This window comes from Anolis sagrei, chromosome 2, assembly GCF_037176765.1.
Source record: "Anolis sagrei isolate rAnoSag1 chromosome 2, rAnoSag1.mat, whole genome shotgun sequence".
In the NCBI taxonomy this organism is placed as follows: Eukaryota; Metazoa; Chordata; class Lepidosauria; order Squamata; family Dactyloidae; genus Anolis; species Anolis sagrei.
In genome coordinates, this window is record NC_090022.1 from 71,054,527 (window position 1) to 71,342,884 (window position 288,358).

Genomic DNA, 288,358 nt, shown 5'->3' on the forward strand with positions numbered 1-288,358 from the left:
TGCCTTTTGTTTCTTTGCAAGATTTTAGAAGTGCCTTTTCAATACTGTTTGAAGTAAACTCAACATTATTGTCCTGGAGGCTCTTATAGAATCTTCCCAAGAATGTTACACACACTGTGAGGGGAAGAACATACACATCATCATAAAGCTGGCTGTTGCTCTAAGCGTGCCTTTTTCAAAAATGCAAGGAACTTAAACATGCATGAGGGACACAATGGCAGAACACAACTAACAGAGATGTCAAATTTTTAGGGATGAAAAAAGGGGAAGGGAAAAAAAGAAAACGTCATTCATTTCATACCCCGGAGAGCAATATGCCATTAAAACGTGCTATGCTACTTTATGACAAGAGTATATGGAAAACATACTCCTTTCCAGTTATAAAACAGAGTATGTATTTCTTACCTGGTCATCAGGTTAATTTGGATCTATTTAAAACTGTGGTTCCCAACCTTTTTTTTTTTGACCAGGGACCACTTGACCAGGGACCGCTCTCCAACATTAGAACCAAAAGGGTTACGAAACAGTTTTTGGCCAACTTTAGATTTGGTTTGGGGAGGTGATTCAGAAAACTGCATTGGATAGACCACATCAGGTCTACTTCCTGATACAGAACATATGCTATGGTCAGCGACAGGGAGGGAGTGGCAGGCAGCGTGAAAGGGGCGGAAATAAAATTAAAAAATAAAGAAGGAGGAAGCTGGCGGACCAGATTTTCATCCCCACGGCCCAATGGTGGTCCATGGTTTTGCAATGGCTGAACCACCTCTTGCTTTCCAGTTTCCAAACTTTAGCTGAGATATGTTTCTGAAATGCAGACTTGATAGAAAAGTACATCCTTTCCCTGGAATACCTAAAGAGTCTCAGTTATGTTCAGGTTGTTTGTGTTTTAACTTTACTATTTCAACAGTCATCTGAATTAAGAACACCTTGTCATTACGGCAAATGTTCTTTGGGCGAGACTTACTTCTGGAAGACAGCTCAAACCATAATCTAAGACAGAGCTCTTAAAAAATTAAGCCATTGAACAACAAGAACAAGAGCTGTTACTTAAGCTGCTCTTCACAATGCAGACTAGACAGTGAAGAAAACTGTCTCTGCCATAGTATGTGACCAGAAACTCAAATATGGGAAAAGGGTCAGTTGATGGTAGTGTATGTAGATGCCTGTGCCTTCTTCACTTCACTTGTTGAATTACAGTGACTCCATTAATTTAATGGGGTTTTCTTAGACAAGGAATACTCAAGAGGTGGCTTGAAATACAGCCTACATCACTTGGTATTCATTGCCTGCAATACTTTCAAGATCACAGGGAACCGGATGCCTTTATTTAGACCTGACCTTGGGAGTAACCATTTGCTAATACTGTATATAATCATGTATAAGGTCAGGGCAGATTTGGGGGCCAAAATTATGAATTTCGCTATGACCTTTGGAAATGTCAAGGGTCATTCTTGGAGGGGACAAAGCACTCGGGGTTAGCCATCCCTGGCCTTTACCCACCCAGGCATTCAAGAAGCCCAAAAGTGGCACCACAATTGCCCAGACCCAGTTAACTGTCAGATGGAACTCAGCACTTTACTCCAACCCTGGCTCTATAATTTATTTCTGCACAAACCCGTGCCCAGCCCCTGCCTTCTCCAACCCCGATATGCCCATTATAGTCCGGTTCTGGTTATAAAGACTGGTTTTTGATCTACTGAAATGTTTCTATACTTTACTGTTTTAATTGTTTAATTGGCTGTTATATGTTTATTGTGTTTTTAAGTGTGTTTTATTGGTTAACTTGTTATTACTGCGCTTGGTCCCGCTTGTAAGCTGCCCCGAGTCCCTCCAGGGAGATGGTGGCGGCATATAAAAATAAAATTATTATTATAGGAAGAGTGAAGGGCTTTGGCATTTCTTTTTGGTTCTCCTGGGATGGATCAAGCTCTTATCTTTCATTACTCAAGAGAACAAGATGGTGCATTTTAAAATGAGAATTCAGGAACAGTACTCACATTGACTCACGAACAAGTTGACCCAGTTTTTGGGACGTCAGTCTTTAATAACTACAATTTCTAACACATGAGTTTATGGCAGGGGTGTCAGACACGTTTCCATTGAGGGCACATCAGACTTATGATTGCCTGCAAAGGGCCATTTGTAACTGTAAGACTGTGCAAATGAAACTATGTTGCCATGGCATTGGAAGCTTTGAGGCAGGATGGATTTGGCCCATGGGCCTTGCGTTTGACCCCTAGAGTGAGTTCAAGGAAGACTCTATGTGACCATTTGCTAAGAAGTTCAAGGGGGGTTCTATAGGGAGTACTGAGACCATGTAAGTATAGCCCAGGCATGAGCAAACTTTGGCCCTCCAGGTGTTTTGGACTTCAGCCCCTATATTTCCTAATAGCCGGAAGGCGACTTCAATCCCCAGAAGCCTCAGCTGTCTTGGCCAATGTTGGAATTTTGGGAGTTGAAGTCCAAAACACTTGGCACAGTGAAATCACTTCCAGTGCCTCAACTTCTTCAGCCAATGCTGAGGATTCTGGGAGCTTATGTCCAAAAACACTTGGCACAGTAGAATCCCTTCCAATGCCTCAACTGTCCTGGCCAATTCTGGGGATTCTGGGAGCGGAAGTTGAAAACATCCGACACAATGGAATCCCTTCCAGTGACTCAGCCAATGCTGGGGATTCTGGGAACTGAAGTCCAAAACACTTGGGACAGTGGAATCCCTTCCAGTGACTCAGCCAATGCTGGGGATTCTGGGAACTGAAGTCCAAAACACTTGGGACAGTGGAATCCCTTCTAGTGCCTCAGCCAATGCTGGGGATTCTGGGAACTGAAGTCCAAAACACTTGGGACAGTGGAATCCCTTCCAGTGACTCAGCCAATGCTGGGGATTCTGGGAACTGAAGTCCAAAACACTTGGGACAGTGGAATCCCTTCTAGTGCCTCAGCCAATGCTGGGGATTCTGGGAACTGAAGTCCAAAACACTTGGGACAGGGGAATCCTGTCCTTTGCCTCAACCGCCTCCGCCAATGCTGGGGATTCTAGGCACTGAAGTCCAAAACACTTGGCACTGTGGAATCCCTTCTAGTGCCACAGCCAATGCTGGAGATTCTGGGCACTGAAGTCCATAATACTTGAGACAGGGGAATCCCTTCTAGTGCCTCAACCAATGCTGGGATTCTGGGAACTGAAGTCTAAAACATCTGGCACAGTGGAATCCCTTCCAGTGTCTCAACTGCCTTAGCCAATGCTGGGGATTCTGGGAACTGAAGTCCAAAACACCTGGCACAGTGGAATCTCTTCCAGTTTCTCCTAAACTCTGGCCTCCCTGGTGTTTTGGACCTCATCTCCCAGAATCCCCTGCATTGGCCGAGGCTTCTGAGGGCTTTGGTCCAAAAACCCCTGGGAGGCCAGAGTTTAGGGAACCAATGGCCCCCTCCTCCTCCCAAGCCCAGGATGACCAACTGGCCTGAGAGGGCTGCTGTTCTAATGGAAAGAATAGCTGGCGTTGCTGAAGAGTAGGTGCCTGTTTCCCACACCTAGGCCCCTGTGGGAGAAGGGGAAGCTCCAAACCCTTTCCATCTGCCCCGGCCACAGTGTGGCTGACTCCAGAAGAGGGCTCCAACTCCCTCAGCTGCTTCCCCACCGCTTCGCTTCGCTTCCCTTCCCGCTCCCCGGCCTCCAGGGGAGACTCACCTTCGCAGTCGCCCTCGCGCAGCCCGTGGCAGTGGGCCGGGAGCAGGAGCACGGCCACCGCCGCCCAGAGACCCCGCGCCGCCCGCATCCTGCCTCCTCTCCCGGACCGCTTCTGCCGCTCCCTCCTTGGGCTCCCCGCGCAGCCGGCACCTTGGCCATGCAGTCCCCGCCCTCTTGCCGCCTCATTGGCTGCGCCGCCTCCCTTCCCTCCGACGCTCGAACTTCCCATTGGTCCGCCCGGCCCGGCTCTCCACGCCGCCTCCCCTGGTTGGCCGAGCGGCTTTCGGGACGGGAGAGCTGGCGGACGCCGATTGGAGAAGCGGCGCCTGAATGGGAGGACGAGGCAGGGCGGCGGCGCCATGTTTATTCAGGGCGAAGGTTGAGCTCCACGTACGCGAAGGAGGCGCCGCCATCTTGGTTTAGGGTGACGTCGGCTTCCGGGCTTCCTGAGCCAGAAGGGAGGTCTCCTGGCCGCCGCATCCCGCCAAAACCGCCTCTGCTCGGAGGCCAGGAGGGGCCTAGAGCGCCTTCCCTTCTCCTTGGCGAACTCTTCTTTCTCCTGAAGTGGCAGAGGAACCTTTCACGCGGCCCGAGTAGAGCTTCACTTCAGCTGCCATGGCAACCATTCTGTGGCGGCCTCACAACCCCTGAGGGTGCCCGCCATAGACGTCATGAGAGAATGCTTCTGGAACATGGCCATACAGCCCGGAAAACTCACAACAATCTCGTGATTCCGGCCATGAAAGCCTTCGACAATACTTCTGTGGAAACTTAGGGCAATTTAGGGACTGAGAAGGTTCTTCCGCAGAGCTGTGGTTCCTCACTAAAAAAACTATAAATCACCCTGGGGGGCATCTACACTAGTAGAATTAATGCAGTTTTACATCGCTTTATCTGCCACGACTCAATACTATGGAATCATCGGATTTGTAGTTTGCTGAGGCACCAGCGCTCTTTGGCAGGGGAGGCCTGTAGAAAACTACAGCTACCAGGATTCCATAGCATTGAACCCTGGCAGAAGAAGTGATGTCAAACTGCATTAATTCTACAGTGTAGATGCATTCCATCCCCATAAAGAGAGAGTTGAGAGAAGCTCTCTTAAAGAAAAAAAAGATTAGGCGTCCTTAATATTAGAGGAAGGGCGGGTTTGCAGTAGTTGCTGTGTGCCTTTAAAGCAGACATGGACAAACTTGGGTCTTCCCTCCAGGTATTTTGGACTTCAACTCCCACCATTCCTATCAGCCACAGGCAGTTTCCTTTTAAGCTGCTGAGGGGGGAAAGGAAGGGGGCTGAGGCTGTTAGGAATGGTGGGAGTTGAAGTCCAAAACACATGGAAGGAGGGCCCAAGTTGGCCCATGCCTGCTTTAAGTCGTTCCTGACCAATGGCAACTCTGAGGCAAATCCATCATAAACTTTCCTTGGGAAGATTTGCTCCGTGAGGGTTTGCCCTTGTCTTCCTCTGAAGCTGATGCCCCCTTTACACTGCCATGTAATCCAGTTTCTGACTCTGTTTTGAATTGGCTTATATAGCCGTGTAGACTCATTTAATCCAGTTCAATGCAGATAATCTGGATTCGGAAGCTGGATTACATGGATCCAAGATATGGTCACACAGCGGGTTTCATGGCTGAGCGGGGATTTCAAACCCCAGAGTTGGTACAAGGCTCCAGCCACTTCCCCATATTGCCTCTGGAAGGAGGAAGGAAAATAGTGCTTTCCATTTGTGCGTTTCCATGTCTTCCTCTCAATAGGAGCAGGCAGGACTGGGCAGCCTGAGAGAAGTGCCATTAACCTGGAAGTTGTTTTGCAGGCAAGGACTGAATGAGCTGAAAAGCAGCTCAGGAGAAGAGGGACAGAGATTGCTCCAGCGGCCAGGAAGAATGGTCTGAAAATGAGTGGAAGCCGTGTCTGCTCTAGAATGAGTTCATTTTGTGAGGGAATGAGAGGAAACAGAGTTCCTCTCAACAGAGAGGAAACAAACAAGGACATCTAATTACCTCTCAACAAAAGATTGCTCCAGGCACTGCCAGGCAATCAAATGCTAATCAAGGTGATCAGTTGAAACATTCACACCTAGCTCCAGAAGACAAGAGTCCTTTGTCCCACCCTGGTCATTCCACAGATATATAAACCCTTTTTCCTAGTTCCAACAGACCTCACTACCTCTGAGGATGCTTGCCACAGATGCAGGCAAAACGTCAGGAGAAAATGCCTTTAGAACATGGCCATATAGCCCGAAAAAACCTACAACTCAGTCATGAACCTTGAAGAGAAGTATTACGTGGCAGTGTTCTATATGCACTCGACCTTTAGTCAATTCACTGCCAGCCATTCAGTGCTCTTTCCTCATTCCTGAGTCACTGTGAGAGAGGCAGAGATGATACTGTAAGTAGTAGTGTTGTACCAGCTCTGCTGTTAGTTTTATCTAGTTTTATCTTCTGTTTGTTTTAATTATGGCATTCCTCCCCACCATGGTAGTCAATAAAAAAAAACACAGCACATTAATTTTGCTATTTTCCTCCATTTTGCCATTGTTTGCTCTCTTGTATTTGGTTCATGCTTCTGTTTACATACCCTTTCTTCAAATTCTTCAAAATCTGGAAAAAGCCCAAAACACCTTTAGTACTAAGCATTTTGGATAAGAGAAACTCAACCAATATATACTGTATTTATTTCATTCTAAGATACCATCAACTGTAATTTCAGTCCCACCAATGGAATATGTGTGTGTATGTGTGTGCGCGCGCACCCACCCACCCACAAATTTTAGAGATATTTTTATGGGGAATATGTGTCTTATAACACTATGTAACATGATTGTTGGTCTGGGTTATAAATGTCATTTCCTAATTCGTTCTATCATAAGAACATGGAAAAAGTTATTAAACTGCAAAACCTTTGTTTTTGTGGGATATGCTGCAGCACATTTTGTTATAGTTTTTCAGTGAATATCTCATCAAGTCTCAACCAATTTAACATAGCTTGTGGCAGCCACAAAACGTTTCTGGAGTATCACATCTACTTTCAAAGTAAGCATTGCACAATTAAACAGTAATAACACTTTCAAACCAGGAACAGAATTTTTTTCAAAGTGTTTACATAGTGTAATTGAAGAAATAGGCTATTTTAGGATAATCTTCAATCAAGGGATTGTTTTAACTCAGGCCCAGCACAGACCAAGTTGATACTGAGCAGGGGTTCCCTTTATGATTTTGTCAGCTCTACATAGATGGTTTTTCTGGTATTGACTGGCAAACCATTATCTCCACTTTCTTTATTCTTCCCATAGAAACAGAACATGTTTGTCTAAACTGGTAGACAAATAAAGCAGCACTGAGATTATAAAGCAAACAGCACTATTTGTTGTTCTTTAATAGCACTTTGTTTCTGGGAGACTCAGGAATAGGTTCCCATTTTCTCCTCACCCCAAGAGGTGCTGCTGGCACTCCTTGGGGAGTCTATGAAAGCCTGCTTCCTCAGATGCATTCTTTTCTAGGAAATGGAAAACAGCTCCCTCTTGTGCATTCTAGGAGAACTGCCAGTAAGTCTTGACAGGCAAAAGTTGTTGCTAGAGTGGTTCATAGGACAAGACAGACAGGGCACGAACTGTTCTTGTGCCTTCTCTGACCCATTACTGCAAGCATATGGGATAGCATATGAATACCAAATATAAGTGTGCAAAAGGGTCTTGTAACACGTTAGAGAACCAAGTTGGTAGTATATGCTTTCATAGACTTAGCCTACTTCGTCAGATGCATTCCTCTTAGGATATATATACACTGAAATTAATGCAGTTTGTTACCACTTTTTGGTACCACTTTAAATGACATGGCTCAATGCTATGTCAATCCTGGAAGTTGTAGTAATTGGATACCATTCAAACTGCCATGGCTTAATGCTCTTGAATCCTGAGTTGTAGCTGCCAAAGACTGGTGGTGCCTCACCAGCAGTCTTTGACAGCTACAATTCTCAGGATTCAAGAGCATTAAGCCATGGCAGTTAGAGTGGTAGTAAATCGCATCAATTCTATAGCATTAGGTTTGTGCACAAATTCATTTTGAACATTTGCCTTCAGTTTGTTTGAAAGCTCATAATAGCATGGACTCCACCGCCATTTTTTTACTGGCCACAACAGAACAGTGGCTGTCAAAAATCATCTGCTTTTGGTTTCTTTTGGTTACACGTTGAGTGCAGGTATGGAGACAGCCACTAGAAGGAAAAGGGTCCTAGGAAGTGAGGTTTCTTAAGCTCTCTCTTTAAAGCCAGTAGGGCTGGGCGGTTTCGTTTCGTTAATTCGTAATTCGTTAAAAATTCGTTATTTTTTTTGTTAACGAAGCGATAACGAACCATTCTGGAGCAACTTAGAAACGAAACGAATTTTTCAATTCGTTTCGTAAATGCTTCGTATTTCGTTATGTATTCGTTTTGTTATTGGTTTGAGGTCGTTTCGTTATTATTTCCGCATGTCTGGGGCAAGTTTTATAGTTGTTTTTTGTTTAATTAGTGAAAAAAAATTATAATATCACACCAACAGTCAACAACAGAGGGAGAGGAAAGCTTCAGAAGTTTTTTTAACGTATTGCGCGATCGCGGCCGCCATTAACGAATCAATTCATTATTGTTTCGTTATTGTTTCATAATTTTTTTACCATTTACGAAATTTTGTAAATATTGAACTTTTTTAAAGGAAAATTTCGGAATTCTTTTAAATATCGAAATGCAAAAAACCCCAAAAAACGAATCGATTTTAGAAACAAATTTTTCTGTTGTTACCCAGGCCTAAAAGCCAGGTCTCCTCTAAAGACCCCCCCCCCCTCCCATTGCCACCAATGGACCAGCTAGAAAACGAATCTTTCGGCTTCCCAGAGTGAAAAAAGATTTCTGTTCTCCCGAATTCCTGAGGCTCCCGAGAAAAGGATCGAGATCCCCATCGAAATCCGGGACACTGAAACGGATCACGGTTTATGCTACCACATTTTTTCTCTCCGTCTCTAAAATGCCACACATTTTCTTTGCATACTGATATTTCAGATTAAGAAAGCTATGTCTTTGGATATTTTTAAATGATTTTTTATTTATTAAGAACGTAGAATTATAATATTTACAATATCATAAAAAGGGGGTATAGTCAGGAGTGGGGGTAGGGGAATACTACTGCAAGTAAATAGAAACATAAAATAGTAGAAAAAGAAAAGTAAAAAAATATGTAAGCTATGTCTTTGAATATTGAATAGCTTTCAAAACCATATTAACTAACACAGCAGTTGCATCTTTGTTAACTTAAGAATGGTGAAAAGGTACACAAATCAAAATTGGGATTTTTTTGCAAGGACCTTAGGATTTTAAATCCAAATTGCCCCCCCCCCAGCTGTAAAATCTTAGACTATTTAAAATCACCTGATATAGTCACCTCTTATTTTTTTAAAAACCCTCCTAGAAACATGAAATCTATATGCTTATCTGTACAGATACAAAGTTTCCGCAGTCACTCACCTCTAGTGGAAGAGATCTTTCTTTGCCACACATCTGATAAATGTAGGTGCAAAGAGGCACCATCTGTCTCTCTTGTCATTTTTCAGTAACATCTCCCCAGTATTTCAGGATGGGGCACATGAGGTTGAAATCAGTTCTGGAGATTGCAGGCAATAACCTTTGGTTCTTCTGTATACTTTTCTAGGGGACCTGCACCATTTCATGCTGGCCTTATGAAGCCTTACTCAGTTTTTGTTCATATGAAAGCTGTCGCATGTCCCATAAAGCCCCTCCCAATTCTGTGATTTTACTTTGGTATCAATATACATTGAAAATAAAAAGGTGCCAATGCTAACTTGTATCTCTGCTGTTCTTCCTGGTAAGAAAGTAAGGCCACTGGCAAGTTCTGGTCTTCTTCATGACATAGTTGAACTTGTTAAAAAAGATACAGTAGCCAGGAAAGGCAAAAGGGCCAAGTACACTCATCTATTAGTTCTGAAGCAGTACTTCATAAGGCAAGGATGGGTAGTTACTGGCTCTCCATCTGTATTGATATGTAGTTCTTGTCATCCCCACCCAGCATCGCCAACAATAATAGGCGGTGTCAGTTATAAGGCTTGGAACATCAAGGATTCCTCACCTCTGTTCTAATCAGTTAGAAGACACCACAGGGGCCATCCAGTCCAACCCCATTCTGCCATGCAAGAACACACAATCAAAGCACTCCTGACAGATGGCCAGCCAGCCTCTACTTAAAACCCCCCAGAGAAGGAGACGCCAAGAGCTAACCTAATCAAGTGGTTTTTCCTTTGCTGAATCTGTATTTCAAGTAGATTGAGGTCACTCCAAGTTTAGGGAATTCATAGCCCAAGAGCAGGTTTCGGTTGTGGGCTTGTCTATAGGCATTGCATGTATGAAGTCCGAGAAAACAAGGTTGCTTTTCATGTAATCTCCGTCTGCATTGTTCCGACTACACTGCTTTGATATGCGAGCATTAACTGCTCAGATCTAGACAGTGAGGCAGAATGTGTTGTGCAAAGGATGTAATGGAACAGCTTTGGTGGTCCTATCCTGCATAGGAAAATTCTGAATGAAAATATGCATCTTCACCCACAGATGGTGAAGGCAGTAGGGAACAGTGGATGACATTCTGTGTTGGTTGCTCTTCGTGACTGTTTCAGCTTTACAGTATACAGTTGAATTCAGTGCTGACTGAAGTGCACAAATGGCAAAGCTCTGGATTTTTGCCTGCAAGCAGCAGCCTTAGTATTTAATCTTAACTACAGCTATTTTGCCCATGGGGCTTGCTATACTGCAGAGGCAAATTGCTTGATTTCTGTTGTGATAATTTTTATTTAATGAAAATATTGCAAACTGCATGACAATCGTCCTAGCTGGACTTCTTGAGAAGAGATCCAGCAATGACTGATTTCATTTTTAGAACCACTCTCTCCATGCTCCCAATTCACTTAGTTGTTGTTGTTGTTTGCAACAATATTTAAGGGGAGGTACTTGGGGTAGGGAGATTCCAACAACTCTGTGGGAAAAATTAACAGTAAAAAGTAATAATAAAAAAGTAAAATGGTACTGTGGCGGATCCCTGCTTGTGTTTGGCCCTTTTTATTTTTTTTATTCATATTTGAACAGAATTACAATTGTATATGATCAAATAATCTATACATTAAACAGCATTAAAATAGACAATATTCATAAGTCAGTCCTTATATATAAATGCAACAAATTATAATTTCTTAGAATCAGTATGTTGAAATAAATATCCCAGGAGGAAAAAAATAAAAATAATTCAGTTGCATTGAAAGGCTTCATGAGTGCACTCATTTAATTCATATAGTAGGCAGATGTCCAGCCTTTGGAGAGAGTAAAACATCTTTAAAAGGTTACAAAATGGCGCAGGCAAATAAATTGTGTTGCTCATTGCCAATGTCACAAGGTCTATCCAACACTCCCATAACCACATTTATATTATACTGGGAAGGAATACCGCATAATCCTAGCAATTCAGTGTTGCTGTTCCAGGGGCTAGAAAATGTGATTTTTACACAAGAAATGTGTTAAACATACGAAAAGATGCTTGATGTCCTGCACAGCTATAGTGCAATATACTGGCCTTGAAATATCTTTGTAACCTGCTCAAATTAGGTACAGAGTGAGATGTGCCAGGGCCTCCCACATTCAGCAGTATATCCCACTACACTTATTTGCCAGCTAAAACCTAACAAAAGCTTGTGTGTTGAGTCAAGTTGCCCTGAGCTAAACCAACATTATACCATTATATCTAGATTGACCGGTCAGGTTTGGCTCCTTTCTATCCCTAAAATTGAAACTGATCGAAAAAGTAACTACAGCATATTCAAGGCAAGTCTCTGTGTGTTATGACTCATTTGTGTGTGGTTTCTAGTTTTGTATTTAACTGCTGTAATTATTGATATAATCACAGATATTGAACAGTTATGTTTATGATGGAGAACCTATTCTTTTGATCCTGGGTACTTGTGGACAGGACATGCTGTTCTGCCACAGGTAGGGGAAAAGAGTTGCAATCCAAAGGTACTTCCTATGCTGCTAGAAATGGATCATGTAGTGATAGTTCAGATATAGAATATATTTCTGGACTGACAGCAGAACTAATGTTGCTCATGACTGGCAACAGATGGGGGCAGTGTCAAGCTATTTCAGTGAACTTGGAACTGACTGCCGCAGACTACTATGGCCTTAAAGAAACAATCCAGAAACAGTGAAAATCCACGTGAGTGTTCCAGTAGGCACTTTACTTCAGAAACGAGTGGGTTATTTTGCCTCTCTCAAGGCCTCACAGAGCCAGAAGAAAATCCTTCTAGTCAACAGCAGCTCTTTTTCCTCTTGCCATGAATATCGACTTTCCTTTAGTGATAACTGTTGACAATTTGTTTTTTAAAAAATAAAATAAAATGATACCCCAAAATCAGGTGGAATGTTTAAAACGGGTTAACACTGCTGAGTAAAACAGGGCTGTTTAAGAGTCAATGTTCACATTAATTTCCTCATGAAATATATTGTAGCAATTTCCCCCCTTTTCCCATTTCTTCAGAAGTTTCCCACTCCCAGACTTCTAGGTAATTTCCTTTGACATAACTTGAATATTAAATGTAAAAGGAGATCAATAAAATATAAAGTGCATCCTCTAATTTACCTAGGACTTAAGAGAAACTGGGAAGATAAACTGGCCATCTGAATAAATATCTCTGTGATACTCAGAGAGCACATCTGCTCAATGCTTTTTAGGATCAGTATTAATCTTTAATTCCACATCACAGCGGTTGAGTGAATTGGGAAGGGAAGAAAAATCCCTAAACAAAACATATTTACACCTAAAATTCACATCACTTATTTGTTGATTCCAGAAACATGCTATCACAATATATACAATGAAATATCTTGACTCTGGTACAAATATTTTTGTTTGTTTTCCTTTGTTTGTTTTTTCTTACAGTTAATACAGGTTTTCTGAACATGAATACACGAAAAGAGAACTGGTTAGAGGGATTTGCTTTTTTAAATAACAGATTGCGATAGGTTAAAAACACATTTACAGGGCAGAGTACCAGTCAGACATCACAATCTATACATTTTTTGCTCAGATTTCCTGTATAAATACATAGCATTCAAGTGGGATATTTACACAGAAATAAAAAAGTGGGCAGTAATCAACATGATGTCCCCTCCCCAAATTTCCTGCTGTTATTTTTCCTCATGTAGGATAAGATTTAGTCCCCTCTTTTAGGATTAAATAAGAGGAAAAAAATGAGAGTGGGAATACTTGTGGGGGAAGGAATTCTTGTACTTTGTTATTGTAACAAAATGCAAATATATTACCTACTGCTACTGCACGATGGAACAAATTCCTCCTGTTTTTCCACCACAGATGTCTCTGCAACTCCCCCTCCCTCTAGACAAGGGGCAAGAAGAACATAGTTTGGAGCAGTTTATACCTTTTCCAAGGCACCATGATTGTGTGTGCTATTTTACTCTCCAAAAATATTAAAAAAATATTTTCCATTTTCCTCTCTGTCTCCAAAGAATTTATTACTATGCTTTTTATAGGAATTCTGGCTTTCTAAGCCATGTCAGCACAAACCCCATGCAACATGGTTTGAGAAATCTACTAAGCAATTTGAATAATACAGCATAGGACATCCAGTTTGGCAACTGGACTGACCTCTGCATTACACTTTGTGGCCCTGATTTACTGTATATGACGCTAAATTTCACACTTACCAATTGAAATACACTGGAAATTGCATCGTACACATAAACACAAAACAGCACAACCCCCTTTTAAAAGCCACTTAATACAGACACATACATAACATTGTGTAGAAATGTGAAAACGATGGTTCCCCACATAGATCCTTATGAACACATAGCTAAACTTGCCCCTCTCCATAAAACTTGGTGATGATGAGAAAAGGATGAAAGCAGCTGGTATATGTTTATATCTGTCAACTTGCTGGGAGGGGGGCATACTGTCAGAACCTTTTCCTCTCTGTATTCAGGCTGCAACCATTCCTGAGTGCACTGACTTAGGAAGCAAGTCCCAGACAACTCAGATGAGTCCCAGTTCTAAGTATGCATGATCAGGATTGCACTGCCAGTCTCACCATACTCTTAAAAGAGGGGGCTATTTCAGAATCCACCTGGTGGATAAAATGTATTGTGATCAGTGGAGAAAATCCTCCTGGTAGATTAAATTTATCCTGCTTAAAATTCTAATATTAACATGGATGTTTATCTTCTATATTTAAATTGTGCTTGCCAGGGGATATTTCTGGTGGCCACAGAAAGCCACCACTCCTAGTAGGATAAATGCTCCTTGTGAGACAAAAGTAGGAGGGAAGGACCTTTTAATTAGTGCCGGCTGAAAAAGGAAAACATCCCCCCCCCCCCCCCCGGCATGCTGGTTAGTTAAAATATAAGGGCAAAAGTTTTACATATTTGCATTGGAGAGAGCTTAGACAAATCATTATAGAAAATCAACCCAGTCAAAATAAGTCATACAGGGGTGCACTACCACCTTCATTTGTTTAGGGAAAGCGATTTGTTTGTTTATCATGAATGTTGTGATTGAATGAAGTAAATAGTTCAAGATTCTTTATTTCTAGTGCATGCAGACATCTGTTAATGCAATAGGCCTGCTCCTCTTATAGCTCTGCTGAAGCTAAAATCTTCAGTGATTTGGACAATACGTGGGAAGTTGCAGGGAGAACTCATTCTGTTTTGTCTATTCTCTTGGCAAATGGACACAGCTGGATTTCTTAGCCATTGCTAAATTTCGACACTGGGCTAATCCTTAACGTATTCTGTGCTCTGATTCATTTTTAGAGTAACATGTTTCATAATGTGCTTTTGGGTATCATTATGAAAAAAGAAACAAAAGTAAACTAAAGCAAACTTTAAGCAAATAGGTTTCTTCTTCTTCTATTTCTTGGGCAGAAAGACAACAAAATTGGATCTTAAAGACAGCCTTACCTTTTTAAAGGTAGTGGGATAAGATAGTTATAAAGAAACTATAATGTTCTTTAACTCTGAATGTGTAGTTAAATGTAATTTGTTAATTTTCATCACATTAGCTAGCATGTATCATTATTTCTTTATATGCTTTCTGTAACCTTATTTCAATTTTTGTTATATATGTAGCTTATGGCAGCATGTTCCACAGTTCCTTTAGTTAAAAAGTACACTGTTGGCATGGAAAGGAAATTGGCTGCTCTTGTTCTTGAACAGACATACATACAGTGTCTCTGTTCAATTTCACAATCCCCAGGAGTAGGTAATTACTTTAGGTCATCTTGTTAAACATAAAAAATTAAATGGATTTTTGTTTTGTATTCTCTGTACAACCTTTAAAACTCCTGTCTCTATAGTGTTACAAACCTATTGTTACTTTGTTACACTGGATCGAATGGAGGTCCTGTGATCCAATAGCAGTGAGAGGTTTGGGGGTGAGGCGGCACAAGAGAAGACATAAGTTTGGACAATGCCGATATCCAGCCTAGTCACAAGGGTCAAATATGTGCTCAAACTGTCTTTTATTTTAGCTCACATACCTAGTTGCTATGACAATAAGCAATTACTAGCTTACTTCCAGAATAAAAATGCTAGTCCCACTAACCAGTATAGATTTTGCCAGAGAAAGGCCACAGGTCTCAGGATTAGGTATTTCCCTCATACTGTAGGCATTGGTAAATACAGACAACAGTGACAATGGGGAAAGCAGGAAATCGAAGCTTGTGACAAACCATGACAAGTTTGTATGAAATGAAACCTTAACACCGAAATGACAGCCAGTAAGCACTGGTTAGATTGCTTCAACACACCTGAGGCAATGCAGAGAACCCCTCTGCAAAGTTTTTACCTCAAGTCTGGAATATCCAGTTTTTTCTATAGCAAATGTCAATGCCTCTAAACTGTGTACCTTCTGGCTTGACACTTCATGGATTCCCTGAATAAGAAATGAGCATTCACTTACTACAGCAAAAAAACACATTCTTAGTGCAACTGCTTCAACTTGTGCGCATCTCAATAGTGGGAAGAAAGCTTGTAAAAAATGCCACATTCCCCCTCCAAAGTCTAATACTCCGTTTCTGCAAATACCTATAGCGAATGTCATATATTCCTTCCTACTGTTTCACAACTGTAGAAGGAATGAAGCACCCACTGCAAAAAAAAGGGCAAACTCCCCCCCCCCCCCACCCCCAAACTACCAAAGGTCTGAAAAGTACAAAATTAAATAAAGAGGAAAGCAGCAACCATACATGCTGGCCCCAGTCATTCTCACAGCAGCAGAGAATAAACCAGTTCATTCCCCCCTTCCCTTCACTTCTCTGAAGTCTCATACTATAAATCCCTTCTGTTTCTTAGGCCTGGAATGATCATGCAAACTGTTCTTCCCATAGTATTGCCTACTGCTCGCTGATGCCGTGTTCCCAGGCCACCCTGGCCTGCTCCTCTTTTGCACCACCAATTGGCTGGGAGATTTTGCGATGCAGGGCTCGATGTTTGTCTTCCTCTTCCAAAATCATTACCTCATTATCCATGTTTGGGAGACGGGAGTGATACGGTTTTGGGGGTAGAGCTGGAGGGTCTATTGCATCCTGAGGAATGACTCCGGATGGAGCAGAGTGGCTTCGGCATGGCTGGGATTTGAGAGTTTCCAGAACATCAGGCTCTGAGAGACTGTACCTGACGGGGAGGTAGGGGGTCTCTAAGTCTTCATCAGTATTCCAGGCCTGGCTAGGGACAGAATCCATGGTGTCCGTTCGAGGAGGGGGTTCGGATGAATGTCCAAAGTTGCTCTCACTTAATGAGGAGACTCCACTGCTGGCGCTGCCTGAAAGGGTAGAGTTGCTTCCATCTAGGCCAGACTGGGGACTTGTGGGCGATGCGGGTATTGGGTGAAGAGGTGACTATTCAAAAGAAGAAAAAACAGCAGTACAGGACAGATGTACATGTTAAAACAAATAAACCTTTGTATTTTTCCACATCCATTCCTCTTTTAAGGATTTTATACTCAAGTAGACTGCATATCCCAGCTTTTCGTTTCCAGATTTCTGATTAACTACTTATATGTGGGTATTATGGAACAATGTTTTTATTAGGAGACAAAAATGATGTATGCTTTTAGTATTCTTGTTATGGTTTTATATTATGTGTTAATGTTTTTAAATGCTTTATGGTGTTTTTGGGCATCGAATCATTGCCATTGTAAACCACCCTGAGTCGCCTAAGGGCTGAGAAGGATGGTATACAAATATAGTAAATAAATAAATAATAAATAATATTATGCTCAAGAAAAAACAAGTATACAAAACAATTATTAGGCTTTGAGGGTGGGGGTGGACCCAAGCCAGAGCTGAACAGTAATTTGGACTAACCAAAAAGACATAAACAATGTGCAAGCTTCCAAGTTCTCTAGGTAAAGGTAAATGTTTTCCCCTGACATTAAGTCCAGTTGTGTCCAACTCTGCAGTTTGGTGCTCATCTCCATTTCTAAGCCAAAGAGCTGGCATTGTACGTAGACACCTCCAAGGTCATGTGGCCAGTATGACTGCATGGAACACTGTTACCTTCCCACCGGAGCGGTACCTATTGATCTACTCACAAGTTCTCTAGGTGGTGCAAAAAAAAAAAAAAAAGGCAGCTAGAACTAAAGATGCTAAAGTTCTTATTCAACATCATTTTCAACAGTGGCCTGCTCACTTTCTTTATCTAGGAGAAGTGAACATGTTCTTTTGATCTGGTATGGTTGTATCACTCCAAATCAAAATGTTTACTACATTTTACTACATTACTGCAGTTTATTTGAATTTTCGCAACAGTTGCTATTTAGATTAGATTTATCATAATTCTTCACTCAAAATACTGAGCAAAACTTTTTATCATGAAAATATCAATGAGTTATTACTTTAAATAGGAAACAAAAGTACATAAATAGCAACAATGTTATAATTAAGTCTGTCCTGCCATGACCAATTTTGACTTGGAGAAATGATCCGAATGGGCAGAATCAACCTTTTTTCCTTTTCACCATTCTGGATCCCCTCCCCTCATTGTTCAATACTGGATCAGAGAGTTCTTGTTATATCTTTATATACTGCTTTTCTCTCTTAAATAAGGCTTAAAGCAGATTTAGACAGTTGGTGGGAAGGTTGAGTGGTTATTCCATAGAAAGGGGAAAGCAGTAGTGTCACCTCAGGAGGCTAGCTGCCCCTGGTTGCTACCACCTTTATCCTACCCAGGCATTTTAAAAGGCCAAAACTTGTGCCATGGGGAAGCAAATAAAGGGCTTAGGTTCTCCTGAGGTGACCTGAGATTTCATCATTTACCACTCTCCTCAGGGAAGAGGATGGTTCCTTTATGATAAAGAATTAAGGTGCAAAACATGTGTATCCATGAAAAAGTCAACCCGGATTTTTGGGTCAATTTTTTGACTAAAATTTCTAGACCTGTATACGAGTACATAGGGTAAATGTCATGGAAGGTTTTGCAGTTGCAGAAATAATTTTACCTTCCGCAGCGTTCGTGCAGGCAGTGCTGGGGGCCCATCATTCAGGTGATGGTGGAAGGCATCAAAATGTAGGGAATAGTGACCTGAAATGAGATAAGCAAAGAGCAGTAGGTCAGAGGTAGCACTTTTGTTTATCATCACTCAGGTTTCTTTAATACTTCTTAAGTTCTACTTGTACAGTGCCAGCTTCTTAGAAACCAACTCTTTTCACACAGTAACACCGAGTTTCAATGTTCACAGTTACATAAAGAAGAAATGAAATACCTTATCAAGGCTCCCATGGCAAGACAACAGGCTCTTTTAGCATTTACACCTCTGAAAGCGAAATGTCTCTTTAATAACTGGAGCTCAATGTATATTTCTAGCGTAAGGATTTCAGAAAGATATCAGGTTAGTCTGGATCACTCACATGTTTAATTCCAGTCCCAGAGCACATTCATAGAATGGCTGAAGTTTGAAAGATATATGTAACTTGTCAGCTAAGAGAATCAGGAAGATCTTCTTTTTTGCCCATTTTCTTGTGACAGAAGGAAAACAGATGATGGCCTTCATATGATTTATCTGGGCACTGATGCAGTTTTGTTTCTGCAGACCTATTGGCCATTTCCTTACCATGGGGTAGGCTTCGGGGAGGCACTGGTGGAGCCAGGATGCTCCCAACATGAGTAGACAGGAATGGCAAGGCCTCTCTGGTTCCGCTGTCCAGACTCCAGCTGCTTGGTGCTGCTGGAACAGCTGAAGGATGGAAACAGATGGAATTTGGGTAATATTGTAATACAAATGGTACTGGGATTTAATGGGATGGAAGGCTGGCTTTCCTTTCTTTTTAAAAGAACTTGAATATTATGGGACTGGTCCCATGCTCTTAGGCATATTCACTGAAAAGAGTGAGTGATATGGTACTGTGCACCTTTTGGTTATAGGAACAGAAAGGTTTCCAAGAACTAACAAGATGAAAGTATCTAGAATGGAGTTTTGGACTATATATATGTATATATATATTTAAAAGCGAGATGAAAGGAAGTGAGTATGAAGAACATGGTGCAGAAATTTCAGTATGCAGAACAGAGCCTGTTACTGTGCCGGGATGACCAAGATGAAACAAAGTATTTTCCTTTGGTTCCAAATCATTTTAAAGAAATACAGCCCTTTGAATATTCATGAAATCAAACAGAAAGAGATCGGGTTTTTTTTCTCTACAACAAAATGTTGTTACATAATTCATGGTGGCAATCATACCCCAAAGGATGTGTTATCTAAAAAAAAGGTTATTGAAATATACATTACAAGTTATATCATTTTTATTGTCAAAGATCAAGCATAATCGTACAGAGTGGAAAATTCAGTCATGGGACTCAGCTAAAGCAACGCATCTGCACCAATAGTAGAGGAGAGTATTATAGTAGAGTACAGTAATATAGTAGACAGTACTGTGGTTGGAAGAGGAACACACAACTTGCAGTGTTGAAATTAATTCCCTTTTTATAAATGGTGCTAAAGGTTACAGTTGATATAAATGATGTTAAAAAGCAATGCTAGTGCCAGAACTTACATTATTTCATAGTAACAGTGGCTTCAATTTAACAGATTCTCTTGTTGCTCTCACTCTCTATATAAAAACACAATTACCGAGTATATGTAGCATGAAACCTCTGCATGTGTTCTGTGGTAATAGAGGTCCTTCATTTGTCCTGTCATGTCTCAAATGTGTCAGATAGTTTCCTAATACAGCACTAAGGTAAGATGGTGGTGGAACATAGTGGAAGCTTCCCTTGTATTGTACTGTCTATGTTAATGTATGCACCAGATGCTGGAGACTGAATGAACTGGGGCTCTGCTAATTTATTCTGCTATCTTGCTGAATATCTTGGGATGTGGTGTTGAATTCTTCCAAGCAGATAGTTTCTGGGAATCTCAGCATTCAACTTGAGGTTCCGTTAATGGAAGTAGGTTAAGTGTAATTACAATCCTGGTATAGACAGTCCAACACATCCTGGAACATTCTGTCCATTACCTGTTCTTGGGTACTGAAGTGGTAGTAGCCTGTTGCAGTGAGCTGGTTTTGTGACCTGCCCTAACTGATGGATTGAATTTATTTCCAGAATGCCATTAGGGATCTCATCTCAGCTAACAGTATCAGCAATCCAAGTGACATTCTGAATAATTTTCAAAACAAAGAAATGACCAGGACTTTACTTTATGAACTGTGAGGAATGGAAGGCCAAAGGTGATAAAAAGCAAGTGATTTCAAGCAAATAAAATTGCCACTGGGCTGTCGTCTAGTGCAGCTTTTCTAATAAAAATGAAATTTTCAATTATTACCCAACTTCTCCTCATGGCTAAGAATTTAGCAGCGATGATACATGTTCTACTAAATTTGAAACTTGGATTATTTTAATGTCTTTGAAGAATATTGAGAAATTACAGCTGGTTCAGTCAGTTTAGATCACACATTACCTACCCTTAAAATGCTGCACTACTTACTAGTTCATTTCTGATATCGGTTCAATGTAATTGCTTTAAATTATATGTTTATTAGATTTATTTTTATATAACCGCCCTTATATATAATTTCATATAAAGTGGATTTGTATTTTGCAATAAACAGTTAACCAAAATACTGAAACAAAAGTGTCAGTGAATACTCAGGCACAAAAGAAGATAAACACTAACACTGCTGTTGGTATTTCGTGCTTAAAGAGGGCCATGGGATAATTTAAAATAAATATGAAGTTAAAAGGATAGTAAGAGACAGAAAGGAATATTAGAATGAAAAATGAGACATAGAAAGTGGTATTATGTCGAAACAGTATCAGGAATGTCTCAACATTTCTTGACTTATGGTTGGGAAGACCTAAGTAAGCAGATATCACCTGTAATAGCACATGGTGACAATCAGAATCAATTTCTGATTCTGTGGAACAGTCTGCTTTCTGAAGCCATGCCAAAACTCATGATCCGTTTTGCTGCAGTCCTAGGGTGAAGAGGCTGTGGTAGATCAAAAAAATACCATGTGCTGGAAGGACTAGAAACAGCCCCAATGAAGCTGTATTGTGCTATTTTATGTAAGTTGCTTTGGGAATCTGTCATGCTTGAGTAACAATCAAATAAGTGCATCTGACACAGAATGCTACTAGATAGCTGCGGGCTGTTTTAAAATGTATTACCGTTGACAGTTATACTGTCAAGATGGACACTGTTGCAGTCATCACACATGGATTATATACACCTTAAGAATATAAAAACCCAAGACCTATATCTTTAATATAGAAAATAAGTATGTGCTGATGTTTGTTGAGCACTCTGCATTAGTATCTCAAAAAGACCGACTCCTGGGTGAACAAGATCAAGTCATCATGGACATAAATCCTACTGATATCCTTCTTTAAGCATCCTGTGGATTCCAAGAAAGGGAATTAGTAAAGCAACATGACTATTAGCTGATTAATCTGATCATACTGGTGTCTATTCTTTGCTACAACTGCCATATGAGATGACAAAGAAAAGCTCAAATGATGGGTTAACATAATATTTCTTTTGCGATCAATGTAATTGTCCCTCAAAGGAAAAAAATGTCACATAAGTTAATAATGTGCTCAGCAGATACATCATAACACATATTACCTAAATCCTATTTTATCTCATTATAAAATCGAGGAAAGCACATTAAAACTAAAACAAATAAAACAAGCACTATTTAAATGACAGATATTCCCTCTACTTCAGTGGTTCTCAACCTGGGGTCCCCAGATGTTTTTGGCCTCCAATTCTCAGAAATCCTAACAGCTGGTCAACTGGCTGGGATTTCTGGGAGTTGTAGGCCAAAAACATCTGGGGACCCCAGGTTGAGAACCACTGCTCTACTTTGTCCACAGTGTGACAGAATACTATTTATGTACCCAGAAAACATGGTCCACAGTTCTACTCTTGGGTGGTTTCCCCTGATCTGATAAGGTATGTTCAGAAAAGGGATAAATTCCATTGTAATTTCTAAAGTATGGTCATAGTGATTTGATGTATCAGTATGGCAGTTATGTTTGAAAGGTCTTTCCTTTATGCAAAGACATCTCACTCTGGAACCTTTCACTGTGTGAATGAAATGCATCTTCTAGATCAGTGGTTCTCAATCTGTGGGTCCACAGACATTTTGGTCTTCAACTCTCAGAAATCCTAAAACCTGGCAAACTGGCTGGGATTTCTAAGAGTTGTTGGCCAAAACACCTGGGGATCCACAGGTTGAGAACCACGGTTCTAGTTGAATTAATATACATAGGCATCTTCAACTACTGGAGAGAGCTGTCTGATTTTCAAGGCTTGAATTAGAAAAACCTATTTCATAACTGCCTTTTCTCGTCATGACAACCACTTCCAGCTAGGGAACATACTTTCACACATGAAGTAGTTGAAGATGCCTATGTATATTAATTCAACTAGAACCGCGGTTCACACATGAATTGTGGCGGGAAAATCTATATCCTGTTGGAGAATATAAGGGCATGGTCGCCACGCAGTGTGTGTGTATGATCTACTTGTTCCACATAATCATGCAAAATAAACCATGTTTCTTCATTTTAAAACTTACAAACTATATACTTATTTCAGTGAGTAGCATCATATATGAGCTAGTTTTAGGAGAGTAGACCCAAGACCATTAGCTAGAAACATAAAATAATATATTAATGTTAAACTAGTATAACAAAAGCAATCCTTTGCATAAATAAAATAATATGCAATCAGCAAAATATACCTTTTTCAGCTACAGACAGATTGGGATCACTACAGGGTTTGCATGGTCCGATCACCTGCTGGAGCAATGCTCTCTGGAAATTTGGGTGCTAAGAAAGAAAGAAAGAAAGAAAGAAAGAAAGAAAGAAAGAGAAAAGACCAGTAGAGGAGTATTGAAAACAAACACTGACATTCTTGCTAATACAGAATTCTAAGAGAATTGGTTGATATTTGTTTCTACAAAGAAATATATGACTCACAACAATGCCAGAATGTTACAATCATCAACTTGATTTTTATTTCTTGTACAAGTTATTTTTCCTAAACAAATGTCAATATGGCCCTTGCAGCATTGATAGGTTCTCTGGGCTTATTAGTGTTGCAACTATATAAGAATTAAGTCCTTATTCCCATTCATTTAGCCAAATATGTAATTCTTAAGCAAACTTTGATACGCATCTTGTTGGTTATACCTATACATAAACTAAGGCCACATCTATATTGATCATTTAATGCAGTTCGAAGCTAGCTTCAAACTGTGACAGCCAGACAACAAGCTCCCATTAAAGCACATGAAAGAAAGCTCTTAAAATGTATCAGTACATTTTAAGAGTGGTTTGTGTAATAACTACCATCCAAGCCTTGTGCCAATTCCAGGATTTCCTATGTAATCATCTGCAAAGCAAAATCACCTTTTTCAAGACTGCATGTCTTGAAAAAGGTCAGTGTAGATGAGGCCTAAATGTGTATCTACACTGAAGAAAGAATGCAGTTTCACACCAAATTAACTGTCATGGCTCAATGCTGTGGGATCCTGGGAACTGCAGTTTCACAGTGACTTCTCTGCCAGAGTGCTGGGGCTGCACAACACCAACTCTAATGATTCTACAACATTGAGCCATGACAATTAAAGTGGTGTCAGATTGGATCAGTTCCACAGTGTAAGTGCATCCTTATTCAATAAATTGTTGAATGGTGCATTAACACACATGCAATTTCTATTGATTCAATAGGTCTACTCTAGTTATGATTAATTCAGCTTTCAGCACATATAAGTTATTTTTTAAAACGATACAGATGATACAGTTGGCCCATATGATCCTTTATAGATGTCTTGCAGTTCCTTAGGAACATTTGGTTTTATGTTGTTTTTTAAATGAACTTTTACTAGAGATCTGATTTTTAATGTTCTATTAATTTTTCAAGATTGATCTCTCTTCCTAAGCTGTTTTAGCGGATTATTATAAGAAGCTGTTGAACAAAGAAAGAGAGAATATATAATTCTGCAAGATTGATGAGGAAAGAAACATTATTTATTTTTGCATGAAAGAATAAGGAGAGCGTCACACATTATTCTTGCTGAGTAGTGATGAAGGAGCACCTCTTAAGTGTGGTTTCCCTGAGTAGAAATGACACTTTTTTCCATCTTTCAACCATTCAAGAAACAACCAATTTGTTTGAACCCACACACTACACGTTAAGAATCCCAGTCTTTCTTCTTTTCTCCTTTCTTTCAGAAGGAAAGGTGCAAAAGAAACATGGGTCAAAAGATGGCGCAAGGTATGCCTTGGTAGCCAGAATAATGCCAAACATCCTGTGCCTTGCACAATGGAGGAATTAATAGGAACAAGACCTTCCACGGAGGTAGAGCTAGCATAAAATTTTCAATTCATTAGCTCCTATTCTTAAACATCTATACTTTTCTGTTCTGAAAATGAATGGTATACTAATATACAGTGAGTATATGCATTTATTTAATTGACTGAGTGAGTATATTTAGAAAAAGAAAACACCAAAAGCCTTACCTGTCCATTTTCCATGATAGCTGTAGGATACATGGCACTACTAGGTCGATCTCTGTGTGCTGGCAGCAGCATCATCAGCTCTCGATTATGACGATATTTATCTGGTAGAGAGGGAGAGCCTGTAAACAAGTGAGAGTAATCACGTATACATGACAACACACAACAGATTCTCTTTGGCCCAATCACTTAAATTTCTTGAGACAAGCGAGCTGCAAATAATGAAACATTTATTACATCTCAGCAGAAGATGAAATGATTTCAGTTAGCAGATAATGGTTCATAGTTGTAATTGCTCTATGGCTCAGCCCATAACAAAAAAAGCAACACAGACAAACTGCTAGACCTATAAGCAGACACTTCAGCAAGTCAAGGAAGGTCTTCTGCAAGCCCAATCGTACTAAAATAAAATTGCATCTGATAGCTGCACCAGTAATAACCATCATCAGCACATCACCATGGGGGGTCAAAAGCATTCCCCAACAAGGTGAATATTTTTGAAGGAAAAAAGTGATATTTTTTCACTTCTTAAAGATTTTAAATCAGTCACGAGGGATATCTCTGCCCCCCCCCCCCCCCAATTACCCCGGTTTTAGAAAACCACAAAAACTAGAAGTAGGCTTAGCATGACTCCCATCCTGGGGGCCAAAAATCCTCCCCCAGACACTTTGAAATATCACCTCTTTTCCATACCACTACATCTACTAACCAACAATGCATTTATTTAATTGACTGAGTGTTTTTCAGCTTCATAACAATTTTATCAGTTCATGTAACACACTTGCTGACTCTAAGAGCCCAGAGCTTCCTTTGTTTCTTCTCAGATATGTTGTGCCTCTGATTGAAAGTGACCAGACTGTGCACCTTCCCCATCTCGTCCTGTCTCCCTCACTTGCCAACTGGGTTGTAGAGATTGCTGCCACCACTGCCCCACTGGCCTCTTTGTGGGCAGCTACCCAAGTCCACTGGGACTGCTACCTCAGCCTTACATACCCCAGCTAGTAGCAGTAAGGAGGAAAAACAGGCCCTGTGCTCTGTCATTGCTGCCAGTCTTTAGCCTGTCCAGGCAAAACGCAGAAACAAAGGGCAGGAGAGCTTCGTGTGCATCTCTCCTGCCAGGGCCTCCTTCTCCTCCCTAATGATACTGTTATAAGGCAGAGGTGGCAGCCCCGGTGGAGTGGTTGCAGACCAAGAAGCCCTGCCTCTCTGCCACTCTTTATAGAGATGCCCTCACCTGGTGTTGCCACTTATGCCACTAAGGGTGGTGGTGTTGAAGATGAAGGTCAGGGCATAGAGCAGTGTTTCTCCCCATATGTTTTTTTTCCTACAACTCCCAGAAATCCCAGCCAGTTTACCAGCTGTTAGGATTTCTGGGAGTTGAAGGCCAAAACACTTGAGGACTCACAGGTTGTAAACCACTGGCATAGAGATTGGATGTGACCATTGCCCACAAGGAAGAAGCTCCAGTGCAGTAGAGACATGACCTCTGCAAGCCAGTTATCAGATGAGGATGGGTAGGGGAGGCAGGCAGGAGTGGGTTCCAGCTCTGCTGCTCCCCCACATTTTTAAGAGGGATGTACAAGCTTCATTGTATGTTCATGGTCTCCCTCAGTTTCACTAGGTTTCCAGTTCGTATGTACAGTGGCAGCAGACGTGGCACTACCTAATCAATGAAAACTGAATTTGGAAAATATGAAACCTCTGAAAGGAGAGGGCTGACTGTATTATCATCTTCTATGGGAAAAATCAGCCAATAAAAGTTATTTGTTAAAGTGAACTACTGCATTATACAGCTTTATAATAAACAAAATACAAGAATTCATCTCCACTGGATCTATGTATTAATGTGCAAAATGTGATGCACATTTTGAGCTGCAGATAAGGGCTTTAACTTATAACTTACCTGCACCACAAACACATTCTTCAAGGACAGGCACAAACAACATATTGTGCAGCCATGCTCGCTTTTGGGGTGACATGCTCCCCTTCGCAAAATTCCATGATTACACAAATAGAACCACTCTATCACAACTGTTATTTCCAATTGATACGGTTTTCACATAAACAAAAGCTGATCATGCAAGTTGTAGACGGAAATTTAGCACAAAGGCTAAGGAACAATACAGTTAGCAGAGCAGCCTCACATTTTCTGCAGTATCCTTGTTACTAAGCTCAAAGAAACACAAGCTCAGTTGCATGAGTAGATATTGTTTCTTAATGCTCACTACAGTCTCACAACATAGAACACAAATAGGTTTCACCATCTTATTCATAATACTCATTTAAATGTGCATTAACACGTAATGCTCTCTCCTTTACTCACAGACAGTCCTATTTCTGTATAACAAAATATAAAATACTGATGTTTTAAGAGTACGAGGCAACTGCATTATGGCACAAAGCATATTGCATATCTCCATGTTTCAGCACTGCAGTTACATCTGTTATGTGCCATATATTTAAGGAAACTCAGGGCTCTGAAGAAATTATGGTATTAGTATGATTTGTATATATCTATGCTAGTTTTGTTTATTATCAGTGAAAAAAATCATTGTGTTTGTCAAAAATTCCTTTTGAAAAAAGAAAGGTAATGTAAAAAAAACTATTTGCAACTGAAAGAAATGTGTAAATCCTACCTTTCAAGTCAAACTTTTAGAAATATTTTTTCAGCAGGGGAAAATACACCTATCCATACATGTTCAAAATATCTAACGATGGAGTTGATGACCATCTAAGAAGAGCATTTATCAAACTGAGAACTTATTACTTGTATGCACTACATAGAATGCATAGGTGTACACATTAATGGTGCCTGGTTCAGATGACATGATTAAAGTAATATGCTCTAAAACAAAAGGAGCAATTGTGTGGTGTGAAGGTGGCACAATGATAGCATAGGCATCATTGAAAAAGTGCAGACCTACTTGCAACCATAGCTTAGTCCCATTCTATATAGTTTTCATGTTGCAGTGGATGCATTAGCAGAAGGACACTTCTGTTAGCAACAAAATTTCCTTGTTTAAAAGCTAGAACACTTAAAAATTCCCACTACTGACATGCTTTTCACATAGATTCTTTCTAGCAGTAGATGTCCCGCTTGGTTGTGGACATCCACATAGAGTCTATTATGGGTTGAGATATGACTTTGCTCTTCTTAAATCCCAAGGGATTTTCATATAATTCCATTTTACTATATACTATATGGAAGCATAAAGATAAAGCTACTATCCACATATGATAAAATATGTTCTTTCCATGTGAGAATGAACTAATAAAGTGCCTCACTGAATTAAATGGTGACAATTTTTATCTCCCCCAGTAGCCAATGAAATTTCTTAGGGAAATCTGAGGCAGGCATGAAAGAAACATTTATTTTCATTTATTCTTCAAATTCTGACATTCAGAAGTATACTATGACTGAAGTGCACTGAGGAATACTGATTTTACATCCTCATACTTACAGATGGATTAAAAAAACGGACCAGTGTTTTACTAGGTAGCATATCTAATGTGAATCTTGCGTGAAAATGCCTAGTGAACATTTCTATGACTAGAATTGGGGCAGAGGGGAAGTTAAGTTCCTAAATTTCCCTTTCATTTTGATCATCCCTGGGCCTCTACTGTACTATTTCAGATATCTTTGAACCCTTTGTGCTATGTTTAAAGGGCACAGGGTGATACAGAATTGAGAGGGAAGCGGCAGGAGTTGCTTCTCTAATTTTCATGCAGTTATTTACCCAATCAAAGAGTTGTCCGTGCACCTATGAATAAAACTGGGATATAGCTTTTTGGATTTTGCTTTGAAAAGGAATGCTATGACTGATCAAGATGTGTAAGCACAGTAATTCCATGGGGCCCAGCAGAAGAATAAAACTGTACCATTTGGAAGAATATTTGTTCTGGCACTGTCATTCAAAATCACACTTCACAGCTATGGTTTGTTAAAACTGCATAGTTTGCACCAAATGGCATCTACGTATATTCTTCTTGTAATCATTTTCATGGAAACACATTACATATATGTTGAAATAATTTTATACTTGGGAACAAGCTATCTGAAAAGTTAGCAAGCTTTGTTGCATAGCATGAGCACAAAAAATTTGGTACAAATTACATACAGTAATATAAAATGACCCACTTCAGAAATGTATTAATTTAAATCCAATATGTCAAATGTTTGCTACATTGCAACATATTCTATATGGGATAGACATGTAAAAATAAATAGAGACTTTGAAGTTTAGCTTATATATGTACCAAAGTCTCTATAAATTTTGGATATATTATATACATGTGTGTGTAGAAGTTTTAGCTAGAATGTGAGACCATAACTGAAATAACTGAGTGCTTCAAAAAAGTGACTTAAATTATGATTTAAATTAATGTTATTTAAATCAAACCAAGTCTGTTCAAATTACAACTCATCCTGATCTCCAGCTATTCCTAATTATAAAATGCTGCGGGGTGAGATACTAACTGGCTTTACAAAATGTTTATGGATTACTGAAACAATATAAGTGGACCATTCAAGCATACTAACACGCTAGCTCTCAAATATATAAGGTTGTTGCAACAAAAGCATCCAATATTCTTGGGCATGAATACTAAATAATATTTGATACCAATAAATTGTGTTTTATGCAGATGCTATCAATAGATACTAGGTGTACATCCAACTGCCCTTCCCAACCAGTGTAAATCGACTGAATCAATAGTATTAACTTATCATATTTATTCAATGAGTCTACCTAAGATGGAAGTAGCAAGAGGCTTTAGTCTTAAGGCTGGAGTCTAATGCACACTTACTTGGCAATGCACACCACTAAACACAGTGAGATGCACTGAGTAAACACAGCGGATTGTGCTGGAAGTATCACAGTGCTCAGATTTGTAAATAATTTGACTGTAGCCCAAATGTGAATTGATTCATTCAGCTTTGCTGGATCCTTCTGAGAGCTAATTTTAAGTACAAATCTTGGCATTTAAATGTTTTTGTATTGTGCAGATTAAACGGCTGTGACTTGCTGTCAAGGCAACAAAAAAGGAAACTCCACATAGAATAGAAAGAATGACTTGACATCTCCCACTGCGAGTTACACAGAGGGGGGAGCTGCTTTCAAAGGCACAAGACGCTTACAGTAAGTGTGCATGCATGCGTGTGTGCATTTGTTTCAGATATGTCTAAGGTTTTTGCATTTTTGCTCAGGTTGAAAAGAAAATAGTGATTTCAATTTACAAAATTAATACATTTAGAAAGAATGTCTCTTTTTCACACTTTATTATATTCATACAACAAAGACATTAGTGGAAGGAAGCCTAAATTGTCCCTAGCCCTATTAACAATAGGAATATTTTACCCTAATCCTGTGATTCAGAAAAAACTGTTGGTATTCTGAACTCAACTCCCAAATATATGGGTTTGACCATATATGAGATCAGCAATTTAGATGTGGCTAATATACTCAAGAAAGTAGGAAGATGCAAGTGATTCTTGGATTTACAGTATTTGCTAATATGATTAACTAAAGTGGCTTTCTACAGATAAATAAATAATAGAATTCCAAGATTTGTCTTTGTACACATGTATCCATACTATTTCAGAAAACGGGATAAGGCATGTTGTTTTTGAACTTCTTTAGTGTAATATTTTAGTATTAGGCTAATTATATTACATTTATGTACAATATGGTTTTCTACTGTAAGTGACATAATTTTTTTTGGGTGTTATCCACTATAATTTTTATACTTTACAAGAAAGAGACATAAGTGGGAGATTTCTTGTATTCAAAATCTAGTTGGGTCTCAACTATTTTTGATGTCTATTCATCAAAACATTAAGAATACTGGAGATTTATCTAGAAATTAAGGCGCTGACTGAAACCAAGCCAATGCCTGGCAACAGCCAGATAATTTTTCACTTTTAATCTACCTGTGAACCTTGAAAAAAATGTGTTCATCACCATTCATTAAATCAAGGTTCTATTATAACTCCCCAAATCACTATAGAACCTTTCAGTGCTAAATAAGGTCAGTGAAACACACTGGTAAAGGTGGCAGACATCATGACCGACGGGTACCTCTGCTGGCAATCTCAACAGAAAGGCCAAGGACGGAGTGGGTCATGGAGACCAATCTATCCTCTCACCTCTAGAGGTGGTCCCTCCAGGACAGAGATGAGGCACATTGGTGGGGGCAGTGTGGGGAAGCTTGCACTGCTGCCGCCCATGATGTATCTGCTCTGTGGGTAAATAGAGGGCTTCAGCCTCCAGTGTTGTCAATCCAGCACCTTTCATCAGCACTAAATTAAAAAGAATATGAATAAATACAAAAGGATTGAAGCATATTGGCAGAGCTTGGAATGTGACTTGTCCACTGCACCTTGCTTTAGCACCCATGCTCACCAATCTTTTATTTTTGCACAATAACAACCATTAAAATTAAATCTACACAAATAAACAAAACCACACTTTTTAGCACCGAGAAGCTTGGCTTCACTTAACAAATTTCATTCCACACTGAGGCTTCACAATTTGTTTTTACCTTAACATTATTGGAATTTCATGTTGTTTCTCATTTGTTTTGAGAAAACAGTCTGAGAATAAATGACAATATTTTGAAACTTATCAGAAACAGCAGGAATAAAAATCATAAGAAAATACAAAAGCGCAATGTTAAAATTGTTTTTGGTCATTTCATATTTTGTTGGTTAAGACATTGTTATCAGTGAGAAATTCTGTATGACATATCAACCGACTTCTCCTTAATATAGACCACCCCATTAATTTCTATGCATTGGGTATTTAAAACTTAGATTTTTTCATTCTTGCATATGAGAAGAAAACATTTCAAATGTTTTCTTCCCACTGAATAAGATTATGAGAATGTTTGCAATTTTATTTTGCATTTCAGGACTTTGAAAAAATGCTAAGTATTTTCTTGTCCTCCCAAAAATCTTGGCAGAATATACTTTTTTTAGCACACAGTAGGAATTAATCTTGACAGTGCCTGGCAATTTATTTTGCACATCAAGAAAACATTTCCGGTCAGCAGAAAGAAACTTTGTGAATATTCTTTCACATGCCTACAAAACACTACTGAATATTACCAAATAGGGAAAGCTACTAGGAAGTAAAGTAATAACTAAGAAAGATGGGCATCTGATGGCTGTGAATCACTACAGGTACCAACATATACTATACAATTTCCTCCCATTAATCCAATGAGCTGACATACTGGAGCTTAAACAATACATTCACACACCCATTTCCCCATCATTTATTCAGTTTAATTCACTCCATTTTATTTATTCCATTTATTAAGCTTTGATTATAACTGCTTTCACACTTTTGATAAGCAAAATTACTTATACATAGTACTGTGAGTTGCACCTCAATCCATCTGATAAATAAATTGCTGTATCTATACTACCTAGCAAAAACCTAAATAAATGAAGCATTGTGTGACTATGAAAAAAGAGACTCATTTGTAAAGAAAAACATTCTTATTATAACTGAGTGGGAAACATTGCTCACTAGTGAATCACAATTCCAGCCAAACTGCTTAGATATATCACCAGTAGTGATATATCTAAGCAGTTTGGCTGGAATTGTTATTTTCTGACTGCATATTGTACAGCAGCATATCTTGGCAATACAAAACTGCATATAACTTTTACACACACACACACACACACACGGAAACTGCAAAGTAATTAGTAGAATGCATTTGCATTTCAAAAAAGGCCAAGTCAGCCTATAGAATATATTCTTCAGTTAATTGGTATGCTGATTAAAATAATCCCAAAGCAGTAGTTCTTCAGTTACAACTAATTTGCAATGATGTGAAAGAATGCATAAAGGGAAAGCAGCTGGTAGATGTTTTCAGAAACTCCCCACCTCATCCACCCCATAAAATAAGGCAGTATTTGGACAAAAATTGAATTTAAAAATGACTCTACTGATTCAGAAGCAAGACAAGCATAAACAGTGACTGAGGGGAGGGATGGGAGATTTTTGTCTATTGTTTTCCACATCCCACTCACATCAAATCCTGTTTCAAAATGTACACAATTCTCCTTCAATAAACTATACCATATATCAGTCATCATATCTACATAATTTGACTTAAGATTGAAATAAATAAAGTAATGTGCCGTCCTGTTGGTATAGAAATTCAAAATACAAGATGGAAGGCAAAGGGGATGGTCAAGGAGGCAAAGCATAAAAACTTGAGGACATGGTAGAAGATTAGGCACCTTGAGTCCCCATGAGGAGAAAGGCAGGATATAAGTAAAGATTATAATAATATAATAATAGAAATCGAGGAAGAGACTAGAAGGAAGTGCAAGAAGGTGAGGATCATAGAGAGGAAGAATAGGGAAAGGAGAAGTGAAGGAGACAATAGGATTCTGGAAAGAGGTTGAAGATTATGGAGGGGTGGTGGATAACTCCTTTTCTCAGCTCTGCAGATTGTGAGTTTGTTTAGGATATATAATGATGGTTCAGAATACGATGGTATTTTGCCAAAACAACACTCCTTAGACAAAAATGTGAAACAGAAAGCTGTCGGCAACCAAAAGCTATGCTCAGGTTTATCAACTAAATTACAAAATTGCATGTATTTTGGAAAATAAACACAGCACATCTCATGGAATAAATGCATACATTTCTAAAACGTGTATAAAATGAACTCATTTGGAAAAATAAGAACAACAATGCAAACGTTCCTATGTGTTTTTATGTTACTTCCACCAAAGAACTAATCAACAAATTCATATGAAAACAGATTGGAAAAACATTGTTGCAGCAAGCAGGCTTGACAGAATTACCTGTAGCAGTGACTTCTGATTTTCCATTGAAACCCCAACACATAAAAATAGAATCGCAAACAGGAAGATATAAACAGACCTGGTCAGGTAAAGCCTGTAAATACTATTTCTCTGAGGTCAGACATAGTAATAATAATACAGTTGGGAAATTCACTTTGTGTTTCAAGATAAAAGTGATTATAATGATGATAGTAATAATAATATATTTTGGCATTCTTTTCCTAGATGGTTGAAACTTGTGATAGTGAATTTACATTAATTATTCCAATCATCCCTTGACATTCCCTAGGAGAGGTGGAGCTGATCAGATATTCATCAATATATAGAAAGCTATATATTTCCCAACTCTGATTTAAACTTTCTGGAATGCAATAAACATACCTTCCCTCCTTCCTTTCTATTCATTGCCATCTCTTCCTTCAGTTCTCTGCCCTCCTTCCATTGTAGTATTTCCTTGCCTGAACAAGAATGCTAATACCCCATGGACTTCAACTTAGCAAAAATCCTCCTCTTGACACACTCAGTTGAACTGCCATGCGGGGAAAGGACAGTTCACTCTAGTTAGTAGCACTGCTCCTAGCATGGCATTAAAATGAGAAATAATATTCATTGGCACCCATGGGAAGTCATTCTCTTTGCCTAGTTACTATGACGATTTGAGGAGCACTGCAACATGTGAGGGTAGGGGTAACTTAACTATTTACAATCCTTGAAAGTGATCCTTGCATGGCAATTTCTTTGAGAGAGAAAAATCTTCCATTGGCACCAACAGAAGCTCAGGGCCCTGGCCGATGCTCCATAAGCTGAAGTCTAGCAGTGTCTCTGTTGTTCAGTCTTTCTGTGTACATTTCCAACTGATGTCACCTAACTGCAAGAAGGCCCTGGCAGTTGAGTGTTTAAATTCAAATACCTTTGCTTGCTACACTTTACAGGCCAGAGAGAACCTTCTGGCCCTTTTTCATTTGTGTCATGCAATTTTGGGAAATTCTATCCTCTCAATGACTTTAAAAGTCAGGTATGATGTATACACTAAGTTGACAGAACAACAGTTACAAGTAGCGGTAGAACTACAGATGAAATACAATTTTATTATGATCCACCCCCCTAACTGCTACAAGTTTAATCAGGTATGTAGGACACCTATAGATACTTTCAAATTGAACTGAGATCCAGTGTGAGGGAATTCTTTAAGCCTTTCCTTCCAAGTCAATTATTAGTTCAAAAATGGGCCTCTGGCTGCTTTTCTACTCCATAAATAAAAAGATAGAGAGAAAAGTACAATGGCAATGACAGTTTCAAGTGGACAAATTGCAGGAATAGAATTATTCCACTTCCACAAATGAAATCTTTTAAAGCTTTTTTCCCCTTTCTATGACTAGTTCTGCATTTAGCTGACCAATTAATTTCCTTGCCTAGTGGTGGGTAGAGGTGGCTCTCCCTAATTAAAAGGGTTTTTTTTTAAAAAAAAGGCAGGTCTGCATCTGACTTTGCTTCTAGTATACAATAGCATTATGAGTAAGTTACGGAACAAATGAGGTGGTCATGGTGTCTCTGTGCCACATATTGGCTTGAATTCTGTTAGGAACATGCACACACATAAGTGGTCTGTATGCATTTTGATGCCCTTTTTTGGATGCCACAAGGGTTGGTATTCACTTTCTCAATTTGCAGCCCCTGTAGCATCTTCCTCCACTTTGCTGTAAAATGCTTGAAGCCACCTTACACAACTATTTCATGTGTTGCAGCTTAGAAGTAGGATCAGGGAAGCATCTGGCTATCTCCCCATCAATGATGATCTCAGTGGTGAGATATGTGCTGGTCCTCTGGGGAGGGGGGGGGGATGTCTCAGCCCTTATGTAATTATTGTGCATCTGGCTATGGGGAAAACTTCAAGGACCTTACAGTTAGAAAAGGGACAGTATGTAACTCAGCATGCCTATTCTGACTGGCAGATGCTCCCTAGAGTTTGAAACATAGTACTTTCTTCCCTGAAATGTGATAATTTTAAAAAACCAATTAAAAATAGAGGTGATACAGACTTAACTTGGTATATTTGCATGTGAATCATGCATTGTTTCCCTTAGCTATAATCACCCTCATTGTCTCACTGCTACTATATATATTTCAACTATTGTGGCATGGACTGAAAACATCCAAGGACAGTGCAGCTGTTGCTTTGTAGCACACACAAACTTCAACATTCATTTTAAGGATCTCTAGACAAAAAAGTAGCATTCATCTCTAGAAGGACTACTGCAAAAAAATAATCCTTGGGCACGTGAAAAGACAAAAACATCAGTATAGTATAACTACCTTTTACAAACCAGGAAGATGAGATAATGAAAATTCAGATATTTTCTTCTCTCCTGGCGCTCATTTGTAATGAAGATGAGTTAAATAATTTTGTATGCTTTATCTTTTTAATGCTAGAAATTCTTCTACTTTTATCTTGATGTACACATTCCTGGTATTTACTCTAGTCATCATTAGTTTCAGTATTATCTCTCAAATGGTTTGCCAAAGAAGTGAAAGTAATTAATATCTCTATTTGCATTTGTGAGCAGATAGGCTCAACCTTGGTGGAGGGAGGAAATCTCCCACTGGCAACACAGTGGTATATCCTTAGAAGGAATTTTATAGCAGACCAACCTGAACTGGAGAATGAAGAACATGTTTAAGAAAAAAAATCATAATTCTGATAATGACATTATTGCTCACTTCAGCAAGGGAATAATCTCAATACCATGTTTTAGAATATCAGAGGGAAATATCTTGGCGATTTGCCACAGATCTATTCAAAGCATCTCATTCTTACCTCGTGCACTCGGAGGCGCAGAATTGATCATCTGGGATGGTGCAGAATGGGTAGAGCTGAGGCTTGAGGTGGAAGGACTCGCCTTTGAACAAGACAAAACATGCAGTGTAAAGAGCTCCATACATTCAGCCTTAATGAGGACTTGATATGAATGACAGATATGGTCAGGGTCATAGACTGAGGGGTTTTGGTGTGATATTGTTGCTTGATTCCTATTACATATTATTTGCTTGGTTCATGTAATTTGCACCACATTCCAAATCACAATTATTAACTGAAAACATTCCCCACTCCCCCAAGAAACGCAGAACCAAGCTGCATTCTTGCATTTTTTTTCAAATGATAATCTGGTCAGTCATAAGGTCTGTGAACTCTCAGGAGGAAGCCCCTAAACCAGTATGGGAAATGCTAGTGTTTGTGAAACTGCAGAAGCCCACAGGAAATCCTGAAAGGCCTTTCTCCTATGATGCTTTTCCAACACTCAAAGGACATACAAAATAAAAGTCCCCCAAACAGAAGCATAGGGCAATTTCTACACATGTGTTGTGGGCATTTTCCAGACATTTGGGGGGCGGGGGGAGTGTTGGAGGACCATGAGGGTCAAAAGACCCCAGATAGAATTAGAACAGAGAGGATGCAAAACAGTGGCTTGCCTATGGCCTCAAACTGAGATTTTCCAATGTGCAACCCAAGTCTTCTAAACGTTATGCTACGATAGCTACCTCTACAGAAGCTTGTTAGCCAGATAGTAGATGAAATCTTATGCAGCCTATGGTTGTCCTGAATGTTGAACATTATGATATTTCACTGAGTCAAACTAGGACACATGGCCAACCAATATCAAAGTGAGGCTAAAATGGTATAAATTAACGAGTGTGAGAAAAAAGGTAGTAGGTAGTAGAGGTTGCAGCACTTTGCTTTTGCCTGAGCTTGATGGGAAAGGCAAGATTCTTTCCCTTTGAAATACAAACTATTTTGGCACTTTGGATTCAGTTTGCAGAAATTACAGCAAACCAGGGACGATAGGGAAAGTGGGAGGAAGAGAGGGAAACTGGGATATTTTTGAAGCAGCTGAAACAGTGGGAGGACAGAGGATCAATCAGGACTGCAACTATGAAATTGGGATATTTGGGTGGGCATTGATATTACATATTCTTTGCAATGGATTCTTGTTGTATTACAGCTTTACCTGCATATGGTACATGTCTTCTCCTGTTTCTCCAACAGAACTGTCTGTTAGTATAACAAGGTTTCCTGTTTCACTTGATGTATGAGAAGAAAGAGAAGATGACGAATGTCTTACTGTCCCCAGCATATTCAATGGGCTATAAAAAACATACAATAAAAATATCAAGTCATACTTTCCTTTCCTTTTATTTTGAAATGTATAAAAACTGCATTTCATTTAAGTATTAAGATATTTTCAGTTAACTCCACTTAATCAAAATTTGGTCAATTTTTAAGTTTGCTGTGAAGAGGTGAAATAATAGAGTGTAGCAGGAAAACCATCCTTATTTTTCATATCAGCTGAACGGTAAAATGATGCAGAACTAAATAATGATTCTTGCATCTAACCTATATTTAAATATTAAATATTTATATCAAATATCACTAAATATTTATATCAAATATTTTTTATGTTGGCTTCATTTTCCTGTGATATTAATCATCATTTGTATCCAGTGGAAAAATCAGTTATTTTACCTAAACCTCACCAGAAAATGTGGTCAGCAAACTGTTCACTCGGTAGAGATGTTAAAAAAACAAGAACACATACCTGTGTCGATGCACCAATTTGATGCTCTCTGGGCTCATTGGGCTGTGTGATACCAGCATACTGCTGCGTGGTGTGCTGGGACCAGAGCATGCTGGACTCAGTTTATCCAAAGCAGGCAATTCCTGTAATAGATATTAAATACTATGTGTTAATTTGTATATAGAAAGGAATATAAACATTGTTTATGAAATAACATTGCACACGATTTAAAAATGGATCTGTCTTCTCTTTGAAAACTGACTGTATGTTTGGTGATTTTTCAAAGTCTAAGAACAAGCATGTGAGATACAGGTTAAAAGATACTTATTTTGAAATGCATTGAAAAATAATAGAGATAACTCTGATACTTTCATTTTAATGGTTCTTATTCTTTTCAGTGAGGATTTTCAAAAGACCAGGTTATGAATATAGGACTAATGACAATGCAGAAGAGTCATCAGCCCACTATTTTCTGTTTTATATGTTGACTGAAAGCTGGCCTTTAGAAGGTATTCCCTAAATCATGTAGTGACATTTCCTTACATGCATTATTATTTCCTGGAGTGATTCCTAATAAATAATGAACCATACATACACAAACAAAAATGAATAGAATAATTAGCTGTGAATATTCTCAAATGAAGGAAGTTGCTAAGTTCACATGGCTGGTCTGGATGCAGACCTTCATACAATATGGATTTCTGTTACTGTATTATCTCTGCTCTTCTATTATAAGTTTAAAAACACATTTTATTTATTACTCTTTTTATACAACATAGTAGCTGAAGGCAGAACTATGTATTATGAACTGCTCTGTGATTCCTCCGAGGTATTAAAATACTCCTAAGAGAATACAGCTGCTGAGGCAGAAAAAGAAAAACTGTTGTGATCTATTAAATGTTGTGATCGATTAAAAAACAACCCAAAGCTTGGTAATCAACTTACATGGTATAAACTGGATCGCATCATCTGGAATTGGTCAATCAACTTCTTATGCAGGGGCCGCATCTCTGGATGGACAAACTTCTCATGCACTGCCAGACCAACTCCTAGGATATGTACCTGTTTTTTAAAAATAAAACCAGGTTTATATATTCAACTTTAAAAAGATATAAATAACACTTTCCACTCATGGTTTTTCAGTATGTGTAATTCAGTTGCCAATATTTACTTATGATATGATACCTAAACTATTCATATCAAAAAGATCAGGAGTAGTGTACAAGAAGTCAGAACACAAATAAACAACATACATTAGAAAAAGTATTTGGAATTTGATTTTCAGTCAAGAAATGCCTGTCTAAAAACAAAAGTCTGCAATAGACAAGATACAATATGGCTTTCTCGGTTAGAAAGGGATTGTATAAGATGAGAGATGCTAAACTGTATTTCTCTAATAAGAAGCATTCTCTCAAGAGGAAGTCTAATGTCTCCTCTTTGTCAACATTTTCATGGTAAGTGCTCAATGTATCATTCTTTGGGTTCGTGAAAGAAGCGAACATCCTCTAGCTTCTATATAGCTTCTATGCAAAGTGAACATCCTCTAGCTTCTGTACAGTTAGGGGCTGCCAGCATCACGCATTTGCCAAAAGGAGCCGCAACAGATTCAGATTTGTCAGTTTTATAGCATTGTATGAAAAAGGTAGTGTTCCTGAAATTGCTACCTGACAGATCTCCTGGAGGGAAAGGACTTAAGGAAGGAAATTTGGCAACTGCTTTGTCTGAATGGCTTTAACTGGCTTCGGCACCATGGCAAGACCCTGTTCTAGGAAAACACATGCCTTCATCTTTCTGCCGGTGGTGCACTGATAAATTGTCCAACCCAAAAAAGCAGGAAAAAAAGAAAGAAAATAGGTTCTCGATGAACCTTGTCTCCAATGTGCAAATATTTAATGTCTTATTGATGTCTAGGTTATGCTAGAGCAGAGGTCCTCAAACTTTTTAAACAGAGGGCCAGGTCACAGTCCCTCAAATTGTTGGAGGGTCGGATTATAATTTCAAAACAACATGAATGAATTCCTATGCACACTGCACATATCTTTTTTGTAGTGCAAAAAAAAACACGTAAAAACAATGCAATAATTAAAATGAAGAACAATTTCAACAAAAATAAAATTATTAGTATTTCAATGGGAAGTGTGGGCCTACTTTTGGCTGATGAGATAGGATTGTTGTTGTGTGCTTTCAAGTCATTTCAGACTTAGGTTGACCCTGAGTGAGGGCCGGGTAAATGACCTTGGAGGGCCACATCCGGCCCCCGGGCCATAGTTTGAGGACCCCTGTGCTAGAGTTTTCCAGATGGATGCAAAGTTTTTATTTAGTGTGCAAAGAGGAATTGCCTTATGTACAATGTATAGGTCCAAGATAATCATTATACAAAGTCTTTCTGGAAGGAATAAAGGCGATTTTGAAAAGCCAGAGCAGATTTATTATTTATTATTATTTACAGTATTTATATACCGCCTTTCCCACCCCTGGGGGGACTCAAAGCAGATTCCAGAAACCCTTCTCTCTGATGTCACTGCTATTAGAAAGACAACTTATGCATACAACAAGACAATAAAATATTTACAAATGGTTCAAAATGAGGTTTTACAAGTGCTTTAAATACTAGGATATTTTCTAAGGAAAAATGAAATTACAAAAGAAAAAGTGATTACCCATGTCATGTGTATATTGAATTTGAGACTGAAAGGAAGGAAAGGCAGGTAAAAATTACAGCTTGCTGAAAAATCTCACTGAGTGCTTTAAAACAGTGCTATTTACATACTTACTTACTTCATTTCTATCCTGCCTTTCTCCCAATAGGGACTCAAGGCAGCTAACAACAACATGACACACAGTCTGTATGGCATCAGCTGCCAGCCTGCGGCAATCTTTCAAGAAAGAAAGAAATGCCAGGTGATAATATGGAATAAATATGGTACTGGTCTCTAGCATATTGAAGGGCAGGGGAATTCCCACTATCCCATATAATGAAATTTCACAACTGTGCTGATTTGACTAAAACTACTTTACTTTGCTCAATAGCACATATGATTGAAGAAATATCCTTTATTCTTTTATTTTTTTAAATAAAAATACAGGGATACCTGCTCATGCATCAGCTCTTTCAGCTGTGTGATTTTTTCTGCATCTCCAGGGTGAGTGGTGATATATTCTCTGTCAAAAAAGGCCTGGGGAAGAAAGAAGTTTCTTTCATTTAGGAAGTCAGTAAAGTGTTAATTATCATCATATGAAAAAAGAGAAGGATCTAATAGTGTTGTTAATAAATTGAGAGACACAGAAACACAATTTACTTATTATCTTCTAATACTCTGGAATATATGTAGATCCCAGCTTTAATTGCCTAGGCAATTGATTTTGAAACTTGGGAACCACTGTAGCCACAACATAGGGCATACTTAGAGCTTTTTATCAACAGTTATTATTTTTCACTGCTTCAACTCTTCAACTTCTACTTCCTAATTCTTTTATTTAACAAGATACTATAACAGGAGGTGATGATGGTAGCACAATCCTCCTTAGCTATGTGATTTGACTGTGGCCCCAAAATCCTACTTATAAATCAAAGGCATTTCCTTCTTAGACATATTTAGTGGCGTAAATAACCTAAAGATACCAGATCTACTCTGATCTTGAAAGCGCAACAGGATCAGCCCCAGTTAATACTTGGATGGCAGACCCCTAAGGAATATCACATGCCGTAGACTATATTTCGGAGGATGGAACTGGCCAAACCACCTCTGAGGACTCCTTGCCTAAAACCTTATGGAATTAATGGGGCCACCAAGTCACATGCACACAGGCACAGAGCTTCGTGCTCTTTTTTCCAAGAGCAAAGAGAGCATACATTTGATCTGAATTCCCATGAAAACGTTAAGCATCATTCAGTTCTTGTGGGTTTTTTCGGGCTATATGGCCATGTTCTAGAGGCATTTCTCCTGACGTTTCGCCTGCATCTATGGCAAGCATCCTCAGAGGTGAGGTCTTAAGCATCATTATCACACTACTCTTTCAGACCTTTTCCTGAATTTGTTATAGTTCCTGTCGCCCCCCCCCCCCCCCGGAGCCCAGATCATTTGTGAAAAATGAGGAAAATTCATAAATTAGAATATAGAAACTGTATCTGAGGATGCATGGGCTTCTTTCTAGGTTACACATGACCTTGAAATGTAGATCAAATTTTAATGTGTTTTTTCCAGTGTAGATCTTTAACTAGTACCTGGCCAACAAAACTGGAATAGATATCCCTTTAAGCCTATGAATATGTTAAAATTTAGTGAGAAATTAGATACTTCTTTAGTGGTTATCACAATCTACTCCAGGGCATATTTTTGAAGATATGCATAGCATTAGCAAGGGAATCAGTTTCAATTTGTGATTAGATAAAGACATTTCTATTGCAGCACTATATTATTTTAGTGTTTCACAAGTTTAACCACAAGTGAAACTTTAAAAATAAAAATATTACTTTTACATACCTCAAATTATTTTCATATACCTATGACTACTTGTTTAACGGTGGAGAAATCCCCCAAAGATTTATAGCTGTTCAAAATGTAGGTGTATCTTTATGGGAATTGCACCAGTGGAAGAAACTGGCACAAGTGTATGAAGTATCCGTAGATGCTATGAGAGCAAGAATGGCCTGTAAAAGGTTACATTACTGTGTACAGAATAAATGCAGAAGAGCAACCAGGCTACTGATATGTTAAGCATTTGAGAGATAAGTTGAGATCCCAGCTAAAACTTACGGTAATAAAAACTTAATTTGTAAAAATAATTGGACTGTCAGTTCCCCCTCTTTTCCCCTTTTGTTTCCAAGCCAGGGTAAGCAAGGAGTTTATTTAACTGTTCTGGGAACTTTTAGAAGGATTAAAGGCATGTTTACAGCTATGGCTGTTCCACCCACACAAAACTTTACTTCAGCATTGGGAATTTCTGAGGCTTCTGTGGTAATTCACCCTGAACATGGACCTTCCAGAGAAGATAGAACTATAAACTTTCCTCTCTGCAGTCCATCTTCTTTGTCAATTCATCATTATTACATTCATTAAAGTCTTTTTTCATGTGAGTGGCTTGAGCTAATATTTACTATCTGAAAGTGAATGTAATGAGTTTTGAGTGAATCAAAACAAAATTGAGATAATTTCTAATTTTAATTATTTTATTGTAATGATTTTAATTAATTCAACTTCATTATGAAACTCTAACATAATTTCCTGTGTTGTTACATGTAAATATTCAACAGAGTAGAAAAATATAAAGAGATACTGATGATTATGATAATGACAATGACGATGCTAAGCCTCAATTTACCTCCTGATAGCGTGCAATACCACCATTCACAGCTGCATCGATGACTCCATTCAGGCACATACTCAGTAGATTGATATTTCCATGCATTTGTTTGTGTTGGTACTGGCTTATCAGTGTCCTTAGTTCCTGGTTCTTGTTCTCCACAACCTGAATGGCATTTTCCAAAGGACTTACTTCAACCTACAAGACCAACAGAATATCCTTCAGTGTCATCCAGATTCTTTAACTATATCACATTCCTGTTTAATTTTAAATGTTTTTGAATTGACATATATCAGTGATTTGTAGCATGTTTATTCAAGCAATGTGCCAACCATGAGACTTGATTTGCTAGTTATAGCAGCTGTCACAGTGGCTATGACTTTGTGTATGGCTGTTATTATATTTGTTATCCAAACTAGAGTTTGTTATAAGAAAGTTAAGTTATAAGAAAGGTAATCACATTTTAAAAAAATCTATTTTACACTTTGGGACTTTAACTGGCAGAAAATTGACCACTCTTTTCCTTTAGCTACTCATTTTGCCATGCATTTATTGCCAAGTTAACGATACATTACCAGTTCTCTTCTCTCTACTTCAAACCACCGAGAGATCCCAGGTAAACTGTGAGTTAGGGTCAAAGTGGTGCGCTCAATCCACAGGCTCTACAAGAGACAGAAGAAATAAAGAAAATGGAAATGTGTTTTAAACTTGATAAATCTAACACTTTGAGGTAGAGGACATGAACACAAGAACCAAAAAGTTGGATCATACAAAGTAAGCATTTAAGTAACCATCTGTGAACCCATATGTTTGGATTGATCGGTGCTTGTGCAGATCCTTCAGAATCTTCTAAGGCTAAACATCAGAATCCTGTCCAGTTTTAATCTGTGTATCTCTGTGTCAGTTCCTGCTTTTCCCTTAGATTCTCAATGTATGATGCAACAAAAATGGAAGTATGTCTAGAGGGGAGAAGGGTGGGTTGCGTGTCAGTTGACATAACCACCACTATAAGTTAGCAAAATATTCTTTTTTGTCATCTGATTTATAAATCAGACAAATACTAGGGTGGCATAGAAGACAATATAGCCTTCCCAACGGGGTCACGACTATGCTTTTGGTAGTCAAGTCAGTAGAGTTTTATCAAAATGAGCAGCTGCAACCAAGTGTTTGTGTAGCAAATAGCCACAAATAGAATACCTTGGAGAAATGTCACTAAAGTCACCACTGACCTGACAGAATGACTCAAAAGGGGAGAGGAGCCACCATGACCTCTGGGAAAGTAGTAGTAAGTGGAACATCCTTAGTAACCTCAATTAAAGCTTCATGAATTTTGTTACAGCATTGCTGAATTTCACAATGATTAATATCAGAGATTGGAGAAATGGAATGGAGGTGGTTGGAAGAAGACAATGTTACAATTGGAGATAGAAATTCAACATGCATTGAAGCAATGGTTTGAGATAGTGCTATGTCCTGCAGTGACATAGGGAATACCAAAGAGGCTCAAACTGCAGGTGATTCTGTCACTGATGTCAATACCACATTACTTGTGCCTCAGGTGGAGGCCAGATGATGCTAGCTTAGATTGAGTTGGACTTTAAGTTTTTCCCTTCACTTTTTCTTGGGCAGAGGAGAATCCATATTCTTCATTTTTCCTTACTGTGGACATAATTCCTAGAAGATCACTGAAGTGAGGGGGAATTGCTTTTCTTATATTTAACTGGTACAGCTCATGAGAGTAAGTGCAGTACTCAAGTGTGCAAAATTGAGGCTGCTCCTGTAAAATGCACTGTCATGTGAGTAAGAGATGTAATCTCAGCTGAAGGATACTGCAGAAGAGATATTAAGAGTAGTTGTATTGGCAGTGCAGCAAAATACAATAACATCCAAAATTCACAAGTAATGACATTGTTTTTGGGGTGGGGGCAAACTCCAAAGTCCAAATTTTGAGAGGAAGGAAGCAGAAAATCAGAAAGAGATGTTCCAGTAGCATTAAGTTATCAGTAAAAAAAAGATAGATGCTGCAGTTGTAGTGGGTGAAAAGGAACAGAAATAAGAGCAGGAACCTGTGCAAAGACATGGGGGTATTGAAAGAACAAATTACCACCAAAATAAAAAATAGATTAGAGAAGGTCCTGAGACACCCTCTCCCCACTCTCACACACAATACATACAGCTTAATACAGCATACTGGGATAGTATTGATATAGGCCTAAATCCTATTTTTAGTCCTGACTAGAGTAAAGCTACTGAATTAATGAGATATCCTGCATGTGCTCACCATGTAACAATTATTTTAATGACTTAAGGCAATTAATTTACCTTTGTTATTTAACATCTCAACATTTGAGATATATTAAATGGATTTAAAGTGTTGGAGGAATTGTGACACTCTGAGTACTTCTGCACATGTGGTAGGACTGTCTACATATCTCAGAGTTTTAGGATAATATTTTGGGTGAAATAAGTAAAAACATTAACAAAATTAAATGCTTGACCAGTTTTACTTTCTCTGTTTGTCAACAATAGTAAACAGTTAAAATATAAAGACTGCTTGTCTTGGTCTAGCGGCATGGATGGAAATTGCATATAATTGGAAATGTTCAGTACATTTCTCCATAACTAATTGGAAAAAGAGACTATTTATATTGGTTCTAAAAGGAAAGCTTTCATAGAAGGCCAACAAGAAAAGATGTGCACAGACAGGATCCAGATTCTACAATATTTGATTTCCATTCATACAGTATTAATGTAAGCATATCTCAATTTATGGAAGGATATTATCGATCTTTTTACTGTCCTTTTTTTACTGTAAAGAATCTAATGAACAAGCCTGTTATTGAATCTGTTTTATGTTCTCTTCAACACCATTAATGAATTGGTTGCACTGCATTTTTATATTAAATACAATTGAAAACCAGTAATTACCTCAGTAGTTTATGTCATTGGGACCAATCAAATAAAATTCTTCTGTGCAAGCAAAAACAGAATGTAGATTAGAGAACTGCACATGGGAGGAATATTACTTTTCTGTAGAATGTACAGTGATTTACCGTTGCCTGTGTTGAATGACTTACTAGATCACCCAGTGCAGGTCAATTTGGATGTAAGCCTAGGAAAGCTTATATTTGATTAGTCATGCAAAGGATTGTTACTTATTAATTTCAGAGTTGTTTGTAATGTGCCTTTTCATATTCTAAGCTTAAGAGCCTTTTCACATGTCCCAATCAGGGATGATGATGATGATATTTATTTATACCCCACTTTATCTCCCCAAAGGAGACTCAAGGGGCTATATGTATTTGGCATTGAAACAATGTGTCTGCCAGAAAGCATCCCAACCTTGAATTCATTTTCCTTGTCTTTTGGACCTTTATGGAAAGGCCTGTCATAACGGAACTTCCTGATGTTGTTAACTCGATAAAAACTCTTTATGCGATCAGGAACACGGTCCATCTGCAGTACATCAATGTTATCTGGAATGGGAGTCACTGCATAGATCTGCAAGTCTGCAACACAGTCCAGTCAAAGGAAAATAAACTACACATTTGTCCCCAAAGTTCAAATCAGCCTCCAATGTTACTTGAATAACTGATAAACTTGTAGCTAATCAAATAACAGATTTAGCACATATATAACATGTAGTAATGTAGATCTAATACTTTAATGTGTGAACTATCCCTTTATCCTTTCTCCAAACAAAACACAACTTCTCTCAGAAGAAGAAAGCCCTAAACGATTCTGGCCCAGCTTACCTGTCTGAATGTATCTTCCCTTATGAACCATCTTGGAGATTAAGATCATCTGGGGAGGCCCTGCTCTCAGTTCCACCTCCCTCGCAAGTGTGATTGGTGGGGATGAGAGACAGGGCCTTCTCAGTTGGGGCTCCTCGGGTATGGAACTCCCTCTCCAATGAAAATAGATCAGCGCCTTCCCTCCTGGCCTTCAGAAGAAAAGTTAATGTTAAATGATGATAATTGATAATTGTATGCTATTATCGTTATGATAATTTTCCATAAGTGAGACATTAAATTTTGTCTTCTTTACTTGCCTAGTCCGTATGATTGCTTTTCACTATTTTTTTTACTTTCATAATATTTATGTTTATCTCACCTTTTTTTAAACTGTAAAAACTGTAAACACTGAAAATGCACAATAAAAATTAATTATAATTTTTTTGTCATAATTATGTTGGAAACTGCTTTGAGTCTCCTGCTGGGGTGAGAAAAGTGGTATACAAGTGAAGCAAATAAATAAATAAACAAACATTCAAGTTTCTTTTCTTTTCTTTTCTTTTCCAGGTTCACTCTACCATTCTGGTACTCTGAAAAACCCTGCTTTATGAAGGACCATTGGAGCTCTGCAGAAAGTTAAAAAATTAAGAAGTACTACATTTTAAAAAGACATTCCTGTTTTGTAACTCAGTAGTTACATTTTGATATATTTTCAGTTCTTCACATATGAGTACAACATACTGTAATCTGGAAAGCCAGTTCCTTAACTTGAATCATCACATATTACTCTTTCTGCCTTTCTCTGAAGTCCCCATCCTTCTTTAATTTATTTTTCAAGTGCCAATAAATGGCAAGTATGCCTACTTCCAGTTTGATGTAACACATAATGAATTTTTAAATTTTTCATTAACAGACTCTTTTCATCTCAGCTCATGAAGTTAATATTCCCACAAATGTGATCACTGCAGAGCACCTGTTCTTGGTTGAATTCATCTCACACATGATCAAAGTAGAGAGAGAACCTGTATGTTTTGGCATTCTCATTCTCTTTAATGGAAGGTAAACTCTCCATACATTAGATGTATATGTATATATTCAGGGAATTCCCTCCCTTCTAAGTGATTAGGGGAAGACTCTGCTGACAAATTCTGTGTATATTGCAGCCTACACTCTGCACTTTGATTGTATGAACAGATAAATGTTTAAAAACATAAAATCTTATTTCAAGAAAATTGTAGGGGTGTGGAAGAGGAGGGTCTTCTGCCAAAACTAGACCATTCAGGTTTGAATACTGCACTGTGTAGGTGCAGTTAGCTCATGTTGGGGCTTGGCCTCATGTAAGCCGCACCGAGTCCCCACTGGGGAGATGGTGATGGGATACAAATAAAGTTTATTATTATTATTATATACATGAGTTGCAGAGACCACAAAATATGCAAAAGATGTATTAATTTTCATAGAGAAAAAAAAATGAAGGCCTAGGCAACTCAAAAGCAGATGTTTGACAGTGATATGAGAAAGAGTTTAAGAACAGGTAACTAAATACTGATTGCTTAAAAATGAACATGTTGATTTCTAAGAGTCTGAATGTTTAAAAAAGAAGTCATAGCAAAAAATCTTATCTCTTTTGGGGGAAAATGTTACAAAGCTAGCAGGTCAGGAGAGTGCTGGGTGCAATTATCCTGATTTTGTAAGATCTTGTAATATATTATTGTTGACAAGCTGAAAAACAGTAGCCAGATGATGTTCAGGTAGATTTGTAGTTACTTTTTAACTTTTAAAATATTGAATCCAGGATGCTTAACAATTATTCCTTGCCAACCTGGAGACAAGTGACTAGTGAGGTGCCACATGGATTTGTTTTAGGTCCAGTGCTGTAGAACAGAAACTCTTTCAACCATAGCTTTTAAGCTTTTGCTCTCTTTGTACCAGTCAAGAGACAGTAATTGCTAGAAATCAAAACTACTCTGCATATGATGGAAAGGCACACTAAAACAGCAGGTTGAGAACAGTGATAACCAAGCAATTCAACTAGGCTCTCTACAGCTGGTTCACAAACTTAGTTTTATGTAATAGCTAGCTACCATAAAAGGATAACAGGAAATCCTGGCAGGATGCCAGACCAGCTGCTTTAGGCCTCTTGAAGCATTCAGTTTGGGAACCATTAATTCCATCATTTACTGAATGAGAAAAGTATACACAACTGTATGCATCTAAAAGGGGGCAAATGGGGAAAAATCAATTTGTGATGGATGCATTCTAATTGAAACCCTTTTATCTTATAATGTTAACTCCATCCCAGAACAGTAATAAAGGATACACTGGGCATCACACTGCAAGATGCTGTCATCTGGGTGATTTGGATGTTGCATTGCTATGGCCTGTGGAAATTCACTAAGCATTCTTTGTTGAAAAGTCTCCAGTCTCTCATAGTCATGACCTCGACAAACATACTCTTTATTCTGCAAAGAAAAGGAAGAGGTTGAAAACCACTGAATTGCTGCCAAGATTTCTTAACATTTTAGCTAAAGAAATATATGACTAAGTATTTCTTATGCTATTATCTTAAATCAAAACATCACACAACAAAAAGCCATAATATAAAATCATTAGGTCTCTCACTAAAATTCAATGTCAGTATGGGAATAGGTGATCTCTTTAGGGCTTGAAATTTCACAGAGAGGCAAACAGCAAGTCTATTCATGCCAGAGTTTTAGGGTTTTTAAAATGTGTAACCCTCCCCCATCTTTTCAGTGCATAATGCGAGAATACAATATAATAATGATTAAGTTAACTTGATCACTAACAATAATTAGAGGGAAAGCACCAGGACCAGTAACTTGGCAAAGTGCAACATTCTCCATGGCTCCACCTGCTGAGCTTTAGGCAGTGTGGAAATATGACATAATATAACTTGAATTCGTATCAGAAGTGGAGGAAATTGATTTCATGGGGCATCCTGCAAAAACTTGGCAATGTGAATTGAACTAAGCACTTTGCCAGTATCAAAGGTGGCTGAGGTTACATATAATGAGAAGGCAACATGCTCTTATGGTAGTGACCAAGATTGGCTCGACTGCCCAAGATATGGAGCCTCCCATCAGAGACACATCAAAGAATCACAACCCCAGCAAAGGCATCACTGGCAACACATTCCCCTGCTGCTCACAGGTCTCTCACCCTACAGTCAAACATTGATTTTTCTGTGTATTGTTCTGAGAAAAAATTAAATCAGGCTTGAAAGCTGTCATCTGTCAACAGCTAATCAGGTTTGTTTCAGCTTTACTGAAGCAAGACATTGATTCTCTGTGTTGGGAAAAGACAAACTCCAGTGTATGGGTATGAGTCCTCTCCTATTGGAGAAGAATGGGTGAAGGCAAAGATGACAATGCCTTGTCAACACCCACTCCAATTGATGGAGCTCTGCCTTCTCAGTCACCACAACACTAAATTCAAGAAGCTGGTCAAGCCTGATTCCTGATGTTGTGTCCTGAAAAGCTCTAACAACAGGTGACCGAATTAGCATATTTTTCTTTTGTGGGTACATTTGAATGAGTATACCACCTTTTTCTTGTTGAAATCAAGCCAATAGCAAAAATAAACAAACAAACAAAAACCAACCTTGAATCTGATTGCACCCTTTGCAGCTTTTTTGTATGGCCTTGCAGATGACCAATCTAACCTCCCAGCCTTTGATGGTTGCCCACCCTAATCTACCATGTCTCTCAAACTTTGAAAATTCTGAAACAGATTTTTATGGGGTCACTTGGAGGGTGAGCTGCACAGACTGGTTATACGGTCCTTTTCTTTCTTCCACTGACACAAGCAGTTCTATCAGCACAATTCATGCATCAATGCATATGATGAATGGTCTTACTTACCCGAAGAAAAAAGGGAAATTTCCTTCCATAAAAACCAACTCTGAAAAATTCAGGTTCCAACCTTTGCTGTTCCATTATGTTATCATAATAGGTAGCTTCCATTTTCTGTGGATGGAAATAAAAAAAATATTGAATTTGAAATGTCATAATAAATGTATCCTAGAGCCCACTATGCCTAGTAGTAATGTTTTGTCTTTAAATTGTGTCATCCATGGAAGGTTTTTAAAAATAGTCTAAGATGTATTAATCTGTAAAACACCTCAGTATTAAATCTCATATATCTGGAAGTTGGATCCACAGACAACCCAAGCAGGATTTCACATATAAGAATGTTTCCTTTAAATCACATACACTTTAAAACTCCATTTTTTCTCATTGATGTCTTGGAATGCATTTTAGTCAATATTTGTTTTAATGTCTTTTAGGCTGCTTTGAGTCCTAGTGTGTTAAGGAGAAGATGAACTGATGATAACATCCTCACTATCCACAGAATCACAAGATTATTTAAAATTTCCTATTTGAGAATGTGCTCATTTATTCCATCTCATGTCACCAGGGAACACAGACTGTAGAGTTTAACTTTTTGCTGTTTGGCTTCCATTACCTTAAGAGAAATGATGCATTAAAGACTGGGGTTTGAAATCCAGCCCTGAAAACAATAGCAAATAAGCATGGAATTGCATAATTCCCTGCTTCCTTGGGGTAATATTCAGAAATAAGTATGTAATTACTTTATCCCCCTGCTTCTTAAGGAAATATATATTTCAGTTTCAAAAGACATAATGTATGACAGTATTAGTATTACTCACCATAAAACAGACACAAATTGTAAAAGCTTATTTTACCTACCCGAATCCAGCTGAGACTTTGATAATCGTATAAGCTTTCATACTGAAGAGCCAGTTCTCTGCACAATGGGATCCCAAATTCCCAGCTCTGAAAAAGAGAAAAAAAGTGGGATTTGAATATATGTAAAACTAAGCGCACAGAGGCAAAGCTTAATAGTTTAGAGCCACGTGATCCCAGCACAGGGAGAAGAAAAATAAATGGTAAAGTAGAGGCTTATCTATTAGCTCTCCATTTATTTGTTAGCCAGGTAGTTCTCCAGACTCCCTGCTCAGGCCAACAGGACAAGCCATTTCTGAAGGAAGTTATCTAAAAAGTAAAATCTGGGAAGTGCCTCTTTTAGCAGTAATGCTCATGTAGCCACTTAAAATTATTTAATAACTATACATTGCTAATAAAAGGGAAAATCAGGGGAACATTAAATAGGTCTGAAAGCATTGCTCAGAGGAGCCCGATCTCTGCCCCAAATTGAAGTTGTTTGGTTGGTTATTCCTAAGATCCTGATTTGCTGATGTTTATGTTCTTCTTTTATCTGAAAAAACAATTTTATAATATCTCTTCAATAACGAAAGAAATTACATTAAATTCTATTTTCTTGCCTGGAATTAGGTTGCCATCATCTTAATGCTGGACTGCTTAACAGACCCATGTTAAACTGGTTGTTGAATAGTTTAAAGGAAACTATAAAAAAGGAGTCTATCCTTCTCGAAGTGTATCAGTCTAGAGTCACATGTAATCAAGATGTAAAAGTTAAACTGCAAGTGGCAGCAGTGCCGGTGCTATCTTTGAGGAAAATAAATAAGGGCAGCTTTGCCTTGCATATTGATTTGTCAAATACTTTAAGCCAAGGAGCATCTATATCAGGCATGGGCAAACTTCAGCCCTCCAGGTGTTTTGGACTTCAACTCCCATAGTTCCTAACAGCTGGCAGGCTGTTAGGAATTGTGGGAGTTGAAGTCCAAAACACCTTGAGGGCTGAAGTTTGCCCATGTATGATCAAAATACTGCAGAATTTATGCAATTTGAGACCACTTTAACTGCCATGGCTCAATGCTATGGGATCATGTTGTATTTTTGCAAGCTCTTTAGCTGGTGCCTTACCAAACAACAACTCTCAGGACTCCACACCATTGAGCCATGGTAGTTAAAGTGATGTTAAACGGCATCTGTCCATCTGTGCAGATGCACCCTCAGAAGTACTTCTAGGAGAATGATACCTGTTTTTAATCTATATAAAGGCACATATATATTGTAGTGGGCATGTATAGATGAGTTGGAGAATAGCTCCATATTCAGTAAGCCATCACCAGTAAGGTCTTCTTCTGCTGACCAACTCAATCAATTTTACTGGAAATGTGACTTCCAAAGGTGTAACAATTTAGCAAGCCTGTATAGGTGAAAACACCCCTTAAAGTAATCTTGACATATATCGGTAATTACTATTGCTAGAGGGTAAAGGACAAGGTGTTTGGTGCTGTTTCCATGGCAGTGGATCATTTTCTATAACCTATAGCACCAGCAATAACCAATATTAACAGGAAAGCAGTAATAATATTTTCTGCATACCTTGCCTTTATTAAAATAGTGGATAATCTTCCGACAAAGGTTTTCTTTGCGCTGCCACTCTGTTTGTGATGGGTAGTGCAGGAACTCCCGAAGAGGTCTGTCTTCCCACTGCAGCAGCTCACAATATAAGAGCAATGTAAAAGCAGCCTCTGTTGAAACAAAGATATGAACAATATACAAAAATGTTGAAAACCTGTATATGTTTACAATATTTTAATATGCATAGGCTGAAAAAATGTTTTTTTTAAAAAAAAACCCCAATTTTTCAATATATTAAAAAAAAGGAAAATAAAACTGACAAATATTTTACTAAAAGCTCAGGGGTAGTGGTTTGGGTGCTGGACTAGGATTCTGAAGGTGAGAGTCCTATTCCTTGCTTGACTAAATGAAATAGGGCCCCTGGACATGGTAGTAGCAAATATTCCATTCAGTTTCCCATTTACAAGGGCAACTAACTGGCCTAAGCACAAGCTAGAAAAGTTCCCAAGAGCAAATACATGATCATTTATTAGCATTTGGGAAATATGATAATCACTTCAATAAATCCACACCTGCAGAGATATGACCTGACTATGGGTAATTAATACTGGTAATTAATAGGGGGATGTAAAATCCATTATTCGATCATAGTAGATAAAATAGGCAAAACAAAATAGAACACACCATTAATTAAAATTATTTTTTCATTTCATTGTACAGTAGGTATCTAAATTACTTATTGTTTTTACAACAATCTCTTTCCCTTGTCTTGATCTCTAGGGACCAATGAATGATGTATTCTTTCAGTATTGCTCGAATCAGTAGGATTTTCCAGACAGCCTACAGACAGCAGCTTAATTAAGAAGGAAGGCATATTATTTTGTTCAACCAGTTCATGCTTCAGAGATACAGGCTAGACTTTTGACTGCCATCTTCAAGATCAATGCTTCTATCTTGCCAAGTGATTGTGGTTTTTTTAAAAAGGAGTTCAGTGTATTTCTTCTTACTGGTGCTTCAGTCAAAACCTTCACTAGCTGAGTCTATTATATTTTCTGATAGATGACAATTTCAGCAATTTGGGGTTCGCGGAATGTTCCCAAATGATCTCTATTCAGTGTAGAGGACATTTCCACCACATTTGGAGCCACTTTAGATCCAACAGGTGGTCAAAACAAAATTTTGCAAATATTTTCTCCTCAAAATGGTCCCAAATGCACTCTAGGGCCAGGAAGGTCCAAAAGCATGGCCCTAGAGCATTTTTGAAGGCATTTGAGTGTATAAATTGACACATTTTTGCAGAAATAGTTGGGGATCCATGGTCTCCTGGAGAATTAATTTAGCCCTCTAGTATTCCCTAGTTGTCTGTACTTCCTCTCCACACCTATAGTTCTACAGATTGAGCTAGCTTTTTCAAGTTATGGCCATGCACTATTTTACATTCACTTTTCAGGTGTCAGCACAGCCCTAGCCAGCTTGTTCAATGGTCAAGAATTCCGGGAGTTGGAGGCCCAAACAGCTTGAGGACCACAGTTTGAGGATGCCTGGTCTCAAACAAGACATTGATTTAATTTTAAAAAACAAAGTACAAACAAGTACTCATTGTCTTGAGTGAGTACTTAGATGGAGCAGTCTCCCATATTCTGCATCCAGATGAACAACAACAACTTTATACTTATACCCTGCCATCATCTCCCAAAGTGACTCGGGGTGGCTTACATGGGAACCAAGCCCAGTCAAACTGAGTTAAAATATAGCACAATAAAATACATATACAAAACATAATTTAAAAATCAGTAACCAACAACCAGTAGCCGAGCACAGTGGACATGTTCAGAACTGAAAGGGCGGGGCAAGGGCTTGTGCAATACATCTGCAAGGCTGGGACTGATAGTAAAGTGCAAAAGCCACATATTATGTTAGGGTTAGAAGGACCAAGTCCATTAATGCAATACAACTGCAAGATTTAAGTGATATACACCCTATCTGCCCTCTCATCAACAATTAAATCAAAGTTAATAGTAATTTTGGTTTTGAGTGGCAATGAATCCCATTCATAGAACAGCAGTATAAAAGAAATGAAAAGAGGAGAATACAGCTGACATAGAACATTTGATTCCTGCTCTTTTGTTAACTATCAGATGGCTCTTTTTCTGTTTTCTAATTCTCTGGCAGTCTTCTGACTGTTTCTTTGTAACTAGGAGAAGAGCTGAGGAGCTGATTATGGACCAAAATCTTGATTAGAAGAAATACAGGAGAAGTCCATATGAAATGGCCCTACCTTGAGTAATAAGGACTGACCTCAGTCAGTGTTACTTTCAAAGAGACTATACCACAGGAAGCTCCCCCTTTGAGGCACCACTTCAATGAATTACAAAGGAAGAGGACTCTCTTCTCTATCTGTTAAGACTGTCCAGAGGTTGGGTGAAAAACAGCCCTGTGATTTCACCTAAAGGGGAGAGCCTGTATATGGCTGCAGTAAGTGAGGTCCCTCTGAGTGAAAGTCAGGAGAAAGAGCCTTATGGGAGGTTTACAATTTTCCAACTTACATGTGGGGTGAGAAATGTGCATTCTATCATTGTTGTACTTACATATATAAGGACATTTTTATACTGCATTTAACTAAAGTATAGAACAAACCAAAGAATTAAAAACATCAAGTGCTTTCCAAAAATCTTTTAAAAAGAGGGGTATGTGCCATGTGCACAATTAGAAAAATACTCAGGAAAACAAGAAGATACCTTACCTTTGTAAAATAGTATCTGTCTTACCTCACAAAGTTCCAATGTTTTCATACCAAGTAAGTAGGGGGATAAGACGTGCTACTTTAGGAGTGTGCAAGTGTAGATATTAGACCCAGAGGAGACCTGGGGAGCACACCCTTCCCTGTATTTGCTTTCACAAAAATACACCCAAATGCTCCCCAAACACTTGTTTGGAGATACGAGGTCATTTTTGGTACTTTTTAGGCCCTGCAAAGCATTTTAAGTTTTCTTAATTACAAAATTTCTTTTTGACCTCTAAGGAGATTATGGTGTGTGTGTCTAATCATGATCCCCAGAAGTCGTATTGGGAAAGTGTGAAAGTATGCCTTAATTTTGTCCTGCTGGGGCCACAGAAATGGCCCCATAGTCTACATCCTGCATTTTGCCCACCCAGATTTAGAGTATGGCACCAAAATAGCATGATGGAAATTGGCTGTTATCTTCTCCCTTGGTTACCCTTTACAGCTACAGTAATTAAATCCCAGCAGCTGGATTTTAATCTTCATATTCTTTCATAACAGAATAGCAGAAGCCAGACACTAATTATAAAAGATTCTATACACAGACTACAGGGTGTGATTTTAAAATATTAATTCAGATGTAAAGTAATCAGCTCATAATAAAGTAGTGCAAAATACGGCTCAATATTCTTTCTCCGGCTTGGGATTTTTCGTAATGGCTATTTCCATTCATGAATATGAACTTTCTGTCACTATGTCAGAAATTGTAACATCAAGAAATCTCTTATGTCCTGGCAAACCATACCACATTAGACTCATAAGAAAATTAAATAGCTTTTTGGGGGCATTAGAAATGTTTTGTAAAATTATAATAGCAGAAGCAAAGCTTTATAATTCGATTTCAGTGCTGTTCCAATACTCAAAATGAGCCTATGGGTAGCATCACGGCCTATTTTTATGACTCCTGCTAACTCTTTAATCCAAGACAAAACAGCACATTCTGAAGCACTTTCATATAGGGCATAGAAGTTGGGTGGGGAATGGGGGTATTTTTACTGGATGATTAGTCCCCAGTAGGGTGCATCTGCCTCTCTGGTATTGATTAGTGGTTTTGAATTATGAGGTAGGAAGGCACCTGAGATTTCTTCACAGGCCGAGGCCATATACTTCATTGGCAAACTGAGAACTGGAAAGATGGACAACCAGAAGGAGGTGTGGCTGTGGCTGTGGGGAGAGGGCACTTGAAAAAAATCAGGAAAAAGAAAGGGAAAGAGGTGGGTGGAAAACCCTAATCACCAAGCAGTCACCTCAGTGAGTGAGGGTTTTCTTGTAGAGCTGTTCGATACCACTCTCCTGGCTATTACCTTTGGAGAATGGGGAGAAGTTTGAAAGTAAGAGAAGGATGCCAGGCTCCTGGCAGTTTTATAGCCCTTAGAGAACAGACATAATCCTAAAGTAAGCTCCTGTCCATGCTATTAATGAGGCCTAGGAGAGAAATTTGTCTACAGCTGTATTGTATGGTTACATTTGGAATAAATAGCAAGTCTAAAAACATGTACATCTTATGGTGGAAAGGATGGATGGAGTAGCCAGGGCCAGGAACTCTAAATATCTCCAGTATGCATCAAGATTGAAAGCATCCCTGGAAGTCTGAATCTATTTTGATTTTTAAAAAGGTATAGCCCCCCCCCCCTCCATGCATTGTGTCCTTCAAAATGCAGTTTTTTGACCTCCATCACACTGTTGGCTGCAACATATTGTAGCCCTTGTCAAGTTTGATTCGTGCTCCCTGGCCACACTAAAGGATCCTAAATGAGATCAACAAATTGAGAAATTAAATGGATGTTAATTTAACATGAATGAGTCCCTTGTCAACATGGGAAAGCAACAATTTATCAGCTGAAATATAGTATAAATATTGTACAATAAATAAGATGCTTCCTATCTGAAGTTTACCATCTGACATATGTTAGAAATATATGAAAATTATGTTAAATACATTCAGCTAAATTAAATTAGCTGGAAACCTCCAACTGCTGCACTGTGTTGAATCAATTGCTTATTCCTATGGAAAATGTTTTTGCAAACACATGGATTTAATGAACAAAAAGGATAATGCATTAAAATATCAGAACTGTCACATTTTCTAAACGTATCATAACTCCATTTGAAATCAAGACACATATTCTCTACCCAATTCTAGAAACATATTTTAATTTAAATTTCTGGATTATAACAGAATCAGCTATTTCAGTGCTGCCATGTAGATAACAATGATATGCAAATATAGGCATTGTATATACTTCTATATAAGTCCTATATAAGTCCCCAGTGGCGCAGTGGGTTAAAGTGCTGAGCTGCTGAGCTTGTTGACCAAAAGGTTGCAAGTTCGAATCCGGGAGCAGTGTGAGCATCTGCTGTCAGCCCCAGCTTCTGCCAACCTAGCAGTTTGAAAACATGCAAATGTGAGTAGATCGATAGGTATCGCTCCGGCGGGAAGGTAACGGCAATCCACGCAGTCATGCTGACCTTGGAGGTGTCTACGGACAATGCCGGCTCTTTGGCTTAGAAATGGAGATGAGCACCACACCCCAGAGTCGGACACAAATGGACTTAATGTCAGGGGAAAACCTTTACCTACCTAAGTCTTGAAATGTTAGTCAAAATTGACCCCAAATCCCTGAGTTGACCTATCCATGGTTCAGTGTGAGTACTGTATACACCTCAACTCTTCCCTTCTTTGAGTGGAGCATGGCCCAACCCATGAGAACCTAAGAGAAGCACTAATCCTGCCTACTCTTTCCACTGCAGCAGATCTTCTGGTCTTTTTTAATATTGGCAGGAAAATGGCATTGGCAGCGGCCATGAGTGTTTCCCCCTCTCTACAGAATAACCCCTGATTTATCCACAGATTGCATCAAAATCCATAAATTTGACTCCCAAATCTGCCCTTGAGCAAGTTGACTTATACATGAATATATAGGGCATAGAGACCATTTTCTTGATGTTTTGATTTATAAATGTATACATTTGCTGAAATTACTGAATTCCTGAAAAATAGCTTGAAATACTTTTCTAGGTATAATAAAAACTATACTTTACATGTTTTAAAATGCAAACTTGAAGACGTTAGTAAATAATATTTGAATAAAGCTTTCTTTCTTATTTACCTGTGTAGTTTTCAGCCTGCAAGTGCATATCACACAACTTGTGGATGTAGCGGATATACATTTCCTCCTTGTTAATTTCAGATTTATAGAAATTCTGAAAAGCAAAATATAGCATGAAATGGAAAGTATTTTTGGTAAAGAGTCTGTCTTAGATATTTCAGGGATCAATGACCCAGTTTAGACATGCTGAGTTATGTTTAGAAAGAGCTTGAACAGTTACTCTTTGGAGTTATATATCCCAGAAACTGCAACTGGGTGATTCTGGGAACTGTAGTTCAAAAACCCCATACAATTTTCCTAGGCTCTAGTCCAGGAATGGGCGAACTTTGGCCCTCCAGGTGTTTTGGACTTCAACTCCCAGGAATCCCAGCCATCTTACTGGCTGTTAGAAATTGTGGGAGTTGAAATCCAAAACACTTGGAGAGCCAAAGTTTGCCCATGCCTGCTCTAGTCTTAGCTTTGCGAGAATCAATCATAGTGAACCTTCGGTTATGAACTCTCTCCTTCATGCACAAGTCCCAAACTGTACATACGGTATTCCTAGTGGAGCACCGCTTTCCTGTCATGAAGCTTTCACAAAGCTCACCCTAACTTTGGTCTATCAAGTACATCGTTTCCCAAAATCTCATCAATAAAATACCTTTAAAAGCAACCAGACAGTTGGAACCAATGACTTCCCAAAGTGTACCTAAATGTTCTGGACAGAATCTGTTTCATGCTTCTAGGTCAGAGGTAGGCTACTTTGAAAGTTCAGAGGATGGTTTTCCCTCTCCTGTGCCAACATGAACCACACTACATTGTTTTGGCAAACCAGACTGGCTACTCCCCTTTCCCAAAATCATCACCATCACCACTGCTATTACTATAATGATCAATAATACTCTTTTTAAAAGGAAAACAAGACACATAGGACTTGCATCTTGTTTTAAAGGAGAATCATACATCTTAAGAGTTTAAAGCTCCATGTTTTAACCAACACATTTTAAGAGTTGGATTGAGGTCATGAAAATGGTATGATTGTTGCCTGCAGGCCTCATGCATACACTCCAATTTTAGATTTTGGAATTTATGAGTAGATACTTCTGGGAGGAATCAAAATAACATCAATATTTGACAAATGAGAATGAAACCTGTGATCAGTTGCATTGAGTTGCAAAACTATTTAAAATTAAATTTGGTTTTTAGATTTCAACCCCACATGAAAGAGCCATATGCAAAATAAACATTAACTGATCTACGCAAATAGTTTCACACAGATGGAAGTAAAAGATGGCTAATGATATCTTAGCAATTCTCTGCTGAATAATTTTCTGTTCTGTTTTTTTTTAGGTTGTATAAAGGAGTTTGGTCAATCAAAACCAAAACAAAACAAAACACACATGCGCACACACAATATTCTCACCATCAGGTTAACAGTGCAACCAATTTTCTTGTTCTCTGTTTCATCTCCTTTCATACAGTCTCTGAAAAAAAAAGGACAACTGTTAAAACATTTGGATTTCAAAATGTATGCCTGGGGAAAAATATGTTATATATAACATAAGCTTAAGGGAAGAAGTAGTCAAAGCATGCTCAGTTCTTTAAAATACCATAATTATAATTTACTTATTATAATTTATATTCTGGATTTGTGCCATTGTGTATACAAAGCTGCCAAGTGGTCACCCATCCAGGCACTAATCAGACCCCATGCATTTATAGCTTTAGCAAGAATACTTCATTATGTGGTTCTTGAAGATTTCTTGTTCACAAAATAGTTTGAAACAGTAGGGAAGAGAAAATGCAAGGCTTGCTGGAATTCTCTAAATTGTCTTTTTCTTTTCTTTTAAAGTGTAACAGTATTGTTCATGCAATACAACACAGAAGTAGCTATTGAGGGAAATATAAAAAAATAACAACATACTAAATTTTCAAAAAATATATGAGGCAAAAATTAAATCTGTATCTATGGTTAAATCCTGGGTGATTTACGAACTATAAGAACGTCTGAACCCCACTTATTTAACATCACAACAACAAGCTGATATTCTTAAAATCTTGCTAACTTTGATGAAAGATGTTCAATATACTGATATACTTGTTCACTAACATGAGCCCTCAGTATTGCAGCAGGTTAAACCACTGAGCTGCTGAACTTACTAAGTGAAAGGTTGGTGGTTTGAATCCGGGGAGTGGGATGAGCTCCCATCATTAGCCCCGGCTTCTGCCAACCTAGCAGTTCGAAAATATGCAGATATGAGTAGAGCAATAGGTACCGCTCCAGCGGGAAGGTAATGGTGCTTCATGCAGTCATACCAGCCACATGACTTTGGAGGCATCTATGGATAACTCCAGCTCTTTGGCTTAGAAATGGGGATGAGGACCACCCCCAGAGTTAGACTAGACTAGACTTAATGTCAATAGGAAACCTTTACCTTTATTCTGAAATAAGCTATCTTTTTTGTAGTCAGTGATTTCACGGCTGTTACAGAGCAGATGGTTGAGAATACAGAATAAACTCGTGTTACCTGTAATCTAAGAGGCGCTCCATCAGACGTGTAACTGATGTCACAAAAGAAACACCGGTCTCCCGCCAGGTCTCTTGCTCAATCTTTTCCAGCAGGCTGTGTGGAATTAAACAGTGTATAAGACTTCTTTGAAAAGACTGTAACGGCCCAATAGTCCTTGATAACAAATTTAACACCTAGCACATTTCCACGTAAAGTTTAAATTCCATCTTACCTTGGGTAAGGCCCAAAGAGTTGGGTTCTGATCCATGTTGCATGAAGCAAAGACAAGGAGATTACTGGACTAAGATAATACATTACAAAGTACAACGTTCTTTTGTTGACATGCAGTCGATCAAAGGGGAATTCAATTCAAAGTTGTTCATAGAAAAGCAGCAGCATAAGTTGTTTCTAGCTACATGTTTCAATATTTTCCATAAAATTGTAAACAAACACTCAACTTTTCTTTTTCATGTAACAGCGGCATGCAAGATTCACTCTTGCTTTTTTATATTGTGTTTATTAATTACAAACAATCCAAAGTAGTATGTTCTGCACATGAAGACAGATTCAATGGAAAGAATCTATTTAAATAACTTAATTATTAGAGAAGATAATACAAGATACGTAACACCTGCAGCATTTGTTAATTTCACAGTAGACTCAACATTATTTTACATCTTTTCAAAATTATTTTGCCGCAGCCACTAAAATGTAATCCTTGTTACAATGCATTGTTTCACAGTCTGAATCCTGTGCTAAAATGCATCGAGTGCTTTCTAAAAGAGGCAGGGGAATGTCTCTGAACAGTAAGGTTGTCATTACCCTTTTATACAGTTGCTGAAGCATGGACAAGCTCAATTAGTTGTATTGGCATAATGAACTGTAAAGTGACATGAACATACTGATTCTCTTTGTGTAGTTTTGAAAGCTCTGACAGAGCAAGGCAGGTTTCTGCGAACATAAAAGGGGTGGCAGATCTAAGCAATTGGCTGAAAAGTGGGGATAGGTTGCATGTTTTGAAAGTGCTGTGTCCCAAATTACCCATTCCTATTTAGACCCATATAATTCCCAACTTCTAGGGAAGTCACAATGGTTGCTCTCTTTCTTGGTTTCTGCTTCCTTCCAAGCAAGACAGGCATCCTCCTATTTTCCCGTATTTCTGCTTCTTTCATTCACTTGCATTTTAGGGGTATTTGCTTGGTAATGCAATGTGTTGAGAATGTTTCTTTCACCAACAGTTCATTTAATGTTATTTTGCTCCTCTGGGCTATCCTTCTCAAGCCAATAGATATTTTACTATTTCATTTTACTTTTTGCCTTGGAATTAAGAGATTTATCTCAGTTGGACAAGTTGACAATTCACACTCACTCTTTAACAAACTCTTCCTCCCAAACTACCAGAAGAAGCTGCTATAGTTATGTAAGTAATTACATAAGGAAGATCTTTCAGTTTGGCTCTATTACAGGGAAGTTTTTGACAACACCAACTTTTCTCTACATCTACAAAGAGTATATTTTCATTTTAAAATTTACTACATTTACTTCATTTTAAAATTCACAGTGAAAAATCACATTGCGTCTTCAGGTTACAGATAGCTCTCTGAAATGGTAGTGGCGGTGTTCAAATATCTAACAGGCATCTGGAAAATGATTTAATTGAGGAAATGATAATACAATGACAATATAAGATCATGATAATATAATATAATGATAATATAAGCTCATTTTCTCACCTCTTCTCCATTCTTCCAAGGGGGGAAAACTTGGAAGAAGATGCAATAAATATGGAGCAAAAACGAGCCCAGAAAGAAATAGTTCACAAATATTGATCAAGGAAGCAAAATACAGTTAATAAACAAGGAAAATCCCCCAAAATCTGTAATTAGAACTGAACATTTCAATAATGTTATATGACTGCATTGATTTAATTTTAGTAGCTATTATAAGCAATACTGACACTTTTCACAATGTCATATATCAAAATGAGCTTGTTACCTGAAAAGCAGACACAACGTTGTTTCTTACTGACACTATATCTGTTATTTTTATTTTCTGTCCGATCATTATTCCAAGAACGTTACACGCATTTGTAAATTGTTTGCTACATAAGGAATAACACTTACAGCAGATTGAAGAGTTCGCGGTAATTTTCATCTCCTTTTCCTTCTGATACCAAACTGTCCAGCTTATCAATTAACTCTGCTTCCACCTGGACCAGAATGGAATGGTTAGTAAAGCACAGCAGCAACTTCTTGAACTCTAAACATCAAGAAGGCTATAAAGATATCTTATGGTTTGATTTTCCATCACTATTTCCATCACTATTTTCTTCAATATTTGTGAAAAATTAGTTATACAAAATCTCTGGGGAGGAGGGAGCAAGCTTGTTTTCTGCTGCCCTGGAGACTAGGACGCAGAACAATGGCTTCAAACTACAGGAAAGGAGATTCCGTCTGAACATTAGGAAGAACTTTCTAACTGTGAGAGCTGTTCAACAGTAGAACTCTCTGCCACAAAGTGTTGTGGAGGCTCCGTTGGAGGATTTTAAACAGACGCTGGATGGCCATCTGTAGAGGGTGCTTTGAATATAATTTCTCTGCTTCTTGGCAGGCAGATGGACTGGATGGCCCCCAAGGTCTCTTTCAACTCCATGATTCTACGATTCTAGGCCAGACATGGACAAAATTTGGCCTGTGGGCTGCTTGCAGTCCACTAAGGCTAGTTTTGTGTCCTCTTGGCCCCTGATCCATTTTTGCCTCCAAATATCATCTGGGAGTATCCTCCACATTTTGAGGCCTTTTGAAAAACAAATACAAACTTCTGTTCCTGTTGTTTAGGTCCAGGGGTGCGTGAAAATGTGGTGTAAATGTGGTGCAAATCTCAAAGAGCATTTGGGATCAATTCCCTTTTTATTTTTTGAAGGGGGTGCAATTTTGAGGCACTTGCACTTGAAATAGTGGCCATCAGTGAGTGCTACGGATGTCCTCAAGAAGCACCAAACTGTCAAATGAAATATCATAATCATAATCATCCATATATTATGAAGTCTAACTTCATGCCTTGTATTTTAACTAATTCACTTGTATCTTAGCTAACACATGCCTTGTATTTTAAAAGTATTCTTTGTAGACAGAAGAATTTTCTCTGTGTATAACAGTAATGGAGGAAGAGACAACCCAGACAATAGAAAAAGTAGAGACTTTTTACCTGTTTGAAGTTTCCATTTTTTCTTTGCTCCCAGTCCATCATATCATGAAAAATGGGGATCATGATGTTGCGGACCTCTGGTTGTGGAACCAGTGTGACACCCAAAAAGGGGCCAATCATTCCAGGAATAAAGTGTATTTTGTGTTCACCTGAGTTGTAGAAAAGCATGTGTTTATTCATGCAAGCTGGTCCCCCCTCAATCCCCCTCTTTCCATTCCCCCTTTCCTTTAGCAAATACATGTTTATTATTTTTACTGTCATCCTTTGATTATGATAGATATTCTTTTGAAATTGTGAAACGTTTCAATTCTTACTAATTGGAAGGATATGAGGCATTTCAGTATTTGGCTTTTGAAGTTGTTTTGATTATTCGAATGGTTTTAGGAGTTCTATAGTTCTGAATAGTTGTTAATGTTGTGTGTAGCCATTTATTAGAGAGAGGATGTTATTAGAGGGAGGGAAGCTGAGAACAGGTTATGCTTCTATTCCCACTAACTGCGATTACTCTTATCTTTCTTCCCTAGAAAGAAGGCTTTAAAAAGCATTCCATTGATGCCACAAGAAGCGGGGTTTTGGCAGAGGAAGGAAGCATTAGTATTCTAGTTAAAGTATTCTAGATAAAGACACCTTGGGAACTATGGGGGGAAAGCTAAATGAAAAATTGTGGCTGGATCTACACTGCCATATAATCCAGTATCTGATCCCAGATTATGTGCTTTGAATAGGATTATATGAGTCTATACTGCCATATAAACCAGTTCAAGCAGATCTTTGCTTTCCGCTGCCCTGGAGACTAGGACACGGAACAATGGTTTCAAACTACAGGAAAGGAGATTCCACCTGAACATCAGGAAGAACTTCTTAACTGTGAGAGCTGTTCACCAGTGGAACTCTCTGCCCTTGATGGTGGAGGAGGTTCCTTCTTTGGAGGCTTTTAAAAAGAGGCTGGATGGCCATTTGTCAGGGGTGCTTTGAATATGATTTTCCTGCTTCTTGGCAGGGAGTTGGACTGGATGGCCCACGAGATCTCTTCCAACTCTATGATTCTGTATGGCAGTGTAGAAGGGCCCAAAAAGAGAATGGAATACTTATGTACGTGAACAGATGGGTGTGAAAGCAAGAAAAAGTGAAATTCAAGGAGAAAGAGAAAAGAAAGGAAAGGAGACCAGGATGGCTACAATCCCATACACTTTTCACTGTCAGCTTCTGCCCACAGGAGACTTCTAACAGATTTATCTGAAGGAAAAATCTGTTAGAAGGTTGCATTTTGCTTGAATTTGTATTTTTGCTGGAGATTGCATTTTGCTTGAATGTTATGTGTCAGTACAAATATAATTATGTAATATCTGTTTATTAAGAGCCTGTGCAGAAATAAATCCCTATGACACTTTCTTATCTTGCTATCAAATATCAACCGAAAACTAGATTGGAAGATGGCCTTACCTAGATTCTGCCACATGCTGAAGAGTTCATATGCCATCATCACACGCATATCACCATACCTGAAACAGAGGGACAGATACAGACCTTAGCAGAATTAATGGTAGTGAGCAAGATAAAGTTTTGAATTCAATTAGATATTACTTTATGACATTAAACTCTTCACAAATCAGTTAAACACCTGATACTAGAAGTTAGATAAGCTTACTTGTCCAGAATTTTTTTACGCTTGGCTGGAGTAATACTTTCCAATTGCAGGCTGGGCTGGTTTATAAACAAAACTGACAAACTGAAATAGGAGTTCCAGACCTAGAAAGTAGAAAAATAATGGCAAAAGATAGGTAATATATGCACGATTAAAAAAATTCAATAATATTTTATAATCCAGATCAGTCAAGAGTGTGAAGAAATTAAATACAAAATGTAATAACATAGTAATGGTGGTCCCAACCTAGTTATAGAGATAAATAGGTTGGCAGTTACAATGATGATTAATGGATGTGCACAGCAGATAAATAACTACATTTCCAGTCATATTATAGGAAGGCACAATCTTATCAACTGTGTTCATTTCTAGATGTTCATACAAAATATGTGTTTAACAGAAATTGCTGAATGATATCCTACCTTAAAATCAAAGTCTGTTTCTGTGAAATTCTTATGAAGTGCAGGAGACAGATACTGAACTGTTGTAACTATTATACTGCAGAAACAAAAGAACACAACATTGTAGAAACATTCTATATGGATCATGTTTTGTATGACTCTGGATTTAATGTACATCTTCCATTTTTAATTACTACTAGATAAATAAATGTTTTCTTAACATCCGAGTTGTAGTTTTACTGAATCATAAGCTGCCAAAAGTCTACGTCCTAAAATAAAGCAGTCCTGACAAAATGTGCTTGAAAAGTTTTCTTGAGAAAGTATATGCAGTGAAGCTATGGAGTTTAAGAAATCCAGGATGTGCCAGAAGGTGTAAGTTGTGGGAAAGAGGGGGACCAAGGAAATGCTCACGAGTTGTTCTGAGTTGGATACCAGGAAATATATTAGAAAAGATGACAAAGGAATCAGTTTGTGGACATACAGAACAGCACAGACTTGTCAAGAATGGCTAACTTTATTTTTGTATTTTGAGTGGGTTGCCAATTCAAAGGATTGTGAGTAAATCTCTGAACAAGTCTTGCAAAGAGACCCCCATGACAGATTCACCTTAGAGCTGCCATAAATTGGAAATGACTTGATGGCACACAGTGGCAAAATAGGAAGAATTTGTTACAGTAAGTTGTAGCAGGATCAAGTGTGTGTTAAAGAAAAACCTTATCATGTTAATTATTTTGTACAGCTGGTAATGTAGGTCAGCCAGCATGTTTGGGCAACACCCGGTAGGGTATAACTGTATGGATTTTAGAATACAGTGTGGAGAATCAATATGCTGTAATGCTGCTATGCTCTAACAACGATGCTCTTTGCTATGGTCGAATAGCTATTTACTCAAGGTTTATGTTTTGCTCTCTCATGTGAAGGAAGATGAAGAAGCTTTATTCTGTGTTACTTACAAGTACTATGTAAGTTTGTTGCATTGTTTGATTTTTGTATGCAACACTGCAAGTTAATGCCTCTGCTGATAAGAGTAAAGTTTTGCTGTTCCTTTTTCCCTCTTGCCTGTGTGTCTTTTGCCTGTGTGTATTTAATTACATGTAATATTACTAATAATATTACAATATAATGGTATAGTGCAATATAGTAATATATACTGATATTGTACTTTGCTAATAATATAATATATTGTATGAAAATATATATTGTAAGCTGCTCTGAGTCCCCTTCGGGGTGAGAAGGGCGGCATATAAGCGCCGTAAATAAATAAATAATAATAATAATGGATGTCAAGGGGGAAAACCAGTAACTACAGCTATAACTTCTTTCAAGAGCCAGTGTGGTTTCAGTGCTGGACTACAACGCTGGAGACCAAGGTTAAAATTTTTGCTCAGCAATGGAAATCTACAGGGTGACCTTGAGCAGGTCATACTCTCTCAACCTGAGAAGAAAACAAAGGGACAAAGGCAAATCCCCCTTTGAACAAATGTTGCCCCAAACCCTGTAATAGGTTTGTCTTAGGGTGCCATAAATCAGAAAAAACCCTCGAAGGCAACAAGAACAACAAAAATTTCCTGGCAAATCCCCAACCTTTTGGTCCATCTATAGTAGTTCTGTCTTTGGTTAGTCACATTTCATTGATTCACATGTTCATTCTACAGCCAAAGTTTGGAACTGATTGATACCGTTAGGAAAAATGCAGATTTGCCTATGGAAACTTTACTCCAAATGTATTCTTTGGAAACAACACAGAAGCTCTTCCATGCAACCTGAGGTAAAGTAGACATATTTTAGGAATACTCTCTCTCTGCATATCCTATTTCTCTATTCATACTGTACCTCACAGTTTTAAGGATAACCAAAATTGATTCATAATAAATGAACTCAACATAATGGTATTGTTAAATATAATTAAAATAAAACTAAAATTATGTTTAAATCAGGGAAGCTCCTCTAAATGGCTCAGGGGTGGGAGGTGGGGGTGGGAATCACAACACGGTTTTTCCTGTCTAAGAAAGCTTCATTCATTTTTCTATAGGCCCCAATAGAGTAAGGTTATCATGAAGTAGAAATTTACTTTAGAATGATTGTGAAAATATACAAAGCTTGACCTGTTTTTTAAAAATAAAACATAGCTATTGGCGGGGAGAATCAGAATGGTTCCTCCATAAAGCATCTCAGCCTTAATGATTTTAGGTTTAAAGGCAAATAGCTTGAACTCTAAAGATGAGATTGGAGAAAACGTACATCATCCTGAAAAAAGGTCTGAATGTTCTAAAACATGTTTACACTCACTTGCTGGTAAGCAATCTCATCACCATCCAGTCTCGAGGAAAGACCGTCATCTTCATCAGATTCCTAAACACACAGAAAATCTTCAATAGAAATTCCTAGAGAAAAGAAGGAAGAGAAAAGAACAGTAGTAATAATAATATGCATAAATCTGGACATGGTAGTAGGCAAATAAATCCTGTTGGTTAAAAGTAAGATAAAGTGATTATATCTTTCTCATTTTATTTTTGTATCACAGCAACACCAACAAGAAGTATAAACAGGATACCGCCATATAAATTTTAAAATATGCTTAGTATTTATGTGGGGTGGGAGTGCGGTGGGTGGGATTGCATCCTTTTGTGAGGCAAGAAGCATCTCCTGATGGTCAACACAGAAATAAGAAATATTGTTGTTGTTGTTCATTCGTTCAGTCATCTCCGACTCTTCGTGACCTCATGGACCAGCCCACGCCAGAGCTCCCTGTGGGCCGTCACCACCCCCAGCTCCTTCAAGGTCAGTCCAGTCACTTCAAGGATGCCATCCATCCATCTTGCCCTTGGTCGGCCCCTCTTCCTTTTGCCTTCCACTTTCCCCAGCATAATTGTCTTCTCTAGGCTTTGCTGTCTCCTCATGATGTGGCCAAAGTACTTCAACTTTGTCTCTAGTATCCTTCCCTCCAGTGAGCAGTCGGGCTTTATTTCCTGGAGGATGGACTGGTTGGATCTTCTCGCAGTCCAAGGCACTCTCAGAACTTTCCTCCAACACCACAGTTCAAAAGCATCTATCTTCCTTCGCTCAGCCTTCCCTAAGGTCCAGCTCTCACATCCATAGGTTACGACAGGGAATACCATGGCTTTGACTAGGCGGATCTTTGTTGCCAGTGTGATGTCTCTACTCTTTACTATTTTATCGAGACTGGACATTGCTCTCCTCCCAAGAAGTAAGCGTCTTCTGATTTCCTGGCCACAGTCTGCATCTGCAGTAATCTTTGCACCTAGAAATACAAAGTCTGCCACGGCCTCCACATTTTCTCCCTCTATTTTCCAGTTGTCAATCATTCTTGTTGCCATAATCTTGGTTTTTTTGATGTTTAGCTGCAACCCAGCTTTTGCGCTTTCTTCTTTCACCTTGATTAGAAGGCTCCTCAGCTCCTCCTCGCTTTCGGCCATCAGAGTGGTGTCATCTGCATATCTGAGGTTGTTAATGTTTCTTCCAGCAATTTTCACCCCAGCTTTGCATTCATCAAGCCCTGCACATCGCATGATGTGTTCTGCATACAAGTTAAAAAGGTTGGGTGAGAGTATGCAGCCTTGCCGTATGCCTTGCCCAATCTTGAACCAGTCTGTTGTTCCGTGGTCAGTTCTTACTGTTGCTACTTGGTCCTTGTACAGATTCCTCAGGAGAGAGACAAGGTGGTTTGGTATGCCCATCTCACCAAGAACTTGCCACAATTTATTATGATCCACACAGTCAAAGGCTTTAGAATAGTCAATGAAGCAAAAATAGATGTTTTTCTGAAACTCCCTGCCTTTCTCCATTATCCACGGATATTGGCAATCTGGTCTCTCAATAATGTCATGAGCGAAACCGTGAAGGGTCACCCAAGACGGGACAGTCGTGGTAGAGAGGTCAGACCAAGCGTGATCCCTGGGGAAGGCAACGGCAAACCACCCCAGTATCCTTGCCAAAAGCCGAAAGGAAGGCTAGCGGCCGACGGTACTGGAGGTGAACGACGAATCTGATGCTCTAAAGATCAACACACCATAGGAACCTGGAATGTAAGATCTATGAGCCAGGGCAAATTGGATGTTGTTATTGGCGAGATGTCAAGACTAAAGATAGACATTCTGGGGGTCAGCGAACTGAAATGGACTGGAATGGGCCACTTCACATCAGATGACCACCAGATCTACTACTGCGGACAAGAGGAACATCGAAGAAATGGAGTAGCCTTCATAATTAATAAGAAATTTGCTAAAGCAGTGCTTGGATACAACCCAAAAAATGACAGAATGATCTCAATTCGAGTGCAAGGAAAGCCTTTCAACATTACAGTGATCCAAATATATGCCCCAACCACAGCTGCTGAAGAAGCAGAAGTAGATCAGTTCTATGAGGATCTGCAGGACCTACTGGATAATACACCAAAAAGAGGCATTATTTTCATTCCAGGAGACTGGAATGCCAAGGTGGGAAGTCAAATGACAACTGGGATCACAGGCAAGCATGGTCTGGGAGAACAAAATGAAGCGGGACGCAGGCTGATAGAATTTTGCCAGGAAAACTCGCTGTGTATAACAAACACTCTCTTCCAACAACCTAAAAGACGGATTTATACATGGACTTCACCAGATGGTCAGCACCGAAATCAGATTGACTACATCCTTTGCAGCCAAAGGTGGCGGACATCCATCCAGTCGGTGAAAACAAGACCTGGGGCTGACTGTAGCTCAGATCACGAACTTCTTATTGCACAATTTAGAATAAAACTAAAGAGATCAGGGAAAATACACAGACCAGTTAGATATGATCTCACTAACATTCCTAGCGAATATACAGTGGAAGTGAAGAACAGATTTGAAGGACTAGATTTAGTAAACAGAGTCCCAGAACAACTATGGACAGAAGTCCGAGACATTGTTCAAGAGGCAGCAACAAAGTACGTCCCAAAGAAAAAGAAAACCAAGAAGGCAAAATGGTTGTCTGCTGAGACACTGGAAGTAGCCCAAGAAAGGAGGAAAGCAAAAGGAAACAGTGAAAAGGGGAGATATGCCCAGTTAAAGGCGCAATTCCAGAGGTTAGCCAGAAGAGATAAGGAACTATTTTTAAATAAGCAATGCATGGAAGTGGAAGAAGACAACAGAATAGGAAGGACAAGAGACCTCTTCCAAAAAATTAGAAACATTGGAGGTAAATTTCAGGCAAAAATTGGTATGATAAGAAACAAAGATGGCAGGGACCTAACAGAAGCTGAAGAGATCAAGAGAAGGTGGCGAGACTATACAGAAGATCTGTATAAGAAGGATAATAATATTGAGGATAGCTTTGACGGTGTGGTGAATGAATTAGAACCAGACATCCTGAGGAGTGAGGTTGAATGGGCCTTAAGAAGCATTGCTAACAACAAGGCAGCAGGAGACGACGGGATCCCAGCTGAACTGTTTAAAATTTTAAAAGATGATGCTGTCAAGGTGATGCATGCCATATGCCAGCAAATATGGAAAACACAAGAATGGCCATCAGACTGGAAAAAATCAACTTATATCCCCATACCAAAAAAGGGAAATGCGAAAGACTGCTCCAACTTCCGTACAGTGGCCCTTAATTCTCATGCCAGTAAGGTAATGCTCAAGATCCTGCAAGGAAGACTCCAGCAATACATGGAGCGAGAGTTGCCAGATGTTCAAGCTGGGTTTAGAAAAGAAATATTACATAATTGGAAATAGAAAATGGAGATGCTCCATTTTGTCTGAAAAAACAAGATCAGGGACAGATTGTTGTATAGGCAATGAGCTGCTAATATATAAAAATACTTCAAAGATAAAGATAGGTTTGCACTGTTAATTTTAAGTGACCAGGAACCAATACAACTCTGGGCCAAAGCTACTGTCATGGAAGAATGTAAATAGACACTACCTGCTGTCAACCAACACCCCCCCCCCCCACCAAAAAATAATAAAAATAACAGAATGACAGATTATATCTTCAAGCATTTAAGATTTTTTAAAAGTACAGAAACAGGTCAGGACCCTGAATGGGACACTTCAGCAACTTGTATACAAGTGCAATGAGAACTAGCATGACAGCAAAGAAGATAGAACAAGAGAGCTCTTTCATAAGATCTGAGAAATCAAAGAGAAAGTGAAACCAAGAAGGGGATGACATAGACCAGCAAGGGAATGCGCCACATGATCAAGTAGACCATGATGAAAATAATACACTGAAGAAATGAAGAATTAACAGATTAATTCAAGAAATCAGTATTCGAAGATGAACCCACAATTTTAGAAAATGAAGTAGCAGCTGCACCTGGGAGAAATAAATCACCAGGATCAATGGTATACCAATGAAGTTCTTGCAACGCACAGAGAAAGATTCCACCCAAATTTTAAAAAAATCTGACAATGAATATGGAAAACAAAACAACTAATATATTGGAAATCTCAATATACTTTCCAATCCCTTCAAAAGGGGACTGCAGTAACCACCAGGCCATTTGCATTTATCTCCCATGTGGACGGAATTATGCTCAAAATTTTAGAATTTTATCATATGTGGAACAAGAAATACTAGATGTCCAAAACGACTTCAGAAAAGGAAGAGACAGTTGAGATCATATTGCAAACATACAGTGACTAACACAGACACTAAGAGCAGAATGAAAATAAGTCTGTTCTTTATAGATTAGAGCAAAGTCTCTGTGAATCATGGACAATTCTGAATCACTTTTAAAAGAAACTGGTATTGCATACCATTTGATTATCCTAATCCATAACCTGTGAACCACCCTGAGTCCCCTTTGAGGTTGAGAAGGGTGGTATACAAATACTGCAAATAAATAAATAAACAAACAAATAATCCGGCAATGAGAAGAGACCATTATTAGGACAGAATATGGAGAAATGTAATTGTTTCCAATTGGCAAAAGGACCAGGCATCTTCGTATTTTACTACTCTATCTGTTTAACATATCTGCTGAATGTATCCTATGCATCATATACAAAGCAGGATTAACCTTGAAGGAAGGAGTTAACAATCTAAGATGTGCAGAAGCAATTGTGTTTTGAGGATCACTCTTTTTATGCCTGTCCTAACTAGTACACAATAATCAGGTAGCCATCAAAAATCCCAAGGAATCCTTCGTTTTCAACCATTTTGGACTCTTGGTATTCCAAGCAACAACTGTATCATGGGCTTTGTAGTCCATTTGAGGGAAAGAATTTCAGACTGGAGAAAGGTAACTTTAACATGACCAAAAGTATTGTAGGAACCAATAACAAAGTATATCCTTGTTGACAATCTCTGTGCCATTTTTTAAATTTCCATGGAATATTCTGAAAATGAATATCTGAAATAACAAATCAATTAACCTCAATTCAACTAATCAAATTACTTTCAGTTATTAGTGTTAGTCGGGATGAATTAATTCCCCATTTTCTAATGTTTAATTTATTGAATTTATTTTGACATCTAACATTGCCAGCTTTGTTTTTCAATAACTTACCTTTAGCTCATCCTTGCTCTGGAAATTGTCTAGTAAATGTTGGAAATGAGTATCTGACATCTGACGAAGCAGAGACAAAAGACAGGATACATATTCTCCCTGCCAATCCCAATGAAGAATTATTTCAGATGAATGCTCAACAGTCATGATTTGTATATTAAAATAATAAAGTAAGGGCAGAGGAAAAAGGAGTGAAATTTGAAAATGTTATAAAAAGGAAAAAGGAACATGTGCAATAATTTTAAATAAATTGTTTACAATGTTCATGCAAGACACCCATTTTTAATTGATTTGATTTTTAAACATTTAATTGATATAGAAAGTGTTTTAGAATTGGAATAAAATTAAAAACAATGACAAAATACGGTAGAAACTATTTATAAATTGAAGAAGGGAAAAATTAAAGTGAGCATTTGTTTTGTCTCTTTTCAGAGTCATTTTTCTTTGTTTGTTTCTTTCCATTAGGGAGAAAGAAAATGGCTAGACCGCAAATATTTTGACATTCCTCCTAAAATAGATTATACCAGTGCTATTTATATGTTTCTCAGTATGGGATACAGTATCATTTTGTCTCTAAAAATGAATCCTTATTACAGTTGAGTATAGTGAGAAATCATAGAGAAATGAGAGGATGAACCAATATAATCCAAATGAAATAATTATGTGGGTAATTACTAAGCATTTGACTAAGATATCCACTAATAATTTTGAAATGACCTCCATATGATGAAGAGCATAATCCAGAAAAGCTAGATTCCCTTTACTCAAGGAATGCAAAGAGTGATACACAACTTTGAAAGAGATAAAACGTAATGCTGAAAAGGTGGTAATAAAGTAAACCTGGTGGTGATGGGATAGGTGAAAGGGAGAAGGGTTAGATAAGTAGGAAATAGAACCTGATTGTTAGTTACTAACAGTGATTTCAGCTGTGCACTGTGGACAACGCTGCCCTCTTACCGCCTCCTGCGATTGCGATTTACTCATGATAGTTAGCAGAGTCTGTAAAAGTACATCCAGGAGGCTCTCCACCATCATTTCTACCTCCTCAATTACATCAGTCTCCTATAGTAAGCAGTTAAAACAGAGACAGTTAGCATTCTGCAAGACTGAAATAGGAAGCTAATGCAGCATCAGACTGTTACCTGATACAGACTGGTTGAAGTATGTAACTTTATTCCTGCAAAATCTATACTATTATAGGTTTCTTTCTGTTCATCATGCTTATTTTTACTGTTAAGGTCCTTAGTTAGCTTGAGATCTGCCCTATAATTCTAATATTTGAGCTTCTGCTCCAAGACTCTCTGCTAATTAAGTTTCAGCAAGCGCATTGTGAAGCAGAGTCTTTCCAGTAATTTCAGTTTGCTTGCCGGGAAATGCTCTCCAAGGAAAGCCACGTAGTCCCATCTGTATATATATATTTCAACACTCTGCGCGGATTTGAGGGTTTAAAGAAGCCATTGGGGAGTCTGAATTGATGGGGATTATTTGATGCACTTTCTTTACTTGTTGTTTGCAATGACTGTTGATTTTATTGCAGTATTTTATCATGGCTGAAAATATCTGTGGTTGAAAATTTGTGTTGTAAAGCTTCTTAAAACACAGTGTACACTGTAGAGAGGTACCCAGCTAATTTTCAAAATGTGTAACACAGAGGGTTTACTATGAGCTATTTAACTATTAGCTATTTCTGAAAATAGTGGACATACATTATGATAATCACTCTATTTTTGTCTTCAAATAAATAAAACTAGAGTCTAGAACAGTGGTTCCTAACCTTTGGTCCTCCACGTGCTTTGAACTTCAGCTCCCACAATTCCTAACAGCTAGTAAGCTAGCTGGGATTCCTGGGAGTTGAAGTTCAAAACAACTGGAGGACGAAAGGTTGGGAACCACTGGTTTAGAGAATTCTGGAGACTGAATGCCACAAGCACAGAATGCTAATGATTTTCATGAATGCTGAAGATATTGGACAAGTACGTCTCCACCCTTACCCAGGAGTTTACATGCAGTGATGCACTAAGTAGCAACAGCGTATCATCTTGTAGACAGCACTTTACAAGCTTCTTTCTAAGCCATGAGGTGTTCATGGTCTATGCATTGAGGGGTGGGTTAGCCAATCAGGGCACTGATTTGGTAGGACAAATGAAGCGGGGGGAGGGGGCTCCTTTAGACAGATCTGAACAGGGAACTTCTCTTTCTGATTCAGTGAGGGAGCTTAACATTATTTTCCACACACACTGCCTACATTCAGCTTTGGATTTTAGCAGTGTCCTGTTTTTGGTAGCTCTCAAGATGTCTCTGGGCAAGATTGGATGGATATATAAGTTTATCCTGCCCTAAAGGGTCATCTATCATTGCACCATCCCATCAGAGTTCTCTTCTGTTAGTCTACCTCTGTCAGTCTTGTAATCCTGATTATTAAGATCCTCCAGGGATGAAATCCTTGAAGGTAATTGCAATGTTCAGTTTGCTTCCTGCTTTTCCCAGTGCATCTCAGTGACTTGGACCACTTGGATCTTATGTTTGACAGTGCCTGGTAGATGGACAAACCCATTCCTATTGTGTGTTCTCTCTCCATTCTCATAGTGGGAACTTAAGCACACACCCAACACCCTACTTCACCAGGCTCTCGGGTCTCATATTAGCTCTGGATTTCATGACATTGTGGGATCTGAAGCTGGATTTCTCAACTGCCAGTCCAACACACTGATTATATTATTTTACACTGAATAAACATATTTCAAAATCAAACTCATAATAATCTATTTTATGGTTTACTAAATCAGGCTTGCAATGATTCCTCCTTTGTCATTCAAATTTGGCAGGTAAAAAAAAAACAGGTTGTGTAAAGAAGCAGTTGGATAAAAAGAACTTTGGTGGCTTTGTAGCCCTGTAGCCCAATTAATTAATAAATTACTTTTTGTTGTAGTGAAAATAAAATGCTGAAATCCCAGTTGAAGCCCATTCCTTAATTAAAAATAAATTTAATTAAGTTACTCCGTTTTATTACAAAATTTGCAACATAATGCAATATTAATTGATTTTACAGTAGTTCCCAGCATGACAGTTTTAAACATTATTTTAATCTCAACTTTTCTTTTGAAATGCAGGAAAGAAAGAAGATATATTTGCAAAGTTGTAATCTGTATACCTGTAATTTCTTTGTACTAGTGCATTATATGAGCATAGCCCTCACATATAATAATTGCACAACACATTTAAACTAAAAAATCACTTATGGTCACAAGCAGCAGTGGTCTCAATAGATATATAATACATATTTTATACATTCTGAGGCATGGAATAAAGAAATAAATATAATTACCACAGAGCTAGTTTTGATGATGGAGAAAATACTGCTGAGAATTCCAGAGCATATAAGCAATTCTTTTTGCTGCCTCAGGTGAAGATGAATATGATGAAGAACCACAGGTAACAAAATGCGTCGGGATTCTAGGAATGGAAACCAGAAGCTCAACATTATTTTACAAGAGATCTAAAGCCACTGTTATCTGAAGCCACACTGCTATCCCAAAAACACACATTTAGAAATGGAAAATATAGCAGCACTACTAACAGATAGAGATAGAAAAACATTTACTTAACAAGCCCGTTAATATCCAGTCTATCAACTTGCAGGAGGAATGTATTCAGTAGAATCTGTTTTCGCTCATTCACATTCCAACTCCAAACAAAGAATTCCTTTGCCCAATGTTTAATTACAGTGAATGAAACTGCAGGAGTTATTAACAACAATTTCTAGTTTGTTTGTATTTTCTTTAATCAACGTTGCTTACTACAGTAGCTAAATAAACCAAGACTAGATGTATTTAGCCAGATTTAATCATTCTTATATGAGACAGGATCAAAATAAGTGGCACTGGCAACACTCGACTGGACCACAAATATAAATGGCAAATAACACAGAAAATAAAGCATAGTGTCTAAAGACATTTTGTCTAATAATACTTATAAGACCCAACGTACTTAAGACTAAACCCCACTGCTAATTCTGCTTAGAACAGAGCCACTGAATCAATGGAAATTTGGTAAATGAACAACTTATGTATGTTTTACTGATCCAGTGAATCTACTCTATGGAATTTAGGCGTCTAGGTTATTTTGAAGGTGAGCTACACATGTAAAAGTAAGAACCATGAGAAATATAAATTTGAAACTCAAGGTTCATAAACCTTCCTATTATGCCCAATACTCAGAGCCGTTTTGCTTTTGAAGTATCTTATAATCCCTGATAGTAATATACTTCTTATTTCATTTATTATCTTTGTAACTTATGGATTTCATTTGTTATTGAACTGCAGTGCAGAAAAACAAAGGACAAACAGTTGTTCTTTTTTCTGTGATATTTCAGATGCCAAGTATTATCTGCCAAGTATTATCTATATATGGCAGAGTCCTCCTTAAGGGACTCTGTGAAAAGAAAAGGGGGAAATGCAATTCAGTATTGCTATGTGTACTTTTCTCTTTAATACAAGACCAGATATCTAACACCTGAATTCTATAATAGGCTTGATACAGCCAATAGACTGAAACCTCAATGAAACGGAGGTTGTTTGCAGTGATGGTTCTTGGGTTCAGAAATTGAGTAGGCTACATGCCCTGGATGTCGTTGCACCTTCCCTAAAAGAGCAGGTTGGGGCTATTTTAGACCCACCGAAAGCCAGGTGCTATCCTAATTATGGATTCTGTGAAAAAGATGCAAAAATAGCATCTTATGCACACAGCAGCTGTTACTGCTCTTGCCCTGAAAAGCTTGTTTTAGGATAGCTTGTTTTCAGATACTCTGCTGTATCTAATGTCAATATTGGAATAATGTGGTGTTGTATTTGTTAGACTCTTATAAACACAGCATTACACTGCAAGCACACAAGTATGGACAATGATGCTATATGCTCACCGATGAGAGCTATTCATGTAGGTGAAGGAAGGCTGCAAAATCCAGCAAGTTCTTTGAATTTGTGTAACATGAAACTCTAGATACAGACAGGACTTGGCCACAGTGTATCTCTTGTAGCCATTATCTTACTATAGTACCCTGCACCAGAGAGATGTCTGTAACCAGCCCCATAGCCAAAAAAACAAAATTTAGGAGAGGTTGACACTTTTTAAAGCAAATTATGAAAAGTAGTCCATAATACAAAATCATTTACATTCTATGACTCATTCAAATTCCTATGTTAGCTACAGAGTCTCAAGTCTAAAAAATTGAAAAAATTACTCTTAACTGGTAATTTAGTGGTTACAAAAGAATACCACAACATCTGTTGGAAACACTTGAAATCTGTGTTAATACACTTCGACAGAAATCAGGTACTCAAGTATGCAAGTCCATTTAGTCTTTTTTGCCTCATTGTGCATCTAATGTATGTTTTTAAAAGTTTAAGAGTTGAAAACAACCTTTCATTTGTAACTGTTGACACTGGCAATGTTGCAGAAATCTGAAGAGGTTTCTTCCCATTACACCATAGGTCAAACTCTTTCATCAGTGTGTCAGTATCTTGAAGGCATACATTGCAAAGCTCTGTGCACTTGTTTGAGTTAGATTTTAAATTGCCACAATTAATAGGAAGGAACACCTGCAGTTCCTGAATTAACTCCCTGTGCCTTGTAAACCTTTCTTCAAGCTGATTGCAGAAAAAGTCCAGAAATAGGATGTATACATTTAGCCTATAATATTCCATAGGTGTTGGTTTGCCTTCAACAGATGTGATGAATCCTAACTTCTCCACTCACAGACTCTACCACTGATCTTGCTGTGTCAAAGATCTCCTGAAATTATTTCATAGATTCTATGTGCATCTCCTTGACTTTTTCTAAGAGACTGTAAACATGTTGCAGACTACAGAAAATGTCAATATCTACTCTTTGTAATGTTTTGCTAAGCTGAAGAGATGATGACAGAAGCTTTCTTAGGATATGTATGGTTACTACAAATTCAGCATTGTGAACAGCTGAAAAAGGGTGTCCAGCTTAGAACGAAGTCTCACTATTTTATATAGGACACTCTTTAAGTTCTTCAAACTTTCTAACCATCACGGTTCAACAAAACGTAAAACTGCATCACATCACTCAACAGGTTTCACAAATCGGCAACAGTTTGTTTGCTCTTGATTTAGGAAAACAGTCTTTTATATTTTTCCTCACCAGTGCCAGTCTGAAAAATGATGCTCTGAAGAAATTGATATTGTTCCTTGGCAGTTTCTGACAGATGGAATACAACTAGTCTTTGCTAAGGCTAAATTTAGTGAGTGAGCACTGCTGTCATGTAGACAGCCACTGGATACTTCTACAATATTATTGCCTGTTCACCACTAATACGACCACTCATATTAGTTTGTTGTTGTTCATTCGTTCAGTCGTCTCCGACTCTTCGTGACCTCATGGACCAGCCCACGCCAGAGCTCCCTGTCGGCCGTTACCACCCCCAGCTCCCTCAAGGTCATATTAGTTAGCGCCATCATAACCCAATTTTTGCAATGTTTTCAAAATAATGGCTCCAAATCTTCTACCTGTCATATCACTTATCTTCACAAAGCCTATACAATCTTATATTCCTGCAGCTTCAACATCAATGTAACTTAAAGAGAGTGATGACTATTCGGAGGTACCACATTTAAAGTTTCATCTGCCAAAACAGAGTTGCATTGCATCTTTCAACAATTTTGGACTATCTTGTCACCACAAAAGTTTATTAGTTCATTTTGTATTGGGGGACTAGTATACTGGGCATTTATAGCTGCAGTTTCAAGATGAATTTTCAGGTCAGTGTCCCCTGATCTGGCACAAGATCTTAACTCCCTCTTAAGGCTAGTTCTTGTTGGCCACAAAGCACAATAGTTTCAACAATTGGCAGAAGTTCCTTTCTGTTTACTTCTACTGTCTTCTTTCCTTTATCATGATGACAGGTTACATCAAGACGTTTTCCACTGTGAATTCATAAGAAGTTTTCAGTGAAGCACAAGTCGTTCTGTTTTTTTGAAGACCTTTATTGTATCTTTCCATTGCACAAGTGGTTTAGCAACCAATGCACCAAGCTCCTGATGATCATCTTTACCTCCAACTTCTCTTTCAAACACCACACAGAGCTTAGAGTGCAGCTTGTACATGAAATGAGTAAGCTAACCAGTGAAATCTGCTGAAGCATTTGGGTTGAAAACTTCGATACCTTTTCCTATCCACAGGGAAAACATAACCTGGCAATGGAGTCCATGGATTTTGCACTGACTGAGCTTTCATTTGGTAATCAGAAGCAGTCTTGTTTATATAAAATCCAAGGTCTAACAACAACACAACTTTTTGTCTTTGCTCCTGTTCCATGGTTTCTTTGGCAGGACTTGGATAAGATGAACCATTTACAGGTAATTATGTAACTTTAAGAATAACTTCCTCTGTATTTGCCTATATTTATATAGTTATTTTTCAGTTTAAAGACTTGTGATATATTCAGATCAGAGACTAAAGATTGAAGTGGGAGCACTGATCTGTAAATTGGATAGAGAATTGTTAAAATAGATAGTGGTCATGCAGCCTTTCAAGGACCAACTACATTATAGATGAGGGATATTTTGGCAGTGATAGGTCCATGTTCTCTGCTCCTTGCCCCAAACATGGGCTTTAGTCAACCTTCTTCACCTGAGAAGGGTGGTGTAGTAATGAAGGACACTCAGCCTGTATTTCTGGATCTGAAGGGGCTCACAGCTTCTGGAGCAAAAACTGAATATTCCTCCTTCCTTATTTCTCATCTTCCTGCCTGTGAGCTCCACATGACTGCTGGAATAAGTATGCTAAATATTTCTTAAAATCACTTCCTTCAATTAAAACGTTGTGCTTGTTTATTTCTTTATCTAGTCAAATGTACATTCATTTTGGCAAGTTATCATTCCTGCCTCCAGTATAAAATGTTTTACAGTTTTCTGCCATCAGGAGACCTGGATTAGTTTTATCCACATACAGTATGTTTAGAAACAGTAAATCGGATAGAGAATTGTTAAAATATAGTGCCCTCTTACCTGAGAAAGAAAACAAGCGACTATCTACAGTACGTGCTATAGACTGCAATTTAACAACATCCATAGATTGTCCAATGTGCACAGTACTAGGCATGCTCCCAAGAGTCCCCCGAACAAATTCTGCCACTTCTTGTACTGTGAACATCTGCAATAGTTCATCAAAAATTGCAGGGAAGGAGTTCAACAAAGCAGCCTGAAAAGGAAATGAAGAAATATGAGACTTTTCAGATCTGCACTAGTGCACAAGAATAAAACATCATAGGTTTAAAAGAAAACTGAATTAATGATTGTACAAGAGGAAAAAGCCTAAAAGCCAGATTCAGCTTTTCACTTTATCTCATCCTGCTGTCTCTGGCACATAAATATATTTCACACATTAAATCAAGCTTTTTTTCTGGCAGCCTGACCATAGCCGTGTATGAATATATGGTTCAGCTTCTTGCAGAATGGTAGGAGAAGCATTTCAGCATCAATTTTTCAAGTTGAGTAGTTGAGCACAGACTCAAAAGACTGCTGAATTTCACACATATTTCTGATTGCTTTCTGGATCAATGTTATAAATATTACAATTTATGAAAGGGGAATTGGTAAAGTGTATCTTACAATTTCTGCTCTATATGGAGAGAGGGAAAATTATATCTTCCTAAAAATTCATGTAGAGATTAATAAATTCCAAATTAATAAACAGCATCATAATCAGGTGGTGTCTGACAAGACAAAATGGTTATGTGATTTGTGTGTCATTTCATGCAAATAACAGACTTTCTATATATATATATATATATATATATATATATATATATATATATATAAATAAATTGGTGTAGTTCACATCTTCAACCGTTATTGTTTTTCCCTCTGAAATTGATACAAAATGTCAGAATAAGACAAAATAAATTACTTAGGTCCTTTCTGCATTGTCCTTATATCCCAGGTCGGCAGGGCTGAAACTGGATGTAGGTGATGCTTGGAGTATACAAGTCAATACTCACTTTCTCGCAGTCATGTTTTTTTCTCACCCACTAATCCTCCCCAGGGAATCCAGAAAGGAAAAGTTTATTCTCCTATATTGCTTCATTGTCATAGCAATTAAGCTTGGGTTTTGCAAATATTTTAAAGCATTAATCTCAAGGTTTCCCTCAGTCAATCAGAACAGGAAGGCTTTAAGTTCTCAATCAATTTGAAGAGAAAGCCTTTCATTTGCCACTTCCGTGGCTACTGCAACTGCCTGGCCTACTCTAACATAGCAGATTACTTTAAAGTCCAAATGAGTTTGTCATTTGGGAGTTGTAGTTGCTGGGATTTATAGTTCACCTACAATCAAAGAGCATTCTGAACTCTACCAATGATGGAATTGAACCAAACTTGGAACACAGAACTCCCATGACCAACAGAAAATACTGGAAGGGTTTGGTGGGCATTGACCTTGATTTTGGAGTTATAGTTCACCTACATCCTGAGAGCACTGTGGATTCAAACACTGATGGATCTCGACCAAACTTGGCTTGGATACTCAATATGCCCAAATGTGAACACTGGTGGAGTTTGGGGGAAATAGACCTTGACATTTGGAAGTTGTAGTTGCTGGGATATATAGTTCACCTACAGTCAAAGAGAACTCTGAACCCCACCAACAATAGAATTGGGCCAAATTTCCCACACAAAACCTCAATGACCAACAGAAAATATTGTGTTTTCTGATTATCTTTGACCCCTCTGAAACCCCCTCGTGACCCCCCCAGGGGTCCCGACCCCAGGTTGAGAAACGCTGCTCTAACATCTCAATAAATGATAAATAATACAAAGCATTAAAATAACCATTTAGCATAACAATTGATTAATTCTTTGGCATTTGAGGGGGAAATTGATTCCTTAACATGATTTTTACTAAAACAGAAATATAAACGAAAATTATATGTTACTACCTGATTTTTTAAAACTTTATGTTTAACTATTTTTCTAAATTTCATCCATTACAAATTCTACTAAGCTCTGCCTTATTCTCCTAATGTCATGCCCCTTTTGAATGTGAGAATTTAAGCAAAAGTTTTTCTTTGCAAAAACTGCTACAGAGAGGTCCTAATCACTTTAGTGCTTTCAAATTCTGAATCACATAATTTTGTCACCCATTGTCTCAGTCCTACTATTTGTTAGATCTTCTTCAGATCAGAATTGCAATTAAGCTGCTTATCTGTTGCAAGTGATCCACTTGCCAACATGTGGGCTAGAGACAGATGAAACGTTTTCCAGAGTTGAAATTAGCATAATAGAGGGCATAGTTGCCAATGGTATGACAAAAGAAAGAAATGCATACATCCTAGGCAATTATTATTCCATCATACTACCTTCATTTTTCTTTAAAATAATACTTCTTTCCAGAAAAAGAACAGAGGTATAGCAACCAAAGGAATCAGATTTCCTTGCAACGATTAGCTATTGTACATTAAACAGTAAATCAAGTGCAAGATGGTACTTAAGCTGCTTATACACGTCCTCCTCCGGTTTCAGTACTTAAATAAGTTACTAATTCTTCCTCTGAAAAGCATAGTTTTTCATATTCAAAGCACAGTATTTCATATTCTCAAAACAATCCTGTGAGGTAGTCTTGGTTGAGAACAATGAGACTATCTAGTAAGCCACTTTAATATTATATTTTGTCCTTAATACATCCTTTATTTCATGGAAGAATAAAAAAAACAGGACAAAACGATATAGTTCGTATTTGAAGAAACCCAGTGACTCATGGGTATGACTGTGCCTTAGTAATTTTAATTTTTTTAAATTTTATCTATTGACATTGTCTATTGTTTGTATTCAGTCAAATTGTGTATTTTTGATGATATGTAATTCTATTTTATGTGTGGAACCTTGAGTACTTTGTTAGCTGCCCCAAGACCTTTTGGGGAGATGGTGGCAGGGTACAAATAAAGTTTTATTGATTATATTATTTATATATATATGACATAGTCAAAAACTGTATAATTTATTCTAAATGAAATAAAATAAAAATAAAGATTTTCTTTTCACCTGACATTTAATCTCTCAGTGTTTTCTGAATTCAGTTTAATACGCAGTCCATGAAACATTTGCTATAACACCTTTCTGACTCTTAAGATATTACGGGATTTATATTACTTTCCTACAATAGATTAGCATAGATATGCTTTATTGAAAAATATTGATCAACAATCCCTTTGACTGATTTGTTGAAGGCATTAAAACATATTCTCAGATTAAAATTTTAAACAAATCAACATAGCTAAGAAGGTATCACTGTGATAATGAGAAAAGTAAACTTTTGAAATTATTTTGTTTCACTGAACTTTGCATAATTCATTTATAAAGCAAAAATTAGGCAGGGCAGATAATCAGCTCCAAGAAAAACTACACATTTAAAGATGTATACCGTGTGGCAGGTTTGCTGCATAGCTTTTTCTCTACTAATAAAAATGATGATGAAATGGGGTCATGGCCAAAGGAAAGTAATGTGCAGAATGAAAATGATTGCAATTTTACAGATTTTCAAAATAAGGCTTGTAAATACTATTACCCACAGTATTCCACTGTATGTAAACAATAGTTGGAATGGCATGCATTAGGTTATCTCAATGACTTCTAGTTTGATAGGAAATTTAGTAGCTTTTATGTGTCTTCTTCCTCATATGATACTTGACATCAAATTTTTCCTTTCCTTTTCTTATTATGAACTTTGAATCATAGTTCTTGGAGAAATAGTTGAAAACTTCTGCTGAGATGTTGATACTATGGTTACTTCATAATATATTATAAAAAATATTTATTATTTCAAAATTATTTATCAGCCATAATGAACCAGGGTAATAGCTGAATATTGCAATAAGCACCTAGTGTCATTTCAACCTCTTTTCTTATTTAAACTAAATAAAGTCTGTACTGGTGGAATATTCGGCAATGATTAAAATTGATATTATTTCCAGGAATGCATATATTTGGAAAGTGGGGCACCAAAAAAGACCTGTAATTAGAGAGAACACATTGCTGTTTGGTGCCATTACCATGGAAAGATTGAATATAAAGAAAAAGGAATAGGACAAAATCCATTTCCCTTTTTTATTGGCTCATGTGGTTATATCAGTTAGATATAACCAAGATCCAACCTTTTAAAATACTATTTTCTTACTCTCTATTATTATTGCTTGTCACAAAAATTGTAGTGTATTATTTGTATTACAGGATGGCATCCAAGAACTGCATCATAACTGATCTGATATCTTCTCTCTAATCACCAAGTCTTACAATCAAGCTGATTCATGCAGACAACCAAAGATTCCTTATATTTAAATTTTTAGTGCTTGGAAAATCACCTTGAACTTGCAAGCATTGAATTGTGCAGTGTGTTTTAATTCTAGGTGCAAACATGGATTGGGTGGGGGAGAACAGTCACTGTGTACATCCATGATGAAAACGTGTGCAGGACACAGGGGTATTACTTACAGAATTAAACGACGGCCGTGACGTACCACCACACTTTTGTGGGGCACATGTCCCAGCTCCGCTCACCTGTCCTCCAGGCTGAGGGGCCTATGGGGCAGTGAGGGTTAAGGGGCAACATAGTGGCAAGTGGGAAACAAAAAGGCAAACTTTTGAAGTATCAAAACAGGTCATGTGTCACGAATATATAACCTCCTCAAGTAACATAGTATCACTGGTAAAAAAAATCAGAATCGGGTCATAAGAGAGAACGTCATACAATATTTTCCTTGCCACGTGGCTACAAAACTTAGTGACTAAACTATTTTTCACCACACTTCACCTCAAATGTCAGAAATAGTCTGTCTTTTCTAGGCCATGTGGACCAAACCATTAGTGGGACAGTTGCTAAAAATATCTAAGAAACAAGTGCCTTTTTTCACTGATAACAGTTTCACTAACACAACAATGACAATTTGGTGGGACATAGCTACACACATGTACGTGTAACAAATACTAATTGGAATTATTGATGCATTAGTTTATCCAATTTCTAATTTAGTTGTAGTGTATCATTTTTTTACATTTAATATAGAAACTATTGACATAAGTTTGGACATATTTTAATACAATCACAACACAAAATTACATGTTCTAAAAATACAGTTGCTTCGTGTAACTGTTTTTATTCCACACATGTATTCATATTTTACTAATCAAGACTGTTTGTGATGCTTTCTGTGCAAATAAGATATTATTAGAAAGAGAGAAAAATCTATTATTTGGCTAAAAGAAATGCAGTGGGTCTTCATTTCTCTGTTACATCTGCTACATCATGTACATACTTAATTTGGTTTTAGCTTTACTATACATCAAGATGTTAGGTCTCAGCTATTTAACAATGTCTGACACTCAAAGTTGCCAAACAATATAAAGTGGAGGCTATCACAATCTTGTACTCAGTACTCTGTTACAAATATTAACAGTGATGCTTATGTAAGAGGATGATTATATGGGATTATAGTTATTATGCAGCAGAATAAGCTTCCAGTTGAAATTACTGTTGTATAGTGCAGAACATCTGTCTGAACCACTTCTGTCATCAGTTTGTAATCATCAGGTACATTACCTTTATGCCAATTGCAAAATATGTTTACAAGTCAGAAACATTAAACTGAAAAATTAATAGGAGCATAAGAAAGATATTTTAAGAATCAACACATAACTTATTCACCATTTCAGCAATCTATGAACTCAAACACATTCTTTTATAATTTGGAAGAACAATTAGAATTAGTAGGCACTTGCAATGATCATATGCACGAACGTATTTATACCTTTCATTAAACTGAATTTAACTGAAGCACTAAATATTTCGAACCTGAGTGAAGATCAGAGTCTCCGAGCTCCTGCTGTCTAGGCTGAGTACGAATCTGATTGATTGGAAAAGCTCTTGGATGTTGGCTCTGAACTGTTCTTCTTCCATCCCACAAGTAGCTCGGGAGTAAAGGATTCGAGACTGAACAATAAACTTGAAAAGATATTCCAAGGCCTTAAGGAGTAGGAGAGGTATCAGTGTAACAAAGAAAAAGAGAGGCAAAGGAGCTTTAGAAAGAGCCAGAGAGGGGAAAAATTAGGCATATTATTAATAATCAAATTCTTCATTATAACAAATAGTATATGCAATTGATTAGTCAAACGTGTTACTCAAAACATAAGTTTTGCAAGCTCATACAAACAGTAAAAGAAAAAGCAGATACAGTGTATTTGAAACTAAGGAGGAACTGTAACTATTTTCATTTGGCAAATTGTGGCAGGATCTACTTTGTCTACAGTTAGAGTCCAGACAGCCTTCCCTTTTACAGAAAACAAAAGTTACTTTAACCACATAGGAGCCTTAGACATTATATTTTCTGAAATAGTAAAACAAATATCAACAGAAATCGAGCTATTCTACACTTGCTGTTAAGATCAGAGAAAGGGAGATATAAAACTTGTTTAAAGTCCCAAAGATGAAAAGGTATTTTGCTCTTGAATATTTGGAAGTTGCAAAAGCATGAGAAGGAAGTTCTCAAAATGTGTTTTACAGAAAGAAAGATTTTAATTAAGAGGGGAAATGACTTGTTGCAAGCAAAGATCATCTCTTTGTTTAATTTTTTTTAAAGAAAAAGATCAGGACAATCGGGGGGGGGGGGGGGAGGTCAGGTTTTTCTTTTGCAGCTGAGAAGTAGAGTGTAAAGGTAGAGGGACTAAAATTGTATAAATCCCAGCGCTTGCCACCAATATGTAAAAGGAAGAAGCTTTTATCCCACACACTGCAGACCAATTATAATGGAATGTGGCTTCTTTAATTACAAATCAAAAGCTGGAACAATCTTCTGGCCGGAAAACCTTTTGAAAGAACACCTTTAGACTAGAATGTGTTGGATTCGCACTTAGGCTTTGTACTCTGAGGTAACACTGAAGAGATTACTTTTTAAAATATACACTGCCACCATTTAACCTTGATTTCTGTAAATTGCTTTGAAACTTCTCACACAGAGGCACATGTGAGGCAAATGTTGTGAACAAATAACAATGTTGTTTATTTGAGAGAACATGAACAAAGCAGGAATTAAGCTTAGCTGTTTTACTGTTGAATAAAGCACGTGGTTTCTTTAAACAGTTCCAAACCTAGTTGCACATAACACTCCTCTCTCCCTCCAGAAATTACTGACAGGATTCCTCTATGCCCAGTAATCCTAAACTCCTGCACAGACAGTCCTTTCTGGGATCTGTCTCTCCACTTCACTAGCTATCCTTCCCAATAGCTATAATCTTCTCACTAACTAACTCTGCTTGCTAACTGACCAACTTCAGGCTTCCCTGACTCTTCTCTTCTTCACACCAAACTCTAATCTTCTTTCTTCTTTGACACCCAGACACAATCTGAGCTGTCAGGGTTTAAAACACACCCTTAAAGTCATTTTTGTCTTTTTTCAAGTTAAGCTCTGCCCACTCTCTCCCAGCCAATTACAAAGTTCTCTCATTTCCCTCCAAGCTGCTCCTAAGCATGCCTCCTCCAGGAAATCAGATTCTAAGATGGATGCTCCCAGGGTGAACTTCCTGGGCCTACTACTTGACCTTACAGGTAGGAAATTCATCACATAGAACAATGAAATTATCTGGGAAGTAACCAGTACTGAGCTGGTTGGTACAGAGTGGGCTGCTCTCTATTGGAAGCGGAAAAACCTGGCAGCCTTAAGTTCATATTAATTTATTGCATTCATTTGATTTTGTCAGCTACTCAGAAAGACTAGACATTTCAGTAGCTACCAGACAGCTGCTGTCTTACATTCTCCATTTCAACAGAAATTAACTGCATTGAATATTGAATATTGTAATCCTACAGTCATGCTTAATGAATAACAATTGTCCTATGCCACATATGTGCAAGACGCTATGTTTACTGACTATTGTTTGGCAGAGTGGAACATACTCCTGCCCTGCAGTGTGATGTTGGTAGTCTCATTATTCGTGTTTCCTTACACAGACTTGGTGGTTGTACACAAATACTGTTTCTTGATTTGAAAGATGCTGCTTCACTAAATTTTACAGAGGAATGGGTGAAATGGCCAACTTAGACCCACTTGTTGTGTAATACTATTGCAGCCAATTCCCAAGTTGCCCAAGGGAATCAAGCTCTCAACTGGCCAGAGTATATACCCATAAAGTGGTTAACATGCCAGCCCTTTTCTAAAGATACGGAGTATTTATGCTTTCTCTTCTTTTTTCCTTTATTTCTTCTAGTTAAATCCAACCCAACTTTAATTTCTGACTTCTATACTTACTTGCCTTATCCCATTAAGCTTTTTTGTTCTGGGGAAACATGTATTTTCTTGCCCAGTACTTTCTTTAGGAAAGGACATTCCCTAAGGCTCTTAGTTCAATTAGACAGCCTCTTGCTAGAGGATGTTGGTATTTTATTTCGGTTTGTTTCCTTCACAGATGTAGGAATCTGCCATCTGGCAGTTATCTGAGTCTACTGAAAGAGTGGAACTCAGTCATCTCCAAAGAGTTAGCTGAGCTATTCCTCAGTCCTCTTAAACTTCCCAGTCATCTTTCTTTGCTTTTCTTATTGTCTCCTTCATATGCCATAACTTAGAGAGAAAGACAGAACAGAAAAAAAATGCATGTCCTCCCTTAATTATTAGTAGTGAAACCTTCAAAAGTAGATTTCTCCATTGCACCACCTTTGAGGAAGAAGTAATATTTGATTTAGCAGAGAGATTGTTCAATATTTCATGATACAACCTACAGATATATTTCAAAAAAGCACAGCAATGTACTCAAAATTAAGAAAAATATTTTTTTTGCTCAAAAGCATGGATGGGGAATCCATGGGCAATTTTTTAATGTTTTCACCTTGAAAACCTTGAAGTCCTCACAGTTGGTTTTGATAAACAGGATTTTCAAAATGTTAAACAGGACAAGGAAGTCTTCAACCTTTTTATAAGGTGAATGAACACTCCGTGAAATTGCAGGAGAAGCAATCCACCCTGGGATGGAGGGCAAGTGTGGTCTGGAGAAATCTTAAGACTGTAAAAGGAGCCAGGCTCCAGTTTTCCCACTTCTGCTGTAAGATTATACATTGGATATCCTAAGATGCAAGGTTATTTTTTTCCAGAAAAGTAACTATGGAAATTCATTCAAGATAAGAACCTGTCTAATAAAAACTGTATGCATGATTGTATTGGAAGAGACATATTACATTAAAGACATACCCTCATTGCCTCCTGGATATGGTCCTGCCGTACAAGTTCAGCTGATCGGTCCATGTACCATTTCAAGCAACGGATCAATTCTCTGCATAAAACAAACATAGTCCCCTCTAGAATTTTCAGTTACTTAAAAAAAATAAAACCAGCAAACACAGATTGAATCTCCCTTATTAGAAATGTTTGGTGTTAGAAATATGTTTTGATATCTGATTGTTTTGAGTTTTGAAACCCCTGGATATGTATATACATAGTGAATGAGGATGAGGGAAAGAGGGCTAGTCACATGTTCAGCACCTTCTGAGTCTTTCTCCCCGGAGCCCTTATGAAAAAAGAGAGGGGAAGTGGGGGAAAAGACAGTGCTTAACAAGGCCCCTGAATAAATGCAGACATCCCAGTTGCTTCACTGGCTGTCAACACAATTTCCACCCTTTCAACAAATCAGTCAAAAAATAGGGGACATCCCTCCATGAATTATTTTCATTTTCTGTGGCCTAGATTCAGGCAGTGGCCAATGGAGAGGTGTCATGTTCATACTCCAGAAAAGTTCCTTTAGGTAGTGGATGTATGACTAGCCCTCTTTCCTAAAAGGCTGGGGAAAAAAGTTTCTGTTTTCAGAATAGTTTGGATATTCCTGATAAAGAAGAATCATCCTGTAAATGCTGTATATAAAAGGGAAATTAACAGGAAAGTGATGAAAAAAATCTTTTAACATTTAGTGAACAAACAATTTCAGAACATAGCTTATAATGATGTTACTTTGCGCTTTTATTCAGTACATATAGCTATCTATTCCATTACTTTACTTCAAGAAGATGATGGACTTCATATTATTTTTAAACATTACAGTTTGGACCTTTCTTTACGACCTTGACATGAATTTGTTATATAGAGCACAAAGAAGTACATGATTCTTTACATAGTTCATGGTAAACTGAAATTTTCTACCATAAATTTTATTAATGGCTACCAATCTAGTTTTAAAATGAAATTAGACAAATTAATGAAAAATAAAGCATTCATGTCTACTAGTGATGAAGTTTGTATATTATTTCCAGTACTGAAATCAGCAGGACTCACAATAGCAGCTGCCGGAGAACAGGGAAGATGAGCTTATATCTTACTTGTGGGCTTCTATAGACACTTGGTTGCCCACTACAGAAACTAAGTTGGAGTAGACTCTTGGTTTGATTTAGCTTGGTTTTTTTTTAGTTTTCTACATATTTATTTAAAGCTGATATCTTGCAAATATAGGAAGAACAAAACCCTACTTTTGTATGTAAGTATGCCTTACATATGATACAACTCAAGAGATGCAGTTGTGTTGAATTCTGTAGTATAAGATGTGGAACAGAATCTTCACACAAATAAGTAATTACTTTAAATATTATTTTTCACAATAACATTTGTGTAGTTGCTTGATCTGCACTACTAGACTCCACTAAACAATTAGTACTTTTTAGCATGTGAAGTTTGAAAGTACATCCTATTAGAATGCTGAAAAAGAGAACCTACTTGTATGCCAGGGCTCCTGCAAAGTGTTTCTGAATGTAAGTGTCCATCACAGGTCGAAAATGAAAATATTTGCTATCACGAAGGAGATTTATGATGAACACCTTTTGGTAAGAGAGAAAATCACATATCATGGAAAGCAATACATTAATTAAAAGGTATAGCATAAAGAACAGCAATTTTTATTGCTCTAGTTACATAGTTCATGACAATTGTAATTTATCATTTGATTCTGATTCCATACATATTTCTGACTCTGTGTGTATGCTGTTGTTTCAATGTTACAATTCCTAATAATATGAAATTAAATGTGAAAGGGATAAACTCTATAACATTGAGGTTTAATGGGAAACTAAAATTGTTATTTATGTTAGGTGAAGACAGTCTGAAGTGGATTGATGCCTGTGTTTCTGGATCAGAAGGTAGGGGTTAAAACTTGCTATGCAGAAGCAATCTAACTTTTGTTCATAAAATCTTCAATTAAGAAATTGTTGAGAAAAATGGGGGTTGGGGGACAGGAAGCCTTGAAACAATTAAACAGTCCAGAGCAACACAATAAATGGAAAAACTACAAACATATACTTTTAATAAACAGAAGAGTAAAAAACATTTTGAGTGCTAGGTAGAATTCCAAAGTAATTTCTATTTGATTCACAAACATTAATTAGTGGAAAACTCTAGTGTATAACTTAAACTGAGTACAGTGGATCCTCAGTATCCACTGGTTGCAGGACCCCTCATGGATGTCAAAATCCTTGGATGCTCAAGTCTCATTACATACAGTGATACAACAAAATGGTGTCCCCATGTGGAATGGGGAGCAACTCAAACAAGTGCCAGAGAGAGTCTTAGGTATAAAAAGTAATTAAATAAACAAATAAACAAATAATAAGATAATGTAGCATTTATTTTGTGTAAAGGTTCTTGAAATGAAACAATGTCTACATGGAATAGGAAACAGATCAGGAATAACTGGGCAAATTGGTAAAAGCAAAAACCAGATGTTTGCACATATAATGTCTGCATTGGATTTGGGAGAAGAAAACAAGCTCCATGTTCTCTTAACTGCATTTTTAGTAAGCTATCTCTTCCCAGTGCTCAGCATGCTGGTAAAAACAGTTGGATCACCACAATCATAAAAACCATGGAAAATGGCAGATAAAGGGGAAACACAAGTGTTAATCCATCAAAGGAATATTGTACATACCAGAGATTGAAAGACTAACAATCCATATTTTTCTGTGTTGTCATCCAAAATCACAAATAATGTGTCCAGAATGTCCTGCAAGAACTAGAAATATAAAAGTATTTACATGACATCTTCTTATCAGAAATGTATTGAAACAAATCATTTAAATATTCAGAGTGCAGTCTAATACTTTTTTTATTCACAAACAAGTCCCACCGAGCTCAATGAGACTTACACACTAGTTAGTACATGTACACAGGGCTACAGCATTCAGATTAGCCTAAATCTAGCAACTGACATCCATTAATCTATGTGTAACTGGTCTGGGGTGGGGGGACAGCCATCAATCCTGCATACTGCAGCTGCTCTAGACCCTAAAGTCTAGATCTAGGAAAACCTCTGGAATTGAGTTTTAAGGTGGTTCTAAAGCTGTAGGGAGAGGAGAGAAAGTCCTGTTTCACCACTACAATGCTTAATTTTGGCCAGAATGTATAAAAGAAGTACATTCAAAATGTTCCTTGTACTGACAATGAAAATTGTTCCAGCACATAAAAAGACCATTACCTTTTACAACATTATTTCACTTTCATTATCTTAATAATTTCTACTTATAGTATAGCATTGCTACATAAACACAAAGTCATAAATTTTCAGTAAGTGGTGTTTCTTGCCCTCAGTTTCTCTTACAAAGCTATTTTCCTTTAACTGCCTGTCTAGTAACCAATTTAATCAAGTTCTTCTAGTGTAAATGGCACTCTTTAAGAAAACATAGCTCCTTGCCTTTAACCCAAAATGGGTATTTGGACTGGGTTGAATGTTTAAATATAGGTTTGTTTTGGCTATTGTCAAAAGAACATTTGAACATGCATCAGAAGGCATCAGAAATAAAGGAGAAATAAATAATAGACATATTCTGGAATTTGGAGGATAAATTTTGGATGGCGTGATTTTAATAACTTTTAAAATCGTGTTGTTTATCAGTGGGTTTTAATACAAATGTTATTGTATTATCAATGTTTAATTTATATGCTTTATGTCAAAATGTTATTTTTTTGTTTTTGTTTTAATTTGATTAGGTTAATTTATAGTTATATGTTATTGTCTTGCTATTATCTTTTGGTTTTCACATGTATGTACAGCAATGAATTTTACCTTTATAATGTTGGAAACCACTTTGAGTTCCCTTAGGGGGAGAAAAGCGGTATATAAATGTAGTAAATAAATAAATAAATAAATAAATAAAGCAGTTGATGTACTAAAACTAACATGATCTAATGAATAGTAGTTTACATTAATTAAAACCACATATTTCCAGTTAAAAAGCAACAAATAATTTGTTTACCTTCAAATTCAAAAGAAAAAGAATTATAAATATAATAATGGCATAGTTATTGTAATACTTGTGGAAAAATATACACCAGGAACTTAGATTCTTGTGATTACTTAACAAGACCAATATGCATTGTGATAGGCCAGTGGTTCTCAGCCTGTGGGTCCCCAGATGTTTTGGTCTTCACCTGCCAGTAATCTAACAGCTGGAAAACTGGCTGGGATTTCTGGGAGTTGTAAGCCAAAACACCTGGGGACCCACAGGTTGAGAACCACTGTTATAGGCCAAGGATAATCAAGTGCCTTTGGTTAAGGATTTCCCTGTTACAACCATTCAGTAATATATACCCAATTGTTGTGAAAAAATCTTGACCATTTGGAAAGCAAATTTAATGATACAATAATTTCTAGTATTCATTAGAAAATGTAAATAATTTGGAGGAATCCCTAACAAATCCCTCCTGTATTTCCACCATTAAATAACAGGGTTGGTTTGATTCAAATCCAATTGATTCAAATCATGATTGAACCCAGCTATGATTTAATCAACTGTGAAACACAGCTATGGCCCAAAACTGTAACCTTATGTGTCTTTCACATTCTTGAAGTGATAGCCCCCAGTGGGGCAATGGGTTAAGCAGGAATCGGTTTGAATCTGGGGAGCAGGGTAAGCTCCTGTCTATCAGCTCCAGCTTCCCATGCACGGACATGAGAGAAGCCTCCCACAGGATGGTAAAACATCCGGGTGTCTTTTGGGCAATGTCCCTGGAGATGACCAATTCTCTCACACCAGAAGTGGCTTGCAGTTTCTCAAGTCGCTCCTGATACGAAAAAAATCTGATAGTTAATCCCGCTCTTAATTTCCCTTTCACTGCTAGCATCAGCCACTGGCATAAGGAAACCTGGACTAGTATCTCATCCTATTATTATGGCTGTGGAAGTTGACTGAACAACTGGGAAGAGTAGAACCTTTCCTTGCTTTAGTCCTCTACAGACACTAAAAACAGAAAAACCTGCTCTGAAGATCCGTTGAACTCTCTGGAGCAGATTTTCTACAAGAGAGAATGCTCTGAGGATGAAGGGGGCAAAATCCTAATGCTATCATAAACTTTGTGATAGATTTGGGGTTAACAATGAATGATGTACTGATGACATAGTACTTCAATTTGAGTTTAAGATAATAACATCTAAATTCCATGTACCAACAGAAGGCAATTAGAAGAAGTAATGTTTTGGCTTTCCCCTCAAAGACAGTTACTTTCATAATACCAGTTCGTGAATAATGACTTAGAGCCAAATTAGTACCTTAACGATTTCTTCACCGCTGACATGCCTCAGTCTTCCTAAAATATCCATTACACGATCTGGATAAGCTTTCCATTTCAACAGAGCAAGTAAGTCCACTGTAAATTATTGAAAGAATAAAGATGGGCATAATAAATTCAACACACAAAACTATAATAATTGCAGCAGAAGATCAGTATAAAACAGAAATATGCAAATCTTTGAAATAATCTTTAATCATTGCCAGGTATTCACAGAGACACAACTCTGTAAATTAGTAAAATCTGGATAACCACAGATTTGTACACACCTGTTTGGGAACAAATCCCATTTGTCATAATGATAATTACTTCTGAGGAAGCCTCATTGTACAAATGTAGAAATAAGCACAAAAATGCTATCACCACAATATAATACACTCTACTTAGATGAATTATATCTTTCTTCTTCTTTGGAGGCTTTTAAACAGAGGCAGGATGGCCATCTCTATGATTCTTTGTGTTTGGTTTTTTCTACTACAAAAATACCAAGTCAGTGAGTAAATCATGGCTAGCAACATTTATTAATAAACTGTACACAGTGAAAAAAGTTTCATTTTTTTTTCAGTACATAAAGATGTTACTAGAAAGTAACGTTGACATTACAATCCTATACCTTTCACAAAAACAAAAGTAGCAATTGGAGTGAGGAAAGGTCCCCAATTCAGTTGCTTGCCCAAATGATGAACTATGCATTATCCATCAGAGAATAACCACTGTAATATATATAGATTTCAATTTGCCAGAACTCGAAAAGAGGAGTTATATTTCCAGAAATGCCCAAGGAACAATTGTTCCAAGAGCACACATGTAAGCAAGTCAAGCTAATTACTAGGCATATATGCAAAGTTCATTCCTACCGTTTCTACCATCTCTTTCGTATCTTCAATTTCTTCAGAAGCACGAAACGGGAAGCCCATACAAAACTCTGCTCGACACTAAAGCCTGCTTTCGTGTGCATCCCAACTTGCCTCCTTACCTCGGAAAGAGAGTGCGTGTGTGGTGGTGTGCAGGCAGGCCTGGAGCTCGGCTGCTGTTGAGCGCCTCTTACTCTAGGCACTGGCCTGCCACACATGTACTCTCTTTCCAGGTAAGAAGAATGCACATCAGGAAGGGGAGCCAGTGCATAGGAAGCCCCCCCACCCAATAATGGTCTAATTTTGAGTCCCCAAAATGAAAGAACCAAAACAACCCTCCCAAAAAATGGATCAGGGCTCCAACGAAAGCCAGGACATAAAATGGGACAAGATTTCCCCAGAATGCACATGTCTACTAATTACTGAAGAGAAGAATTACAGTATATATGTCAAGGTCACAAATTAATCTTATTTGTAACCAATAGTCAATCTCGACAGAAGCAAAACCTAAAGCCTATGTGTTGAACCACTTTGAGGCAATGTACTGGGTACAACAATGCAAACATTAAGCCTTGGAGGCAGCTTTGCGTGCTTATGCCGCTGTCTAATGAAGCAGTTGTGAAATACAAGGTTGAAGTCAGTTTCAAACTAGAAAATACCCTTGCTATTGTTAGCTTCAAGAGTGATTTCAAGAGTGAGTGAAATCACAGTGACAAAGCAGCTCTTCTCTGTCTTTGTTTTCATAGTGCATACACTTAAAACTTGTGGGAAGAAAGATGTGCAAGTATTAATTACGTCAAATTATAAGAAACATATAGAAAATTATGCATATAGAAAATCACTTTTTTTCCTGACAGTTTTCTTCTCCATTCAGCTTTCACATCCTTACAAAGAAATTAGAAATATGATGACATGAAGAATACTGACATATCTTTACACTTGAGAATCTTTTCTCTCTTATCTTATTCCTTCATGGCTGCCCTTCCAAGCCTTAGTAACCCAAGTCTTGCCCTCTCTACCCATATCAAAAACCTTCAGTGGCATCAAGGAATCAGAAGAATGTAAATTGCTCACATTTCAAAGAACGTTGGTTTTAAAATAATCCCAGTTGTATTGTAGTGCACAATTTTGGGTAATACAGTTTATTCTAGTTTGGAACCATTAAACAATCCCCTCCCCTTCCATTTTATTAACTTCTTTTGAACTATTGGTACAATTTAAAATTTCTATTGGCAAAAACAGACAGAGGTTGACCTTGGAAAATACATTTTCTTTATGTTAGCAATGCTGATAAAGGATTGACAATTCTTTTTGAACATTCATGCTTCAAGGAAATTTCTTTAAATAATTTGATATAGTTTGCTTAGATTTGTTGTTTATTATTTGTTTTGCTAAACATTTGACTTTATTCACTATGAGAAGTTAACCATGAGTAAAGGATTTCATTTCCTGTTTGAAACTGCCTTCAACTTTGTATTTCATTATTGCTTTATGAGACAAACCAACAAAACCATAATCTTCCCAGTCCAGATGTATGTTGCATGCAGTCATAAATCTTTTGAAGCTCTTTTCCTTCTGAAGCTGTATCAAACTTGTTTTTATAAAAAAAGAACTGTGCATTTCATTTTTAAAATTTTCATTTATAAAAGTGTAAATTACTGTACCATTTTGGGTAAGTTTGGTAGAAGAGAGCTGGGTAGAGATTGAAAAAGATTCTTTGGTACTGCGCTGGAAAATCAGACTTGAAGGAATGTTGGGACAACCATTATAATCCTCTTTGCAGCATGGAAGACCCAGATATAGTGCATGGTTATTGAATGTGCTGTTTTCATCACACTGGAAATATAAGAAAACTTCTTTACTCCATACATTACTGTGTCAGGATGAATCAATAAGATTTCTTATAAAGACATTCTTTACCCAGTATACACATAATATTCATTCAGCCTACACTTTAGGAAGCATTCTTCTATGTAGTAATTAATGACTTAAATGTATCTATACTGGAATTAACCTTTGTTTAAGTAGTATAGTTGGTAAGAATAATGTTTCCCTGGAAGGAATAAAATGTCTCTGTTAAGAATTATTCTAAGATATAAAATAATGCATTTCTGGGATACACAGAAAGTTCCTGAAGCTTTACAAATCCTACATCTCAAAGATTCTGAAAATCAGTTTGCCCCTTAGTTGCATAACTCTGTTTGCGCTGCACTTCCTATTTTAAGCCCAGACCCTTCACCATGCCAAATGTCACCTTGCCATTTTTCTCCCAGGGACTTCTCTTGAAAAGTTTCCATATGCCAGCTATGAATTAGTATCCTTTTAATGTATTGTCGAAGGCTTCCATGGCTGGAATCACTTATATATAAACCCAAATTTCCTAGTTTCCAACAGACCTCTCAACTTCTGAGAATGCCTGTCATAGATGCAGGCGAAACATCAGGAGAGAATGCTTCTAGAACATGGCCATATAGCCCGAAAAACCTATAATAACCCAGTATCCTTTTGGTTTTTTCATTTTGCACATGCTGGGCCCTCTTCTTTTCATTTCATGTGCCCCTTTCCCCATATTTTCCTATTGACAGGAAACAGAAGCTGGACTCTACAATGACTAAATTATGGTGGGCAGAAGAGTACTATAGTCCCTCAGCAAATGTGGTTGAAACTCATGTGACCAAAGGAATGTCAACAATTCTTCCATTTGGATGTCACAAGAGGCCTAGAGTGCCACAAATGATGATGAAGAGAAAATGACATTTTGGTTCCAAGTGAAATGGAAATGAGAAATGATCCCTGTGTGGGTGTCCCCTCTATCCAGGACAAAGCAGAGAAACAATTCTAAGCAGGTGAAAGGAGGAATAGGGACAAGTGTTAGTGTTGTGCTTGGGTGATCCTAGTATGGTACAACAGGAGTTTGTGTTTTGCAAGAAATTATTAGCATTAAAAAAAATCAAATTGTTCAAAGAAAAATAATTGAGAGTGTTCCTACACGTCTCCATTTACATTTGTAAATATATACCATCTCATTTTACATTTGTAAATAATCCCAAGCATAAAGGAGTAAACTACAATATGAATACTAAGCAAAAAAGGTAGACAGAGGACACCCTAAACTAATATTAAAAATGTAATCCCAAACACTACTGATGGTTTCTCTGCTTGAAATGTCTTATAATATATGGTGCTCTGTAATTTCTGATGACAAAAGATCAATCAAATTAATACAATTACTGACACAGCAGGCCTTATGTTTGTGCCACTGCAGATATGATCTCATATACAGGGCAAAATATGAGATGCATTCATGACAGGGACAAAAACAAATGAAGATCAATGAACTCCCAGTACCTTATAAACATAAAGTTCATGGATATCATCAGATAGGGTTGTGCCATCATCCCTCATTAATGGTGTAAATGCAAACCCAAACAGCTTCTTTTCTCCTTTATCTTTTGCTGCAAAAGAAAATGAAATGTTTACACAGCTTGTTGAGTGACTGGCAAACATCTCAATTCTGTCATTAGAGCCTTTCAATGACACCTTCTTTGGTTTCGACTGTATTTTCAATACAACCCACACAATGCTGTAGAAGTTGGAATAGGAGCACCACGATAAGAAGGAACAAACGAAAAACGAGCTCTTGCTTTTCTGTTCACAGAAAGGCAACTCTAGGCCTCCCTACCTCTGCACCATTGGGACTGCGTTGTTTTTTGTGGCATTTGATACAATGGAGACACCTTCTGGAGTGATTAGAAAGTTTGGAAATTGGGGGTACTTTGTTGCAGTGGTCCCGGCCATACTTCTCAGGCAAGTTCCAAATTGTGGTGCTTGGGGATAGCTGCTCCTTAAAAAAGGAGCTGTTATATGGCATCCCACAAGGTGCCATTCTATCCCCAATGCTTTTTAACATTTACATGAAACTGCTGGGTGAGATCATTTGGAGGCATGGGTGGGGTGTTATCAGTATGCTGATGACACCCAAATATATTTATGCCATCAAAAATGGACTCAGCTAATGATAGCATGTCTCATCTGAAGGAATATCTGAAGGAGGTAATGGGCTGGATAAAGAAAAACAAATTAAAATTGAATCCAGGTAAGACAGAGGTGCTTGCCATCAAGGGTCCTAACTGGGGGATGGAGCTATGTCAACCAGTTGTAGATGGGGCTACATTCCCCTGAAAAACTGGCTAGCACTTGGACGGGAGACTGCAAACAAACAGCAGGTGTTCTAGAATGGATTTAAAGGTATTGACAAAACGATTTCTGAATTTCCTTGCCTAAGAAAACTTCCCATCGGTAGCCATAAGTTGACAGGCAATGTGAAGGCACACACCCATAGTGCTAATTATTCAAATTTCAATATTCCTCAAACAGTCTCCTTCATGCTGGCAAAGAGCAATGCAATTAAGGGTTATTTTTTATCATGTTCTGTATGCCTTATTGTTTTTTCCCCCCTAGTTACCATGCAAAAGCATATTTCCCCAACTGGATCACTTTGGTTACCATTAATGTTTTCCTTCCTTCTCCCAACCCACATCTTAGTAACTATGCATTCCTCACACATATTACATCTGATTGTGCTTTGATTTAGCTTTTTCTGCACGGCAGAGGGTTGGACTGGATTGTGCCCCTTATATAAAATAGCAAAATCATAGTTTGCTTTTTATATTTTGTGTGTGGGGTTGGGGGAGATATTTTCAAGCCATGAATGGTTGACTCTATATGTGTAGAAACTGTAGATACAGAGAACCAACCCTACAAATTCCATATTCTTTTTATAGTCACCAACACTTCCAGTACAACAATCCCTATGAATTGCAACAGCTTTGTAGCCAATATAATACATAATATGAATAGGGAACTGTAAGTATATGTATATACACACACACACACACACATACACACATACTCTTGGTATCTATAAGCCCGCAAAATTTCATACTTTTAAACTGAATTACCCAGTTTTTAGGCTTATCTGCCCCTTTATATCCATCCAAAATAGTAAGGATTATAAATAAACATTATAAAGATTATATAAAATATTACTTTACCTTATTGGGTCAGTCACTAATGATGGTTTTTGTGGGTGTGTCTGCTTACTACTGTATATTCAGAAGTTATTGATTGTTTGATTCCAAGCATTAAAGCAACCAAACAATCCATAACTTCTGGATATATCAGTAAACAGATGCACCCAGAAAAGCAGACATGAGCAGCTGGCACAATAAGGTAAATAAAATATGGTATAAGTTGTTCCCTCAAGTTCCAGCATTTTGCTTAGCAGTTTAATTAGTAAAAACTGCTTCAATTTATTGACAAATCTTCTAGTGGTCACAATCCTTGGTGAGAAGATTCTACTATCAACCTAATCATTGCGTTTAGGGACAATTCTCCCCAAAACAATGGCTTTTCTATAGCTTTTTGCAGCTGCACAACAAAAAAGATACTATATTTAAAAACCTGCAACTACCATTTGGTGTGACAGAGATTTGTCCTATCATGTGTTTTCTGCTCCCCCTTCACTTATATAAAATCAGCATAAGCACTAATCTGCAGAATAAAACTGTTAGATAAGGGAGCATATTGAACTCACTGGAGCAATGCCTGAATTCAAAGCGGAGGTGAGAGCCACGGAACCTGTCGATGGGAATGGGAAGTTTGATGACTTCTCCCCAGCGAGGGCTGTTACTGTGATAGAGGACGAAGGAATGATATACACTCCTGCTGGGCTCCCCTGAGCCCAGGCTGATGCATTCCTGGAAAGAATGAAAAAGAGGACAAAGGAAAAACAAAAGAATGTCACATTAAAAAAACTACAACAAAAAAAATCAGTAAGTTAAAGAATCAGAAATGTTGTTTATTTCAGTGTGGTTCAAATCTATCTGTTAAATGAAATCGTAAAATAGTTTTTCTAAATGGATTTGAGGAATAGAAAGGAAACTCCCCTTTAACATCATGGTGGCTGGTTCCATCTCATTTTCTTTGTGCAGAACAGTGCACATCTTTTGGGGGAAAGGAAGAAAAGCCAGACAATCAGGTATAGACTGGTTAGTTGTTAAGAGGAGGCCTTTAATCCTGGAGTGGAGGCTTCACTCCAATGTTCCCATAAATAACATAACTTCCCCAACACATTGACATTCAAACACCTTCAGAGGTATACTTTTACCCAGATTCCCTCTGTTCTGGGCACCAGGGCTGATGGTTATCTTTGGGTCACATTTTGCTTACATTCTAATTTTGTTTGTCACATCTTTGGCAGTTTTTGGAGCAGATTATGACAAAACAAGGCCTGAATGCCTGTCACACGTAGACTGCGGTCTTTGTAATGGCTCTTGGTGATGCAGACCATCAGGGTCACAACCAGCTTATAGAATGGGACGTCTGCTACAATCCCAGGTGGCAAGGAAACTACACAGTGGCTTCCATATATATTATTCCAGGCTGGGAGAATCTGTTTCAACTAGACAGAAGGAACATTGCCTTTGGATTGAGACATGCTGAACCAAGCCTTTTCATCTATAACCAGCTGTGGCATTTTTATACCAACATATACCGTCTGTGTTTATTATGGTCAAGTGGAGTCCTAGAGATTGCTGCTAGATCCACAACTGAGGGTCAGTGGTGATATTCATGTAATATGATATTAACCTTCAGAAGCCATTCCTTATTTTGACTTTTGAACAAGGTAAGAGCCTGGCATTTTTTGAAATTCGGAGATTTGTTCACCCATAGCACTGAATTAGAATTACTTTCGACAATATGACCCCATGTGTCTGTGGGATCAGTATCTCGGTTTCATTTCCACGTACCTAGCAAAATAGGTCCTCTCTTGGCAATTTCTTGGTCCTCTGTGTGATTCTATGTTATGTTTCCACTTGAAGTTGACTGCAGAGTCAAACTAGAGAACCTAGTTTGAATTTATTTGAATTATTTTTAACAGGGATTTTTTAAAAAATACTATTGATATTTAATCCTGTTTTAATGTTCTTATATATGTATATTTTAAATGGCTATGCTGATGCTTTTATGTCAAGCCACTTTGAGTCCTCTGTGGGGGAGATAAAGAGAGGTATAAATAATAATAATAATAATAATAATAATAATAATAATAATAATAGTGTCAGAAGCAAATTGAGGGTACAGTTATAATGTACTTAAAGACACAAACAAAGTAAAAAACTTGCCATCATACTAAACTTCATTTGACTAGAAACTGGTCATCTGGAGTGCCTCTGGTGTCACTGTAAGAAGGTCCTCGAGGCATTGTGCATGCAGCAGGGCTCAGGTCGCATTGCTGTATAATAATAATTTTGTTGTTTATAATAATAAGTGATGCATAAAGAGGTGTCCTCTGCGGGGGTTTTATATGTCCTTCATTAGAACTATACTATTATAGCCATTAACTTGTTCCCTATGTAGCCCCTTGAACCCAGCCTTTCTCATAGCCCAGCATATTGGTTGAATATAGGGGAAAAACCTTGTTCCTTGACTTCCAAGACCTCTTTCCCCTGTTGCTAGTACCTCACAATGGCAGGGCTGGAAAAACAGCAATTTTAGTGGTAGCAATGCTAAAAACAATCTTTCAGATCTACTTCAACTTCAATGAATTAGAAGATCTACAGAATAAGACAGATTTCTTTGATATCCCTCTTAAACTCAGTTTGTCTTTTAAACTTTGATTACAATAATCTATTATCACAATTTTTGTTAGCAGTCTAGAATACTCCCAGGAGAGGCTGAAAAACTTCCTACTTTTAAGCCAAGCAGAAATTAGTGGTGGAGTTGTGGGAACTGGTTTATTATTCCTTTCTTTTCCAACTGTTTATTTTTTTCTTATTTACATTTTCCCAGTTTTTTTTCAGCAGCTCACCCACCCCACTCCATGGTTTTGATGACAAAATGAAGAGTACAGGGGCAGAATAAATATAGTGAAACCTAAGATTATTTGTATTTCAAATGCCTCACATTTGTGGTTTATTTCTAGCAGAACAAGAATAGTGAAGTTGAAAAGATGGCAGAGGCTTCCATATCCCAGTATGGAAGTTTTTGTAGGCAGAGAAGAAAATCTGCCAAATAGCTTCTGGGTCACCCTTCCAGAGACTAAGAGACAGCAATGTAAAATTTAACAACAGGTAATGTAGAAGCTTTAAAATGTTCATGTCCCCAAAGCATTTCCAGTCATAAAAGTTTAGCCATCTTATGTAAGCTATTGAGCAAAAGCCACGGGAAACCTCCCTAGTGCTATATCTGTTAGGGCCAGTGAGGGCCTTCAAGGTTGTAATGTCATTCTCTCCGCTGATCCCTTAAGTCCAAACTGTTGTGCTATGAGACATATAATCAGAAAATGCTTGCAATTGAAAATGGGGGAAGAGAGACATCAGTTTTCACAAAGTCCTGTTCAATACAGCACTTTGATGTAGGAAGAGATGCTTTGGGAAGGATATGTACAGCTCCGTACAATGGCAATGCTATGTAGTTGAAAGAATCTGATTACAATCCAAGTTCAAATTTCCACTATTCCATTACACTCACTGGTTGACCTAAGAACAGAATGAGAGGAAGAGAAACCATGTATGGGACCCTGAACTCCTTGAAAGAAGAATGGGACACCAGCATAAATATATAATAAATATTCGATATCAAAAGTAGTGCTAGTTCTGGATGATTTTACACAGAACCAAATAGAGTTGATCATCTGTAGCAGAAAATTTAATCAGAGTGCATTAATGGAATGACAGAATTTACATTTAATGTGCAAAGATTAATAAAGGCAACCATGGTAATAATGTGATCAAGAGATAAGAACAGAAATTCTTAATGAATTCAAATGTTTAAAAACCTGAAAAGGCAGTAACCCTATGGCACATTTAACAGAAATGTAACAGCGTACCTTCAGAATCTCTCCATCTGCATAAAGAACATACATAGTCACTTCAATGTTCTTCTGGACACTTTTCCCACCTCTTTCAAAGTCCCCTTTCTCTAAAGTCAGGTACAGGTCATTGCGTATATCGCCTATATATAAAGAAAGAAACAACCTTTAGAAAACAAAACAGAAATTGTGATGTTTCTGTGAAGGTCAATCATGTGTTGCTCACAATTTTGATGGGAATCCAAACCATTTGAATTATAAAATAAATAGTTAATAAAAATGAACATTTCAACACTAGTGCATTAAATCAGATGGCTGTTAGTAATGCTTTATGAAATCTGAGTTCAAGGAAATCATTTATGAAACAAAGGGGAGAGGAAGGAAATTGGGTAATATTTCCATTTGCTTTGCTAAGCTATCTGGTTAATTAAAAAAAGGCCAAAACACTCATTTACTCATGGAAAATATACCACCAACGGAAGGGAAGCAACCTGAGAAGATACACTGCATTCACTCTGATTTTTGTAGCTCACCCACCCTGTACTTTATGTTGCATACAGACTGCAAACAATTGGCTGGCTTATCTCAAGGAACTGTACTCAGGCAGCAGCACCAGGCTTCTGAACTTGATGACACTGTTCTGCTTCAAAATTTGCCAGGCATCTTCTGCATTGTTTCTGCCCTTCCCTTGATACTTGGGCACTGTTAATAGGGTCAGTGCTGACATTATAGCTAAAAGGATCCTGCTCCTGAACAGCCTCACCAGTGAGGCTCTGAAGAAGTTATCAGTTCTGCTACCTAATAGGTCCAGTCATTACCTTGAAGGGAAAAATAGTGTCTAGCACAATAATTTCAAAAGGAAATGCTCTTTAATAATATATCTGCCACACACACACACACACACACACACTCAAATAAATGAAAAATCTTCTTGGACACCAACCTAACTGACAGATCTTATATAAGTCATGACAAGATAGGGACCTTTATCTCAAGGCTTTCATGGATAATATTATCTTCAAGAATATTGGCAACTAAGTGCAAAATATGGCAATCTGTCAATCTTCTGCTGATTCAAATATTACTGGAAAAAGTATTTCAACATGAAACAATAGCATGGATATTATGTAGCCTACTTGGGAAGAAGAACTGGGGAAGAGTTTGTAACTACTATCCTTACAATCACTTGCACACTGTTGAATTTACAACTGAGCAAACATGCAAAGCATTGTACTATAAGCAATTTGTTCCCCTTCCCTTATCACAATATGATCTTCATCAATCTACCCATGGTAGATAACACACTTCGATCAGTTTGACAGATTGGAAGGAAATATTTATCAGTGTTTCACATACTTTTCACAACTCACCAGGTGGCATGAAAAAATTGCTAACATTCATACAACATAAATAACTTAATAATTATTTTTCCGAAACCAAATTCTTTTGGTACTTCAAAAACAGTCTGTTTAGGCCTTAACTATTGCAATCTATAAAATCTATAACCATTTCATCCCTATTTAATTTAAGGGAGGGATGTTGATAACAAAAATGTTCCAATGGGCTGAAAAGCATAACAGAATACCATGTATATCCTCCTACTGTAATTGATACAAGCTGACAGCATTTTAGAAGCATTAGAGGATCTGCTATTTCATTCTCTAGAATAAGTCTAGCCCTCTACCATTTCAGAGTCATTTCCCTATTTGTACAACCAAAGAGGAAGATGGTGTGGGTATATAGGAAGAAACAACCTATTTCTTTGGCTTGTCTTTTAAAACAATTTCCTGGGCTAGCAAAAAAGGAGGAAGAAATGGAAGAAAGGCAGAATAAATATTTTTATCCACTGGTACCCACTTTTGTAAGAGGTTATCCTAGTTTTGAGATCCTGGGGAAACACTTAGAACCTCATCGCATCAGTACTGAGGAATCTAATCTTATTGGATTCCTAAATGATAGATTGATTAATTGGATATGGCTCCTTTGCTGCATCTACTGATGCTGCTGCTAAGGTTACTACTTCAGTTTTATGAAGCTGAACTCAAGGTGATGCAGAGGCCACAGCAGCTTCTGAGAATACTGTCTGTCCTTCTGAGGAAGCATAACAGTTAAAAGCAAAAGTCTGTTGCTTCAATAAAGAAATGGTGCAGAATCTGGTTTATATATTTTTTTAAAATATAGTAAGATAAAGCAGCAATTTCTGATTTCCTTAATCCTGGAGACTTTTCTCCCATGACCTCCCAAAAAGAAATGGTGGCTGCTTCCATCATAAATCTGTCAACGGTAAAACGACCTTTATCCAGGATTTAATCCTGGATGAGCGGGCAGATCTGGCGTGCATCACGGAGACCTGGTTGGATGAAGCTGGAGGCGTGAATCTAACCCAGCTTTGTCCCCCAGGCTTCTCCGTGCAGCACCAACCAAGATCCGGAGGGTGGGGAGGCGGGGTCGCAGTGGTCTATAGAGATTCCATTCATCTGACCAGGAGTCCCATCCCGCAGTCAACAAATTTTGAAAGCGTCCACCTGAGGGTGGGTGACCGGGACAGAATAGGGATTCTGTTAGTGTACTGTCCACCTCGCTGCACTACAGTCCCCCTACCTGAGCTAGCGGGGGTAGTCTCGAGCCTGGCGTTGGAGTCTCAACGGCTTCTTGTGCTGGGAGACTTCAATATCCATGCCGAGGTGACCCTCACAGGAGCGGCTCAGGACTTCATGTCTGCCATGGCAACCATGGGGCTGTCCCAACAAATATCTGGCCCCACCCACTGTGCTGGACATACATTGGACTTGGTTTTCTGCCAGGGATGGGAGCAAGGTGGCGGTGTGGAGGAGTTGACCATCTCTCCGTTGCCATGGACCGACCACTTCCTAGTCAGATTTAGGCTCACTGCGCCCCCCAACCTCTGCAAAGGTGGAGGACCCATTAAGTTGGTCCACCCCAGGAGGCTTATGGATCCGAATGGATTCCTGACGGCTCTTGGGGATTTTCCCGCCACCTCGGTAGGTGACCCTGTCGGAGCCTTGGTCGCTCTCTGGAATGGAGAGATGGCCAGGGCAATTGACATGATCGCTCCGGAACGTCCCCTCTCAAGTAGCCGAGCTAAACCAGCCCCTTGGTTTACTGAGGAGCTGGCAGTGATGAAGCGAAGGAAGAGGAAACTAGAGAGCGTGTGGCGTTTGGATCCGAGTGAGTCAAATCGAACACGGTTTGTGTCCTTTCTAAGGGCATATGCCACGGCAATAAAAGCCGCAAAGAAAACTTTCTTTGCGGCCACTATTGCATCTGCAAGGAACCGTCCGGCAGAGTTGTTCCGGATTGTCAGAGGTCTTTTAACTCCCGCCATCTCAGGCGGGAGCCCTGACAATTCGGCCATGCGCTGCGAAGCATTTGCTCAGTTCTTTGCAGACAAAGTCGCTTTGATCCGTTCTGGCCTGGACACCATGTTAAATGCAGTCTCTGAGGATGTGACACGAGCACCTGCTTGTCCTATTTTGATGGATTCTTTTCAATTTGTGAAGCCCGAGGATCTGGACAAGATACTTGGAGGAATGAGGCCTACTACGTCCATCCTAGACCCCTGCCCATCCTGGCTTCTGAAGGAGGCCACAGAGGGATTGGCTGAGTGGATAACGGTGGTGGTTAACGCCTCCCTTCGGGAAGGCGAAATTCCAGCAAGCTTAAAACAAGCTATTATAAAACCGCTGTTGAAAAAACCATCACTGGACCCCACTAAATTTGACAACTTTCGGCCTGTTTCCAATCTCCCCTTTTTGGGCAAAGTCATGGAAAGCGTGGTGGCCTCACAACTCCAGGTATTCTTGAGAGACACGGATTATCTGGATTCGGCACAGTCTGGTTTCAGACCGGGACATGGTTCTGAGACGGTCTTGGTCACCTTAGTGGATGATCTGCGCCGGGAGCTAGACAGGGGGAGTGTGTCTCTGTTGGTGCTCCTGGACCTCTCAGCGGCCTTCGATACCGTCGACCACGGTATCCTTCTGGGGCGTCTTGCGGAAATGGGCCTCGGGGGCACTGTTCTGCAGTGGCTCCGGTCATTTCTGGAGGGCCGCACCCAGAAGGTGTTATTGGGGGACACCTGTTCAACGCCACAGGCTTTGACTTGTGGGGTTCCACAGGTCTCTATACTATCCCCCATGCTGTTTAATATCTACATGAAGCCGCTGGGTGAGATCATCCGGAGTTTCGGGGTGCGGTGTCATCTGTACGCAGATGATGTCCAACTCTGTCACTCCTTTCCACCTGCTACTAAGGAGGCTGTCGAGGTCCTGAACCGGTGCCTGGCCGCTGTAATGGTCTGGATGAGGGCGAACAAATTGAAATTAAATCCAGACAAGACAGAGGTACTCCTGGTCAGTCGCAAGGCCGAACAGGGTATAGGGTTACAGCCTGTGCTGGATGGGGTCGCACTCCCCTTGAAGGCGCAGGTTCGCAGCTTGGGTGTGATCCTGGATTCATCGTTGAGCCTGGACCCCCAGGTTTCAGCGGTGACCAGGGGAGCATTCGCACAGCTCAGGCTCGTGCGCCAGCTGCGCCCGTACCTTGGGAAGTCTGACTTGGCCACGGTAGTACACGCTCTGGTCACATCCCGCCTTGACTACTGCAACGCTCTCTACGTGGGGCTGCCCTTGAAGACGGCCCGGAAGCTCCAGCTAGTCCAGCGTGCGGCAGCCATGTTACTAACAGGAGCGGGACGCAGGGAGCACACAACGCCCTTGTTGTCCCAGCTCCACTGGCTGCCGATCTGCTACCGGGCCCAATTCAAGGTGCTGGTGTTGGCCTACAAAGCCCTAAACAGTTCCGGCCCAAAATACCTGTCTGACCGCATCTCGGCCTATGAGCCCACGAGGACCTTGAGATCGTCTGGGGAGGCCCTTCTCTCGATCCCGCCTGCCTCACAGGCACGCCTGGCGGGGACGAGGGATAGGGCCTTCTCGGTGGTGGCCCCCCGGCTGTGGAACACCCTCCCTGTAGACATCAGACAGGCGCCCTCCCTTATGACATTCCGCAAGAGCCTAAAGACGTGGTTGTTTGAGAAGGCGTTTGACTAAGTGCTACAACAAATTGGCAATGATGAGCGGAACGGAATATGGTTAACGAGATTGGATTGTGATTCTATGATGAGACGTCATGAATGATTTAGAGTAATGGTATTATTAATAATGATGATGTTGTTGTTGTTGTTTGTGATATTGCTTTTATTGTAAATTGTCTTTTTATATGTTGTACACCGCCATGAGTCGCCCTAGGGCTGAGAACGGTGGTCAACAAATGCAGTAAATAAATAAATAAAGAAATAAACAGCCCCAAGTCAAAATACTCCCAGACCCCCCCCCCCAATTTTCAAGTTATATAGTTGCTGATGGAATGCATACTGATTTTCCGATCACACAAAAACAGTGCTTCTGTGACAGAAAACTCCATAGTATTTCAAGTACTACATTTAGAATATCATCTGGAAGTACTCCGTTTTTGCGAGATTTTGCAGATGGATTCTGACAGATGAACACCAGGATGGAGAAAAATGTCATGTGATAGGACCCATTGAAAACTGTCCACAATCAGTCTCAGAAACGGAGTATTTGCTAATGTGATGAGGTCCTTACTCTTGCCTTTCTAACACTAGTGACACATTTGGGAAAGACACAAAAGAGGGCCTTTCACTGTCTACTCCCAAGCTGTGGCAGTGTTACACTGGCTCCTTCTTTACTCTCCTTTCTCTCTGGCAGGTCAAGATAATTTCATTCAAATAGGTTTTTGGTCATTTATTGGTTGTTATGGATGTGTTTTTAATGATAGATGTTGTTCTCTTCCCTTCCTATTCAATTGTTTTAAAGCACATAAACTGTTTTTAATTCAGTGCTGTTTTAATATTATAATTTGTTTAATTATTTGTTGCTGTTTGATTAATTTTAGCTGTAACCTGTTTTAATCTATTTTATAATTTGCCTTTGGTTTCTGAACTGGTTGAGAGATTAATACAATAATGCAAAACAAACAAGTATGGAAAGGACTCAATTTGAAAAGGAATCTGGTTGAAATAGACATCCACAGAGCTTGCAATGAGGCAAGTTTATTCACTAAGGAAAGAAAAAAGAGAACATAAGAATCTAAAGAGTATAGAATAACAGTCAGAATATGTACATGGGCACAAAACAAAACAAAAACAAAACAAACAAAGCCAAACATCTAAGGGCAACAGATCTCATAGAGGCAGCAATAGCAACTCATGAGCAAAAACGCTGTGAATACTGCAGAATCCTCTGAGATACACGGTTGTGTCGAAGTGTAACCTTCATATTCTTTACCCATAAAATCCATGAAATTAAAATGACAAAGTGAACAAGACCAGTAGTTAGCATACAAGCTGACTTCCATAAAAGCCAACTGGAGCCAGATTCCCTCATTAGCGAAGGATCAGTGTGTTGATTTTCAAAACACTGATATCAGAAGTGTTTGACACATTCGTTCGCCTTATTAGAAACAGAAAGTGCTGGAACTGAAAATTGGTAGAAACAGCTAGAAGTACTCAATCTTAGAGAGACAGCAAATGAAAATCCTTTACCTGTGCTTTATTGACATGACCATGGCAACTGGATTTTATAATTTCACGTATTTCCCTGAAAACTGCTTTCTGTTATGATATTTAAAGTAACTCTGTATATTAAATTTATAGAATAGTAAGTAAAGGTCTAGCATTTTTATTTGCTTTTTACAGTATTTGTAATCTTGATTGTTTAAAAATATATCCACTGTATACACTTATTCTTTGTCCCCTCCAATTTTTTCCAGGAAAGGACTATGTTCTTCCAAAACAGAAAACTGTCCTGAATGAACACACCATATGACTAAGGATTCATTTCTCTGAAAACCAGTTATCTATAATAGTTTAAAAATTGTGAACTCTGCAGGAATTGCTGCATAGAATTCTCACAGGTATTTTGCTATTTACAGTCTAATGTTCCTAAAAAAAAAAATAAGCAGCTTGTGTTCCATTACTTGAGAGTAGGTCCCAGTGTACCTATTACATAAGAATGTGTATCTCTGTGTTGAATTTGTGTGTGTGTGTGGGGGGGGGGGGGGGGAGGGAGAGAATGTATTGGAACTTAAACTTCCTGGAAATCCTGTTATCAGCAGCCCTGATCAGAACTTCTAAACTCAGAGCCATGTCTCCTTTGACTGAGTGAATCCACCTGTCTTTCTCTTACTCCTTTCAATTATCCCCATCATTATCATCCTTTTCAGTGAGTCATGTATATTGAGTATTTCCAGGTTGTGAGCCATTGTTTTGTTTTCGGTATTTCTTGGCAATTTCTGTTAGAATTTGGATTCTTTTGATGTAGCTTGAAAAAGCACTGGCATGCCATCTATTCCTGGTGGTTTATTTCTCTCAAGTGCTTTGAGAGCAATTTCCACTTTCCTTTTCAAAATTGTATGTTCTTCCTCAAAAGGTTCTAGTCTAAGATATCAGCATCCTTTCATCTCTTTTGTATAGCTCTTCAGTGAATTGCTTCCAATGTCTATTCATTGTTGTTAATTACTGTTAAGTCAGTTTCATCTTCATTTTATGGGAACTCGATGAATAAGAGACATCCAAAACACTCAGTTTTTAATAGCCTGTTCAGGATCTAGAAACCCAGAGTTATGACTTCCTTGAGTAAGCCCACCTATTATGCTACCTTCCTCTTCTCCTACTGTCTCCCACTTTATCGAACAGTATCATTTTTCATAATGAGACTTGTCATGCCATTATGTGGTCAAAGTATGGTATCTTCAATTTGGTTGTTTTGGTAGGTAGACCTAATTTATTGTCGCATCCATTTATTGATCTTTTTTCCAATCCACAGTAATCACAGAACTCCCCTGCAGAGCCACATTTCAAATGAATTGCTTCTCTTCTGTACAGCTTCTTCACTGTCTAGATCTCACAACCATGTCTCCTAATACAATGGCCTAATTGAATGATTAAACACATTCAAATCAATGCAACATTTGTAAGCAATGTTGACAAAAAAGTTCCCATTGACTCAACTGGGATTAATTGCTCAACTGAGGCCAAACATACTATTTAGTGTTCTTGAAGCACTGCCATTAGGAATACAGTTATTTCCTAGATGTTGTCATGCAAAACTATGTTTTGGAACAGCCATTGTTATTGCAATTGTGTGCCTTCAAGTCTTTTCCAACACATGGTACTCCAGGAGTAAACTTATCATGGGGTTTCTTGACAAGATTTGTTTAAAGTATTTTTCTTTGTCTTCCTATTAGGCTGAGAAGGTGAGCCTAAGTCAAGGTTTCACAGTGGGTTCCCATTACTGAGCAGGGATTTGAACCCTGGTCTCCCCTTGGAGTCAAAACGCAAATCATGCTGGTGCCCCTCCCCCCACTGTAACTGAAATTCCTCTATTCATATTACTAATGAATTTGACAAAACATTCCATTTTGGGGAAAGGATATTACTAGAGAATAATTTCTAGTAGTCATGCAATAATCTCATGGGTTATGTTATTGAGTCTCTGTTCACTTCCTTACTCCAAATGACATGATTCACCCAAGCATATACATTCATTGACTCAATTCTTTGAATGCAGAGCTTGAATATTACAGTAATATATGTTATCCATTGTTTCCTTCCTGCATTACCTGTGCAATCAATATTTTTTTCTGTTTCAAATGCTCTAAAAACAAAAGTTAAGAAGAACAAAAATTCATATACTTGCACTTGGCATATATTACTTATCTATGAGGAGTGAGAAAAAAAGAAATAATACCAGAGTAGCTCATTTATCGCAAACCTGTTTTTATAGAATATGATCCCTAAGTAACCGCTTCGAGAAATATAGCATACAAGGGGCAACACTAGGTTGAGACCATCACTAGTCTCTGAGCTGATCTGAGTAGTTTTAGCCAGAATACACAAGGCATTATAGGAGGGGGAAAGGGCAATCTAACACCTGAGGTGAATGTTTTGTGACACATTTTCTCCCTGCCAAATTGATTCATCATTTTTTCAATCTCAAACATTCAATGAAAAATATGAAGTAGAAATGGGAAACAGCAAGCAATAAATGGACAGAACACAGTAAATCAAAAACTTACACCCAACTATCTTCATCTCTGCGCCATTAAGAAAGGGAAGAGAATGAAGGGAAAGTAAACAACAAGCCAGCAAAATTTTAGACAAGAAAAATAAAAACCAAATATCACAGTTAGAAGATGAATCCATGCATTTTTCATCAGACATTCAAAATAAAAGATTGAGTATTTTCAATGGATAAAATAGAAAAGATGTTTCTTGATCTGTGGTATGTCTGTAAACACAGAATGCGAATCAGGAACTAGAGGTCTTTTGAGCAAATCCAAATAGTCTTATCTTATCCAATGGGTTCTCCTGTTTTTGACCAGTACACTCCCATACCAAATCAGAAGTTGATTTTAATGAGCCCCAATTTTCAAAGTCATTTGCTATGTGATAGAAACAGAGGACAAATGTCCACAAAAACACAGTGTGTGTACAGAAATGATTGCAGATTCTTCTGGTCTTGACTACGATTTAGAAGAAAGGCAGTATATGCTTTCTTGTTTGCTGTTTTTTAAAACAACAGAATGATCATAACAGTTTGGAAAAGAAAGACATAAAACAAGTAAATGAATATCATATTAATTGATCCTCTGTGCATTGAAAAATCAATGTTAGGAAAGTTTTCGATATGGCAACATTTTTAAAGAGCCTTTCCAAATGCAGCCCTGTTGGTGTTTGCTCTAATCCCCTTCTACAGATTTTTGACTGCCTGACTCTATGGAAACTCAACTCACTCTCCTTCCCAGTCACCCACCCCACCAAACAACCATTCTGCCTCCTTTTAAGATTTACTGTTAGAACAATTTGATAGCCCTGCAGAAACATCTGTAGTCATGCCTAGAACCTTCATTTTCCCAAATGAGTTCCATGTTGGAAAACAGCTTCTTTCAAAACTTGCCTTAGTGCAATCTGCTTTAATACTACAGTCAGCCCTCCACATTCACTGTAGTTAGGGGCACAGGACCCTTATGAAATTGAAAAACCATAAATAAAGAAATTGCTATTGATTTTGCCTGAGAGAACACCTCTCTAAGTTTTTTAGGTCTTCTAGCACAGCTCTATGGCCAACGTCAGCTGAAAGCTGACCACATAATAATATTGAAAGATCTAGAGATTCCTAGAGAGATTCCACAGAAATTTCTTAGACCTATAGCATGAGTGAAGGAAGCTGAAGATAGGTTCACAATGAAGGACCTAGAGATTCCTCGAGAACATATTTTTAATTAAATCAGCGAATAATTAAATCCACAAAAGTAAAACCTGTGAATGTGGAAGGATGACTGCAAAAGATTTTTTATCTGTGAACTAATGAACACCAGAAGGAAGAGAAAGGGCACAGGGACCACAAGAGTATAGCGAGTGGAAAGGGAGGAGTACTGAAGCAGGGCTGGAACTAGTGTGGATGTGTGTGTGAGAGAAGGAAAGAATGGTGTGTAGAAATATGGGAGGGGGGCAGAGTGCCACCTAGGATTGGGCAGGGAAACTCTCTCTCAATACTTGCAGCAAGTACACGTGTCATATCTGAGCAGGCTTAAAATCCCTTTCTTTTCAAAAGCAGTTGGCAATGCAGCACTGGAAGAAGATACTGTTTACAAAAAGCAATGATAAAGCTCCTTAAAGCTCACAGAAATGTTTTCACAACTAGTATAAGCTATTTCACTCTACTGCCAAACATCCGAGGAAGACCAAAAGAAAATGTTTCAAGAATATCAAGAAGAACTTTCCTTTAATTGACATCTCCTCAAGTTTTTGTGCTTGTCAGAACTAACCTTCCATTCAAAGAAAAGGGCAACTAGTTGATGAAGGTTTGAGCTTTGTGCCACACAGCCTAAGCTACACCACTTAACCTTTGTTGCTAACTTCTGGTGTGGCACAGAAGCCTCTCCTATTACACAGCCAACAAAAACATTCTCAGTGTCTCAGTTCATAGGACTGCTCCTGGGGTTATTTGGGCACCGATTTAGAAAATTGCATTGGATAGACCATATCAGTTCTAGTTTCTTAGCTATGCTTATCATTATTTTCTATAGGCGACCAGATAGTGACTGGTAGATGACATATGTTCTGTATCTCAAAAGCTAGATGAGGGAAAACTGGTGCCATTTTTGGAAGCAACTGGTCAAATATACCCAGGAGCAGGTCTAACATTTGAGGCACCAAATATGTTTTGGCCAGTGTTAGCAGTTCTGAATGAAAATTCAGTGCCAACACAGTTGGCTTGTTGTACAAAATATGGAGGGGGGGGGGGGCAAGTACAAATAACAGCTTGAAAGAAAAAGGCACTGCCCTTCTAGCAGAGTAGTACCAACAATTCTCCAGTTTAAGACCACTGTGCTCCAGCCATTCCTCTATGGATACTATGTACTATGCTGTCCTCTTACCATCACTGCAAATATAATCAGTCCTACACAAAAACTACAGAAGATGTTAAACAAGGAAGATTTTTTTGAACTTAATATCATTGCAAATTACACACTCTCTGGCAAGTTGCCTTTAAACACTGAAACAGACAATAAAGAATATTTTCAAAACTTTAATCATTTTAATGTCTTCAATTTAGTAATATCACCGGCAAAAACCCGTTTTGAGCAAGTGAACAAGAACTTCATCTTCTTACCAGGCATGATGACATCTGGAAAACCAATTTTTCTTGTAACAGCTATCCCTCTGTTAAATATCATGGGATACTCTCTTCGAATTTGCTCCATCTCACCATGAAGAAGCTGAAGAGAAATTATGAGTCCTGCAAAACAATTTTTTAATGATTTTTTTTAAAAAAGCTAGAATTATAAAATTAAATTCATCTCAAAGACCTAGCCCACACAACTCCTGATGAGGAATATGATAAAACTGTTATAGAATTGAACAGTCATAATGTAAAATTCATTTTGTAATATAGGTCTTTCCTTGCCCCTCAAAGTTGAGGAGGGAACTTGAAACACTGATATCAAGCAATGTATGGCTGCCTTTCCCTCAACACATGAAATAGTCATGGTTTTCCCACACCTGTCTCTTCAAAGAGGGTTGGAAGTTTTTCAGTTTATATTTATTAATCTGTATCTTGTACCCTGGTCTGCAGATCCCAAGGATAAAATATACTCATAAGAAAGCTTGGAAACAGATTCGTTTGTTTTTCACATCAATACAGGATGGAGAGAAAGTTACTCATGTGTCCTTTAGGCCCCCAAAGTGTGTCTCCCCTTGCCTAAATAGATCAAAATTGCCACAGAACAGATAAAATAGATCAAAATCAAAAACCAAATTAACATAATTAATGTTTCAATTTCAGTTATGTTTGCACAATTCTGGGGATATCTGGCTGGTTTTTAAGCTATATGCGGCACATGCGGGAGCAAAACTGCTGTGTTTTGCAGCGTTGGGTGTGAAATATCACCCAGAATTTTAAATTTTTTAGTGAGTTCAAGAAATTTGGTGGACAGATGCAGTCCATCGGGGGTACAGAGCGAAACCTGCCCCCCTCCCACTCCAGTGTTGCCCACCAAGGTCTATCCAGAGTTCCTCAAAGTTCACCAGTTTTGTCACCTGCTCAAACAAGAGCTGACAAATATCGGTGCATTCTGGAATGTTACATTACAGAAGAATAAAAATGCAGCTTTATTATAATAGATATTTATTATGTAAACAATTGTTTGTGTAGTCATAATTCATATTCCTGCTTCTTGACAGGGAGTTGGACTGGATGGGCCACGAGGTCACTTCCGACTCTATGATTCTACGGTGGTTCAGCATGACGTGTGCATTCAGTTTGTCTTTCAATCTCAGTATTTTATCTTTCATGGATATTAAATAAGTTAGGCACATTGCTTCTAAAAAGGAATATATTTCATATTGATAAAGAACACATTTGCACAGTCAATTTTGAACTTTCATGAGACACATGATATCTGCAAAAGTGGAAAACTACAAATATAAATAAAAATCATGAAGCTATTTTTGGTTTCACCTGAGAGAACATGTGGATGGCAAAGCATTTCTACATTTACTGGAAGCTGACCTACAAAACTGTGCTGGATGACCTAGAAATGCCTAAGGCGAACACTTGTTTATATTCGTGTAGAGGGCAGTAGTGATAGAAATATTGCAATCCAAGAATAATCAAATCCACAAATGCCTAACCCACAGATATGGATGGATGATAGCACTACATTAGAGTGCTAAAGAAGCTCATCTTACTCAACATATTTCTAGTACACCAGGCATCATACATCCCATTTACTGAGAAATTTTACTTTTCATATAAAGTACTTACATACCTTTCAGTATTTGGTACTATTTTGGAATATCAAAATTGTACATCTGATATTTCCATATTTTTTACATGCAGAAGTATTTTTGAAACTTTGGTTTCTAAAACATGAAAGAGCATGAAATGCAACAGGCACTTGATTACTATTGAGAAATAACCATGGATGTTCCTTAACACTCCAGCTTTGCCATCCACAGGTCTGCACCATAATTCAATCAATTAATTTATTTACACTCTCATTAACATTTTACAGAAATTTCTTTAAACATCTGAGTGAAGTGTATGATGTACGCTCCATATTCACGTTGCCTCATAGCTCTTCTAGACTTTGCTGTACCTTGAGGAAGAATAAATTGCTTTGAATAGCTGTTCTAGATCATGTGACTCCCTTTGCCAATGTTGGCACTGATTTACCATGCCCAATCACCACACAATCCTACTAAGCAACCTTATTTGTCATCCTCTATCTGAAAATGATTCTATAAGCAACATAAGCAATGAAGAGACAATTCATCATTGTCTAAAATGTCCTCTAATGATTCTGTCATTTTCTTGATTCCTCTTTGTTTCCAGGTTCAGTTGATGGCACACTTAGATCGATGGCCTGTATAATAATGACAGTGTCCGATATTTCAGATAACTGCAACATCTGGCACAGCATGACCAAAGAATCTTGGGTTCTTACTGCTATCCATCATTCAACATTTTTCCTCTTCTTGGAGGCTTCAGGAACATTACAACTCCTGTTCTTCATAAGGAAACTGTAATGCTCATCTAAAAACATGCAGTAGTGTGTGTATCTCACTCTCAAAATTACAGGGTTTTCCCCCCCCCCAGGTATTTCACTAGTCTTAGTATAAGGGCCCATGTACACAGGCCAAATGAGTTGGGGTATGGGTGAATGGACTCCATGATGTCCACATGATACATGAGTCCCATTCAGCCTTAGGCCCTTTCCACATAGCTGTATAAAGCCCACTTTGAACTTGATTATATGGCAACCCTCCTGTTTAAGAAGCTCCACTGGCTGCCCAATTTCCGAGCCCAATTTAAGGTGCAGGTGCTTACCTACAAAGCCCTGAACAGTTTGGGACCACCCTACCTGCGTGACCGTATAGCTGTCTACGCTCACTCCAGTCATGTTCTTTTATCTTCAGGTAAGTAAGGAAAAAAGCTGCTACTTTGCACAATAGAAACTATTGACATGTTCTATGCCTTCTAATCCATGAAAGGAACAGTTCATACAGCCAATTTATAAAGCCTGTGACCCATAAGGTCATTCTTGCTACTATCCACAGACACATAATGAGATCATTGTTTTCCTTTTGTCTGAGAGGCCTCCACAATTATTGAATTAGAAGGTAGATGCTGGAAAGAGAACCAACACTTACTGAATTGGCATCTGAAAAGCAAACAAAAGAGAAGGAACAAAACAGAGAAAGATAACATGGAAGCCTTCAAAGGAATCGTCCATGTGGACATGATGTTATCACGCCAGATAACCAAACTGACTCATCGGTTTTGACTGTGGTAATCCCAATATATTAACAATAGCCCACAGTATTTCTTGGGAAACCTTATCATAAACATAGACTGAATGTTGATACTCTTTATAGTACTGACATGGTAACACTAATCTTGACAGAACTACTACAAACTAGCAAAGATTGATAAGGCATGAGGATTCTGGCAGTTAGCAGTCAGATTGTAATTAAGACCATCTGTCCAACTAGAATACCCTTAGCAGTAGTAAGTATGGCCAAGTATCTAAGGAGAATATAGCCTTACAATTGCAACAAAAATCAACCTGAACATATTAACATCAATTTTAGTGGCTTGTTATTTCAATAGATATATCCATGGATATTAATATCTTCAGGTTGAATGCTCTTTCCAGCTCTGTTCAAAAAGTGAACAGTCAAAATGACCCACATCATTAGAAACACAGGTATCCAGAGTCTTCCCAACAATAGTTTCAGCATAACTTGGCAATCTATTCAGCACAAATTAGTGAGACCATAGAATTGTGCTAGATGACCTAGAAATGCTTAGAGAAAAAAAAAGCATAGAGTTAATTATTTTTATTTATATTCACAACTTTCCCACTTTTGCAGATAATGGAAAATAATCACAAAAACATCCATGCATTTCAGAAATGGCACAAAATAATGCTAAGATTTCAAGTGCATTCGCTGATTTTGTTTAACATGAAATTTCATTGTTTAAATTAAATACATAATTTTATTTATAACCACAGATTGATTTCTTAATAAGGTTTGAAATCCTCCAAGAATGATTGCAGGAATTTCAAAGGACTACTTCTATTGCGTAGTATAGTTCAGACACCTCATCTTTTGCACAGCCACCAAATCTGAACTCATGAACTCATTATCTTGGATGTTTCAGCGTAGCTCTGCTCAATCTGACTTCTTGCTCCATTTGCCATTAACTGCCCTTTACACTACTAATTCTGGGAATCAATTGTTCCTGCTGCATTGTTCATTAAGGTTCTATGATATACAGGAAATGTAAGTTTTTAATACAGCTACAAAATATGAAAATGGAATATTACCATAATTTGAGCTTGGGGCTGTATATTTGGTGCTGGACTTGCGAATGATGTTTTCATGGATCTGGAACCATTCGTTTTCATTATTGCACCTGAAAGAAGTAAAGAACATGTTTCCTGTTTTCTTATAAGATGCAACTGAACGCCAAAGGAAAAAAAAACACAGCTATTTATAACTTTAATGAAAAACAATACAATGAAAAAGAGAACTCCATGTGACTCTATTTAGGAAAAGTAAAATTAGAGAAGAAATACAAATATGGTTAGGGCTGTTTTCATGTAGAACATCTGTGCCATATGTTAGAAACTTGCTTTCATATATTTACTCTATGTCCTAAATTGGTTCTGCTTTTAACAACTGCCTATCAATAATCAATCTATCAGCAGTATGAAATGAGGTATGAGCCTCATGTGTTTTGGTGGACACAAAATTATTCCTTATACGAAAACGTTTCTGTATTGGTTATACATAGTGTTCCCTTTTATTCTCTAATTTGTGACCTTAAAAGGACAACAATAACATACATGATTCCATAGCTGACAAGAGCAAAAACTGAGACTGGGCTCTGATGCAAATTAACCGAAAACCCTGCACTAGATGAATGATTGGCTCTACAAGTATGAACCCTCTGATTCACTCACCCATCTCAAACAAGGAGTTGCAATTCATCATGCAAAGACAGACTAAATGTGTATAGTTTCTTTTCCAATAAACAATCAAGCTTCATTAGCTTCTGGGATACACACAGAGTGCTCATAGTGATTATGAATGCTAATCCACAAATACGCTCACTAGGAACAGATGTCCCAGGACGTTTGGCAAGGTCTCCTAGCACCATTTGGCAACAGTAAGAAACAAGCAAGAAATCCTTTTCATATACTTTACACTGCAGTATAAATCCTCTAAATAAATGAGAAAAGATCCTGAATCTAGCATATCAGAAGATTTGTGGCAGGGAAGCAAATGGTGGCAAGTCAAGGTGAGGCTAGGTTGGTATGTCTATGAGTATGGTACTTTTCTGGAAATGATTACAAATTCATGTTTTAGACTTCTATTTTTAACTGTTGAATTTTTTTGACAGCTTTTTATGATCCATATCAAATATTTACATTAAAGGGTTCATAGATTAATGGTAGAACATATTATTTTAAACACAACAAGATGAATCCACGGCAGACAAAATCACTGTGAAGTCTCGGTCTAGCATTTCCCTGTTTGCCTGTTGGACTGTTCCAGTTTGCCAAGTTTAGAGTAGGAGCTTAGGCTCCCCCTATAGGCCGAGCTCTTTGGTTCAGCCCATTCTGCCTCAGAGCCTGGTGAAAGACTTTTTGACTCCATTCCTTTTGATCATAGTTTATAGATAGTTGCCAGAAGAGTGTCTGGTCTGGCTTGCAGTCCGTACAGGCCATCCTTATCACATATTTGCCAAAGTTTATAGATTTTATACGTTTCATAGATAGATAGTTTATATTTGCCTATAGACAGATAGTTCATAGACAGTACATATATTTTCCAAAGCTTATAGATAGATAGTTATAGATAGATAGTTCATAAATAATACATGCCTTATAGATAGATAGTTCAGATATACATGCCCCATAGAATATAGTTTATAGTGAATGTTATATAGAATAGATAGTACATGCCCCAGAGTTTATAGAGTATTTACCTCATAGAAATTATAGTTGTTACCTCAGAGTTATACCATCATAATCAATCTTCACCTTTATACATTGTTGTAATTCATCTTGTTTGTTTAGTAAACTCAATTTGGTTAATTTAGTCTTGTCTGTAGAGTATCATTTTTGGGGGTATTAAAGTAATTTAGGGCATACCGATGGTCACTGGGGAAATAGCCAGACACATTTAGTTTCTCATTAGATCTTCCCGGTGTGCCATCATAATCACTCTGCTGGCTGTTGTATTGGATCACATGTCAGACACTTCTTAAGTGTCTAGGATTGTGTGATGTATTGGCGAATAATGTGTGCAAATCCCAGTAACGTGGCCTTTTGTAGCTGGAAGATGGTAATTTTGTTAGTGCCGATTGTGTTTAGGCACTGCACCCAGTTTGCTGATCACCACTGGGACCACCTTTACTTGCTTGTGCCAGAGTCTTTGCAGTTCGATCTTTAAATCCTCATATTGTGTCAGCTTTTCCAGTTGTTTCTCTTCAATCCTGCTGTTGCCTGGGATTGCAACATTGACGATCCATACTTTGTTTTTTAACACGATCATGAGGCCAGGAGAATTGTGCTCCAAAACTCTGTCAGTCTGAATTCGGAAGTCTGCACCCCCTGAATTGATCTTAAACACCTTCATCTTTAAAAGCCTGATGAAATAAAAAGGTTTTAGCCTGCCACTGGAAGGACAGCAGGGAGGGGGCCATTCTGGCTTTCCTGGGCAAGGGGTTCCAGAGTCGAGGGACAGCCACTGAGAACGAAGGCCTTTTCTCTCATTTTCACCAATCAAACTTGAGATGGAGGTGGGATTGAGAGAAGAGCCTTGCTTATCCCACTTTAAATCCCTTACATCTCTACACTGAGCAGCAAAAATAAGAAAAACTCCCTGAGACCTTTGAAAGCCATCAACAATCAGAGGAGACAATAAACAGATTACTTTTAAGATCCAACCCTAGATAATTTCAGATGAGTTGTTTTATTTGATACTGTCATAAACAGAAACCTCCTCTAGAATGTTTTCAAAGAGGTTTGCAGAAAACAGTCTGTTTCTGGAACTGAAGTAGTGAAAACTTTCTTATTCTGCTTACTTTTTAATAGTTTTTAATATATTTTTCAGGGCGTTTAATCACCCTTTTTATTTAATAGTGTCGGCTTTGTTTCTGTTATGTAAACTTTGAGAAGCACAGTTAAAGGCTCAAAAGTGAAATAAGTTTAAAATAAAATAAAAGTGATGCCTTGTGTTTTAAAAGACCTGTTAGTCAATAATGCATTTGTTATTACTTTTGACTAATATTTTAAAAACAGTATGGTCAAAAATGCAAGATGAATATAACACAATTTGATATATTTTAATATGCAGAGGATACACATAAATAATGCAGAGGATACACATAAATCATAAGAGTACAAACTACATCAGTATAATTTTATTTAGTACTATGGCCCACTTTGTTTGCTTTCCTACTCATATATGATTATCATTGTCTGATGATCAAGGAAAGCTGCAGTAGATACTGAAATAGTTCTGATGAATGTTGACGCTCCCCCAGTTCTTAACAGTTGGTAAGCTGGCTGGGATTTCTGGGAGTTGAAGTCCAAAATATCTGGAGGACCAAAGGTTGGGAACCACTGCTATAGATAAAACCATTACAGAACAGCTGCAGGACCACAGCCAAAGGTAATTTCACTCATTGTTAGCTTCACCACTCATCAGAGTGATTGCAGTATCTCCTGCAGTTTTCCTTGGTCATGTTATTATTTATATGCCACTCCCCCCCCCTCTACTTTCCCTTCTTTAGTCTTACACCATAGTACATGCTTCAGATATTGCAGGATGTGTTAAAAGTAATATTGCTTTGAACTCAAACAGCCCATCTGTAGTGATGCATGAAGATCAGTTCCTGCACCTATAATAGTAAATCGTACCCTTAATATCTCTTATATCTTGTGCAGAAGACAATCGAAGCTGCCACTGCTTTTGAGTCAATTTCTGGGCCAGACAAAGGGCTTTTGACATACATCAGAAAACCTCTGATGAGTTTGGCACTATTTACGTCCCATCAAAGGAACATTAAAGCACTTTCATAGTAGTGAGAATAATCTCCAACGGCAGGTGGAAATTGCTCATTATCGGGGGGTGGGGGAGGAGAATATCTAGACTGGGAATGATGTTATTTCCAGTAAAGTGAAAATAAGATTTTATTTCACTGGGTTACTATATGTACAAACCTCACTAGGTCATGTGCTAAAAACAAGGCTATTTAAAGAAGGTTCTGAAGTCATACAATATACTGAGAAATGTGTCAATTGCCATCTTCTTGCCACCCCATTGCTCAGCATACAAATCTTTAAAGCCAAAAGTGTATAAAATCATAAATTCAAAAAGTGTCAACTTTATAACAGAAAGGAAAATATTAAATAAGTAGGTTTGAAGTTTATGTCTGGTACGCATACCAGCTAACTCAAAACAAGAAATCCTAGGTGATGTTGATTCTTAACAGAATGAAATCTTGAGATGGAATCTCAGAGACTAGAAAATGATTTTCTTCTAAATGTGGTATAGAGAAAAATCATATTAGGGTATCACGAAGCAAGGCATGCCTCTCAAAAACTTCAGTTTCCAGACTATGTTCATCCCCATATTGATTAAGAAAACAAACAAATAAAAGCTGTTAAAGCTATATAAACAGACCGACAACTTAGCAATGCTACTGCCTGTGGTGACCTAAATTGTTTGACAAAATAAAGTACTAGCAATTGAATGGTCCAAAGATTTCTACAGATGAATGTAACTACAAGCCACTGATATGAAGATCTCGCTCCACATGGGACTGGTAGTGGTGCATAATGCAGTCATCTACATATGCAACTGGAAAAATACAAATCTGTCATTGCCACTTTTGTAGAGCATATTAAGGCACTCCACTGAGCAGGTTGCAATATATCATCAATATATCATCACTAGACATCCAGACCTTCTGAGAGAGGAAGGTATGCTCTAGTTGGCTTTTGTGCCCTGGTATTAAATAAGCAAGACTGTGAAAGCCATCATAGTGACCATTCTAGTTGTGGAAAATCAGAATTTGCTCTATTACTCGATCTTCCAATAGAGAATATAATTTAACAGGAGGGCAGGATTTAAATGCCTGCTGAGTAATGGAAATCCACAGAGTGAACATTGCCAAGTCATACTCTTTCAGTCTCACAGGAAGGCAAAGGCAAAATTACTCTGAAGAAATCTTGTCAAGCAAACCTTGAGGTAAGTTTGCCTTAGGGTCACCATAAGTCAGAAACAATTTGAATGCACACAACAAAAATATAATTCATCAAGCTTCTCCAGGTGCAGAGCAGGAGAGGAAGATAATTTTCTCAATACAGTAAGCAACACACATTCTATGGTACCAACCTCAACTAATGATACTGAGAATCTAAGAATCCAATATTGCATCATTAAGTGGGATGGTTTGTCTTTGAATGAGCATGCTTGCAGTGAGGAACTGAGATGGATGATATTGTCTGGGAGTAAAAGGCACTTCTTAGAATATTCTCTTTGCTTTTTCAAAAGTAAGAGCACTTAGACTGTATGGAAGTGCACTTCAAAACAAAATATGCTTGAAATGTAGGTTCAGTAAGAGAAAGACAGGCTGGTGATAAGATTGTTCAGGTTGAGCAGATTAAAAGCCTGAGGCACTACTTCCATGTTATCTCCTTCATATGCATCTATTGATTGTGATAAAGCTTGAGTTTGATACCTGAATTAAATAAACAGACTTCTTCAAATGACAAGTCTTTTGGAATGTGTTCTACTTCAAAATCTGAATGATGCTTTCCAGATGTTTTGACCCATCAGATAAGTACATTTATAGCAGTGGTTCCTAAACTTTGGTCCTTCAGGTGTTTTGGACTCCCACAATTCCTAACAACTGGTATGATGACTGGGATTTCTGGAAGTTAAAGTCCAAAATAATTGGAGGACAAAAGGTTGGGAACCACTGATCTATAGTCATCTGGCTGTTTGACTAGAAAGGGCATCAGTTATTTCCAATTAAAATTATGGACATATTTGCAACCTGGAGTTCAGTGTTGTACTGAAGTAAAACATTCTGCCCACTGCACTACATCTATGTATTTCTGCACCTACTGGAATCTAATGGCATTTTTCTTTATTTTCTTTGGACAGCATTTATAACAATAGAATATGGCATTGGGTGCTTTAATAAACAGCCACAATCCACTTCATGAACATTGTAAGTAATCTCAATCTTTCTTGACATAGGCGTAAGTAGTGGTTGATTGTACACCGCAAAGGCATCACTACTGGAGGCATCAGTTACACCTTCATCCATTTGACTATCTTTTCTGTGATCACTATTGGAAGGTTTTGATATGTTTATGACTTGGCCATCCAAATTAACTAATTAGTACAAAGTGGCACATACTCCAATGGAGAGAGAGGATTCAGTTTAGGACCAATTGCATCTGGAGAAGAGAGCTAGCTGGGAAAATTGATAAACAGTATCTGTTTGTCTGGAGGGAGGGCAAATATTTAAATTGATCTGGAGACCATCCAGCCCCTAAACCAGTGCCTGTAATCAGTGATGGCCTGGATGAGGGCTAATAAGTTGAAGGTAAAGCCAGACAAAACAGAGGTACTCCTGGTCAATCGGAAGGAAGATCAGGATGTGGGGTTACAGCCTATGCTGGATGGGGTCACACTCCCCCTGAAGACACAGGTTCACAGTCTGAGTGTGATCCTGGACTTATCACTGATCCTGGAACCCCAGGTGTTGGTGGTGTTCAGGAGTGCTTTCACACAGCTATAATTTGTGTGCCAGCTGTGCCCATACCTTGAGATGCCAGATCTAGCCATGCTAGTCCATGCCTTGGTTACTTCCCATTTGGATTACTGCAATGCTTTCTATGTGTAGCTACCTTTGAAGATAGTTAGGAAGTTACAAATAGTACAAAGATTGGCAGCCAGGTTACTAACTGGAGCATCATATCATGAGAGGACTACTATGCTGTGGCAGTTTCACTGGCTGTTGATCTGCTTCTGTGCTAAATACAAAGTGCTGGCCGTTAGCTATAAAGCCCTAAACGGTTTGGGTCCAGACTATTTGCAGAACCGCATCTCTGTATACAAACCGGCTAGAGTACTGAGATCTGCAGAGGAGGCCCTGCTCTCAGTCCCATCCCCATCTCAGGCATGGCTGGTGAGGACTGGAGAGGGGGCCTTCTCTGTGGTCACTCCCCATCTCTGAAACTCCCTCCCAAAAGAATTAAAAACTGCTCCCTCTCTCCTTGCCTTCAAAAAGTTGCTAAAAACCCACGTATGCACTCTGGCGTATGGAGATGAGGAAGCCTAACATGTCTCGAAACACCTCTGCCGAGATATGTTAAATCTTGTCTAGATAGTGGAATTGATTTTAGCCTATTGGTTAAACCATTCCATTGCTCTATAACATTTTAGCTATTAGTTTTAGATGTTTTACCCTGTAATAAAATATGTCTGTTTGAGTTATGTTAAGTTTTGTCTTTGGTTTAATTTTGTTTGTCATTCAGTTTAAAATTAGGCTACTTATATTGTTTGATGTGTTCTGTTTTGATGTAATTTGTTTATATGTTTTCTTCTCGTTGGCACTGAATTTTTGCCATATATGTTGGAATCCACCCTGAGTCCCTTCAAGGAAATAGGGTGGTCTACAAATAATAATAATAATTATTATTATTATTATTATTATTATTATTATTATTATTATTATTTTACTGTGGAAATGGTGAACCCACATGCAAGGTCAATAGATCTTCATGACTATTGAAAACTTTAATGTGGGGTAAGTCCCAATTGTGTTGCTAGTAATAGCCCGAGAGATTTGTATCTGGTGAAAATTAAGACAAGAGTAAGTATGATGAAAGTAAGGGAAAGTAAAGGAAAAAATAAAGGCATAAAACTGGTGTTACTGGTTTTTTTTTTTACATTCAATAGAAAGCTGAAAAGATTCTTAAATGCATGCAGCAGCAGCTGTAGACAAAAAGAAATGTAAAGAATATATGGAAATATCACACAGTCGTGTGCACTGAGCAGTGGGTGGATTCCTGCCAAATAATTTTGTCGGGTCTTGAAGTTAAGCTTCTAAAAAATTCAGTACAGTGCAAAACAACCCAGACACATGAGTCACTGAGACCACAAAGAACTGTATTTTATATACCTATCTTAAAAGATTCCTAACCTAGCATAAACAACTCATATAGTTTTAATTTATTTGTGCAATAAATTACTTACGTGTAAACTTTAAGAACAAAATCTTTTTCTTCCTTGAGTTCAGAAATTGATGGAATTACATCCATGACACTCAATACTGCACAACCATATGGACGCCGATAATGCAGATGAGATGGACCCTTTCTTGAGTCATTAAGCAACATACGACCTAGAACAAATAGATACTAGCATTACAATGCAGCTTCCATTCTCAACTTGGAAAGCATTTGTTTTACATATAATTCATGAATAAATTATTTCTAATTTTCTCACTTTTAACCAATATTTGCAATTTGCCACTAAAGAAGTCAAGAGTATTTATTGCTGTTCTATCGTATAAGTAAATAAGATGATAAATGAAGAATTTTATCAACTCAACTATCTCAAAACCCTAACTTGTATTTCAGAGAGCTTTTGTTTCTGTAAGTTAAAAGCAAGCTATTTATACTTCATGTACAACATAAAGATATACAGTTAACTTTTTAAATAAAGGAGAATTTTGCTTTTAAAAGTGACAATTCAGCACCAAACCAAATGCTAAAAAGGTCTGTGACAATTCTTCAGAAATTATACTTTGGATCATTAAAAAGCCCCAAATAATATTTAAAATCTAATTATAAAATGCTATTCTTTTATCTTTTCAAATAATAAGTCCTTTAAGATAGTTCCATAAATTTATTTTAGTCAAAAATACCAGGCTAATGCAGATTGCACCTAGTTATCTTAATTCTTTCATCTGCTGGGCTGAAATAAGCAGGATAGATTTAAACTGGTAAAGGATTTTTCAGAAACAATGGCAGTGACACCATAGCTAGTACTTGTTTGTCCTGTGCAGATGTAAACCCCTTTAGTATGTCTTTTATGATGAAACATTTCATAATAAAACAAGAAATAGTGCCAGAATATGAAAATCCCTGGTTGGGAATGCCTTCAGCAAACTACTGGAATACAAAAGAGGGCAATGTTGAACAGCTACTCATGCTAAAAGAACATTAACCTGTTTATATGCCCAGAAGAAAAAGGAATGTCTGGACCTCAATGAAATAATATAGGAACCCAGAATGTGAAGAGCAGAAATCAGGGGAAGCTCAGCACAGTAAAACAAGAAATGGAATCTATAAATATTACAATGCTTGGGATGCATAAGCTAAAGTGGATAGAAGTGGAACATTTTGAGTTAGATAATTATGCATTCAGGAGAAAATCTAAGGAGCAACGGGGTAGCATTAATAGTGAGAAGAAATATAGCAAAAGCAGACAAAGGATATTAATGCAAAATCTGACTGAATAATATCCATGAAGTAAGACTTCAAAAGAAGCCATCAATGTAACCAAAATCAAGTTTATACTCCAATTAAGGAGATGAAATTAAAAGATTCTATGTTAGAGTTCAGTTGGAAATTGATTGCACACTAAACAGGAAATTGGCATGGAAAACTGGGGGGGGGGGGAGCAGAACCCAAGTTTGTAGGAAAATTTAGCTGAAAATCAAGAAATGAAACAGGAGAGGAACTGACTGAATTTGTGCAGCCAAATGCTTATTCATCACAATTGCATTCTTTCAGCAATCAATGTAGTGATTGTAATACATCAGGCATGGGCAAACTTTGTCCCTCTGGGTATTTTGGACTTCAACCTCCACAATTCCTAACAGCCTACTGACTGTTAGGAATTATGGAAGTTAATCCAAAACACCTGGAGGGCCAAAGTTTGCCCACGCCTGGTATACATGGACATCACATGATGAACAATAGAGAAATCAAATAAACTACATCCCTGGAAGCAGAAAAGGACCATCACCTTTACAAAAACAAGACCAGGTTGTGGGACAGACCATGATGTAATAGTATCAAAAATTAGAGTAACAGCAAAGAAAACTAAACCAAACACACAGCCCAAAGCACATCCTCATAGAATTTTAACATAATGTAAAAAATGACTGGAAGTCAGAAAAAAGAGAAGGAATGAAAGAATAATTCAAGGAGAACCATTTGAAGATGAATCCACAATTTTAGAAAATGAAGTGGAAGTGGAAGCTGTACTCAGAGAACATAAGAGAAATAAATAACTGGGAAGGAATAAAACACCGATGGGGCTGCTTCAAGCTACAGAGACAGGATCTATTCTAGTTTTCACTAAAATCTGTCAACAAATATGGAAAATAAAAGAACGGCCCACAATGTGGAAAAGCTCTATATACATTCCAATGCTCAAAAAAGGGGTACAAGGGATTGCGGTAACCACAGGACCATCAGATTAATTTTTCATACAAGCAACATGATGCTCAAAATTCTACAAAAAATAAATAAATATTTGGACTGAAAATTTTCAGATGCTCAAATGAGGTTCCAAAAGGAAAGGGGCACTTGGAATCATGTTACAAACATATGCTGGATAATGGGGCTCACCAAATAATTCAGAAGAAAAAACAGCCTATGTTTTTTAGATAATAACAAAGCCTTGGATTGTGTAGATCATACCCCAAAAAAATTTAAAAAAGGAATTACACTTAACGAAATGGTTGTACCACAACATCTGATTGTCCTGATGTGTAACCTATACTCAGGACAACAGGATGTTGTCAGAACATAATATGACAAACAGAATTGTATCCATCTGGCAAAGTGGTCAGTAAATCCTGTATTTTATCACCCTTTTTATTTAACTTGTATTTTGAATGCATCATACATAAAGCAGGATTAGAACTGGAGGAGACATGAATAGGAAAAATAAAAATATTAAGATATGCTGATGCCATCCTACTAGTAGCAGAAAAATATGGAACAATTACTGAAAAAAAATCAAGGAAGAAAGTCCAAAGTCAGGTTTAAAAATGAATATGAAGAAACTTTAAATAATGACACCGTTGATTTATATAACATTAGGGTATAGGATGAAAACACTGTAGTTCAAGATTTTTCATATTCTGGTTCAGTCATTAATCAGAATGGAGACTGCAGTAAAAAAATCAGAAGGCAACTACAACTTGGAAGGTTGGCATGAAGGAACTAGGCAAGATCCCACAGTATAAAGATATATCATGGAATATCAAAACTAAGAATGTCTATGCCATTGTATATCCATTTACATGTGTGGTTGTGAATGCTGGAGTAAAGAGAGCCGATAGAAAGAAAATAAACTCATCTGAAATATGGTGCTGGAGGAGTGACTGCTAAAATGATAAATCAATGTGTCCCGGAACAAATCAAGCCCAAACTCTACACAGGAGTCAAGATGACTAAACCGAGAAAACATGACTCACTAGAAAAGGCAATAATGTTTGGTAAGGTAGAAAGCAGCAGAAAAGTAAGACTGCATTAGAGATGGATAGACTCAATCAAGGAAGTGACAGCCCTGACACTCCAAGACCTAAATAGAGCTGTTTTTGATAAGGTGATTTGGAGGTCTCTCATTCATGGGGTCCCCACAAGCTGAAATAACTTCACAGATGCTAACAAAAAAAAACCCATTTAGGATCCAACTATGCTGGCCAACTATTGAATTCCAAGTTGCAATTTGAAAATCTTCACATACTAACATCACAGATTTTTCTAATCCAGTTTTCCAATATATCCAGCCAAAATCATAACTACTGAGGAGGCCTAATATAGCTGTAACTAAGTTATTAATTGAATGCTGGCCTATTGCAGAAGTCAAACTGCAGCAATATCTAAGGCTCAGTCTACCCCAAATGTCTTAATAGCAGTGTATATCCCAAATGCTAGTTAATTATTACAATTAGTAAACAACAGGAACTCATGCTCTTTTATGCTGACATTTCTTTTTAAATGTTTTTGATTTTAAAAAATACATTAAAAAGTAGAACAAATAACAAAACAATAACATTGGTTGCTCAGGACATAATGAAGAGTCAAAAATATTATTGATATAATTAATAAATGGAAACCACAGAATAATGATGACATGTCTAACATGCAAAACGTATTATGGTTTAATTTTGAGTAAATGTATTCAATAAAGCATACTGTACCTAGCCGGATTACATGAGCAACAATGTATAAATCTTTTTTCATATCCTTGCTGCTGAGATCCTAGCAGATTAAGAAAAATATAAATATCAATTTCTACATCATTTCCATTAGAAAATCTAGAACTTAGGAAGAAAAGGCTATGAATGTGTCACAAAAAATTCATATACATATGTGAAGATTATCAGATAGAAACAAAAATAACATTTTTCCTTGAGGATATATTGCACATAGTCATTTTTAAAGATTGATGAAAAACTGCATGGAAACCCTAATATTATAACACAGCAGGGATAAAACAGCTGAAATTATTTTTACATATAGGAATAAAATAAGTGAAATGTATATCTCTATAACAGCTCTAGAATTGTAATGATTGTTAAAAAGATGTCAAAACTATCATACTATTTAGTCTGAAATCCTGTTGGCACATTATGACTGAATAACTATAGGAGTTGGTGCAGCTGGAGCAGAAGGGGCAAGATCTTTGAAAGAAAAACAGGAAAAACAGCCAACAGCCTTCCCACTTCTGATGTCCACTTAGCTTGTCTTCCTATAAGATTGTTGCATGTCTCTGGGAAAACTACATATGTGAATTTAATGGTCCCTTATGCTAACAAAAGGCACATCTACCTGACACTATAATGCATCTTGGAACTGGATTGGCAGATGAGATTTCCAAGCCTGGAGCTGGTTTGAGACTAGGAAAGTGATTACATTAACCTGGAACCCGACCTCAAACTTCTGTGCAGGCTTTCTCTTTTGATAAAGTAATGAGCACTTAGAAAATTATTCACTGTAACTGAAGAAATAATCTAAAACACATTAACTAACAACAAAGCCCAATATAATGGAAATTAAATTGGAGAGGGAGGATAGAACTTGACAGGTTCAATAGATTGGATCAGAACACAAGCGGAATTTGTGGTATTCTAACCACAGCTTTGTTCAAACAAATGCAATACATTGCAGCTTGAAGGCTGGGACAAGGACCTTGATCTCTGCAGATAGGCCATACCACAATTTTGTGTCATTATGGAAAAAGAACTGCTTTCAAGTCCATATACCTTGTTTTCATCAAAGACAGGACACCAAAACTGCTCTTAGATCATAAGCAAGTATTCCATAGAAAACAGAAATGAACTAACTTTAATTTCTACAAATGTTAATCTTTTACAAAAAATAACTGAACAATTTATCTATGGATTCAGCATTTCACATATGTTCAACTGCTGCAAATGTAATTAGATTCTCAAAAGAATGTTTGTTTGCTTTCTTTTCTCCACTCTTTTTGACTATATTTTTTGCTATGGAAGAGCTCATGCATGTTAGTAGCAGTAGCGGTGATTGGTCAATTGCCTTAGTAGTCAAACATAAGAAATCAAACAACTATAAAAAAATTATATAAGAATAAACTACAAAACCATACCAAAAGGAATTATAGCATGTGTCTTGAAACAAAATAAAATATGTTCTCTGTACTGCTTCCAAATATTCACAGGCAAATCAAAACCATTGTAAAGACACTACAGGTGGCTTGTAGCCACCACTGGGAACATAATAATACATTTCCATCACAGATAATGGAATCAGTAAACTAATAATAATCATACATACATCCAGGAAGAAAAAAGAAATGCAGAAGAAAAATGTACACAAAATATCAAAATACAATATTTATCCATTTATTGAAGATTTAAACCAAAACACATTTATCTTCATCTCCTCTTAGCATGACTACACTAAATATAGGCCAAGTGATTATTTCACTCACTAGAACATTTGCAAACACTGTTTGTCCACAAAAACATACAGAACATCAAAAGACCATCCTAATTTCATGCTCCATTAGAAATAATGTCCACAACCAATGCCAAATGGAAGACAAATGTAGCAGGAAAAAGAGTACTTCTCCACCCAAGTTTAAAAGCGAATTTTAAATGTATTACTGTTCCTTTACTTTATTATGAAACCTAAGACTAGCATTTCATAAAGATTTAACACATAATTCTCATTCTCAATACAGAACATGTTTTTATATAACATTTTAATCTTACAACCAGCTTGATTTAAGATGTTACATAGTTTATTTAGCTCAGCTGTGACGGCCATGCTTCCACATTGCACTAAACTACATTTTGCTTTAACTATGATTTGGATGAAGTAGCCAGGAAAAAATGCGTAGAAAACAACAAATGTCACAGAGCCACTATGAATAGCATCTTCCAGGGCACTGTGGACATGGGGAATACAGGTTGTATTTCATTCACTACCCAGGAAAAAACGAGACCATGTGATGTTGTGGAGTAAAACGAGCCTCCTCTGACTCCATTTTCAAACATCATCATGTGTAGCAGTTCAGACAGAAGAAAAGCATCCAATTTAGCTTAAAGGGCAGACATGACATGTGCCCTTTTGCCACTGACTGCACTTTGTACATCGAGCCTCTGAAGAACTGAACAATTGGGAACAAAGTGACCCCAATATGACTGAAGGAACCTCTTGGCTATTCCAGTATACCGAGATTGTATTCCTAGGACTATATCACACAGCATCTCTCATCTCATTCATTTATCCAGGCCATCCTGGGATAGTAGCATTACTCCCTTGAACAGCTTTGAAGTTTTCTTTATTGGCTACTGCTATATTAGAAATGCCAATTCAGCTAAGTAAATCATGTCTTAGTGTTATGTGCAGTGCAGAAAAGTTCTGAACCCAAATTTGCCAACAATACAGAATTTGTTTGGTGCCACCAGATCAAGATCTGAAACCACAGTGGCAAGATGTTTATTTATTTTTATAAATCACAATCTATAAACTAAGATAAAACCATAATGACAGCTTTTGCACTGTATTATGAGGCTGCAGCTCCATCACAAAAAGTTGTTGTGCGATGAAAATGATTGTATACTAATTAACTAAGCAGGTGAGTCCTGAATACATGGAAATATAAGCAGACAAGCAGCTAAAAACAAGTTTTGGCTCCTTGATCTCTGTAATCTAAAACTAAGACTCTTACCCTAATAACAGAAAAAAGAAATCCCTGCACAGTTTGCAGTAACCTCTGAACCAAACCTCACTATCCAAAAAAAGTTCAATACATTTTAAGAAAATGAAAGATATTACTTACTGTAAAAAGTGCACACATTCGATCAATCTTCTCTGGATTCTTGGGTCCCCCATTTTTGTTTAACCTTACCAGAAACCTTTCACTGAAAGGCAAAATAAATGAAAAATGTTGAGTTAGAAATCACGCACATATTTGACTCTGACATTATTACTGCTTTGGCACTAGGTTAACATGGTTTTCTATTCATGAGCATTTGAAGGGGTACGGGTACAATTAATTTTTGATGTCTAATTTTTGAACCAATTGATTCTGCAATCTCCTCTTCTGGGAGATATTTCTATGATATATTGTTTGTATTGTTTAAATTCAATTTACTCTATCCAAATGGCTAAAGGCATATGTAACAAAAAAGGGAGTTATGAGAGTCATATTAATGTCTGTGCCTGTAGCAGATGTACTATATTTTAATATTTAAAATGCTGTGAACTGAACTGTTATGCCTGATCACATATTCCCCTGTTGCATCTCAAAGCAAATTTATTTCAAAACTCCTTTTTTATTTTGTTGTTGTTTCCTGGAGCACAGGGTGCACTAGATAAAAAGATTAGTTATAAACAATTCTATGTATTGTCGAAGGCTTTCATGGCCGGAATCACTCAGTTCTTGTGGGTTTTTTCGGGCTATATGGCCATGTTCTAGAGGCATTTCTCCTGACGTTTCGCCTGCATCTATGGCAGGCATCCTCAGAGGGTGAGGTCTGGAGCTGGGAAAAAGGGGGTTTATATATCTGTGGAAAGACCAGGGTGAGACAAAAGGCTTTTGTAAGATGGGCTAGGTGTGAATCTTTTCAATTGACCACCTTGATTAGCATACAATGGGCTGACTGTGCCTGGAGCAAACTCTTAATGAAAGGTGATTAGATGTCCCTGCCTGTTTTTCTCTCTGTTGTTTTAATTTTAGAATTTTTTAAAACTGGTAGCCAGATTTTGTTCATTTTCATGGTTTCTTCCTTTCTGTTGAAATTGTCCACATGTTTGTGGATTTCAATGGCTTCTCTGTGTAGCCTGACATGGTGGTTGTGAGAGTGGTCCAGCATTTTTGTGTTCTCAAATAAAATGCTGTGTCCAGGTTGGTTCATCAGGTGCTCTGCTATGGCTGATTTCTCTGGTTGGAGTAGTCTGCAGTGCCTTTCATGTTCCTGGATTCTTGTTTGGGCGCTGCGTTTGGTGGTCCCTATGTAGACTTGTCCACAGCTGCATGGTACACGGTAGACTCCTGCAGAGGTGAGAGGATCCCTCTTGTCCTTTGCTGAACGTAGCATTTGTTGGATTTTCTTGGTGGGTTTGTAGATTGTTTGTATGTTGTGTTTCCTCATCAGCTTCCCTATGCGGTCAGTGGTTCCCTTGATGTATGGCAGGGACACTTTTCCTCTGGGTGGATCTTCATCTTTACTCTTGTGGCTTGTTCTTGGTCTTGCAGCTCTTCTGATGTCTGAGGTGGAGTATCCATTGGCCTGTAGAGCCCAGTTGAGGTGGTTCAGTTCATCTTGGAGGAGGTGGGGTTCACAGATTCTTTTTGCACGGTCTGCCAAGGCTTTGATGGTGCTTCTTTTTTGACTTGGGTGATGGTTGGAGTTTTTATGTAGATATCTATCTGTGTGTGTGGGTTTTCTGTAGACGGTGTGACCCAATTGTTGATCTGGTTTGCGGATGACTAGGACATCTAGAAAAGGCAGTCTTCCTTCCTTTTCTTTTTCCATAGTGAACTGGATGTTAGGGTGGATGCTGTTAAGATGTTCCAGGAACCTGTTGAGTTCTTCTTCTCCATGGCTCCAAATGGTGAAAGTGTCATCCACATATCTGAACCATATAGTGGGCTTTTTGGTTGCTGTTTCAAGAGCTTGTTTTTCGAATTGTTCCATGTAGAAGTTAGCTATGACTGGGCTGAGAGGGCTCCCCATAGCTACTCCATCTTTCTGTTCGTAGAATTCATTGTCCCACTGAAAATAGCTGGTGGTGAGGCAATGGTGAAACAGCGCCGTGATGTCTTCTGGGAACCTCTGGTTGATGAGTGCCATGGTGTCTGCAACTGGGACCATGGTAAATAGAGACACCACATCGAAGCTGATCAGTTTGTCATTTGTATTTAGCTTGAGATTGCTGATTTTTTCAATGAAGTGGGCTGAGTCCTTGATGTAGTGTGTTGTGAGCCCAATGTGGCTTTGTAACTGTGCAGCAAGAAATTTGGCTAAGTCATATGTGGGGGACCCAATGGCGCTCACGATTGGTCTGAGTGGGGTGGAGTCCTTGTGGATTTTGGGGAGTCCATAAAGCCTGGGTGGAAGGGCTTCCGATTTACATAGCTGCTGTCGTATGTCGAAGTTGATGGAGGAGTTTTTAATTAGAGTGTTGGTTTTTCTGGTTATTTTGGAAGTTGGGTCTTGCTTAAGTTTTCTGTATATGGTAGGGTCCAGGAGTTTTCTGATCTTCTCCTTGTATTGCTCTGTATGCATGATGACTGTGGCATTCCCCTTGTCTGCTGGCAGAATGAGGATATCAGGATCTGAATTTAGGTCTCGAATGGCTTCTCTTTCCTTCCTAGTAATGTTACTGGAGGGGAGTTTTGCCTTTTTCAGGATCCTTGCTGCTTCCGCTCGTACTTCTTCTGCTTCTTCCTCTGGTAGGCGGTAAATTGCTGATTCGACATTGGCAATGATGTTTTCTACTGGGATCCTGGTGGAGGTTACAGCAAAGTTTCCTCCTTTCGCTAGTATGGATACTTGGTCTTCAGAGAGTTGTCTGTCTGTCAGGTTGATGATGGTCCGTGATGTATCCAGTTCTGGTTTCGGCTGTTGCTTTTGTCGTTTGTGGAATTTTTGTTTTTGTCTGTTGGTGTGGACAACCATATTCTTCTCCATTTTCCTGTAAGTGAGATTGTCTATTTTGTCCCAGTCCTGGGAATTCATCTTCTGGCTGATATTGATATGCAGGTGCAGCAGTTCCTTGTCTGTGTTTGCGAGTTCTTTGCGGATGGTGTGGATTCTCTCTCTTAAGAGGTTGCGTTCCAGGCGGTCATAGATCCGATGAGCCTGTGGTGTTTTGAAAGTCCTTTTGGCTGCGAGAAATTGTGGGATGGTATCTGTGTCTCTGCAGCGTAGAAGGAAAGTCAGGGAGCACAGTAGATGTGCTTTCCTGGTCCTTAGTTTCTCCAATTTCCGTGTGTCCTGGAACGCAACCTCTTAAGAGAGAGAATCCACACCATCCGCAAAGAACTCGCAAACACAGACAAGGAACTGCTGCATCTGCATATCAATATCAGCCAGAAGATGAATTCCCAGGACTGGGACAAAATAGACAATCTCACTTACAGGAAAATGGAGAAGAATATGGTTGTCCACACCAACAGACAAAAACAAAAATTCCACAAACGACAAAAGCAACAGCCGAAACCAGAACTGGATACATCACGGACCATCATCAACCTGACAGACAGACAACTCTCTGAAGACCAAGTATCCATACTAGCGAAAGGAGGAAACTTTGCTGTAACCTCCACCAGGATCCCAGTAGAAAACATCATTGCCAATGTCGAATCAGCAATTTACCGCCTACCAGAGGAAGAAGCAGAAGAAGTACGAGCGGAAGCAGCAAGGATCCTGAAAAAGGCAAAACTCCCCTCCAGTAACATTACTAGGAAGGAAAGAGAAGCCATTCGAGACCTAAATTCAGATCCTGATATCCTCATTCTGCCAGCAGACAAGGGGAATGCCACAGTCATCATGCATACAGAGCAATACAAGGAGAAGATCAGAAAACTCCTGGACCCTACCATATACAGAAAACTTAAGCAAGACCCAACTTCCAAAATAACCAGAAAAACCAACACTCTAATTAAAAACTCCTCCATCAACTTCGACATACGACAGCAGCTATGTAAATCGGAAGCCCTTCCACCCAGGCTTTATGGACTCCCCAAAATCCACAAGGACTCCACCCCACTCAGACCAATCGTGAGCGCCATTGGGTCCCCCACATATGACTTAGCCAAATTTCTTGCTGCACAGTTACAAAGCCACATTGGGCTCACAACACACTACATCAAGGACTCAGCCCACTTCATTGAAAAAATCAGCAATCTCAAGCTAAATACAAATGACAAACTGATCAGCTTCGATGTGGTGTCTCTATTTACCATGGTCCCAGTTGCAGACACCATGGCACTCATCAACCAGAGGTTCCCAGAAGACATCACGGCGCTGTTTCACCATTGCCTCACCACCAGCTATTTTCAGTGGGACAATGAATTCTACGAACAGAAAGATGGAGTAGCTATGGGGAGCCCTCTCAGCCCAGTCATAGCTAACTTCTACATGGAACAATTCGAAAAACAAGCTCTTGAAACAGCAACCAAAAAGCCCACTATATGGTTCAGATATGTGGATGACACTTTCACCATTTGGAGCCATGGAGAAGAAGAACTCAACAGGTTCCTGGAACATCTTAACAGCATCCACCCTAACATCCAGTTCACTATGGAAAAAGAAAAGGAAGGAAGACTGCCTTTTCTAGATGTCCTAGTCATCCGCAAACCAGATCAACAATTGGGTCACACCGTCTACAGAAAACCCACACACACAGATAGATATCTACATAAAAACTCCAACCATCACCCAAGTCAAAAAAGAAGCACCATCAAAGCCTTGGCAGACCGTGCAAAAAGAATCTGTGAACCCCACCTCCTCCAAGATGAACTGAACCACCTCAACTGGGCTCTACAGGCCAATGGATACTCCACCTCAGACATCAGAAGAGCTGCAAGACCAAGAACAAGCCACAAGAGTAAAGATGAAGATCCACCCAGAGGAAAAGTGTCCCTGCCATACATCAAGGGAACCACTGACCGCATAGGGAAGCTGATGAGGAAACACAACATACAAACAATCTACAAACCCACCAAGAAAATCCAACAAATGCTACGTTCAGCAAAGGACAAGAGGGATCCTCTCACCTCTGCAGGAGTCTACCGTGTACCATGCAGCTGTGGACAAGTCTACATAGGGACCACCAAACGCAGCGCCCAAACAAGAATCCAGGAACATGAAAGGCACTGCAGACTACTCCAACCAGAGAAATCAGCCATAGCAGAGCACCTGATGAACCAACCTGGACACAGCATTTTATTTGAGAACACAAAAATGCTGGACCACTCTCACAACCACCATGTCAGGCTACACAGAGAAGCCATTGAAATCCACAAACATGTGGACAATTTCAACAGAAAGGAAGAAACCATGAAAATGAACAAAATCTGGCTACCAGTTTTAAAAAATTCTAAAATTAAAACAACAGAGAGAAAAACAGGCAGGGACATCTAATCACCTTTCATTAAGAGTTTGCTCCAGGCACAGTCAGCCCATTGTATGCTAATCAAGGTGGTCAATTGAAAAGATTCACACCTAGCCCATCTTACAAAAGCCTTTTGTCTCACCCTGGTCTTTCCACAGATATATAAACCCCCTTTTTCCCAGCTCCAGACCTCACCCTCTGAGGATGCCTGCCATAGATGCAGGCGAAACGTCAGGAGAAATGCCTCTAGAACATGGCCATATAGCCCGAAAAAACCCACAAGAACTGAATAAACAATTCTGTTTCTAGAATTGAATGCTGAAATAGGACAGTAGCTTTCCACCATTACTATATTAGTTAATATTCTCTTAAAATGCAATACCTTATCAGCTACTTTATAAATTTAAAATGTATTTTAGGAATTCCTGTTTAAAGACCTTGTTGCTCAATCTCTTTCAGTAGAAGGACAAGATTATCATTCCTAAGTAGGGTCATTTATTGCTAAATAAGAATTTAAAGTAGGCTGAACAGAACTGTCCGAGGTACTGAAGGTCTGATGGGAATCAGGCACTTCAAAAGAATTCCTGTTATATTGTTAAAAGCAAATGCTGCAGCAGGGATGTGGAAAATGTGATATTAGATGTTGTTGGATGGTAACTCCCATGATCCCTGGCCAGAATAACCAGCAGTATGGAATGCTGGAAATTGCCGTCCAACGCCATCAGCAGTTCCACATGTTCTCTCCATGCCCAGAATTCAGAAACATAATTGAAGCCAATTCACCTTTGAAAAAAGGGGGAATGTTTACCTGTGAGTGTGGTTTTTCAAATGAGCTTCTGAATGTTCAAACATACACCTTTCAGCTCTAAAATGTTTCTAAAGAGATCACTCCATAGTTAGAAAATGCAGAAATTAGGAGAGGGCAACAGGCAAGGTCTGGAAGTGTTGCACAGACAACTTTGGAGGGCCACAGTAACTATACCCTTCCCCCAATATGTTTTAAATTTCTTATAGTATAATTTATTTATGGGGATGGGTGCAGGAGTTTGGCTGGGGTCTAAAAACAGCCTTGCAGGGTGGGTGGGTTGTACATAGTCCACAGGCTGCACTCTACCAACTCCTGCTATCATTCTTTGGCAGAAAGTTCACAAAAAAACCTTGGATTTCAAGACCTCACTGGAGATCTGTAAGTATTAACATTTTTATAAATGAAGTCATGTTCTGAAAAGCAGGAATCTGCCTTTGAGTTACCTGATTTGCTTGCCTTCTCGAACATCATAAAGAAAAAAGAACACATCTGCATCCTCCCCTATTGTATTATAAGTAAAGCTCTTTAGACTGAGAAAGAAGTGGTGAGGTACTGGCAGACGGCATGCTTCTCCATGGCGTGGGCGGATTGTATCGACCTGGTTTGGGAAAAGAAAAGAGCTTTATTTTCTGTACTCATATTTCAGAGAGATGCACTCTTAAATGTAGTTAAAATGAAGGCTATTGTTCTTCTATTAGAATATAATCTATTAAATACTGTGTCAGCTATTAAATACTGTGTTCATAAGAGGTTTATTCTCTTAAACTGTATCCTTAAACTGTGAAAACCCTTGGTATTAGAAAATGGGGGACAAATCTCACAAAATCAGACTCCTATCCCAAATTATTTAATTCAAGGCAACTATACATGATTCTTTAAAATAATTAATGCTTCAGTAGCTCATCTCACCTGTGATGTGCTCTGTTGTACACTATGCCTACTAGATAAATGCTGTGAAGATAAAAGAACAAAAGTTATTTATGCTCGAGGGCATTGCTTGGCTTTTTCAAACAGATTCATACAGCTAAGGAGAATGTTTTATAGCCTGAAGCATACATTGATATCTTATGCCTCAGTTGAACATATGAGATTGAACAAAGTAATTGGAAGGATTCATAAGCAAGTTGATCATGAAGCCTCAGCTCATAGTCCTGCACACCCTGGCATCAGACCAAGTCTACAAAATGTAAAAAGTGTGTTCACACTAGTAATTCTATTTGCTTGTAGAGGGAATCATTCCCTTATTGAACCCCTAGGTCTGCTGCTGTTTAGGTTGTTATCTTGGAGGATCCCAGTTAGACCTGAAGAGTCAGAATTCTTGCTGTCTGAACTTGGTTCTACGAGTATATGGATGGAAGAATAAATCTCAAGGATTTATTCTCTTCCTTTTTAGGCACAGAAAGAAAGGTTTTTTCCCCAATTTATCTTTAGTTTCAACCAATAACTCAATGTATAATGCTTTTATGCGACTGTACCCCACTCTCCTTACACTGGTCCGTGACCGTAATAAAGTTCTGTTTAATGTATTGTCGAAGGCTTTCATGGCTGGAATCACTCAGTTCTTGTGGGTTTTTTCGGGCTATATGGCCATGTTCTAGAGGCATTTCTCCTGACGTTTCGCCTGCATCTATGGCAAGCATCCTCACCTCTGAGGATGCTTGCCATAGATGCAGGCGAAACGTCAGGAGAAATGCCTCTAGAACATGGCCATATAGCCCGAAAAAACCCACAAGAACTGAAAGTTCTGTTTGTTTGTAATACCTCATTGAAAGCTTTATGAAACATTTTAAACCTTTTTTTAAAAGATAAAACATATACAATCCTAATAGACCAAATCATTTTCTAGCATTTTGTTTCTAAAATATTTCCCCATCTGCAGGAAAGTAACATATCTTGCTCTTCCCATGCACTTCAAAGGCAGGTCTCTCCACAATCAATAATTTCATTTTCTTTGTCCCAGTTCCATCTCAAATTGGTGGCCAAACTGACATTAGTTTTGGTACCAACACTCCAAATTTTATTCAAATGTGGCACTTTATTGCAGCAGATATGGCTGGGAAAGCAAACTGCACATATGGTACTTGAAATTAGCATCTACCATGAAGGCAGAAGCTTTGGCCAACTTATTGATAGCTTGCCAATTCTTTGAGGCAACATGGAACTGGGACAAGGAACTAGTTTCTTCCTTCATGTGGGGTGAAGGAAATGCTTGATTAATGGAGAGCTTTGCCTCTGAAGCACACGGGAAGAGAAAGATCTGTTGCAAAGGATGGCAGCCAGGTTGCTAACTGGAGCAAATTATAGGAAGCAGAAAATCCCCTATTAAAACAGCTCCACTGGCTGACGATAAATTTCCAGTCCCAATTCAAGGTGCAGGTTATTACCTACAAAGCCCTAAATGGTTCGGGCCGAGCCTATCTCCGCGATCGCATCTTCCCCTATGAACCTCTGCTGGGGAGGCCCTTCTTTCATGTCCACCTCCATCACAAGCGCAGGTGGTGGGGATGAGAGAGAGGGCCTTCTCGGTGGTGGCCCCCCGCCTCTGGAACTCTCTCCCCAGGGGGATTCATTTCGCTCCCACCCTGTCCATTTTCTGTAAAGACCTACAAACCTGGATGCTCCAATGTACTTTTGATTAATCCAGTTCACTAGATGATTTGGCCCCTTCAGCCATAACTTAATACTTGGCTCTTGCACTTTATCATTATCCCTCTCCTTGTGGTTTTATTGCACTGATTGAGGCCCAGAAGGATGCCTTTTGCTTTCTGGGGGCAGCTGCAGGAACAGAGCCTGCTGGCAACCAGTCTGCCTTAGGAGCTCTAGGAGATGCTGAATGTCTGTGGGAGTGGGGAAAACCTGTCTGTCTGGGGAAAGTGTAAGGGCAAATGGACTTTCTGAATTCCTCCATCTGGCATCATCAAAAAGTTACATATGCAGGAGTAACTTTCAGTTGCATTAACAATGTTTGTACTGCACTTAATTTTGCATGGCTGTTACTGTGTTATTTTATTTTTGATCTGTGGTGTACTTTTTGTATTGATTGATGCTGCTCCTTTTCTGCAGATAGGGAAATGTTTTTAGAAACAGAATGCCAGAAAATGATGCGATCCATTAGGACTGCCTTGTGGTTTTTTTTGGTGTAACTTTGATAATGGAAGTACTAATGGTATTAATAATGAAATATAAGGATATATTTTTCACATTATCAGACTGACAATTATTTAGATGTCTCAAAACCCAAATAAATTTCAATTACACACTATATCTAAAATGTAAGGTCAGCATATATAGAAATATGATTAAAATACCTTTAAAATAATTTCAATTTGCATTACGATGTAAATCTTTACACAAGAGGTTAACTGAGCACAATAAGACTTACTGTCCATTTTTTTCTTTGCTAACATTATAGTCTTTAGAATGAAAACTTCAAAACAGTGTCACCCTGAATTTCAACTTGGTGGTATTTCTTCAATTTTAAAATAAATATTAATGTGTTATTTGTGGTCATGCTTTTTGTCATAGGCCACAATTTGAGTACATTTTTTATTTACATCACAGTAATTAATGACATTTAGTAACCCAAAGCTTTCTTCTTGTCCTTTTAAAAGAAAACAAAATAATCATGATTCTCCTTTAGAGGTACATGGCAAAAATTGTTCGGATATAAAGGTCTGGATTAGGGGAAACAATATTTGGGAAGTAGTAAATCATAACAAACATGGTCTTCCTAAAACACGCTTGAATATTTTTTTTCATAAATTATGTGCTAGCATTTTGAACTGGAGTATTTAGTGTAGTCAAAACACAAAAATAGTGTAGAAATTCAGTACATGTTGTGCTTTTCACATTTCCCCCCTGAGTTGAATTAACCAAAGGGCATCAGATGGACAGTAGCTGATCTACTCTACCAGAAGAAAACAAATTTGTTAAATCCTTATTCCCTGGCTCTATAAAAGCTCACACAGTGTCAGAGGGAAGATGCCAAACTTTCTACAAAATACATTAAGAAAATTTATTCTGAAATTAAAGCCAATACCTTTGGTGTACATTCGGTAGATAGTGAGGCCCAAAAGCAGAAACAAGCATTTTCCCCAACAGCCTTAATCATTAGAATATATTGTACTAACTACACCTTCTGGGGGTACCACTCACCCACTTACAAAAGAACAAATCACAAGAAATAAGATATACAAATTTGCAGTTAAAACCTTTTAAACTTCTGGTTAAACATTTAACCAGAAACAATACTGTGATAGATGCAAGCCATTTTTATATATCTTTATGAAAGTAGAATTGTACTAGGTTGTTGTAGGTTTTTTCGGGCTATAGGGCCATGTTCTAGAGGCATTTCTCCTGACGTTTTGCCTGCATCTATGGCAAGCATCCTCTGAGGATGCTTGCCATAGATGCAGGCAAAAAGTCAGGAGAAATGCCTCTAGAACATGGCCATATAACCTGAAAAAACCTACAACAACTCAGTGATTCCGACCATGAAAACCTTCGACAATACAAAGAGAGATTCGTTACATTTTTTTTTAAAAAAGCTATCCATCTGCTGAAATCATCTTTCTTGTTCTGTAAGACAACTTACCATTTTATATAGATCGGAGACACTGATCTGATCTGAATCAATCACCTCAAAATCCTTCCGTGGAACAAGATCCAAGCCCAAATGTCTATAAAGAAAAAAAGTGATTGTCATCAATACAATGTATCTTGTTTTGTCCAAACTGTAATCTGCATAACTGCTTTGCTTCTGGGAATAATTTGTGCACTAAAACTTTATTGATTTAAGCTCCCAAAGCCATTTTAATAAAATACATATATTATAAATGAATGGTTCATAATTTAGTAGTGTTACGATGCTTGCTGGAACTAAACAAAGTAAAATGTTTAAATAGCACAGATATGCTGAAGTATAGAAATATTTTTCCCAGTAAGTTCTCTAAATAGGTTCAGATTCACATTTAAAACTTAACAGAATTATATTCAGACTTGAGAAGATAAAACTGGATTACAGATTCCTTCTACACCGGACATCTACCACAGAATATGTCTCTGCTGCTTGGATAATTTGAAGCACAGCAATGAAATGCTTTTCCCTGTTCTTTCTTGTTTCTGTTTGTATGGCATAAATGATTAATCAATGTAGTACCGAGAGTATGATCTATACTCTAAATACGCTCAGAGATCTTCAGGAAATAGTATGTCCAAAGTGGAGAAATCACAGAAGAGTAAAAAAAAAAGTAAAGTGAAATGAAGAGAGTAAACCAGATATGTTAGAAGGCATTGACTGTAGAACATCAATGTCTACAGCCTCGATGGAGACAGCTGGCCACACCAAACCTACAATTTAATATTTTATTATTTTTTCAAATATATAAAACACAACACAAAAACCACAAAAGTGAAAGGAAAAAATTCCTAAGCACACAAAAAAGAGGAAATAGGAAAGAAAGAAGAGCAGTGTGGAGGGTTCTTGTTTGAACCCCTGGCCATTGACCTCTGGGTTTTCTCAAGATTTCATTTTGTCCCCCATACTATTTAACATATACATGAAACTGTTGGGAGAGGTCATCTGGAGTTTTGGAGTGTGTTGCTACATATATGAACTCCCATTGAAGAGATAGGTCCACAGTTTGGGGATCGTCCTGGACTCAGCGTTGAATCTAGAGGCCCAGGTATCTGCGGTAGCCAGAAAGGCCTTTGCAAAATTAAAACTTGTGCACCAACCTTCCTTGAGAAGCCAGATTTGGCCACGGTGGTACATGTCTTAGTTACAGTAACTCATCTGGATTAATGTAACGTGCTCTATGTGGGGCTGCCTCTGAAGAGTCTTCAGAAACTTAAGTTGGTCCAAAGAGCTACAGCCAAGTTGCTAACTGGGGCTGGCTACAGGGAGCAGACAAACCCGCTGTTGCAGCAGTTCCACTGTTTGCTACTTTGTTTCCGGGCACAATTCAAAGTGCTGGTTCTGACCTTAAAGCCCTAGACAGCTCAGATCCAGGCTATTTGACTGACCTCATTTCCTTGTACGAACCTGCCTGGGCCCTGAGATCCTCAGAAGAGGCCCTTTTCTTGGTCCCACCCCTCTCTCAAGAACCTTTTCTGTGGCTGGTCTTTGACTCTGGAACTCTCTTCTTCCCAGGGGAGTCAGGATGAATTTCTCACTCTTGTCCTTCCAGCAGCAAGATTTTTATTTAGGCAGGCTTTTAAAGAAGGAGACTTTTTAGATGAAGCCAGGGGGTGATATGGTTTTAGGTGTGAATATATTTTAATTGTTTTAACTGTTTCTTCTTAATACTATTCATGTTTAATCCCTTTTTAATGTTTGTATATGTTTACGTTTTAATTGTATTGTACTTGGTTTTATTGTTAGCCGCTTTGTGTCTTTTTTTAGAGATAAAAAGCAGGATATAAGCAAAAATAATAATATACATTAAGAGAAGGTAAGAGGGCCAAAGAAGTATAGAAGTGACTTCCAGTTTTCTCCACAATGATTAGAAATCTGTACTGTTTTAAGCTCTTGCCACTCTCTAATACAAATAAATTGCCTACCACCTTTTCCATAAGTTATAGTCATTAATAATTCTTTCTTTTAATGCTAAATGCATGTCCTACAGAATATCAAGAAAACATTTCTATAAATTCTTTAAAAATTATAAGTAAATATAATATACAAAATAACCTTCCATATTTAGTAACTATTATTTATTTTCCAATAAAATACTTATTTTATTCATTCTCTTATTTTTCTTATTTAACAAACATTCATCTTTTCAACATTTCTGTTTGCAGTAAGAACAGAATCTACGCTGTGACTTTCTGTGCATCCCATTCCCATAGTCATATTTATCCATATTTACTCATATTCTCCATATTTTTCTCTAAATAGCTGCCAATTCACACATTTCATTTTAAAAGATGGTTCCTTTAAATTGAGAAAGCATCCTTCTTACCTAATCCATGTAAATATCATAAACCAAATTAATCAAAGTTTCTCCCCGCTCCCCAAATCTCACTTTTGGGATTCAACCCAAGCCCCATGGATGCACACTTTGGGAATCATTCAAAACCACATCCATATTCTGAGAGTTAGAGGTCTCTTTATGACAAACAAAGTTCTTGTCCTTTCGGTCTTCATTCTCTCCCTTCTACCTTCTAGGCTTCTTATGAACAGTTTCATCTTGTTTCTAAAATCCAGTAGACTTCACTACTTTTCCCCATTTGCCACATCTGTCATCACTTTATCTGCTGTTGCAATACTCTTAGAGATTACCTTTCCTTCTTCCCCAGCTTGTGGGCAATCCTCAATTTCATGTCCCACAGACAAAGCATATATTTTGCTCTTCAAATCTCTATCTACAATGCTTTCATCTATCAGAGCAAATACATTTCCTTCTAAATCATTTCCCAGGTCATATCCGTGGCCTCCTTGAGCGGATGCATTTTTTGTTCTTCCATCTAGCAGATTTTTGGCACTTAAAGTATGAACCTTTCTGCCTCTGAATCAACTCCTCTATTACACTGTGACCTGAGCAGTTTTTGTTTCTCCTATTATTGTTTCCATCTTTTCCTTCTTTTTGTATGACTCACGTTAATTGTAAAAAAATATAAAGAAAATAAACCGGATTTCCAATTCTATTTTTTTCTCATCTCAAACTCTATATCTTTGTCCATTCAGAAGGTTTTGTTCTCTCCCCCTTTTCTACATAACTTGAAATACTTTCTGTGCTCAGTCTAAAACACACACACACTTCAGACTCTCCTCAAAAATTCTCATAAAGGCAAATGATTCACCAAAGCATCTGATAATCACTGTTTTGAAGTCCTTTTGTTCCTTAATTCCAGCGATTAAATTTTCATAAGAATATACTTTAAAAATGTTGTATTGGCTGAGTGTCCTTTATTAGGCACACGGCAGTGGGTGGAGACAATGTCTTCATCCTTCTCCCCTCCCTTCAGTCCGGCTAACTATAATAGTCTTCAGAAGCTCCATGAGGTTTACAAATCTTTGTGGGCACATTCTTTGGTCCCCGTTTCTGCCATCACTCTCCTCTCCATGGGTAATCTCAGACAGACATAACTTCATTCTGGAAAACTTGCCCTCATCTTACTGATATAACAGTGGATAGTGGATCTGACTGGACAATGTTGCCAAGCATTTGTTGGCAGTGGGACCCAGAGAGATATAGACATAACTATGATGTCCAAGACAGATGTTGCTGAAGTGTGACCTCCATAGTTCACAGTGTGGGGAGTACAGATCAACATGACAAGGGTTATTATTTCCCACATTTGTTTTATAACAGGGGTGAATGAGCTTTCAGAGGATCAGGGCCAATTTTTCAACCCCAAAATCCACTACACCAACCTCCAACTCATCCATACTACAAAAATCAAGCAGCAGAAAGCTGAAGAACCACTTAGGTTTTGGCTGAACTTTTTTCTTTTTGATCAAACATATGTTTTCATGCTTTGGGGATGCAAAAAAATTTTTTATAAGGCCTATGAATCTGGCCTTGTTCAACAGGGTTTCAAATATTATGTACATAAGCACAGCAATTCACATTTATATATACACAGGAAGGACAAGGAAAAGATAAAGCTGTTTTAGTAAGGGCGTGCAGTATTTTCCCCCTACAAGGAGGGACTTTTTGTCTTGCTTTGATCATTGGCTATTGATGGGAATGTGATGAAATTCTGACCCTCAAACAACATGCCATCTATTTCTGACAACTGAGTGCATAATGGCAATGATGGCAGCATAGTCACAAAAATCATATTGTTTTCAAATTCATATATAAGTACGGAATGGATGGCAGGATGCAAATGTTTACTTATTAAAGAAGAAAGCATTTGATAGCACCCACCATAATAACCAAAAAGCACTCTGTCCAGTTACCTTTCAACCTTATCTGATATGCTAAATTTAGTTAAAATCCCCTAACACCATGGATTTTCAGCTCAAAGGATTCTCATTCACTAATGCTATGTTAATCCTTCGTAGTAACTGCTTGTTCAAACAGCTACCTGTTTTCATAGGAGAGCAAAGGAATCAACACACGAGGGCCAAAATCAGGCTTCCAGTAAAGTCTATTCAATCTTTTTTTCTTTTGAGGTTCTCAAGGAAGGACCAGAGTCACATCAACAGGAGACGCTTCAAGGATTGAACTAAGGTGGAATGTGACAAACTTATTAAAGTTCTTGAACCCTACTGCTACACTGAAGCATAGGAAATTGTAATACAAGACAAAATCTGATTGTTGACATTAAAATTGATCAAGTTAATTTTTAAAGAGCTAGACTGTAAGGTTCATAGTCACAGTACCTCTGTACAGACTCTTGCCATCTTCAGAAATACCTGCAGACTTAGTATCTTTGCAAAGTGGCTGCAGACATGAATTTATTTGTAGTAATTGTATATCACCCTTCTCACTATTTACCCAAACTGTTGTTCTTCATGTGGTCATTTTTGCAATCACAAATATGAATCTTTGTTTATGAATACAATATTTAACACAATTGCAAACCATTTAGAAAGCTGAACTTTTGGCTCTGCCCTCCCTTCTCTATATTCAGGTTCTGTCATCCATATCTTGTATTCATACAACTGAAACAATGGTGGCAGGTGCAGTCACCACTAGGTATGCTGTCACAAGTAGGAGGGACGGGTTGTTTGAATGCACAGGTGGCCTCTCAAAAAACAACACTTACAGTTAACAACGTGATTTCTTACTGGTGGGGCTAGCTTAGGGTCAAAGTCCAGGGTTTTCTTCTTCTTCTTTTGTCAGTTTAGCAATATAGTGATACTAATAGCACATCCATCTGTTTCTGTCTAGTTTTGCTATGACTTTCCCTAGTAGTGGCAATAACAGGTACATCAGGCAAATGACCACTTAAACAACAATGCATCCCAAAGGCAGCCCTCTTCTGATTCCTGCCCTGGAGCAGAAGCAGCTGTACCTCTTGTCAATTGTCACTGCAAATAGATCAAAACTAGGATTACCATAAGTATCAAAACACTTGTCAAGGCAGAGACCACTCATGCTGGGGAATGAGGGCCTGACTGTGTCTGCCAAAACCTTGTCTATGATTGCAAGGTGGATGGCCATGGGATGAATTCTTTTTGTCTTACCACATGTCCAAATCTGAATGATAAGATTTAATATAACTGAATTACTACATTCTTTTTGTTGATATAACAAACAATGGTAATATTACCTGATGTCACTGGAACTATTCTCTCTCAACAAATTCTCTGTGCCTCATACAAAAGGTTTTTCATGCCTCCATTGAGACCCCATGGGAATATCCGAGAGCCTGAAAAGCTTTGATATGAAGACTAGCCTTGTGACAAGAAATACAATCTTTCTTGATAAAATAGGGATCTCTCCCATCTATGAGATGGTAGCAATGAGTTCAATGACTGGCTAGATATAGAAACAACAGTTTGTTGCATCAGATAGTGTGGAGAAAAAAGCATGTGTTATTCCCGAACTTTGTCCCATTATGGCTGGATGTTGGGCACAATCAGAACTAATATAGGGTCAAACAATATCATGGTAGCTCACACTGAATCCACCAAAATAGGTTACTTATGACCTGATTGTGAACCAGAATGGGATGTGGAGGCAGTCAATGTCAGATCCCCAGCAACCTTGTCCAACTTCTTACTGGGGCAATGGGTGGTCGACACCACCAACACGAAGACTTTGGCTACAAATACTGCGGTAGGCTGTGGGGTAATCTTTGGTAAAGGCAAAATAATCAGTTGCTACATGGCAGGTTTTGGTACTGAAAATTGCAGAGGCAGACCTGAAGCTGTCAATATTGAGGGTGGTTTCAATTTTTCCCACAGCTTAGCAATGATCACAGGGATGATAAAAAGCAACCTACTCACTGCTGCCTTCTTCAAGTATTGGAGGGAGTTCTCTCAAAGATGTAACCTGAGGTGAGAAGCCGGATTCTTTAGTGCCTGTGTGAAATGGGGCACTGAATGACAGGTTTCTCACATAATCCGCATGTGCATTTGATAAAGAGTTTTTGCCCACAAAAGAACCAATGTTTAAAAAAGAAGGGGAGGTCATGAGAGAAGAAAGAAGAATAAATATGAAGTAAAGTGAAATTTTAAATTATATATCTTTAGTTGTAGAACAAATGAAAAACAAAATTAAAGAAGCAGGAGGGCCAAGAGGAGAGAATTAGAGAGAGAAATGAAGCTGCTCTACTCTAGAGCGCACAGGCAGAAGTGGTTTCTTTAGTGGATGGAGAGAAGCTAGGGTTTTGGTAGCTTGGCAGCCTGGCACATGCACAGTACTCTGTAGGGGACAAGGTTCCTGCCAAGCTACTTGGCTCTAGGATATTCCCATGGGGTCTCTGTGGAGGCATGAAAAACCCTTTGTGTGAGGCACAGAGATCACAAAGAAGAAAAACATTGGGGAATATAGTGAAATTGCCCTTACATTCTCATATTATAGATGTATTTCAGTGAAAAAAATGAAATGTTGGAGAGACATGAAGACATGAAGGGGTCACATTATGCTCCTTGAAAGCCCACAGGCCACACTTCATTTTCTCCTGATCCAGCAAATTGATAGAACAAATGAATGCCTCCCTGTCCAATATGACAATGTATGCAAATCAGAGATCATAGAGCTGAAAAGCTGAATCTCTCTTTTGGCGTTCCAGTGAAGCAGTGAACCATAGGATTCTTCTCTGTCACCTTTTTTAAACTATCAGAATTAAGGAGAAGGATGTCTGACCACAAAACCCATGTCAGACAGCATACTACAAGTAACTATACATCAAAATAAATACACTATAGTTATATACGTGTGTATACCCAGTGACATTAAATTACCACATTTCTTGATTTTAAGACACAATTGATTGTAAGATGCCAACTTATTTCAGTACCACTAACATACATATCACCTGCAATTCACACCCCATTTTTTAGAAATGAATTGTATCTTAGATTTAAGGAAATACAGTATAACAGGCAAGATGTTACAGACTCATACCTGAATTTATTCCACCGCTTGCTTGCTTTTATTGTATTTAGGTTGGCATTTATACACATGTATACATACAGTATACCAAATCCATGAGCTATGCTGTTTGTCAAGTGCTGTTTCTCCTTATTTCATTAGTGGTGTAACTTAGTGGTATAAAATATTCCTTGTATATAATTATTTGTTCGATGCGGTTTTATATTTATATTGTGATGTTACTCAGTACATGCTGACAAATTATGCTGTGACTTTTGTTTAAATATCAGAAAAGGTACAGTGTAAGAGAGTCAATGCAGGAAGAGAGATGAGTGCCTCCCATTGTCTGTTGGGAAGCTATCTGCTTCATCTATTTGTGATGGATCCAGTTTTAAAAAGGAGTTTTCTCTATATTAAATCATAATTCATTTCTTCAAAACACTAAAATGATTAATCAAAGAAGAGTAAGTTAAACTTAACATGTTAAGGAGAATAATTAAGCAAAACCATCTGCAAAGCAGTCTTTATGATACTCGGAAATGGGTTGTTTACGTTTTGTTTTCATCACACTGCATCATCTTTTACAATTACACCATGTGAAATAGAATTTACTTTTATCAGACTGACCCACTTTTTTCCAGCTCCAACAACAGACAAGGCACTAGATTAATATACATATGCCAATGCAATTTACACAGCCATGGGTGTTATGAATTGCATAAGATTCTATTGAACTTTTATTTGCCCTTCATCCCAAAGGAATTCCATGTCAAAGCACAAAACACTGTAAAAATGCAAATGCAAGAACAGTAGCATAACAAAAGAGGCACAGAAGATATTCATTCAGTGAAAATACTGATTGTTTAAAATAAATAAATGCTTAGGCAAAATGGAATGTCGTAATTTGACACTGAAAAGGAAGTGAACAAGGACCGTCATATGATATGTGAAGAAAACTGCTAAGTTAGAGACCTGTCACAGAAAAAGTGCTATCATGTAAATACTGAATATATTACTACCACAAAAGATACTTAGAGAAGGGTTTCCCTTTGAAAATCTTAATATGAGGATAGGCTAATGTGACAGGTAGCATTCATTCACGTATTTTAGCCTCAAACCTCGCATGCATATCAGAAATTAATAAAATTAATATAACTAACTTAAACTGATGGAAGATGAGACTTCCAGGCTAGAAGGCACTGAACCAGCCACTGGGAAAGATCAGAAGACAATTTTAAGCCAAAGCAGGAATGTCATATGACCAAGAGAGAACACAATACATGATCAGGACAAAATAAATAGATAATAGAAATAATATGTTGTATGACTATAGAGAAAAGATAGCAGATTTCGTCAAGAAAGAACGTTTTAACAATAGACTCACAATTCAAAATTGAATTGGAAAATTTTTTCAAAACACTTGGGAGGAAAAAAAACATCACCAGGAATAGGAGGGGCTTACAATAGAGATATTTCAAGCTATAGAAACAGGATCCATCACATTCAAACAAATCCTTGTCAGCAAATGAGGAAAATAAACTAATGATCCAGAAAACGAACATTGTTAGCATAATTCCAATTCTCAATAAAGAAGATATCATTGACTGTTGTAGCCATCAGATTATAGCCATCAGAGTCATAGAATCATAGAGATGGAAGAGACCACAATGGCCAACCAGTCTAAACCCCTGCATTGTAGAAAACATAATCAAAACATTCTTAACACATGGCTATCCAGCCTCTGTTTAACAGCCACCAAAGAAGGTGCCACTACCATGCTTCAAGGCAGAATATTCCACTTTCAAACATCTCTTAACATCAGGACAATTCTTCCTAATGTTTAGGTGGAATCTCTTTTCCTGTAATCCATTGCTCTGGGACTAGGATTCTATAGCAGCAGAAAACAAGCTTGCTCCCTCCTCAGTGTGACATCCTTTCAAATATCTAAACATGGCCATCATGTCCCCTCTCTGCCTTCTTTTCTCCAAGCTAAACATACCCATTCCTCATAGGGCTTGGTTTCCAAACTTTTGATCATTTTGATCGCCCTTCTCTGGGCACATTACAGCTTGTCAATATCCTCCTTGAATTGAGGTGCCCGGGACTGTGAACACAGTATTCCAGGTGAGGTCTGACCAAATCAGAATAGAGTTAGACTATGACCGCCTTCGATCTCAACAATATACTCCTCTTGATGCAGCCACATCACACTTTTGGTTCCTGTTCAGCTCGTGGTCTTCAAAGAATCTTAGATCACTTTCTTGTGTACTGTTTTCAAGCCAGTGGCCACCCATCCTATACCTGTGCACTTCATTTTTATTGCCAAAGTGTAGTGCCTTATATTTTTCAGTGTTGAAATTCATTTTGTTAACTCAGCTCCTTTCTGTTTTTATGGGGAGAGATTCAACAAGACCTGCTACTGGATGATAAATACAGTGACTCATATAAGGAAGACTCAAAATGATCATTTAGCAGCCTGATGCAACATGTTTGCAACACACTTTGGGGATAAAAGTAACAAGAGTGGTGAATACTTTGAGCACTAGCTATAATGAGCCTAAAGCTCAGCTGGGAACCATATGGCTTTCCAGATGTTATTAGAACATGACCCAAGTATTCCTCACCATTCCTATGCTTGATAGAGCTGCTAGGATTCCCAGTCCCCACATGCAGGCCATATGTTTTCCGCTGCTTGACTAAAGGATATATTTTAAAGATTTTTATTACTGAAGTACTTTCAGTTTCTACTCAGTCTTCAAGAGAAAATGCCATGCCACTGTCCATTCCATCCAGCAAGGTCCCTGATGTTGTAGGGAGCATGTTCAGGTAGAAGGGGATTATGGGAAAGGGAGGATTAGGAAATACAGACTCAATACAAATAATTCAACGTATACACAAAGCTTTAGGAGGTCAGTTTGAAATGCATTAACATTTCTCTGAAATGCATTAGACTCCAGCAGAAATTGACCACAGAGTTGCACTGGAGGACCTAGAGATTTCTAAACAGACCATATTAATTAAATCCGCAAATAATCAAATCTGCAAAAGTTAAATCTGCAAATATGGAGGGATGGCGGGAAAGAAAAACCTCCAGAGATAATGAAATCTGTAATCAGCTGCTAGCAACCACATTATCATTGCTTTCAAGTTCTGCTGCATGACTACTACTCTCAATTCACTAAAGCAAAATTAAAGCTCTACTTACTCATTGCCCCAATCCAATCGCACAGTGAGGTGTCTCTTGACCTCTCGTACTTGGTCCTGAGTCAAATGCCCAGAAAGCAGCTGTCTGCGAAGATCGATCAGTTCATTCATGACATGGCGAAGTTTATAGAAGAGATCTATCTTATGTTTCTGTGAAAGTTTTGTGGTTGAGAAAAGAAAGAGAGAAAAAGGAATATTTAGTTGTATGATTTAAAGTTGATTTTTTTTAACAAAGCTTTAAGTTCATGTGTGAATAATTTTACATCAGAATCGTTCCTTTTGGGAGGAGTAACTTTATATGTCAGTCAAAAGGGTTGAATCAAGAGTCAGGCTAAGGGAATTCCTGTCACATCATAGGACTTTCCTGGTCTTGCCCAGTCTTCTCCACACTACAGCTCCCAAACACTAGTCCTGAAGAGTAAGGAATCCTCTTGAATATTGTATCAGGCATTTTCAAACTTGATAGTACTAGCACATGCAATCTCTGGATCCACATCCAAGAAATCTTATACCACCATAAAAGTAAAGTATTAAAAATAACACAATCTTTCCAGGACTATATTATACTTCACTGAATTGATGCAATATCATCCTCTATTGAACCTCTGTGTTATGGGAGGTAGGGAGAAGAACAGGAAAAGAATACATAATAAAGGTTTTGGTTTTAGAGGAATAAAATGGGGCCAAACCTCAATGAAAAGCAACCCCCCCCCCAAAAAAAAACAGTTTGTCAAAATTTTACAAAATAAGCAGAGTGTCATAGGAAGCTACATTACTGAAATCCAACTAGGTCCTGCTATGTTTATATTATTTCTGATTCAAAAATTTCATACAAGAGCCTTAAAAAAAAGTTTTTTTCTTTGAGAACAGTGACTTCCAGTTTAGCAGGAGAGTGTCTGTATGAATTGGTATGATCTTCTACCATTTTCCAAATCTTGTCATTTGTGTTTGCACCATGTTAAAATGGTGAGAAGCATTATTGACAGATAATGGGATGCAATAGATTAAAATATAAGAAATGAATGAATCTATGATAGCTGATGTTATTGCTAGTGTTGAACTAGTTTGTCAATTTGGACCCAGTCTCTCTTTCTGTATAAATATTATGTCACTTTTTATTGTAAATAGCCATATTATATTACAGGACTGTATGTACACAAAGACAATTTATGGGAGAGGGAAATGTCAATATTCTGGATGGGTACATATCATGGGTGATATGCTGGAATGATTTTGCTGGACACGGAAGGCGACAGAATCAGAAGAAAAAAAACATTTCACACATTGATACCTAAGACATACAAATGTTGATAAAATAAGGTGATGAGTATTTGATTCCTCAACTTGCTTTGTAGTTGTCAGTTTAAGGAGGGAAAGCATGCCCTTTCAGTAATGAAAGGGAGAGGACACACATGCAGTCATGAAGATTGCAGAGTATCTGGTAACATGGAGCATACAATTTGCTTTTTGGCAAATACAGTTCTCTTAGTCATTTATTCATTAAATTGTTTGATCATCTCTATAACCAGTTTTTTAACATCTTCTAATGACACTCAAGTTCTGACCTTTATAAAGTGAGTCTCCCTTTTTAACCTACTTCATCACAAATTCATTAAACAGTATACACAAAGTGTGTGTGTCTATGCATTTCAACATAAAGCAACTTACTGATCAAAATAATCTAATTTGAAATTACTTCTGGAATAACTTTACTGAAGTTCTATTTGTTTCTGCTTTTTGAACTCACCTTTTATAGAAGTCTACAAAGGACATTGATAAGTAATTACCATTGTAATAAAGAACCATCACTCTCTCTAACACAGTGGTTCTCAATCTGTGGGTCCCCAGATGTTTTGGCCTTCAACTCCCAGAAATCCTAACAGCTGGTAAACTGGTTGGGATTTCTAAGAGTTATAGGCCAAAACACCTGGGGACCCACAGGTTGAGAACCACTGCTCTAACAGGTTACAGAAGCATGTACTGTTTCTTAACAAAGGCTTTCTGCCTATACACAATGTTTGAATTTATTTGTAATGTGTCGTAAAATATATAAAAATAGTTAATTAGTATGATCAGAGCAATTTTTACAGATCCTTAGGTTAGTGCAAATATGTTGGAAGTCGTTTTTTGAAGACAACAGTTATGCCATCAGAAAAATGACTACTAGAACTTTACAGTGAATTTTAAAAACTGTTTTAGTATGCAGATTTACATGCAATATACATTTATTTCATATAAAGATACATATTGACCTATGGCCGAGTTCTGAAGATAAATAATGAAACACAACACAGATAAATAATATTTTTGAATATTTTACTCAAATATGTTTTTATAAAGTGGAAAATGGAGATAAATCAGCAATAAACTCCTGAGCAGTTCAATCAGCAAACAGCTTGCCACCACTGAGAGAATAAATAAATGAACAAACAAAGCTCCGTTAAACTAATGGTGAGTGAAAGACAATTAGGATCTGGCATGAAGAAGATTTGGGCTAGGTACTGAACTAAATAGAAGTTTGAAACCATGTTCAGGAGAAGCATGTCAGAAGGTCAAAGAATTACCTTGTTCCTAATGAAAATTTAAGACAGAGAAAATAATGATGAACATCAAAGTGCTCATTACAGTGCACTATTGATAGAAAGTATTCAGAAATTATTTAGCTTTTATATTATGGTGGATATCTTGTGTTTTAATGGTCCATGACTGGTATAAAGAAGAATGGTATAAAGAAGACCGAAGGATTGGCAATTCTCAGAAATGCAACCAGACATACAGGTTAGGAACCTGAAGTCTGGCCTATTTGGAAGTTCAAACAGCTTTCATGCACACCGAGATATAGCCACTGAAGAAACAAAGCAGTGTGTGCGCGCACATGCACCTTCAAGTTAGTTGTCAATCTATTGCATCCCAATGAATTTCAGAGGGTTTTCTTAAGCAAGGTACTCTCAGGAAATAATGTCAGTTCCTCCTCATGAACTACAGCCTACACTACATTATTATAATATTCACTGACTTTCTCCCATCCAAGTACTAACCAGGGCTGAGCCAGCTTAGCTTCCAAAATTAAGGGCCCTTCCAAACAAAGCCCAAAATGCAGGCCCTGTCAGACTTTTAATGGAGGAGTCCAAACGACACCTCAGGTAAAAGACGATTAATTTTGGGCAAAGCAGAAAAACCCTGCTCTGTCCCAAATTAATTAAATACACCATTAGACCTGAGCCTTCCTGAAAATCCTGGATTTAATGGGGTATGGGCCCTGTGGGGACTCACTCCTGGGTGCTCCTGGGGGTCAGTCCCCACACCTATCTTGTTTCTTTGGGCTTCCAAAAGCCTGGACAAGCAAGGAGGGCACCCACCCCTTCCCACCCATCCCAAAAGCTCTTAAAAAAACTAGAAATGTACTGGGTGGCCATTAGGCCACTCCAATGATGTACCAATGGTGCGCCAGGATGTGTGTGTGTGTTGGGGGGGGGGAGTTACTCCTGGGCCCCCTGCCTTCTGTTGCATAATTTTGATGTTCCAGCAGTCTAATGGCAGACTGATAAGCTTTTAGTTATTTTAAGGGCTTTGGGATATTTTGGGGGGGGGGGGGGGTGACCCCATGCCAGTGCAGTAGTTATCATGCTGGCATGCAGACCTCCCCCCTCCCCAGAAAACCCCAGGTTTCGGGGGTAGGTGTGCAGACTTAAACCTGTGCTTCGGCAAAGATTTAAGTTAAGTCTGGAAACACCCTAAATCGCATGTGGTCCTTTAGGGCATTTGGACCCATAAACAACACTATTAGGAACAAACAAGCTAAGAAAACTATTTTCCCAACAAAGAACACAAAACACACTAATGTTAAAACTGGGTTACTATCTTGAAACAGGCTTCTTTCAGGTCTATAACCATTAACTAATTGTTCTGTCTCAGAAAGGGAAAGGAAAAGTCAAGAACCTCTTTGCTTTGTTATAATGATTCATGCACTCAGCTCAATTCAGTACAGCCATTTTTACTGGAAACTGTGCAATACGCATATAATAAATCAGTGGGCCTGGTATAATAAGAAATCTGCTTGATAGTGCTTTGCCCCAAAACTGTAACCATTTTTTCTGGAGAATCTGGGATGGCTAGATAGTTATGAAGTTTACTACGAGTGACAGAACTGGAAACTTAAGTATACATTCAAACCTGATGACAGTGACACATAACCCCATGCGCCACTGGCAAAGCTCCAGCAAACACACAGTACAGGATGAGTGGATTTCCCATAAATATTAATGGCAGAGATATATGGGATTGAAACAATTTGGGGTAGAACAAAAGGATTAATTTGCTAAGGGAGGTTGAAGTCAAGGCAGCCAATCACTTCTTTTGAATAATTAGAAAGGTTGAAGCTCCTCTGCACATGTATAAAGATAGATAGATAGCGAGATAGAAGGAGAGAGACAGAACAAAGCAAGTTGGGGAGAGAGGAGTAGATGGAAATGAGGGGAGCTGAAGAGATGGAAATTTGAATATAAAGAAAAAGGAATTTTTCTTGGTAAATGCTGTGTTTCATGACAATGCTTGAAGCCAGGTTAAATACACAAAGTTACTCTTTCTGTGTAAATAAAATGGTTTTGTTTTGGTACCTCACTGCCAATATGGAGAAGACTCCCTGTATACATTGTTTCATCTGAAGATGTATTTGTTTAAACAAATATTCCACCTTCCTCCTGGCATGAAACCCAACAAGCTATAAATAAAGTGCAGCAAAAAGTCTTATTAACAAAGACTTTTTAAAAACAAAAATAAAGGAACAATTGTATTAAAAGCACAAAGTGAAAACATTTGAAATCACATGTAAACTTGATACAAAGATACAAGCACACCATATTGAAAGACCTGTCTGCTACTTGAAATAAGAGCCAAAATCCTGAATAAATATATTTTTTAAAAAGATCTTTGTGTGCTGACACAACAGGCGCAGAGAGGAGCTAACAAACCTCCTGTGGGAGTGGATTCTGCAGCCTGCAAGCAGCCACAGCCATAGTTGTGATAGTGAAGCCCCCCTCCCCCTGCCCACGAAGATGTTAAAACTCAAGCCAGCTCATATAGGGAGGTCCAGCCTTTCAGACAATCTGGATATAAACCATTTAGGACTTTAAAAGTCATAAGCAACATTTTGACATCTGCCAGTGAAACAGCCAGTGAAGCTGTTTTAACAAGGAGTTAGAAGTTCCTTATAAGCAGCCTCCCAAATTAGATTCGCTGCTGAAGTTTCCATACAGTTTCCAAAGGCATCCCCATGTTACAATAATCGAAATAGAAGGAATCAAGGCATATTTTAATGCCAAAAATGCTGAATTGATTGGAACAACTTTGAGATCATGCTCTACTTCTTAGTTCAAGTACCACATGACTTCCAATGTCTATGGAAGAAAAGCTCAACATACTTTAAATAATGTAGTTAAGTTGGTCCCTAATGTACAGTTTGGGTTCTTTCCTAAACCAAATGTCCCGATTCTGGAGTGACCACCTCAATCTGTTTTTGATAATTTTTTTTAAACAGGCTTCTGGCAGCATGACAATGTACTGAGCCTTTTGATGGTAGGAAACAGCAAGAAATATGTTTGAGTTTAACTGGATTCCAGTAAACTATCTCCAGAATCAGGTAAGTGTGGAAGTGATCAGCTCAACCAATGTTTGACACTTCTGTAGGAACCCATTAACACGGTGGTTAGATGGTTCATCTTTTTCTAGGAGTCCAAATTCATGTGAAAATGTCTTAGAAATCAACACTACAATGAAAACATATATAGCTAAGCAAAAAGAAGCATCATGCTGCTGATGACATGAGTCAATGAGCTATAATATCATAAGGGCATTTATCAAGTTCTTTTGAGTCAGGCTTCTGGTTAGTGTGACAAAGGTGCTGAGTCTTTTGTTAAGATGAAACAGCATGTAGTCTGAATTTATGGATTCCAAGAAATATCAAAAACAGATTGAGGTGGTCACTGCTGGAGTCAGGAAGTGCAAGTTGACACAGATTCTGAAGCAATACAAAAGTCCTAAACTACTAGAAATGGCTTGAAGCAACAGTTGGTCAGAGTGCTCAGCAATTAGCTAGTTGGAAAGATAATCTTGCTGGTGGAGTTTGGCCACTACCACAGCAATGATCTTTATAGACATGTGAGATGGAATTTTTCAAAAATGGCACAACAATGATTTAGTAACAAAAATCTTGGAGAGCAAACTGCAGGACATTGCAATGGTCCAGATATAATGACATGTAGGTGTCCCTGAGATCAATAATGATGAACCCATATTTTATTTTCCCCTAAACACCATAAGGCACTGACTAGTGTGATTATTCAGAAATGTGTTTATGTCCCTGAGGTGCAAAATAAGATAAATGTTTATGTCTTTCTTATGAACTGTAAAGTACTGAGAGTAAAAGCTGACTTTATATTGAACTAAAAGAATCTGGATGGCTCTTTTGATAAAAAAGGGCTTATTTCTTCTAATAAGAGGACAATGGAGGAGTTGGGTTGAATTTAATGTTGTACTTATGGTGTGTAATTCAAACACAAATTGTTCTTGGTCATAGATTGTGATATTGTATTTCCAAATAGGATAAACTATTCCAATAGGATAAACTATTTCCAAAATTTCGAGCAACATAGTAAAAAATGGAGGAAATGAAACTTTATCAAAGGATAATAAAACAATGTTTGTTACCCCATGGGCCGTCTGTAACATGGGGAATAGGGGAAGCAGGGACAAGGATTTCCCCCTCCCTTCCCAGCTGCTTTGCTAAAATGTCAGAAAGTGTGCTAACTACCTCAATCAGATGGGCCTTAATCAGATGGATAGAGGAGAAATGATTGAGCAAGTAGAGGAAGAAGGAACAACAAGAGATGATGAAAAGATAAACTATGATGGATGCAACACTGACCTAACTAGATGAAATGAAAGAGATATGCACTTTTTAAAAAATTAGAAGAGTGTTATTATACAGAAAAATAACTTTTCTGTTCTTTTAATGGGCATGGAAAATTGGGGAAATAAAATCATTAGGTAGAAAATGTAAAGCTCTGGTGTGTATCCTTGTTTTTTTAATGTCTTGCTTGTAGATTTTGTGCTAGGTTTTTCTGAATAAAAATTACTGGTATTTTTTAAAAAAATGATGTTATTGAATGAAGTATCATTTAGTTGCACTTAGCTTCTCTTTGATGGCTGCTTAACACATGTGCATACTTAAGTTCTTTTTGTTTTGATACTTTCCTACTGCAGCCCAAACACTTGTGCTCAGTGATCTTTGCTACATCTTTATTGATTATGACAATGACTTGCCTACACTTCTTCCACCAGCAGTCCCAGCATATAATACTATATAAAGCATGTGTCCAAATTCCTGAGCTCATTCTATTTAGTTATGAATATCATCAGTCCAGAAGGAGACAACTGGATCATGCCAAAGAAAGCTACAAGTGCTTTGCAGCGCATCATCATTAGGCAGTATGCTATTCTACTGCTATGTCTTTGTCACTGTGGTAGGCATGATAGTCCATAGGGCAATTCTGATTCAACTGTCCTTCAAGAATACTGCATCACTGTTTCCAAGGTATCTTCTTTAACTTATTACTATCTACACATCAAGCCTCATTAGTACTATGTATAATGCTTAACTCATTTTTTTCTCAGCTGAATCCCATTATCTGTGCCTTGTTCAAAAGTTCACATCACAACATAACCTTTATCAATATTGATGCAATGATATGTGCAGAAAATCAGCAGTCTTTTTAGTGGTTATTTGTGAATTCACATAAATGGGGTCATTTTGGGTCTATATGGAGATTTCTGGAAGCATCTAGAGCTGGGTTTTGATGGTAAGCCTTTACTAGTAGCCCTGCTCCCCAGCCTGTCTTGAATACCTACTGTTATTACTGTTATTTTCCAGTATTTACTTCAAAATCAATTACTTTATTTAAAAAGCATAAATACTACATTTTTTCTTATATTGCAAAATTTTAAATTACCTATCAAACCCTCTTTCTTCCAGGATATGCAGAATCTAATAATTTCAGAAGAGCTATTTTGAAATTAGTGACAAATAGTACATGAATCAAACTACACAGATCACACCCTTGTGTCATGTCAGCTGTCATCAAGACCAACACTAAAACAGGAGAATGATATATTGCTTCTAACACAGGACTCTTAGAAACTAACTACATAAAAAGATTGCTTTAGTTTCAAAGAAAAGCAACACTTCTGTATAATCTAAGCGGGTATGGTTCCACCAACAGCCATGAGAGTAACCAAAGCTATATTATAGCATAACAAGAACACATAGCAGTCAATATTATTTTGAACACGGGCTCTATAATATAACTACTGAAGATCTGCACATGTACCATTATCTGCAGAATTTCAGGCATACCTAATTCTTCACATATAAGTAAGGACAAAAGAAAGGCGTCTAGGCAATTTTATGAGCAGAAGGCAAGACTGGGAGAAATAAATGCACTAAACTATCCTGGCTGCACTTTTGCATCATTCAGGATGAACAGTTAGTTTGCAAAGGTGACCAAGGCTATGTTTCATAGATTTAGTCTTATTATGAAACATAATGACATCACAACATAATGTGAACAGGCTTGCTGCCAAGAGCCATCACACTCCCTTGGGCTAAAAAACATAACCATTGTCACGCACAACACTTTCCCCAGAGAAAAATATATTAAATACACAGAGAACTCAAATGAGACTATACCCAATAAGAATATCTAAAACAAGTGAAACAACATGTAAATGTATTAAGCGTGTATATAAAATAGTAACACAATGTGATAGTAACAAAAACATTAAAATGTATGTAAAGATTAATAGTACAAAATAGTAATGCCACTTGCAACATGAATTATGATTCAAAAGCAGACAAATAAGAAAAAACGTTGAATGATCACAATACAGATATTAAATAAATAATGATAGAAAAGCACAGAACTGCAAGCCCTTAACTAGAACACCATCTATTCCTAATACATGCCATAGATACACATTTTAAGCTGCTAAGATAGTCTGTAGAATCAAGTATTCAACTCAGGTTTACCCAAGATATGTTTTCACTATGAAGCATCATGGCATCACAATACAATGTGGGTAGGCATGCTACCAAGAAGCATCATACTCAAATTTATTTAAAAATATAACTCCAGTCATTTACAATCTGATCCCCAAGAGAAAAAAGTATGAATACAAAGAAACACTTCCACAGACATTTTCCCATTTCTGATATCAGCACGGGACCAGATAAGACATAAATGTAAGAACAAAGAAAAAGCTATTATATAAAAAAGATAAAATGATAATTTTACATGCAATGTGAGGTAATGTTTGTCTGTACTACAAGCTGCTATAAATTATAATTCAACATGATACAAATTATTCAGTATTTAAAACCAAAAAATACTATTCCAGAATGAATAAAAAAGATCCAAAATAGCAGACCTGTTGTGATGAAATAACTCAGACCTGCAATTTACAATTGCATTTCATCATATTAGATTAGTTTTTCCAGTAATTCTGATGCTTTATTGGCCTTCAGTAGCATAAAGACTCTTTTGTTGTTGCTGTTACATTCACTGCATCCTTTCCTTGTTTGTACACTGTAACACAAGAATTGAAACCACTTTCACTGTCATGACTCAATGCTATGGAATCAGGAGATTTGTAGTTTCACATGATAGCTCGCCGTCTCTGTCAAAGAGTGCTAGTCTCCCCAAGCTACAACTCCCATGATTCTATATCATTGAGCCATGGCAGTGAAAGTGATGTCAAACTGCATTAATTCCATATTGTAAATGCACCCAAGGTCTAACAATTAATTCACTTATTTAAAAGTAATATACTTGTTTTTGGTATACTTACCACATATAACTGCTTCCAGAGGACAGACCATTCCTGAAGAGTTGCTGTTACTTCAGTGATAACAGAGTCTTCAAGTGGAACAACTGTTTCATATTGCCTGTAAATGTTGCAAAATCCCTCCATTAACATTTTGTAATATTGCAAGACATATTCAGACTATGTTCTACAAAATCCTTAATCTTCCTCTTGTTTTAAAAGGAGTAATGAAGTGCCTTGTGCCCTATGCTGTTTAACATACCATATATATGAAAATACTGGGAATCATGATCCAGAGCTTTGGAGTTAGGTGTAACCAGTATGCCGGAGATGCCTAGCTCTCCTTTCCGTCTAATTCCAAGAAAGATATTTCCATGCTAAACCATTACCTAACATCTGTGATGGACCAGAGGATGGTGAACAAACTCAATCCTAATACAGAAAAATCACAGGCACTCATGTTCTGGGAGCAAAATCTCTTTCTAGCACAGTTCAAAGTACTAATAATGACCTATATAGCTTTACTTATATGGCTCGTGTCTAGGATATTTGAAAGCTAGTATCTCCTTATATAAGTCTGCTAGGCTTCTATGATCTCCAAGTCAGAGCCTTTTAAACTTTAAATGTAATAGGCTTTTAATAGCATTCTGTGCTGTTTGCTCATTTTTTGGCCTTTTATGGATTTAACGTTAAATGACTTTCGTATCTTTGAAATGATGTTTTGTATAACTTTAACTGTGCACAGTTTTAATGAGTTGTAAGGTTCCTTGAGACATGTTACTGCTTGGAAATGGGCAAGATATAAATGAACAAAATAATAATAATCAAATTTGTTTGAATGTAGTTGAAACAGGAGCACTAATACACTTTAGCAGATATAAAATACAGACAACAAAACCAGAAGAAAATAAACGGACTAGAAGTTTTGGTGCTAGAAAAGAATGTATGGAAATCATCATAGATTACAGACTTAACTCTGAGTCCACAGGAAGCTGCTTTAGGCAAAATGCTGGAGATTTCATAACTATGGTTAAAGACTCAACAAGGGACCATAAGATCATACAAAACTCAACAAGAGATCATAAGATCACAGCTTTTTTTTTGTCCAGGCCCTTGGAGATGGATGATCCTCTCTTGATTTCACTTAGGCATTTATATTCCCATCTTGAAGTCTGCTTTTTCTGCATTCAGAATTGAACTGCAAATGTTTTTCACCTGCACAAATTTAACCTTACAGTACACCTCCATTATCCACAGGGCCATATGTTCCCAGACTTTCCACAGTTAATGAAAATCATGGGCAATAGGAAACCCTCTTGAATGTCTGGTTGAAGCATACATATTATAGAGTTACACTGGAAGAACTAGGAATGCCTGGGACTCACTAGGTCCTCCAGAACAACAATAGGGTCACATTCTGGTGGAAGCACACAATAGTGTCATGACAGAGAAACTAGGAACTGCCCAAAGAGGACATATTTTGTCAAATGACAGGTACAAGGATTGTAGTGTACTTTCATATGCATTATGTCAGAGCATTTGGATGTAGTTTTAGAATGAATATATCTGTGTGCACATTGCACTCACATGTGTATTCATGTGAGTGCAATTTTTCCTTGGCAGGATCACTTGTGTGAGATGATCCTGAAAAAGAATTGATATACACTTGCACACTTTCATGACCTGCAGCACACATTTGTGAAAAGTGTGGGTTTGAGGACAAAAAGGGCAAATACAGTGTGTTTCCCTTCAAATGAGAATTAGATAACTTTCCACATTTCTCTTAAATGCTTTCCCTTCCAAAAAGCCTATTCCCCTCCAGTTAAAGAATGATTAAACATCATGTTGGAAAGCCATAAACTGTATTGCCTAGCCAGCTGACCCTTTAAATGTTATTTTAAACTATTTTGAGTACTTTTTACAAAGAACCCCAAGGAAACCTGAACACAAGAGTGAAAGAAATGTGAAGGACAATTTGGAAGTGTGTGAAAGAAAAGGGAAAGATGGGAAAAGCAAGGATGCTACTATGGCTGACTTTAATATTGTATGCAAGTCATCTTTATTAATGACTTAGATGAAGGGCTAGAAGGCATGATCATCAAGTTTGCAGACGACACCAAATTGGGAGGGATAGCCAATACTCCAGAGGACAGGAGCAGGATTCAAAACGATCTTGACAGATTAGAGAGATGGGCCAAAACTAACAAAATGAAGTTCAACAGTGACAAATGCAAGATACTCCACTTTGGCAGAAAAAATGAAATGCAAAGATACAGAATGGGGGACGCCTGGCTCGAGAGCAGTACGTGTGAAAAAGATCTTGGAGTCCTCGTGGACAACAAGTTAAACATGAGCCAACAATGTGATGTGGCGGCAAAAAAAGGCCAATGGGATTTTGGCCTGCATCAATAGGAGCATAGTGTCTAGGTCCAGGGAAGTAATGCTACCCCTCTATTCTGCTCTGGTTAGACCGCACCTGGAATATTGTGTCCAATTCTGGGCACCACAATTCAAGAGAGATATTGACAAACTGGAATGTGTCCAGAGGAGGGCGACTAAAATGATCAAGGTTCTGGAGAACAAGCCCTATGAGGAGCGGCTTAAGGAGCTGGGCATGTTTAGCCTGAAGAAGAGAAGGCTGAGAGGAGATATGATAGCCATGTATAAATATGTGAGAGGAAGCCACAGGGAGGAGGGAGCAAGCTTGTTTTCTGCTTCCCTGGAGACTAGGACGCGGAACAATGGCTTCAAACTACAAGAGAGGAGATTCCACCTGAACATGAGGAAGAACTTCCTGACTGTGAGAGCCGTTCAGCAGTGGAACTCTCTGCCCCGGAGTGTGGTGGAGGCTCCTTCTTTGGAAGCTTTTAAACAGAGGCTGGATGGCCATCTGTCAGGGGTGCTTTGAATGCAATATTCCTGCTTCTTGGCAGAGGGTTGGACTGGATGGCCCATGAGGTCTCTTCCAACTCTTTGATTCTATGATTCTATATGACCCACACTGAGATTCCTTTGGCACTATATATGGCAATCCAATGCAGTATAATGGATAGTTAAAAGTTCTGGCTGTTGTGTGCCCTCAAAACATTTCTGATTTATGGAGACCCTAAGACGAAATTAATGGGGGTGGAAGTGGGGGTGGAATGGTCTTAGAAAGATTTGTTCAGAGTGGGCTTGTCCTTGCCTTCCTCTGAGGATCTGACTTACCCGAGGTCAGCCTGTGGATTCCACAGCTGAGCAGAGATTAAAGATGTTGTCTCATGATGTCCTAAATTCAAACCACCACTTCCTTCAGCCATGGAGCTTACAAAATGACTTCAGAGAATTTACTGTTTTTCAGCTTAATATAGCTGGTACAGGAGATGTGCAGCCAAAATAAGCAAAAATATTTATGCATGCTGAAGAAAGAGCAGGGGTAAAATGTAATAATGCATACGCAAAAATTCTATCTGAAATGATGGTATGAAGAACAGTAGTAAGCATTGTGTGTCTACACTTACTAGTGTGTCTACACTTACTAACAAAAACTAGTTTCAGAACAATTGTCCATGCTCGAAAATAGATGTTGATAGTTTTAAGAAGTTGTAAAATCAGAACACTAAAATTTAAAAGTGTACCTGAGATAAGAACAAGTAAGGAATGACTGAGGGATCTTGATATGATTAGACACAAAGAACATTATGTTCCAGAAAGAGACTACAAATACATTAAAAAGAATGCGATGAAAATAGGGCACCTAACAGAGCTTTCTGAATAAAATTGAATCTGTCTGACATCACAGATTTCCCTCATCTACCATGTCAAAATGTTACTTTAATGTTTAAGAGCTGTAAACCAGTCTTAGATGTTGAAAGGCCATGGAAACAAGGCTGCTGAGGACCTTCATTATGTTTATCATTGAAATAGGTGCTCCTAATGGTGGATGGAGTTCTTTCATGAACACAATGGAAAGTCAAAAAACCAAAACACAGTCCCTTAACTAAAGTAGCAATTTATGACAAAATAGCAACATTTGGGCGCATTACTTTTAAGATCATGGTTACAGAGCAGGTGATTGGGTTGTGCTGCTTCACAGCAAAACACAATGCTGTGGCCTCACAACTCCAGGGTTTCCTGGATGAAACGGATTATCTAGACCCATCCCTGTCTGGTTTCAGGCCTGGTTATGGGACTGAGATGGCATTGGTCACCTTGGTAGATGATCTATGTAGAGAACTGGATAGGAGGAGTGTGTACCTGCTGGTTCCTTTCAATACCATTGATCATGGTATCCTCCTGGACTGCCTTGCAGGAAAAGGGTTAGGAAGCAATGTTTGGCAGTGGCTCCTGTCCTTCCTGGAGGGTAAGGTCCAGAAGGGGGACTCCTGCTCACCTCCATGGCCTTTGTCCTGTGGGGTCTCGCAGGGTTTAGTATTCTCCTGCATGTTATTTAACATCTACATGAAACCTCTGAGAGAGATCATCCGGAGTTTTGGAGTTTGGTATCATTTGTATACAGACGACATCGAACTCTACGACTTGATTCCAACAAATAACAAGGATGCTGTCCTGACCCTGAACTGGTGTCTATCAGCTGTGATGGCCTGGATGAGGATGAACAAATTGAAACTGAATCCTGACAAGACAGAGGTACTCCTAGTTAGTCATAGGGCCGATTAAAATATTGCTCTCACTGAAATTGGCCCCCTCATCCATGATACTACTTTAGCTGCCTTTTCATTCTAAGGGCTCTCCTTTTCTCATAAAAAGCTATCAAGAGGGAAGAGATGGGTCGGTGGAAGGGGTCTTCTGTTATCTAGCTCATTCCAGTTTCATCTTTTTTTTTTTGTCTTTTCACCCTCCTATAAGGAACAAGAAAAGCGAGGCTGGGAAGTGGGAAGATAACTGATTGCACCAGACTGGAAGAATTAAAAGAACAGTAGCAATAAAAAGGACAAATATTTTTTTAAAAAAGAGACACAAAATAAAAAGATAGAAAAAAGTAGAAAATAGAGCATAGAACAAGAAAAACAAAGAAGAGTATAGAACATTGACATCACTAGTAATAAAAACCAGGATCCTCAACTGGCTGCCAAAAGACAATTCCTGGATATTCCTTGCAGAAGGTGGTGGAATAGCTCTGGTATAATTTATATCTCAGAGATGACACAGATGGATGTGGGAAGGCAGTAGCTGGGCCTGAATCTGCCAAGAGGCAACTGGAAACCACCCAGTAGGCTCACTGGGGAGATAAGCCCCCGCAGAGACAACCACAGCAACAACTACATGACACAGCTTGCCTTGTACACACAGGAGAGCCTATTCAACTCAGGATGCCTTTGAAGGCAATATGGTACGTTTTTCTATATTTGCAGATCAGTAATTCATTCTCAGAATCTATGTTCGGTCTATATGAATCCATGCAGAGAAAACTTATGTTGGAAAATACCTACCATAAAATAACTATCAGTACATTTTCAATATTTTGTGGCTTCTAATGCAGCAAATCCATTTTTTGTGTCAGAGGTGACTTGAGAAATTGCAAGTTGCTTCTGCTGTGAGAGAATTGGCTGTCTGCAAGGATGTTGCCCAGGGGACGCCCAGATGTTTTACCATACTGTGGAAGGCTTCTCTCATGTCCTTGCATGGGAATCTGGAGCGGACAGACAGGAGGTCACCCTATCTCGCAGATTCAAACCGCTGACCTTCAGGTCAGCAGTTCAGCCAGCACAAGGGTTTAGCCCACTGCACCACCACAGCTCCTTAGCAAATCCATGTAAGCAAACTTATTTATTTATTTCACAGTTTTCTATACCGAGCTTCTCGACCTCATTGAGGGACTCAGCCCGGTTTCCAGCCATAAAAACATATACACTCATTAAAATATCATATACCACAATTACAAAAACAACTTTAAAAAACAACTACAGTGGTTAGTCGTCCTATTAAGATGGATCTACATCAACTTCCATCCAGGGTCCTATGGTGTTGTCTCATTCATCGAAGGCCTGACTCCACAGCCACGTCTTCACCCGTTTCCTAAATGTTAGGATGGATGGGGCAGTTCTGGCCTCCAGAACTTCATTAGTATGCTTATTTTCTAAATAAGCAGTCTTACACAAGAAAGTTTTCCTCAGTTCATGTTAAGCACAAGTTTCAGACTTCAGTTGAATGTCTTTTCCCATTCCATGCCTAAAGAATTATATCCTTTAAAGTCTCTAAGTTCATTCAAATACAAAGTGATTTACGACATAATGCAAAGCTCTCATAGCAAATCCCCTGCATTCTGGGCAAGAATATTTGCTTGCTTTTGTCTCCAATACACAGAGCCCTCTGCTACACAATATAATGCTCCATTAAATACTTCTAATTCTTCCCATTCACTAATGCATTTACAGCTGCAGATACTGAAAGCTCCTTTATCATTTTCCTCTCAGATATCTAAGCTCACAGTACAGGATGTAGCTCTTGTCTGAGATCCCTACAATTTTAGGTTACCAAAACAAGCACTGAAAATTAAATGAACACAATGGAAATTTATTGATCGTAAAAAAAATACCTAGATACCTAGAACATCCGTTATAATTTACGAAACACTATTGGAATTTAAAGATGTTACAAACTCAGGTCCATGTCTTTCCTCTTATTCACCTGTAGTGCAGTTTCCTTCCTTTCCTACCACCCTTTCCAAGCATTATAATTTTTCCCCAATTAGACAATTGTCTGATGTTCAGAGTACAACAGCCTGTTGGCTTGATTGTTACAACAGCTGTTCACTTGTCTTTTTAGTTGTCTTTAGTATCTGAAGAATCCTTTTCCAGCACATCATTTTAAATGAGTCAGTTTTCTTCCTGTCTAATTTCCTTGCTGTCCAGCTTTCAAACACATTCAGTGAAACTGGAAATATTATGGTCTAAACGATTCTGACTTTGGTGTTTGGTGTATCTCTATACTTAGCATTCTATCCAAATGGATTTTGGTAGTAACAATCCCTTAAGTCTCACCCAGAACTACTGACTGTGTATTGATCCAAAAGTATATATTCTATAGTGAATTAGTAATTGTTATTGTGTGCCTTCAAATAATTTCTGACTTATAGATGAAGCCACGATATAGAAAATCTTTTAATTATTTCAGCATCTTAATCATTCACTTAATCAGTTAGCTAAATAATCTATAGACATTGTTTTTGTTATTTTCTTATCAAATGTTAAGTTACACTGGTCAACAAATTTTTGGGAATGTTTTGTTTCCTCCACAATTTTGGGTGAACCAAGTAGATTTTAACATGCTGAACACAAGTGTGTATTTATCATGTCTGCATCACATATTTTTCCAGAAAAAGGTAATATCCTAAGCACTGCTGTATGTCTGAGAGTGACATACACTGTGACAGTAATGGTGTCACCAGGAAACAAAACTAAAAATGTTTTGCAGCAGATTTTTGTTTGTAATCACTGTCTGACGCTTTGCAGACGCGAGTCCAACAATAATCACCCAACATAGATGGATTCCACTTGCCCTGAAACCGTTTCCATCTCAGCAATATCCTGATGAAACCTTTCACAATGTTTGTCACTCACAGCACCCAGGTTGTTTGGAAAGAAGTCTAAGTGGGATTGAAGAAATTGTATCTTCGATTACATGTTATGCTTAATAATAATAATAATAATAATAATTATTATTATTATTATTATTATTTATATCCCACCCTATCTCCCCATGGGGACTCAGGGAGGTTTACAACAAGCTGTGGCAAGCATTCAATACCGTACAATACTAAACAAAGAATGAACTTACTGAAACCACCCAAATCCTAAAACATACCCAACATTCACATCAAAATAAGAAACACAGCACCAAACATTAAACAATGATATAACTAAATCAACTTCATTAATTTGTATGCCTGAAGCAGACTTTCAACCTGTTGGACATAATCTGGCACTTTGTAGTTGCCTAGAAAGTTACAGACAACATTCTTGCAGGCTATTCACACAACATGTTCCGCACCCTGTAGAAGACCATTAAAGTGGTTATCCCTCATCACATCTCAGATTTGTGGGCCAATGAAAACACCTTCTTCTTATGTCTGCATCACTTCTACATGGAAACATCTGCCGCAAATAAATTAAGGCTTCACTTTGCTTGTTCATTGCCTTAATGAAGTTTTTCATAAGCCTGAGTTTGATGTGTAAAGGTAGAAGAAATATCTTCTTTGGATTAACCAATGGGTCATGTGTGACATTCTTCTGCCATGGAACCAATTTATTGCGGGGAGGCCAGTCTTTTCTGCTACAGTGGAAATCTTTTGCTCGACTATCTCACTCATAAAGGAAACAGCAATATTTTGCATAATCAAGCTGTAGACCAAGTAGAATTGCAACTACCTTAAGATCACCACACAAATTAAAGTTGTGTCTCAAGTATTAAAGGTGGTTTAGCAGAAGTTGCATGTTCTCATGTCATTCTTTCATATGAACAGCATGTCTGACAAGTATAGAAGGGTAGATAAAAGGCCTAAGAATCTGTCAAGAGTACTTTGATTGTGCTTTTCCTGCATGACGGGGGTTGGACAAGATGACCCATGTGTTCTCGTCCAACTCTATGATTCTATGATTCTATGAATGATGAGTCAATAAGCAATCACTATTCTGTTGGGTCATGGTTGCACCTGAGAGCACAAAACAGTCCATTGATGTCACAGCAAAAGGTCAGACTGTCAGCTTGTCAAATCTTCATTGCAATGGATACATTTTGAGATTTTCGTACCGGATGAAAAAAGATTCCATCCTTGCAGCCTTGATCAAAGCAGCTCTGTCTGACTTTTTGATAAACGCAAATCTCTGACTACATCATTCAGTTCTGCCTGAGATATTAAATGAGGATCACTGGAAGTCAGGATCAGCATGAGCCTCCATCTGCATCTGATCACCATCATCGCCTACCTCCACATTCTCTATGTCCATGCCTCTGGCATGCCCGAGCAAGTTTCCACATGACAAGAACTTTATTCTTTAGGTATTTTAATAGATTCTCTTATATGTTACATAATGTTAGTTATGGCTGTCAGAGATATGAACAATATAAAAAAAATCATGCAAATTTTTGTTGAGGAAGAAAATGTTTTATAGTTTTGCAATAATTATAAAAAACAAAATGGCAGTTTCTCAAAAACTTTATGTGATGTGACAATTTTGAAGTTATTTATGTAATCAGCATAAAAAAATCTATTTGGTACACATAAAATTGTAAAGGAAACAAAATACCCTTTTCCCAGGAATTTGATATCATCTGCATATATTAAATTATTGATGTTCCTTTTGATTTCCACACTTAATCCCCCTGAGTTGAAGCCCACTTTCTCTATGATATGTGCTATTTTTAGAGTTATAAAAAGCCAACATGAAATGATTATATTCCACATATTGTGTCCTCAAAGTGATCTCTTGCCCAGAATATAGATTGCATATCTGTATAATCAAATGCTATGGCACTCCCATTTTTTTAGACCAGGTCACAGACGTTCACTATCTACAGCTAAAGGCTTTGCTGTCAGGACAGGATAATTTTCTTTTAAAAATAGTGCACTTCATTACCAAAGCCATTCTTGTTGGAAGTAAGTCTAAAAATAGCAGCCCAGCAACATATGGCCATTAGGATCTTGTGAAAGTGATCCCTGACACTGAGAAGTTTATGGGATAAGTTAAGGGATATGTGGTAGTCAGTTTAAAATTTCATTGGTATTCCTCAAAGGGAACCCACTGGAGCATGTTTGAAGAGTGACTATATGGTCATAGCCCTTGGATTTCATTTCTCATTACATACTGAACACATGTTCTTAGAATGGTGCTGCTTTCAAGAGGGCTGTTCTTTCCACCTTGTTGTGTCCCAGTTTTGTGAGTCAGAGAGACCATGAAGAATGACCGGTTGCTTACCTATAGCTCTAGTTCTTAAAGTGGTCATCTCTGAATTCACACATGCATACCTATCCTTCCCTCGACGTGCCCTTCTAATCTTCAGTTCCTTGGGCTACCGCTTGGGCATCAAGGGAACCAAGGGTTTTAGGCAGGACGGACACTATATAGCAAGAGTCTAGAAAGTTCCAAACAATGCACTGAGCCAGCTACTGATTACCCTCTTTGTGTGAGTCACAAAGACCATGAAAAAGAAAACATTTTTTTTCATCACAAGTCTGTTAGTCATTTGCATAGTCAGGACTTCTCAAGCTATCATTTTGCAGCAATAGATTCTCATAGTATGATTAAAGCACAACAAGACCCAAGAAAGGAAATTCTACATCCTCTGCAAGTTTCTATTGACAAGTACATGGAGTACAAGCTGATTCAGATCTGATAAAAGTTTGTTTTGTTATAGTGAAAACTGCTGCTGTGGTTCACATCCCCATTTGCATAAGTATACAAAAATTAATTAGAAAAAGCAGGGATGGACACCACAGAGGCTAATCCCAGTTTTTGGAACAAACTACCAAGTGAGCCTAGGCTGGTTCCCACCCTGTTGTTCTTCTACTGGCAAGCAAATATCTTTTTAATTAGGTAGGCATTTGGAAATTCCTCTCTCATACTGCAGAAGGGGCTTTAAACTGTGTGGGCGTTGTTTATCTTTGATTTACATGTTTTTCAATTGCACTGCATTTCTGTGATTCTATTTGTTTTCTCTTTTAATTGTACTTGTAGAATCTGACTTGAAGGCCTATGTATAGGGAAAAGACAGCACAAAAATCAAAATTCTCAAATACCCCTGGTGTTCAAGCACAATAAAAATGTTAAAAATATTTCTGAGGTATTCTGCTTTCCCCTCTGGACACTAACACCTATTTACACAGCCACTATCTTTTCCTGGACTTCTCAACCAGGAAGGATCAGAACAGAATAATCTCAGTATAAAACCAATTATTGGATTGCAGGGAGATATGGAATGAATGGTGAGTAGTTTTTTTTTTAAAAAAATCTTAATTATACAAGACTTAGATCAAATCCAACAATACACTGAGAGCTGCTGCTAAGATTTTAGAAATAAAAAATGCACAAATCTGCATTCCCCTACCAAAAGAGAGAACCAAATCATATTCAAGAGACTAAATGTTAATCAAAACAAACAGTCCTTAGAATAGTCAGATTTTGTATTGTATCTTCTTTTCAGATAAGCCCAAAACAATTAGTTCTGAATGATTTTTGGGGTGGGGGGGGGGTGGGGTGGGGGGATGAAAAATAGTTATGAATTTCCATGCTGGGGGATATTTATCAGAATTTTTAGGAAAGTATTGTTTGATTTGACATTAGAAGATCTGGTCTACTACAAAAATAATGTTAATACCTATCTTGTGAATAATTAAAATTAGCAATGAGAAAAGTATAGCCACTTGGTAGCATGACTAGTTTTTTTGAACCTTCCCCCTCCCCCTAACGTGCCCTCTTAAGCCTCACTCCAAGCCATTTTAGGCTCAGGAGAGGTCTTTCCTAAACAGGAAAAGTATTAGGCAGGTTATAAATCCATTTTTAAATGTTATGTTTCAGTCCCCATGTATCTCTCACCCAACTACTAGCTGTTGCCCACCTCTGTTTTAAAAATTGGAAAAGGAAGTGAAAAACAAAGGACTAAGCTGGTTTTGTTGGTCTTGCCATACTCTCACTAAACAGGGCAACTTGTGATAAGGAATTCATTGTATATTCTTCAGTTTGTATTGCTTTTAATACAGCTTTGTTTAGCAAGCACCCCATTGCTTCATTATGCACACCAGACATCAAGGCAAGTAAGTGCATCCTTCTCGTGTTCTCTGATGATACAAAATGCTAGAGAACTCAAATTAACTAACATCTCACCAAAAAGTCTGTATAACTTTCCAAACATACACCAGCATTTAGTAAAAGTTGTGCATCCTTTGTAACTAAGCTAATCAAATAAAATGCTTATTTCAAAAAAATTGATTTTTTTGGAATAACATGAGTTTAAACCTAGAATGACTAGAATAATAAAAATTCAATAAAAATTATACAAACAGACCACATTTAATAATGCTGAGGAAAGCTGTCAGAACCGCATGCAAAAAATCATGTAATTGATTTTGTTTCACTCAGTGAAGTATTTCAATGTTGTGGCAATTAAGGTGCATACTCACCCCCTATTGCTGACAACTGCCTTTTTCAAGTGAATATAGTTAACAGGAAAAATCCCCTGGAAAAGAAATTAATTACTATTATTTGAGTAAGAAATAAGGTATAGGTTAGGTTATTTCAGGAAGCAAATTATTAAGTGGAAAATGATCAGAAATCCTGAAATTAACAAATGTATTTTCTTGTACAAATGAGCTATTTAAAACACTTTCATTTTAAAACCTTCCCAAGCAAAGAATCAACTAATATAAACACAATGAATTCATATAAGCTACCTACAAAACTCGACTCTCTATATAATTTGCCAAATGTTGTTTGTTCAGCTCCTTAACTTTTTAAATAGCAAGTCAATATGCAGTTTTCACTCATTTAAATCGTTTTAAAGTACTTATGATGAAAATAAATATTTCACAGTTATTATATGTGTGCACTGGGAAGGTTAATTTGCTCTAGTGGTAAATCAATTACAGGTTCAGGATCCCTTAATCTGGGAATCGCTAATCTGAATGCTCCACAATTGTCTATAGTGAATATTTGCATATATATAATGGGATGTGACATCTTTGTTTTCGGATAGTTCAATATGCAGCAACCTAGTTTCGTGAATAAAATTATTAAAAAATACTGTGTATAACACTATCTTCAGGTTATGTGCATGAAGTGTATATGGCACATAAATTAATTTAATGCATAAATTGGGTCCTACCTTTAAGACATCTCATTATGTATATTGCATATATTCCAAAATCCCACTTCTCATCCAAAATCCAAACACTTTTTGCCCAAAGCACTTCAGATAAGGAATGTTCAACCTACATCATAATTACTGGCAAACTCATCATTACTCTGGGTCCCAGAGAATTCTGGCTTAATGAGATTCCTAGCCAGATGTATATCCTGGCAATTTTAACTCTCCTAGACTTTATTACACATTATTTGTACCTAGTTTTGTTTGACTTATTCCAATTTTGAATAACTCCACTTTTTTAATGTCAGGAGCAACTTGAGAAACTGCAAGTCACTTCTTGCGAAAGAATTGGCCATCCGCAAGGATATTATCCAGGGGACACCCAGATGTTTGATGTTTTGCTATCCTTGTGGGAGACATCTCTCATGTCTCATCATGGGGAGCTGGTACTGACAGCGGTAGCTCAATCTGCTCTCCCCGGTTTCAAACCTCCGACCTGTCGGTCAGCAGTTCTGCCGGCACAAGGGTTTAACCCACTGCACCACTGGGAGCCCTGATAATAACTCCAGTGCAATCTACCTATGTTTAGTATTGTTGAAAATATTAACTGTTTAAGTCTTGACAGACATTCATGAGGATACATAGGAGTCTGAATTTGCATTTTCCTCTTGGAACCTTCAGAGAGAAGTGCAATCTACCTATGTTTAGCTAAATACTCCTGTCTGAAGGCTGCAAGAGGAAAATGCAAATTCAGACTCCTATTTATTTATTTACCATATTTATGCCCCTCCTTTGACTCCCAAGGGGGACTCAAAGCAGCTTACAGACTCCTATGTATACTTAAACAGTTAATGTTTTCAACAATACTATATTCACCAGAAATTCTCGCAAAGTTTAATACAATGCGGCTTTATATGTATTTGTTTATTTTACCTGGGCTTTAGGCTATGCTCACGCCTACCACTCATACTTGATTATTAACTTTATTTTAATCAGTATTTAAATCATTCTTTGTAGCTATTAATCGTGCTACTGGTTACTGAATGTGATATTGACATACTGCCTGTAGCCAATGAAATAGTCATTAGGACCGTCAATATAATTTCATGCCTCATTAATTATAGTCCATGTTGTGGCATGCTTCTGAATTTCAGTGGCAAACGGCAATGCCAATATTGTGTGTGTGTGTGTGTGTGGGGGGGGGGGGGGGGGTCTTGGAAGAACTGGTAGGCCACCAAAAAGGACTTGAGGATGCATTTTGTTTCCTGTCCTCTTTAGACTTAAATGCTTTCTTGTTGTGTGATGTAGTAATTTGTGGGGCTTAAATTTTTGGTGTGAGATGCCATAAGACAGGGTAGCACTACACCGATTAAATAAATAATGTTTTATTGCAGCTTACAAAATCTATTCATATCTTGTCTTTTATCCTCTTTACACTTTATAGTCTTGTTTCACAGAACAAAAAAGGAACAATTTTAAATGGTAATTATGACAACAAATTGCTGAATATTACAGGAAAAAAAAACAACAACACAGTATTCTTGCAGTATGAGATTCATCCATCCATCTTGTTTAACAAGATTTTTTGAACGGTTATAGTACCATTAAATATAAGGGTATAATATCATTAAAAATGTAAGTGCAGTTTTAATTTACATTGAGAACAAGACTGCTTTTAAGAATCACAGGAAATACTTATCACAGCATGAGTGGCCTTGCTTCTGTATAGTTATTGTACAGCAAATCTATATTTGTATTTCCCCTCCAAGCATTATTTGCAGCACAACTGATTTCACCCAGAAGTTCATAATACACAGACTTTTTTAAAAAGTGGAAATACAGGACAGGCAGGAGATATTGTCAGACAAGATAAAATGGGACTACACTATTTGTTTCTGTGGCACTCTGATGCTTACAAACATAATTGTAGTATGTCTTAATGATTTTTATATTAGAATTTTGAAGACACTGCTCACATTCAGATACAACATAATTGGTTCTTCAAACCATAATTTGGAGGACTGGAAATGAGCAATAGCCTTGATTATTTTTTTCTGCTTATCAGAAGGAACGTAATGCAGTGAAAAGCATAAGCAGCCATAGAAACATGCACAAATATTCTACTAGAACTGTTAACAGCACAGAAAAGGATTTTATCAACTCAGATGTCATATTGCCCATAATCTATCAGGTAATTCAATAACAGGAATCCCATGCAAAACTAAATTGAAGCAAGCAAGCAAACAAAAATATTTCTCTTCCCAATCTGAAGCTGCACAGATAAGTATCTACAGGTATACTTATTAACATTGTGTTTCTAACTTTGAAATCTATTTGCATGTTTATATCAATATTATTTTTAAGAACAGAAACCCGACTCACTTTTATGTTGGGCTTTTTTAATGAGAGTCCTCTGTACCATCCTGAAAGACATCAAAATAAACCACATTAAGAAATGTACATTTTGCATGAAGTTAATATCATTTGCCATTCCTAATCATGTACATATCCTAGCACCATCTCTATGTAGAGTCCTCTGACTCTTCTTAGAAAACAAACAAACCAAATGGTGTACAAGATATGTGGATTGATAGACCCTCCCATTACCCACAAACAGATTTTCTTGTAAGTGGAGTGCTTTGAGATAAATAGTCCAACAAACAATGCTAAACACTTAAGTCATACACTGCGACACATTAAGCCAATTTTGTTATCTCCAAAACTATCAGTCCTGTGCAGAAGATCTATGGCATTTAAGTAACAACAAACCACCAAATTCCCCTTCTGAGATCAATAGTAATGGACATAGGGGATATGTTTGGGAACAGGGTACACAATGTCAGATTATTCAGGCTGATTCCTCTGAAAAGAGACAACAGCTAGCATAAATCACATCATAGCAGCAGATGCATGGTTGAAACTGGTTCAATTTTGTAAAAATCACTCTCCTGTGCCTTAAAATATCTTATCTGACTGCTTGATCTTTGGTTGACTATAAACCAGAACTCCATATGGTCTTAGGTTCATAACAATTCCCACCGCACTGAATAGAGCAAAACATAATTGATATTCATATTGCAATTCCAAAAATGTACTGGTATGCCTGCTTTTGTGAGGCTATTGTGTAACCCAGGCAGCGTAATTACCAGCAGCAAGCAGATGAGTTGTCATTGAGTTCCATGGTAATAGGACTGCTAGTGCGAAAAGGGAGGAAGTCCTCAGTTGAGTAATTTAAAACCTTCTAAAGCTGGCAGAGAAAATGGGTCATATGTTACTATTTAGAGAAAAGGTCTTAAACAAAAATCAAATATTTGGAGAGGCCAGTATTATTGTGGATACTAAACACAGAAGTTAACATGGAACCAATGTATGCATGTTCCAACTAAAAAACAAGTTGTTTATGTGTAACTGCATTTCTCCAAATGGTGAATTCACATATATAAATGAATATTTAAGAGCAGTGTAGCTTTCTGGTGAGAACACTGCTTTCACTACCTATGCTAGAGATGTTCCTGAATGCAAACTATGCTGCCTCAATCTTCTGTCTGCTTCATGAGATTTTGAACAGGGGAAATGTGAAAATATGGGGAGGAAAGTAGGTTGTGAGAGTTCAAACAAAAACACTCAAACAACCACAATTACAACAAGTTGTGCCTTGTTCCTCTCCATTTGGCAGGCAGGAAACAGAGGTAAAATAGTTGTAATGCAGACATCTGAGTAAACGGAAAGGTAACTTACTGAATGAGTCCCGTCGGGGAGAGAGGGTGGTTTATAAATAAAGTGTTGCTGCTGCTGTTATTGTTGTTGTTGTTGTTGTTGTTGTTATTATTATTATTAGGGTATAGTAAACCAAAATTGATGACATCCAAAATGCATTATCTCCAGGGATCCAGCTAATGTGTATTATGGAGATTGCTGGCTGAACCCAAACTGTGGCTCTGCACAAATCTGGAGAGAGACTCCACCTCCAAAGAGCCTCTGATGTTACAGCTGCTCTGGTGGCATGCAAGTGTTGCGCCATATGCAGGTTTCCTAGGTAACATACTAGGGAAATAATCTGAAATATTATTTTAGTCAGATCTTGTGATGGAACAAAAAACCTTGTTTGTGACTACCATAAGCAAAAAAAGAAAAAAAAAAGAAAAAAAAAGAAAAGAAAAAAAAGAGAGAGAGAGACTGGTGGAATTTAGACACACAGTCAATACAAAATTTCCAAAACATAATGAACATTTAAGGGCTAAAGAACTGTTTCTAAAGGTGTAGCAGGACTGCTATAAAAAGCAGGTAAGACAATATCTACCCTGTATTAGCATTACATGCTATGCAAAAGGATATTTTTATGGTAGGACAGCTGGTACAATCTCTTACACCTGACAGGATTTCCCGAGGAACCAAACTAAATATGCTAAACAGCTACTGGACAGAAGCAGTGGTGGTGGGGAACATATTGATAGAGGATCTCTCAGAGATAATGGCAGGAGAACCATAGCTAACACTTGTTAGTACTGCACAGAGGAGGCACCAGTAAACCATTTTTGAATGACCTTTACTATGAAAATGCTATAATAAGACAATTAAACTGAAACAAGCAATAATCCTAAAAGATTAGACTTCTATGTATGAAGCCACTCAATAGGGAAGAGCAGATGACAAATACAAGTAGTACCAGGGCTAATAATGCAACTAGACTAATCCAAAACAATTTTCATACACCTGCCCAAAATAAAATCCAAAGCTGCATAACATATATTACCAAAACACAGAATGTGAAAAGCATGTATAATAGAAAACTAGACATGATAAAACAAAACTAGAATTGATAAATATTGCAATGCTTAGGTGAGTGAGCTAAAGCAGACAGAAATGGAACATACCCTATTCAATCAGATAATAACACAGAGTTTTACTTGGAAATGCAAATCAAAGAAGAAATGTCTGGTATTAATAGTGAGTAGACATGTAGTAAAAGCAGTCAGAGAATGTAATGCAAAGTCTGAGTAGGCTTCAGGTAAAACCCATCAATACAACCAAAGTCCAAGTTTATGCTCCAATAACAGAAGAAGAAGTTAAAAGATACTATGCTGGAGTTCAGTAAGACAATGATCATACTTCAACCAGGACATATTAATAATTATGAGAATATTCCAATTATAGGATTAGAACACAAAAATAGGAAACAGAGCAGAACCAAAGATTGTTAGAGAATTTGGCTGAGGATCAAGAGATGAAGCAGGATAGCAACTTATTGAATTTTGTGAGACAAAAAAAATGTGTTCATCAGGAACACATTCTTTAAGCAAAGAAACAACTGTGTCCATTGACATTATCTGACAGCCATTATAGAAATCAAATAGACTAAATAATTGGAAACAGAAGGTGGAGAAGCTCCATTCCCCTAAAAAACAAGACATTTTGATAATTATAGAAACGTTCCAATCACAAGATTCAACACAAAAGTAGGAAACAGAGCAGAACCAAAGATTGTTGGAGAATTTGACCTAGGATCAGGAAATAAAGCAGGAAAACAACGTATTGAATCAACTCAGACAAGAAGACAAATAAATCGGCCCCTGAACAAATCAATCTTGAGCTATAATTAGAAGCTAAAATGACTAAATGACGACGAACCTGGACTACGCTTGGATGATGAGAAGATTGGGTACGGTTGTTTTTTGTAATAATTGTGCATTGTAATTGCTTATTGGTAATTTATGAATAATGTGTTAAGTCAATTGTTATATGTTGTATGGAACCACTGCTGTTTCTACTGTTTCTACTGTTTGTGAACCGCTGTGAGTCGCCTTCGGGGTTGAGATACAGCGGTATATAAGCAAAGTAAATAAATAAATAAATAAATAAATAAAGTGAAGCTACTGTACTTTGGATATATCATGATAACACATGATTCATTAGAAAAAACAATGCTGCTTGACATGGTGAAAGTCAGTAGGAAAAGAAAAAACTACATTGCAAGTGGATAGATTCAATTAAGGAAGTTGCGGTCCTGAGTTTGCAAAATCTTAACAGGTCTGTTGATGATAGATTGACTCTCATTCTTAAAAGTCAACATTTCACTAACAGAATCTAGAAACTGACTTCTGAAGAAGGAATATGTCTTACAAAAGCTGTTTTTTTGTTATGTAAATCAACTACAAAACTTTAATATCCAATCAGATACCAACAATGAAAAGGACCAATGTTATATAGGTTATGAAGTAGGCAAATACAGATTACCAAATCCCTTGAGGAACCACTAAAACCACTGAATTAGAAAACAAAAGCCATTTAGGATTGTAGATTACGTTGTTGAACCACAACTAGCACAGGCAAGAAAGTCAAGCCCTGTTGCTTGAAATAGAAAATGGAAAAATGTGGAGAAACAGCAGGATGAAGACTTCATTTGGAAAGAATTTGCAAAAGTCCTGTACTTATATTCTGTAAGATCTTCTATAACCCACTTTTGAGTAGAGGGTTTTCTAAATATTCAGTACTCTCATATTTTTTGATGTAACCCACCCAGAGGTGGCCCTAGGTAATTTTCAATGGTAAGCAAACAGTATTTTGCCCCCCCCCCCCAACCAATCATTGGTATATATTTTCTGTTCATCATGGGAGTTCTGTGTGCCATATTTGGTTCAATTCCATCATTGGTGGAGTTCAGAATGCTCTTTGATTTTAGTTGAACTATACATCCCAGTAACTACAACTTGCATATGTCAAGGTCTATTTTCCCCCAAGACCACCTCAAGAGCGCCCCTGGGCAAAATCAACTATACTGCGAATGCTTACTTTGCGTAATGGGTTGAACCGCCCCTGAACCCACCTAACCCTGCATACTAATAGGTTAAATAAATCATTATTTGGATGATAGCCCTTGCCCCAGGTGTGATAGAGCAGATCTAGTTCCATTAGAAATCACAGAAACTCATGGCAACCATTAAGTTAAAAATCTCTGAATTTGATTGGTTTTCCTTCATACCGACAATCATTTTCATCCATAAAGAAAGAAAAGAGCAAAGTAGAGGTGCAGTCTAGTTGAAGAGGAACACATCTCTTTGAGCTGCCTTCCTTATTCCAGTCTTATTGGAATATTTGTGGCATTTTTGTTGGAAAGTGAAAGAAAGGTATGGATGTTCATTTGATTCCAATCTCTCATTCTCTCTGCAACTGCAGTGTCAAAGGGGGACTACTTATGTGTAATGTGAAGTAAATTCTCATTTTAGACAATCTATCAAGAAATTGTCCTCTCCTCAAAGGTGAATGGGTATTAGGGTAATACACTGGAATTCACTGATTCTAGTGAGTTTGAAATGAGTTTTTGAATGACTGTCATTTTGTTTGTTTGGAGATAATATAGTGGTAGTATTGCCTGTGTCATCTGTTCCAAAGCTACGCTCTCAATGCTCGAAGGGCTTTTACCACCGCAGGCAGTTCTAGTACACAGATACTCAACTAGTGTCTCTGAACATTGTTGCAGTGTGTCGCAGCTGTCAAAAAACACATAGGTCATCACCATAACAGTCAGCTGAGGTGGATAAAATGATATCACAATCATAATGTGTAGAGGTTATTCCACAAGATCAAGCTGCAACAAATGTCAGTGGGAATAAAGGTCTTGTGTTGAGATTTCTTGTTAAGACTGAAATGAGCAAGAAACCACGTGAAGGCTTTAGAAGTGTAGGTGAGCAAACCTTCCTTTTGCTGTAGTGATAGTATGAAATCAAGTAGACAGATAATGACCTTATGCGTGGCTACCAAATGTCTGAAAAGCTAGGTGATTTGTCTTTTCATTAGAAAGGCACTCCAAGCATTTCTCAAAATGTGTGAAATATATGTGATGCAGTGGGGAAACACATGGAAGGAAATTGTTTTGGTAGTGAAAGAAAGATATCTATGAAACTGTGGTGAAGGAAACATGGCAATATGAAATACTGTAATGAAGCTGCTTAGCTATAAGCTATCAAGGCTTATCACAATGCAAGAGGCCAGGCAAGTGAACAAAACAAAATGTTGGGAGAGGACAGGACCAGGATATTCCACCTATTTCTAGTTCTTCAAATAAAATGGTCCAGTGACCAGTAACAAGTTCTCTAGATTTTGTGTGACAGAGATACAAATAACCATTATACCCAAACAGTGAATGCAACTGAAAAATAAGTTTAGTGATTGATAATTTGGAATCAGTGCTTTCTTAATGTGAACTTCTTCTGCAGATCCATCTGTGCATTGAAGGCAGAGCTGGACCACATGTGAGGTTTTTGTCCTAAGGTTGTAGATATTTTGAAAAGTATTTTAAGTTGATTAAATCAAATGATCAAACAAAATTTTGTTTTTCCTTCAGAATATTTGTTAATATTCCCATTTTTGAAGAAAAACCCAGAATTTTCATGTAAAGATTTGAACTGACTAAGGCTACTAGAACTGAAATGGCATGATCCTGAAAAAACACAGAAGGACTATATCCAATGTTGGTAGGACAGGACTTTTGGGGTTGTTCTAGCTTAAAAATTAACAATGGAAGCTCACGTGGCAAGAGGAGAAGAACAAAAAGACTACTTTGCAGAAATATGGAATCCATTTATATCCCAAGTTTCAGATTTAACAATGGATTAAGGCCATCGATTATCATATAAGACTTTTTAAGGCATAATATGTTTCTTACAGAATAAATTAAATACCTAATTTATGGACTATTATGCAGTAGGCTATTCAAATGGGGCAACATTACAAAATTCACTGTTAATATAGATTATATTTTTTGAAATTTAATAAAACTATGGTTTAAAAAGGCAGAGCTATTTTTCTACCATTTTGGAAGTACTTGTGAATCAAATGTAAAGAATACAATATTGATCTTTCTTTTCTCCTAGATGATCACTTACTATATCCCCATCTATACTGATCATCTAATGCAGCTTGAAGCTAATTTCAAACTGTAGCAGCTAAATAACCAATGGCCATGAAAGTGCATGAAAGAAAGCAGATCACTGTTGGTTGTGTAATCACCACCCAGGTCATTCAAGGGCAAAAAGAGACAGGCTCCAGAAAAATTGTGAGAAATTCGTGAACTCTTACCCTTATACACCAGTAGAATATTGTTAAGATATATAAAATAGTAAATGAATATATGTAAGTTAATCAAGCAAACCTTCTGTATTTTTAAAAACATAAGAAATTAAAATGAGACCACTTAAGCCAGCAGTTCTCAAAGTGTGCTCCACGGAGCCCTTGGAGCTCTGTGAGACATACTGAAGGGCTCCGCGGTTCCCTCCTCCTCCTTCACCTCCAAGCTTTCTCTCCTCTTTCCTGCCCTCCCCCACTCCCTGCCACCAAAAGCCTCCCCCCTCTTGCTGCCAAAAGCCGTTTTCTCTCCCAGTGCACAGGGGGTGCTTTGTGCTTTTCCTGCATGGTAGAAAGAAAGGGGTTGAACTAGATGGCCCCTAGGGTTGCCCCTATAAATATTATTATTACCATCTCTTGGGGTTGCTTTGATAGAGCTTTTCCTGCATGGCAGAAGGGGGTTGGATGGGATGGCCCCTGGGGTCTTCGGTTTGCCCATAATAAAAGTAATAATAATAATAAAAGTAATAATAATAATAATAACAACAATAATAAATTTATTTTTGTATCCTGCCCCCATCTCTCCGAAGGGACTCAAGGCAGCCTACATGGGGACCAAGCCCAGTTAAACAGAGTTGAAATATAACACAATAAAAATACATATACAAAACATCATAAAAACATAAACCATCATACAACAACCAGTAGCCCAGCACAGTGGACATTTTAGAAATAAGGGGTGAGGCAAGGGCTTGTGCAATACAGTTGCATGGGCAGGGCTGATAGAAAAGTGCAAGAGCCAGATGATAAGTTAGGGCTAGAAGGGCCAATTCATCTAGTGAACTGTTTAATCAAAGGTACATTGGAACATCCACATTTTCAGGGTTTTTTTCGGAAAGTGGACAGGGTGGCCGCTAATCTAATCTCTCTGAGAGGAGAGTTCCAGAGCCAGGGGGTCACCACCGAGAAGGCCCTTCCCATGCCTGATATATATACATTATACATTTTATAATATAATATATAAACATTTCTTGAGGCTCCATGAGAAACCTTTGCTTCAAAAAGGGCTTCACAGCTGAAAAAGTTTGGAACCCAGCTTAAGCTATGTAAGGCTATATAACTTTCGAAGATAAAGATGTTTTGCTTTGCCTTCTGGGGTGTCTGAAAAATGACGTATTAAGATTAAAGGTATTATACACAAAACAGTGTAAAATTCTGTCATTTTTGTTTGGGGACTCTGTTTATAATATTGTGAGCATTACATTTTATATATATCTGCTGTGCTACATATATTTTTTATATGCTGTGATATGTTCATTTAAATCCTCGACAGTTCTTTGCCTTAAATTATAAATTGTGACTTTAGAAAATATCTTAATGGAAATAGTTGGAGCATTGCTGGTCACCTTTAAATATTATCCATAAAAGAGTTAAGAATAAACTATTGTGGGTTTGGCCCTGCCAACAGGTCAATGAGATCCAGGGTCCTTATTGGCATCATGGCCATATGTTCACAGCTGTCCAGCAGGATTTAAAAGGTTATTTTGTGTTTAGTACGTTTGCTAAATAGGCCTTGACAGCTCAAGGATGACAATCTAACTGCTTAAGAAAGGACAACTGAAAAAGGCTCTATAGCACATAATCACTGTCTTTGTACTTCTTTATAGATCTGACATAAGTAGGTGCTACTTATGTTTTTTAAATGTGAGTGTATAATTTTGCATAAAGAAGTTAAGAAAGACTCCTTTTACACAAATCCACTAATATATAGGTATGAAGAGAAAAATGACATAGAAATGGGACAAAGATGTGAAAATATTAGACTGCATTAAATTTGTTTAATATTCCAAGTGAAACTAAAAAATCTCAAGAGAAAGGCATATGCGTGTGAGTTTGATTGGCATATATTTTAAAACTCGGCATGGACTCTTAGACTGACAAATCTGTGCAAGTCAGAATTGAGCTGAGGAATGCTGTATCCTATTTCCCTGGTAAAGAAAAATGGACTTGGCCTCAGTAAATTTCATGGGCATCTAGATAGAAGTAACTGTTTCACATAAATACAGGCAGTTCATGGGTTACAAACACTGGACACATTGGACATGACTCATATTTACAAATGGAGGTGAGGAAATGAGGGAAATGTACGCTACAGAAGGGAAATTCACTCCTGAAAGAGTTACCACATGGAAAAGGGGTCTCCACTGAAGCTTTCTCGCAATCCTAGTTTTTCAAAATCAATTTCTCACAGGGACAGAAAGTGAGGTGAAATCTTCTGAACAGGGACACAGACAGCAAAACAAACACCACAGAGGTGTTAACCCTTCCCTTTGCCATCAAACACATACACACACACATACTGAAGTTACACTGAAAAATGTACCTGTTCCAACTTACAAACAAATTCAACTCAAGAACAAACCTATGGAACCTACCTTGTTCATAACTTGGGGGTCTGCTGTGCTTTTTGTGTATAATCTTCTATCAGCCCAGCAATTACATTAGCAATATAATTTCCCAGCAACTGCAACTAGGTTGTGAAAATTAACTCTTTGTGGACAAGAATTTACTGTTCAATGAATGAAATCATTTAGTTGTCACTATCTGCAAACCAGTAACTTTGAAACAGGAATGGAAGAATTGCCATCAGTATCACCACTTATTAAATGTATTGTCGAAGGCTTTCATGGTTGGAATCACTAGGTTCTTGTGGGTTTTTTCGGGCTATAGAGCCATGTTCTAGAGACATTTCTCCTGACGTTTCGCCTGCACTTATTAAACTTTCAGCTTGATATAATGTGGAAAACCTGCCTAGTTTTTGATAAGAATATTTGTGCTCTACGAACCCTTTCTCTCATGGTGATGCAGTCTCTTCCCTCAGGAACATGGATTGGCAAGAAAACATTAAATGAGAAGGAGGAATTCTGATTCCATGGAATACCCTAAATAAAGTGCCTAGGAGTCACTGGTGATGTTGTGCTAGATATAATGGCAATTGAGATGTCCAGTTTGTGATGGGATCACCAAGCAACAAATGAAATGTAATATGGGTTTCTATGACAAATGAAAATACTAAAGCCTTGATCATTCAGAGAATGAAGAAGATTGGTATTTTTATTGTTTGAATGGATGCTCTTTCTAAACCCAATTAAGACTTCCTATTAGACAAGTTGCGTTGTGAGCCAGAATGGTGTAGCAGTTTGAGAACTGAACTATGACTCTGTAGACCAGGGTTCAAATCCTTGGTCAGCCATTGAAACCCTCTGTGTCACCTTGGGCAACTCTCTCAATTTCAGAGGAAGGCAAAGCCAACTTCCCTCTGAACAAATCTTGCCAATAAAGCCTTATGACAGGTTTGCCTTAGAGTCTTGAAGGCACACATCAGCAACAACAACAGAGTCAATAAAGCAACAACAAGGGGGAAACATGACTGGGCCATATTATTTACTAATTGTTTGAAAGAATAAATGGGAATCTGGTATAGGATGGCCTTTGACTTCGATTTTTAAAGACTTGGAATTCATAGATTATCTTCTGTACAATGGTGAGTATCCTCTGAGTCAAAATGGGTGTTAAATGAAATAGTGATGCTATAGAGAAGTGTGAGTCACAGACATCATTGTAAGGGGAATAAGTGACTACTACGTCTGTGCTGGTTCTAGAATCTTGCTAGCGAGTAACTTCTGCTGGGAAAACACAAAGAGGGATCTTGAGCTTATTGTTGACTCGATATTGCAGGGAATTGAACAGAAAGTGTGAGAGAGTCGCTTTTGTCCCATAACTGGGACAAAAGACAATTGTGTTTTAGACTTTAAAGTCAGAAATTGGATTAGAGGTATTCTCAGGATCAGAGCTATGTGGAATTATGACTCTGTCTGCATAGAAGGAGTTAGAGCCATAACACACATATCAACAGGTCTCAGAAGTTGGTTGTAGTCATAATCAGGGGTCTTTGTATGTATCCACCTAGATAAAGAAATAGTCATAGTAATCTAGTATGGCAGTCTCTGTACATACATGGTGGCAACAAGCAGCCTCTACATCTATATTCATGGGGTGAATAATTGTAAAGCTAAGAATTCCTGTAAAGAAACCAAGCAGGTGGTCATCAGAACCAAGAGGAATGTCAGCTCTGATAAGAATACAAGAAAAGTGTAGGACCATGGTGGTTCTCTCTAAGGAGACTCTCCTGATCATACAAAGAAACAGTTAAAGAAGGTGAGTCTGCATAGTAATACCTGTACCTATATGATGAGGCACCCAATGTATGGAGGTGGTGACTCACATCTTATGACCTCAGGAGGCAGCACATAATGGATGGTAGCAACCATGGGTAATGAATAGACAGAGGCCTCCTCAATCACTTACTATCTAATCTCATCTTCTGAACAAGGATACTAGGAACCCATCAGAGAGCTGAACATTGTCTGGTAAAACAAATTTCTGCAGCAATGGCTCAGACAAGTGGACTACATCTTTTTTTTTTTGCTTTATACAGTAAATAATACACTTAAAATTGATTTGGATTGTATGTATACTTGGTATCCATAGTGGACAGATTGACAGTTCAGAGTCTAAAGTGATTTGGAGTGTGGTAAGAGCTCCTGTCATTTCCACTAATTTAAAATACCTTTCAAAAAATCTCCCTATTAATAACAAGGGCCGGCTGGGAACACATACTATTTCCCTCCTAGTTTTATAACACATGGCTACATGAACCCACCAAAATAAATGGGTATAAATTCAAGGTATAAATGGCAGAAGGATGATCCTATATATTTTAAACTGTCTTGGCATCACAACAACCACAAGTGTGTTTAAGAAATAGCTGACTGTGAGAGCCGTTCAGCAGTGGAACTCTCTGCCCCGGAGTGTGGTGGAGGCTCCTTCTTTGGAAGCTTTTAAGCAGAGGCTGGATGGCCATTTGTCAGGGGTGATTTGAATGCAATATTCCTGCTTCTTGGCAGGGGGTTGGACTGGATGGCCCATGAGGTCTCTTCCAACTCTTTGATTCTATGATTCTATGATGAAATTAAGATATGGATCACTTGATGAACAGTGGACTACCCCTGAAGAAGATGAAGTTATCACCATAAGAAATAACAGCTGTTTCTGGGGATATTAAGTATATGTCAACTCTACTTATATAAAATGGAGCCCTAAGTGACAAAGTTGGTATCTGTTTTCACTGCATTGCATAAGAACCATTAAAAAAAGAAACAGATAAGACCCTGCCAGGCCACAAACAAGAAAAAGGGAGAAAAGATCTTTTAAAGATTCCTACTTGAAACTGGAACATTAAAAAGACCAAAATTATAAATGACTACATTAAAACTATTTCATAATTGCTGAAGATCTACTACTCCATAAAGTCATACAGATTTCATTGTAACTTTTTCTATCGTCAGAAGCGAATTGAGACTACACTGCAAGTCACTTCTTGTGTGAGAGAATTGGCCGTCTGCAAGGATGTTGCCCAGTGGACACCCAGATGTGTTACCATCCTGCAGGAGGCTTCTCTCATGTTCCTCATTGTAACTGAAATGATGTGACTGTCACTGGCACCTAGAAAGAGTGAACCCCAATGTGAGAAGGCTGGAATTTTGACATTTTACGAGAAAATCAACTTTCATGACCTAAAGTCTCCTACAGCCAACTAACATTTACACTGTTGTGGGTTGTTGTAGAAGCAATGAAAGTATCTTCTGAGGTAACAGCAGAAACACATACTTTTGACAAGATAAATTTGATCACTTTTAAATTTGTATTAAAAATAAAAGCCAATTAAAATCTCAAGTTTGACAAATTGTACATGGCTACAATGATTTTCACATCTGCCTAGAATAACTTAAGTTAGCAAGAACCCGGAGGCACCCAAATCCTGACAGAGGATAAATTGCCTAAGGATTCCTGAATCATAAGAAATATGTGCTACAATGGATGTAAAACAGTCACAGCATCTTCTTGCAGCTATGATAATCCTACATTTCAATATATTTTATCCCAGTTTTAACATCCCCATTGAAATAATTGAGGGGCTTCATCATTCTTGTAATTTATATGCATCCTATGAAAAAGAAAATAGGACTGAGAAAATTAGAGATTTTAATAATGCAAGAAAAACTGATGACAGGTGAGCATGGGGGAAATGGCACAACCTTGGCTTTTATGCATAATTCACCCGTTTCACAAGTTTTCCATATATATACGGTGTGTGTGCGCGCGCGTGTATATATATATGTATGTGTGTGTGTGTGTGTGTATGTGTATGTGTGTGTATATATATATATATATCTGGGCAATCATAATGTTTTCATCGCACCTTAGTCCAAAAGCGAGACTTATAGCCTTCAGTCAGATGAAATGAAATGAATGATAGTTTGTCCAACTATAAAATAACATGTTGAAAATAGAAGTTATGTGATTGAAAAAGTACATAAAAGAAGAAACAGCTCAGCAGCTATATCAATGATCTATTATCCTAAAGCATTGAGGCTAAGAGGGTAGTTATGGCAGGAACTGTCAGACTGTAATAGAACCATAACACCACTTCTTGAACGATGGGATCTGATAAAGAAGGCAGTAATGGGAGCTGCTTCACCTACTAGTACAACAAACATACTGACTGATTCAGCCTTCTCAGTCGGAAGTAAGCAAGAATATAGAAAGGACAAACAGTGCAATATTTTTTCATGTTTGTCCACACATATCCTAGTGTGTTAAGAATGTATAAGATTGCCATCTTAAAATGATCATGAAATGTTTCCCATACACTACAAAAAAAACTACATATAATATCGTTAAGAGTATGATATTTTTGAGAATCTATGGAAATTTCTTATTGATATAAATAGCATATTTTGATCAGACAGATTAAAAATATCCTTACCAAGCACCATTGCTATAAGATAATGAGGTCAGAGTTCAAATATTCATAGACAGATGGCAAACAAACATCCTGACCCCCTTTCTGAGTGACCCCTTTCTTACTAGATTACTACCAATAATGCTCTAGTCATTCTTACAGAAACTGGGTCAGATTAGGTTTTACAAAGCATTTGAACAACCATTCAAATGATTCATTAAAACATAGACTCGAACTGTTGGGTACACCACAGCTGCAGGAGATCTAAGTATCTCTAGCAGGGCACCACAGATTTAGTTGTTGCCTGCTGAAAGAAAAGGAGCTACAGAAGTTGGCATTTACTGCCTCCTGTTTAAGCAGCAAAGTGGGAGTTCTGGGGAATGCAAATGACGAGAACTGAAGGAAAACACGATTCTCCTGACTATTTGACAGTGAGACTAAAATGGCAGTGAAACTAAAATGCATGGCTCTCTTGCTATACTCTAAGTCAAATGGCACAAACAGCCAGCTCAAATAGTTAACTTTTCGTGCTTTGCGACTCTCTTTATTTGACTATATGAAAGAAGTGAATAGAAAACAATTGAGATACAGGGAGTTGTAGAGCAGTCTTTGGATTCATAAACTTTATTGTAGCCCAACTCATAACTTTTGTCACTCCATCAAGTAATGCAGACTCAGTAAAAATTGCAACACGACGTAGGAGGAAGGACAATAGGGTCTCAGGGAACTGCAGAGGTCTACAATTCTTTTGGTTAGAGTGGAACAAAAAAAACCCATTTATTATCAGCGGTGCTACCAAGTGAATGCAGGAATGGGACAAAGTAATCATCAAAAGACAGAGACCAGCTTTTTCTCTCCAACATTCCCTTGCAAACTGAATCAATCCATTGTGTGGGAGGTTGAATATCTCTTGTAAAATAGTATTTACAGGTCTATTTTATGCTTGTTTAATCAGTAGCAATTCTCACCAAATTGAACAGAACTAATTCCCAATTACAGTGAGCTCAGAATTAGTAGTTCTGTGCTCTAATGTATAGTTGTTTACTGTATGGAGCTTTATTTGTATACTAGTAGAAACCCCCAGCTTACAACTGTTAGAAATCAACCATCCATGTCCACATATTTCCTCCCACTTAATTTTCTCTCTCCTTCCTCTTCAACTTCTATTTGATATTACTTCTCAGTGTTTTTTCCTTCTCATATCTTGTAGCCAGTTGGGTTTCAATCATCAGGCAGATGGGTTTGGGAGTTTTCATTATTTATTTATTTATTTGGAACACTTTTACCCCGCCCTTCTCAACCCCTAGGGGGACTAAGGGTGGCTTCCAATTGGTAGCAATTCGATGCCGCATAATAAAATAAAAACAGCAATTATAACAGTTAAAAGCATAAACATTAAGACATTAGCATCATGTTAAAAGCTATCCAATGCAGAGAAATAGTCAATTTGTATTAGAGATGTTGTTTGAAACTTACATTATTAACTTGGCAGTTTGAAAACTAGGAAAAAGCATGAAAACTGGGAACAAACTCCAAAAGTAAATTTTCTGACATTAACTTGCTTGCAGGAAAAACATTACATGACCACATAGATTTTTTTAAAAATCACAGAAACAATACATTGATGAACTATATAAACCAGATGGAAATCTAACAGTTTTATTCAAGGAAGAAGCACTTGAAGATGAACCTACAATTTTAGGAAGTGAAGTGGAAACAGAACCTACTTGAGTTCTAACTAAAATCTGTCAACAAATATAGAAAACAAAACAAAACAATGTCCACAGATTGGAAATGCTTAACATACATTCCAATACCCTCAAAAGAGAACATTTTCCTGCATGGCAGGGGGTTGGTCTCTTCCAAATCATGGCAGCCCATGTGGTCTCTTCCAAATCTATGATGCTATGATTCTAACCTAAACTCTCCATAGAAGCCAAGTTGATTAAACTGAGCCATGGTGGCACAATGCCTTGTGCCAGCTGAACTGTTGACTTGAAGGTAGGTGGTTCAAATCCATGAGATGGAGTGAGCTCTTGTCTATCAGCTCCAGCTTCCCTTGCAGGGACATGAGAGAAGCCTTCCACAGGATGGTAAAACATCTGGCCGTCCCCTGGGCAATGTCCTTGCAGATGGCCAATTTCCTCACACCAGAAGCAACTTGCAGTTTCTCAAGTCGCTTCTAACACGATTAAAAAAACTGCCATTGTTTGGCCATATCATGAAAAGACATAACTCACTAGAAAAGATAATGGTGCTTAACAATGTAGAAGATAGTAGAAAAGAGGAAGATCAGATTCCAGATGGATAGATTCATCATGGAAGACATGCTTCTGATAGGATTTCTTAGAGGTCTCTCATTCATAAGGTTGCCATAAGTCAAAGATGATTTGACAGTAGTTAAGAAGAAGAAGACCAACAATCTTCTTGTATAGTTTTCATAGTTATGGGGAAGGGAAGACATTGGGCACACTTGCATATTTTCATCTTCTTTATTTGCTTCTGCACTACTTAACCCTTGTCCACATTCCAATAGCATCAATATGAACAGGTAAATGAGTAAAGTGAGTTTAACGGCCCAAATCCACAACTGACCGTGAGGAAATGCTGGACTCCATCACCTGAAATGCCATTTACTGCATCTATTACACAAATAAAGAGTAGGCTATAGGTGGAACATATGCTAGTATGTAGCACCAAACAAATTCTCAGGGAGGCCCGGAACTACAGCCAATTCCAAAAAAACAATTCCACTTTTGAGTTCTGCATATGGGGAAACATGGGGAAATAAATAAGACACACACAGTGCCTATTAAATCTTTGTTTCTTCTGTTTTACTCTCTTCACTCTAACAAGCTGCAATGATCTCCTTTCAAATGAGGAGAAGTCCTATAAGGAACTACTCTCTGAATAAGTGAATACCCAATTCTGGTTAGAAAGGATCGGTTTTCTGCTTAGTGTAGGAAAATGATAGCACATGTTGCAGATAAATTAATTAATCCATTTACAAAACAAAATAACTCTTAAGTGAACACCTCTATGATCCCATTAGTATCCTATCCTTGCCTAGCAAGTGTCTACATTTTATGGTCTTGGAGCTATTAAGGGAATAGATGCACAAAGGGATGCATTCTTTTATTATTATTAAAGCTGCATGCATGCATACACATTTTATATCAAATCCTGCCATGTTCACCATGGTTAGCACTACATTAGGTGAATGGGGAAGGAGTGCAGTGGGGAGTTCAATGTTTTTAAGAAGTAGTGTACTGTACTAAAACAAAAAAAAAGAGATGTATCATACTTACCCTCACATTTTTCCTGGATCTGGACAGTTTCTCCTAGTTCTAGAACCAAGCCTTGTTGCACAGGACCTCGGAAGCTGCATATAACTAGAAATAAATAATATATTATAATATTAGAAGCTGAATTGTTCAAAACTACATTATTCTCATAACAATTGTTTAAAAATAGTGTCTATTCTCCAATTTGATATACTTTTCCATCAAGAAATTAGTTTCATGTAGCATTCTACTTTTATTCTAATCTCTGCAAGAAGGAAAAGCAACAGCAGCCGCAACAGCTTGATTACTAATTTAAGGACAAAAAACAATTCAGAGGTATTATGAGGAATTCAACTATCATCCATTCATGTTAGAAATCACATGACCCCTTTAACCAAACTAAGCAGATAAAAAATCTGAGAATCAGGCCTTTAAAATTTGTCAATAAAATGCATTAGATAACTGAATTATTAATGACTTTTCAGATAAAATCTGGTACATGTCATAGGTTATTTGCTTTAAATACTTGATTCTGATAGTGTCATTATAAACGCAGACTTCCACGTTTCAAGCTGTGGCCTATATCCAACAATGTAATTCCACTAACACAAGATCTATTGTGCTAGCTAATATGCATTCACAGAGTTACTCTACAGGCAAATCCAGTGCAGTTACACATGACAGAACTGGATGAGCAAAAGATGTGATGCTTTCCCTTATGCTACCAGTTATATAACAGATAAATCAAATGCAATTAGATTAACAGGATTTTTGCTCATTGTGTTTTCATTCTTAATGCTTTTATTAAAATATAAAATAAATAAAAGGTGATAACTGGTCCCTTGTTTCACATTATTATATTCAAGACTAGAAGACTCAAAATCATGAATGCTTTATATCCTGTTCAGGCAATACCCCAAACTTTGGCTTGGAAAATCAGAGAGGGTCCTTTGCTTGCTCTCTCTTTTTTACTTTTAGTTCCTGTTAGTGCAAATAAAACATTGTATATCAGTAACTGTGACTGTTTGGATAGTCATCAGTAAAGCCACTGTGATCACACACAGAAATAATTAGAAACTTCCAAGAGTTGTATTTTGATTATGATTTTACCACCTTCATATAGCTATATGCTATGTGAAGCTTTCCCTCTTTTTCTTCAGTTCCAACTCAATGGAGTAGAACCATTGGTTAAGATAAAGCAGAGGGAGATGGGCAGGCTGTGTGAAGACACAAATGGCAACTCATGCAAACAATGTTAGAGATAAGAAATGCTCTGAGCACTGTATTTTCATTTGATTCGCATGCTCCCTTCATACAGCATTTTCACTTGGTCCACATGGCAATTTGATTGCCAGATTAAAGCCCTTTTTCACAATAAAATGTCTAAGTCACATGTTGCAAATGGTTCAAAAGGGTGACCCAAAAGTCAGAGGGCAGAATCAACGAGACTCCATGATGAAGCTGGACCACTATTTGGTGGAAATGGAAATACTCCTTCAAAACAAACCTAGACACTAGTCACAAAGACACATCCAATAGTTTTATGCTCGTAAAATCACTGCTAAGTATGCCTTTACCCTTGGGGCAGATTGTTCCAGTGAAGGAAAGAACTGGCAAAATAGAGCTCAAGTGATAACATGAAATACTGCTGGCTATTGAAGGTTAGATAGAAAGCAAATCCACTATGACCAGTATGAATGCTTGCTGGATGTCTTCCTGGCTACATATGTAGGCCAGAAGAAATACAAAAGGTCTACATTCATCAGATCATTTGTTCAAAGGAGTCTGGATAGAGTAGCTGCTACCCTCTATCCTAATTTTATCAAATACTATGTAAACTGCTGCCAGTGGTACCAAGGCAAATGCTTACTGGGTCACAGCAAAAGGTCTGATGGTCAGCTTGGCTAAAATATTTTGTCAAATCTTCATCACAGTGGAAAAATCTTTAGATTTTCATACTGGATGAAAAAAAGATTCCATCCTTGCAGCCTTAATCAAAGCAGACTTGCCTGACTCTTCAATAAACTCAAATCTCTGACCAGATCGTTCAGCTGTGCCTGAGATATTAAATGAGGATCACTGGATTTTGACGGCACAAAGTCAGGATCAGCATCGGCTTCCACCTGCATCTGATCACCATCTTCTCCTACTTCCTCATCCTCTAGTGTCCATGCCTTTGGCATGCCCAAGGAAGTTTCTACAATGATCAGAAATTTATTCTTGTGATATTTTAATAGACGGAGTCTCTGTTACATGTTACATAATATTGGTTATGGCTGTCAAAAATATGAGCAATCTATCATGCAAGTTACTGTCAAGCAAGGAAATGTTTCAAAATTTCACAATAATTGTAAAAAAAATGCGGTTTCTCAAAAACCTTATGTAGTGTGACAATTTTGAAGTTATTTAGGTGATCAGAATCAAAAAATCTATTTGATACATATAAAATTGTACAGGAAATAAAATACATGTTTTCCAGTAAAACAGTTACATATTAAAATGATCTCATCATATCTTCTAGTCATATAATATCTTCCTGTGAGGAACTAGTTATAAGATACCTAGAGCCCACAGAAATGAAAATAATGATAGCTTTATTCAACCATAAAAAATAGTTCTGTGCTTCAAGGCAAAGACTCCAATCCGCTGCATGAGAATCCTTTAACAGATGCAACCATCCAAAAGATCAAACCATGCATGACTGCATGTGCTCCAATACAATCATGCACATCACTACTAAACATCACCATTTTATTACATTAACTAACTTCCCTTTTAAGAGAAATCTGCAAGTGTTTCATTTTTATAGCACAAATCCACGACACAAAACTCTTATGATAGATCAGTTTTTCCTTGACTTCTTTTCTCTGAGAATCATACTGAATTTACAATCCCATCATTACGTTTTTCAATTATCTTAAATACTTAAGTAGATGTATCACATCTAAATTTATTTCTATGACATCAGAATGCCTCCCACCTGCATACAGAGTAAGGATGTTCCCTGCACAAAAATGCATGCAAAATTAAAACTTAATTTAGAAAGATCTTATAGTATGTCTACATTTGGTCCTTGCTTCTCTACCTCACCTAGTGTGCATCTACAATGTAAAATGTATGCAGTTCGACACCCCTTTAATTGTCATGGCTCAATGCTATGGCATCATAAGGATGTAGCTTGATGAGGTACCAGCACCCTTTGCCAGGTATACTACATTAGAGGCAGTATTGGAACAGCAGCAATCCTGGGAGCCATTGACAGGTTTTCCCTGACAATGAAAAGAGGCACTCCACTAACCATTGTAATACAAAGCAGCAACAGGAGAGACACAAAGTCATCTGATAAGTCCCAGCCAAACATGATATTATCTGTCTATAATGGCAATTTACTCGTATTGTGTGAAGTCCAAGGCTCTAGAGATCACCCACTCAGCCTTGGAACACACTGGGTGACTTTAGGCAAGTCACACTTTCTCAAGAACAGAGCAATGCAAGGGCAAAGCCCTTCTGAAAAAAAAACTCATAGAAAACCTTGTGAAAAGGTTGCCATGAGTCAGAAACAATTTGAAGCCACACAACCATAAGAAAGATCATGTTGCTAATACTTCACTGCACAGAAACCTTAAAGGTTCCTTATCAGAGGACTCCAGGCATTTAACAGCACGATGCTCCATTGTAAGTGAATCTCAAGAGAGTCCACTCAGTTGAACACAGAAAATAATCAATCATGCTAAAAAAATTCACTGCTGCAATTATCTCATGTCTCCTACCCAACCACTCAATGTGCTTTATATGAAATTGTATCGCTGTAACATTCTGTTACCTCAAAGGATACAAACAATGTTTTCTACAAAGGGAGACATTTTCCCTTACACTCAAGTAGGATGTCCATTGACCAGGGCCAAACAGTTCATGCCAAACACTAACAGTGTCACACAGACATTCATGAGCATATCCTAACAGCCTAGGCACATGTGGTCTCAACCCTGCAACACTCTCCCCCTTTCCCATGATCCTAAACAAAATGTCAATCTTCTGGATAAACCCTTCACAAGGTAAAATCGCAGTCAACCAAGAATCTAACTTTGTATGAAATGGCTTCTACTAATTGGAAACATAGTGACATCCATGCTCATTCTTTTGCAGATACGGGTATATTTTAGTTAACAAAGTGATTGTATCTCTGGGCATACTTTGGTACCTGAAATTTATATGTGACCCCAGGTTTACAGGTACATTAAAAAGGTATAAAAATCAGACATTAACTGATAATAAATCAGCATTTGCAAAGATTGCTAAACAGACTGATTTTCCTATTTGTGGAATAGAGCTGAAGGATTTTCTGCAGAGTCCACTGTAAAAACCATAGGTTGTTGCTAACAGATTACTTACATGTGTGACATTCAGAAACCTTTTTACTGTTGCCAATTTTGGGGGGACTACCAACATAAGCTCAGAACCCAGACCAAGCTTCTTAAACCATGGAGTGCAACCCATTTGTGATTCCCTGAATCCAGGGGTCATGAAAAATTTGTATAGCTTTACCACCTAGTGTGTGATTTAGACATTTTCATGAACCTGTTAGTGATGATGTGCCACAAATACTACAGCTTTAATTCATAAAAAAGGAGAATCAGCTTTTCAAATACTAATTTTGATTGATGGCTGTCTTTTCTTTCAGAAATCTCTTCAAATTTTGATTCTAAAAATCTAAGTTGGGTTCATGAACCATACTCAGTTAAAATAAAAAAGTCAGTAATCTGCCATTAAAAGTTCAAGAAGGATTTGCCTGCAACCTCTGAGGAGAGGGATGGGTTAATACTACTTGTTTATCTTAAGGAAGTGGAAAGAGTATGGCTTGCATCCATGAATGAAAACATACCATGATGGGAAAAAGAGGGAGGTGGGTATGGGCACATTTCGGGCACATTTCAGGCACATGGACCATTCTGCAACCTTTTAAAGTTAGAGGTATGGGCCCCCAAAACACCCCACTGTGATTCCCCATTTAAGGAGAAAAGGGGAGAGCCAACAGAGTATATTCTGCCACTTGAGGCTGCAAATCAAGCATACGAGAATCATATGAAAAAGGTTTCTCTACATCCCAAAGTATCAGATATTCAGATTTAATTCCCTATGTAAAAATAAACAATCTTATTAACATATAAATTTGTTTTCATATTTGATAAATAAAATTATATGTGCACCAAAATTGTTTAAAATATATTCCTTTATGATTACCATTAAATGTTTGATGTGTATTCCTTTTTATATAGCTATACACCTGGGTTGTGTAAAATTTCTGCTTTAGACAAGTGCTTCATATTTAATGAGACTAATTTGATTTTACTGAATACTGCTGTCTCTCTTCTTGTTAATGCACAGCCATGTTGGCCATGCAACAAAATACAAAACCCACAAGCAGTGATACAGTTTGGACCAACTCCAAAACATAAAATGCTTTTGAATGCATGTTAATTGTTTTCTTTTTGTATTCTATGCTTTGAAGTTGATCCCAAAAGTTATAGCTGTTTGTCAATTTTGGAGCTTGTGTTTTGCTTCAACACCTATCCCTGAATATCTTTTCCTGGATTTCAAAACACAAATAATTACTTGCAATGCAGAGGGAGCCAAGGGCTGTGTATCCAGTGCTTACTTGTTCTCCCAGAATTAATTTTATAGTGGTGAAGTAATTTGATAGTGGGGTTATTCTACGCCTTCTTGGAAGGTGCAAGATACACTCACTACTTCCGATGTCTGGACTGCAGTCCAGACAGTATTCCCATGGTTTTTCTGGCTAAATTAGCCCGGAAAACTATAGAAATCCCAACCTCCTCCCCAAAAGCCCCCCCCCCGGGTTCTCCTGGTGCATACAAATGACACGCCTGGAGAAGGGAGGGGGGAGGAGTAAAATTGCTCCTCCCCCTTTTCTCCTGATGTATCATTTGTACGTGCAAGGAGAGCACCTGCTGCTGTCTTATGGAGGCTGGGAAAGTTCTTTTGTTTTGGGGGGCTTTTGGGGAGGGGGTTACAGTGTCCTGGTATTCTCCAAGAAAGTTCTGGGAGATCATCTGGACACCCACCCCGCAAAGCGTGTACTTTCTGGGGTGCGTGTGGATGGGCCCCCAGGAGCATCTGTGTTTTTAAAATGTGGATGCTCCTGGGATAACAGCCTGTCTGGAAAGGCCCTGAGTCATGACAGTCCAAGTGGTATTAAACTGCATTTATATCTACAGTGTAGATGCACCCTAAGATACAGAACAATGGATTCATATTAAAGAAAAAGAGTCCAAATAAATATTAGGAAAAACATCCTGATGGTAAATGCTATTTGATAGTTGAATGTACTGTCTTGGAGTGTGATAGAGTTCCCTCCTTTGAAAGTTTCTGAAATAGAGGCTGGATGATAATCTGTCAGGAGTGCTTTGATTGCATATTCCTTCATAGCAGGAACCTTGACTGGGTTGTCCTTGTGGTCTCTTCCAACTCTATGATTCCTGATCTACATAAATCATAATCCCAGTAGAATTGCGCCAATATTCTTACAAATGACACATTTTGCTGTCTGTTCCTGAGATTCCTTCAGGGTGATAGAAAATGTGAATGTGTTAGCATTGAAGACAGAGAAATAAAGTGTTTAATCTATAACTAAACACTTTAATGTGATTTTTTTCTAATTTATCCTTTGGTGTACATCTCAAATAGAAATCATGAAATGCTATATGTAGTGATTTATATCATCAGAATAATTATATAATCCATTTATTCAAGAAAATGCCCAACTACTCATGAGTCAGTGCAATTTAATAGTAGCATGGTGTTTCGAAAAGTTATATTTAAGAACAAGATTGCAATGTACACAGAAGTTGAGGAAGCAGGAACCCATTTTGTTTCCTTCTGCTTCAGGGTAAGCTTTGTTTGAATTTAACAGCTTTCAGGGCTGCTTTCTTTGAGAGGCGGGGCTTCCTGAGTTTAAAAAATAACTGCTGAGAGGCGGGGCTTCCTGGTTATCCTATATAAACCAGTGTCTGAACCCAAGGGGCAGCTGGGCTTTCCACAGAAGTTGAGGAAGCAGGAACCCATTTTGTTTCCTTCTGCTTCAGGGTAAGCTTTGTTTGAATTTAACAGCTTTCAGGGCTGCTTTCTTTGAGAGGCGGGGCTTCCTGTGTTTAAAAAATAACTGCTGAGAGGCGGGGCTTCCTGGTTATCCTATATAAACCAGTGTCTGAACCCAAGGGGCAGCTGGGCTTTCCACAGAAGTTGAGGAAGCAGGAACCCATTTTGTTTCCTTCTGCTTCAGGGTAAGCTTTGTTTGAATTTAACAGCTTTCAGGGCTGCTTTCTTTGAGAGGCGGGGCTTCCTGAGTTTAAAAAATAACTGCTGAGAGGCGGGGCTTCCTGGTTATCCTATATAAACCAGTGTCGTACACTCAGTAACCTATACTTTCAGCCCTGCATACAGACAACAACATCAAACACACACCAAGAGCATTAGCAACCTCCAGATGGAACAAACACGAAAACTTCCCATCTCATGCACTAGTTGTGGCATGTTCAGCTTTTTCACACTACAATTACTCAATTACATCTGCTCCAAGTGTACACAGATCACTCGCATGGAACACAGAATACGACAACTCGAGGACCGTATTAAGACCCTTAAGGACATTCAGGAACTTGAGCTCTTCTTAGATACCACACACCACACTGGCCTAGACACGCAGCCCATATCACACCAACATTACGGGGAGGCTCAACAGAACAGCACCTCAGATGTGGACAACCCTCAGGCTTGGAGAAATGTCACCCTTAGAAGGACACATAGGACCCAGAAGCCTCCTCAGAATACCTCTGCTCAGCTGCAGTTACACAATAGATTCCAAATTCTCACACAACTAGCACCTGACCAAGAAACACAACATATTGGGGAAGACCAGAATGGCTTAGATACTGATCAGTGGCTCATCCTTGATCAGTGTGCGGGGGACAGCCCTGACTGGGACAACACTTCACAACATTCACACTTGCACAATCCTGCAAGTGTACCATCCCCAACCATAGACCAGGAGCAACAGGAACACATACAGGAGAACCATAGGCTCTCGGACGAATCTCAATGGATTGTCCTTGACGAATGCACCGGGGATGTCGAGGAGGAGGACAACACTTTTCACCTACACAATTCACACCAACAGGATCACTTTTCTGGAGACCTACACACTACATTGCACAAAAGGGGCCCTGTCATTCCCGAAAGTAAACAGGTCTTGGTAGTAGGCGACTCCCTCCTTAGAGGAACGGAAGCTGTCATTTCCAGACCGGATGGGATGGCTCGAGAAATATGCTGCCTACCGGGGGCAAAAATACACCATATCACTCAGAGGCTCACCAGGCTCCTCAAGCCCTATCACCGTCCTCCCCTCATGTTGATTCATGTAGGAACCAATGATACTGCAAGGCATACGTTTCAAAAGATCACAAATGATTTTCGAGCTCTAGGAGCAATGCTAAAAGAATGTAATGTACAGGTGGTCTTTTCATCCCTCCTCCCTGTTGTAAGACACGGACCCACAAGAGCCAGAAAAATAGTACAGGTCAATGACTGGCTTAGAAAATGGTGTCAGGAGGAACGCTTTGGCTTCCTCGACCATGGCCTGCTATTCCAGGAGGATGGCCTACTGGCAAGGGATGGGGTGCATCTCACACAAGTAGGAAAACACCTTTTTGCTCACAGACTCGCAAACCTCATTAGACGCACTTTAAACTAGGTCCACCGGGGGAGGGGGACAACAGCCTTGCGAACACTACTTTACCCATAATGTCTGGGAATCGCCAGAAGGCTAAACGGAGGGCTGCACAAACACAACAAGGACCAAGTACCAAAAGCACAATAATCCCAATTAAACAGCTCAAGGGAAGATCCCAGGGGCTCACATGTCTTTACACTAATGCACAGAGCATGGGAAATAAACAAGACGAACTCCAACTTCTAGCACTACACCACAAATATGATATCATAGCCATCACTGAAACCTGGTGGGATGACTCCTATCGCTGGAATGTAGATATCGAGGGGTATAACCTCTTTCACAGAAACCGAACAAAGGGGAGAGGAGGCGGAGTAGCCTTATATGTCAAAAACTCTTATGCTGCACAAGAAATTCAAGACAGCAATCTGGGAAACCAGCTTGAAATCATCTGGATAAGAATCAAGGGAACTGGGACCCAAAAAGATGTCGTTGTAGGCGTCTACTACAGACCCCCAAGCCAGGAGGAAGATCTTGATGAAGTCTTCTGCCAACAGTTGACCAAACAGGCACAGAAAAGAGATGTAGTAGTCATGGGCGATTTCAACTATCCCGATATTTGCTGGAAAACAAACTCGGCCAAGAGTACAAGGTCCAACAAATTCCTCGCTTGCCTTGCAGACAATTTCATGGTCCAGAAGGTAGAAGAGGCAACAAGGGGATTGGCTACTCTTGATCTCATCCTAACAAATGCGGAGGACCTGATCGATGCGGTCGAAGTGGTAGGATCCTTAGGGGCAAGTGACCATGTGCTCCTGCAATTTGAGGTACAAAGGAAGGCCGAAACTAAGACAAGTCAAACCCGCATTTTGGACTTTAGGAGAGCTGATTTCCAAAAAATGAAGGAAACACTGAGCAGCATTCAGTGGACACAGATACTAAAAGACAAGGGAGCTACGGATGGATGGGAATTTCTCAAGAGTGAAATACTCAAGGCGCAATTGCAAACCGTGCCAACAAAGAGAAAAAATAGGACAAGTGCAAAGAAGCCAGAATGGATGTCCAAAGAACTTCTAACTGTGCTCAGACACAAAAGAGACATGCACAAGAAGTGGAAAAAGGGAGAAATCACCAAAGAAGAATTCAAACAAATAGCCTACACCTGTAGGGAAAAGGTCCGCAAGGCTAAAGCAAAAAACGAGCTCAGACTTGCCAGGGACATTAAAAACAATAAAAAGGGCTTCTATTCTTATGTCAGTAGAAAAAGGAAAAACAAGGAGGCGATAGGACCTCTTCGCGGAGAAGATGGGGCAATGCTGACAGGGGATAGGGAAAAGGCAGAACTACTTAATGCCTTCTTTGCCTCGGTCTTCTCACAAAAAGAGAGTCTTCAACCTCAGCAAGATGGAGTGGATGAGGGATTGGAGGACATCCAACCCCAAATTGGGAAAGAAATCGTCCAGGAATACCTGGCCGCTCTTAATGAGTTCAAGTCCCCAGGGCCAGATCAACTACACCCCAGAGTATTGAAGGAACTAGCGGAAGTCATTTCGGAACCATTGGCAACCATCTTTGAGAGTTCTTGGAGAACGGGAGAAGTTCCAGCAGATTGGAGGAGGGCCAATGTGGTCCCAATCTTCAAGAAGGGAAAAAAGGACGACCCAAACAACTACCGTCCGGTCAGCCTCACGTCGATACCGGGCAAGATTCTGGAAAAGATTGTTAAGGAAGTGGTCTGCAAACACTTAGAAACAAATGCAGTCATCGCTAATAGTCAACATGGATTTATCAAAAACAAGTCATGCCAGACTAATCTGATCTCTTTCTTCGATAGAGCTACAAGCTGGGTAGATGCGGGGAATGCCGTGGATGTAGCGTACCTGGATTTTAGTAAGGCCTTCGACAAGGTCCCCCATGACCTTCTGGCAAGGAAACTAGTCCAATGTGGGCTAGGCAAAACTACGGTGAGGTGGATCTGTAATTGGTTAAGTGGACGAACACAGAGAGTGCTCACTAATGCTTCCTCTTCATCTTGGAAAGAAGTGACGAGCGGAGTGCCGCAGGGTTCCGTCCTGGGCCCGGTCCTGTTCAACATCTTTATTAATGACTTAGATGAAGGGCTAGAAGGCATGATCATCAAGTTTGCAGACGACACCAAATTGGGAGGGATAGCCAATAGTCCAGAGGACAGGAGCAGAATTCAAAACGATCTTGACAGATTAGAGAGATGGGCCAAAACTAACAAAATGAAGTTCAACAGTGACAAATGCAAGATACTCCACTTTGGCAGAAAAAATGAAATGCAAAGATACAGAATGGGGGACGCCTGGCTCGAGAGCAGTACGTGTGAAAAAGATCTTGGAGTCCTCGTGGACAACAAGTTAAACATGAGCCAACAATGTGATGTGGCGGCAAAAAAAGCCAATGGGATTTTGGCCTGCATCAATAGAAGCATAGTGTCTAGATCTAAGGAAGTAATGCTACCCCTCTATTCTGCTTTGGTTAGACCACATCTGGAATATTGTGTCCAATTCTGGGCACCACAATTCAAGAGAGATGTTGACAAGCTGGAAAGTGTCCAGAGGAGGGCGACTAAAATGATCAAGGGTCTGGAGAACAAGCCCTATGAGGAGCGGCTTAGGGAACTGGGCATGTTTAGCCTGAAGAAGAGAAGGCTGAGAGGAGATATGATAGCCATGTATAAATATGTGAGAGGAAGCCACAGGGAGGAGGGAGCAAGCTTGTTTTCTGCTTCCTTGGAGACTAGGACGCGGAACAATGGCTTCAAACTACAAGAGAGGAGATTCCATCTGAACATTAGGAAGAACTTCCTGACTGTGAGAGCCGTTCAGCAGTGGAACTCTCTGCCCCGGAGTGTGGTGGAGGCTCCTTCTTTGGAAGCTTTTAAGCAGAGGCTGGATGGCCATTTGTCGGGGGTGATTTGAATGCAATATTCCTGCTTCTTGGCAGGGGGTTGGACTGGATGGCCCATGGGGTCTCTTCCAACTCTATGATTCTATGATTCTATGATTCTACATGCCAAGAAAAGAACAGAGGGAATAAATGCATTTGGCATGCAAAGCTTACCAAGTGACTATTCTAAGGATACTCAAGGAACATCTCCTATTATATAGCTCCTGGAGTACTCAGATATTCTTCTCAATCACTGCACAAACCCAAAGCACTCAGGCTATAAATTCTGCTGCCAGCTGAAGTTATTTAGTGACTATGATTGCTGTTTGTGAGTAATGTTTGCCAAGAGACTTCATTGTTGATGCAGATCAGAAATGTACCAACATACATCATTATACTCCAACCTCTTACAAAAATCAAATTGTATAGACATAAATTACCTAAGTACCTTTTTCGCTGAAAACACCTCCTTGAAATACTTTTTTAAAATGTAGCACTTTACTCACTAAAGCAATTCAGAAGTTGAACTAGCACTAGTAGTTTTACTACAGATATGTTTTGCCTTTCTAGTAAATGTTGCCGTGTAAAGCAAAATAATGATCATATAAACAATAAGAATGCAGGTACAATTTCTACAAGTAGCAACAAAATAGAATAAATGATACACAAACAGAACAGAAAATTCAGAATAGGAAGAATAAAAGATGTCCCACATGCAAAGACAAGGCTATGTCAAAACACAGTGCAAAACCACTCAGAGAGATTTCTAGTTCCTGGAAAAAGACAGCCACATGAATTTAATCTAAAAGGTCCTCTTCTCATGCCCACTAAGTAAATCACTTGAGACAGCTCTGAGAGAAATAGGGAATGTGAGCAGGATAGAAATGTAATCTGTGATGTCCAATAAGAGATTTCAAACAGCGGCAGGATGGTTGATGGGGAGCAACAACAGAGAAGGTGAGGAATACTCTGATCTACTTGCATATGCAATGGAAATTATGTACAGGTTAGAAATTTTTCTTGTTCATGCCAATCCCGTATCGGGAATAATAGTGGGATTTCACCTGTATCTTACTTTTCCAATTGGAAGATGAGATGCACATGAGAAAATGGTACAAGGGAAGGCACAGAAGTTCAGGAACTGGGATAGTTATTTGCCCTATCCCTAATGGTCCCAATTCAGAGCCTCCATGACACAATATGGTCTATGGGCCAGAAAGTCCCCTCTCTTCTTTTAAAGATCTCCACACAGGTCTGCCTTTTAACACAAAGGCCTATGGGCTGAATCTGGCCCACGATGTCAATTTATGTGGCCCTCCAGATGTTGGACTGCAACTACAGTATCCAACATCATTAGGCATCATGACTAGAGCTGATGGGAGTTGTGATACAGTAACATCTGAAAGGCTTCAGTGTGTTCTGCTTAGTTGAGATAGTGGGGTTTGAATTTAGATATAAGGATTGTAGATATGGTGTCCAACTTGAAAAGTTCCTTTAACCTTTCCCCAAACTCAGTTCTACAAGTGATGTTGGGTTGCATTCCCATTATCCCCAGTCCATGTGGAAGATGTTCAAAAGTGATGGCTGCAATAGGATGTCCACTGTACATTTGCACCACTCCAGCAATCAACCAGTTTTCTATAGTCACTGACTATAATTAGCCCTGACTATACTGTTCTTATATTTTCCTTAGTTCCTTCTTGTGCTTATCTGGAACCATTCTGTCTACACAAGGACCAATTTTCAGCTGATATAGTTCACTTTTGATGTAATATTCTCAGCCTCATCTGTCCTAAGCATATTGCCTAAACATTAATTCTAGCATATTTTCAATTTATTGCCTCTTTCCAAGTAACTAACCAAATTTGCACATAGCTGCAGAGAATAACTTACAATCATCTAAGGTCAATCAGATAAATCCAAATATCTTTAGGCAAAAGTATGATAGCTGGGACCCTATGCTACTTGTGCAGTGTGGGTCTGAATTAAAGAGGAGAACATGTGTGCAAGACAGTGCAGCGAATGAGAGATGCAGCTGCGTCAGAATCGTGGCAACATTGTTCACCAGAAAGGGGGAGAGGTAACATTTCTATCCCATTTACCATCTTCTTAACCCATTGCTTATCATTTAACAGTAAATAACTCTAACATCACTCACCTTAATGTTTGGCTGTTTGTTGTGTCCCCCCCCCCCCCGCTTCTGTCCCTCTCTTTCTGACCCACGTTGCGCACGTCTTCCCTTCATTAATTCTGACCCATGTTGCGCAAGTAGCGTAGCATAGGGTCCCAGCTATCATACCTTTGCTATAGCTTTATTTATCACCATTCCCTTACTAGATTAACTATTTACAAACCTTGGTGGAAAATGTTAAGTATTGCCAAGCATAGAGCTCATACATTACATTTCCTATTCACATTTTAAGAGGCTAATCCCTTTTGTAAGTCTACTCCTCTGTTTTTTGAAACTCAAATTTAAATATAATGTCATCCATAGCTGTGATTGAGCAACAAGCAAAACCCAATTTTCAGACCATTTTTCTTAGTTCTATATAGCAGTACATTAAACTACACAGAAACATAACATTCCAAAAAATGATGCAAATAGCTTCAAAATAGTTCTCCAAACTAAAAGTGCCAATGAACTGGCAAATGAAGTGCAAAGTGATGAACACCACCATACAGTGTTCTCAGCTATATAATAACAGTGGGGTTTTCCAGCTATTACAATTCAAGAAACTTTTATTTAGATTGCCATAAAAAGTTTACTAAACACAACTATAGCACTGAAAAAGTAAGATTGGGAATTATTAGCAAAAGAGCTGAAAATAAGAAGTATTATTATGTATTCATTATTAAAATATTAATACTCTTCACATCATAAGATCTTGGGAAAGTTCATGATAAAATCAGTTTAAGAAATCTTAATAATAATAACATAAACAAATGTGTGAAACAACTAAATGATATAATAACAGTCTGCTATCTATTTGTTGATTTTATCCCTTTCCCCAAATATGGGACCCATGAGAGCTTATCTTATAGTATAGATTTAAACAGTTTACACTAAACCCAGTGGTTCCCAACTTTTGGTCCCCCAGGTGTTTAAACTTCAACTCCCAAAAATGCCTGCCAGCTTACCAGCTGCTAGGAATTGTGAGAACTGAAGTCCAAAATATCTGGAAGATCAATGGTTGAGAATCACAGCACTAAAGCAAAATATTCTACAAAGGATAAGAAAAAGAACTAGAACAAATAATTCTATGAAAATAGTTGTTTAAAATATGTTTAAAAGCTAGTGAAGATAAATCTTCAGCAGACCCTATGAAAAAGGCCCTTCTGCCATATTGTTTTACACACTGTCACCATCAATATAGTGTTACTGAATTTGGCATGGTGTCAGTATTAAAGATGGGCTAATATCAGCTTAAATTCAGCTAAGCTGAAAATGCCTCATTCTGCATTTGGCACAAAAATAAGACGGATGAAAATTTAAAAAATCAACATGTGCTACAAACATTATTTATTTATTTCAAACATTTCTATCCCATCCTTCTCAGCCCCCCCCCCCCGGAGGGGAGGGGGCGGCGGCGGCTCAGGGCAGCTTACAACCAGCAACAATTAGATGCCAATACATACAAACAAAACCAATATAACACAAATTAAACATTGGTTGACACGTTAAATTATAAAATATCCATTAAAATATTATTAACAACAATATAACCACATCCAGATCCAATTCAGATTGAGATTTTAACAAAGTAATTTTAACAAAGTAATTTAAAGATAAATATTATATTAAAAACATAACTGCACTCAAATCCTGTCAAAGGTCCCACCTACACTGCATTATATGATCAGTGTAGACTTATATAATGAAGTTTAACTGCTAGGCCTGTTTGATCAAGAAAAAATTTGTTTCTAAATTCGATTCTTAATTGGGGTGTTTTTTTGTTTCGATATTTAAAATATTTACAAAACTTTCAAAAAAAATGTTTTGTTATTTACGAAATTTCGTAAATATTTACAAAACATTTTAGAAACAATTTTTTTCTTGATCAAACAGGCCTATGTAGGGCAAATAGACATAATGTTTGTGTGCTGGGGAGGGACTGGGCTGGCATGGCTGCAAATCCTGTTTCTTGCCATGGGAAAGGCAAATTGCTTCTGCTGCAGTGGCCCATCCAAGGCCCAGAGAAGAGGCCTGCCTTCCTGGCTCTCTCCCTGCGAGGCCCGGCCAGCCTTGCTTCCCCTCCCATTTGCGCCAAGCCCTTCCCTGCTGGGTAGAGGGGCCCCTCCTCACCTTCTCCTTCTTCAGCTTGTAGGGCATCCCGGACCGTGAAGGGCTGCCTGTGGCCCCGCGCTCGGCCTTTCTCTCGTCTCTCGCCCGCTTCTCCTCCTCCTCCTCCTCGCCGCCGCCTCCCTCCTCCTCCTCCTCCTCCTCCTCCCACCTGTGTTGCAGGAAGTGCCGGGAGGAGGAGGAGGAGGAAGAGGCCAGAGGGCGCAGGAGTGCGCGCGCGATCCGATCCGCTCCGGCTGCTGCGCCCTCCTCCTCCTCCTCCTCCCCCCCGCACTTCCTGCAACACAGGTGGGAGGAGGAGGAGGAGGAGGAGGAGGGCGCAGCAGCCGGAGCGGATCGGATCGCGCGCGCGCTCCTGTGTCCTCCTTCCTCCTCCTCCTCCTCGCACCGCCCCTTCGCCCCGCCCGCCCCATTTACTGCTGGGGTGCTTGGGAGCGCCGGATTGGCTCCCAGGCACCAGCACTGCAGCACAGCAGCCTCCATCCCATTAACGAGCGGAGCTTCAGCTCGTAAAAAAAATGGGGCTGCTGCTTCGATATTTTCAAACCCTTCCGGGTTTGAAAATATGTTTTGATATCGCTTCGGATATGCAAAAAATAACGATTTAAATACGAAATAACGAATTAACGAAACGAAACCGACAGGCCTATTAACTGCATTTAGTTGCCTTATAGGAATCTATATGAACCATATAATGCAGTCTGGCAGTATGGATGGGGCCAAAAACAAGCTAAAATTTCATTTAAAATTAGGTAAAAAATGAAGTAGTGGCTTCTGAAATGAAGAATGGGCACTCATTTCAGTTTTTCATCCTATTTCATGGAGAATACTGTTCTTCTGTCTCCATTGCTATCTTTTAAATATCAAAAATCATTTTAAAATTAGTGATTTTAAAAAACAGGATAGCTCATTTAATTTTTTCCTTATGTTTTTCTAAGATGTCTTTCTTCGTACTCTGTGCTGTAAGTCACCTTGGGTTCCATGCTGGAAGAAAGGCAGACATTTTAAAAGAATTCTGTTCAGCCTATCATATTTGGCTTCTAGAAAATTTTTCAGTTTTAGTTTCTGACTACAGTAATTCAGGTTACATAGGATGTTTGTTTTAAGATTTACTTTAACAAAATATGACTACTTGTCGGCCTGCAAAAGAGAGAGAGAGGACTTATTACCCACAACGTATTACTGTTGCATCTTTCCTTAATGTTTCATCAAGTTTTAAATTAGCATGTTTTAGTGAGAAGATATGCATCACTGTTCAAGAAATACAACCTGTGACAAATCAAGTTTTGCTTTTAAATTAATTTAAATCAGGGTTTCTTTTAGCAATTCAAATGAGTATTTAAAATCACCGATTTAATTTAGTCCACCCTGTAAGCAAAACTCTGCACAGAAATGCTACAATGTAGCAGCTATTCCTTCGTGTCAATAAAAAAAGACAACTTCTTTGGCAGAACCAATGAAATGTATGGGGATGCAACATATTTAATGAAAACCTTTCATTTATATTTTAATAAATACATGAATTATTGAATGTTTTATGTAGAGGTTTCTCATTGTGTTCATGCAATACACTTACACACTTCAGCCAACACACTAACATGTCATGACACAAGAAGACCCTGTCAAGAAGACCTTCTCCTGTGTTTCCATCAGATTTTTCTGTGAGGTGATAGCACCAAAGTAAGGACTCCCCTTGAAGATCTCAGAGCACACAGAGGTTTATACAGGGATATGGTTCTTCTGATAAACAGGAACCAAGCCACAGAAGATTATATAGGCCATTCCCAACATGTTTAATTGTCTAGGAAATTGATCAGCTGTCAGTCAAACTGTTGTAACAATTGAGTCCTCCACTTCCTGTAACCTGCTCTTGTCTAGCTGCAGCTCTTTCAGCCAACTGAAGCTTCTGAGCATTTTTTAAAGACACATAGAATGTGTCAGAATATTCGTAAGGGATGATGTAACCAAGGGGCATGTCTCACATGATCAATTCAAACAATGCAATGCAGTTTAAACAAATCAAAGTTGGTGTTTGGTTGGTAATTTATCAGCTGAAGTCCAAAACATCTGGAAGACCAAAGGCTGGGAACCAATGATACATTGATCATTCAAAGGAAGCTTCAAACTACAGCAGAAATACAATAAACTCCCACAAAAGCGCGTGAAAGAAAGCTCTTAATGTGCACAAGTGCACAAGTACTCTGAGGTCTTAATGGTCATGAGTGCTTCTCCAAATAACTTATGAACTAAATACCTGTGGAAATAATTTAAGTACATTTAAATGAGTAAAACTCCTTCTGTACTCCTGCCAAATGATTTGTTTCTGTGTTAATACTATTTCTGTAACAATAAAACTAAGAGTACTATGCTAATCTTTTAGGGAAAAAAAAACCAAAATTCATAGTAGTACAGTTGTCTCTCCACATTTACAGTTCTGATTATTGTGGATTTCATTATTTATAGATTTGATTAAAATGTTCTCTCCAGGAATCTACCGTTCCTTCAATGTGATTCTGTGGTCAACTTCCTCCAGTCATGCTGAAGGACCTAAAGGTTTCTAGAGAAATATGAGAATTTCTAGTTCCAATAATGCAATTATGTTACCAGCTTCCAATGGAAATAAACTATAGAATTGTGCTAAAAGACTTAGAAATTCCCAGAGATGTATTATTTCAGGTCCCCACTTTCACAGGGGTCCTTTGCCCCTAACACCAGTAAATGTGGAGGCTGGTTTTGTCTTTATCTTTACCTTGTTCAATGTAATCATTTTTAGTGCTAGAGACCAGGGTTTAAATTCACATTTGGTCATGGAAACTCACTAGGTGACTTTGGGCAAGTCACACTATCTCAGCCTCAAAGACAAACCCTCTTTGAACCAAGCTTGGAAAGAATCCCCTGTGATAGGTTGTCATAAGTTAGAAATGAGTTGAAGGCACATAGCAACAGCAATCACCTTTATTTTGGTCAACCAAACAGATACATAAATGTGGGCAAGATCTTCAGATCTGTTTAGGAAAAACATTACAAGGCAAAGTCCTCCAAGTGAAAAGTGAAAAAAGAGAGAGCAACCTAGCAGATTAGGTTTTCATGGCAGAGCACAGATTCAGCAACTGGTCGCCAGAATCATAGCCCAGTAAGCAGAGCATACTGGATCCCCACTGCTGACATAGAATAGCATATATCACATTGGAATATGAAGAAGTAGATGCATGTGGTGGGGGGGGGGGGGGGAGAGTTGGCATCTGGAATTGGTGTAGGGACTTTTCCCTGTGTTACCTGCAAATGTTACATGTTCTGTTATTGTGGAAGCAGTTGTTTAAGCCTGGGCAGCTATCTGTTAGCCATTAAAGGCCTTGTAAAAAGGTTGTATTACTGTGCAGAACTAGTTGTAGTTTGTTATTTATATATTTTGAGTGGCCTCATCTGGAGCTGTTGATGACAACTTGTGGTGTTCTGTCATGTTCTGGTCTTGGTTTGCCATGACTGTTTTTTTGGGTACCAATCTTGTTGAATTATTTCTTTGCCTCCTTGAGTGGCCCTCACTGTTTGAGAAATGTCACATGCAAATCCATGTGTTTGAATCCCTACCTTGTAGATCTGATCAGAAGGCAGTTGAATTGAAACCTTGGGTGTGAACATAGACTTGTAGGACATTCTGAACTGAAGCCTGAGGCATGTAAGTAGAATCTGTAATCAATATAACTTTCAATATAACAGTGGTTCTAAGAAATCTACTTTGGTGTTACGGGAAGTGAACTTGTCTGGATAGTTCCAGGTTCAGTACATCTCAGGCATGTAGCGGGGGGGGGGGGGGGGGGGGGGAGGGGGGCTTGAGAAGGCCTTACTGGTACATTATTTAAACTGTTATGTTTATTCATATCATGATCTGATCGCCATGCTCAATATATCCCATATGCATGGGGGTATTGGAATAACAATACTTAAGTTTTGCTAGGGTAGATCCTCTCTCACTCAGACTCACCCCCCCCCCCCAAATCAAACTCAGCCCCCCCCCCCCAATCAAAATCCTGGCTATGGGCCTGATACATCTAAAGAAACTGGGTCGATATCCATGAAGGGTCATTTTAGAACAAATCAGGGTTGAAATCATTGGTAGATCAATCTTTCAACTTTCCTTTTTTTTCCCTTGTTATGCTACATTTCTCTTCAAAAACTTCTCCAGTCTTGAAACACTTAAAACTGTGGATACTAAGACAAGTACTGAGATGTTTCGGAATTAAAATAGCTACAGAAAACATATTTTACATTTTTGAGAAAAGGCAATCATATTACACAGAGACTCCAAAAGTTGGGTGGGGGAGGAGAAAGAAACACTATATTGCTAACACTATTCAAGTGAACCAAAGGCAGATCTAAACCTTTCACTCAAACCGAACCCAGAGAAATGTCAGGATTTCCACATCTTCAATTATCAGTGATTAATCTGAATAAAAGGTTGCTAGAATTCTTCCTTCCATTTGGTCTTCCCTGTCAATGTTCAGTTGTAGAATATGCCAAATACTGAAATCTAGGTCAAGGGATGGAACAGTGTAGCCTTCCACATAGTTTTGGACTGTAACTTCCAGTATTACTCTCCAGTAGACATACTGGCATATGGGGAGCTCTTTCATTTCCACCCATACTATAGAGATTGTGAGCATATATGAAATACTATCAGAGTCCTTCCAGGCAGGCCCAAAAATGCAAGGCCTGTCACAGGTTTACATGAGGTGCCAAATGACGCCTCAAGTAAACTTGAATTAATCCAGAGTAAACTGGGATTTCCCAGCTAATTTTGCATCCTATTGCATGGACAGCTGCAAAAAGATCAGCTAGACAAAAATCCCATTCTTTTCCATCTTAGGCTCTATTGCATTGTTTAATGCAAACATGTTGTAACCTGATAATAAATGCCAGTGTTGAAATCCCTTTTTCATCACCTTTTCAATTTCAATGCGATTAAAACAAACCAAAATAGTAAACTGAATTTCCCAGTTTACTCCAGATTAATGAAACACCTGGAAAGATCCAGATTCTCTCCCCCCCCCCCCAACCTCCCGACACATCATTTTGACGCACCAGGATCTTCCACTGGAGGGACTTGAGCATACAGCCTGACCTCTCAGGTAGGTTCTGGGGACAAATGGGAGGCTGGGACCTGGCTGGATTCCCTCAGGTTCACTTGGGAGGTCATGTAGTCATCCCCCAGGGAAAGCCCAGGGTTTGGGGTGGGTATGGGGCCTGAATCCAGGAAGGAACGAGGATTAAATATTTTGCCCTGTGTGGAAGGACCCTCAGATGTCTAAATACTTCAGGAGGGAGGGACATCAAAGGAAAATCTTGGTCACAGTAAAGAAAAATGTATGCATTTCTGCTACCTCTATGAATATTTCCAAAAGCCAGAATAAAGCAAACTTACATACATGCAACTTTGAAGCCTTAAGTATCTTCAATATGTTACAAAGAACTGCTAATACCACAAAGAACTGTTGACATGGCTAAAGAAGGAAACAATTTACACATTAACAACTCATTATTAATGAGTTTGCTAATGACTAAATCTTAGAGCACACAAAGAAACAGGTCTTTGCATAATTATTGTCAATGAGACTTCTTTTTATTTTGTAGCAGAGATATTCAGCCACTCCAGAAATTTCTGCTGTTGTTAGATTGAATGTGTAGCTCCTGAAGAAGGTCAATCAATAATGAAAAGGCTGAAATGCATTGGGCTTTTTATAAAACAGGATAACAAAAAATTTGCTTAAATACACCAATCAATAAGTACGTGAAGATCTGTTTCTTTTTTTGCCTGTGGATACATGCTATCCAGTACTGATCTGTGATTAAGTCTTAGAGCAAGCAAGTTTAACAACAGATAAGAATGTACTCCAATGCTATCAGAATGAACTGTATTTCTGTTAGAAGGAAAATGTTAAGCATACATTGTTTACAAAACAAAACCCAAGCCTTCTAGCAGGACGTTATCCACTCTTGTGAGAAATACAAGCATATTATTTACATGTATGCACTGAAAACAAAATGAGCCCCCTCACCTGTTTTTAAGGGGTAGGCGTACATCAGGCAGGGCTGCAAACATTAAGCCTAGAAACATTGGAAATGTATCCTTTATCAAATATAGAAAGAAAAACAGGCCCTTTTGTATCTGTCAATCTGATAAGCCTAACAATTAATAGCAAGGGATTGATAGTAAGACAAGAACCAACACAGCAACTATGTCACCACAGGGCTAACTAGAGCTCAGCACGGAAGTCACAATGCTATGCCGTGTCCTTAAATATTAATATTAAATATTATTTTTTGTGGCTGCATTGCATCTCAATTCACTGTATTCCAGTTTGTCCATTATTTTCTACACAATCCTTGCAAGAAGCTCTGCAAAAACTTCAACAAGAGAAGATGGGTCAGAAATATTAATTGCACGTGCGAATCTTCATTTATTGGCTAGGTACATGCAAAAACAGGGCCGGGCTGAGTCCCTCTACAGAGGTGAGAAGATCGGGATATAAAAGTTTTAAATAAATAAATAATAAATAAATTTTCCGCAGACAGTACAGTCTACTACTGTAATGAAGTCAATGTGTTCCTGGTCATTCATTCTTTACTGTACCAGTAAATTTGGTATCAGAGGTGGAAATAACATGAAAAGAATAAGGTACACCGCAAAAACAAAAAACAAAAAAAAAAAGATTCCAGCAAACCTTTTATTCAAAACTAACAATATGCACAGGTGATAAGAAAACAAAGAAAGACTGAATCTCCTAGAGACCCCTTAAAAACTTATTCCAAAAGACATTAAGTGATTATGGGGTTTTTTCTCCCCAAAAGCTGTCGAGTTTCCTATGGTCTTGGTGGCCAAACATATAGATCTTTGACTTGCTAATATTTTTAACATGCTAGGAGTATCTGTTTAGACAGGATTATCTGTCCTCTCCTTTTCTCTCTGTTTTGCTGTTCATGCAACTGAGTCACAGATTCTAGAAGCAGTTGCTATTTACCCTGACTATTCTAGCAAGGTATGCACAGCTGCAATAGGATTAGACAAAAATCCCACTCTTTTCCATCTTAGGTTCTTAACCTGTGGGTCCCCAGGTGCTTTGACATACAACTCCCAGAAATCCCAGCCACTTTACTAGGTGTTAGGCTTTCTGGGATTTGAAGGCCGAAACATCTGGGGACCCACAGGCTGAGAACCACTGCTCTATTGCATTGTTTAATACAGACATCTTGCTGTTACCTAGTAATAAATGTCAGTGTTTCTCCATCCCTCCTTCATCACCCTTTCAATTTCAATGTGACTTTTAAAAAAGAAAACCAAAACAGTTAGATAAAGGATAAGGAACAAAAAGGAAGGAGTGGATGGACATAAAAAGATTTTGTAAAAAGGAACTTCTTTATCTCGGGCTTTTTTCTCTGAAGTATACATATACAGTGATTGCCCAATCTATCCTATAACTCTATTCATAAAGGCAAGGAGACCAGGAATATATATTTTAAAGTGAGAGCTTGCCATCCAACCAATGAATAGTCTAAAGGAAAACTGGAGGCATTCTTAGAATCTGAGCAAGATTGGGCCAACCAGATAATATGGGAAGCCTAGTATATTCCAGCCCTCTGCAATCAGAAAGGGTTTTCACCTCCACAATTATAGCCTCATTCTCTCTAACAGGTGCCCAGCATGACTCAATTATTAGAACTCTTTCTTATAAGATTTTTCTTTTTCTGTGCTGTAAGTTATTCAGCATGAACAAAAATTCAGAAAAGCTATACAATTTGAAATATAAAACCCTTTATTCTAAAAATATGTAGTATTACCAACACAAAATAGTTGTTTTAGACATCTCAGGAAAAAGTAATCTCCTAAAGTTTACAGTAATATTTTAGATTGGATTAACATACACCAAATTACAGAAAGTTATAGAGAGTTGTAATTTGTATGTTAATTCTAATGTAATTATTTCAGGCAGTTAACATTAGTACTGATTTGTGCATAGAAAAAAGAGAACAAAGTTCTAGTTCAATCCTGTACATCTTCATTCTAAAGCAGTGTTTATCAAACTGTGCTTCTCCAGGTGTTTTGGACTTCAGCTCCCAGAAATCCCAGCCAGCTTACCAGCTGTTAGGAATTGTGGGGGCTGATGTCCAAAACATCTGGATGAACACACTTTGAGAACCACTGTTTGAAATAAATCCTCATGTTGTGTAGTCCTAGATAAATGTGCATGGGACTGAAGCTTTAGGACTTTTGATTTTTCATTATATTAATAAATTAGACATCTTTAGAAGATATTAGTGTTAATTTTATGTCAGTATAAAGATCTATGAAAACAAGGATCATGGAAAATTCTAGGTTTGAAGATGAGGTAAAGATGTATAGGCTAAGCCCATTTGAATATCAACGATTTCAACTCAACTTAGCATGCTCCTAGTAGATTCATAAGTATCTTAAAACTTGAGACAAAGGCTGCATCTACACCGTTGTAACTGCCCTGGCTCAAGGCTATGGAATACTGGGTTTTGTAGTTTGATGAGGCACCAGAGCTCTCTGATAGAGAAGGTTAAAGACCTTGTAAAGCTCCCAGGATTCCATGGCATTGAGCCACAACAATTAAAGTGGTATCAAACTGTATTCATTCTACAGTGTAGATGTATCCCAAGACAAATGTTTTTGTGTTCTCTAAAAAAACCCATGTACACAACAGACTCAAAAGTTTAGTGAAGTGTGAGAATGAGAGGGTGGGCAGGATCAGTGTCAGCTAGAGGTTGTGTTGCTCTAATAGAGTAGTATGTAACTTCTATGCTTCTGGGATTTGATGTCCTCTCAGCAGATCCCAATGGAGACTATATCCCTTGCCACCAAAATTCAGTAACACAAGCAACTGACAGCAGATCGTTTTGCTAGAAAAAGTATGCAGAGCACCCCTGCCATTATTTTCAGAGGGGTGTGGGAATACAGTTCTATAACAATCTGCATACCTACACACTTCATTTTAGAAAATAATATTTATTTTTTCTAAAAAAATTTTTTTGCAGAACCAACAAAAATGACCCAGAAGCCTGTGGACAATGCATGGTTCACCTATGCTCTAGTAAAAATCAAATCAACTCCTACAAGGATACTCCTGAGATGTGATAAATAAGAACCCCATTGTTTCTTATATACCACAGTTCATCTAAATCTAGCATCCTGTTTCTAATGCATTAATTAGAGTGCTGAAACTGTCTGATATTGGTTAGTAAAAATAGTAAAAAGAATCATACTCCAACAGTGGGGAACTGCATGCTTTCAGGAAGCCACAAGGAGTGCAAAAGGAAATCAATAGCCTTTTACTGATGTTTGCTTTCTACCCAGAAGTTGGCATTCAGAGCAACAGTGTCTCTAAAACATTTGGCTGAAATAGCTGATCAACAGCAATAACAGAACAACTTTTCATGTATTTGCCCAATCAATTTAAAGGTGTATAAGTGACTGGTCAGCACCATACATTGTGCCAATGAATAATTATGGTCAGTGTAAAGAGTATACTTATTTCAGTAAATATAATGGTATTTTCTAAGACTGCAGCATTAGACTGAGCCAAGTTTTCATGAGTTGAAATACACATTTTTAAAGAGGAAATTTTCTGAAGAATGGGAATGCAAATATCAGTCTGTTACTTTTCCATATTTTTGCTGATGGGATAAAGCTCTGCTTTCAAAGATGATGATTTTTATTATTATTATGTTTATTTCTACCCTGCCTTTTCTCTCCACAAAGAAGACTAAAAGTGGCTGTTTGAAGGGTTGTTTAAAGCTCCAGGAAGCAGTTCAAATCCCAAGCAAGCCTACAGGGGCCTGAGCCAAAGAGTTTTCTTAAGTTGATGGACAGAGGGATGGCAGTGGTTCAAAAATAGTGTGATCGTGTTTGGGATACTACACAAGACCTCCATGCTTCCATAGAAGGGAGGCAGGACAGCTGGAACAATTCCTCTGTAAAGAGAGGTGCAAGATTGAAGACAGACAAAAAATAGTCCAACCTCACACCATTAAATATCTGAAAGTCCAGAATTTGCTTCCAAGAGCAGTCACCCACTGTAATGGCTGTTAAATCGGACTGGAGACTGTCATGGTGGATAAGACTGTCAATGGCTATTAGGTATCATGGCTATATGTTATTGCGTGTGTGACATACAATATGATCCCATACAGCAGTTACCAAAGAACATTAGCACAAGAATGTTATTGTGTTCTACTTACTTGCCAGAAAGCTGTTGTAAATGGGGCTTTGGTCTGTTCCATCAGAGATCATCTCATGACACTAATTTAATGAACCCAGTAAGCTAATTAATACATACAGAAAAACAGACATTTGTTTCTGCAGTAGGCCCTCCACATTAGCTGGGATCAGGGACACAGGGCCCTTACAAAAGTTGGGAAACTGAATTTTTAAAAAGCTAGATATTGACATAGAGTTGTGCTAGAGGACCTAGGGAGGTCCTAGGGAGGTCCTCTATGATCTCTCTCATCCAGCACAGCTCTGTAGTCACCTTTTGGCAGAAGGTGGCTGGAGGACCTAGAGATTGCTAAAGAGGCCATATTAATTGAATCTGTGAATAATCAAATCTACAAACATTAAACTCACAAATGTGGAGGGCTGGCTATAATTGCATTAATGACTCTGGTATCCTTTCCAATGATGCACTGCATATAATTTCTAAACCTAAGAGGAAATTCATACACATTTGTGATATGATTGGCAGGTAGGTCAAACAATATGCAGGGCTAAGCAAGCACACAATAAATCCTTTAATTCTAGGCCAGGGGTCCTCAAACTTTTAAAACTGAGGACCAGGTCACAGTCCCTCAAACTGTCGGAAGGCCGGATTATAATTCGAAAACACCCATGAATAAACTGCTATGCACACTGCACATTTTAACAAATATAAACTTATTAGTATTTCAATGGGAAGTGTGGGCCTGCTTTTGGCTGATGAGATAGGATTGTTGTTGTTGTTGTTGTTGTTGTTGTTGTTGTGTGCTTTCAAGTAGTTTCAGACTTAGGTTGACTCTGAGTGAGGGCCGGGTAAATGACCTTGGAGGGCCAGATCCGGCCCTCAGGCCTTAGTTTGAGGACCCCGTTCTAGGCCAAGGAACCTGTGGAGATCTTGCACTACTCCATAATCAAAACACCAGATCAGGGAAGTTTATTTCTTGATAAACTCTCTTCCAGTCAAAGAAAAGCATACTTTTTATCTACTTCTACTTTCCTATAAAACACAATGCCTTTTTGTAAAACAACAACAACATTGTTACATGTAATTCCTTCAGTTTTAAATTATAACAGACCAGCAACAGTTTTACAATTTGTGATTTGTCTGATCCATAGTTCAGCACATCACTGCTGAAAATATAGTGGGGATAAATATCGTTTTCTATACACACAATAATTTTATTTCAGAATATCTTTTTTTTATAAAAAAAAACAACCTTTAAAATCCCATTTATTTGGACCTTGACATTCCTTTTATAAACACCTGCCCTTTCCTTCTAGAATCTACTGCACATTCTGGAAACAGGCTTCTGAGAATCATGTGACCTCCAAGAGGATCAATAGGTCTCTCCCATGTTTGATCCCACTCAAGCAAAACATCAAATCCAAGTTCCTTATAAAGGCCAAGTGCTGTTTTCACTAGTAAAGTGCTATTTTCACTGTAATGGTAGTTACTCGTTTAACAAACTGAAAGAACGCACAGGTTTCTAACACATACCAATGCAGTTCACTTTATTATGAAATAAATATTCTGTTCCACCGCAACCAAATTCTAAAAACCACAGTGTTTTGTTGAATTCATGCTCCCAACACAGATGATCTTTTGTTATAGACTAAGCTGGAAATGAGAAATTCTCTGAGATGAACCTTGCTCCTATTGTGGCCGCTCTGCTCAACTATTCTGTAGCATACATACCAATGTATGGTTATGTTTCATAATTAAATGGTCTCTTAAAACATGATACTATGTTCACAATACTACTGAACTCAAAGAATGGCTGTAAAGCCCACGGTGCCACCATGTTACCAAAGAGTAACAAAACAAGTATTTCAAAACCTGGAGTATAAAAGGAACAGAGCTAGGAGCTTTTGAAAACCAGAAAGAAGCAACGGATGGAAGATTTCAGCTCTCCAAGGCTGGCAGGGGAGCTTCAACACTGCATTGCAACATGTGACAGTAGAGCACCAAAATCCAGCATCTGTCCATCAGCCATAAGAAAATTATTGGCATTTCCAAACAGATTAAAATTATGTTGAACATACAGGAAGATTCAAAACAAGTGCTATGTTTACATAACCATCCTAATCATCTCCTATTTACATTTATATACTGTTGATTATCTGGGTTGCAGGTGGATTATCCTTGATTTCCTTTGTTAAGACTGCAAATTTAATGTTATAATCATTAATGGCAGATATTGGTCTACCTTTTATTTCCTTCTTTAGGTTAAATCCAGAGTGGACCCATTGAAATCAATAGGGTTTGAGTAAACCGTAGCTACAATGCATTCATTTCAGTGGGTCTGCTTTAAGTAGGAATTATATTGAATTTATTCTGCTCACTGTTATAACTGTTTTTCTACAAGACTTATAGTGCTAATTAGTTCCATAGTGACATTTTGCGCACAATTTACTGAATTAAGTATAATTTCAGTGTATCTCCAGATATCTCTCCCCCCACCCCCCCAAATTGAACTGTTGAATTAAAAACACTACATCCCTTTGTTTACAATGCCGTTTGTTATATTTAAACATTTCTGTTTATATTAAAAGATTAGAACATGTACTAAACACTGACTGGATAACAAATGCTAGGTATCCTTTATGCTATAAATATATGAATATGGCAACATAAGATATATTTTACTCAAGCCATTTTAAACCACATGGAACGTTCATATGGCCTAATACAGGTTAAGAATGTGAAAAGAACTACAGGATGCAGTCTTGCCATTAAGGTTCCCCTTTGACCATAATATCCATCCCTGGTGCACTGCCTGTTTTGTTTTTAAACTTTCACCTGAAAGATGGGTATAAAAACAAAGTGAAGCAGTGTAAATCTACAAACATAATTCCAAAAAGACACAAGTGTTGATAAAAACAGATTGTTTACATGATTTCATAAATGAATTGTTATGTTGACTGATGTGATAACTGTTGCATTTGCAGACCTCCTGTATGTATATGGCAAAGGAGGAATTTTATTGATATAGTTTGGCATTCCTAGTCTATAGAGCAGTGGTTCCCAACCTTTTTTGATCAGGGACCACTTGACCAGGGACCACTCTCCAACATTAGTACCATAAGGGTTACGAATCAGCTTTTGGTCAACTTTAGATTTGGTTTGTTTATTTGGGGTGCTGAAACAGCAAACTGCATTGGATAGACCACATCAGCTCTATTTCCTGATACAGAACATGTGACATCCAGTAGTCACCATCTTCTTGCCCACAGAAAACCATATTTAACAAGCCTTGGCACTATAAGACGTTTTTGTGAGACCAGTTGCTCTTGTTGCAATGGTGTAGTAACGGTGAGGCCATGGACCATATTTCAGTTCTTGCTGACCACTGATGTCCACAGACCACAGGTTGGGAACGACTGTTCTAGAGTTAAACAAGGCTGCATCTATGCTGCAGAAATAATGCAATTTGGCACCACCTTAATGGCCATGGCTTAAAGCCATGGAATCACAGTCGTTTCATGAGGTATTCATCTCCTTAACCAAAGAGTGCTGGTATTTCACCAATCTGTCCAGCTAGGAAGACCAAGGGTGCATCTTCACCAGGCATGGGCAAACTCTGGTCCTCCAGGTGTTTTGGACTTCAACACTTACAATTCCTAACAGGCTCAGCCCCTTTCTTTAAGTGGCTGAGGCGGAAAAGGAAGGGGCCTGAGGCTGTTAGGAATTGTGGGAGTTGAAGTCCATGCCTGATCTACACTGTAGAATTGATCTATGCTTGCATCTGACTGATGCAGTTTGACACCACTTGAGCTGTCATGGAATCAGGAGGGTTATGGCATTGGTGAGGCACCAGCATTCTTTGGTAGAGGACAGCAAAGACCTTGTCAATCCACTCCAAGGATTCCCTAGCATCGAGCCAGGGCAGTTCAAGTGGTGTCAAACTGCATCAATCAATTCTACAGTGCAGATGCCACCCACCCCCTCTCTACAAGTTACATTGGGGCTACCTTCCCACGGGGGAGACGGGCAGCGAGCAGGTGCCCCCTTGGCGCCCCCTAGTGAGGCCACAACCGCTATCCCTTCTCTCTAACCACAACAAGATCATCGCAGACCATTTGATAATTTTAAAAAGGGAAAGGCATTGGCACAAATAAGTAGGTTAAAGCGAGGAGCTTGGGTTTCGTCTGTTTCTCAACGTGCCGGAACCACAAAGGGTCCCCAAAGTCCTCGCACACAAGGCGCACAAGCTATTCCCTCTCTCTCCCCCCCCCCTCTCTCTCCCTCTCCCTCCCCTTCCGAGGCCAGCCACGTAGAGAGAGCGTGAGGTCCATCTTTATTTTCCAAACAGACCCCCTTTTCAAGCAGCGCAGGAATGAAGCCGAGGAAGAAGGGATGGAAGAAGAGGGCCTTCTCCTCCCGCCTCTTTGGGTTCTGTTTTTTCCATCATGACACCAAATGACACCCTCATTTTGGGGGAGAAGGAACCCCCCCTTCCTTCTCCCCCAAAATGAGGGTGTCACTTCTTCTCCTTCCCAAAATAAATCCTCTTGAGGGTCTCCTATGGGGGGGGGGGGGGGGAGAAAGAGAGAGAGAGAGAGAGACCAGGAAGGCGATCAACGTTGCCTCCTAAATAAAGCAGCGAATCAGCTGGAAGGGTGCGACAACCCCCGCACCCTTAACCTCCACACACCACGCACAAAGAGAGAGCATCTCCTCGGGAAACACACGCACCCAGGGAACGCCATTTCCCCGCCGACAAAGCCCCAACTTAGGGGCCTCGAAAGTGCCAAAGAGGAGGCGCGCAACAGGGATGGGGCGCTCTCTCTCTCTCTGTGCGTGTGTGTGCGTGTGTCTCCTGGCGCGCGCTCAAGAAGACCTGGCGAGGGGAAAGAGGGCCACCTACCCACGCCGTACTTCTCCTCCTCGGTGGGGGTCCACATGCCGCTGGCGGGGGCGAGGGCGGTGGGGGTCCCTCCTGCTCCCCCTCCTCCTCCTCCTCCTCCTCCTCCTCCGCTGCTCCGGCACCCGGCTCCCCCGGGCCAGAGCGGGCCTCCCGCGACGACACCGCGGTGTTCATGGGCGAGCAGCGAAGGCGGCGGCGGCGGAGGCTTGTCGGGGTGGTGATGAGCCCGGGCCCGATGCTGCTGCTGCTGCTGCTGTTCCCTCTCCCGCTGCTCCCGCTGCTGCTGCTCCGTGCAGCCCCCCGGGCACCGCGGCTGCGGCGGTGGCGACGTCTTCCCGGCCTCCTCTCCTCCCCGCCAGGCGGGCAGGTGCCTCTCGGACCAAAAGGAAGGGCAAGAAGGGGAAGGAGGGCAACGGGACGGAGGCGCGAGGCGGAGCGCGCGAGAGAGAGGGAGGCTCTCCTTCGCCTGGGCAGGTGCCTCCACGCGCGCGCGCGCACCCTCACCCCGGCGAGACCCGCGAAGGACTTCGCCTCCTCCTCCTCCTCCTCCTCCTCCTCCTCGGGTCCTTTCTTAATCCAAGCGCCTCAAGGGACCTTCTCCTCCTCCTCCTCCTCTTCTTCTTCCTTCTCCTCTTCCCCCACCTCCTCGGCCTCCCTTTTCTTTCCTCTCAGTGATTGAAGGAGGCACCCACTCCTCCTCCTCCTCCTCTTCTTCCTCCTCCTCAGCGGCGGCGGCTGTTGTTGTCGCTGCTGAAGGACTCGCGCGCCCACCCACTTGCCAAACTGTGCGCATGCGTGAAGCCTCTCTCTCGCTCTCTCTCTCTCTCTCTCTCTCTCTCTCTCTCTCCCCCCCCCCCCCTTTCTCTGTTTCTTGTCACCCTCGACTCAGGCGTCCTTGCTGTGTGTGGCACTCGCTCCGAGGCGCCTTTCTCTTTTGGGGGAGCACCTGCAGGGACTTGGCTTCTTTGCTCTTTGAAGTGTCATTGAATAATACAAGGATTCCTTGGTACCAGGTTTGGGTCCCAGGATAGCATCCCCCCCTCCCCATGGGCATCAAAATGCTCAAGTCCCTTTTCTCTTGAGGTGTCACTGAATCATACAAGGGGTCCTTGGTAACAGGTGAGGGTCTCAGGATAACCCCCCCAGGCATGTAGCGGGGGGGGGGGGGGCTTGAGGGGCTTCAGCCCCCCCCCCCCCGAAATTCTGATGGTGGTTCGCGAAAAGGCCTTCCTGGTGCATTATTTAAACTGTTATGTTTATTCATATCATGATCTGGTCACCATGCTCAATATATCCCATATGCATGGGGGTATTGGGGTAACGATACAAAAGGTTTGCTAGGGTAGACCCTCTTTCACTCAGACTCAGCCCCCCCCCAAAAAAAAACTCAGCCCCCCCGAACTTCCCCTGAACCCCCCCCCCCATCGAAATCCTGGCTACGGGCCTCCCCCCCCCCCCCCCCACTTTCCCCGTGAGCATCAAAACGCTCAAGTCCCGCTGGATACAATGGCATGGCGGAGTAAACTGGCCAAATCAAAGTTTAACTTGTGGACATTTTAAAAAAATGGATGGTGGTTAACTTGTGGATATTTTTTAAAAAATGGATGGTGGAATCCGTGGATAGGGCGGGCCGGCTGTACAAAAGTGAGGATGGTGCTTGCTACTGTGTTTTCTCTTCCTGTGCCTGGTTGTGGAAGCTGGAGAGGGAAGCGAGCAGGAAGGAAGAAAACCCATTCCTTGGGCCAAGCATGGGCAAACTTGGGCCCTCCAGATGTTTTGGATTCCAAATCCCACAATTCCTAACAGCCTCAGGCCCCTTCATTTCCCCCTCAGCCACTGTTGTGGAAGCTAGAGAGTGAAGAGAGTAGGAAGGAAGAAAGCCCACTCCTTGGAGCAGGCATGGGCCAACTTGGGCCCTCCAGGTTTTTTGGTCTCCAACTCCCTCCATTCCTAACAGTGTCAGGCCCCTTCGCTTAAGTGGCTGAGGGAGAAAGGCAGGGGCTTGAGGCTATTAGGAATTGAGGGAGTTGGAGTCCAAAACACCTGGAGGATCCAACTTTGCCCATGCCTTCCTTGGAACATGGTGCTGGAGGAGAGCTCTGGGGATACTCCAAGACTGCTTCAAAAAGAAGACAAATAAATCATCCCTAGAGCAAATTAGGTCTGAACACTTTTCTCCAAGGCAAGATGATTAAACTGAGACTGTTGCACTGGGGATGCACCATGAGACTCACTAGAAAAAGCAATAGTGCTTGGAAAAATTAAAGGCAATTGGAAAAGGGGAAGACTGGATTTCAGATGGAAAGACTCCCTCAAGGAAGCTGCAGCCCTGAGTCTGCAAGGTCTGAGGATAAGGGAGCTTGAGGATCTCTCATTCAAGGGGTTGTCATCAATATTGGCAGACAGGAAATGAGATTTAAAGATGGCCTTAAAGTTAACCTTAAAAATTGTGGCATAGACACCGAGAACTGGGAAGCCCCGACCCTCCAGTGTTCTAACTGGAGATCAGCTGTGACTAGCAGTGCTGTGGAAATTGAAAAGTCATGAATGGAGGCCCAAAGGGAGAAACGTGTCAAGAGGAAGGTGCATCAAGCCAACCCTAACTGGGACCACCTGTTGCACTCCAAAACAGGATCCTCTCTGATGTTAAACACCACACGGTTGGGTTAAAATAGCATGCAGTTTAATGAGGGGAATAAAAGCAAAAGCAATAAAAAGTAATCCACAGTAAAATATAAATCCAATTGATTAGGAAGAAACAGGAGCAATTAGTCCAAAGAGAAATAGTCCAAAAAAGTCAATAAAACTAGATACTTGAATTCAAAGGCAAATAACAACAAAGGCACTTAAACCAGGAATCAAACAAAGACAAGAATCCAGGAACTTGGCATGAAGAACTTAATGTGAATCTAACATTGCTTCATCTGAAGCTAAATTCTGTACTTGGCACTTGTATCCCTTCCCTATTTCCCAAACAGCTAACTTTGGTTTCACTTTTAACTTCTGCTGTAATTTAGCTGAGTGTCATAATTGCTGGTTTGTTTGTCTTTGCTGGCTAAAACATTTCTTCCGTTCAAGGCTTCATTAAAATCTGCACCTGGAGATAACTGACCAGGGGACTGCGGCAGAGCCTTTCCCAGGCTCAAGATCTTGAGAATCCTCTTTCAGCAATACAGGCCTCTCTGACCCATCATCTGAACTGCATTCAAGCCCCACATCTCTAAAACCAGACGCAGAAAACAAACCATCATCCCCATTCCCTTCAGGAACATCTTCATGTACAGCAACCCCATTCCCATCAGAGGAATCAACTTGAACATAAACAACATTGTCATTCCCATCATCCATAGAATCATAGAATCATAGAGTTGGAAGAGACCTCATGGGCCATCCAGTCCAAACCCCTACCAAGAAGCAGGCCAAAGCAACCTGATCATCAGACACAATCACAGACTGAACAGGCTGACATACAATACCACCTTCCATTTGGAAACTGATGTTCTCACTGTGGAAGAACATACAGATCAAGAATAGATCTCCATAGACACCTAAGGACACAAAATTAAGACCCGACACTTGGAAGGCAATCATACTTGTCCACAAGGGATAACCTATGATGATGATGATGGTGATGATCAGTTAAAGTCAACTTCAAGGCAGTTAACAATAACAACAAAAATCCACCACACAACTTCACCATGGGGAATGATCTTCCCCAGCAGAGCTTCCTATGTTTCTAATGCAAATTGAAGATTCATAATGTCCTGTTTGCTATTAAAACATTTTAAATAATTGTTTTAGTATTTTATCATAATTTTCCTCTTTTACCTTGGGTTTATTGTATTTTCCAGCCGTTAGGCAACAGGAGACTTTGAAAATATTGTTGAATTATGGATTTCTTATAGGACTTGAAGAAATCCATATGCCTCACAGACGACAATTTACCCACCTCTGAGATGAATTATTTAGTGTCCCTGTAGTTAAAACCACATCTTGGTGGCAAATGAGGCTCCTGCTTAGCCTAAGGGGCATAGATTTGGAGGAAAATGCTTTCAGGAAGTTTTTGCTCTGAGAAATTCCCAACCTTTTAAAGTTGTGGGGAGGAATATTAAATGACAGTGTCTCTGACTATATGGTTGGGAATGTCTTCTTAATAGCCTTTTGACAAAATACTGCACACCTTAATTCAGTGGCTTCAGACAAATTCCAAAGTTAAAATCAAATGGATGGAGTAGTTTCATGAGGAATGAGGTAGGAAGGGGCACAACTGTGTAACACTAGTTCAATGGGTCTCATTGACTGCCCCACAACTGACTACACTGTGAGGGGAAAGATTGTATTTTTTTATCTTATCAGATTTAGGGGACTGGCAATTTTCCCTTCTGATGTGTCAGGAAAGGGGACTATATTTGTTTACTTCAACTACAACTGTTTCCTTCTCTCCTGGAAATTCCCTGCAGACTAGCAACCAATGGCCCATGGACTAGCATCCGTTCATTGCCTACCACTTTAAGGAGCGGTAAAACAAAGCATTTCCAGTGGCATGGCCCTCAACAGAATGTCCGTATCTAATGTGGAATGACACACTAATGAACAGAGGCTGAACTGGAACAGCAGCATCTGAACAGATTGATAAAGCAATAACAGGGAACTTCATAACCGTGGTTGGAATGGGCCTTGAATGTAATGACAAGGTCAGGTGAAATGGCTGTAGAATGACTGATCTAGAATCGAATTGCCGGCATTTATGTTGGAAAGCCTGAGGAGAATTAAGTAAAATTATAGCATCTGGAGTGGAACATCAGTCCACTGGAGTATATAGTGGGAAGGCAGTTTATAGAGTGATTCATAAAATCTGGAGTGTTGCCACTGGAATAATAGTATCAGGAGTACAATGTGATTGGAGTCAAAAAGCAGGACCCTAGTGAAATGACAGAAAGTGTGGTTAGAAAAAGCATTTGAATGGTAATGCAGCAAAGGAATGTTCGCATTTGGTCACAAATAACATCACTCTTGGCCCACTGTGATTGACTGCTAAATGCCAAGATCCAGAAAAGAATAGTTGGCTGTAGAATGAAAAAGTAGTAATATGATGGATGCAGAAGAAGGCAAAATGAGAAGATAGCCTCTATAGCAGGCATGGGCCAACGTGGGACCTCCAGGTGTTTTGGACTTCAACTCCCACAATTCCTAACAGCCTCAGGCCGCTTTCCTTTTCCCCCTCAGCCGCTTAAGTGACTGAAACGGAAAGGGCCTGAGGCTGTTAGGAATTATGGGAGTTGAAGTCCGAAACACCTGGAGGGCCCAAGTTCACCCATGTCTGCTCTATAGCAAAATATGCCTGTCAAATAGTGCCATTACTCTCGATTTTACAGCATGTGTAGATGGGACCTTAGATTTTTACAGTTCACCAAATACTCTGTTTTCCAACCACATAAGAATAAAGGAAAGACTTCTTTAATCTAGATTTTCTGTTCCTAGATTATTTTGCCACATTGTATAAATAAACAAGGACAATCCCCTATAAATAATCAGCCTTCTCATATAGAAAGTTGAGGTATGAGAGTGAAGGACTGCTGTCATTCTCACAGCCTTATCGTGGCGGTGATAGTGTGCCTTCAAGTCATTGTGATTCTAAAATGATCTTGTCAGAGGGTTTTCTTAGGAAGATGTATTTAGGGTGGGATTGACTTTGCCTTCCTGTGCTTGGTCCAAGGTCACACAGTGGATTTTCATGGCTGAGAGGGGATTTGAACCCTACTCTCCAGAGTCATAGTCCAATACTCAAACGACAACATCATGCTGCCTCCACGCATACAAAGTAAAACTATGAGGCGCTGTCGAAGGCTTTCATGTATAATGTGTATTTTCTGTACTGTATGAAATGATGTGCAGTTTTGCAAAGAAATGCCTCAAATAGTGAATATTTATACAAAAGATCAGGAAATATTTTTTTCAGCAATGTGGTTTTTTCAGTGACTTATTTCTTCTTTGCCAAAGCCAGCAACCTTTAACTGATGTTGGAAATTCTGATGGTCATTCTGCATTTGGTGGGAGCATTCACTTTTCAGCAAGCAAACATGGACCTGATCAGGTTTTATGGTTTTTAATTCTCAAGCATGAGAATTCTCTGTAAGCATAATGAAAGTCAATCACTTTGTTTTTATCCTATTAAAATGTATCATCATCTCTGTTAGTCATAATGGCTGCGTTACCAGCTGAGTGTGGGCTATTTCAGTACCAAACATTAATAAAAGACCTCACAACCTCTGAGGATGCCTTCCATAGATGCCGGCGAAACGTCAGGAGAGAATGCTTCTAGAACATGGCCATACAGCCTGAAAAACCTACAATAGCCTAGCTATCTTTCACAATGCAGACTTCTGGTTAGGGTCCATAAAGTATGCATCTACCATCCTAGTGCAAAACAAACGAACAGAGATGGTATAAAAAGTGGAAAGAAACCAGAATTTCCATCACCACACTAATCTTTTATTAATGCTTGGCACTAAAATGGCCCACACTCAGCTGGTAACACAGCCATTATGACTAACAGAGATGATGATACATTTTAATAAGATAAAAACAAAGTGGTTGACTGTCATTACGCTTACAGAGAATTCTCATGCTTGAAAATTAAAACCCATAAAGCCTGATCATGTCCATGTTTGCTTACTGAAAAGCAAATGCTTCCACCAAATGCAGAATGACCAGCAGAATTTCTAACATTAGTTAAAGGCCTTGCATTTGCTTGGACATTTTTTTGATTCCTATTTTAGTCAGCTGCTTCTAATTATTTTCCTTTTTACTATTTTTGTATTTTAGTCATGGTTTTAATGTTTTATCCTTTAATTTGTTGTATTTTCTATGTTTGTAGGCTACAGCAGACTTAGTTCATGTAGTTGAATCTTGTGACATGAGACCTCAAGAAATCTGTAAACTCTCGCAGCTCAAAACCCACCCACCCAAAGATCTTGTAAGTCTATAATTCTAACAGGGCTTGGACCACCACTCATCTTGGGTTTATCCTTTCCTTTAAAAATGTTGGCCCTGATCCAAGATCACCTAGCACTGTTCTGGAGGGAGGAGAGAGCTGGATTCAATACTGCTGTCCCTAAAGAGATTATCAACACTGCCAGAGCTGACAATGCTGATAACTGTTCCAAAGGAGCTCTCAGGATTTGACACCAAATTACCATTATCATCAGGTTGCTCTCATCATGAGGCAGCTTTCTTTTAGAATTATGGAGCATTTTTACTAGATCAGCAGCAATTTTTCTTGCCATCATTCAACAATAAATAAATAAACAATTTTTCCACTTTGAAGGAGATGCATAACGGATGCTAATACTAATGGGTTTAGAAAACTAGAAATGGGAATGACATGCTCCCATCTTCTTCTTTTCTTTCAAAGTGTATGCAGAACTTAAGACACTAGGAATACTGGCATGATAGTGGTACAAAGGGGAAAAACATTATTCACTGCTCTCACCTCCACACATATCTCTTTCACAATATGGACACAAATATAAAATAATTCTCCAAGTTTGTGCAAGAAATACACAGTTGTGGAAATTGTATAATATTGCTCTTTCCATTGAGAATAATTGCCGCTTTTTCTGGAAAGTATCAAAAAGTCCATATGTCAGCATGCCTACATCACAGCACCTTAGGAGCCTTCAATTGGCTCTTCATCTGAAGCTTAACTCAACAGAAAAACAAGAACCCTGCATTCACTCCATATTGCTGATGAGAAGAGAATTGGAGACAGGCGGTTTGTCAGTTCCCACAGCTTGGAAAGCAATGACCAGCAGATTTTTTCCTGTGTGTGCCATAGCTTCTGTGCTGATTCGCTTGCAATAAAGAAGAATCATGTACACTTAATCTAAGCAATGGGAACTTGGATGACAGCATCCATCTAGCAATTTTATTTGTTTAATTATTCAAAAACAGCTCCATTTGGGTCAACTTTTACTTACCATAGATTTTACAAATCAACCAAATGTTCCCAGCAGAAATCCATGGTAATATGTTCATGGTTTTGGTCATGGCTTTTGGTTCCAATGCCAGGATATGGGGAACAGAGGGTAAAAAAACCGGGAGTGTGCCTTAAATGAGCCAGGTCTTGCACATTTTAGTAGCAGCTCTGGTTCCTGGATCTGGATTTGAGTATTAATTGGATGGAGTTTTAATGCTAATATTTTATACTTTTATGTCTATTTACTTTGTTTTTAACTGGATAAATGCCCCACTTGATTATGTTCTTATTGTGCTCTTGTTTGATGGATTGTTTGTTTATTGTCTTATGGACATTTGGTCCCATGTAAGCCGCCCGAGCCCCTTTGGGGAGATGGTGGTGGGGTATAAGGATAAAGAAGTTCTTGTTGTTGTTGTTGTTGTTATTATTATTATTATTATTATTATTACATATAGCAACAATTAATTGTAGATAGACATTATTTCCTGTGCCCTTCCACCATTTTTAATAGATCACTTCAGCATTGACTGAATCATACCAGATGCCTGATAGATCAAAGTGACCTCAAACAAAAACTTGACATCTTTCTTCTGTCTCTCTGTCTGGAATGTTTCTTACAAGCATATGGTGAAATCTACATTTGTCAAGTTACTTTAACTTATTGAATTTAGTGCACAGATTAGTTTCTAGAGCTCAGCAACATCATTTTATTTTATGGGTAGAAAACTCTTGTGACACTTAATGACCCAAATATTTATAATGGCTTCAGCTTTTATAGATAAGTAAACCGTGCCTGCAAAAAATGATGCCATGATAAATTTATGAACCTTTGAGGTACCGCTGGGCTCTTTATTATATTTAGCAGACATTTCTGCTTTCTGAAAAAATTGTGAAACAGCTATAGAAACAATAAATTGCTAATCCAATGTTCTAGTAGCCACCCCAAAACCTCAGTTCTGAATGTGTTGCTGTGAGTTTTCTGGGATGTATGGCCATGTTCCAGAAGCAATCTCTCCTGCCATTTATCCCACATCTATGGTAGGCATCTTCAGAGGTTGTGAGGTCATTTGGGAACTAGGTAAGTGGTGTTTGTATATCTGTGGCCAACTGCAACATTCACACTGGCCTCAAGCAGACAAGAGTTCTTTCTCCCACCCTGGACATTCCACAGATATATAAACCTCACTTGTCTAGTTTCCAACTGACCTCACGATCTCTAAGGATGCCTGCCATAGATGTGGGCAAAATGTCAGGAGGGATTGCTTCTGGAACATGGCCATATAGCCTGAAAAACTCACAGCAACCCAAGGCCCTTCCACACAGCACTATATCCCAGAATATCAAGGCAGAAAATTTCACAGTATCTGCTTTGAACTGGATTATCTGAGTCCATACTCAGATAATGTTGGATTTTCTGCCTCAATATTCTGGGATCTAGGGCTATGTGGAAGGGCCCCCGGTGATTCCGGCCATGAAAGCCTTCAGCAGTTCTGAATGTATTTGGGCATACATATGGAAAAGACATTGAAGTTATATACAAACTGGTGATTTTGTAAAGTTAAGGCTTAAATTCTAAAAGATGAAAACCTCAATGCATTTACTTGTGGCTAAGCCCCACTCAACTCTGTAGAAGTAGTCATCTCTAATTAGAACAGGCAATTATGAATATTATGAATATTGCACTACATGTTAGACTTTAAAACTGACTTAGGTAACTTCTGACCAGAATATATGTGAATTATCATATCACTTAGGAAATCAGTATATAAAATATTCTGAGGCACTGTTTGCATTTCACTAAGTTCCTTCTCTTAAAACTCCAATACAAGTACTTAGTTTATTGCATAAACACTAGGCCATTTGTTTTGTTTCCTGGTATAATTTTCATCCCATTCCAAACCTTATTATGTTTGTACAGTAGATGCTTCATAAGCCAAAGTTAGATGTATAAGTGTAACCTTTCATTTTCTTAGCATATAGGTTTCTCTATTTATGTAACAAAACAGAATGAAGGGTTCAGACTCAGTGAGGTTGCTGTGGAAACCTGTTTTGAATCTCTTTGCTACTGAAGTTCTTCAGTCTATGGTGCCCTAATATCAGTTAAATTTGGGATAGAGTTCAATTAAGATCTGTGGAAAAATCCAAGTTGCTAAATTTTCTAGATTTTCTCTTAATTTAAATGTTTGCCTACTGTAATATACCTCAAAATTCCAAGATCCTGTCTTCATTATGCTTTGGTTTTACTGCCCAGTCGTTGATAAAACATTATTACTTTGTTTAGCAGTTTAGAATAAGAATGGCTTTCTGTCACTGTGGACAGGATCTCTGCACTCTGAAAATCTCCTAGTATTTGTTTTCTTTCTTCCTTTTGAGCAGTTCAGATGTCACCATGGAGTGTTTGTTTTGTGCAGCTCCCCACATACTCCTAATTCTTCTGAAGGCTGCAATTCCTTGAAGCTTAATTTGAAGAAAGCCTTTTGGAACTGATTTGAGGTTCTTAAAAAGCAATCAATATTTGAAAATGCAAGCACGTTTGCATTTCAGAAGGTTCCTTGACACTTACATTTCAATTCTAACACAGATTTCTATTCTTCAAAGTAGGTTCTTCTATAAATGTGTAATAATTAAAAAGAATGATGCAGGCGCCATGCTGGAGCAGACTAAAAAGTAATGTAGTCCAGCATTCTGTTTCCATTGTAGCTAATCAAGTGCCTATAGGAAGGCCACATGTAAGAGAAGAGGACAAAAGTAATCTCCCAGACATGTTCTCCAATAACATGTTTTGAAAATTATACTGTCTCTGAAATTGGAAGTTATACATCTGGCTTGGATAGTTCTAACATTAATTTGAATTTGATAAATCAATAGAGTATGACCCTCATATTTACAGGGGATACATTTCAAGACTCTCTCATGGAAACTATGGATACTACAGTGTTTCCTCACTTATTGCAGGTGTTATGTTCCAGGACCACCCATGAAAAATGAAAATCCACAAAGTAGGGGTGCTATATATGTATATTGCATTCCAAGGGCGAGACAGAAGTGAGGAGAGATTTAAAGGCACTGCACACTTTTTTTTGCTAGCTATCTCTGCTTTGCAATTTCTCTTGATTGGCTGCCTCTCTCCCAAGGGGGAGAGTGAAACCCCCTTCCACATTCCATTGCCAGGAGGTGGGATTAGAACACTGCTCTGGGCAACGGCAACCATTTATAAACAGGGAGGCAAAAACCTGCGAAATGGTGAGTCCACGAAAAGTGAACCGTGAAGTCATGAGGGAACACTGTGGTGAACCTTATATTTTAACTGTGCTTGGGCTGAAAACATATAGGATTATATTGGGGAATCTAGATATGTCCACAAACACTTCCTAGGGAGAATATGGGGGTGGGGTGAGTAAATGAATCCATGAATAAGAGAGTTGTACTGAACTTAAATGCCATTCTACTAGATGGGTCTAATAATTGGATATATGCTAGTGTTAGCCTTATCTTCCATGAATCTGTCTTACTGAAGCCTTCCAAGGCAGTAACCATTACTAAATCTTGTAAAAGTGGATTCAAATATTTCACTATTTCCATGTGTTAGAAGAAATGTAGTGGCAAGACGTCTTTGGAACCAGTTCTGTTCCAAAGATATCTTGCCACTACATTTCTTCTGCATGGATTCTGCAGTTTGCCATCTGTGTGGATTTAAGCAAAGAATATAGAAACAAATATGATTTTCACTAAAATATTAGCCAACTTCAAAAAGCAGTGGTGACATTACATCATTTTCTTGTTAAGAAAGGCAGAGTTGAACTCTGCTATAAGGATTCAGCAGATGTATTTCATTTTGCAGTGGATGAAAAGGTCATATAATAACACTTTCCCATTATTGCGCTGTCACTTATCACAGTGCCTCTCTGATAGTTATGAAACAACTATCAAATTAAATATTCCATGGGAGTTATTTTTAGGCGTTTTAGGGGAAGCATTATTTTCGCAGGTACTGTGAGTATACAGATACACAGCATTGTGTAAAGCATCAGACTACTGAAAGAAAATATTGCTTCTGAAACTCCTCATTATATACAACACTTTGCTTTGTTGAAAGAAAAGAGAAAAATTGACAGACTCATCTGCAACCATAATTTTCAGCTCAGTAATAAAAAAAGACAAGGAGCTGTCCATGGTTCTGGAATGCAGTAAGCTGTTGTTTAATTTTCTTATTGTGTCTTATCTTGGTCACAAAACAGTGCTTTGTAATGTAGTTTTCCTACCTTGATGAAAATGAAATAATCAATCAATTCTCCTAATTTATTCATAATAAAAAGAGCGACACAAGGAAGCTATATTATCTACTAGTAAATGGTAGTCCTGCTCTTGTTGCATATTGTAGTTGTAAGAAACTCGCTTTGTCTCTCAAAAACAAACAATTCGCCCTTGCCTACAGCTTTTTGCAGCATGTTTTCTGTCACCTTCTGAAGATATTGTCTGTCAGATGCTACTTTCCTCAGTATGAGAAATGTCTCAAGAACAAATGGGATGTGATGGTGGCAAGTACACCCTTTTGTTGGAACTGGATTGATAGTATGAGTAAGCAAGTCAAGGGCTCTGAATCTTTCCTCTATGTACACTTTTCTGCTGATACAGTTTTATCCCTGCTTTCTTTTATCATGTCAATGGAGCTGTCAGCCTCAAAGTAATATCTGTTGGTCAGGAAAAGAGATGATTAGAGTTAACATGGGTAGGGGCAGAGCTGTGAACATGTTTTGAACAATGATTTTTCTTAAAATATATTGCTTAAAGAAGAGGATAATGTAAGCTGTTTAGAATTGGAAATCTGGACCTTTCCACAACTTCATTTGATACTGAAAACTGACACTCATCATTCTTTATTCGCAGTGGTTCTCAACCTGTGGGTCCCCATTTGTTTTGGCCTACAACTCCCAGAAACCCCCTGCCAGTTTACTAGCTGTTAGGATTTCTGTGAGTTGAAGGCCAAAACATCTGGGGACCCACAGGTTGAGAACCACTGATTTATTGGATAACCAAAGTGTACCCCCCAAAAATAGCCATCATGCAAGTTTTTAAAGCTCACTAGCTTCTTCATCAGGCAAAAGATTGGTGGCGATCATACAGTAAGTCAACATTTCAGCTCTTTACCTAATGCAGTTCAGAATCCACTTAAACGCAATGATAGAAATGAACCCAATGTAACTATTTTTTTTCAGGTACTGGTAACGCAATTTTGTGTAGGTGGGTGAATGGGGCCCATATGCTATGATGCCTCCCCTACCCTAACCAGAGTGAGGATAATTCAAGATAGATTCTCAAGGGTTGTACAGTGCAGAAGTGAACAAAGAAAAGTGAAGTGTATAAGTTTAGCCATCTCTGCTAATAGCTTACTAACTCAGGAAAGTTCACTCTGTGAAGTCCATTCCTAACCTTGAACTAACAAGGATAAAGCAAAGCATGGGAAAGGTTAATTGCATGTGTGTGTATACACACAATAAACTTTTCCCATTTCACTGGCCATCTTTCAACATTGACACTGGAAAAACTCCAAAACCCCATCTGTTTTGTTATAGAGCTGAAGTATGCAAGACAGGGCATATATATTATATATATCCCTGTGGTATTTATGTATTGCAATAAAAACCTTTACTTTGTAGTTTTTATTTAGGGCTGTGTTATCTTATTAAAATGTAGCCAGGGGAGGGATTCTCTAATTTTTAGAAACCCCTTCTCTTATATAGAGATACTTGATTAACTTGTAAGATCTCATAAATTTACCTTGCATGTTGACTTCGACATTGTGCTACTTGCTCATTTTAGCTGTAGTGGATTCAACAGATTTCAACAACTCAGCATTTTTATTTTTATTTGCTTCCCCTGCCTATATCCGTACCCCATCCTTCAAGTCCATTTTTCTCCCATCTCTCTGCACAGACCAATATCTTAAAGCATTGGGGCGGGGGATGAACAGCTGACAAGACTTGGAGGGAAAAACAATCTCAAGGAGTAATGACTGTGGCATCAAGGAATATATAGCTGCACACACCAGGTAACCCCAAAGGAGTGGTGACTTTGCAACTGGTTGCTGATTCAGCATGCTGGATTAGGTATTTAAAGAAAAAGGTATATGCACTGAACACATGAGCCCAAATAACTGTTTGGAGTCTGGCTAATATTGTTAATATTACCTCCCAGTACATTTATATGAAATCTTTTAGTGCAGATTAATTCCCAAATCCAAAACTCCCTCAGTTATATATTTCTGAAAGTATTATAGACAAATTGCTGTATCTGGGGCTATCTCTCGGTAGATTTTCCTTGGTGATTAACTATTGTCATGGATAGCTCAGTCAGCTGATAGCCAGTTTTCCCCTGGATGTGCAATGCAAGTCTATTTATTTACTGTTTATTTACTGTATTTGTATACTGCCTTTCTCAGCCAACTGAGACATTAAACAGTATAAGACATCACAAAAGCAATAAAAGCAATATAATCAGCGTTTCATTATTCTCAAGCATTGTCCAATTCCATTGTCAGGTCATTCGATTTCCTATATTAGCTACTCTGTATTTGTAAACACTTGCTCAAATAGCCACATTTTAACTTGTGTTCTTCCTTGCTTTCTACTTGCTTATCCTGGGTATGGGTATATACAAAAATAACAATTTTGCCCATCAACCTGTGGTTCAAGTGGGTAGGGGACTTATCCCAAAATGGCAGAATGAAGTAGCCCCAGACCACATCTTGCAGATCATTATTTTAAATTGACCTCTATTTCTTTCTGCTCCAAGCCCCAAAAGAAACTCAGCAAGTAAAGGGAGGAAACAGAGGAAAAAACAGTTTGAGATTTGGAATTTTCCAAGCAGCATTCACATTCCAAGCTACACAGGTGCAGGCTTTTGTACAGATGTGTATGTCTGTATATGCCTTCAGTCATCTGCCAAATTATGGCAACCCCCATTAATTTCATTGGGTTTTCTTAGGCTTCATCTACACTTTCATTATAATGCAGATTGCACTGGAGTATATGGCAGTGTAGACTCATAATCCAGTTCAGTGCAGTTCAATCTGTATTATATGAGTCTATCCTGACCATATAATGCAGTTCAAACTGCATTATATGGTAGTGTAAATGGGGGACATGAGAGAAGCCTCCCACAAGGATGGTTACACATAAAAACATCTCGGCATCCTCTGGGCAATGCCCTTGCAGACAGCCAATTTACTGTGAACCACCCTGAGTCCCCTTTGGGGTTGGGAAGGGTAGTATACAACTACAGCAAATAAATAATAATAAAAATAATTCTCTCACACCAGAAGCTACTTGTAGTTTCTTGAGTTGCTCCTGACATGGAAAAATACACTGGTATATATAAAACGGCAGCCTAAATAAATTGTTAATAATAACAGAAATAGTACCAGAAAGAAACTCTCTCATATATATTTGATGCTTTCAATTTTTATTCTCATTTAAAAGCATGATAAAAATTAAAAATAAAGCATAGCTACAGAGATGTGATTGCCTAAATAAAAACACATCTTGTTACTTTGTGATTTTAATGTCTATTTGAAATCACTTGGCCCCTGTTGCAATCTGACAAAGATGTCAGTTTGTTCTGCTTTTATTTGATCCTTTTAGTTCATGTATATCCATAACAGCTGTTCTTTGTCACTTTCTAGAGAAAACTACCTACAATTACACCATTCAAGGGAAATGTAAGGTTTTGATACCATTGTAGAAACCAATTGGGGGCAGCTGCAAAGACTTGTTTTAGTTGATAAGTACTCTTTGACTGGCCATAATCATGTTTCAACCTGTCATGCCCTTAATTTCTTTTAAGAGAAGCTGGTTGTCCTTAGGGAATTGTTTGGAGCCCTTGTCAGAGAACACAGTGCTGCACAGTTTTTCCCTCTGTGAGGAAAATGAAAAGAGAGGAGGAATGAGGGTGTAATTCACCTTTGTGAGATGAAGTTTCCCTTATGTATGTAGAAGATCTGCTTCTGGCAATGTGGGTGGTGGGGGTTGCATATGCTTCCCTCTTCTCCAGTGCCCCAACTTTCTACTACTTGAAAAGCTATTGAACCCATGTCATATGGCCATCCCATGCTTCACAAGCAAGCAGGCACCTTGCTACTTTCCCATAGCCTAGATTCACAATTATTACACCAGCATGGAGACCTTTGAAAAAGAATGCTACATCAGAGCCTTCACCAGGGCCCTCCAGGGGTTCCAGCATTGTTGTGGTCAATTCTTGTCTGACTATGGAGATGGTGCGAAATGTATCTCAAAGCCTGTTTCCGTGTTGTGCAGCACGGAATAGTCATGCAGCATAGCTTAGAGATTTTTCAGTAAGTCTGAAAAAGCATATGTTTCAGCGTCGTGGAAGTCTAAATGCAGATATTTATGCTACATCTATCTTCGTTGATCTACTGTAGGCCAATAATTTTAGTCAAATTTTAAAAGTTTTAAAGGATTTAATATGTTAAATGTGTGGAATGTAGTATGTCATGTTTATTTAATCTGTTTTTTATTTGTTGTATGCTTGATTTGTTTGCCACTGTTGTTTTATTTTGTTGTAAACCACCCTGAGTCCCTAGGGGATGTAGGATGGCCTATAAAGAAGAAGAGGAAGAGGAAGAGGAAGAGGAAGAGGAAGAGGAAGAGGAAGAGGAAGAGGAAGAGGAAGTGGAGGAGGAGGTTGGCCCAATTTGAAGTCTTTTTTCTTACATGGACTTAAATGGATTTTGGCGCATCAACTTCTTTCTTCACCTGAAAAGTGGGAAATATTAATTTTATATACAGATATTTCTGCTTTGTTTATGTGATGATGAACTGAATTATATGGTAAAACTGGAAATAAGAAATGGAGTCCATATTTAAGCAAATGATTACTCTTGTGCAAGAGCTTTTATGTGACTGGTAATATGTGATTGGGTGCTTCTATACGCAAAAGGGAATGACCAACTGGGGTGATGTTGCTGGTCATGTGGCTGAGTGCAGTTGTGTGACCTCATCAGAAGCAATGTTGCCAGCAGAGCTCTGCATCTGTTGGATGTGTGGATGCCGAATCAGACCAGTCCAGCCAAACTGAGCGAACCGTCCACACCTACAAAAACACTGGAAGTATTCCTGAAAGCTCCAGAGTAAATCCCATTCCCCTTGCACTGAATTAGCACCTGAACGCAGTGCTTCTGCTGAGAATCAGGCAGACATAATCCACTTTATTTTCTCATGTCAACATAACCTTAGTCTACAAAATTTCATGCTGTTGATTTTGTTCTCTTAAATCTCTAAGGTGCCACAAAAGATCCCGTTGTGGCACGGATACCACAGACTAACGTGACTATATCTTTGAACTCTTTGAAGGTTTATGGACAAGGTCACAATTTTCATCTTTCTATGTTCTTTCTATGTTCTTTATACCCTGTCTATAAATATCTCCCTGTCTATAAATGTTCATTGCACATCAGATCAGCAGGAACTACAGAGATTTGTGAAGCAACATTTGAAAAAGAATGCTACATCAAGTTATATCCTGAGTTCTCTGGAAATATGGGTCAGTATGCTGAGATCTCTGCATTGCTCACTCTTATTTTATTATATTTGTGAGGAAATTACTAATATGACAGTCAAGAGGGAAAATAAAAAGCGATTGTGAAATTATTTATCCATGTTAAGTAACAGCCTAATATTGTTTGACTGGAGTATTTAGCACACAAAACAGATAGTGAAAATTCTGGTTTGTAATTAGTTCCAAATCAGGTTAGAGATAAAAATATCATGCTAATTGGCTTGCTGAACCATGCATGCAGAGAATGCTCTGTTGGATACCTAGAGCATTGGGTTCCTGTGGCTTTGATACCTGACAATGAGCAACTTATTTATGTGAATACAGCACTGGGAATTTTGATATCAAATAGATAGTAACAGATATAAATAAATTAGGGAAGAAAGCAATCTGACCTTTACAGTTAGTGTCAATGTAAGTACTATCTCTATGACTAGGCAATTGTGGGTTTTCTTGGAGCAGTGGTTTGCATTTGTTAATATCAGCTTAAGGGCAAAAAGCATCATGAAGAAATCCCAGAAATCATGTCTCAAGTATTCAACCTTGTTCCAAGGCAGGCCATATAAAGCCAGGACTCTGAAACTAAGGCTGCATGTGAATATTGTTCTCACCCAGATATGGTTACAGATGACTGAAACTTTAACTCCCTTAAATAATCAAACAGCTTTGTTTTTTTATACTTGAAAATCCATGGTGGTGAATTTCTTGTTTGAGTGGGTTGTTTTGCTCTGCTTGGTTTTGTTTCTGTTGAACTTTGTATAGAATTGCAAAATCATAGAACCAAAAAGTTAGAAAGGGTCCATAGGCCATCAGGTTCCACTCCTTACTCAATTCAGAAACTCCAGATAGATTGAACCTAGTAGGTAGATGCCCGCCACCATCTTAAGTAATTGGTTTCATTGCTGCATCATTTTTACTGTCAATAAGTTCCTTCTGATGTTCAGTCAAAATTTAGTTTTCTGTAACTTCAACAGAAGTTACTGCCCCATGGTGGCATAGCAGGTTTAACCACTGAGCTGCTGAACTTGCTGACCAAAAGGTTGGCAATTTGAATCCGGGGAGTGGGGTGAGCTCCCAATGTGAGTAGATCAATAGGTACCACTTCTGTGGGAAGGTAATGGCACTCCACTAAGTCGTGCTGGTTACATGACTTTGGAGGCATCTACAGACAACGCTGGCTCTTTGACTTAGAAATACGGCTGGGCGGTTTCGTTTCGTAATTTCATAATTTGTTAAAAATTTCTTTATTTTTTTGATAACGAAGCGATAACGAACCATTCAGAAGCAACTAAAAAATGAAACGAATTTTTAAATTTGTTTCGTAATTGATTCGAATTCGTTTTGTATTCGTTTTGTTATCGTTTTGAAATCGTTTCGTTATTATTTCCGCATGTCTGGGGCAAGTTTTATAGTTGTTGTTTGTTTAATCAGTGAAAAAAAATTATAAATATCACACCAACAGTCAACAACAGAGGGAGAGGGAAGCTTCAGAAGTTCCCCCTGTCCCATTTGGAGGTTTTTTAGCGTATTTCGCGGTCGTGTCCGCCATTAACTAATCGATTCGTAATTGTTTCATAATTGTTTCGTATTGTTTTGTAATTTATGAAATTTCGTAAATATCGAACTTTTTTAAAGAAAAAATTCGGAATTCTTTTAAAAAACGAAACGCAAAAAAACCCTAAAAACGAATCGATTTTAGAAACAATTTTTTTCTGTGGTTGCCCAGCCCTACTTAGAAAAGGAGATGAGCACCACCCCTCAAGAGTCGGACATGACTAAACTTAGTGTCAGGGAAAATCTTTGTCTTTTCCTAACTTCAACCCATTAGGTCAGGTTCTAATTTGTGGCATCAGAGAACAGACCTGTCCCCTCCTCTCTGTGACAGCCCTTTAAATATTCAAATAGTAAAGTCATGTCATCCCTCATATTCTCTTCACTAGAATACCATGCCCAAGTCTTTCAACTTTCCTCTAATGTTTTGTTTCCATGCCTTTTACCATCCTTGTTACTCTTCTCTGAACCTGCTCCAATTTTGTGTTTCTGTCTATCTATCTATCTATCTATCTATCTATCTATTATTTAGAGCATTTGTATCCCGTCCTTCTCAACCCCCGAAGAGGGACTCAGGACAGCTTACAATTGGCAGTCTTTAGATGCTGACAAAGAAACAGTTAGAGTACAAAAATTAACATAAACGGGTCAACAGCAATAAAAAATTAAAAAGCAATTAAAAAGCAATTAAATACATTGAAAATATTGGCCCTTAAAATATTAACATAACCAAATCTGAGTCTGCAAATCCAAATCATAGACCAGAGTTCCAGTCCAAGGTCTCTTAATTGACAATTCTCACAAGTCATTACAGTTGTTGCTCAGCCAGTTGCCTGAATGCTTTGTCCCAAAGCCAAGACTTGAGTTTCTTCAAGGAGAGGAGAGAAGGAGTCACCCTGATTTCACTGGGGAGTGCATTCCACAAACAGGGGGCCACCACCAAGAAGGCCTTGTTTCTCATCTCCACCAATCGTGCTTGTGAGGGTGGCGGGGTCGAGAGCAAGGCCTCCCCCGATTATTGTAAACTCTGAGGTGGGTCATAAAGAGAGATACATTTGGACAAGTAAACTGGCCCAGAACCATATAGGGCTTTATAGGTCAAGATCAGCACTTTGAATTGTGCTTGGAAGTGGACTGGCAGCCAGTGGAGCTGATGAAGCAGGGGGATGGTGTGCTCCCTGTAAGTTGCTCCGGTGAGTAATCTGGCCACCGACTGTTGGACTAGTTGGAGTTTCTGAACAGTCTTCAAAGGCAACCCCACAGTTTTCAAAGGCAACCCCACGCATTGCAATAATTTATTTGGTATGTAACAAGAGCGTGGACCACTTTGGCCAGATCAGACTTCCCAAGGTATGGGCACAGCTGGCACATGGGTTTTAATTGTGCAAAGGCTTCTCTGGCCACCACCAAGACCTGGGGTTCCAGGCTCAGTGACGAATCCAGGACCATCCCCAAGCTGTGAACCAGAGTTTTCAGGGGGAGTGTAATCTATCTGTCTGTCTTTTTATTTATTATTTATTTATTTACTTTCCTTGTATACCGCAATTTCTCAGCCTTGTAGGCAACTCAACGCGGTTTACAACAAGAGCAAAAGTCAATCCAACAGCATACAAAATTTAAAAACCATTAACAGCATAATATACAAAATGACACATCAATAACAACACATTAACGTCTCGTAACTAGAATCGTGATCCAATTCGTCTTCCATAATTCCATTTCCTATATTCATCGTGTACATTGCATTGTTTAACCGAATGCCTGTTCGAGCAGCCAGGTTTTTAGTTTTCTTCGAAACACCATTAATGAAGGGGCTGATCTAATGTCCATGGGAAGGGCGTTCCCATGGACTGCCTGTCTATCTATCAATATCTTCAGCTAAGGTAATCTAAAACTAAATGTAGTACTCTAAATGAGGTCTGAATAGCAAAGAATATACTACAGTGTAATGTAATATTATATCATATATTACATTACATTATTTTATTTTATTTTATTATAAACAGATCCCAGAGGGATATTTCTGAAATCTCGATTTTTAGCAGCTTTGACTTTTGTCTGGTGCTAACAGAATGTCTAAACATATTTTTAAAGTATTTTCTAACCATGACCCTCCCTCCCTCCCTCCCTCTCTCTCTCTCTCTCTCTCTCCCTCCCTCTCTCCTCATTTTCTCAGGGCAAACATTCATGTACACACACACTGTTTCTTCTTCCTAGTAACCTTGGCGTGGAAGTGCCATATATCTAGGAAAAACAGAACCGTATTAGCTACATTACCACCTGCCTCCTAGTGAGACAGAATGTCAGAATTCTCCAAAGAGTTTAGCCACATTAAATAAATATTAAATAGCTGATGCCTAGTAATCGCCTTTGCAATGCCAAGAGTTTTTGAAATATTGGGCAATCACCCAAGCATTAAGAAGCATACTCAGTTTGTCTTAGCTAAACTTGTGCAAGAGCACTGCTTGATGGATTGCACTTGTAATGTACTGAGCAATCTCTTGGGAGTAGATGCAAAGAACTGTTAAAATGAAATGAAGTTTAACCTGCTTCATGGAAGAAGACAGAAATGTCATATGTCTGGTAAAATAAAAATAGCTACTTCACACTTTACACATTGTTACTTAGGCGATTCCTTGTCGTGCGAGTATGATGATCTTCCAAGTGTTGTGTCTTGGCGGTGGATACGTAGGTGACTGTGGAGTCCTATTCTGGATCCACATGTTCTTCCACAGTGAGGACAGCTGTTTCCAGGTGAAAGGCGGTTCTGATTAGGGTTGGCTTGACATGTCTTCCTCTTGGCACATTTCTCCCTTTTGCCCTCCATTTGAGCCTCTTTGAATTCCACAGCACTGCTGGTCACAGCTCACTTCCAGTTAGAGCTCTCAAGGACCAGGGCTTCCCAATTCTCAGTGTCTATGCCACAGTTTTAAAGGTTAGCTTTAAGCCCATCTTTCAATCTCTTTTCCTGTCCACCAACATTCCATTTTCTGTTCTTGCATTGGGAGTACAGTAACTACTTTGGGAGATGGTGATCGGGCATTTGGACAACGTGGCCAGTCCAGTGGTTTGGCAGGAGGAGCATCGCTTCAGTGCTGGTGGACTTGCTTCTTCCAGGATGCTGACATTTGTCTGCCTGTCTTCCCAAGAGATTTGCAAGATTTTTTTTTTGAGGCAATGCTGATGGAATTATTCTAGGAGTTGAATGTTATGTCTATAGCTGGCCCACTTTTTGCAGGCATATAACAGGGTTGGGAGGACAATAGTTTTATAAATGAGCACCTTGGTCTCCCTATGGATGTCCCGATCCTCAAACACTCTCTGCTTCATTCAGAAAAATGCTGCACTCGCAGAGTTCAGGCAGTGTTGTATTTCAGTGTCAATGTTGATTTTTATGGAGAGGGGGCTGTCAAGGTAGCAGAAATGGTCAACATGTTCTAATGTTACACCATTAAGTTGTATTTGTGGCATTGCAGAGGTGGCATTGCTGGTAACTGCTGAAAGAGCACTTTGGTTTTCTTGATGTTCAATGACAGGCCAAGCTTCTTGTATGCTTCTACAAAGGCATTTAGAGTGGCTTGTAGGTCTTCTTCTGAATGAGAAGAAGAAGATCTACTTCACACATATTTAGAGTAAAGCAAATGCTGGTCTTGACCTATAAAACCCTGTATGGTTCCGGTCCAGTGTATCTGTCCAAACGTATCTCCCTCTACGTCCCACCTCAGAATTTGAAATCATCTGAGGAGGCCCTGCTCCACCGCTATCACAAGTGAGGTTGGTGGGGACAAGGAGCAGGACCTTCTCAGTGGTGGCCCCTCACCTGTGGAACTCACTCCCGGGGGAAATTAGGGCATCAACATCCCTCCTCTCCTTCAGGAGGAAGGTAAAGATGTGGTTATGGGACCAGGCCTTTGGGCAATCTGACTCCTAGATAAGGGTAACCAGATGAATGGGACTAACAAGACTGACAACTGTGGAATTGGAAATTGAACTATGAGCTAGCGAACATTGACCGTCAATGAGGAGAAACTGGTTTGTATTTATTTTATTGGTTTTATTGGTTTTATGGTAGTAATGTAAGAAATGTTATTTAATTGTTAATTGATGTTATTTTGTTTTACTATTGTTTGTGATACGGGCATCGAATTCTGCCTTGTTTTTGTAAGCTGCCCTGAGTCCCCTTCGGGGTGAGAAGGGCAGGGTAGAAGCAACCGAAATAAATAAATAAATAAATATTACTATTTGTGCTCATATTAAGTACCATTAAACTCAGTAGACTTTAATCTGTAGTAACTTTGACCAGGGTTGTATCTATATACTAAATTTTCTTGGAAGCCCTATTATTTTAATGGTACCTATTCCATAGTCAGGACCAATGTGGTGTAGTGGTTTAAGCTTTGGATTAAGACAATGGGGGATCAAGATTTAAATCACCACTTAGTCATGGAAACCCTGGAGGCAAAGGCAAATCTTCTCTGAAAGAATTCTGCCATGAAATCACTTTAGGTTTACCTTAGAGCAGTGGCTCCCAAACTTATTTGGCCTATCCCCTGGAAATCAATTTTTCTAAATCTTCTCTTCTTTCTTTCATGCTTTCACCACCCCCTTATAGTTATTCATTGCCCCCAAATGCACTTGTGGCCATTACCAGCCCCCCTCCGGATCGCTGCAGCACCCACCAGGGGGCGGTAATGCCCATTTTGGGAATCACTGCCTTAGAGTCATCATACGTTACCGGAATGCTCTTGGAACCCAACTGGCAGCAACTGAAAAGGAGATTAAACTGAGGACAAAGGGGAAAAGTGGGAGAAGAACACAAAAACTGGAACATTTTGAAAGCAGCTGAAAAAGTGAGTTGACAGAAGATTAATAAGGAACTGTCCCTTCAAATTGGGACAGCTGGACGGTGAGCATGGACCTGCCAGATCCTCTTTAGTATATATGTGTGGTTAGAATTTATTTCCAGTCACAGTGCATTCTGAAAAACTTACATAGAACTTCATGTGGCATTTTGTTCTATGTGCTCACACTGAAACGATCAATCCAGTCTCTTTCCTCAGTTTGGCAGAAAGTCAGAGCCTTGTATTTATTCATTTATTTATTGGATTTATAGCCTGTCTTTCTCTCAGAATGGGATCCAAGGTGGCCTGCAAATGAAAGCATCCTTCACCAGAAGACAGCTAGACAGAGCAAATCTCAAGGAGCACCCATGTTCTTCAGGTTCATGCCACATATTTTCAAGAAGTTCAAAAACATCTTTAAGCTGAAATGACCTGCCCATTTGTGTCAAGGACAAGTTCCAGATAGAACTCTTCAGATCAGTCATGTCTCAAATGAGAGTTACCTGGCATCAGAGATAACAAACATCACAGAATTCATCTGTGCAGATATCCAGTGAACCTTTCAAGAGCTGAAACCTTTTCAAATGAAACTGTGAATTCTACAAATAGATCTTTATCCTAGGAACTATTGTGGTTTTATCTATATCAAACTATGTCCTGTCCTACTTCTTTCATCAAAATAATCTATATTCATGTTGACATCTGTCTTGCTGTCTGCAATATATACTATCACCACCACCACTACTGATAATAATAATAATAGATAGACCTCTTCTCTAAAATAAGGTCCTTGACAATTGATTGGTTGCACTGTCTTAGGGCAACTTGGTTGTGACACAAGCAGACATCAGTGAGTAAATGTATGAGTATGTAGCAGGAACCTAGGCGATAGCTTCCTTCCTTTCTCTTTCCTTAATAGCTCTGGACAATAGCCACACTGTACCAGGCATGTCTAAACCTTGATAAATTACTCCCTTGAACTGCCAGCTACTTAAATTCACATTCACAAGCTGCAAGAAGATTACTGTGCTGCAGCAATACAAATCTTGTGTTCCAGTGGCCTTTTGGTGATCCAATTTAATTTATTTGAGGCTTTAGGAGAAATGAGGATAAACATTGCACGTAGCCAATGGACCACAAAGCATCCTACACTGTTTATAAACCAAATGCCTGTTGCCTTCCCCTTGAAGCAACAGCTTCACTCCTGGGAGAAACAGTCCTTCTAGAATCCCACTGGGAATCATTCTTGGGCAGCACAGGTTTGTTTCAGTGTTGACACCTTGTAAAAATGACTGAATGCACAGCAGGTTCTGCCTCCTGAAATGTGTATACCCCATGATGACAATGAATATTTTACTTGCCTTCTTTTCCCAGTGGAAGCAAGAGGAATATTTTGGCTCCCTTCTGTATAATGTTCCTATATATCACAGGGATGTCATGCAGTCTCAAATCATTTGTTGCTGTATCAGGATATTGCTGGGTGTACAGTATGTCTAAGATCAAGAACACTGGACTGGAGTCTTGTTCATAACTGACAAAGTGAAGACAAAGAATGTTGCAGTTCAGCCAGTAACTCCAATTGCAAAAGGTTAAATGAATTGTTAGCTGTTCTTCTGCCAAAGCTTTGGACCAAGTTACACAATAAAAGAAGACATAGCATAGTACACAGATTCATTTGAAGATGTTGATATTTGAGCAAGATAATATGTACAATGCAACCCCTTTATATGTGTGTACTTGATTGTCACAGTTTGACTCACCCATGTTCTTTAACCCCCCCACCCCCGCCTCCTCAAGCATATATAGTGCCTTCTAGGTCCTCTAGGTGGAGCCCACAGTGGCACTGGATTAAAGCACTGAGCTGCTAAACTTGTTGACCGAAAGGTCACAGATTCAAATCCAGGGAGCGGCATGAGCTTCCACTGTCAACCCCAGCTTCTGCCAACCTAGCAGTTTGAAAACATGCAAATGTGAGTAGATCAATAGCTACCACTCTGGTGGGAAAGTAACGGCGCTCCATGCAGTCATGCTTGCCACATGACCTTGGAGGTGTCTACAGACAACGCCGGCTCTTTGGCTTAGAAATGGAGATGAGCACCACACCCCAGAGCTGGACACGAATGGACTTAATGTCAGGGGAAAACTTTTACCTTTACCGTAGGTGCTCTAGAGCAGTGGTTCTCAACCTGTAGGTCCCCAGTGTTTTGGCCTACAACTCCCAGAAATCCCAGCCAGTTTCCCAGCTGTGGGGATTCACAGGTTGAGAACCACTGATCTAGAGTGATCCTATTGTATCTTTCCAGCCGGAGTATAGTCAACGTACAGGCTTTGCTATTATCCATGGTTTTGAGTATCCACAGCAGGTGAAGTCTTGGAACAAATTCCCAGTGGATACAGAGGTTGTAATGTATTGGTATTTGCTAGAGCTGGGGGTCTATGAATAAAGATAGATGGTACATGAAAACTTTTAAATTAGTGGACACAATAGAAATCTAGTGGGATGGAGAAAACCTATAGGATGTATTAATCTTTGGATAACAAACTACAGGAAAGATAGAAAAGCATGTACTGTAGACAAGGTAACCCTGTTCATCATGGAAAATCAGAGGACACAGAAAAAGAGCAGATTTCCCCAGAGAATCACAATGCCAGGCCCTAAAAGTACTGGCCACATGTGAATAAGGCTCCTTGCCCCTCAAATTATTCCGCTTGTTCTTCAGATCTAAACTAGAATCAGAAATGTATAAAGGAGAAAGGAATGTAGTAACAGGTAGTTTCCATTACTATCAAATACACTGTATCAATATACAGTGAGCCCTTGGTGTTTGGTTCCAGGACTTCACCTGGATAACAAAAATAGGTGAGTGGTCAACTCACATTATATATAGAAGGTATAATGAAATGATGCCCATGATATAAAATGGCAAAATAAAGGTTTACTTTGGGCATTTTTTTTAAAAGTCTTTCAAATAATGGATGATCAAATCCATGGATGCAGAATTGTAGATACAGAGGGCTGGCTGTGTATTTTCAATTTCCTAAAGGACAGTGCGCTTGGGGAATTTGCTAGGGAATGGGCCAAGGTTTAGTAACTTTGTATTTATTCACAATGGGATCTAACACTGAGTTTAAAATTTAAGTACTATTGAAATAACCACAATGCTATCATATTGAATTTGTATGTAAGTGGAAAATTACTATGGAGGTTAAACATAGTCATTTTCAACTTACAAGGAGGATTTTTTTTAAAAAAATGTGAGGACCTCTGAAAAGAAAGTTGAATAAGAGAGTCAAGAGTATCATATCTCTCCAGAATATTAAATCATGATAATAGAAGCTCCACTACAATGTGTGTGTCAAGACAGGCAAAGTACCACCAACCCCGCAATGTCACCAGCATGGTTAATGGAATATCAAGAAATCTATTATAGAGGAGGAGTTTTTCTTCAGAAAATTAATGTATTGCTTAAATGATGAGAACAAAAAGGAAAAAAAATGTATGTAAAAGAATTGCATGGTGACAATAGAGAATGCAAACACGCATTTTAGCAGAATGCTACTAGGCATTAAGTTAAACAATACACATATTTAAATATATCAGAAGTTGGCAACTGGCTAGGGAGACATCTGGGCTGTTGGATGACAAAGGAGTTAACAGAGAATCAAAGAAGTTTAAGAAGGAGGCAGGGAAGCTGAACGTATTATTTCTGCTTGTCTTCAGGAAATATAGGGCAAATATCAATGCCTGAACTGACAATGATTCTTAGATTTTGAGGGAAATTGTACTGACAAGAGATGAAGTTCTCAGCCTTTTTGAAAAAAGTGATAAATAAATCACTAGGTCCAGATGGTATCCATCTGAGAGTATTTAACTCAAATGTGGATTAGTTAATCTTCTAACAAAATTATGTAACATGCTCTTTGATCAGATAGAAAAGTGGCCAGTATAATTCCGGTTTTAGAAAAGTAGATCAGGGAAGTGATAGGCTGGTTAGTTTGAAGTCTGTTCTGGGTAAAATTTTGGAAATGGAGCTCCCAACAAATTCCAAGGCAGAGAGTTCCACCGCGTTTACAGTCAGGAAGTTTTTCTTAATGTTCAGGTGGAAACTCCTTTTCTGTAACTGGAATCCATTACTCCGAGTCCTAGGCCACTTCCACACAGCTGAATAAACATTTTTTTGTGTTGAACTGGCAGTGTGGACTCAGATATTCCAGTTCAAAGCAGATATTGTGAATTATTCTGCCTTGATATTCTGGGTTATATGGCTGTGTGGAAGCGCCCATAGTTTCCAGGACAGCAGAAAACAAGCCTGCTCCCACTTCCTTATGACATCCTTTCACATATTTAAACATGGATATCATGTCTCCTTTCAACCTCCTTTTGTGCAGACTAAACATACTAGTTCTTTAAGATGCTCCTCATAAGGTATGGGCCCCCTGGTGGCACAGCGGGTTAAAATGCTGAGCTGTTGAACTTGCTGACCGAAAGGTTGGTGGTTTGAATCCAGGGAGCAGGCAAGCTCCTGCTGTTAGGCCCAGCTTCTGCCAACCTAGCAGTTTGAAAACATGTAAATGTGAGTAGATCAATAGGCACTGCTTCTCTGGGAAGATAACATCGCTCCATGCAGACATGTTGGCCACATGACCTTGGAGTTGTCTATGGACAACACCAGCTCTTTGACTTAGAAATTGAGATGAGCATCACCCCTTAGAGTAGGACACAACTAGACTTAATGTCAGGGGAAACCTTTACCTTTACCATAGAGTTTTGTCTCCAAACCTTTAATCGTTTTAGTTGCCTTCCTTGGGGATTGGATCTAAGACTAAAAATGAAATTAATTTATGTTTCACACACATTTTACACACATAGCCTAAAGTTAACTTCATTTGTTAATACTTCTGTCCATGAAACAAAGTTTGCGCACATTGAACTACCAGAAAGTAAAAATATCACTACCTCAGCCACTCATGTGGACATTTTCAGATTTTGGAGTATTTTGGTTTTCTGGACATTCAGTCTGAATATATTTTCTAGCTGTTCATTGTCTCAGGTTCGTTAATAAACCACAGACCCAAATAAATTCCATCTGGTGGGACAGAATGTTTAAGAGTGCTTATGTTCAGTATGCAATGTATCTCCATATGCAATAGAGCGATATATGCTTCAACAGGACTGGAGTGTGTTATTCTGACATTCTTTTGCCTCTGTCAGAACTGTTTTTGATGCTTCCCCCACATTTCTAGCTTTAAAGATTTCCACATTCCCATCCAGCTCTGCCTTTAATTCTCCATCCTATGTCTTGTCTGTCTTGTCTTTGCCCTGCTTCCTGTGGATCTGCTTCTGCTGCTGTATCAGTACTTTCAAATATGCTGTCTTAAGCAATCATATGAAAGTGGGTGAGCTGTTGTATGATGGCAGTTTCATAATACACAGTGACATCATTATATAATGATAGTATGCACGTCCTTTGAAAACAGCAAAAATAACCATACAATATTTTGAGGAGGAATCTGCAGGAGACACACCTATTCCCCAAGCAATAGTATGGTGGCAAAACCAAAACAAACAGCTGAGAAGGGGTCTCCTTTAATAAATCCACAGGCATTTCCTGCAAGACAGTTGCCAATCTGAGCAAGCTGTAGCCAGAGGACTGAGCCAAGATTTCCACGATGCCCAACAGAATCACAGCATCTAAATCAACAGAAAAAACAAAACAAATGCATGCCAAAATTATAAATCTCCACAGTTATCTCACTCTTAATCTAGGGTAAATGAATGTGAACAGAAGCATGAATTAACCTTCTGTTATGAGAAAATCACATTTTAGTTTTGGTTGGAATACAAAATGCTGTCAGAATGCAAGAGACAACTGAGAGAAAGAGAGAGGAAAATAAGAAACTGTGATCAAACACTAAACCATCTAAAGTTCACTATATGAAAACATAAGTTTATCAATATAAAGCATATAGAGACACTGAATATTAATATTCATGCAGATTACATGAATATTAATATTAAGATGGGTTTCTTTCATGGCAGCAAGACAAGTTATCATAAGATACTGCAAATTAAATTCCATACCCTCCATCAGGCACTAGCATAATAACATATGGCACTATTATACTAGCAAACATTTTATAACAGTAGCAAGGTAGACAGTTTCAATTGGGAAACTGTATTTTCTGTTTTGTGAACCAACATTGTGCAGTAATTTGAGTGCTGGATTATAACTCTGGAGACCAGGGCTCAAATCCCCACTTGACAAGGAAAACTCATTGAGTGACCTCGGGCAAGTCACACTCTCTCAGTCTCAGAGGAAAGCAATGCACAAATGGACAAATGAACATATTTTGAACAGGAAAAACCTCATAAGCCTAGTGTTGCCATATGGCAGAAATTACTTAAAGATACACAATATTCTTTTGGTTATTTACAACAAACTTGAAGTATGAAGCAAAACCTGGTCACTACTGAAATTTTGAAAGTACTAAACTATCTATCAATCTCTGTGTGAATTATAACAGAAATAAAAAATTGCACTTAAATAAACTGTTGCTACACGACTATTATATTATTATGTTGTTAAATTGTTGTAATGAATGCTCTTTTGCACAAATCTGTGTTATCCCAACATTTATTTATCACTTTCCATTCTTAAAAATCCGAAAGTGGTTCACAATAGAACCAGAAACAGTAGAAGGTAGGAGGAAAGGATAAAATGATGCAATCATCTTTAGATAATGGCAGAACACCCAATCCTGGGAATCCAGCTTATTTCAGTGAGGAGACCATTCCACATAGTGGGAACCATAGCAGAGAAAATCTTCACTGGCAAATAAGCTTCACAGAACTATTTTCCCCTAGAACTACAAGAATTTTTGGCCACTATAAATCAAGTGTATAAAAATGGATTTATTTTGGTTAATTTTTCCTGGATGGTACCTATTGGTGTATTGTTTGAATGTGAGTGAAATCAGATTGAATAAATGCATCTGCTTATCCTAAAGGTAGTGGTTTCCCTTGACATTAAGTCTAGTTGTGTCCGACTCTGAGGAGTGGTGCTCATCTCCATTTCTAAGCCGAAGAGCCAGCATTGTCCATAGATGCCTCCAAGGTCATGTGACCAGCATGACTGCATGGATCACAGTTGCCATTTTGATATTTAAATATCCTGATGGCACCAGATGTTATCTGATCTTGGAAACAAAGTAACATCAGGTCTATTAAGAGACCTCTTAGATGGGAGACTGCCCAAGATTACAGGTGACTCCAGCTATATCTCAGAGGAAAGCAAAAGCAAATCACTGCTAAGAATACTCTCTAACATGAAAGCGGAGGCATATGACCAACCCAAGATCACAGTGCAGACGGGTTTTTAATCTGGAAGAACCCACAAGCTAAGAGGGCTGCAGCAGTTGGCTTTTGCCTAAGGCTACTGAGAAAGACAAAATTCCACCTCTCTTTCCCTTTTCTTGCTGTTGAGTTAACTGAATGCAAACTACTTTCACATTTTGAACTCGGTTTGCAGCAACTGAAGTCCACTGAATACAAAGGGGTAAAGAAAAGGAGGAGAGAAAAACTGGGATATTTTGAAAGCACCTGAAAAAGTGGGATGAGGGTGATTAATTGGTACTGTCCCAGCTGAACCAGGACACCTGCAGAGTATGCTTTCAGTATTCCTTGCTTAAGAAAATGCCATGAAAATCTCAGGGTTGCCATAAACTGACAGGTGAAAAAAGTATATATACACATTTTTGTATTTATACTTGTCTCGTTTTGACATCATACGAACCTGAGATTGCAGGGTGATTGAAATTCATCCAAGCTTGACAATGTCATTGATACTGCATAATAAATGTACAATAGAGAGGAGACAGTAGAAACATATGAAGAACAAGGACTTTGAAAGTTAGAGATTGATGCTTTTTAACAGCAGGATTAGGTATTTAATTCAGCAATTAAAGAGGCAACATAGCATTTGGTTGCATCTCATTCTGAATATTTAATGCTAATTGTTTTAGCTAATTCTTTTTATAGAACTGAAGTGTATAGGCCTATCATTAATATTTTTTGCATCTTTTTATGGTTCTAAATAATAAATAATACTTGGTTATTAGTTACATTTGTTATGGCTATTTTGAAAACTAGTTCATAGTTATACACTTTAATAAGTTTGCCCTTGTGTTTATTATAATAGTTATATTTTTTGCAACAATAAACACATTCTCACTATACTTATTGAAAAAATGCATCTAATTCTCATTTAGGACAAATCAGAATAATTTTTCATTTAAATGCTTTAATGGAAGAAGATCTTTTAAAATAAAAATCAAACAAAGGTGCCCATAAATAATAAGTGACAAAAGCATAATTAAGACAATAATTTTCATTTATATCATAGAATTTCACTGCAAATTTACAAAGATAAGTAGAAATAAATGCAGTAATTTATGGATCCACTTAGTAGCATAGAGTGGGCTCATGCGGAGTTGCTCTTGTCATTGTTCCACTTGTGTCATTGTCTGTAGCTCTCTGAAACCCAGGGAACCCCTTTAGCTCCGTCAATAAAGTAGTAATTTCAGCTGCTTAGGCCATTTCTTATGTCAGTTGTCAAACGGAGATTTGACAGAATTTCCTGTTGATGTGGCAGAAAACTGTTTTGTTTCATCAGCACTCTGTCTTAATACCTCATCAGTATGACGCTCCCTCTTCACTTGTGGCACTGAGCCCATCGGCTCCCATCTCGCAACATAGATCTACTTCTGATGGTGCTCTGTGGTGCAACTGAAGAAGTAGCATCATAAGCTGCCACCACAACAACATGGGAGGCTTCCTGTGTTGCGTAGGGAACAATGTGAGGAAGCCAGGTTAGGGGGAAGATGGGTGATGCATGGCGAATCCCAGTCTTAATGTGATGAGATCCCTAATCTACCCCTGCCAAGGCTCTAGCATAGCCACTTGTAAGTAGAGTGATAAAAATCTTAGTAAAGTTAAAGGTTTTCCCCTGACAATAAGTCCAATCATGTCCGACTCTGGGGATTGGTGCTCTCTCCATTTCTAACCCGAAGAGCCGGCATTGTCCATAGACACCTCCAAGGTCATGTGGACTGCATGACTGCATGGAGTGCTGTTACCTTCCCACCAGAGCGGTACTTATTGATCTACTCACATTTGCATGTTTTCAAATGGCTGGGTTGGCAGAAGCTGGAGCTAACAGCGAGAGCTCACCCTCCTCCCTGGATTCGAACCTGCGACCTTTTGATCAGCAAGATCAGCAGCTCAGTAGTTTAACACACTGTGCCACTGGGGGCTTAGGATCTTATAAATAAATTCTAACAAACATTCAATTAGTTCAGTAGCTTCTTTTCTCTTAATTTTCTCTCCCCGCTCCCAATGTTGTGGCTCACTATTCTTGCTTTTACTCAACCTTATTACCTGTTTTGCAATCCCTTTGTCAGCTTCCATCTTCCTTTCCCTTACAGAACTGCTGCTCAGCTGCTCCTAAAGCCATTATCATTCCTGACCTATTTCTTTCTGCATCTTTTCACCTCTTTGCACTTACTGAAACCTGGCTTCCTGCCCATGATTACTGCTTTTTCATTGGCTCTTTTCTTCTTTCTGTACACAAGTTGTCCTGAGGATGAAGAAAGGTTTTTTCGCTATCTAATTCATGTTACTTTCAGTTTTTTGTTTTGACTCTTTTTTTTATTCCCCAGATAGATACACATGTGGATTGTAGTCATTTATCAGGTACCTGACTCACTTTAAAATTTTATTTCTGATGTTGATTCATGGCTGTCTCTCTGTCTTTCAACTGATATTTCAGCTCTTGCTATGAGTGCTTTTAGCATCCATGTGGATGATCCTCTGGATTCTGCTGTGTTAAGCTTTTGTTTTCATTTTCTTCTTTTAGGCTCAAATATTGTTCTGACTCATCTCCACACTCTTTGGTCTCTGTCTTTAGGTTGTTTTTACTAAGAATTGTTCCATGCCCCCCAAGATACTTGGTTTCCTTTGTCTGATCATCCTCTCATTTTTCTTGTGCTTGTTCATAACTCGCCTCCTCAACATTCTGTTCTTTTCTCTTTTAGAGATTTTTGTTCTGCTAATATTAGGCCTTTCCCCAGGTATGACTCTCCTCTTATTGCTGCAGGGTCTTTGTATTTAGCTATTTCTTTACTTAACAGAGTTTATTTTTAAACTCTTGATGTTTTTGCTCCTTTGCGGACAGATATGGTGCCCCCAAGAACCTCTGCCTTGGCTTACTCATTCTCTTTCCTACCTTTGTTCCTGGACTCATGCAGTTGAATGCCCAGGAAGGAAGACAAGGAAGTGAACAAACTTCGTTTATTACAAATAATTACAAATCCATCCTTTGATCCTTTTCCTGTGCTTTGGCCACATAATGAGAAGACAGGAAAGCTTGGAGAAGACAATTATGCTGGGGAAAATGGAAGGAAAATGGAAGGAAAATGGAAGGGCAAGGGCAAGATGGATGGATGTTATACTTGAAGTAGCTGGCTTGACATTGAAGAGCTGTGGGTGGAGATGGTCAATAGAGAGCTCTGGCATGGGCTGGTCCATGAGGTCATGAAGAGTCGGAAGCGACTGAACGAATAAACAACAAAATTTCTTTTACCAGCATTATGCATCATTGATCTAAACCTGGAATGAACAAAGTGTGATTTAGGAACTCCACATGACCCCCAGGAATTAAAAAGTGCAATATTTATTTTGTTCCAAAATGTCAAAAATGACTTTTAGATGTGTGGAGGGTAGTTGCATCATGTTTGAAGAACTCTGTTGGACTCCACAGGGTAAAAAAAAAATGCACCCCCCAAAAGCCCTCTGGAGTTGTGTGGGTCATTTTTACAACATGGAAGGGGGCCTGATTGATATAAGTCCAGGAGGGACCTTTTAAAAAAGAGGAGTAATATAAATAAATAATTAAATAAATAATAACAATGAATGGAACCTCCAAAAAGATTTTTTAAACTTTATGAAGGCAAGAAGCTTTGGGTGATCTGAAGATAGTGTGACCAGATGGGAGGGTTACTAGGTCAGATTGGGATGTCTGATGGGCAAAATTAGGCTGGATATTTCCTTTCTCTGCCCTAACAATTTATTGACTCTGTCCCTTAACCACCCCGGCATTCTCTAGATGAATAGTTCTTAACCTGTGGGCTGCAGACCACCAGTGGGCCGCGAGGATGAAAATCTGGTCCGTGAGCCTCCTTCCTCCTTATTTATTTTATTTTATTTATTTTATTTTATGTCCACTCCTTTTGCACCGCCTGCCACTCCTTCCCTGTCACTGACCATGACATATGTTTTGTATCAGAAACTAGAGCTGATGTGGTCTATCCAATGCAGTTTTCTGAATCAGCACCCCAACTGAACCTAAAGATGACTAAAGCAAACCAAAGTTGTTCCTGGTCAAGTGGTCCCTCGTCAAAAAACGTTTGGGAACCACTGCCCTAGACATAATGGTACTTTTCCTGATCTTCAATAAACATTCTACTGAGCTTCTATTATTATGGTTCAGAGAAAGAACCAGTCACTTGGGAATAATCTGATGAATTTTAAGTTCTCATTCTGCCTCTGTTGTACCAGTTCTCTCACTTTGGGAAAATTTCCTCTTGTGAAGTCATAACCTTCTCGTTGTCACACCTTCAAAATGCACTAGGCTATATATAGATGTTTAAAAGCAGTGTAATTTATCGTTACATATTTAAAGTGCTGATATTTAAAGTGTTCAGTGTTATGGCTTGGCCACTTGAGAATTGAAAAAGACATTCATCACTAAGATTAGAAAGTCTAAGTGCTACCCAATTGTTTGCCTTAGATGAATTATTTCTCTTTTACTGTACATTTGTTTTTGTTGAAAGGGGGCATAGCACAGACTTATTTTCTGCAACAGCAGTGGTGTAGGCACTCGTATTATTCCTACTAATAATATTTAAAGTTTGCCCAAATATATGATTTTGTGATAGCATTTATGTAAGAAAATTTACTAATAAAGCTAGATATGGAGTAACTATTAAGATATCCCATTATGTCAACCTAATACACACACACACACACACACACACACACACACAAGTTTATGGATAGTGTCATCAGCTTACTGGATGAAGAGTTACTTAAAGGTTTTATGGAGGCTTTAGTTATACACAGACTTCATAGTCCTCAAATCATATGCAGGAGGGGAAGAAAATGGGGCCCTTGCTTTGCAGGGATCCTTCTCCTGCAACTCTGGATTTTATTAAGTGGATATATTATTCCACTATGTTATTGTGTTGTTGTTGATAGTGGTTATATATCACATTGAATCCCTCCCTTCTTTAGCACATTTGCACCAATTCACCAATCCATAGTCTTGTGATTGTACTTATGTTGCATTAGTGTCTACTGCTCTTCTTTAATTTATGTTTTTTTTTATTATTATTATTATATTTAGTGCAACTGCATAATTCAGGATTTTTATAGGCAAAGGTGGGCAGAGGGACAGAGATGAAGAACCCACCCTCTGATGTGATTTTTCTGCCAACATGCTGCATAGTAGCAGAAGGGACTAATTGCACTATGGTGCATGATGAGAACATTGTGGGATGGGGAGCTCTTGATGTGCTTTACCTTTTAGTAGCTAGGAATAGGAGAATCATGGGAGGGAGGGAGACCAGCAGCAGGATGCACATGGCATCATGTGATAGGGACCAAAGATACAATGACAGTTTGGTTGCCTTGTGCAATAAAGTCCTTTGCCTAATATGCACCTTGCATCTTGACGTAGGCAGTCCCTAGATTTATGAAGCTCAGAAGGTAGACTTCTAAACCTACTTCTATCCAGCTACACATATGGCAAAATCATATTGCCAATTGTCCAGCTTGTGTGTTTTCTCATTACATGGATGCTGTATAAAAAAATGGCTATCGTTGCTATATTTGCTTGCATAAAGTGCCTTTGTGTGTGCAACATCATAAGGAAATATGGCAAATGAAGCTGAAGTCCTGCTGGTTGTAGCATGTCTCAACCACAGAGGATGGCTCTCAGGATGTTAGGAGTGTTGTCCCATCTGCTCATTGAAATACATGAGCTTATTATCCCAACAATAATCCAGCACATTGGTTTAATGTCATTTTTTTCAGATGGTTTGAAACATATTTGTAATAATGGAAAAACAGTTCAAATGTGTCACATCCTGTCTCCTCCCCACCTAATTACTTTAAAGCTGCTGATATTATAGGAGGATTGGGTTAGGGAAAATGCAGACTGCTGCATGAAGCTCCCTGTATTTTCTAGGAAGCTTTCCTAACAACCGAGGGAAAATAGAATTTGTTTTGCCCCCAAATGTCCTTGACCATGTCCTGCATGATGGTGGCAGCTATTTTGTTGTACACACACAGAGAGACTGAATTGTTTTAGGACAAGTGTTTTTTTCAACAGGCAATAACTCAACTCAAGTATTTAAAAACTCTAAAATCAGGGCAATAAAAAGAATAGCAGTCAGAAAACAAGGGAATTCCATACAGAAAACAATCAGGACCAGCTAACACCTCTCAATAAAAGATTCCCCCAGGTAGGAAGCAGCCAGCAAGGCCATTCAATGCAAATCAAGGTGGCCAATTACAACCTTCACTCTTGCCTCAAACAGACAAGGGTTCTTTTTCCCACCCTGGACATTCCACAGATATCACTTGCCTAGTTTCCAACAGACCTCACAACCTGTGTGGATGCCTGCCATAGTTGTGGATGAAATGTCAGGAGAGTATGTTTCTGGAACATGGCCATACAGCCCAGAAAACTCACAGCACCTTAATAACTCAACAGTTGATTTTTGGGTTGAAAAATAGCCCAGGGAGAGCCAAAAATGTTGTGAAACCGCTGTGTGGAGTGGGGTATTTGGCACCAAAAATTTGGAACAATAGTAGGTGGCTCTTCAAGATCCTGGGGTGGAGATTGGGAATAAGACATAGAGTTGGAAGAGAACAGAAGAACCATCCAGTCCAACCTGTCCGCCATGTAGGAAACCATCTGCAATGGAAGTATGCTACATCTTTTTGCACTAGTCTAGAGTTACATCTATGTGCATTAGTGCTATGTGTCTTTTATAATTAACTAGTTAAAATACTCTCAGTAATAATAGATAGGAGAGGCGGGGGAAGAAATCATGAAGATTGTCAGATGGTTCACCATGCTCCTCTAGTGTAATTGGCTTGGCTTTAATTTACCCATGTTTCTTCCAAAGATCATAAGGCAGAATGGATGGTTTCTCTTTCTATTTTGTCCTTACACAAACTCTGGAGTAGCTGAAAGAGAATGACTTGTCGCAATACACTTTCTGGCTTGAAAGGGATTGTAATCAGCCCCCCCCCCCCAAAAAAAACCCAACAACTCCAAGCCAACACACTAACCACCTATGCCCTGGTTCCTCACTATATAGTCTTTCTTACATTTTGAATCAGCAAAGGCGACATAATCAAACTTTAAGAGGCTTGCTGCCATACTATGGACTTTATCACACAAAGCTGCTATTTTAGAGCACTTATGTGATCAGAGATAGTGTATACATACTGGGGCAAACACTTTTGATATCACATCTCTCTTTATTTGTACAATTGTGCCAGACGTCAATCCATGGTCCCATGACTGTATACCTCCATTACTCTGCCTTCTTACATTTTCACAGTCCTTCTAGTTTATTTTGATTTTTGAGCAATTTTGCAGTACCAGCAAAGAAACCCCCCCCCCCCCCAATAAACCTGTAAATGTTAAGTGAACCGAAAAGAGACAGCTCAGGAATAGTGAAAGGAAGCAGGGAGAGTGGAAGAGGAGGAGAATCCCACCCTTTGGCATCACTTGCATACTGGAAGAGAAGCAAAATGGACCCTTGCACTAAGCCAGTGGTTCTTAACCTGTGGCCCACGGACCACCAGTGAGCTGTGAAGACAAAAAGCTGGTCCGCAAGACTCCTTCTTATTTATTTATTTATTTTCCACTTCTTTCATGCCACCTAACACTCCTTCTGTGTTGCTGACCATGGCATATGTTCTGTATCAGAAAATAGAGCTGATGTTGTCTATCCAATGCAATTTTCTGAATCTGCACTCCAAACCGAAGCTAAAGTTGACCAAAAATGGATTCATAACTCTTATGGTACTAATGTTGAAGTATGGTCCCAGGTCAAGTGGTCCCTGGTCAAATGGTTGCTAGTCTGCTAGTCAAAGTGGTCCCTGGTCAAAAAAAGGTTGGGGACCACTGCAATAGGCAGGTGATGGAAACATTACAGGATTGTGAGTTAATGATCATTTTTGCCCGTCACTAACAAGGGATGTGTTAATCATGGGAAGGAATCAAGATCAGTAACGGGATGAGCATGTCCCTGTGTGATGGGTAAGTAAAATGCTGGTTTGTTTGCATTGTGAGATAAAGTCTTAAGAAAGAGGTGATCGGGAGTCAGGCTTTAGAATTTTTGAAACAGGACTTCATATCCAAAATGTGCCATCTGTAAAGTGGGCCATAAATTCAATGCAGATGTTTTAATCTGATCCAAGATCTGGCTCATCTTTTCCTAGATAAAATTTTCATTGTTTGTCCTTGAAATCAAGGCACATTTCTCTAAAAGAAGAAGGAACATATTGCACACAATGCTTCCATTCTGTTATGGACAGAGTCCTCAACCTGGCATCTTAAAAACTGGCAAGGGCATGCAAAGTCATTACTGATCTTAAATTATTTTCTAGCAGCTCATAGGATCTACTCATGCCCAATTAATTTTAATAGGAATGCACTGCATATTATATAACTGGGTAATATCCTTATTTTGCCTCTACTGTGGTGAAGAAATTTTAAACTTAGTTAATTTTTATACAAAATATTGTCTTGGAAGGTTCTGATGTCTTCAGTAAAACAGAGAAGAATGAGAAAAAAATTAGGAAAAATTGATTTTTTTTCTTTCCTTTTTTGCTCAACTGTCTTCTGGTATGGTTTCTCAGATATTATTTTCATGTTTTCTTTCTTTGGAAATAATCATTCCAAAAGGCAGGTCAAAGACCTTGAATTTTTCTCTTCCTTCTTGGTTCCTTCTGTTAAGGACCTTTGTATCCATTGGGCTTCCCTGGCTCAGAATGCAGCTTTCTTTTACAGAGAATTTCTCAAAGCTTTTATCTCTCCCACTCCGGATAAGATTTAATGACACTCACCTATTTCAATTTCAAAGGTGATTTAACACATTTAACTTTTAAAAATTCCACAAATTTATTTCTTACTTCAATTAAGTCTTTCCTAAATAGTACCTTTTTCATCAGAAACCTGGAAAAATTCAGTTCATTCCATCATGGAAACTTTTATTTGATAAATATTGGTAAATGGGAATATATAAGTTTAAAACCTTCTTGCTTTTAGGCATTTTAAAATGAGGATCTAATCTTTTTCGCCTTCTCAGATGTGTAGTCAGATTGTTTTGTTATATTTACACCCTATTTCTCCTGCGAAAATCCTAGAGTGGCTTCCAGTTTGTTTCTCATGATGTGTTGGATTTTATTAACTTATCACTGGTCCTCCAGAAGCATTGGACCCATTCTCTATCTCTCTCTTTCCCCTCACAAAGGTCCTGCTCTTAGTCCTACCTTCTTTGTGACTGGTGGGGATGAGAGACAGGCCCTTCTATGTGGTGGCTCCTCGGTTGCAAAACTCCTCCTTCTGGGTTTTAGGAAAAACTGAAAACTTGGCTTTGCACACAAGTGTTTCAAGAATAAATTTCTATGGTTTTGACATGGTCTATATTAAAGATTATGAGCAGGGTTATGGATGAATGGAACAATGCACTTTATATGCTTTTTAAATTTTGTATACTGATGTATGTTTATTATTGCTTAATGTTAATCATTTTAACTGTTAATACTGGTTTTTACTGTCATTGAATTTTTGCCAGAATTGTAAGCTGCCTTGAGTCCTTTTGGGTGAGAAAGGTGGGGTAGAAATGAAGTAAGTAAATAAATAAATACAATTCCCATCACTCCTACTACAACAATGGGTTTTGTAGTACAGGACATCTGGAAGGCTGCTTAAAACATTTAAGGGGTTGAAATCACGTGGCCTTCCAGGACCCTTGGCACTGCGACTTCCAACATTCCTCACCTTTGGCTATGCTGGCTATGGCTTCTGGAAGTTGTAATCCAATAATATATGGGTAAAGTGTTAAAAAAATAGTCATCTGTCAGCATAAAAATTAAAAAGCAGCAGAGCAGTGGTATCTAGCAGCAAAACATAATGATCATTTATTTATTTGTTTCAGCATGAGCTTTTCCCTCAGATGAAATTCCAAAGCTCATGCTAAAATAAGTAAAAGTAGAGGTGCTACTGGATTTCTCCTGCTCATCCCTCATTTTACTTTTTACAATACCTGGGGGAAGAATCTTTATTCCCATTCCCAATTCCAAGAATTTGCAAACTACTCTGTAACCACATTTTCAAGTTTATAGGACAAGGGATATCTGCTAAAACATATTCTACAGAGCAGCCAAGAATACTAAATACTTACTTCAGGCCAATTGATCTAGAACACAGCAGTCAAGACTCTGTGGTAGATCTCTGTCTCTAATTTGCTGTAGATAAATGTGCGTTTCTGCCTCTCAGAAACCCACAGTGTATTATACAGTCAGTGTAGACTCATGTCATCTAGTTCAACTGCACTGAAATGCAGTATATGGGACTACACTATGCTAATCATAAAATGCAGTTCAAACTTAATTATTGAACAATATTAACAAAATCCTCCTAAATTAAGTTATGTAGACTTTTATGTGAAAGGACTGTGACAGCAAACCAATTTAGGCACTAAAATGAATTCTTAGCCTCAGAATATTTTGAAAAATCTAAATGTATTTATAAATCTTGAGCTTATAGTAAAAAACAAAACAAAACAAAGTAGTCCTAACTAGCCCAAATATGCCTACTGTTATATGAAATATCTATCCACTCCCATCCTATCTTCTCTCTCACACACATACCAGCTCATATTTGAACAAACTTGTATTAAGAATGGAGATATAGATCTCTACCTTTTTATCACACTTCCAACACCCTGTTATGCAGAGAAAAATAACATTAATCCACGTTCTGTGCTCCTGATAATCTTCTATGAGTCCTATATTCATCAAAAAAACTATTGAGAAAAGATCAGAGTGTAACATGAATCTTGGAATCCAATATCTTTTAATACCATGAGACTTCCACATTTCGACCCTAAGTATATCTACTAGAGGAATTAGAGAAAGAGGCAGCAGATGGAATGGGCATGTTGCCAGAGATATTCACTTCCAGGTAGCTGGTTTTGCTCATAGACAATAATTTCTTTTTCAATTCAATTTACAAGTTATGAAGCCATATTGTAGCTAGGAAATAATAACTATCTTCCATCATTTTCCCCAACATTTAGTTGCTTTTGAGACCCTTTTGAGGATACTAGTTGGTACCAAAGTACACATTTGCTGATAATGCCATTAACATGAGAAATCTCAGGTGACAAGCAAAAACTGCCAATTTGTGGCTTACTGTTTTCCAAGTGGAATTTGGCAGAAATCAGAATGGTCTTTAATTGATCTCATTTATATTTTATAAATGTGAACTGCTTCAAGGACACCGATCAAAAGGCAGAATATTTACTAAATTTATTAAAGAGACAGATGCATTCTGTAGCTAGTACAAATTAAAGTGCAAGGGGATTTGGGACATAAAGAAGTTCGGTTGCATCAGCAGAGTTTTCTGCACATAAGGGACTTCCAGCTGAACCCATGCTCTTCTGTTAACCTCCAATATATGTGCCAAACACTGTTTAATTGAAAGGCATTCTTATTTATTTTCTTTTTTGTGCAAGAGCATTTATATGCCACTCTTTAGCCAAAAAAACTCCCAAGGCAGCTTACAAGTCATTAATTTGACAATTCCATGTCTTCAGTTTTACAATCTAAATAAGTCTTGGCAAATAAGGGAAAGAGAACGGCAATAGGGGAGAGGATTAAGTCCAGCAGATGCTGGCTGCTCTTCTCTCCCGCAGAGGACAGTGCAATGGCAGATTGAACAAGGAAGGAGGGCCTCTCTCCAGCCATGAGCATCAAAACAGACTTTCAAATTATGGACATGCTAATCTCCATGTTGCAATTTAGTATACATTTTACTCATTCATAGCCTCAATTGCTTTCTATTTGATAATAAATGTGTTGTTTGCAGGTTGTTTGGGGCCTTATTGAGGACATTAGGACCTGAAAAGAAGGTACACTTAGGTAGAAAAAATTAAATGCACAGATATAGGATGGGTAGCACCTCCTAGGTTGGGATTCTAGACTGGATCAATAGGAGTATAGTATTGAGATTGAGGGAAGCCATAGTCCCACTCTGTTCTGCTTTGGTCAGACCTCACCTGGAATAAGATCCATTCTGGATACCACAAACCAAGAAGGATATTGACAAACTGGAATGTGTTCAGAGAAGTGTGACCAACATGGTCAAAGATCTAGGACCAGCTTAGGGAACCATGTATGTTTAATTTGAAGAAGTGAAAGCTGAGAGAGAACATGATAGCTATGTTTAAAAATCTGAAATGTTGTCCCATTGAGGAGGGAGCAAATTTGTTTTCTGCTCCTCCAGAGCCTAGGGACCTCATCACATTGATGAGTGGCAGTGGAGGGATTTGCCACCCTCTGTGGCAAATCTGTGGAGCAGTGGGACAATCCCATCACTCTCATGCCCCACATTGCCCACAGCAAAGGGAAGTGTCGCTGCATGGCTTCTCCCTGTGCTGGACCCATTGCTCCCTACGGAACATGGGAAGCCTTCTGTGTTCTGAGTCGAGTGTTGCAGGCTACTTGCGCTACAGTCCATCTATGGAGCCCTGCTGGAAGTGAGAGTGCATCATGTAGAGTGGGGCTCCATAGATGAAGTGTAATGCAAGCATCCTACAATGCTTGTGAAGACCTGTGTGATGAAGTGGTAAGACCCAGAGCAATGCGTTCAAATTATGGGAAAAGATATTCCATCTAGATATTAGGAAGAATGTCCTGATAGTAAGAACCGTCCAACTGTGAAATATCTACCTCAGTGGAGTCTCCTTCTCTAGAGGTTTTAAGCAGATGCTGGATGTCCACATGTCAGGGATGCTTTGGTTGTGAATTCCTAATGGCAAGGGGTGAACTGGATGACCCTTGTGGTCTTTTCTAACTCAATGATTCTATAATTCTATGATTCTAGGTATAGTTGCATTAATGAAGCCTCTGACAACAAAGCTTCTCTTTTTGAGCATGCATTGCAGGAAAGAAATTTCTTCCCATTCTGCCCACCTGGAATTGGGCTGTGTTGTTTCTGTCTCTGTAGAAGAGATTTGGAGAGATCTGGAGAGCTCCTGACTGTTGCTGGGCGTCTTTGCAGACATCAACAAAGGTGCTAAGGGATGAGTGTTTTTCTCTGGTAAAGTCCCATCCTAATTCAGTAAGGTATAGGCTAATCTTTTCTGTTTAGATTTCCTGAGCCCTTCAACAGAGGCCACAGAGGCCTATGTGCATTTAGATTTATACAATAAGATGTTATGTGAGTCAACAAAACAAAAAAGCAATGCAGGTGTACTTGCATTTTGAAAGAAACATTGAGTGTTCTATAGAAAATTCAAAATGTTTTTCTTATATAAGCCTTACATGAACCATGTTGTTTCATTTCACACATGCATATTGTTCAGGTTTTTTTTCCCTGAAATGCTGAATAGTTCTCTAGAGAATAGTTCTGCTGAATGTGTCTCTAGTTTTTCCATGTTATTTCTGTCTCAAGCACCACATTTCTGTTAAAGAGGTAATGCCCACATACAGCTGCTTCATTAACTGAGGTATACCTGTAGTTGTTTTGAAAGTGCCAGCATTTTAATTGCTTACATTCAATCCAAGATGTTCTGTCTAAAGGCAGCTCTATACAGAATAATACAACTTAGTTCATTCTGCTTCTTTAAAAGGAGGAGGGGGTAGTTAATGTATGCACCAAAGCTGTGTAAATATTCTGTCTTGGGTGCTGGACTCATTCTGATTCGGTTACAGCCCATAAACAGGCAAGTATTCAGGTTCCAGCTAGCACCCTGGATAGCTCCATGTGAAACTGAGGCTCCAGATTAATATAAAGGGGCTTGAGTATTGATTTAACAACAAATAAACCAAATAAAAATGTAAAAAGAACTTCACTCCCATCTGGGTACTTTTCATTTAAAGGGACTTTATTTGACAATCTTCAAGTCCAGAGGCAGAAAGGAAGTTTTGTTTCCACTGAGGCTTCCTAGGTAGAGTCCTCAGTTTGAGAAATGAAACTCTTGAGTTCAGAAAGATGCAAACAAAAGTCCTTGCTCTTTTGTAGATCTTATGTGATAGTAGAGATGGTTGTGAAGGCAATACCAAATGTTATGACAGAAAAAAGCAGTCCTGGCCACTGATACAACCTGGTCATCCACCAGCAATTTGATGCTAGATGATTCAAACTTAACTAGATCATTCAAGTACCAACCCCAAGTAGGGTCCCTAAGCTCAGTGTTGGGGTTCCAGTAAAGTTTGTGAACATTACCTACTGGCTGTTTAAGACATTTACATGCATCCGTTTTACAGTGTTTACAGTGGACTCTGCAGGACATGCTTCAGCTGTACTTCATAAAAAAAGAAATTCAGCCTGTTTAGCATGCCTTGCAAATACAAGCACTAATTTGTTATCAGTACATGTTTGATTTCTATAACTATTTTATATACCTTTATACCTATGTCACATAAAAATATCTTGGGACCAAGGTGGAGAAAATGTCAGAAACCCCAAGTTATACGTCTAATCCTGGATCTGTTTTCTTGCCAATCAAGTGCTCTTTTAATTCCTTTGGATTAATTGGCATCTCAGGTTATTATCAGAATACATCTAGTTCATCGCTGACTTCAAAGATCAGAACCTCCACTAAGTCTCAGTCTTCAGAGGAAACAGAGGTAGAACTGTGTGTAATCACTATATTAATGACTTAACTCACTCTCTAGATAAATTCTCTCATAAGTTTTAAATGGTATGATGTCATGATGAAATGCAGTTGAACAATACAGGTTAACAGCCACTGAGGCAAAGCAGTGGACACCCAGCACCAATTTCTGGGGCTGACCTCAGATTACAGAGAGTCCTTCATTTAGGATTCTGGAATCAGTATAATGTATTATTAGTGTCTGCTTCAACAGTTAAGATATTTTACTCAATGCCAAATAACATACATGATGAAGTGGGGAATCCTGCTTTGGGAGAAACCATAACCCCCCCCCCCCGTTTTTTTTTTACATTCACATAGCAGTGTTCCCCCAAAATGAACTCTAGGCAGCTTGCATGGCTCTCTTCTTGCTCACTTAATCTTCAAAACAAATTTGACATATAGAACAAACAAAAAGATACAAAGTAACCCAAGATCATCTAATGGATTTCAAGTCAGTTTCAAGGCTCTGTGAGGTTCTGTGTTTCTTCAATTTTCTGTTATTACCCAGATTTTGTCAATATAAAAAAGAATGAAATCTCTGATTAAAGAAGGAAAAAAGAATAAGGAGGAGGGGGATTTGGGAGGGTCAATTCCTGCTAGCTTTAAAATAATCTGCTAACTTTATAGAATCAAAGAAGCATAGAATCATGGAAGAATCCACTAAGGCCATCCATCAGATCCCATTCTGCCATGCAGGAAAATACAAACAAACCATTCCTGACAAATGACCGTCCAATCTCTGTTTAAAAACCTCCAAATATAATATAGGAGTACTGACTCGTAAGCTACCTGACTAGCAATGTACAACTTTATTGATTTAAAAGATTTATTTATTTATTTATTTCAAAGCATTTCCCATAATACAGTTGTCCTGTTCCATGGTCTGTTACCAAAACTATACTCCCCCACCCCCACCTCATCATTCACATAGTGTTATTTAACATACAGCTCTGTTAGTTCTATTACTACTACTTATGCTAATTTTGTCCATTACATATAATTTTACAATATATTTCCAAATTGTTCATCCACTGTCTTTCTTGATCATTTGGTGGTTTGAATTCACCATTAGTTTTACACATGAAGGTAATATAAGGCTTCCATCTATTGTCAAATAGATCTTTTTCTATTTCTCTTTTTGCTCATCTTAGTTTATAAGTTAACTTTTCTGATAGGCCTATAGCCCATAACCTATTTAACCATTTTTTATTGACATATTCTCTAGCTTTTACCAGGTTTTGACTATTTGGAGTCTTGCAGAACATAACATGAGTAATATAAGGTTTTTTGTGTAATATAAGGTTTTTCCGTTTTCTTATTTTAAAATATAAAAGTTGCTTCCTGAAGTGTACTGTTTCCCCCACTATTTGTATTACCTGTCATAGAACTTCATCCCAGAATCTTTGTACTTTTGGGCATGTTCATCACACATGGCTCCAATCCCCTATTTCTCCACACTGTCTCTAACATAATTTGGAAATTCCATGACTCATTCTATGTAGTTTAATTGGAAAATAATAGCATCTATCCATAATTTTCAAAGTATTTTATCTCAGGTGCTGAAATTGATTTATACATAATGTACACATGATACAAATCCATAGAGAAAGAAGCCAACTCATTCTAGAAGAATCAAGAATAATCCTCAATGATAGTTTCAGGGAGTATGAGAAGTTAATTGCTATGAATGGGCTAGATAGCTTCCCTTTCACCACACAGGATCTTTGAATACTATACCCAATGTTGTAATTTAGAAAAGCCAAGACCTACCTTGTAACTTCATCCATCTCATAGAAAAAGGTGGCAATTAGGAGCTTCAAAGTATCCCTCCTAAAGAGATACATGACAAAGATCAGATAATACTGTAATAATCAGTCCACCTTTCAGAACTATTAATTCCAAATGATCAGGTGACACACATAGAGAAGATATGTCTCAGCATTCCTTACTATAAAAATTGAAAACATATTCTATTTATGAAGAAAAGTATGACAAAACTGCATTATCGGCTGCATCGGTGTGTGATGTATCATTATAACTCATCATCATTATATTTCATCCCATTAATATCAGACAGCAAGAGAGCTTTTAATCCCTCATTGTGGTTTCTTGAGCTATGTCTTCAGGAGATGGTGAAGTGTGAACTCTGCATTGTGGGACCTTTCTCTGCTGACGTCTGTCCATGCAGGCCTGATGCATATGAGACAAAATCCTCCCACAGTTTTAGTGGGCTCTGGCAGCACAGTTGCTAAACTGAATCCAAAACCTGACTGAGCTCCTGAAAGTGAAATACTCATATGGTTCTGTTATAATTTATCTACAAGTTTAGCAAACAAAATGCATTTTTAAGCAATTGTACTTCTGCAGCTAAGAATTCCAGCCACTCTAGTACTGCTAAGCCTGTTTGTATATAGAAGTAACAGCTGTGTTTCAGAGAAAAGTGAAACAAGAATCATGTTTAGAACTTCTCTGCCAAAGGTAATCATTATTTATAAGCCATTAATTTCAGTTAAAAGCACTCAGGATATGTTGGGTACGCATAAGAGTAGAGCCATGCTATTTCTAGCAGAGCTTTTATAAACCAGCATCAGATTAAAGGAAGGAGAAAAAAAAACCAGGAGATGTATATGAACAAAGCAAATCACCAGTTCCTTTCTTGAAGGGGTACTTCTTGAAGATTAATTGCTGGGATTTGTTTGAGGAATACATGTTAATGCACTTAATGGTTCTTGACTACTTTAAATGTTTTGCTTCATTAACTTAATATACCATTAACAGAGGATTTACTGCTTTTCCTGCAGGGGAGAATACTGCCAGCATATTCATAAAAAATTATTGTGAGTTTTATTAGTATCACCTTTAAAAACAATCTGCAACACGTGCTTGATGTTAGCGGTTGGAGAAACTAAGGAACACTAAGTACTGTTAACAATTTATTTCTTAGCTGACCCAACTGTGATAAATTGTAGCTTGAAGATAATTGGTGTTCTTTCCCCGTGTGCAATTGGATTTCAGTCTTGATGCAAGAATAGATACTTTAGTATGGTTAGGGTGGATATCAATTTGCTTATCATTCATGTACCATTAAGGTTGTAATTCACAAACATGCATTTCATCTCTTCATGTCTACATAAAGGAAAGGATATGACAGGTAGAATTTTCATATCATTTTCAAAGCAGTGATTTTGAAAATAGTATATTCAGATATTGAACATAGTTTCAAACTGGAAGAAGTTATTAAATAGATGTTGTTTGACTAGAACTCTTAGATGCCCTTGCCAGCATGGCCAGAGGTCAAACATCTGGAGACCGTGTTTGAGAAGGACTGCCGATGGGGATTGCAAAGGCAATACCAACATCATTGTTGTTAGATTTGAAATTATAAATGTTTGTTTAAGTCTGGTTTGCATATGAAGGGTACAGAACACCAGTCTCAAAACAGGGGTGAACTGCAATTTCTAATTCAACATAAGAAAGGAAGGATGTCCTACAAACCCATGACAATATTGCCATAAATTGGAGTTGACCTGAAGGGATCTAACAACAAAAGCTAGGGAATTAGTTTTTTGACAAAGAAAAATGAAACAAAAAGTGATTGATTAGTATACACCAAATCCTGAACTGAGAACGTATCCCTAATAACACTGAGAGAAAAGAAATATAGAGGTGGGAAGCTATGGTTCATCAAATAAGAGGGAAAATGCACTAGGGGAATGGGAAAGTGGATTGGGAGGGATTAGCTCAACAGGAACCTTGAGATTCAGTGGTAATTGAATTTTCAGTGACAAAGGGCAGAACAGATCAATGTATAGTAATAACAGAAATGGAGGAAGAAATAAAGTCAGAGCAGATATATTTACTTGTAATGGGGAAAGGAGAATAAAAAGGGCTTAGCTTCCAGATTGGCTGCAGTTACTCAGAATCTCAAAGGGGCACTATTCACTTGGCTTTTATCCGGCTTTGAACCAGACAGTGGGGCGATCACCCCAATCAACCCATGCTGCAGCCTCCCATTTTGTGTAGGCAATACTGGCATGGGCAATGCTGACAAAGTGATAGATATTTAATCCATTATTTGTAATCACAGAGTCTTGAAGGAAGTTTTAGAACAGAATTTAAAAGGGGAGACATGGGAGCAAAGCTTCTAGATGCTTGACTTGTTTGTTGTTTTTGCATGGCTTCAGGTTTGTAGTTTAGGACCTTTCTGGCTGTTAATTTTAAAGGTCCTTCCCTAAACTACAGACCCTAGAATTTGTAATGCCAGTTCCATACCTTCTCTTTAAAGTGTAGTGTGATAATACACTGAGTGCTTTATCAGGCAGAATAACAAATACTGGTGGAGATAAGGGAACTGCAAGGAAAGAAGCACTGTTGGATCCCATAAATCATTAGTCCCATTCCTTTGAGCCCAGCTAGACTGCACCAGGCTGGCACTGCTACAGATGCACTATTTACTCCTGCTGTGAAGCATGGGCTCTCTGGATAACCCAGAAGTTGGCTCCAATATTATGGTCACGTAGGCTGTGCAAAACCTCTTGGGGTGATCCTAGGCAGTGGATTAATCTCCCAGTGGAATTGGGTCACAACGTAGGACTCAGCACATGGAAAAACAGCTATGGGCACTTCACCAGATAAACTCTAATTGGCTATCCAGACAGCAGATCCATCTGGTCACAAAAAACAAGTGTGATGTGTGCAAATGAAGCAAGCTTTCTGAGCTAGGAAGCAGGGAAAGGTTAGAAGAGGATGATGAGGACAACGTGCTAGGTGAACCTCAGAAGATTCGAAATGTGGGTTGCATTCCATAAGGTAGGGTCTCAATAAGCTATTTCAAGGGTAATGAAGAGTTTCAACATATCACGATTCAGGGGAAATTGCAGAATATAAGTCAAAGAGACCATTGAGACAACTTTGGACACATTCAGAAGGAAATACTCAAGAGGGAATAAACAAAGGACATATAGATAGAGCATTACTTATCAAAAATTCTGAAATTGGTATACTCCAAAATAATATATAAGGATGGCTGAGACAGTGCCAACCTTGCTTCTTGATGATTTGGTGTACAGAATCTTTATCTTATTCACAAAATCATTAAAATTATTGTATAAAATTGCCTCAGGCTATGCTTATCTGTCATATATGTAACATGAATGTAATTGATGTTCAGACTTGGGTCCTATCAACAAGATATCTCATTATGTAAAATGGTAGCTTCTCATAATTCAGTTACAGCAGATGACACACTTACTTACTTACTTAGGCAATCCCTCGTTGTCCAAGGAAGATTGTTCTCCAAGTTTGGTGTCCGGTGGTGGGTACGTAGGTGACTGTGGAGCCCTCTCCCTGACCTGCTTGTTCTCCTTCAGTGAGGGCATCAATTTCCAGGTGGAAGGAGGTCCCAGTTGGGGTTGGCTTGACACACCTTCCTCTTGGTATGTTTCCCTCTTTCACCCTCCATTCATGCCTCTTCAAATTCTACAGCACTGCTGGCCACTGCTGACCTCCAGCTGGAGCGCTCAAGGGACAGGGCTTACCAGTTCTCGGTGTCTATGCCACAGTTTTTAAGGTTGGCTTTGAGCCCATCTTTAAATCTCTTTTCCTGTCCTCCAACATTCCGTTTTCCATTCTTGAGTTCGAAGTAGAACAACTGAGTGATCGGGCATTCAGACAACGTGGCCAGTCCAGTGGAGTTGATGACGGAGGACCATCACTTCAATGCTGGTGGTCTTTTCTTCTTCCAGCATGCTGACATTTATCCACCTGTCTTCTCAAGAGATTTGCAGGATTTTTCAGAGGCAATACTGACAGAATCATTCCAAGAGTTGCATGTGACGTCTGTAGATAGTCCACGTTTCGCAGGCATGACACACACACACAACATGACCAGTTAAAATCATGGTGGGTCCTACCGTCAAAATACTTTTCCTCCTAGTTGCCACCAGACTTCCATTCATGTATCATTTCCAAGACAAAAGATATATTACACATTCACAAGTTATGATGGTAATGCCAACAAAAACAAACATGCATGTATATATGGTTTGCCATCTCTCAGGGCCTGGTCTCTTATTCATCCTCAGGGAAAGAAGAAGGGATGTCATGGTGAAAGCACTAGCTTGAAATGTGTGTCATCTATATATTTTTATTGTTCAAAGAGTTTGATTTTTTAAAATTTAATTGGCATACTTGTCCAACTGAAATTGATGTTTAAGATATATTTCTTGACAGCATCAAGGACTGCATCTTGTAGCATTACTAGGGCCAAGTTTTTGAAATATTGCAAGTGGTACTCCTATATCTCAGGTTTTCAATGGTCCGTCACATCTTATCAGTTAAATGGAAGATCGAGGGGTGGAAAAGAAGTAGAGGAAAAGGAAATGAAGATAATACTTCCTTTCATTTGATCTTGTCACTCCTGCTAGAGCTGCTTCTTTACCCACACAAATATGAAGAAAAGGAGAGGAGAGTTCTGAGAGGAGAAGACTGCTTAGGATGAGCAGGAAGGTAGTTAAAATCAGTTGTGTGAGTGTGCATATTTTGCAGATCTCTTTATTCAGGCTGATCCCCAAACCCCAGGTCCCAGGAATCCTGCTACTCACCCTGCCCTTGTTTCCCAATTATTCCCTTGCTGCATTGGGCTACTGGCCTCAGGGGGACCTATTCCATTTCGATTAGTGACTGGGTTGTTTTGTAGGTTGTTTAAAACAACAACAGGATAAAGTTTATTCTTATTTATTTATTTATTTATTTACTTTGCTTATATACCGCTGTTCTCAGCCCGGGGGCAACTCACAGCGGTGTACAACATAGGAAGAACAAAATACAAGACACAGTATAAAAAAACAATTCACCATCCAGCATTATACAAAAACATCGTCATTACTACAAAAACCATTCAGCGTCGTCTCATCGTCCAAATCACAATCCAGTATCATTTTCCGTTGTTCCATTCCTGTAGTTATTACCAATCATTGCACTTCTTGTTCGAACGCCTTCTTGAACAACCAAGTCTTTAATTTCCTGCGGAATATCATCAGGGAAGGAGCCAGTCTAATGTCCACGGGAAGGGTGCACGGGAAGGGTGTTCCACAGCCGAGGAGCCACCACTGAGAAGGCCCTATCTCTCGTCCCCGCCAGCCGTGCTATATTACTTTATTCTTGTTGTGGTTCTTTCTAGGAATCTTTAAGTCCTCCAGTGCAGTTCTAGGAAATTTATTATTTAAAATTCCCCAAACCATAGGTAATTTTTTCCTTCTTTCTCAAATCCAAAACTCTGTTTCTATTGGTTCAAAACCTTGCCCATGTCAGCTCTACACACCGTTAGCCTCAGAATTTTGTCTGAATTCCCCCAGAGACAAGTGCCTGCCTTTTAATACATTCTGCTTAAGGAATCTTATGAGCCTCTTGAATTGTCTTGGGGAATATTTTCCGAGTTTTCCTTTTGTGATCAGAGAAAAATCCAAATAGAAGTGGTTCAGGATATTCACCCCACACAAGAGAACTCAGCCTTTGTAACAGAGAGGTTCATACAGTGTGTAAAACTTGAGTTAGATATGCTCAAATTCATCTGTAACTTGTCATATAGTTAGGCAATCATAGATAGTCTGTGGCTCCTTCCACACAGCTGTATAAAATTCAAATTAAACTGGATTATATGACAGTGTGGACTCAGATAACCCAGTTCAAAGCAGATGTTGTGGGTTATCTGCCTTGATATTCTGGGTTATATGGCTGCGTGGAAGGGTCCTAAGAGGTTTTTCATACTTCCCATAACAGCACTGGTACATAGATGTTACCACATGTCTGTTACCCTTGCTTATTTGTCTCTCAGATCCTTAGCCTCAAGTTGTGAGGCTGGAGAGAGACTCGTCACATGGCCACCAAAAGTGTCCCACATCACTTCGCTGAAGAGTGTGAAGAAGCCACTACCCCATGCCCCACATCGCCAGGCTCCTCTGACAGTTGGTCCCATGGAGGGAAGCATGGTGTGTGCATGTGGAGTGCACCGTTCCTCCCCATTAAAGTCAATGGAAACATGGGAAGCCTCCTATGTTTCTGAGGTGGTGACACGCTGGTTCCATCCTCCTTCACCTACGGAGCCAGCATAATGTTGTCTAATGGGAGCCAGCAGGCTCCATGCATGACCAGGGTGAGATTGGTGCATATTTTAGCACCATATGATGAGATCAGAGAGGCAAGAGTGGGAGTACTGCTGCCCAAAGACAGAAGTAGATAGTTGGTGGCACAAAAAGAGATTGACAATTTGAGGGATGTATGAGCAAGAACAATTCACTGGCCAGCTTGAAATAGGTGGCTAGTGGCAAAATTTCCTATAATTGGAATTTTTCAGATTTCTGATTTTCAGATCAGAGAGGTCCAGGCTGTACTACCATGGTTAATGGCAGAAGTCTACTCACTTCTTGAGACGGATACTCATGTATGATTAATCACATTATTACTGCAGTTATTTGTTTATTTATTTCTTTTACTTTGGCTTCTTTTTATGGATCAAAATTTATACTCCCCCCCCCCCAAATTAGAATTAATAATAACCTGATAAAAAGAATCTATATTGATAATAAAACAAAGAAGATTAAAAGATTAGACATGAATATAAAATATATTACTTTATCAATAAATCAATCACTAGATTATTCCTGGCCATTTTATGTTTGCTCAAATAAAAATGGTTTCATGTTTCCTCTGCAATATGATTTCAAGAAGAAATCTCTGGAAGAAAATTACTCACCTATTGAATTAAAATTCAATAAGCCCAGGTCAGGAGGATAAAAAGTAATTTAAAAGCTGCTGGATTTGCATTTAGACTGACAGTTCAAATAGAGTTGAGGTAGAAGTTGGATTATTATGTTATACTGTCAGTTAACTATGAGGCATTTGGGAAATAGTTTATTTTTGGTCAGTGCCCAGCATTAGTCATTGATCCCATTAGCGTCCTTTAAGATTTTGAAGAACATAATGGAGGGTTGAGTACTGAGATCATGTTTTCTGCTTCTCTTTAACTTCTGTATTGAAGGAAGGGCTGTTGGGTTTGTAAGAGGATCACAACAACCCTGCCCATGTCTGTGTGGGTTTAAATCCACTAAGTCCAATAAGAATTACTCCCAAGAAGTGGGAAGAAGGCTACCTCCTTAGTTTATCAACATATACATGGCACCTTTGTTTATGCAGGGTTTAGAACAAATCTCACATGCAAACTAGCATCAGAATCTACCTGGCAGTGGAAAAGAAGCAGAGATGGCAATGGAATCACTCTGTCAATAGCCAAACATCAGGCCATGTTGTATGTCAGAAAACAGGTTACTTGCATCCATCAATATGACATTTTATTTCATTATTTCTTTTACAAATATTACACCGAATATCTAAGGGGTTGAGAGCCAGCATGGTGTAGTGGTCGGAGTGATGGACACAAAAGTTCAGTTCCCCATGCTCTCTATCGATAGGGTAACCTTAGTGCCCTTAGTGCCGGAAATGACTTAAAGGCACAAAACAACAATCTAAGGAGTAAGAATTGTGTGGCTTTTCAGATATTCTTGAATTTCAGCTCCTAGCATTCCTTGCCAGATATAGATAGCTATTCTGCCTAGGTCATAGAATCACAGAGTTGGAAGAGACCTCGTGGGCCATCCATTCCAACCCCCTGCCAAGAAGCAGGAAAATCGCATTCAAAGCACCCCTTCCTTGGTTTTGCAACAGCCATTCCATGAAGCCAGAATAGATGGTAAACAGAGCCCCTCCATTTGATCTCTGCTGAGCCCAGCAACCTTTGGCTCTTCCTTTCTTTCCCATGAACTGTTTCCATTTGAGCTATTATAATCAGCAATTACATAACTAAGCAATGCCTGTGTTTGTTTTGTTCCCTTTCCTTCTCAATCATGTATTTTACACTTTAAGCATGAAGACAGCAGCTGTCTAACACTGATCTGTGCTAGGAACCTTTTCTTTTCTTTTTCTTCCCGAAGAGCCAAGCAAAAATGATTCATAAATAAATAAATAAAGGCTGCACATAGCTCTCCACCCCCATATATTTCTCTTTTGAACACATTGATTTCTGGACAAGGACCTGATATATCTAGGTAGAACTGAATTGTATTAAAATACAGATAAATGTGTGCTTAGTGGCTGGAAGATCAAATTTATGTACTTATTTATTTTTATTTTAGAACATTTATACCCTGTCC

General features: G+C 38.5%; 2 protein-coding genes and 1 long non-coding RNA gene across 10 annotated transcripts in view; 1 reads left to right on the forward strand and 2 right to left on the reverse strand.

Annotated features, from left to right (window-relative positions):
- MANF (mesencephalic astrocyte derived neurotrophic factor) overlaps positions 1 to 3,860 on the reverse strand; it is a 7,615-nt gene extending 3,755 nt beyond the window's left edge. The window contains exons 1-2 of the mRNA XM_060765810.2: positions 3,695 to 3,860; positions 1 to 114 (exon numbers count right to left, since the gene is read on the reverse strand). The exon at positions 1 to 114 is cut by the window's left edge and continues 14 nt beyond it. Of these exons, the coding sequence (XP_060621793.1) occupies positions 1 to 114; positions 3,695 to 3,782 (202 nt within the window). The 5' untranslated portion in view covers positions 3,783 to 3,860. The remainder of the gene's footprint in view (positions 115 to 3,694) is intronic.
- A 12,050-nt stretch (positions 3,861 to 15,910) lies between these two features.
- Positions 15,911 to 232,982, reverse strand: DOCK3 (dedicator of cytokinesis 3). 8 transcript variants are annotated; one of them, XM_060765800.2, is made up of 56 exons: positions 232,188 to 232,982; positions 201,118 to 201,201; positions 184,267 to 184,307; positions 181,202 to 181,257; positions 169,108 to 169,204; positions 159,209 to 159,357; positions 148,602 to 148,686; positions 144,917 to 144,958; positions 144,451 to 144,605; positions 137,915 to 137,996; positions 134,787 to 134,847; positions 130,817 to 130,964; positions 122,854 to 122,942; positions 118,632 to 118,757; positions 106,930 to 107,054; positions 103,633 to 103,795; positions 101,385 to 101,491; positions 99,701 to 99,872; positions 97,163 to 97,260; positions 94,547 to 94,630; positions 93,343 to 93,443; positions 91,834 to 91,915; positions 88,452 to 88,622; positions 87,095 to 87,181; positions 82,622 to 82,814; positions 77,917 to 78,044; positions 75,507 to 75,653; positions 74,592 to 74,690; positions 69,389 to 69,483; positions 67,121 to 67,196; positions 66,702 to 66,802; positions 66,497 to 66,555; positions 65,054 to 65,202; positions 63,970 to 64,055; positions 62,079 to 62,105; positions 61,865 to 61,960; positions 60,760 to 60,820; positions 59,358 to 59,451; positions 53,487 to 53,635; positions 51,924 to 52,010; positions 51,075 to 51,179; positions 49,514 to 49,655; positions 46,802 to 46,968; positions 44,035 to 44,121; positions 43,478 to 43,657; positions 41,248 to 41,331; positions 39,101 to 39,217; positions 38,177 to 38,298; positions 37,589 to 37,724; positions 36,400 to 36,481; positions 30,903 to 31,055; positions 24,761 to 24,861; positions 22,978 to 23,065; positions 18,843 to 18,965; positions 18,231 to 18,313; positions 15,911 to 16,629 (listed from the first exon to the last, which is right to left on the reverse strand). In XM_060765800.2, exons 1-56 carry the CDS (start codon positions 232,222 to 232,224, stop codon positions 16,126 to 16,128), a joined length of 6,363 nt encoding a protein of 2,120 aa, XP_060621783.2. In that variant the 5' UTR covers positions 232,225 to 232,982; the 3' UTR covers positions 15,911 to 16,125. The 8 variants fall into 8 exon arrangements, with proteins under 8 accessions (XP_060621783.2, XP_060621782.2, XP_060621784.2 ...); XM_060765799.2 differs by having other exon boundaries at positions 24,761 to 24,879; XM_060765801.2 differs by lacking the exon at positions 87,095 to 87,181 and having other exon boundaries at positions 24,761 to 24,879.
- Positions 232,983 to 282,883: 49,901 nt separating this feature from the next.
- The window catches only part of LOC132766682 (uncharacterized), a 6,884-nt gene continuing 1,409 nt past the window's right edge, over positions 282,884 to 288,358 (forward strand). The window contains exons 1-2 of the long non-coding RNA XR_009630542.2: positions 282,884 to 282,962; positions 288,341 to 288,358. The exon at positions 288,341 to 288,358 is cut by the window's right edge and continues 42 nt beyond it. This is a non-coding gene — a long non-coding RNA (uncharacterized lncRNA). The remainder of the gene's footprint in view (positions 282,963 to 288,340) is intronic.

What these genes read in the sequence shown, in the direction of transcription:
- DOCK3 (XM_060765799.2), bottom strand. Translation starts at nt 232,224, where the DNA reads ATGTGGACCCCCACCGAGGAGGAGAAGTACGGCGTGG. An exon ending in TACAACAGAGCACATCACAG is followed by an intron (nt 144,606 to 144,916) that starts GTGAGATGAGCT and finishes TTCCCAAACCAG; the next exon opens with GTCGATACAATCCGCCCACG. An exon ending in ACTATTTTAATAAAGGCAAG is followed by an intron (nt 52,011 to 53,486) that starts GTATGCAGAAAA and finishes TCTCTTTTTCAG; the next exon opens with AGCTGGGAATTTGGGATCCC.